General features: G+C 34.9%; 1 long non-coding RNA gene across 3 annotated transcripts; it reads right to left on the bottom strand.

Annotated features, from left to right (window-relative positions):
* Positions 1 to 55258: 55258 nt before the first annotated feature.
* LOC140698149 (uncharacterized) lies at positions 55259 to 236529 on the bottom strand. Of its 3 annotated transcripts, none has more exons than XR_012075695.1 (4): positions 236448 to 236529; positions 236209 to 236280; positions 171855 to 171921; positions 55259 to 55335 (listed from the first exon to the last, which is right to left on the bottom strand). It is a non-coding gene; the product is annotated as an uncharacterized lncRNA (long non-coding RNA). The 3 variants fall into 3 exon arrangements; XR_012075696.1 differs by lacking the exon at positions 55259 to 55335 and adding an exon at positions 70661 to 71061; XR_012075697.1 differs by lacking the exon at positions 55259 to 55335 and adding an exon at positions 118778 to 118849.
* Between the last annotated feature and the right edge of the window lie 51829 nt (positions 236530 to 288358).

Here is a 288358-nt window from a genome sequence, read left to right as displayed (position 1 = left end):
TTTTGACCACAACAGAATTAAGTTAGAAATCAACAACAGAAGGTAATTTGGAATAGTCTCGAATATGTGGAAGTTAGACTGCACACCTCAATAACTATTGTATCAAGAAAATATCACAAGGTAAATTTAAAACACCTTGAGATGAATGAATTGAAAACACAAATCCTCAAACTTATGAGAAGTAACTAGGGCTGTACTCAAAGAGAAATTTATAGCTATAAATACTGTTGCTAAGAAAGAAGATTTCAAATAAGGAATCTAACCTTCACCTTAAGACACTGGAAAAATAAGAGCAAAAAAGCAGAAAAAAGGAAATAATAAAGATTAAAATGGAAATAAACAAAATAAAGACTAGGAAAACAACAGAGCATTATTGGTGGTACCAAAAACTGGTTCTTCAGAAAGGTCAACAGAACTGACAAACCTTTAGTGAGACTGATAAAGAAAAAAAGAGAAAAATTCAAATTATCAATATCAGAAATCAAATAGAAGCTACCACTACTGACCTTATGGAGATGAAAAGGACTTCAAAGGATTAAGTGAAAATAAGTTCTAACAAATTAAATAACACAAACAAATTAAATAACTTAGTTTGATTTCCTGGAAAAAAAACATAAACTACAAAAACTGATTCAAGAAGAAACTGACCATCAGATAGATTTTTAACAATCAAGAGACTGAATTAGTAATCAAAAAGTTACCCACAAAGAAAAGCACAAGTCTAGACGGCTTCACTGGTGAATCCCATCAAACATTTAAAAGACATTTAATATTAATTCTTCACAGATTCTTCCCAAAAGCAAAATAGGAAGTAACACTTTCTAACTTATTCTATAAGACCTGGATTATACTGATAGCAAAGCCAGGCAAAGACATCACAAGAAAGTCGCATTTGCTTTTGATGTCATATCTAAGTATCTATTGCCTAATCCAAAACCACAAGTATTTACTCCTATTGTCTTTCTTTTAAGAGAATTACAGCTTTGGCACTTTTATTTAGATCTATGATCAACTTTGAGTTGACTTTTACGTCCTGAGTTACAAAACTAGTCCACAATGTACATAGGCTGAGTTGAGAGGCACGGTCTTATAAGAAAAATTAGAGTTTATAGTCAAAAGAAAATAGAATGTACACAGGTGTTTATAGACACAGATGTCCATTGCTCTTGGACAAACGAGTTACTCCTCTGTGAATTTTCTCATCTGTAAAACACAGGGTATAACTGTGTGTTAACAGCGTCAATCTCAGAATGTTGTGAGGACTGAGCAACATGACTGAATTTAGTACTTACTGATTTTATTACCTTGCATGGCATTTCCTCAAAATTGTTAATTAATATCCTTATAATGCTGAAAGAAAGATCACAGGCAGAATATTTACTGTATACTTTTATACATGTATTTTAATACTAATGTAAACTCTCTGTCTTTATTTGAATTTACTGTGACTATTGAGTGCTGGCATACTGTTTGCATGGCAACACAAAAAAACCAAAACCAAAAATAAAGACACTTCATTTATATAAGAAAATTAACTGAACAATTTGATATATCAGTACAAACTCCACTCACCTGGGTCCCTTTCTCTAGCTTTGGCACCAAGGGATGCAATTCTTTTCTCTAGCGACAGTCTTGAGGGCCCGTGGTGGTTGTGTTCTTCAAAATCTCTTTAGGAGCCTGCTGTAAATGACAGAGACACTCCTGCTCATCTCTAGATTTTAGAAGCCTGTTGTGTTGCAGTAGAGCTAGAATATTCTTTCTGATAGATCCATCACTATCACTAGCTTTTCTCACTTTCTGCTTTTCCCCAGACTGACATATTTTCTGTCCCATTAACTGTAATTCATGGTTACATTAGATTATATTGTGATCCTATAGCTTCAGGCAAGTTATAACTAGGTAGCCACCATTCAAGCTTCAAAAACCACCTGGTCATACCTCAGTACCCCATTGTGTGGCTCATTCGAAGTTCCACAGGCTGGTGATCTCTGACTGAAAAGATGTTTTCAGGATGACAGTGTCCCAACTCATTCTATCCCACACCCTGCATAGCTGTATTCTGTGTATCATATGTTATTTTAAATTCATGTACTGCTTCTGATCACTTTCTCCCCCATCCTTTACTCTTGTTCTGAAGCACATTGTGAGTGTGTGTTTCCAAATTGTTTTTTCATTTGGCTTACTAATTTAGATATAATAAGTTTGGAATTTAATCCATCTCATTTTCCATGGCATACTTCAACAACTTCCTGTACTATTTAAACTCTGTATTTATCTTCTACAAATTTAAGGCTTTCATATAAAATGCTAATCTAGCTTGCAGGAGCTCATCAACAGAACTCTGGAGAAAAAGCACATGAGTCCAGTCTGTCAACATCCTTTTCAAATTGTTATTGTTTAAAATAACTTATTTTATTCAATAAAAAACAAACAAAAATCTCCTTTAAACTTAAGCAAATCAAAATTGATTTCTGTGCTTTGCAACCAAAAGACATCCACTTGTTTTCCTATAATAGAACTAATTTTCACAAGGCACCATTATCCTAACTTCTGCAATTTCAATTATTTTCTTACTCTGGAGAATTAAAGGAGCCACCAAGCTATATGAAATTAATACTGAGAAGCATGTCATTGTCTTTAGGTAATGGCCAATTGTAACATCTTCCACAATCACATGAGTGATGCTTATTTGCTTAAACCCTAAAACAGCGAAATTTATACATCAATTTCTTCTTCAGGTTATTAGATGTACGTATTTTTGGTCCTAATGTTGCCATTAGAAATCACAAATTGCTTGCAACGTAATCTCAGCCCAGATGCTCTGTGCCTGACATGGGAAGTGGGACCTTGAAAGCTCTCCCTCACTATTCTTTTCCTTATTTTCTCTGCACTAGTCACAATTAGGAAAGCAGCAGCTGCTTCCACTTATTGCTTGACTGTTTCCGAATTACACTGGACATAGATGATAATGCCCTTCCCATTACCTCTTTATAGAACATACAACGGAGTCTGAAAGAGAGCAAGGGAAATATCTATGAAAGCATCTTGCTTATAGCTGGATCATTCAAAAGACCTAGTCATGTTCAGATCTGTTTAGAGCTCCTAGTAAGTGAGAGTGTTGTTCTCTCTGTCATGCAGAAAGAGAAAGAGAGAGAGACTCTAATTAAAAAAAGAAATGTGTAGGCATGCTGTCAGGCCAGAAGGGATTTTAATATACAAACAGCAACTGCATGTGTTTGACATACACAGTGACAGTTTGAGAGGCTTTTTACATTCACCACATTTTCATTAAAATTGAGCATGTAAAACTAGACATTCTATTACCAGATCATAAAACCAATATATACTTGGTTGTTTCTTGAAACGAGATTTTCACAAATTCGCAACTGCAAGAATGTAACCTCAGGAAAGGTTCTGAGGAGCCAATCAAAAGTTAATACAAAACTGTGCTCAAGGAAAAGATTTTTACTTTAAAAAAGAGTTGTCTTCTTCTCCAAACAACATTATTCAATAGAAATAAAATGCCTAATTTGCATGAAGCTAGGCAACAATCATATGAATTCTGAATACCTATCAATTTAATAATCAGACATTAAAATTTCAGTTTATAATAATGTCAATATATAGAAGAAAACTATTTGCAAATCTGCTTTTAGGAGAGAGTGAAATCAATTCGAAAGTAACAAAAATAAATTTTGGAATAAATTTAAAGTGAGTTATATTCTGAGTTTATGTCTGTAATTTTGATTCTTTTATTTATTATCACTTCTTTCATGTTTATATTAAATCTGTCTTGCTTCACTGCTTTTTTTTTTTTATTCAATCAACAACATGGTGGTTGCTGACCTAGCTAGGGTATTTCTGCAGATTTCTTCAACAAAAGTTGATATTTGAAAACACTTTAGTTTAATCAATTATCTTCACAATAAATACTCCCTCCTAGTTGTTCATTTTTAACTAAAAAATGAAATGAAGGCTATATGAAGGATGAAAAGCTAAAATAATGGCATTATGCACTCATTGTCTAAAATTGTGCTTTTGACATTTGCTTTGATGGCAAAGGAAGTTACTTTCATTATAACTGTAGAAACAGATTGCACTCTTATTACAGTCATTTCTATCTACTAGTGAGTGCTGATAAGGAATATATTTGATGTATTAAAATGAACACTAATTACACCAACTATTTAGCAACAGATTTCAAATGGTGTCATCCTGCTTGGACAGTTAGATTTGCATAGTAATTTGAAACTCTCCTACACTGTTGAAAGCATTGACTCTTAGTGGTTTCATAACAAATACTGATTAGGCATCCAAGGTGGTCCAGGCACTGAGCTAATTACTATACAGAATTAATAGAAGTGACAGCCAGTAGGGTTACGAAAGCTAGAAAAGACCTATAGAAGCTAGAAACTGGGTCAGTAAAAAGGAATTAAAGGAATGGTGAGTAACCAAGCCAGAAATCACACAATTCTGAATTCTAAAATGAGTCCAAGGAGGCACAGAGACAGCCTTATTAGAGCACAGGTGGGCACTGATTGGAGAGCATCATGAAGGGGTCTCTATGCCAAAAAAACATGGTAGATATTTTAAAATCTCATTATGCAGACAACGTATAAAGTTATTTCTACAATTATAGGCCTCTTTACAGGACAAACACTTTCTGGGTGGTAGCAACCTAACATGTTTAATTTTTGAGACTTTAAAAATTATTTGAAGTCAGCTGGATATATCGCAGGTACTTGGCATGGGGAGGAGAGTAGGTTAGAAGAATAGTGGCACTGAAAATAGGAGAACAAAGAGAAATGATACATTTTTAACTTACTTTACCCTTTCACTTAAGTCAGAAATGGTAAACACAGAACACACAAAACCTGCAACTCCAGCCCTCCAACTATGGCAGGCACTGCTAGTTGACCAAAGGCTTCTCTTCCATCAAACTAGGATGCTCTTCAACCCGTAGCTCATGATCCACTTTTGTGGCTCAACATAGTTCAGAATGAGTTGAAATCTATTCAATTGACCAAACATTCAGTGGATAACAAGAAACAGGAAAACAAAACAAAAACCAAACCAAAAAAAATATAATATAATAAATCTGGCTTAAATAAATAATACAGAATTACTATAGATTAGCAGACCAGAAATAGGGATGAATAGCACAGAGCTACCAAAATAAGAGTTATGTTAATACCAGGCCTTGTGTATGATAGCAATGAATGCACGGGTATGTCCCAGATATCCTGGAGTTTAAGTAACAGAGGCTCTGATTTCTACTTTCATAAAGTATGCTAGAGGTTCCCACTTTTCCTGGATCTTAAGATTTTAAAAAGATTTGGTGTACTGTCACTAACTGATCTCCAGATTCACGTTAGGCAAACCTTCAAAAGACCTGTTATGAACAGCAGAATAGAGATCAAATGGTACTCCTCAATAGTAAGCAAACTATATTTATCAAAACTTGAGAATTAATTGTTATTGTTGATGGAATCAGTATTCTGTACTTGATGACTCATAATTACTCTGTGTCTCTACAGATGCTACTTTACAGATGCTCTGCGTGTAAAAGCTTTACCCAGCTCTCATCTTTCCCAGGTGTCTGACTCCCATAGGATTCAGCTTAAAATGTCAGTTCCCCTACAGAGAACTTTTCCCGTTTGTCCAAGTAGCATTAGGTGCCAATTGTCCCAGAACCTCTGGAATTCTGTAATTATTGCTTCCACAGAAATTTTCACATGGTGTGATTTGATTGCTAGTTTACTTATCTGCTACCAGACATCTCTAATTATAACTGGTAATATCTTTATCACAATTGATGGAGGAGAAAAGGTTCAAGGAACGAGAGCAGAGAGATAGGGAACAGCAGGTCAGAAAAGGAATAGACATCTTAAACATTATAAAGACGCAGGAGAACACTTAACTTCTGAGCCCCTGCCAATACTGCTTCTCCCTCAGAGTTCCTTTTCTCCTGAAATGGCACTACCATTCATTCATTTGTCCAGATCTAGATCTTCGTAACAAGGAGTATGGCTCTATTTATTTCCTTTTTAAATTAAATTAAATTAATTTTTTTACTGAAGTATAGTCAGTTACAATGTGTCAGTTTCTGGTGTACAGCATAATGTTTCAGGCTCCATTTTTGATGTTTGACAGCTAACAGCTTTTCCCATTTTCCCCTCGTGCCTCACTTCTGGCAAGATTCTGATAAGAAATCCTAGGTGCTCCCTCCTTTGGCAGACAGGAGATTCAGACCCTGCCGGGGAAGCCTCCCTCCAGCCCCATCCCTAACCATGATAAAACTCTGAGCTTGCATCCTTTCCTGATGTTTTTAAGACATTTTGGAAGGGCTTGAGAGGCCTGCCCTACTCTTTCCAGTGACCTCAATTATGTGAGTAATGAAGCTTTTCACATCCTCTTAGTGTGTATTTGGGATCATCAATCTGGACAGTTTTGAGTGGTGGTCCTTCCTGCTTTGGAGATTGACTACAACAATTTTACAAGTTAGCCGTAATCCTTTTTTAGTTTGTACATCTATTAAAATCCTCTACCCACCCTTATCAATTATATCTGCAAATTCACATCCTTAATCTGTCCCCTTTTCATGGTCTCTCAAGTCCAAGCCATCATTATAACTCTTGGACCATTTATCACAATCCTTCCATTCTTGCCTCTTAAGAGTTCATTTATCACACAATCAGCACAGCAATGTTTGAAATATATACCTCTTGACCTCTCAATACATTCAGAATAAAATGCTATTGATTTAGTTCTTGTATGAACCAAACCCTGCCCATGTATGTATGCCCATGCATGTATGACCCCATCTTCTACTCTTCGCATTCCACGGGACTTGCTTCAGCCACACTGTTCTTACTGTTCCTGGCACCACATTTATTCTCTTCTTAGGATCTTTGTAGAGGCTTCCCTGATCACCTGTGTTAGTGAGGGTTCTCTACAGAAACAGAATCAATTATATATACATATATACTTATTTATTATATATTACAAATATATAATATATATTTATATATGTACGTATATATAGTATTGGTTATATTGGTTATATATGTATAAATGTACACATATTAAAAATACATATATGTATTTATAAATACATGTGTATATGTATGTGTGTGTGTGTATATATACATATATATATAGACATAGAGTGAGGGAGAGAAGGTGTTGCCTGACACGATGATTACGCAGACTAGGAATTCTCATGATCCTCCTCACAAGCTGAAGAACCAGGAGAGCTGATGTAAGTCCCAGTCTGAAGGCAGGAGATTATGTTCCAACTCAGTCAGATGGGGAGAGAGATGGAAAATTCTCCTTTCCTGTGCCTTTTTGTTCTATTCAGACCCTCAATGGATTAGATGATGTGTACCCACATTAGGGAGGGCAATCTGCTTTAGTCTACTGATTCAAATGTTAATCTCATCCGGAAACATCTTCATACAGACTCAGAATAATGTTTAGCCAAGTATCTGAACACTTGTAACACAGTCAAGTTGACACATAAAATTAACCATCACATCACTGTTACCTAAGCTATTCACTACCAACTTCTATCACATTCCAACCATTGAATCTTGCTTTATTTCTTAATCACATTTACTAATTCATTTAAATTGCATTATATTTTATTTTGTACATGTTAAATATATCTCCCAGAAAAATATATACTTCCAAGGGGCACAGACTTTGTCAGTCTTCACCACTGAAGTATACCCAGTATCCTGAAAAGTATCTCACTTATAATATTCACTTAGTAGAATATTTCTTGGTTAAATGAATAAATTAACAAATGTATTACTGTATCTCCAAGCACCTGTACAGATCAAACACACACATATGCATACACAGAAAGCAAGCTAAATGTATGTCATAAGACAGAATAAAAGAGGAAACAACCTGTATTAAATCTAAAAATGTAAAAAGTCCAGCCAGCAAGCTTTAGAGAACAGTGGCAAATGAGTACATAGAAAATTTATACAACTTAAGCCTCAGCAAGTTCATAGTAAGACTTCCCTTGATCATCAGTACTAAGGGCACAATACACTACAGTACTAGGTTACGGCATTGGTTTCTAGTCATATTGTCCCTCTAGTCTCTGCATAATTGACATGCTACTTTGTTATACATCATTTTCCTCAATACTATCTTATATGCAAATGACCTATTTATAAAAATTATTATTTTAATTTGTATTAAGTTCTCATATATTTAGTGACATAAAGAATCCCCTGACATTCTTTCACCTCCCCACTTCACCCTATGAAATTGGGTGAAATCTAACCTAAGACTATAGGCATTGACAGGGTCAAGCTAGTTATTTATATAGTATAGTAGACTCCTTATGCTCCTGAAAGCAGAAAGAGAACTTGGGAAAAAAAATCCAGAAGAGTGGTTAGGACACTTGAGGGGAGCTTTATGAGATATTTTGTAGGTAGAAAGAAATGAATGGGTATCCAAAGCACAGCTAGAAAGGAAGGAAACTGACTTGTTCAGCTTGTAAAATATATTATTTCTTTGGAGTCAGAGTGCAGCCATCTACCCAAGTAGGTTACAAAAGCAGGGAAGGATTTTTAATCAGTCCAATCACTTGAACATTTGTACAATGTAAGGTTGGTAGATTTATGCTTCTCATATTTGTCTGTGTGTGTTCCTTATCATCTTCTACTTAGAAACTTCTTTTGGAAAATTCCAGCTGGAATCAACAGTGTTTAGAAGAAAAAAAAATTAGATTACTTTTATCTTTTCTCAGGCCAAAGTTTTAACGAAGAAAGACCATCCCCAATGATTCTCATGATTCTTATTAGCAAGGAAATGTGGTAATAGTGGTCATTTTTATAAATGAACCACAAGTGTAAGGTAAAAGATAGCAGAATGAGCACTATAAAGCATCGTGTGTAAGAACACGAGCTGTGGAATCAAGCAGGACAGTATCCAAATTCTGCTTCTCTCATTTATTGTAAGATATGGAGGAATGATTTAACTTAATATCCTGTTTCTACAGGTGCAAAGTCATTCTGACACAACCCACCTCACTAGGTTATTGAAGGATAAATAAAACACTGTATGCAGATTATAGCATAGAACTTAGCACATGGTAAGATCTGTGTTACAAGAAGGCATTTCTGAGACCATTGATTGACACAGACATGTACCATCTCCTCTAAAATTTTACAAGTACAAAGGACTGTGTATTATGTTTTCTGAAATGTATGTTTCACTCACCTACACATATATACCAATAAAATCATATTTCAACATAGTGATAATTCTTATTTGCATGTAGAAATTTACCATAAATATGTACTCAGAGATGTCCATAAATACTCATTAGATTACAATGTCAAATATCTATAGAAGGACAAAAAAATGAGAAACATTTTGTAAAAGTTATTTTTCTTGGCAGTCTCAAATTTTGTTTGTATGTTTATTTTGTTTTAAGGTCCATGCCACGCTTCAGCAGAATTCACTACTTGCTTGTCTTTAGGGCTGCTATTTGGAAGGATTTTTTCACAGCCCCAACAAAATAATACATTAATTTTATTTTACTCAAAACCTGAATCAATGATTTTAACGTCTTACGGCTCGATAATGCTACTGACGATGATAGTTATATTCTAGCCAGAGAGAGACAAAGAGATTCGTACAGCAGATCTTAATGAAGTTATAATGGCCACTTAGACCATAGCTTCAGCGACTTTATTTTCAATCACATGAATATAAAATCAGCTGGGAAACTTAAGAGTGCAACTGTCGTGAGAGAGGTTAGAAGAAATGAACAAAGCTAAAAGAAGTGAGTTCTTTCTGCTGCTGCTGCTGTTTTCATGGACAAGATAAAAGAAAACAAAGAAATCCAAGCCAGGCACTGACTGCCATCTAAGCATTCAATTAAAATTGCGTGTCATGGTAGAAAGCTATCAACAAAGCTACTGATGAGGATAAATGCTTAGCCTCAGCCATCTGCTCCCTTGTCGGGAAAGGGGCACATTCTCAATCGATAAGTTGTTGGCTTTGATCCATGGCCTGTTTTCCTGAGTTATTGTAGGAATCAAGCCAGGCTTCAACCTCAACTTACTCCCTGTTTAAATTTCTGATACTTCAGGATATTTCATTTTAACCTACTTATGTTGAATACGTGGGAGGTGTTTCCTCCAGTATCACTATTTATTAAAGATACTCTAATAAATGCAAATGTAATAATTGGCAATCTTCTTCTAAACTTAGTTATAACCAAAAATTTTACTCTTTAATCCCCTGTTTTGTAAGTCCTCTCTCTCTCACACAGTTAAACATAGAATCGAAATATAGAATTTTAACCCAACTTTGAACAGTTTCGTAGCTGTATCTCAATAGATTTTATGTAGTAACATTTCATTAAATATATATTTATATAAATCTTGACTCTGGAGATGTAGTTCATTTGATTTCTGGAAAGTATCTGCCATACAGTTGTTGACCGAGTCCATTCACATCATCAAACCAATCAACCAAGTCGGAAGTAATTTATCTCAGAACAATCTAACTTTTTTTTAACTTTAATAAATAGGTTTAATAAGTATCCTGTGAGAAATTTCTTCTTCTAAAATCCAATTTTAACACAGAAAAAAAAAATGCCAGCCTTCTTAGAATGTCTTAGCAAAGCTCTCTGATTTCATTTCTATGGGTCTCAGCTTTAAGAGCAGTGCGTTCCTGACTTTGCCTTTGTTTGTTCCCCTGGTGGGTTCCCTACTTGAGACAACACACCATAGAAAGATGCCAGTGAGAAGCATGCCTTTCTTCTGCAAAGCTGGAGAAAGATAGCTGTGGGACTCGGTAGGGCGAAGAACGGCTGGACAATCGATTCTTAGTCCTCTAAGTTTTGGGAAAGTTTACCTATGGTGTTGAGGATCTGGAAATTGCTATCCATACCTCTGCTAAAATCTGAAAAGCCTCCCTTTTCTTTAATTTGAAGACATCTTCTACCTTGCTTTTTTCCCTATACTTTCTCCTAAAATTTTATTGTGATCATGTGGAATCACTGAAATGTTTGGAGACAGGATGTGCTGTCTAGATATTTTTCATTAAAAGAGGGGTGAAAATAAGTTCTGAAAACTACATTATACACTTGAATTTAATAATCCATAAAATTTTGACCGAGTTGTTAAATAGTTGGTTTATGAGGCCCAGGGCAACAGTCATATCAGTTGCTCAGACACATCATCTTGGCCTTATCTCTGATCCTGTTCAAGACTTGGATAAATGGTACCATTGCAGACTTCCCAGTCCAAGATTTACTTTAAACTGGCAGGGTCTTCCTTCATATTCATGCCACCACTTAATTTTCAGGCCTGGGTGCAGACACTTGCAGCAGCAGGAGTGTCTTAGAAACATGGGGAAGTTATCATTCTGGACAATCCTCAATCAATGGGAAAAAAGTGCTGATGGAAAGGCCAATAGCATGTGAAGGCAGTCTGTGTGCTTCTCAGAAGGCCCCAGCCTTTCTTGGTGATGACCTGATTCACTCTCCATTATATGGGCTTTTTCTCCTTCCCCATCTCACTCTCTATCCTCCACAGCTCTTATTCTCTGGGATAATTTAATGAACTAATTCCACCCAGGACCTTGTTTCAAGCTGTGTATTCAGAGGAACACAGCTAAGGTTATATCAATAGCAGCAACTCTAGCAAGCAGACCCCCAGGACACTCACTGCTTAGATGGTAAAGAAAGACCTCCCGGCTGGTAGGGGGTGAGATTATGATGATTCCTGGCAGAATCATTAAGACATTCATCTATAATGGATTGGGATAAAGTAAAGGTGGAAAGATATCCTTGTATTATGCACTTATAATTTTTAAAAAATTTTCCTTGCTTAGGTAACTGCTTTGGGAACTTTATTCTTTGACTTGTTAACCATTAACTGCTTTGTTAACTTCTTTTAGAAGTCAGGAATAAAGAGAAATGACAAGGTCAGTTCAATCAAGTATCAACTCAGGGAATGCTCAGAAATTCAGAAGTTCTGCATGGCAGTATTTAAAAAAAGATGCTTGACTCAGTGATCTGGAGGTAGACTGAGGCTACTGTCTTGCTCATAGGTCTGAAAATGGATTGCTGTTGCTCTCCAACTCTCCCCAGGAATATTCTGAGTTATGAGTGGCATATTTTGGTTGTTTCATTTTATAAAGAGGGAGGGCTAGCCCTGAGATAAAAATATACATAAATGCCTTGACAGTAACAAATGCCTTTAATGGTTGATCAGGGGCCTTGGAAGACCTGATAAAAGGAGATTAGAGAAGAGACATGAATGGGGCTAGAGAAGTAGGCAAAAGTCATGTGCATTATTGTGTCTCATGTTAATGCCTACTGAGGTTCATTCACTGCACAAGAGGTACTTAACCAGTCAGGTGGACTGAAGAATCTTTACTTTGAAGAAAGGATCATTACTTCTCATCTTTCCCATTGTGTGTGTGATGAGCCCTTTAAAAGTGCATCAATTGTAGAAGGGATAAAGTATATGCGTTGGTTCAACAGCCTGGGGTCCTTCTACCCAAGTACACCGCACTACTGATGCTGCTGAATATTCAATCTGTCATCAGCAAATATCAACTGATATGTCACTTGCCCTTGTTATTAAACAAATAGATAAAAATGCATAATAATACGACAGGTGAGAATTGGTGTTACAAAGAGAAATGGCAGTATATGAGGATAGGGTCTGAGGGAGATGGATGTCTTTCTATATGGACGAATAAGGATTGCTTATCAGATAAGGTAAGATTAAAGCAGAGATCTAATAGAATAAAGGGGAAAAGGAATATGGATATCTAGGGGAAGGACATTTCAGGAAGTGAGAAATTCAGGTTCAAAATTCCTGGGGCTAAAGCAGGCTCAGTGTTATGGAATGATAACCATGAGGCCAGTGTGGTTGCAGATCTGATACTCCATACTTAGAGTATTAAGATGCAAGGTCATAGTGGGAGGGATGATTTTAGGACCATTTATAAAATTCTAAGCTCATGATTATTATTATTATAAGTGAAATGAGAAGCCACTAGAGATTTTGAGAAGAGGAATCATGACATAAGTGACAATTCAAAAGAAACTCTCTGCAAGGAATGTCTCCTCCATGGGTTAATATTAATACCAGGAATATTAGATAAGAAACACCTATAAGAGACATAGAAACATGATCATGGCTTAGACTAGGTTAGTACAGGGAAAGGTGGTGAAGGGAAGTGGTCAAACTTTGGAGATATGTGCGTAAAGGCACACTCTTGCACATGTCTGTAAAGGGGCTGACTAAGTTCGAAAGGGGATTAGGAAGGATAAGTTCATAAGTCCTTTTTAACTCCCAAATTTCTTGCTCATTAATGTCAAAGACATTGATTAGAAAAACACATTTTGTTTCTCTGAATATTTAATTAGGAACCTTCTAACTTGGATTAAGTACACAATCACATAAATATACATAAACATATGAATATGTGGAAATATATACCTCTTGATTAAACTCACAATTCATTTTCCTTCTATCTTTTGATTATATGTAAATATTTAGCTACATGTGATTTGTGGCTTGGATCTTTTTTTCCTTCACATATCTCAGAGATTTCCTAAAATTTTACAGCTTTAAGTTAAGAATATTTGTTTTATGTTTGTATTTAATGCACATGTACTTTTGGAAGTTGCTTTTTTTATTGCTATTTATATTTTAATATTTCTCCAAAAGGAAATATGGGAGAGGAGAAGACTTTTTAAATTTTAGAAGTTTCTGTTTAAAAAACAGAGGCAATCTTTTGTAACTTTTTGTAACTTTTGGGAGAGATTGCTTTTATGTCATGATTTCAACTGATGTGCTTGCAAAAAGCCTGCAACCTGGATACATCATCATGATGTGTGAGATGCCATGGTTGAGATGTGATTCATTTCCACGTAGACACATTGTCTTCAACTTTTACAACAATGTTTATTGAAAAGTGCATTCATTAAAAACAGCAACTCTCTTTCCTCAGTAATCTTTTTTTTTCCCTTTGATGTTAACATTTACAGCCCTTTGCACTAGCTTTCTATTAGTATTTTCAACTGACACTTGAAATGACTTCCTTACAGAAAAGAGCCCGGGCACCATGGATACTAACCTCCATTCACCTTGGGGAGTTCATGGTGAGCTCTTGCATCTCAGAGTCTCTTCTGAGAGCTGCACATTCCTGGCCTCTCAAACCTCTTGGAGACTTCTGCCTTTCCAGGTTCTCCCTGCTGATTTATTCTAGCCCTCCTCTGCAGCTGCCACATGTGTATTTTCTATCATTTCATGGTTTAGCAGATGGAGAGATTAAAAAATAATGAAATTTTAGAGTTAAACTCATTACAATAATGAAGTTTCACATAAATGCTCCTTCCACCAAAACACAATATGCTTAGTTGGCACACTGGTTGTGCAGTTAAAACACAGGAGATAAGCCAATCCTCAGTTCTGTGTGTATTACCTCAAGATATCCAAATACTACTTTGCAAGTCACTTTACCAATTTTTTCTCTTTATATACATATTATAGGGAAGTGAATATGTTTTTATACAGGACGAATAAGGATGCCTTGTGGACAAGGTGAGATTAGAGCAGAGATCTAAAAGAAAAGAGGGAATAAAGAATATAGATATCTAGAAAAAGAAATTTCAGGAAGTGAGACATTCAAGTTCAAAGTCTTGGAGTTGATGTTAGTTTAGTGTGATGGAATAACAGCCAGGAGTTCAGCATGGCTGGAACATCCAAATGAGGAAGAAAGATATGAGGTCTGAAACACAGTGGAAGAGATGATTATAAGACCATTTGTAAAATTCTGAGTTTGTATGTGTGTACTCATATATGTATGCATTATTACACATGTATTCATAATTATTTAGGTGATGCCTTAGATCAATGCTCATACTATTCAGAGAGAACCACAGGGTATGTGTGTAGGGTTGTATGCAGCATTGAGAAAAAAGACAACTTCTATTAACAAATCTATTGCTCTGGTTCCTGATTTGTCACAGAAACAAAAGATTTTTTGATGGGAAGAAGTGATAGACTGCATCCAAATCAAATGTTCAGTTTATAGATGAGAAAAACAAATCTCAGGGAGGTGAAATGACCTATCCAAGGACAGATGGACAATTACTGACAGAGCAAGGATTAGAAACCAGATCCCTTGGATTTTAATTAAGCATATTTTGTCTACAATACCATAGTTATTAATTGATGAGGATGTTCAAAGACTAGCAAATAATGGTTCCTCTCTGAAAAGATGTAAAATCTAAAGAAATAATTAATAGATGAAAATTTCTATAATTTATCATTAGGAAAAATATGCAGCATGAAACATACTTGTAAGGTCTTGAATTACGAACAAAACTTATCTTCTTAATACTATCCTCAAATCTAAGCTAGTAAATCATAGTAACTACATTATAGATGTTTCAATAAGATTTACTTGAGAGGGATAACCCCGGTTTTACATAGGAGCTGGGTGGATGTTTCAAATCAATATATTCCCTCAGGCTAACATTACATCTATTGGGCAAACTTCAAGACTTTTCTCAAACATCAGAGATGAGGAATGTGAATTATTGACCAGAGGAATAATGATGCTTACCACAGCTCTCCACTCCTTCCAAAGACAAAGAGTTTCTCTGGATAAGACATAAACATTAATAAAAGCTTTTGTCCAGGAAACAGTGCTAAAATCAGAAAAGTGTGAAGAATCTGGACCTCTATACTGGAGTTAGCCTAAGAGAAAGCAGAAATACATGGGCTATGCTGAAATGATGACAAATCTCGGGAATCAAGTACGAACCGTTTATGAAGAATAGAAATCCTACTGAAGACAGTAGGAAAAGCAGAAACAAAGCCTTGGAGGTCCAAGCAAAGGGGACATAAAATTAAAGAATACTTCAAACACACATTTTGGGTAAGACTGAAAAAAAAAGAGAAAGTGAAAAATAAGTCCATTAAAAGTATTCAGAATGCACACAGAGCAAAATGTCTCTTTCACCCCTATGCATTCCATCTATCTGAATCCCTTTAGTTTTAGTTTAAAGGAGGTACTTATTTCAGAAATTCAATATGATTGAAAGATAATATAAAGTCCAGAAATGAAGATCTTTGCATTTACATGGACTCATTATCCTTTTCTTCCATAACTGCTGAAGAATTGTTCATTCGTTGCCTTGGGAAATATGCTAATCTCGTACCTCACTCTTGGACATAGTCTTAGAGGGGCCCAATGTTTGAAATTGTGCAACCTAATCCCTGCATGACTTATATTAGGTGACCTTGAACATCAGAAATAACTTTAAAATTCAAAGCCATTCTATTACCTTCCTTTAAACTAGGGGTTGGTAACAGATATTAAAGTTGTCTTTCACATGCCTATGTCATAAAATAGTTGTTTTACCCACCCTTTAGGGGAAATATTCCAGGCACATTTGCATGCATTCTGTTTCCTAGGTTAAATGGTCACTCTGAAAATTTGACACAGGAAATTATTGAAATCCTTAACACATCTGTTAAATTTCCTTAAAACCACTTAGTAAACATATCCGATATATGCATACTGGTCAAAATGGGAACTCAGTCCATGATTATCACGCAGCAACATATGAGTAAGAATGATGTGCTGGCTTAGGAGCTGCATTAGGTTGTCCCACTCCTGCATCCATAACCTGGTTTTCCTCCTGTATTAGACACGAGTCCTCGATGCAAGATCATACAGATTCTGATTTGGTATAAATGAATTTTCTAGCCGCCATGAAGCTATTGCAAAAATTCCTGAGGTTTTCTTCTCAAACATTCTGAACCATCTTTTTTTTTTTTAAGTTTTGCTTTGGTTGAAAAATTACCTTTCAAAAAAACTAGCATGTAAGTTGTTAGAATATTCTAGACCTAGAGTAAGTGTGCATTAAGTGCTATTAAAAGAGAGTGAAACTAAGGCAAAATTTATTGCTTAGAAAAGTATTTTCATTAATCATAAGCCATTAATTAGTAAGCCATTTGATTATTGGTGGGGAAAGAGTTTTTCAAAGATAACTGGGCAATTATGTCCTTGGGACTAGAAAGGAGAAGATTCAGCAGCTGTAATCATTAGATAGAGAACCAGATATTTCATAGTTTCTGAGCCACAACATCTAAGGAGTAAAAACACAAGCAGTAAGAGAGTAAAAATAAAGTTCAATAATACCAACAAGGAACATTCCCTTGGCCCAAGCCTTCCTGCTAAATTGTAAGTTTTGCCTGGTTTCAAATGCCTCCCAGAGAATTCTAGGACTTCTTGGGACGCGGTTCACCAGTGTTCATTGGAGGACTTCTGTTACAATCCTGTGGCATGCTAACTGTCTCTAATCCTACCCACATATCTCTAGCACACTCAGTTCTTTCTCCTGGGCATTCTGCAAACACCTGCCAAACTCTGAAATTGGCAATGCTTAATGTGCAGGGCACTGACGTCTGCCTTGAGCCATTGTTTCAAGCTACAGCCAAAGTAGCTGGCAACGCCTTGCTATTGCTACAGAAGCTTTTGGCACCATAACCATGGCTGCTTTGTGCTCTCAAGGTCCCAAGATGTTCGAGCTTTTACTCAATTGTTAATTACAGGCCTTAAAGACTCAAACATAAACCTAAGGGGGATGGAGGGAAGGAAACTCTGAATGACTAACTCAACTCTGATGTAGAATCATTTCTCCTCTCTTATGCTGGTCTTGAACCATATTTTCTCAATCATTTTTTCTTAACTGAAATCATATTTTCCCCCCAAAATTCAACACTGCATTCTCGAGAAATGTCTGAATGTATGAGAAAGTTAAACTCAAGAATGTCAGCTCTAAGGAAGAGAAAATCTAAAAAGAACTAGTAAGGTGTATAAAAACCAAAAGAAATCTCAACTTTTAGCAACTGGAAGTAGTTACAGAAAGAAAAAAAAATTCCAAATTGAAAGAACCATTTCTGGATAAGTAATTTCACCTCCGTAGCCTTTGAAACTAAAGAAGCTATAAAAATTCTGTACAAATTGTTCTACACATTTTACCTAAAAGAAACAAGTAAATTATAAAAACATTTAAATCCAAATTTGTTTATAAAAATTAAAATTTATTTAGTACTGCATGGAAAATAATCATTAGTTAAAAATAAAACATTAAATTTATGTTTTCACTAATCACAAAGCATCAGTTGTGAACCTGAGAATCAATTATATTATGCTAGAGTTATAGTTTTAGTTAAAAAGTTTTCCGTATGGAAAAGTCAAAATTCCTGATGTACATGACTTTCGTTTTGAAAAATGCTATTGCTTGAAACTAAGTCCTAAGGCTAGTATTTGCAAGACTCATGGGACACAACACATAAGAAACAGCTTTAACTGGGTTCCTCACTGCCTTATTCAACCTGCTTGTGGAAAATTTACTTTGACCCAAGATGAGAAGTTGGGAAAATCCCTTGATTCCTTTAGCAGTTTTTGTTTTGTTTTGTTTTATGTGTTTGATTTTTGGTAACTCAGAGTTCTAGTGTCAAATTAAATCATGAACACAGCCTTAAAAATTAAAATACTAGCCCCAGAAATTAATTAATTCATGAATTTAAAGTGAAGATTCTCTCCTCTGTGATCTGATGTTCCTGACGACTAGGTAATGTACCCTAGGAAAAGGGGTCATTTTGAACTGCTTCTAATTTTCTCCCTCTGGCATTTCTGTCTTTTTAATCAGCCTTGCTACAAGTTGATAAATTTTATTAACCTTTAAAGAGAACAAATTTCAGCTTTGTGATTTTTGTATGTTACTTGCACAATTGATTTCCACTCATGTTATCATTTTCTCCCTTCTACTTATTTTTAGTTTACAATATAGTTGGTCTTCATGTCTAGAATCTAATGTTGGAATCTTAGATTCTTATTTTCTAGTATAAGCACTTTAATTTGTAAGATTTAAAGCTAATATATGCCTTTTTTCCTAAAGACTAGTTTGGATAGATCCATAAATACATAGATGGATACACAGATGCATAGATAGATATCCCACAAGGTTTGCTCTGCTGTGATTTTAGTATCATTCAGTTTAAACTGTTTTCTAATCTACCTTACTTCTTACAGGATCTATGGAATATTTAGAATTATTTAACTTTATTCCCACATATTTGGGAGCCCCTAGACATCTTCTTGTATTGCTTTCTAATTTAATTCAGTTATGGTCAAAAAAATATATTCTGTACAATTTAAATTCTTTGAAATGTATTTAGACTTATTTTAGGCTCTTACATATTACCTACTTTATTTAGTTTTCTATGTGTATTAGGAAAGCAAAGTATATCTGCATGAGTTGAGTACAGTGCTGTATAGTTGCATATGGGGAGATCAGTTAGGTCAAGGTGGTTGATAATGCTGTCGGAACTTTGGCACTTTTATTGATATTTGTCTTCTTATTCTAATTCCTGAGAGAGGAGTATTTAAATCTTAATTTTACTTGTGTTTTTGTTCCATTTGTTCTGCCAATTTTTCCTTTATGTGCCCTTAAGCTGCATGATTATTGGATAAACATTAGGGATTACTATCCTTTTTTTTTAAATAAATGGACCCTCTTTGTGAAGTTTCATTCTTTAAAGATTTGTGCTTTGTTTTTCCCAGCGTTTTCACCATGATGAGTTTATGTATGTTTTTCTAGCTATTTCTTATGCTTGGGGTTTACTGAGCTTCTTGGGTACCTATGAGTTAGCTTGAATTCAAATTTAAAAAATAACTGGCTTATTTCAACACACACACTCTCTCATCCTTTCTTTTGGATTCCTAATTGTATAATAATGAACACTTGATACAACTGACACCCCACATGTCAATGATATTATCTTTTTTCTCTTTACTCTTGAATTAGTAGCTGTGCTCTTTTATAGTAAACACTACTTTAATTTTGAATATAATAAATATTGTATGTTTGCTCTTCTAAATTTCATTTGATTCTTTTATTCAATGTCCTCCTTCTCTGTTATTTCTGTTGTTGAATAATCTGACATCTGTTCCCCTTGACTATGTTTTCTCTTGACTGTGGTCCCAATTTGCCTGCTTCTTTGCATATTTTATATATCTTTAAAATTATATCCCATGAACTGTATAAAAGGAAAGTAGTGAATAATTCATAATCTTTCTTTCAGTTATTTCCTACAGAGTGAAAGTTCTTTCCCCATCCATTAGTTACAATCACGGTCACTCAGATCCTCCAAGAATAAAATTGAACTGACTGTGACATTAGCTACAATTGTATTAAGTTTACCTGTGATCGACATCCAATTATCTGCGCCATCATTACTTTTAGAATGTCAATATTTGAGTTAGATAAGAGTGGTTGCCTATAATTCTGTCTGTGACTTGGCTGATTTCTCCTCATGCCTGCAGAGTCTCCCCATCTGTGACAAGTCTGCTTCTCTAAATAACTCTGCCCAGTATAAGTACCCACATACAGTGTAAGAGCTGCCACAAGTCTTTGCCCGCTTTTAAGGTCTCCTTTCTCTCGGTAATTCGTGCTACTGAAGTTTCCTGGCATCTACCACTTTTTGTTAGCTGTATAGAAAAATATGATCTTAAAACAACCTTGCATGTTCATCTTATTGCTATCATAAACAAACATAGCAATGATCTTCTAATTTCCCCATTCTATCTAGAAATCAAAATTCCTCTTTGTCACCTCTGTTTTTTCTCTTGTCTTGCTAACTGAAATTTCTGGCCCTTTCTGTGTTGGAGTAAAAAGAAGAGGACAGAGGATGTAATGCACAGGAATTCCTACAAGATCGATAATGTCACAAATGACTTTATGCTCTGTGATCTCACAGATCTATAACATTTCTTTTTTATTTGAAGTGTTCCTTTCTAGGCCAATCGTACATTCACGCTGTCACTCTCATATGTTTCTTCAACATCTAATCACAACACAGCTTTTGAGGTATTGATTTACAATTGGTCTTGTTTTTCTCTGACAGAGAACTTTTTAATCATGATCTTTTTAAAAGTGACCCCATGAGACAGTCCCACCATGGTTTCCATATCTGTCTTCTGGGAATTATGCAGCCTTGATTTACCATGAAAGGAGGGAAGGCATGGGGTGAAATGGGTTGTCACCATTCAGAACCACCTTCTCCTTCTCACCAATCACTTAAATCAGGTTTTTTTTTTTCCTTTAAGCTTTTTAATTGTCTGTGCTTCAAAACATAAAGGAAAAATGCTTGTAAGTACAGATCTTATCTGTCTGTTTTAAATGCACCTATTTATAATGAAGCCATCTACCAGCATTTGAATTTCACCTAATGTTTATGTTTTAAAGATTTGGCCATGAATAAGCATTATTTCAAATAGTTAATCCCCAAGTTATCAATTCTACTTGATACTACTCTATATTGAGATAGCACTGATGCTAATCAACCAGTACACAACACCTGTTCTATTTATGAAGAAAGCCATTTACCTCTCTTCACCTATTCTCAAGTTTGAGTATGTTTCCAAAATATTTATGATAAAATCAGTATGATTTGTAGCTTTGTAAGATGATATTAATACTGGAATCTAGCAGCTCTTGCATTTGGAAATGTTTCTGCCTTGTTTCTTTGCTGACATACTCACATGGAACATGGAAGAATTTAGAGTTACAGAACTAATAAGAAATTATCGGAATTTTTTTTCCAATGGCAATAACTGAGTATATATTCTAACAGACTCTATAGATAAAAACAACTAAATAGCCTGCATAAAAAGGAAAATAAGTATATCTATGATCCAGTAAGAAGTCAGGAATATTTGGAGGCCAAATACATTTGTTAGATATTCCAAAATATTTTCCTTGGAACTTGGTTAGATTAAGCTGAAAACAATTTTCTGACAATTTATAAACATAAATTCACACTATCTGGGTATTCTTAAGAACAATAAGCTATAAATAAATGCAAAACCTTTCTTCAACCATGGCCTTAGGATATTTCCACAGAAATTATTTCAAGAATCATAAGCTTATAGTTACAAATCAAAAAAAAAATATATATATATATGCAATAGACCATTAGTGAAAGTCAAAAAATTTAAATGAAACAGAATCAGACATGCAAGTATTTTAGATATCTGAATTAATAGATTCAGAACATATAATAATTAATATATAAAATATAAAATATAAAAATACTGAAAAATAAAATAAGGATAAAACTATTAGTAACAGGCAAGAAAATTTTAAAATAAAGAAATTTTTAGATACACCAAAGTGGGATTTACTGAACTAAAGATACATCTAAAGAAATTATTCAGAATTTTATAGTGAAAGATAAATAAATGGTAACCGCAGAAGTGTTAATGCATGTTTCTCAAAGTAGAGGAGAGAGTAGGAATATGAAGGAACCAATATCGAAGGCACTTGAGAAAAACCCAAAGCAGTTAGAAACTAGGGAAGCTTCAAACCACGGAAGGAAGGAAACACACTAGATGATGTTAATATCTTAGTTCAGTTTTTACCTTAAGGGAACTACTTAGCCTAAAGCATATAGAGAAGAGAGTTTAATTAGGAAAAAGCAGTCTTACTGACATGGGGGATCAGAAGTCAGAATTTCAGTCTGCAGAAACAGTTAAAAAAATTAAGAGCCAGTATTCAGCCAAGGAGGAAGGGAAGAGTGGGACCCTCCAAATCTGTGTGCACACTCCCCTTAGTTTGAACTGCATAAGTGTAAGGTGAAAGTCCCACTCAGGGGAAAAAAAAAAGATAAATGGTTTTAAAGCTGAGAAATTATTTAAGTAGCTGCTTAACATTGGGAATCCAGATTTTAGAGTTCAATTCTTGAGAAGTAAGAGGTGTTTGACTTAATCATTCCACTAAAGCCCTGGATATGGCCACAATTTAAGAATAAGAACTGTATCCTCAGACTAAGGTTTTGACCCTAAGAATATGGGCAAAATTGAAACCTAACCTTTCTAACAAAATTTAAAACCAAGCTTCTACAAGGTCAAGGTTAGCTGTAAGTAATTTAATGCAACTCAACATTTAACAGAGAAAGTTAATAGAGTCCAGATTCACCACATATATCATCTGCAATGTCCAATATACAACAGAAAGATACTAGAGATTCTTTAAAACGGAAAAAAAAACTATAGTAAATAGAGAAAAGTCAGTAGAAATAGACTAACAGACAATCTAAATGATAGAATTAGTATGCAAAGACTTTCAAGTAATTATAATAAATATATTAAAGAAACTTTAGGAAAAGTGAAAAAAATAATTAGGAGAGGGCTTGAGCAAGATATAAAATCTCTTAAAATTAACCAAGTGAAAATTCTAAAAATAAGAACTACAATATTTAACATTAAACATTAATTGAATGGTAACAACAGGAGAAAGATTAGTGAAGTTGGGGAGAAGTCAACATAAATCATCCAAACCTAAATTTATTTTAAAAAATAAACAAAGCCCTGTGATCTGTGGGTATCAAGTAGGCAATCATATATGTAATTAGAATTCCAGAAGGAAAGAAGAGATAAAATGGGGCTGAAAAAAATTCAGAGATATTGGCTGAAATTTTCCAAATTGAGTTCAAAATATCAAATTGATCCAAAAAATCTCAGCAGACTTTAAGCAGAATGAATATAATGAACACCAGAAAGAGATATGTCACAGTTCTATTACTGAAAGTCGACCCTAAAGAGAAAAATCTTAAAAATGCCAATAAAAGAACACATTACCTACCAGGAAACAATGGTAAGAATGGCAGTAGAAGATCTGATCGTGCACAGTGGTAATACATACACAGCAAAATAATTTGAAATTTTGAAATGTAATTTTCAATATGATATTCCATTCTAACTATATTAAAAGTTAATTTAAAAGCAAATTCCAGAACTGGGAATATAAAGGGTCCTTACTAGGATAACACTGTAAAAACAAATATGGTTGGCCCTCTGTATCTATGGTTTCCGTATCTGCAGATGCAATCAACTCTGGATTGAAAATCTCTGGGAAAAAATAATTCCAAAAAGTTTCAGAAAGTAAAACTTGAAGTTTCTGCATGCCAGCAACTATTTACATAGCATTTACATTGAATTCTGTATTATAAGTAATCAAGAGGTAATTTAAAGTATGGAGAACGTGGGTAGGTTGTGTGCAAATATTATGTCATTTTATATAAGGGACCTGAGCACCTGCAGATTTGGGCACTCACGGGCTGATTCTGGAACCAGTCCTCTGTGGATACTGAGGGACTGCTGTATTTCATTTGCAGATTAAGCATATCATTAGAATTTAAATCTACCGACATAATCATATAATGGAAGGCAAATTCATATTACTTTCTATGTTTTATAACAGAATATTATGAAATATATATGTACATAAAAGATATAATTAGTTTTGTTTATGTGATGGTTTTAAAATATAACATCCTTATTAAACTGGAAATGCATGATCTTAGTTTTAAGTATTATCTAATCCACAAAGTAGTTATCATTGAACAAACCAATGAAGGTGGTTGGAATGACTTTAGATATAAGACTATTCAATATTTCTATATTTATTTGGTAGGAAAAATGACAATGTGCTTATTAAGTTTTTGTATTACACTACAATTGAGATTTCTAAGACCTTACAGTGGGAAATGATGCTATTAAAAGTCAATAAGTGTTCCATTATAATTTAGGATAATTATGAAATTCATAAAGTTAAGTGACTATATATGTTTTTCTTAATTTCAAGTAAAGACTTTTGTGTGGTGAGTTCTAGATACCTCAGAAGAATCAGAAGTGCCATCTGTGAAATAAATAAATGAAATAATGGTGAATATTAAGCAACAAAAAATGAAGTATATTACCAATATAAATTAATCTCTTTCTTTTATTCAAATATCACCTCAAAATCATATTTTGTCAAATCAGTATATATATATGTGCAAAGAAAAGATTACAATATGTTTAAAAAACATCTGATTATACAGTCAATGAAAATTAACAGAAATGAGACTATTTAATACTGTGTAAGTATCTCAAAGATGTCAATAATCAGTTCAACTTTACGTGGCTATTTTGAAAAAGACAAAATTAATCAATAGAGGCTTGGACTGCACATAATAAGCAGTACTAGTAGTAGTAATAGATGTACAAGTTGTTGAGTGAATACATATTAAGCATTCTTATGTATCTCAGTCCTAAATAATTTCAATACATTAGCCTATTTAATTACTAGAATATTGCAGATATATGTCATGCAATTTTTCTCATTTACTAGATGAGGAGATTTAAGCCAAGAAAGGTTAAGTACCTTGCCCAAGGTAACACTGAGTAAGCAGCAGACTGAATTTACAGACACACTGTAAACCATAATGTAATGGGAATATAATGTTTGGATTTTCCTTCAGTCTGAACACTCTTTACTAGAGTGTATTATATTTTGTTTTCTGTAAGACAAGAAATTGAATTACATTCTCTCTTATGTTTCCTAGATATTTATGTTTACATTGAAAAATATGAAACATACAGTTCAACTCGGAAGAATTTATTAAATGCCTTCTCTGTCCAGGGAAGTGTGCAATTTGATCCAATAGGTGTTTTACTTGATCTTGTGTAACTCATCTATTTTATATATCAGAAGGGAAACAAAACCCCAAAAGAAGCATTGAATAAGATAGCTTTTACAGTTTTTACAGAATCATTCCTACTTTCTTGCATAAGTAGTGCATTCCTGAGAAAGTACTTGAAAGTATAATACAAAAATCAAGGTCCCAAGGAGTTGGGAAATACTATAAAAAACTTTTAAAGACAAACAGCTTGGATTTTATTCCACATAAGTGCAATCCACTTGAGATAATAAAGCTTTATACGAGGCAGCATACAACATTGTTTTTAGAGCTCAGATCTCGTTTTAGTCAGTTTAGGCTGCTGTTGCAGAACACTGTAGACAGTGTGGCTTAAGTAACAGTGATTTCTTACCACCCTTCTGGATGTTGGGAAGTCCAAGATCAAAGCATTGGCAGATATGGTATCTGGCGAGAACACTCTTTCCAGTTTACAGATGGCTTTCTTTTAGAAATCATCCCCAGGTCTGTTCTTAAAAGGATACAAATTTTGTTCATCGGGGATCCACCCACAGGATCTACAGTTGACCCTTGAATAATGCAGGGGCTGGGGTGCTGACACTTCCCACATTTGAAAATCCAAGTATAGCTTTACAGTGGGCCTTCCATCGATGCAGTTCTGCATCTTCAGATTCAACCAACTGCAGACCGTATAGTATGGTACGTATTTACTGAAAAAATTCCTTGTATAAGTGGACCTGCTAGAGTTCAAACCCTTGTTGTTCAAGGTCAGTTGTAATCATCTCCTAAAGGCCAATCACACTGGGGCTTAGGATTTCAACATATGAATTGGAGGTGGGGCACAAAAATTCATTTGGTAACCAGCCTGTAACTAAGCCCTAATTCATCCATTTATTGAATACATAAGTGTGTACAATTTTCTTAATTCTATATCCCATTTTTCTCATATATAAATTGGGGATAACACTAATATCTGGTTGATTGTTCCTGTGAGGATTAAAGGAACAATAGATGTAATTTTTGGCAAATAATAAAAAATAAACCCAGTATATTATTATTATTATTATTATTTTATAAACATTATGGCCACAAATCAAACATAGACATTCAAATAGTCTTTATAGCAATTAAAAATGGTCACTAGTGGGACTGAGATGTTTGCTACGAAGGAACCTAATTCGTTGATACTTGTATCAAAAGAAAGGAGGATGGCTGCCTTCATTTATGGCCACAGAGTCATAATAAATTTTCTCTCCCACAGCAGTTCTGAACTTGTGAGCTTCATTAGTTTTCATCACAATCAACGTGTTAGGAAGCACACTGAAGTCATTTAGGTGGGGCTCTATTTGCTGATCTTTTTTGCAAATTGAAAGTGGCTTTGAGCTACATCCACTCTGGCAACCCTCATCTTCTAATAATTGCACAAATAACTACTGAGCTGAAAAAAACTGATGACAAATCTAATCTTTTATAACAGTCTGTGCCCATGTGATTATTCAAAGGCATTACTCAAGAGTTTGGCTGCTGATGTACAAATTAGAAGATACAAAGGTATAACCTGATGTATGTATGTACGTATCAAGCAAATGAGAGTCCAGATCACTCTATAAGAAAACATATAACAGATCTTTTACATCCGTATGCTTGTTGTATTATTGTATTCTTATTTGTCATTTCCTTGAAGAGACCACGCTTTGTGTCTACTACTCTTTGGCAGCACAATAAATGTCTTCTCAGTTAAAGAATGGGTAAATTAATGTTCACTTTTCCCAGGAGATAATTGGATTTTTTTTTTTAATTTTAAATGAGATAAGCATCCTGGATAACTTACAGGAATACAAAGCAACACACATTGTGTATATATCCATATATGGATATAATTCTAATTCTAGGGGCTTGTTTTACACATACAATTGTATTTCTTAATATAAGTAGAACTAATCAATATTATCAGGGAAGTTAAGATTAGTTTAAAAATAATTGCTTAACATAATTTCATATTTGATACAATTTTTATTCTCATAAGAAGCTCTATGACTCCTTTTGTCACTATTAAGTACTCTTTCCCACCAGATTCCACTAACTGTCTCATGTTCATTTGTTGTTTTTAACAGACCTCACAGAAAGTTAGGAAGAGCCCAGTTTTAAGGTGAAGGAATCAATGAATTTAGTTAAGTCTACATTCAAGGAATTACTAGTTAACAACCTTGCTCTCCCACCCACAATATTGTGGTTTCCATTTGTCTAAATTATTTGGAGGATTCAATTCTTTACTCTCAATAAAGTGACTAACAAAACATCAAGCAGTTAAAGGTGAGAGGTGAAAGCAGCCGGGGAGGGAAAGGAGAAGGCGAGCAGAGAATAAAGAAGCATTTTGTGTTTGTTTATTAGGAAAACAAAGGAATGGTATAATAGATTTGTCCATTTCCCGATCGTGTTTGTTGGATCCAATTGTTTCTAAGTATTTATTTTCTTAAATTGTTTGTCTTTTCCAAATATTGTCACTTTTCTGATGAATATGAGTGGATTTATAAATAAGTAAAATTAAATACATGAACTCTCAGCGTAAAATAGTGAGCAAATACATTCAAATCTTGTCATTGCTCATAAAGCCTTCAGACTCAGAGGTTACATTTGCCAGAAAAGCAGGAACTGAATGTAATTGCTTTTCAAGAGTGAAATGAAATGCCTCCTCTCTAGAACATTTCAGTTTTGTGTGTTGGTGGGCAGTGGGGAGAGGCGGGACCATTGTTCAGTTGCTGACTACTGTTAGGAAAGTTTTCTTAGGGTTAAAATTATAGTAAGTCAGTCAACAAACAATATTTGTTTTGACTTATTCACCAGTACTAAACTCAATGTGCCTTCTAAGTTTAATGTTGCATTAACTTCATTTTGCATTAACCTCAAATCCACTACTGGATTTGAGTCCACAAATATCCTTTTTTTTTCTGCCAGCATTTATTTGTAAGATTCTTCCGATTGCATCAAATTTCCTGTGCTGCCTTCCAATAATGACATTGTTTCAGCTGTGAGAACTTATTAGGAAATATATGATGCTTGCAGTTTTGCAGAAGTTGATTCCCCCCTGTGGAATAATCTCCATTCTAATTGGACTGTAAAATTCCTATAAATTATTTCAATCTCATTTCAGACTGGGACATATTTCATTGATTGGTAATAGCCTTAAATTACTTTTTATTGTGATTGTAATGTTTTCCTGTCAAGTAGCAGGAAACAGTAAATTATAGAGTAATTTAACAGGTGGAAATATACAGAAGCAAGAATTGTTAGAAACAAAGATGAACCATTAGAACAAATTGCAGTCTGCACATACCTAATCAGTTCTTTCATCTCTATGCCTTAAGAAATCAGTTCTGTCTCCCATAAAGTTTAATTAATCGGCAATCCTGAACTAGCATGGAAAATAAAACCTGTGTATTTGGGAACTATGGAATCATAAAATTAGAATACAACAAAATATATTTGAATGCATTTATTTGGGGATAAGAATGTTTTATTTTAATACCACAAACTCTATACTCAAGGACCAGTACTAAAGTATAAACCAGTAAATATCTCTTGGCCTTAAATGAGCTTTTCCACCACACACTTAGACAAAATAACGCCATCACTCTCGATAAAAGAGAAGTAGGTTGTACACAAGGAGTATAATTTTGTTGAGAGTTTTGTAAGCACAGGGCCTTCGTGGAATTTCTGTGCACACTTCAGATGGAAGCCCTCAGGGACTGCTAATGGGCTCTAATCAGAAGTGAAAATTTATGAAAATCAGTTTTCTTTCATAGAAAGACTGAATCTGCAAAACCTCCCAGTTATCTGAGTGTCACTGTTATTTAATCTAACGTGAGTACTCTATTTCTAAATCTAAATGAGATTCACTTTAATGTACTTAGAAGATACTCTGACTTTTCCAGAATCCAGGGACATAAAGAAACGCAGTTTTGGAGACTTTCAATAACTATTTAGTCATGGACCTGTCTTTTGAAAATTTTGAAATCATTAAAATTTACTAAATTAATTAATGAAATTGGCAATAAATGCTTCCTACATAACAAAATCAGGGAAGAAATACAAAACAATATGCCAAACAGTAAAATATGTTTTATTTTGGAAAGTGTTGAATGCTTACGTATGTAAAGGTGTGTGAATATGTGTGTGACTGTATGTATTTGTATATCTAAGTAAAATTTAAATTCTTCAGTTAAATTTAATACTTCATTTTAACCACTTGAATAGTATATAATACACTGACATTAAGTTCAACTAAAATAAACGTATTGTATGATTTTCTCAAGGAGGTAATGTAATGTAGTAGAAATAACATGAATTTATGAGCCAAAAAGGTCTAGACTCCATTCCTGGTTCTAGTATGTACTTTCATATAACTCGTTTATAGAATCCTTTTCTACATAAATATAAAATGAATAGGATAGAACCTATTTTGAGTTATGGCATGAAGATTAATATAATCATTTAAAGTTACCTTAAATCTTTTCTGAAGAAAATAATGCCATAAATTATTTAATAGAGATTAAATGCTCACTAAACTTTAATCAAATTTTAAATTTGATTTCACTGAATCCAAGCTATCAATTTGTAAGATGTATATTGTATTCCTCTAAAAAAGGCAAGTGAATAGTGACACAATATATTAAAGTAGTACAATATGGCACATGTTTTGTCCTTATTAGCTTCTACTTGCTCTGAAATGTCTTCTCTCTCTTCTGAAAGATTTGAAATTTCTTATGCCTTCCATTCATTTCAGTAAAAAAAAAACAAAACATAGTTTCAACTAGTGTATCTTCCTCTTTTAGGTCTCATAAACCACTTTGTAGTTGACCTATTTCATTCATAAAATGTATAACCAACTATACATTCCATGACTGTGTTCTCAGCAACTTTTCGTTTCAATGCTAATCAGTGAATAGTGGGTTTTTTTTTAATTTTTAAGTAATTATTTGAATAATTTATAAATGGAAATTATGCTCAACATGGGAAATGCCAAAAATGCATGTAAGCCAATAGCTGTAGCTGCATTATGAACAGTTCTGACCAACTGATGGCTGAATAGATGTTCACTAAGTCATGACTGCCATCTGGCCAATGGCAAACACACAATGCTGTTGATTGCAAGCTGCAATTCAATTTTGAAGATGATAAAATGTGAAGTCTTTGCATCTTAGAATGGATGACATACTGGATTGTTACTGATGCAGGACATTTAACACCTGTTGAATTTCTATTATGTTCCATAAACTCTTCTTAGAAATGCTTGGCCCAAAGGGTAGATAAAAAAGAAGAAAACATATTTTGTGACCTGGAGAGGTTAATTAAAATGTCATCAAGGTTATAGCAACACATTTTAATCTCTTGTTGAGCTCAAGTCTACCTCTAACTCAGTACACTCCCCAGTGGAATTAGCACTGGCTTCTATGACTGAGCCTCACCGTTGGGTCTGGCCATAGTTCTTTTACTGAAAAAAACTTTTAAATGGATAATTCATTTTAGATGATTTTGGATAGTTTCCCTCATAGAGCTGGTGTGATAAAATAACCCCTCTGAGAAGAAGTAATTCAGCCCTTAGGTATCTAATTAAAGCTGGGTGAACACAAAACAGAGCCTCCACTAATCCATCTATTCAAATAATACTAACAACTTAACTATGGTCATTCACTTTTTCCCTTCATTAAAAAAAAAACCATTAAATCCCTACTATGTGTGAATCATTATATTAGCTGCTTGAGATACAGCATAGTTAGTGAGTTGGAAACAAAGTATGTTTTGAATATAAAATTCCTACTATTAATAAAAAATTGTGAATCTTTTGAATACATACTTTCTATACTATTGTGGTGGACCCAAGGTAGCTATGAGTATTTAGGTGAGGATTCAAATAATTGGTCATATTTTTTCAGAGAAGATTAATGGTAAATAATATACTATAAGTCAATATTAAAGTTGATGTATATATAGATATATAGATACACATGTGCTTCACATATGTTTCATGAAGTTTCAGCTGCATATGAATTTCATGTGGCTAAATTAGACAGCGAACATGCAAGTACCTAGTAAATCAAGTATCCCTCACCTGTTCATCTATAAAGGTTGTTTGACACTAGTAGACAACAGATCAAAAGGGACACATTGTAGATTATGAGATGTGATCCACTTAAGCAAATGTTATATGGAAGCAATATGAGATCCATAAAATATGTGTTAATGAATTATTACAGAAGACGGCAAATAGTTTATGGAAACCAAATGAAATGCTATGCCCATTACAACATCAACAAAAAAGGTAAAAATGAGGGGACAAAATAAAAAGAACAAATAACTATGGGAATATCAAACACAGGTCTTAGATGAAAATAATTACCAAACTGCTAATTGTGAATGATCAAAACATAGGAAAGGTGATTTTTTTCCTCTTTTCAGCAGCACAGTGATTTGGGTATAATTTGCATGTCATGCATATTTATCATTCCGTATGAATATTTCATATTAAAATTAAAAGTTTCTCATATTTTATCAATTTCTATAGCCACCAACAAGGGACAAGTCACACTTATGAGAGACAAATTTAGAACTGCTGAAATAGCAATCAAGTATATGTTTATCTTTCAGGATTTTACATTGGGACTTACCTTTAGTATCTGAGAGGGCTGTATAATCACCTAACAGTTCCTCAAAAACGCCTCTAGAAATAAATGTACCTCCTAGAAACAGTTATTTGAGTTAGAAAAGTCTTGATCTGCACCCCTTGCCAATGTCACAGCAATACCTTCATTTTTATGTGTTGTGTTCACTGATATTTTTTCTCTGACTGCTAAAGTTGAGCATAATAATTATTGAAAACTGAAAATACTGAAGTTGTAAGGAGAAGAAATTTTTAGTATTGCCTCCTGGTATGGGATTATGCTGAGCTATTGACATGAAACAGGTCATTAAGCAGCATCATGGAAGCTATAACACTGGACACTTCCCTTAAAGTCTGAGCTGTTCTCTTTTATGAAAGCACACTGACCTGGGGAACTCTAGTTTGTGGGCTATGAAAATGCCTCAATCCCCTAGACCACTACATCATTTATTCCTCTGTTTCTGTGTATCCAGCAGTCGTTCCTCCAACTGCCTAGCCCACAACATCCAGAGATCGTAGATGTGGGTCTTTCTCAATGTGAAGGAGGTCGACCTGCAATGGCTTAAATTTCATGCTGTTTTCACCACTGCAACTGAAGCAGGAAAAGTTACTTCTGGTTTTTCAGTCTTCGCAGTCAGACCCATGCTTTAAAAATACCCTTCAACCTGGAAGCATATTGCCCACTACTTTCCCTTTAAGACTTAACAATCAGATCATCTACTTGATTCACAGATTTTATCTCTTCACTGAGAGCATCTCCCTTGTTATTTCAGCACTTCTATTGCCCTGAAAAGATAGGTTATCTCTCAGAGCATCCATGATAGCATAGCATGTATAAATTTTTTAACAAAATTAATGTCACAAAATAATTTGAACTTCAGTGATTTATAGCAAAATTCCAAATGACTTTTATAGTGCATTTTCTCATTTCTGCTATTGTTTTGGCTTAAAACTTTACTTAGTGTAATTTAATGATTGAGTTCTGACTGAAATTAGAAGTTGTTCTCTGATCTGACATAGAATAAAGTTCCTAACCAAACCAACTATCAATGTAGAAGTTAATTTAGCAGATTCGACTAAGGAAAGCAGACAAAAAGTCCCAAATATGTCCCAAATATGAGTATTGACAACATTTTTTAAACTTGATTTTTTGTCATAGAAAGTTAATGTACAAAAGTAAAGAAACCAGAGTTACCAATGATAAATCTCTTCAGGGAGAAAAATGCTGAATTTAAATTTATTTGCCCAAATAGATACCTTTGAATGATGACAACAAACATAAAAATGTACCACTTCAACAATAATCTATAAACCTATATGCTCAGTAATAAACATCCAGAAGTAGCTGGGGAAAAATTCAGTTAAATATATAGATATGTTGGACAAATAACACTGACAATCAGAATATTTCAAAAGTTTCTTAGCAATCACATATTCAAACACTTGGAAAATGCAAAATATAATTTTGTACATCCATTACAGATAAACTTTGAGTAAATTCTTCAAATGGTAAAGATTTCATTTCAGATCTCCTAATGCAGCCCTACCTTGCCAAGCTGTAATTGTTATAAAATATTTTATCATATAATGAGATAATTATCTTCTCATAATTGCCAATTGATTCTATTCCTGCCTCCCTGAAAAGCATAGACTAAGAAGTCACCTCCACCTCTACATGGCTATTCTTCAAATATTTTATGGGACTATGATGTCTCTATCTTTTCCATGTCCCTCTAAATAAATTAGACTTCTTCAAACATTTATATATATATATATATGTATATATATACATATACATACATACACATATATATATATATGATCTAGATTATAACTAGCCAAACTAGCCCCTCTGACTCTGAAGCACTCTAGTTTGTCAAATTTCATCCTAAAACATGATTTCAAAAGTTGAATCAATAGTTCATAAGTTGCCTGATTAATTCAACATTCATGAAAAGACAAAAGAAATTGGATCAACAATTAAGAATTTATAGATTCATTACACTTCTGCAAAATTGATGTCATATCATTACTTGTGTTTATAATCGTTCAAGAATCTTAAATTGATTTTAAATTTCTCCTTATAAGGGAAAAGGATACCTGATTATCTGAATTCTTTAAAAAAAAATCTTTTCTTTTGGTTGTGTGGGCACATCCAGTGCATTTGGTCTACCTCATTTCTACTCTTCCCTTCACTTTCTTGCTCTAGTAGAAACCTGATTCTATCCTCAAGACACTGATTTCTCTGCTCTCCTCCTCAGTCTTGGCAGTTTTTTCTCCCACAACCTCTGTTGTGGCTTTTTGTTCAGTCTCCCTTCTTTCTTTCTAAAACCCCTCAGCTCCAGTTTTATGTCATCAACTTCTCCCACAGTTGCTAATATTTGTGAACCTACTCCCATTTCTTAATTACTTAAGCTCCTGATATTCTTATTTCTTGGTAATTTAAATAAACACATTGATGATGCTTTCCATATGTTAACATCACAAATCCTTTAAATTTGCTCCTTCAATTATCTAATTTTTTTTTTTACCCTTCTTCAGCTTCTCCTCCCCATGGTCATATCCTAGAAATTATCATTACCAATAGTCCCATCTCCTTCAAAAAGTTATTTCCATGCATCTGAATGACCACCAGCTCCCATCTTTCATAGCCATTTTTTTTGCACCTAGTTCCAAGAATTTTTTCATCCCACTGAGATCACGAATTAATTTTTCAACCATTCCTCTCCCCTTGTATGCTCTCTCTCATATCCTTAATGAAGTTGAATTTAATGATCAATCATTATAATCATTCCCTTGCATATACCTTAGATTCTATTTTTCCTCTTGACTGTTCTCATTTGGCAAAACCACACTCACATTTAATCCAATTCTGGACCTGCTCCACACCTGTACCTAAGAGGATGAATATAGCTGAAACCACTTGTGTGGTTTCACTTTACATTTTTTACCTTACTCTTAAATGCATCACAATTCTGTTGTGTATTCACATTATATGTCTCTTCCAGTCACTCCTGTAATTTTCTATGACAGAGGTTGCTAAATGTTTTCTTAAAGGGCCAGACAGTAAATATTTTTGGCTTGCAGGTCATACAGATTCTGTTGTAATTACTCAGTTCTGCCATTGAAGCTTGAAGAAGCAATACACAATATGTAAACAAATGGATGAGGGTACATTTAAGTTAAAATTCAAATAGACAGGTGGCTTGTAGAGCATAGACTGCCAACCCCTGTGCCAATAGACAATTTTCCACTGTATCCTCCCTCTCTCCTCAAACCTACAATACCTTCTCTACTTACTCACCCAATGGAAGACTTGGCTTTTACCTTCACTGAGAAAATGGAAGCAATCAGAAACAAACATCCATAGAACACCATCATTACATGCTTGTCAGCATGTGCTTCCATGTACTCTGTCTTCCTCTGTTTTACTACAGACGAACTATCCATGTTCCTTTATAAAGCTAATACTTCTGGGAATATTCTCTAGCTCTTAAAGACATCTCTCCAAGAATTTCTCCTTTTCTCTCCTATAGCATCAATTATTCACTCTTTGTAAAATTATAGGCATGTTATTAGTTATTCTGTTTTAAAAATAATCTATACTCATTGCCTCTAATTTTTTTTAAAACCTTTCCAAGCAGGTGTTTGCCCCAGTAGGCCACTGATTTATTCTTGTCAATGTCATCGATAGCCTTCAAATTGTTAGATTTACTGGTCAGTTATGGTCCTCATTTTACTTGATCTATCTATTGATGATCACCTATTGGTGATCACACAATTTATCACCCAAATGGAGATTTTTTAAGTGTAAAGGAGCCCTGTTATCATGTATACAAAGACATGACTATACAGGAAGAATGCTTTGGAAAAACAAATACATCTTCAGTACCCTTTCACAGAGTTAATCACTCTGTCCTGCTTGGTATACTCTTCCAACTTAGCTTCCAGGACAACGGTTCTACCTGATAGCCTCATACTGACTCATCACTCACTTTTCAACTCATGAAGGTGATGCCACTTCATCTACTTTATCTCAGGCCTGGGTCTTTAGTGCCACTGGGCTAAGTTCTGGGCCAACTTTCCTCTCTATACTCCTACCCTTGCTGATCTTACCCATTATCATGTATTTTAATGCCATAAGAATGCCAGATGATTCACAAATTTATATTTATGGTGAACATTTCTCATAACCTCCTTCACCTTCATCTGAGCCACCATTATCTTTTAGTCGGACCACTGATCTCAATGATTCTAACCTTGTCCTTCCGCCTCTATGCCCAAACCAGCACACAGTGTGATACTCTTAAAACAAAAATTAGGCCATACCACTCTACTTCTTCAAACCACCCTTCAAGCAAGGGAGAAGCCAACTATGCTTAGATTGTATTACTTCCCCAACCCTATATTCATCTGCAGCCACAATAATCTTCTTGCTCTGTTCCTTAATATGTTAGGTGTGCTCCAGCCTTAGGAATCTCATTTTGTCTGTTTCATCTGCCTTGAATGGGCTTCCTAAAGATACCTCTATAAACTCTGACCACTTCCTTCAGGTCTTTGCTCACCTATCTCCTGGTTAATGAAACCTACATGGATCACTTATTTAAAAATTTTACCTGTCTTTTGCCACACCCATCTTGATTCTGCTTACCTTGTTTTGTTTTTTCTTTTTAATGTAAAAAATTTTGGCCTTTCTTTACTAAAATGTAAGCTCCACTAATAACACAGATAGCATTAGCATTTCTTTCCTATTTAATATACACCAAACACTTAATATATTGTCCAGTAGTCAGGTACTTAATAATGATGTCATTATGTAAAGAATGGATGCTTGATATAAAGAATGTCTTACCTTCACTATTTATATGACGTGTAAAATATCTTACAAAGCTAGCTCATCCTTAGGTAAATCTATAGATTGTTTTTCACTTGAAGAAAAATGAAATTTATATTCTCAGTTGTGTAAAATATCTATTTTAATTCTAGGTAAGAACATTTTAAATTCAAGAACAGAACTGACATGACAAATGAGCCTTGGCCTTTGAAACGATTGCCTTTGGAGGCCAACTATTTCATTCTAGCTTTGCTGCCATATTTGGAAAATTTTTGAAGTGTATTTTCTTTATTTTTTAACTGAAGTATAGTCAGTTTGCAATGTTGTGTTAATTTCTGTTGTACAGCAAAGTGATTTAGTTATGTGTATATATATCTATGTGTGTGTGTGTATATATATTTACTTTCATGTTATTTTTCATTACAGGCTATTACAAAGTGTCAAATATTGGCAAACTTTAAAAAAAAAAGTCTGCTGTCTTTGGAACCAATTTGTAAGGCAAATGAAGAAAAACAATCCCATAACTATGCGTTCACAGCTTATTTTTTGACCACACATTGTACTATCCTATTTGATAACTTACTTTATTCTCTATGTTTAAAATGACATATTTTTTTTAAAACCTAATTTAAAATCAACCCTCAAGGCATGATTATTTGCTACCATTTAGGATGTTCAAAAGAATGAGTAAGAGATTTGGAAGGCAATTCAAAAAATACATCTCTAGAAATAGCAACATCATTTAAATGCATTTTTAGAAGGAACAGTCATTTGAATATTCAAATTTTAGAATGGTTGTTAAAATCCAGTAGCATCACTGCATAGATACACTTTGTATTCTCTACTAACATCCAGACACAGGACTCTTTTAAATAACACAATAGCAAGAAAATCAGCAGAAACTTTCTTAATATTATTCTCAAAAAGTAATAGTATTACTATCAGCACAACAGCAATAAAAGATGAATTTGTTTCCTTTCTTGTTTACATCTAAATTTTATATATGTTCCCACACTCTCTTCTTTTTCTAACTCTTCATTTACTAACATTCTTCAAATATCAGTTTCTACAATGCTAAATATATTGACATTTCTATTAACTGTACATGGTACACTCTATAATGTGAATATACACTTTAGAGAAATTTATGAAAATTATGACCCACAAATAGATAAGGATTTAATTTTGAAAGCACAGAAAGTAACAAGACTTGGGGGAAATTTCTGAATTAAAAATGTTCACAGAATTTTCCTTTGCTAATGTAATTCCCATTTAAGTTATTGTGTATCAATTTCTTAGATCCAAAAGTACTTAAAGACTTTTTTCTGGACATGAAAAGCTCATGTTTACCTTTTTGTTTATCTGATATTAACAAATAAGATGAAAACAAATGTAATAGTACCAATGTTCTCCAATGTATTTGTACTTGCCTCATCACCTAGAGAGTATCATCTATTTCTGTTTCATGGTATAGGTTAAATATAGTCAATTTGATTTTAAAATGTAAGGATATAATCAAATACTCTCATTTTTGTATAGCATCATCTTACTAATGCTTTCCCAACTCACAAGCCACTTAAATCAATATGTTTAAAATAAACATAGCTATTTCAATAAACAATATATTAAGATAAATATCTCATTTTATATAGCTGTCAATTCCAATGACATTTTTCACAGAAATAAAACAATCCTAAAATTTGTATAAAACTACAAAAGACCATTAATAGCCAAACCAATCTTGAAAAAGAAGAACAAAGCTGAAGGCATCATATTTCCTGATTACAAACTGTATTACAAAGCTATAGTAAGCAAAATAGTAAGGTAACAGCATAAAAACAGACATAAATTAATGGAACAGAATAGAGAGCTCAGAAATTAACCCATGCATATACAGTCAATTAATTTATGACAAAGGAGACAAGAATATATAATGGTGGGAAGGACAGTCTCTTCAATAAATGTTGTTTTGAAAACTGGACAGCTATATGCAAAGTAATAACACTCGGGCACTACCTTAGACCATATACAAAAATTAATTCAAAAAATATTAAATACTTGAACATAATTGAACACAAAACCTGAAACTATAAAACTCCTAGGAAAAAAAATAGGTGAAAAGCTCTCTGACATTGGTATGAGTGATACATTTTAAAAATTTGATACCAAATGTAAAGGCATCAAAAGAAAAAGTAAACAGGGACTACATCAAACTAAAAATCTTCTGCAAAGCAAAGGAAACCATGAACAAAACATAAAGGCAACCTACCAATGGGAGAAAATATTTGCAAAGCTAATAGCAGATAAAGGGTTAATATACAAGATGTATAAAGAACACATACAACTCAATAGGAAAAAAAATGATCAAAAATGGGCATAAGATCTGAATAGAAATTTTTTCAAAGAAGACATACAGGTACATAAGATAGCCAGGTACATTAACAGATGCTCAACATCAGTAATCATTAGAGAAATACAAATCAAAATCACCATGAGATATCACCTCACACCTATCAGACTGGCTATTTTCAAAAAGAAAAGGCATAACATGTTGGTGAAGATGTGGGGAACAGGGAACCCTTGTGCACTCTTGTTGTGAATAGAAATTAGTGCAGAAACTAAAGAAAATGGTATGGCTTCAGAGCTGCGACAAGCACTTTACTCTTAGCAGATTTCTCTCCTCACTGTCTGTTGTGTTTTGTGTTGCATCCATCGTGTAAGACACATGTGTTATAGGTTTCTCCACAGTGTGTTCTGCAGACTGATTCTAGGAACCTGTGCGAAGGTACCATGAGATCTGGTTTAGATTTACTTTTTTTTTTTAACCATAATTTAATTAATTATTTCATTTCTTATGTTAACATGAAAAATGAATGCCAAATGATTAGTGGATTATGGTTTTTAATTAAATATTTAAATAAAATATTTGGGGAAAAGACATTGAAAAAATATGGAGGTTCCTCAAAATATTAAAAAAAGAACTACCGTATGATTCAGCAATTCCACTTTTGGGTATTTATTCAAAGAAAACAAAAACAGTAACTTGCAAAGATTATCTGTACCCCCATGTTTATTGCAACATAATTTGTTTATTGAAGCATAGCTTATGTACAATATTATGTAAGTTACAGGTGTACAGTGATTGACAATTTTTAAAGGTTATACTCCATCTGTAGCTGTTATAAAATATTGGCTATATCCTCTGTATTGTACAATATATACTTATAGCTTATTATATACACAGTAGTTTATACCTCTTAATCCCCTACCCTTATTTGGCCCCTTCTTCCATCTAATTCATGGAAACAACCTAAGTCTCCATCAATGAATAAATGGATAAAGAAACTATGGTGTATATGTACACAATGGAATATTATTCAGCCATAAAAAGAAGGAAATCTACTATTTGCTCTAACATGAATGGATCTTGAAGGCATTACACTAAGTAAAATAAGTCAGACAGAGAGAAGCAAATTCTATATAATTTCACTTATATGTGAAATCTAAAAACAAACAAAAAACTCCAGAAAACCAGAACTCAATAAATACAGATAACAAGCTGGTAGTTACCAGAGGCAGGGGGTGGGTGAAAACAGGTGAAAGTGGTCAAAAAGTACAAACGTCAAGTTCTTAAAATGTCACAGAGATGTGATGCAAAGCATAGTAACTATAGTTAACATTACTGTGTTGCATGTTTGGAAGTTGCTAAGAGAGCAGATATTAAAAGTTCTCATCACAAGAAAATGAAATCTGTGGTGATGGATGTTTACTAGAATTATTGTGGCGATGATTTAGCCATATATACATATAGTGGGTCGCTATGTTGTATACCTGGAACTAAAATAATGTTATATGTCAATTATATCACAATTTAAAAAATTATATTTCACTCAGTTTGGTCACTACATTCATTATTTTATTTAATTATTCCTTTTTAGCCACTAATTTTAAAATTATTTCTGGAATTAATAAAAAAACTTATTTCATCAGAATTCATGCCCTCTATAGATATTCATAATCTGATTTGAAGAAATTTAAGGCAAGTTTGTTTAATAGCCCCAAAACCAAAGAAAATATGAGGTATGAAGCAATTGATAATCCCCATGATAGTATTATGCTTTATGCCCTCAACCAAATGAAGTTATGCCAAAATTAAAGACTGATTTAATTTTATTAATCTACTTAAAGCCAGAGGACTGAATCATAGTTTCTCCAGGCTTCCTGCATATCTGCAAGGAACAGAAAAGTATTGATACTCACTAATTTGTAGTAGACACCATATCATTTACCTCTTTACTTTTACACAAAAATGTGTTTGCATAGCAAATGCATTACACAGTATACCTGGAAAAAAGATGCTTTAACTCTTTAAATCCTTGTCTAATTCACAACATGAAAACTAGTGGGAAATTACTGCTAATCTAGACCGTGATTGGTGCAGTCATTAGAACACAGAGTCACAGTTTCCCTTCAGGAGGGAACTCACAGAATACAGAGGTTCTGTGTGTGCCTAGGCTGATGCTTAGACACTTATTCAAAAATCAGTATCAAGAGCATTCAAAACCTAGAATGAACATTTCAAAGCAAGAAGAGAATATAATTGGGGAAGAGTCTCTAATCTACCTAAATTTTACTTATTTAACAAATATATGCCCACTTCTTATTCTGTTTCAAGTACTGTGTTAGGTGCAAGGATAAATCTGTGAATAATTTAGACATGGCTCTAAAGGAGTTTCAATTAATGGAAACATCACACAAAGACTACTCATTAATCTAGCTAAGTCCTTGGGTTAGAAGCTTCACTGAAATAATTGAGAGTTAGGATCCAAATTCATTTAATATATATTCTTATTGCATAGAGATTTCTAAGACCATAAGAAATGTCACTTATTTATGACAGGCTTATTTCCTATTAAGTTACCAAGTAATCCTCGCTCCCACACAAATATCCCTGAGTAGGAAATCCAGAGGGTGTCCACGTTACTTGATAGCAGTTTAGTTTGTTTAATTGCATTTTCCTTTTTGTTGATGTTGTTGTATTTTTCACTGTTGAAGATAAAAGACAGTTGAGAGGATACAGAGTTTAAGGGTGATGAAAGCTTCACTTAAAGTAGGAGATTTGCTGGGGATTTACCAGCAACACAGGAGCTGCTTAGAACAGCTGATTTATAGAATGAGGGAGTTTCTGCTGAAGATCTTGTGAATGGGTTTTCTATGATTTTACTTATTTCCCAGAAAGTTTTCCCCATTCAGCATAACTGGGAGACCTCTTGTTTCAAACTCCAAGAAGAATTTTCTGGAATCTATCTCCTCTCCTATTTTAGTTATCAACTCTTCTTTCTCAACACGTTTTTTCTCTTTTTCAAGTTCAAATGCTTTATTTAATAAACTTCGTAATTGAAGTATAATATACATATTGAAAATAACCATACAAAAGCTTACAGCCCAGTGAAATTTCACAAAGTGAATATATTGTGATAACTATCACTCAGACCAAGAAAAGGAGCATTTCACCCCCTAAAGCAGCCCTAATGCCTCTCCTAGTCATACCCCCCAAAATAATCACGTTTCATGTTTAACATTCTAGGTTAATTTTCCCTTAATTATATGTTTTGAACTTTTTATAAATTAAAATATATATATATATATATATATATATATATTGAAGTATAGTCAGTTTACAATGTGTCAATTTCTGGTGTACAGCATAATGCTTCAGTCATATATGAATGTACATAAGGTTTTGAAACATCTGTAAGTAAATTGTCAGAAATTCTCAGGCAGTCCTAAATTTTTTAAAAAATTTTATAGCTTTTATTTTTTTAGAGAAGCTATAGTTTTACAGAAAAATTGCATAGATAGTAGAGAGAATTCCCATCCATCCCCTATCTCTCACGATACAGTTTCCCTTATAACATCTTGCTTTAGTGTAATAGGTGTGTTACAGTGGATGAACCAATATTGGTACGTTTATTGTTAATTAAAGTACATAGCTGGCATTAGGGTTCACTGTTGTACTATCTGTGGGTTTTGACAAATGCATAATGCCATGTATCCATTATTAGAGTGTCATACAGAATAGTTTTGCCATCCTAACAATGCCCTGTGTTCCACCTATTCATCCTTCCCTGCTTCCCCCTGAACCCTTGGCAACCACTAATCTTTTTATTCTCTAAACTTTTGCCGTTTCCAGAATGTTACATTGGAATCATACAGTTTATAGCCCTTTCAGGGTGGTTTCTTTCACTTATTAATATGCATTTAAGGGTCCTTCAGGGTTTTACTGTGGCTTGGTAGCTTTTTTTTTAAGTGCTGAATAATATTGAATTCCATGGATGCACCAGTTTGTTTATTCCTTCTCCTACTGAAGAACAGCTTTCTTGCTTCCAGTTTTGACAATTATTTAAAAAGCTGCTATAAACATTCATGTGCAGGCTTTTGTGTAAACATAAGCTTTCAACTCACTTGAGTAAACACCTGGAAGCCCCACTGCTGGATCTAAAGGTAAGTATGTTTAATTTGGCTTCATCAGAACTGCCAAACTGCCTTCCAAAGTGTCTGCAGCATTTTGTACTCTCACCAGCAATGAATTAAGAGTTTCTGATGTTCCCTGCCTTCCTCAGCATTTGGTGCTGTCAGTGTTTATTTTAGGCATTTGAATGGGTATGTAGTACTATTTCATTGTTATTTCAATTTGCATTTCCTTAATGACTAGGATGTGGACCATCATTTCAGATGCTTAGTTGCCATCTGTATGTCTTCTTTGCTGAGTTGTCTAGGTTGTATTTGTTCTCTTTCTGCTGAACACTAAACTAGGCTAAACTATTTTTGCCCCTTCACAGTTAGACATAGTCTATAACTCAGTTCTAACCAATAAAAGATGAGTAGATAGTGTCAGACTCTTTTAGGTATAGCCTATAAGAAACTTTCACTAATGAGTCTATTCTTCCTACTTCTGCTGCATGGAAATTAATTTGGAAGTTAAATAGTGAAGATGACAATGCTTCCATTAGCTGGGGTTCTGAATGACCATGTGAGACAATATACCACCATGATCACCATAAACATCCCCACCACGTACACAGTAATATGCAAGCAAGAAGTAAACTATTGCATTAATACCTGAAATCTTGTTATAACCTAACCCTAACTGGTTATAATCTTTGTTATAGCATTGAGAGAGACAGTGTAACTATAAGTATCTACCACTTCAAAAGAATAATGAGATGAAGTTGCTTTATTCTCATGTATTAAAAGTTACCTCATGTATTTGTGTGCCTGAACTTCCTTTGATAGTTTTAAGAGATTTGATATCAATAAATTACGAGCAGGGAAACAAAGCAAGACAAGTACATTTTGGAATAGGTTAGTCAAACACCAGTATGTCATCTGAGGTCACTATGTTCATTAATATCTTGATAAAATTGGCTGAAGCTTCCATTTTCTTGCTTGCGAATGTCCACATAGCATCCTAAAATTTCTGTGAAATCCAAGGGTCTTATGCCAATTGGTAACCTCCAAGCTCATTGAAAACTTCAAGTTCATGCTTCTGTTAACTTACTTCAATGCACAAATTATCTTTTTCTTATTTTATTTTTCTCAGTGGATATAAGCAAAAGAATCATGTAACCTCTTTATTTAATACATACACAGATACTCCCATATATATATATATATATATATATAAGCTAACACACACCTGCATACATACACACATACTCTCACTCAAGATCTCTGTATGTGTAGCAAACTTCACTGACACTTAAGCAAGGCAATCATAACACAGAAAAACCAGCAACTTGAATTTGAATTGTAAGCTTCCTTTCCTTCTGTCTTTCAGTAATTGATTCTGCTCCTCACCATCTCACATCAGTTTAAGCTTAGGAGACAGTTACACAGCTGAAAACTATATTTCTTAGACTCTATAGCAGTAAAATTCAGTTTTGTGATTCCATTGGATCCACACTCTCATATTATATGAAATGGAAACAATTGAACAAAATTATTATTTGAAAAATGTTCAGTTTGACTCTGGTTCACTAATTTTCCAGCTTAAAAAAGCTTGATATTACTTAATATGTAAGAAAGAGTTTTAAGCCATGACTTATTTTAAGCTAATTTACTCAAAATTAAACTTCTACCCACCCTTCAATTTGCTAATATAGGAAATACATTTTTCTAACAAAAATTTGTAAAACCTCCTTTTGCTTGCTAAACGCAGTTTTAAAATTAAGATTAGTAGTAAAAGCTGCGCAGCTATTTACATTTTGTATATGAAGAATTGGTTTCCATTTTCATGAAAAGGGAAGAAGACATTTATATAACCTTTTTATAAATTTTCTTCCCTAGAAGATTCTCTGATTAGATTCTACTAAATGGTACTATTCACTTGTTTTTCAAAAACCTAATAGAATATCATTTGACCTTCCACATAAATTTCAAGCACTTAAGCTGAAATCCATAGCATTCACTCTCTACTAACTGCCAAATTTGCTATCATACCATATGTCCAACATACAATTTGCATCTGAACTGGGAAATGCAAATGATGTTTTAATGATTTCACTTCCTAAAGAGTAAGGTAAATGGCAGAAGAAGAGAACAATACACATTCAGTAGTCCTCTCATTTATGCTATTCTTTCAGTCATGACACTTTGCCAAAGACAAGTTGTATTCTCTACAGCTATTAATGAATAATCTCTAAAAATAAATATTCAGTTTAGGAAGAATTAGGAGTATGCCCTAATACTCTTACGTGAGATCAGCTGTAAAGCCATGTTAAATTGAGCATTGACTATCCATTTTCACTAAGATGAATATTATGATTAGATGATAACAGAAATCCCATTTGATGATTTGATGCCTCACATATAAAAAACTGACAACACATACTCAAGATGCTTTTCAAAACTGAAGCACATTTTATTAATACTTCTAACACTGTATACTTACAAAAAAAATCCAACATATTCCATAAAGATGCTAAAAAGCACCTGAGACTATGTTCCTGTTAAGATGACAAATATTCTTTCAGATAATCAAATGTTGATAGTTCAGTTTTTGTTTTCTAAATAGATATTGAAAACTTATACAATTTTATACCTTATCTTAAAATACAATATATGGATATGTAATGATAACATAGTATATATGGTGATTGATTTTATGTTAAAATTTCATTTGAAGTTAAAAGGCATTGAAAATAAAAACATATGCTATAGTTAATACATATATTTCAACTATTTGAACAGAAATATACTGTAGGCCAGTATAAAACTGACCCAGCCAGTAGATCAGTAAGAGAAATATAAAGAAAGAGAAAGCTAAGAAATAATGTTTGAGGTACCCTTATATATGCTCTCTTAATTCAGATGATAAAAAGTATAAATTTGTATAGACTATGAGGCAAAAAAAAAGGAAATAGCAATGAAAATTATAACTCTACTTAGTAATAATTTGCTTTTCTCATTCTTACAGTTGATCACCATTCTCAATGAAACAACCAATAGAAAAGCTTCAGAATATAGTTGATATGAATACAGGATGTCACAGTTTACTATGACATTTGTTTTCCCCAGATAAAATAGAAAAAAATAAAAGTTATGTTTATCTGTAATATGTGTCAATAAATAACTGGGTAACTTGAAATATCCAAAGCTTTAACTGAATTTTAAATTAGTGTCATATTGTCTTCAACTGTGCATTTACAAAGAGACAAGGCTCAGAATCATGACTTTAAACTTAAAGTATACTATGGCAATAATCTGATCCAGCCCTTCATTTTATGGAGGTAGAAACTGAAATGCATCAAGATTAAATGGCATGACTGTAGTTTCACAGAGGACAAACTGGGATCAAAATCTAAGTCACTTGACTGATGAGTCAAGAAGTGGCACTAGGTTCTCTTCCTCCAACCATGTAAAGCTCAGGGGAAAAGGAGTTGCCAGGTGTGTATCACCAAGAACAGGATATAATGCTTTGAATCATAATAGCACATAAATGACTTAATCTCATAACAAGTAAACCTAAATATTTGTAATAGAGAAATGTTATCTCTATCTACCTATTTTCTTATTTTTTTCTTTCCTCTCTCTCCTTTTCTTTCTCCCTTCCTTACTCCCTTCATCTCTTCCTTCCTCCTTTACTTTTTCCTTTCCTTCTGTCTTTCAATAATCGATTCTGCTCCTTACCATCTCGTATCAGTTTAAGCTTAGGAGATAGTTACACAGCTGAAAACTATATTTCTTAGACTCTACAGCAGCAAAATTCAGTTCTGTGATTCCACTGGATCCAGCAGAGTGTGTCTGGTAAAGTTGTATGTGATGCCCTCACTATCTCATTACTGCCAGTACCCCGTACCCCGAACTTGCTTTTTCTCTTCCTTCTTTTTTGGCTGGAAATGGCAATGGTCTAGAATCAAATCATGGACGGCAATCAAATATCCCTTCTATAGCGTGGCCTACAAATATTGTAGTTTTTAAGTTTGTAATATTCACACTTTTTTTTCAGAATTTTTGCATCATTAATTGAATCCAGTAGAATCATTTAAAAGATGCAGGAAATTAAAACTGGGTTAAAGAGAGTTTATATCCAAATATTTTATTCAGAGTCTACCCTGTGCATTGCTAACAGAAACACACAGTGAGATTTGAGTTTTATCAAAATGCCCACATGAGTTAAAGTCTATTTTACATTGACTTGTGTGAATGCTTATAAACAGTTTTAGTCACAAAATATCTTTTAAATCATATGTGTATACTTACTGGCATTATTTTTGAGAGTAGAGATACAAGCTAGGAGCAATCTATTGATATTTATCAAGCGGAGAGTAGGATCAGTATATCTGATGAGAAAAATGAGAAGATAAGTAAGACCAGGATGCAGTTCCAGGTCAGAAAAAGACCAATACAAAACAGGGAGCCCTACATAACATTAAGAAGCATACAAAATACACCTTTCTAGGGCTTAAGCACCTTTGTAAATATATTAGTTCATTTAATTTTCATGATATACCTATAACTTAATATTATTATCATTATTATTATTAATTTGTGAATAAGGATATTAATGCTCATGGTATGTACCTAGTAAATATGAGCACTGAGATTCAAATCCAGAGAGCCTAACTCTGGATCATCTGATTTCGCCATCATCCTGAAAGGCTTCTCATGAAGTTATGGGGTATCTGAGGCATTGCTAATCGTGTGTCTGAAGCTGGAAAACCAAGGGAGAACATTGGGACTCTCCTCTCATGCTCACCAACCAGTCCCAAGTTTTCAAATTGAACAACTGGTATTCCAGTATGGACAGGTCACTTTGAGATTCCATCCCTATGACTTCCAAAGGGAGAAAGTCTTTCTGAGACAAGAGGCTTCAAAATCAGTCCCCCCACCCCTAAAAAAATGATGTCCAAATTGTAATTCAGCAGTGGGAACGACAGCAGAGGTGCATAGTTGAGTTTTACAAGCTAAACCTAATCAACAGACTTTGCTAAAATACCTTAAATTAATTGAAAGATATTTCAGGGAAGTTGCCCAGTGTTGTATGGATACAGGTAAGATGCTAAACCAGCATTATGTCTCCTTGCCCTGAGCCTGTTCATTCTCCATATGTGGCTTGAATCACTAAGTTTGGACACTCTTTTACCCGTGACCATGACCTTCCTGCTGTGATTTAAAATAGAAAGAAAAGCACTCAGAAAAGGTTCCAGCCTAATCATTCATACTTTGGAAAGCTAGCCAACATGTATACCCATCATCCATCTGGGCAAAAGGCTTTACAGCTTTTAGACATTAAATGACTCACTCTGCAAAGCTCTTCCCAGACTAATGGTGGCCCTAATTTCTCTATTAGATGGACCAGAATATTAGGGAGGCGAATCTTTGCTATTATGTTCTCAGAGAATGAACTCCCCCAAAGCATAGATGAGCATAATAGCTGGTAAAACCTTGGAAAATGCAAGGTTAAAATTGTGTTTCTCTGCACTATGCCATCTGCATCCCCTAACAGCTTGAACAGGAAGGATTTGTTCCTTAAGCATTATTCGTTTTGCTAAAAATTGTCCTTGTTTTGCACTACCCTGAGGAAATAAATGGCATTGTAAAAATGAGACCACACTTATTATAAACCTAACCTATGGACCACTTTTCCAAAAGTAATTTGGTCATTTGACATCATACACCTCCCAGTGAGAACAAATGGAAATAATTTTTTGTTGTTGTTCTTTTCAAGTTCAACTTGCCCTTTATGGTAGTTTTCCTTCCAAGTTCTTTTTCATCCAGCTGTTTATGTCATAATTGGTTTATATTAAATAAACCTCTTCCCCAAATATTCCTGAACTTATTTGTCAAATTTCATGTTTTATGATTTTATAAATATACTGCGTTAGAAGTCACAATATTTTAGACGTTAGAGGCTTTCTTTTGTGAAGTGCTAACTCGAAGAAGGTCGGAGGGGGATTTCTGGGTGTTGGTAATGTTCTACTTTTTGGTGTTGGTGCCGATTATGCAGGTGTTTCACTGTGTGAAAATTCACCAAACCCTACACTTAGGATATGTTAACTTTTCTCTGTAAATAATGTATTTCAATAAAACTTTACCAAAAAAAAAAAGAGAGCCAATTTAATAAAATTTAGTAATACCCAGAACATCTTCAATAAAAGGTCACAGAATTTGTCAAGAGGGACCTTTTCTAAGGAAGGCAGAAGTATTACATTATGTGTAAGATTTGCTTTTAAAGAAGCGACAAAGCACTGCGCCATCTTAATTATCTCCAACTAAATTAATAAACTAGATTAAGAAAAATTATTTGGAGTTAAAATGTTTGCTTCTCAAAATAAGCAGCCCGAATGTGCTCTGGATGCAATACTTACACACTAGCAGCTACACTGCTACTAAATTCAGGTGGAGCAAGTACAAAAGCTTCACATATCCCATAGATGTGCACATATTCTTGAGAAAAGGTCAAGGTAGTACCACTGCAATGCATATGTAGGTTGGTTATAGAGAATCCCTGCTATGATCAGACTTTATTTGTGGCATATTATACACAAAATTTAGTTTGCAACTTTCAGTAACATGAGAAACTCTGAAAGGCATAATCTCAAAGTGCTTTTACCTTGACTAAGAAAGAGACTGCTCTCAACCTTAGAGTGCTGTTTGAAAAGCAGTATATCCTTTCTTTATTAAGTACAAGAGTGGCATTATTAAAAATGAATTAAATCTCCCAAATTACCTAGTCCCCTGTTTCCTTCATATGACAGATTACCTGGGGTGTTTGTGAAAAATGCATAAGTTTCTGGGACTCATGGACTTCAAAAAATTGTATCTTGAAGATGTAAGAAAAGAACCACGGAATACATAAGAAGAATTTCAGATATTGTTTTAAGCAGCTAACCAGTTAGAAGAAAACTGGTTTAGATACTCAAGTTTTCTAAATTTCGCTTCTCAGTTCACTGGGAGGAAGAAAATTCCAAAAATCCGGAATTTGTCCACCGAAAGACATTCTGAAAGTGAGTAAGTCTCCCTGGCAGGACAAGACATTTGATAGTCTCTGCACACACTTGCACGATTGTTAACAAAGTGATCTTTTGAAGATTGGGTAGCATTAGGAGCAATTCATAGGGAGGCTGTATCAGCTATAAAGACACCTTGGGTAAATAGATAATTTCTATCAGTGAAGTAATGGGTCTAAGTAAAAGATTATGAAGATAATATGATTAGAGGTTCCAAACTAGCCTCTCTATTGTTGAAGGAGTAAGTGAAATTTATAATCGCCTAAATGATAATCTGCTGCAATATGCTTAATATAAAATGAATAACCAATACAGAAGTCAGACTCAAATTAAACTAGAGAAGTGTAGTGGTTCCAATTTCGTTGCATCTCATAGTGTGGTAATTATTAGTCTTGTTTGCTCATACTCGGTCTTCACTCCCCTCCCAGGCACATGGTAGAGTGGCAGTATCTTGCCCCAATAATAACATGAAGGAAAAGCCCACCGTCACCCCTCCCCATGTGCTGACTCATGCTATAAGTAAGCGAAAGATAAACCTTTTTTTCAATTGACAGAGATTTTTATGTTCATTATTACCACAGGATAATTTAGCCTAGAGTTAGGCGTACATGTAAACAAAGGGAAGCAATACTGTCTAATGTTCATAAATCAAGAATCAGAGGCTTAGTAGGTACCTTATACCAAGTTATAAATGTCATTTAACAAAGAACTAAAAATAATGATATCGCTAACAAAAATTTAAGTGTAACAGGGGAGGTGAGATAATTCTGTACTTACATTGTTAAACAAAAGGCTCCCAATTTGTTCACATCTCCCATTATCTACGCACTTGGACAATAACCTCTATACTGGCTCTGGTCTTAACTATGTAATGCATTTCGGTCCAAAGCTTCGTTGCAAATCTGAAACAGACCCGTGAAAATGCTTGTGTATTTGAGCTTAATTTTCTTCTAATTGCTCTTGGAAACCTGTGACATGTGAAGAAGCCAAGATAGCCTGGTGGTTGATGTGCAACACAAGGTCCCAGTCCATGGACCCAGCTGACAGGCAACTGACTGCAGGACACTAGAGTGAGATCTTCCAGGACCAATGTCTGAGCGAGCTCAGCCAAGCCCGGTCCTTCCCAGAGGATCTATGCTGTAAAACCATGAACTAAGTAAGTGGCTGTTGTTTTAAGTCAACTGAGTTTTGGGGATAGTTTGTTACACTGGAAAAATTAACCCTTACAGATACTGGTAGCAAAGTGCTATAGCATTCATCTTGCATTCTGAATTTGCTACATGACAGCTACATCAACCTGCAACTACCAAAAATGAGGGGGAATGTTCAGGCTGTTAACAGTTACACGCAGTATGCAAATACACTTACTTCAGAGTGTTTATACTCTCCCCTTGTTTTCTTCCTTTGCTCTGGAGAAGTTTTATTTTTATTTTTATTTTTTATCACTTTGCTGTACACTTGAAACTGACACAATATTGCAAATCAACTATACTTCAAATAAAAAGAATCCAGAATCCACTTGTTTTAGGTATCATCGTTTTATCTTTCACTTTTTTTTTCAAATTGAATGAAAGATTCTTTAAATTCCACAGTGCTTTATAATTTTCAAGTTTCACACACACAATTTCATATAATAACCCTTTTTCCCCCACCCCTCTATTGCCCCCTCTCTTCTTCTCTCTCCCCACTGGTAACCACTAATTTGTATTCAATATCTGTGAGTGTGCTTTTTTTTTGTTTTGTTTTGTTTTTTTCACTAGTTTGTTGTAATATTTTAGAATGCAAATATAAGTGATATCATACAGCATTTGTCTTTATCTGATTTATTTCACTTAGCATAACTAGTTAGAAGAGATACACATACCACTATATTCATTGCAACATCATTTACATTAGACAAAATATGGAAACAACCTAAGTACTCATCAATAGATGAATGGATAAAGAAGACATGGTATTTATCTATACAATGGAATGTTACTTAGCCATAAAACAAGAATGAAATCGTCCCATTTGCAGCAGCATGAATGGACCTAGACGATATTATGATAAGTGAAACAAGTCAAACAGAGAAAGACAAATGGTGTATTATTTCACTTATATGTGAAATCTAAAAAATACCACAAAAAATGAGCCAATGTAACAAAAGAAAAACAGAGTCACAGGTACAAACAGGTGGTTGCCAGAAGGGAGGTGGGTAGAAGGAAGAAACAGTTGAAGGAGATTAAGAGGTACAAACTCCCAGTTGCAAAATAAATGAGTCACAGGTATGAAATGTATACTGTGGGAATTTTTTTTAAAGATAAAAAAAACAAGTAATTCCCATTTCCACCTTACTGCTCACAACTAAATAATTTTTAGAATTTTTTTCTACAAAAAATTATATACTTGTGAGCAGTGGGGTAGAAATGGGAATAGGTTTCTATGTAAGAAACTCTTCACTTTATTCATTTGAGATGTGATTTACGCAAAATAAGCTACCATCTACAGTGTATAGTTTGATGTGTTTAGACACATGTATACATCCAAGAAACGTCCACCACTATTAAGAAAATTAACATTTCAATCAGCCTGAAAAGTTTCTTTGCACCCTCCTGTAATCAATCTCAGCCCTTTCCACAGCACCCCTAGGTACTAACTAATCTGCTCTTTGTGACTATGGATTAGTTTATGTTTCTAGAATTTTATATAAATGGAATCATAGAATATGTACTCCAGATTCATGTGGCTTTTTCACTCTCATCATTATTTTGAGGTTTAGTAATGTTGTTGAATATATCAACACTTTTTTTTTTTTTACTTTTTCTAAAGTAGTATCTCATTGTATGGGTATATAAGAGTTTCTGTATCCACTAATCTATCCATAGACACTTGGAGCTTTCCATATTTGTTTATTGCAAATAAAACTGCTATAAACATTTGTTTGCAAGTCATGAGAATATTCTTTAATGAAAAGAAAAAAGTGGCCATAAATGGTCCAAAGACAGACCATTATAAACTGATGTAATGGATCTTAGTATGTAGAGGGTAGAGAAAGTTAGCAATTTATGTTGGAGCATATGAATACATGAATTCAGGGGAGGATGGTCAAGATTAGTTTAAAAGTGTTTCTGCTGCCAAAATGTTTGCTATCAAACAGCTCAATATTTCAGCTGTGTACAATTAATATTTTTCTTCCCTCATGAAGAAAAAAAAATCTGACATCTTTTAGGCTTGGCTGAACTTGGCTCCAGACTGTAGCTTAGGTTCAATTTGGCTCTATCTCTAGTCTTGTACCCATAACTTTCTGGTGCATGTTTTCTCATGATAGAGGTCAAAACCACCGGAAACCAAGCATTTCCATGCAAGCGCTTGGTTTACGCACATTTGGTTATACTTAGTATAAATCACATTCATTCATTTCCCACTGCTCAAAGGAAGACAAATGGCCAAATCCAAATTGAGTGTGTCATAAGGCAAAGAAGTCAGGGAATAATGCATTAATCAATAGTAACCAATCCATCACAGGAGTTTAAAACGGAAAACAAGGACCAGGTACTATGGGCCTTGGAGAGCCAGTGTAAATATTTTGCATAGTACTTTAAGGATTTTAAGCAGGAGCATGATATGATCTGATTAGTGTTTCACAAATATCCCTTGGACTGCCATTTGGAGAATGGATTATAGCAAAAATATTACTAACTACATAAATCAAGCAATTATACGTATTGGGAAGTGATTGCAGGAGTTGGGGTTAGAGATGGGTGACTTGTTCTAGAAAGGTGTCCTGCTTACTCACTATTTTCCCCAGGTCATTTGCACCCTCCTCTGCCCTACTCCATGGCCTAGGATGCCAACCCCTAAGGACTGCGCCACACAGGCTTCACTGCTTTCTCTCTTTCAGCTGTGTTTGCCATAGCCCTCAACATGGTAAAGGAAGACACAAAGGCAGAACAGTAAGTTTTTTTCCTTCCCACTGCTCTCTTCCTGCTGCATTACAGAAGCAACAGGTGTGATGACTGCAGCTCCTTCCTGCTGGGCAGCCCCTCTTTCAGAAATCTAGCTCCCACTGGATTTTAGAGCATTTCTTCTTCTTGAAAATCCAAGCCTGGGCATGTTACAGCAACTTGCTGCTGCCAGTCCTGAGTGTCCAAATATCCCCTATAACCTCCTTCAATTCTATTCAACCCACTGATATTGTTCCTTTATTCTATCAATTTTAACCTGATTAAGTGGATTTCTCTTCCTTTTCTGGGTCCTGGCAGGTAGGTCATAATTACATAGAAAACAAAAAGAAAAACATAAGAAAAAGTGGGCCAATTTTGGTTATTTAGAGGTAGAATCAACAGAATTGACTGATGGATTGGAAGTTAGAGAGTCAGGGTAAGAAACGAATTAAAGACAACTCTTAGAGTTCTGGCTTAAACTATTCTGGGAGTGGTGATAACTTTAATAAAATGAAATAGACTATAAAAGGAATGATTATCGCCAAACACATGTGAGTTACTTATTAGACACCTATATGGTGATGTCAAATAGCAATTGGATAAATGAGTTTGTGGTGAGTCATTAGCAGATCAACAGCATTTAAAGCCATGAGTCTATGAAAGCCATCAATTTGGTGGAAAAATAAAGCAGCTCCTTGAGAGAGACCTGGGCTATTTTCACCTACAGAAAAGAAGACGCTAACAAAAAAGTCTAAGAAGTGGGTACTTACGAAGTAGTCAGAAAAGTAGAAAGGTATAGTATTACGGGAAAAAATACGAGAAAGTTGTATCAAGGATAGTTGATCAGCTGTGGATGCTGAGATATCAAGCACAGAGAAAAGATAATTGAGTTAGTCAACGTGAAATTCATTGGTCACCTTGACAAGGGCAGTCTCATTGGAGTTTGGGGAATACAGCTCAAATGTAGTGAGTGGGAAATATGTAAATGAAGATGATATAATAAACACCTTTATAATATATATATATTTATATGTAATATATGTATATTACATATATACATGTATGTGATATACATATTAAAGGTATTTATATACATATAGCTTATATATAGAAGTTTTATTTTGAAATGAATATAGGAAATGCTTTAGAGAGGGATGAACTATTAAGAAATGTTTGTGTTTATGTTTGTCTTTTGGACTGTTGGTTGTTATGTATGTTTAAGAATGGATATACCAGCATACATTTGTAAACTGGACTGCAAGTTCCAGAAGAAAGCCAGAAATCTATGACAGTAGTAGTAGGAGTGAAATTTGCAAGAAACCAAAGGATGGGCATTTAATAGAAGTAGTGATATTTACTGTTAATATCAATGGGAAGCTGAGGAGTATGAGAATAAATGCACATAAGTTGGCGGTTTAGTGGTAGGAAGTTAAGGAAAGCACGGTATGTTTGCTTTTCTATTTTAAAATAGAAAAGAAGAAAAATACAAGCTTAGAGAGCAGTGTTTGGGGAAGAAATGTAGGCGGCTTAAGAAGAGAGAAGGTTAAGAAACTTTATGTTTTTTTCCTTCAGGCTGAACTTCTACTGCTTTAAAATAAGCAATTTCTTTTTGAAGTGATTGGGGTAAATTGTTGGAAATTTTGAAGAGAAGTAATAAAGTATCAAGATATTGGGATTTAAATCTAAGTGTTCTTACTAAATGCATGAATTTGGTCAAACTATATAACCATTTGCAGCCCCAACTTTTCCATCTATTAGACATGAATAGTTTTCACCCTACATTCATTGTGAAGATTAAATCAATATTAGATATAAACATCAATATTCTCTAAGCTCAAAAGGTGTATACTAAAATTCTATGCTCCTTTATGGAAATCAGACTTTTGTGAGTAGTTTAGAACAAACTGAGACATTGGTTTTTATACAATGATTCTTAACAGTATGAGTTGTACAGTAAAGGAGAGCATTGTGGAAACCTAGGACTCTAACTGGGAAAGTGGTAGCGTTTACGCTGGTGGGAGCACCTTCTCAGATTCTCGAACTGGAAGTGAGCAAAGGGCAATGTTCCCTTTATTCTCTTTCCCAACTTTGAGTCCCCTTCCCCTTTCCTCCCAGTTATTTGTTTTCCCTTTTTTTCTTCTTCTGCTGAATATTCTGTATGAGTTTGTCCCTGTTGGAAGATCAACGGAGTGGCTGGGTGTAGGTAAAATTCGTAGAAACCCACTACTTTCATTTGCTCCCTCATGCTCCAGCTCCTGGCAGCTCCCTCTGGATGCTGAAGCAGCAGAAGGAGATTATAGCCAGTCACCTGGAGACATCTTGCCTGGGTTCCTCACTACCTGAGGGTACATAAGGCCTCAGAGAGCAATGAGGAGAGTATTAAAATACCCATGAGACTGGAAAGACCTGTGAAACATGAAATTGGCCCAAATCCTTCATTTTCTTGCTACTCAGCACAATTCTCTGTTTCCTATTCTGCTGAAGGGCCTATCAGTTTGACTAATGAGGCTAAAAACCAACACAAGATTAATTACTCTAAGCCAAGTGAGTTTTAGGCTGGAAACAGCTTTAGATGGATTAACCACCAATTTCATAATACATGGCAGAGAAGGGTGGGAAAAGAATAGAAAAGAAAATAATGCACACAGAAGAGCACTTATACCAGTATCATTTTCAGGTAATATAAAAATGAATATCAATATCCATAACTATTAATACAAAACATATAAAATTATCATTTGATAGATAAGTGTAGGTTTGGAAAAGTCCAAGATCATGAGTTTACCAAGTGACAGTGCTAGTACGCAAATGCAATTTTTCCACCTCACTTCAGCCCAGAGGATTGTGTTTTGCTAAAAACTCACTAATCAAATGCTAAAAGAGCAATAGGAAAAGCTCTGGCATGAATTGGAAACGGTTTTCCTTTCATATGTAAGTTTTACATAAGAAAATTCAATAAATATTTCATAGAGTGTGTAGAACAAAAGTTGATAAATTAAAAAGAATTATGTAAATTGTCAAAAATCATTTTCAGGAGATAATTTATAATTTTAATAACATTTTATGGACAGATGATCTTTATAAATAACTCCATGTTGAGCTACTTTGGCTATAAGAAGTTGTCTGTTTTAATTTGTATTAATTATCCTTGGTTCTTCTATAAATATAACTGTTTAACTCTCCGCATTTCTCCATCTTTCCCCCACCTAATATGAAAGAGCATTCTTCAAAGCAGAGTCTTTTGACTTTTGATTGTTGCATACCACAACACAGAGCCTAATGTGAATTAAGTCCATGCTGCTGACTCTTCTATTAATGCTCTACAAAGCTAAAAAAAACCAAAGCATCTAGATACAGTACACGGAAAGCTGAGATTATAATGGTGCATTTGCTCTACAAGTTGTATTTCTCAACATTCAGCAAAGGTTTAACAGGAAATTAAAGTAATTGTGACATAATTGCTTGTTTCACTAAATAAGTTTACTGCCTACTTTTTATGCCAAAAGCTTAGAAACTCAATTGCCAAAATAATACTGGAAGTAAAATGGTCAGTAATGACATGTTTTGTTATGTTCAACAATAATATTTCTTATACGTCTTTTGAGATGATCTTTTGTATACATATCTAATGAAATTATTCATGGTATTATTCAAAGCCTTACTTTTAGTTGAGGTATAACTGACACATAATATATTAATTTTAGGTGTACAACATAGTGATTTGATATTTGTATACATGAGAAAATTATCACCACAATAAGTCCACACTCACTACCTTTTATCTTTCCAAAATTTTTTCTTATAACAAGAACTTCTAATATCTACTCTTAGCAACTTTCAAATATACAATATAGTATTATTAACTATAGTCACCACGTTGCACATTACATCCCCTATGACTCATTTATTTTATAACTGTAAGTTTGTGCTTTTTGACCCTCTTCACACTACTTATTTGTTTTTATGTGATAACACTTACAGAGTGCTTACTTGTGCAAGTAATATTCTAAACATTTTTGCTAATATTTAATTATTTGTTCCCAAGGCTTAATTGGGGTCCTCCAAGTAGCAGGCACTATGATAGGGTGGGATGTGGAAGACATTTCTGAGGGGAAATGTTCCATGTAGGATAAAGGTGAGGAAGCAGGAGTACGTAAGAGGAGCCCTCAGACTCCAAAGCAGGTACAGCACCTGCGAAAGGAGAGGGGGGAAAGATGATGGGGCAGGGAGAGTCTCAGACTGCAGCACAGCACGAAGACAGACTCCTCAAGCTCTGTGGTAGTCCCTGAGCCAAAGTCATCAGTGAGTGAAGCCCTGAATCCTTCGGGAATGGCTGGGCACTAGAACCCCTGCCATGGTCAGTCACTGATGAGAAGAATCCTGGGAGAAGGATGGTTTCGATGCAAACACACTGATGGCCCCAGAGGGTGACATCTGGGGAAAACACTCAATTTTGCTGCCCCTTGCAGCCAGTTTTAATGAAGGAGATCTGAGCGCTGCAATCCCATGCCTGCCACGTCTCACAACAACCCTATGAGTTATGAATTACTATAGATCCACTCGAATTATGAGAAAACAGAGAAACAGAGGTTAATTAAAATACCTAAGATCATATCGCAATGTCCAATCAAGGAACACAAATTTTCCTCATTTGTTGTGTGATTGTTTCATACATTCTCTGACAAAATTTCACACACTACATCTCTCTTTTGGCTAATTAAGTAATTTACAACATCACCAGATAACTCTACTACTGTCAATGTTAATATTTCCAGAATATTTGATATCTATGTGATCTGTTTTTAAACTTCCCCTCAACAGAAACTGCACTGAGCAACAAGGGATTGGGAAGGTTAAAAAAAAAAAAAGAATGGAAATATCAGAAACTGCCTGCAATAGTAAATAAAAATTCTAAGAAACTCAGAGAGAGTAAAACTCACTTTTTCATTAATTTTCACCTGCCCTTTTATATCAAGGTAATATTGACAACATTAGGTAGAGGAAGAATTCATATGCTAATACACTAGGGGATTCCTAGGGTTGTCAAACAGATCAATTCATCTCTCAAAGACTGTATCCTGTGATATAAATGTTATTTTTTTTTAAATCCATACTCCCTCAAAATTTGTGAGTACTCTTTGCAATAGGACAACACAGTAACCAAGATGCTAAGCAATGTAGCACACTATCAAACAGAGCTCTAATCTCCCAGGGAACATTTGTCTTAGCTCTCCCAATCTCCAGTTCCTCATCTAACCACAAGACGAGCTGGATTCTATCAGAAACATGAAAAAAGAAAGGATCATCAAAGTCCCCTGAGAAACTATTAATAAATAAGTAACAGGTGTCCTGGCTCAAATGCAGAGAATCAGATTAAGCAAAATAGAGAGAGAATAGAATTTTCTAAAAGTTCATTATGACAGACTAGGTTTCAGAATCACTGAACTCGATGATCTGTAGTTAGAAAACACTTTTTTAAAAACTCTCTGCTTAATGTTAATGTTATAAAACTCCTTTGTGAAAATGTTCACATTTGCTTAAATTTCCACAATTCTTTTTTCGTCTCTACCATGGGATCAAGAAGAGCACAAAAAAGCATTGCAATAATGTTTTAGCCAAATATCACTTAAAATAAAATATACTAATGCATAATGTAAATTAGAAACATAAGCCACCTGCTTAGTAGGATAATTAAGTGTTTTTTGGATCAAAATTTGAAGTTGTTCATATATATATATATATATATATATATATATATATATATATATATAGTCTACAATGATATATTAATCAATTATCAGTAGAAACACTTGCCATTTATTAGAGAAGGAATTTCACATAATGATATGAATGCAAAATATTTTCAGGTAGATAGTCTTGTGCATTTGGAAGCCCAGCTTTCTACCACACTGTCTAAAATTTCAGTTGAATGATGTTTTTAATTTGTTTCTCCATTTTCATATATCAGCAGTAGATTACCACTTCATGTTACAATTACTCACCGCGCTTATCTGAAAACGAAATTCACAAACATGACGTGAACATAATGCTCTGCAACACAGGCAGAGACATCACTACTCCTGCTCCTGTCACATCTTATGTCAACATGCTCATTCATACTAATAAAAAATACACCTTCGGGGACACAATTTGATTAAACCTTATCAGAGCAACTAACATGTCCTATTTGTGTGTAACACTGAAAATACTCCAGAATCTTACAAGCTGATCTACACGGCACCGAAGTGCATCATGGCAGCATTTTTCAACATACATAAACAAGACACTGACTTCTGCTCTTGTCTTTGTTGCCGTCTCCATGTGACATTGCAAGTGTACAGAAAAAAAAAAATCGCAGTGTTTTGTTAATGTGGTTGCTGTTTTGAAATTCATACCATCACTGTTTAAAGCCTCCCAAGTAGAGAGCTGAATTTAAGTATACAGAAGAACTTAATACTGCTTCCCACCCTACTGCTATCACCACTAGCTCCTGCACAAATATTTATGGTTGATATTATTTTAATCCAGAGTTTATCACTCTCTTCTACGAAAGCCATTAGAAACACAGCTATTGTGCCAATTAACTACATGCACCACTCAATTCTGAAATCAGGAAGAACTCTGGATTGAACTGAAGATGAAAGAGGCACAGGAAGGGGCAAGAGCTGTGTCATCCTTCTAGGGATTGTAAGAGAAGTATTTGTAAAAAGCATGTTTGAATTTGCATTATATAATTAAAGGAACAAATCATGATCTTCGCAATAAATCAAGCAGGATAAATATGCATCAAGAAAAATTATTTTTTTAATCTTCATCCCATTTCTTTGTTACATTAACTCCATTCCAGTTCCATCTCTCTGGAATAATCAATATTAATTGTTGAGTGTGTGCTCTGCCACACCTTTCTTTATGTTGTTTCTAGATGTAGAGATTTTGAGGCTTACGCATCTATTTGAGTATGAATTACACACTTCTAGTAATTTGCTTTTTTTCACTTAACCTCTTATTTTTCCTTTCTCTCTTGCTCCTTTTTTTCCCTCTAATTTTCCTATTGCTTGTGTACACAGAATGGATACTAGATAGGGCTTCATCAGGAAAACAGAAAGTAATTTAGATTTTCCAGCACCAAGAAAGTAGGAGAGCAGAGTTCAAACTAAAACTGCTCTTGGCTTTCATAACATCTGAGGCGCAGGAATTTGTTCCTTGCAGGATTTGGGGGCAGTTCACACAGAATTCACTGCAAGCTCCATGCTCTCTGTCCTTCCATCTGCTTATTGCCCCCTATTTCCAAAAGTTGTGTAATAGCCTCTCATTGGCAGTGTCTAACCCAGATTTCTGCCAGCAGGAGAGTCTGGGAGATCAAGATCACAGTATCATCCTTGAGACACGTAGGAGAGTGTGGGAGTGGAGCAATGTTGATGTAACAACAAACAATCCAGTTAAAGATTTAAAATTCTTTACACTGACCAACTATAAATTTTCTTTACATCACAAATGATCCAAAAATGATTAAGGATAAGATTTATGTTGGAAATCTTTTTCTCTTTCTCTCTTTATCGCTTGCTCTGGTTCTCTCATTATACAATCTTCTTTAATATTCAGGTTTTTGAAATTTTACAAAGATAAAATTTGATGTTCATATTTGTGTATGGTTTGTTTGGGCTAGGCACTAAGTGGGGTTTGCAATCTGAAAACTAATGCTTTTCAATGTTAATAAATTTCCTTATATATTTTTATTTAATAATCTCCCAATAGCATTTCTCTGTGCTTTTCAGAAGCTCCTATTAATTGGATATATGCTCTAATGAATTGGTATCTATTTTCTCTTACTTTCCATTTGTTTATATTTTAGTTTTATTTTCTGGAAGATTTTTCTCACCTTTTATCTTCTAGCCTTTCTATTGGTATGCTATTTTTAATAACCTAGATAATTTCTAAAATTTTGTACTTTAAAAAAAATTCACTGTTTTATAGCACTCCTCCCCGCCACCCCGTGATGATATATCTTTTGCTAGATTTTGGCTATACATGTATTAAAATTCTCCACTGCTGCTGGATTTTCTCAAACTATTTGGTTTGTTATATGCCTTTTATATGGAGGGATTTATTGGAAGGTCTGTTGATATGATCATCATTCTTTATTTAGTACTGAGGTACTAAAAAGCTACTTAAGCTCTGCAAAATGTGTGAGAAGTGTAGATGGACAGGCCTCTTCTTAGGGTGATGAGTACCAGGCTTTCTCATTGGAAGATGCCAAATTGTGCTCTGACTCTCAAGGCAAGCACTTTCCAAGGAAGGATGCTCACATGTAGGGGCTACTCATCTGTTTCATTTGAAGTAATTAGCAAGGACTACTAATCTTTAGTTCATTTGTTCTACACAATTTTTCAGTCTATTTTTCCCTTAGACTTTGTTCATGATAAAATTACATGCAATCTTCTCATTCTGGGGTACCAAAGAGTCTTCATTGTGAGTTTTGGCTCTTCTCACATGTCCAAATGTAAAAAAAAATTCTTTAGCAGTTTTCAAATATTGTATTGCTCCATTTTTAAAACTGAAATATTTATTCCCACTACAAGGATCTCTCCCTCCACATCATTTTTTTTCTTTCAATTGATGGCTTATACTAGTAATAATTACTAAGTTCAGCATCATTTTCCACACATTCGAAAAGCCAACTTTGTCATATATTGAGTTCAATAATATGGTAATATATTTTAGTAATTTTAGCTGATCTTTTAATCATTTTCAATGTAAAAATGCACAATTTTTAAGAGTAATGTTATAGGACATGTTACTGTCACATAAGGAAAATCTCAATTAATTTTCCTTCCTTTGGAAAATATTCCCATTCTATTATTGCACAGTTTTCTCCCCCTTTTGAATTGCTGCTGAAAGAAAGCAGAGTAAATTTTAAGGATAAAATATTAAATATTTACATAGTAACAATATTTTCTATCTTAGAAACATAAAATGTGTTCATTATGATATGAGTTTAATATTTAGCCAAAAATATTAATATAATTATCTCTTTCTGAATAGACTTACCACATGACCTAGGAATCCCATTCCTGGGCTTGTATCCAGAAGGAACCCTACTTCAGGATGACACCTGCACCCCAATGTTCATAGCAACACTATTTACAATAGCCAAAACATGGAAACAGCCTAAATGTCCATCAACAGGTGACTGGATAAAGAATATGTGGTATATTTATACAATGGAATACTACTCAGCCATAAAAACTGACAACATAATGCCATTTGTAACAACATGGATGCTCCTGGAGAATGTCATTCTAAGTGAAGTAAGCCAGAAAGAGAAAGAAAAATACCATATGAGATTGCTCATATGTGGAATCTAAAAAACAAAAACAAAAACAAACAAACAAAAACAAGCATAAATACAGGACAGAAATAGACTCATAGACAGAGAATACAGACTTGTGGTTGCCAGGGGGGCGGAGGGTGGGAAGGGATAGACTGGGATTTCAAAATTGTAGAATAGATAAACAAGATTATACTGTATAGCACAGGGAAATATACACAAAATGTTATGGTAGCTCACAGAGAAAAAAATGTGACAATGAGTGTGTATATGTCCATGTATGACTGAAAAATTGTGCTGAACACTGGAATTTGACACAACATTGTAAAATGATTATAAATCAATAAAAAATGTTAAAAAAATTACCTCTTTCTTCCTGTTTATACTGATGTAAAATTGGAAAATCTTAGCAATTTTATGACTAATGTCATTTTTAGTTATAAATATATAAGAATATTTACCAAAAAGCTATTAATCACTGGGTAAAATGACAGCCACTTTTGATGCATTGCTTTGTTTAAATCTCACATGTCATGAAGTAGCCATTATTGTTTATGCATTTGTCATATCAGCAAAATCTATCTGCTCTCTCCTACGTTTCCTGTCCTCAGACTATAATTTCTACTATTGCACTTAAAAGGTCTGGCATCCACTCAACATTCTATTCATTTATTTTATTTGCTGTTTGCTTTGTTCAGGAAGAAATATCTTCCACTTGCTTATCTCAAACCCTAGTTCTGATCTCTTAAATTTAACTGTTATTTCCTGCTGATACACTTTCTTCTGTCTCAGTATTCAGCTGAGCTCAGGCATTAGGAAAGCAGCAAGGAGAATATGGCATTCTAGTGGGTGGCTAATGAGTGAACAAAATGTACCACTCCTTCTTGTGTTGCTTGGGTATCATGTTCAGGTGCTAACAGCAGGGACTAGACATAGCATGGGCATCAGCTGGATATTGCTTCTCCAGGGGTAGCAGGACTGCAGTGGCAGCCCTGTTGTAAGAGATGTCTGGTCCTTCTCTCTGCCCTGCCACCTTTAGTGCCTGACTTGTATTCAAAGTACCTTTGTTGTCCAAGAACGCTTCTAATGTTCCAGCCATCATATTCAAATCCTAGTAAGATACAGAATAAATGAAGATAGGTAAAAAGTGATTTCCTGTAAGTTTCTACTACAATCTCTTCCTTAAATTTCTCCGATCAGAACATGGTCCCATTGCTGTAATTATTTGCAAAATTGTCTGAGAAGTGTGTTTGTCTGTGTGTGTCTGTGTGTGTTTGAGTACAGTTCATACCCCAATAATACAGATTTCTTGTCTATGTGAATAACTTTAATGTTTTCACAGTCCACCCCTTTGAAAAACTAACTACCAAGGGGGTATACTGATTCCCAAATATTGAAAGAGTCAATCTTTTCACAAAAGGGACAGACCCAAAATTCCACCCAGGTACCAAACCATCAGGAAAGCATAGGATGTTTGCTTCTTGCGTGTCTGTCTCTATCAGGATGGTAGATGGCATCTCATAGTCCACTGATCTCAGGCTAATACATGAGTTCACTGTTTTCAATCATAATGAAAGCACAGTGGTGGGGATGAAATAATATATCTGTAATAAAAATTCCCATTTAGAAGACGTACACAGACATTACTAGTGCATAGTTTTTACCATTTACAGCCAGGCAGGCATTACATGAATGGCTCTGAGGCAGGATCTAGCTCTGTTCCCTGCAGGCCCTTCCTTGGCAATACTCATTTGGCTATAATTAAACCAGACAAGGGGAGGATGTCCAGAATTCCTAAGGGATGCAGTCTGAACAACCTACTCTGTGATGGTGTAAGTCCAGGGGCACTGAAATTGCTTTCAGGTACTTACAGTCACAGGCTACCATAGGGTAGGAATGGTGTTTCTTTTACAAAGAAAATAATAACAATAAAAATAAAATATTAATACTCTTATTCCCAAATATAATAGGTTTCAAAATCTCTCTTACACAGTAACATTGGCAGTTACAATTTAAAGTATATGCCACCCTAGTGAAAGATCTAGTACCTCAGTGAGAGCTTTAGAATATTTGGGGACACTTTTTTTTTTAAAGACCTCAAGAAATATAATAAAGAGAGTGAAAAATAAGATGTCACAAGATCTAAGTTTGTCCCTACCTCGATACTTACCTTTGGCTTTGAACAAGAAACAGCCATTCCATAACTTAGCTTTGCCTTCTTTAAAATGCTACCAACCTTTACATGAAACAAATGAGATAATATGAAGGGAAGTGTTTTGTGGATTATAACACAGTCCATTATACCAGGTATTATTGTTATGACAGCAATCACTGAAAAGCACCCACTATAATAGAAAATTTTCTTTATATAAAGTATGCCATAAAAGAAAAAAATTATATAATGTGCTGAGCATGCTATCAAGCATTGTATACTGCTCAAGGGAGATTTCTGTGGAACTTGGCACTGTTCTCTCAGTGTCAAATGTATCATTGTGGCTGCAGTAGACAACATCATTATTTGGGGCATCTTTCACAAATTTCACCTGTAATGAATACATATAATTCTCCTTTTTGAAGCAAAAATGGAGAGTGTTGATTTCTTATGACTGAAAAGCATTGTAATTTATTATAGAAATAAATTCTTACCAAGGGCTGTGTGTCCTTGTTTCCACAAGCCTTTAGAGTCCAGCTCAAGTATATTGCTTAATGGCTGATGATCTGCACAAAAACATACTGAATGCTGGGGAAAACATGGGGCTCTTCAGAATGCACAAATATAGATATCTCAGCCTCGCTTCCTATTGTGCAGGTGGGTTTTTCCTTAGGGTTCCTGGAGTGAGTCCACGATATTCTGCCTTATACACACATCTAGGACTCCAGCCCAGGGCAATCTCTTCATTATCAAGAACCAGTGGCAAAACACTGGTATCAGGTCAAGAAGATGAAGACAACAAAGCTAAAAGATAACCACTTGTACAGAGAATGCCATTTTGGCTACATAGATATTACCTTTGGGTAGAAGTAATTATTTTGACAAAGAGTGAATGATTCATTTTTATATAACTCAGGCAAATTTTTTAAACTTCATTTTCAGGGGTTTGTATATTTTAACATTAAAAACTTGTGGCATGTATGTGTGTATCATACATATGTGTGCATATACATGCAAATATCTGGGCATATGTTACTTGTATATTTTATATATGAATAAACAGGTATACTTATATATAATTCTTATACAATGAAAAATCTGTCTCATTTCTACCTGACACATATACAAAAATAAGGATTATTACTGTTTTCTGTCTTTATTTCTTGATAATGTCTGTATTTACACAAGTGACAAGAAATATATGCCCTAATCCCCCTTATTACTTAAGAAGTAGCATACTGCCACATGGTTGTGAACCTTGATTTTTTCATTTAATAACAGATGGTATATGTTTATTAATAGAATATTATTAAATATTAATACAAATACCTCATTATTTTATACAAGTACATAAATTCTACTTTATGATGACCCATAATTTATTTAATTGATCCCTTCTTGATGGAATAGTATATTAAATATAATGAAGTTTTTTTTTTTTAAACTACATCGCTAAAAACCTTCAACATGTTATTTTCTAAGAGTGCAACTGGACGTGCTAGTCAGCATAGACAACCTAGAAAACCTAGGTTTCTTCCAGGACAACCCAGAAGAAGTGGATACAATTTTAGAGGTATCCAACCTAGGAAAACTGAATCAGGAAGAAACAGAAAATCCGAACAGACCAATAAGGAGTAAGGAGATTGAATCAGTAATCAACATCCCCCCAACACCCACAATAAAGAAAAGCCCAGGACCAGATGGCATCACTGGTGAATTTTATGAAACATTTAAAGAAGAATTAACATCAGTCCTTCACAAAATTCTCCCAAAAAAATTGAAGAAGAGGGAACACTCTCAAACACATTTTATGAGGCCAGCATTATTCTGGTACTAAAGAAAGATAAGGTTACTACACGAAAAGAAACTTGTACACCAATATCCTTGGTGAATATAAATGCAAATGTTCTCAACAAAATACTTGCAAACAGAATTCAACAGTACATTCAAAGGATAATACACCATGATCAAGTGGGATTTATCCTTGGGATGCAAAGATGGTTCAATGTACTCAAATCAATAAATGTAATACATCGCATTAATGAAATGAAAGATTAAAAGTACATGACCATTTCAACAGAGCAAAAAAAGCATTTTACAAAATTCAATACCCATTCATGATGAAAAGTCTCAACAAATTAGGTATAGAAGAAATGTACCTCAATACCATACACGACAAGCCTACAGATAACATCAGATCAATTGTAAAGTTGAAACCTTTTCCTTTAAGATCAGGAATGAGACAAGGGTGCCCTCTCACAGTATTACTACTCAGCATAGGATTGGAAGTCCCAGCTAGAACAATCAGGCAAGAAGAGAAATAAAGGTCATCAGAATTAGAAAAGATAGGTAATTTTTTTTTTCTATTTGCAGTTGACATGATTTAATATAGAAAATCCTAAAGACTGTCAATAAATTGTTAGATCTTAATTAACAAATCCAATAAAGTTGCAGGATATAAAAATCAATATCCAAAAATCAGTAGTATTTCTATATACTAATAATGAATTATCTGAAAAAAGTAAACAATTCTATTTATAAAAGCATAAAAAAATAAAATTCTTAGTAATAAATTTAACCAAGGTCGTGAAGGATCTCTACACTGAAAACTATAAGACTTTGATGAAAGAAATCAAAAAAGACACAAATAAACGTAATATATACTATGTTTTTAGGTTGGAAGACCTAATATTGTTAAAATGTCCATACTACCCAAAGCTATCTATAGATTCAATGCAATGCTTATCAAGATTCTAACGGCATGGCTTACAGAAAAATAAAAGAATTGCTAAAAGCTGTATAGAATCACAAAAGATTTTGAATAGCCAAAGCAGTCTGGAGAAAGAAAAACAAAGTTGGAGGCATCACACATCCTGATATCAAACTATATTACAAAGCTACAGGAATGAAAACAGTATTATACAGGTATAAAAACAGAATTGAGAGCCAGAAATAAACCCAGGCATGCATGGTCAACTAATATTGACAGGCAAGCCAAGAATACTCAATGGAGAAAAGACAGTTTCTCCAATAAAAGGTGCTGGGAAAATTGGATAGTCACATGCAAAATAATGAAACTATTACTGAAACACATTCAGTCTATAGCAAAACACAATTAAAATACCCCTAAATTATCTGGTTTTAGAATTTGAAATACACTCTTCTAATGTTTTTATTAATTTAAAAATTGTTAATATGTCATAGACATAGATTACACTTAAGCATAGATAGGTAAGTAGATACAGATAGAGATGAAAAAAGATTATATTCAGTGTCACTGGACAGTTCACAGAATTGTAGGAAAATCTGAATACAATCAGATCTTCAAAATACAGATTTTCAATTTTTTAAAAAGAAGTGCTTATTTTAAAATTCTTTAAATTTGAATATTATTCTACTTGAGATTCTTATTCTAAAGAGAAAAAGTTGGATTAGTTTAGATTTTGTTTTGCTTATTAATATGTCAATTTTCATCCTCACGTCCCCAAAGCTAAAAGAAGTTAAATAATTAGAAAAGAGTATAACCACCAAGAAAAAGAGGTGTTATCACCAAAAGAAATGCAAATGTTGCTGACAGTTGTTAAGGTCATACTCTGAGAAAATCTTTTAAAATAGTATATAGTTTTTTTGATTAATGATGTTATTTATATACACATATATTCATATTTATAAACATATTTCAGACATCTATGATTGCCATTTTATTTCATTTCTTAAGACATTAGATGCCACACAATAACTTTTCCAAAATTAACAAACAATAAAAGCACATGTCAACCTTTCGCTGGTGGGAGTAATTTCCTCCACATTTTTCAAGTATGTGAAAGACAGTCACAAGATTAATTTCCCCACCTTCTCTTGGCATTCAGGAAAATATCTGTACTATAAAATTTTTTCACAATAATATATTTAATTTCATTACAACTTAAAAGATACTGTTTTAATTTTTCTAATATAAAGCAGCATTCACATAAAACTCATTTTTACCAAATACGTAAAACATCAACAGCCAAAGTAACCCAATAACATTTGTTTTCAGAAACAAGTGGAAAGTTATTGTAATAATACATTTATCCCAAGTATCAATCTAGGCTTATATTAAAGAGTGATGTTTATAAGAAAATTATTTAATAAAAACCATCAGAGTGCCTTCTTATCAAACAATTGACCACTCATTCACAGCTCTATTTAGAAACCCTTGCTAAAAGGTTAATGGTTATAGACAGAATGCAAACTATTTGATTATCATTTAATTCACTATTCTGAATGTAGTATGAAATATAGAGAGTGAAATGGAACAGAGGCTATATTAAAAGCCTAAATTTTTAATTAGCTTTATATAGAATAACTCATTAACTGCAGGGTTAATGTTGAGGCCCTAGTGTAAAACATTGGAAGTATATCTTTAAATGTGCTAATTAAAAAACCTTTCAGTTGAAATTATATCTTTAATAGAAAGCAAGTTTAATTTGATAGAGTAGCACAAGGAACTAAAACTAGAATTCTGATTTTACATACACACACACACATGAACACACAACACAATCAAATCACATGCACCTTATTGGTAACTTGAGTTTCCATATCCCTATATTATTACTACTGAGGCAACTTTGTTATAAAAGGTTAACAATGACATGAACAGAAAACTCATTTGCACAAGACAAAAACTGAGGTGGGATAAGTATCAAGCTTCACTTTATAAGGTAACAATTTTTGTGAAACAATTAAATTATAATTTACATTAATATTGTGACTCATATACACAAAGACTTGATCTACAAATGTGTTGTACTATTTTTCTATCTTAAGGTTTATTTGTTGGCACAAAGTGATTAAGGACCCTGCATTGTGGTGGTAAGAAATCCAACTCAAACTAGCTGAAGCCAAAGGCAAAGGAGTATCTGTCAGGAACCAATGACTGAATGTAGCCCAGCCCCAGAAATGCAGAAACAGTCTCTTTAACGCCACTGGACTCTTCCTTTCTCATCTCCAATTCTCTCTGCTTTTGCACTGGGCCAGCTTTCTCTAACTAGAAAGAAAATACGACTTTTACCAGTTCCAGAGCTTTAGATTTTTGTAGTTTGAATAACCTGTAAGACAAAATAACATGCTCCAAGTTTAGAAATCTCATGGAAAGTATTCATTGCCCTAGATGATCTGAAACTGATGCCTACCCCCACTTTGGTTGATCGACTAATTCCTCACATGAGGTTGGGAGCATCTTACTCTGTCTAGGGAACAGGTCATATTATTCTCAAAATTGCAATCTCCATGATAATCATGTGATTGAGAAAGAAAAAAATTCCTAAAAACAGGGGTCACAGTATCAGTCCAACAATTAGAAGAAATTTTGAAAACTTGAAATTAATCTGTTTTGTCACCCACATAAGAGATTTTTCTCTGGGCTCTGCTTGAATCATTCCTTTGACAAAGAATTTATTACTTTGGTAATTATTTCTTGCAAAATAAAGCAGGCAGATTTGAGTCCCAGTTTTGAGTTTACCTCATGTTCCATGTGTGGTTTTTCTCAAAAGCTTAACCTACATAATCCCAATTTCCTCTCCAGAGTACAGGTTTATTGTACCTTCCTCTTGGCAGTATTATAAAGACTAAATAGAATAATATGGCAGAACACCAAGCCCTTATATGGACAAAGCTTCTAAAAATGTTAGTTCCTTTCCTGTCAAAAATCCATTTATGTTCTGCTACAAATACCTCAATCTTTTGTTCGCTGTCCTATTTCTGTCATGGAGATCTAGGGAAACTAAATCAAACCTCTCTTCTTCATAAAAATACTTCTAATATTAGAAGATACTTAACATGTCCTCTTTAAATGTACTTGGCATTTTTTAATGTAATGCAGAATTTTATCCACATGTAAAATTTTATCTTGCTATATTTGACCACTTATTCCAGTCTGTCAGGATTTTAACTATGGCTTCTGGTATGCAGAACACTGGCTGTCAATCTCAGCTTTGTTTGTTTGATAACCATAACGTCTATGCCTTTATGGCCTTTATTAGTAATAAATATTGAAAAGTGTAGAACAGGACAGACTGATCTTCTCACTATAAAACTTTATCAAGCTTGACATCAATCAACATACACCAAATAAGTATATTTAATAATCTACAAATCCACCATTTGCTTTATTTTCTAGCCCACATTTTTTCATCTTGTTCAAAAGTTGTAATGAAAGACTTTATCGGTGTTTTTGTCACCTGAGTTTTTTAGGAGAGCTTATGTAATGTCAGTAAATCTGTGTAAATGCAGGTAAGTCCCTTACTATCTCAAGAATTCAATTTTAACAAGATTAATATTGTATTATTTGCCTAATATTCAGAATTGTAGTGACAATCACACATAATAATCTACCTGAAAGTGCTTTTTATCAAGCGCTAAAAGAAAGATAAAGCAGCATTATCATGCAAATTCCATTTATCTTATATGAAACAACTACCAAAATAGTAAATAAATTCACGTTGTATCCTAGTAATCACTCCTCTCTGGTCTATCTCCTCCCACAATCTGTTTAATTCCTCCTGAATTCTGTAGAGAATTGATGGTACTAAATACTGGATGATAATGGTTTCCTTAGAAACAATGTTATAAATAATACTTACGTTCACAAGTTAGGCTTCAGAGACCTAATTATCCATAATGTCGATATTTTTACCTTTGATATATATTAAGATCCCCTGAGAAGCTTTACATATTAATGATCAAGCAATTGAATGAATAACTATTGAATCACAGACTCTATGGAGATCATTTTTAAAGCCCTCACGGTTGGTTCTAAAATTCAGTCTGACTTGAGAACTACTGACACCACCACTTCTAGATTCTAATGCAAGAACAGCAGGAAAGTAAACTGATTTAATAGCAAAAGTCTACCTAACTTCCAACCATCCTTTTCTAAACTCTTTTTTCCCTTCCCTTGGTGGTACCCTTGGTGGTACCCTCTCCAGGTAACTAGTCTTCATGACTCTTCACAGAACAGCTTTTGCTATTTCTATAGGTTCTCCTTTTTTTTTAAGCAAAATGTGTTTTATTCTTCCTCCTCCACATTCAAAATTCTTATCACGTCTCAACTCCCAAAATATGTGTTTCTGAAAGTAGCCTGCAAGCGAGTTGGTTGGAACTCACCCCATCTCTCATATAAGGTGAGGTGCTTGGATTATGACAAATGTAAATCTGCCATGTTGTTAAGCACACTGTTGAGTTCACCTGTCACTCTTTTCTTAACAATCTTCTTCATGAAGGAAAATAGACATTGATTTACATCCTTGTACAAGTTTCTTATGTCACTGCAGAAGAGTAATAGTTTGGAGACCACTGCAGGTCCACAGGCCATGATGTTAGAGCACCATTAATGATTAGCTATTTAAAGCATGGGCTGTGACCAGCCGCATCAGCTGGGAGTATGTTAAAATTGTGTGTTAAAATTGCAGACTCTCAGGCCACACCTGAGTCAAAATCTGAATTTTAATAAGATCCCTGGGAGATTCATATGCACAATAAATTTAGAGAAGCAGTGATCTATTGTATACATTAAAAAGAAAACAAGCTGATGGGAAAACCCACACATGCATTGCTGGTTGACATATTGACAGAGGAATTATATTTCTCAGATGAAGTAAAGTGATGGGATATTATTAGAAAGCATGAACAGAATGCCATTTTTATACATGAAGAATCCCAACTCTTCTACTATGTGACACAAGGCTAGAAATTTAATCACTATAAGCCTCATTTTCTTGTCATAAAATGAAGTTAATAATATTTCTATTTCAGACTTTTTATGAACTTAGTTCTAATGTATATAAAGCAACTCGTACAGGTCTGAGGCATCACAGATGCTAAATCTGAAGTTTCTTACAATATTAGAAAGCAAGCCAATTTGGAAGATGAGCTCTGGACAAAGGTGGTCATTTGATTTATCTTTCAGAGGTTATATTGCACTTAAAAACACTGAGCTTATGGTCAGGAGATACGGCTTCTAATTCTGTTTTGCATTTGCCTGGTAGGCTGATCTATGTCCATGGACCTAAATTCCCAATGTGTCAGTTCTTTCATTTATAAAAAGAGAGTTTAAGGCAAATGAATTTAATGTTACTTGTCCTTTAAGATGCTTGAATCTAATAGTTGAGCAATATAGTTTACCTCTTTAATTGTATCAGCAGTTTATTTCAATATCTTAAGTTTTATTAAATTTGTCTTGAAGAACTGAAATTATTTAAAATGGCAAGAAACTGCTAATGATTGTTTTAACTTACCTGTTAATTTTGGTTTCCTTTTGCATCTGAATATCACCCTATAGGAACCCTACAGGGAGGACTTAACAAAATATTGGATGTGTTGTTTTAATTCCTCCATCATCCTTTAATCTTCCCAAACTTATCTAAAGTAGTAAGCCATCCCTCCATCTTTTTTTTCTTTCACTTTTTGACCTTAAAAATCCATGTTCAGTGTCTTTAGAGACCATTTTCCCCAATGTACAGCATATTGCTAGCTTTATCTTTTCTGAAACTTTCATTAACAGGTTAAGTGTCTCTCCTTATATTTATAGAGCACAAGAAGTGTCTTTTGTAAGTTCTATATTCATTTCCTCTGAGAAGAGACTCCTACCTGCTGTATGACCTTGTTATTGTGGGAAGGAACAAATAATTTTGCCTCTACCTTTCTGAATTCTTGGCTGAGAGCCCTATATTAAAAGACAGATTAACAAGAGAAAAGCATACAGGAGTTTATTAACATGTATGCTTCGTGTTTGCAAGGGAGATACCCCAGGAAAAATGAGTAACTCTCTGAGGCAGCCTAAGCCACAAGCTTAAATACCATCCTCAGCTAAACATAAAAGAAATAAAGGTGGGGGGAAGCCAGCTATCAGTTATGGGGAGGTTAATAGGAACAGTAAGGTAAGGGTAAAGTTTGTTATGCAGATTGATGCGGGGGCTTCTTCACTGATCAGATGGTCTTGTGATTGAGAGTTGTCCTCTTCCTGGAGACAGTGGGAGATGCCTTGACAAACGGAGGTCTCCTCTATAACTGTCCATTCTCCCCACAAGAGGATAACTTCCATTCTGCTTTCAGAGCTTCTCCTACATCTGCTCTTCCTTGAAATAATCAGCTCAGAAAACATCGTTATCCAAAGACAAGTATTTTGGAGTGTCCATTCTGCTACCCTCCATGCAATACCCTCTATTTTATCCCCAGGTACTGCCTGCAGGTTCCCTTCTACCCTCTACGAATTAGCAACTCTCAGGAATTGAAAGCAATGACAGAGCTACATTTTTTTAGACTCCCAATAGGGGAGGACAAATCAAGATTAAAAACTGAGGTATGCTGTAGATGCACATATTTTAACACCTTCCCCCAAAATACAACTGAGTGTGTAGCTAACTGAAGATAACATCGTACTCTGCCCTTGAAACCTGTTAGGAAGGTGACGAGACTTAGTCATCCTGACCCCCCTCACTGTCTTGAGCACTACTAGTGAAAATACTGCATTTTTCTTATTTTCTCCTTTGACTCATAACGTCAATATTGTTTATACATGCATGATGCCTAGTAATTAATCAGAGTGAAGCAAGGGTTTCCCCAGTCCTTTTACATTCTCTTAGAGCAGGGAGGCCATCTACCACACACAGCCCGTGAGTCTGGTAAATATTACATCAGACACGTCACTTTCAGGTAGATAGACGGGAAGTACAACATAGTGTTGCAGGATATAGACAGCACGTAGCATAGCACCAGTCAGTAGAATTCTTTTCTAATTATCCACAGCTTCTAAATCTCAAACCAATCTCAGATTTGTTGTGATTCCCTTTTAAAATCTCCTGTTTAAATTTCTTAGTCAAAGTACCCTTTAAAAAAAAAATCTAGGAATGCTACTTAACTCTGCTTCCCTAACTTGTGTGTGACTGTGTGTGTGTGTGTGTGTGTGTGTGTGAGTGTGTGTGTGTTTAACTGAATAGTAAAGGACCTTTCATCTATTTGATTTAGGCTTTCATTTTTCAAATTTTAACTAGGAGCTAAATGTAACCTGAAACTGGGATGCACTCGTTTTACTGAAAAGAAGTATAATTCTTCATATTTTCTGCATTAAAAGGATACATCCCTTAAAGCAAAGCTTTACTTAATTTAAAAGAGAGAGAGAGGAGAAAACTATATAGTAGTCTCTTCTTAGGTTCATTGTTTAAACTGACTTTTCCTTCTAGAACTTTGAACTCAAATTCTCTTAATATCTACAACTAACGAGGCACTAGCAAACCATCAACCTTCCAAAGAATGCTTGGGCCTAAACATCATGAAAATGTTTTATATACACATACATATTTCACTGGCATTTTTAGCTCCTTTGGTTTATCAATATCCAGGGGGTTTTGGCTGCTGTAAGGGAAATGGATGACAGATTCTTTGATACATTTCGAGGGGGTGGGTGAAGGACGTGATAGGATGAAAAGCAGTGTTCATTTCCGGGCTTTAGCCTCTACGATACGTTTTATTATAACTTACAAACAAAAGCATTTGTCCTGAATGACCGGGTTTTGCATGCTGAGACATGTTAATGGAATGGCATTATTACTCAACAAAACCGCTTAACACGTATCAATAATTCAAGCAGCCCACTCTAGCAGTTGGCCGTGCAAACTACTTGCCACAACAGGAGCAAGAGAAAATAACAGAACAGACAATAGGAAGTGCAGAGTGGAGTGGCACCATTCACTGGAGCAAATCTGTTTTGTATTTGTTCAGGCCAAAGTGAAGTGTAAATCTCCAAAGTGTCACATGAAATTCCTGCTCTGATTCCACTGAAACAATCTCAGAACATTTGAAAATTAAGCCAGAACTAAATCGAACTAAGCTCATTTATTTTAACCAAAATGTCTAAGTCCTATGATATTATTTTTCTCCTCAAAAACCATTCCAGGAAGTTTATGTGACCCTATGAACATCAAAGGTCGAACATACACACACGCCCGTGCACACACACACACACACACTCACACATTGGACTGGAGGTCACTTTTCGTCTCTTCCTTTTCCGTCATTTCACTCCAGAGGGACAGTCGTTAGCCCACAGCCTGGTCTGGTCCCTTCTGGTACTAACTGGTAGTCACAAGCGAAGTGGAAAATACATTTATTACATATTTGGCTGAAATCATCCAAATTTTAATTTTGAAGTCTTTTCACAATATTTCTTTGTGATTCCTGAGAGTAAAACTTCAGCAAAATACTTCTGATACTCAGTAGAACAGTAAAAACTCAGACTTTACTTTTTTCCATGGAAATACTTTTTTTTCAAAGATTCTACTAAAAGTACTGGAACTCTTAAACAGATTCAAACTGTGTTATATATTTAATAGGACTCATTCCTGCAGCATCTTTAGCCACAGTCTTTTCAATTTCTCCAAAAATATATGTCAAAATTTCTGTTCCCCTTAGACTGCCTCAGCATCAGCTTACATTATTTATTTTGTCTTAAATTTTCAAATAATATCTGACTCCCTCTTGGAATATAAAGAGCTTCTATTATATATTTATATAATATGATATAAGGTGTGGAAAGGTTGATGTACTTGAGCTCAAATTTTTATAATCAACTCTCCCCACTCCCAAAGGAAACACAGACATTGATTATACCTGGTGCCTCAGCATGGAATCATTATTGTTATTAATACAGTGTATCCTTAATCTTTACATGTTTACCTTGTACTTGCATCCTACCTTGCCCAGGTCAAGTGAATTATGCCTGCACATTTTACCAGAGTTCCAACATGTGTCCTTTCTTAGTTGTTCTCTCAATGATTACAGTTACTGGTGATTAAATATGATGAGTTAGTGTCTACCCTCACTTCCTCCAAACTCAGGTCTATCCAGAACCTCAGAATATGACTTTACAGAATAGGGTCTTTACAGAGGTAATTACTTAATATAAGGTCATACTAGATTCGAGTGGGTCCTAAATCCAACTGCTGTTTTATAAGAAGAGAGGACAAGACACCTAGAGATTTACAAGAGAGGAAAGTCATGGGATGATGACAGCAGAAATTGGAGTGATGTATCTACAAGCCAAAGAATACCAAGGATAGCTGGCATTCACCAGAAGCTAGACATGAGGTGTGGAACAGATTCTCCTTCAGAGCCTCCAGAAAGAACCAGCCGTGCCTGTACCTTGATTAAAGACTTTTGGCTTCTTGAATCGTGGGAGAGTAAATTTCTATTGTTTTAAACCCCTGTTTTGTGGTAATTTGTCTTCTCTGTCCTAGGAAGCTAATACATTAGGTTACTTCCATTATAGCTTAGCACCTCCTCCTGTGCTTAACATTATTAACGTATTCACGTATGACTGATTCCTAACACTGATGATGCTAGAGGCAGAGAACTTCCTAAGAAACGAGTGAAGTCTGAGTCTCAGAATCCCCACAATACAATAGTTTCTTCCAAGGCCCTATACTAATATAACTAATATTATTTTTAATTAATTGATTTTTATCAAAGAGGGGCCACAAACAGTTTAAGTTTCAAGTACCACAAAACTTTGGTTAACTCTTGGCAAAAGAAATCCCTGGGCATCCAGGAATGAATATGAAATAAAAAGAATGAATATGTGTATATATATATATATATATATATATATATATATATATATATATATGATATCCTTTAAACCCAACCAGCTGTAAAGTAAAATTTTAAACTAAAGTTGTGATCTTTGGATATTCTGCATTCCCATTAGCAACGTCCTTCTTTTCTAGAAAAAAATGCAGGGAGGAGTATCCACAAGTAGGAATTGGGACAAGAATTCTATCACTATTAGGCAACTGTAATAATAGGATTGGAACGAATCAGCAGGGGCTAACTTTAAACTCAAAATAAGTATGGATAGTAAAATATATTCCCAACAAATTTATTTTAAAGTATATTTAAGAAATGTTTATAAGTGCATTTTAAAAATATTTAAAAGACTTCGTCAATTAACTGATTTTAACCCAGAATAAAATACAAATTTTAACAGTTATCTGTTAATATTTGTCATCAGATTTTCCTCTCATTAACATTAAAACCACTAGAATATTGGGTCAACTAATATATCATATACCATCAATTCTTGTTATTTGCAGTACTTATGTTTTATAATGATGCCACAAACACCAAATTAGCAAATGCTGAACCATTGATCCTAAAAGAAATGCAGTACTAGGTTCCTAAAATTCTCTGGCCAAACCTTTTTTTTTTTTTTTTTGGTCAAATGTTCAATACATAACCTGTTTTCAAGGACATTTTTATTTAATATATGTTACTGATTCATTAACATTGAACTTATGTCCAACAGCACCATTACTCATGCCTGAACAAAACTTATCTAAAATACATATTTTCCCCTCCCTCAAAAGTTACACTACAGTCTTCTGCTATGGAACACTAAACAGTGCCTCAAAACTGTTCTTGAGGACCATTTCAAACAGTGAAATCACCAACAAAAAGCACAAAAATATTCTTTCAGATGTTACTATAAATAGACCACACTAATGACACTTGTTTACATTATGAGATCAAAAAGAGGACGGCAAGGCACCACCTTGTTCAACCGCAGCTGGGAATGTGCACTTTGGGCACCTCAAATTTCTGAGTTGTCACATGTCCACAAAAGGAAATGCCTTGAAATGTCCACAAATTGTGAAAATGCCTTAAGCACTGATTCGGGGTTTACAAATAAATTTTAGGGGTAGGTGAGTTTTCAAATACAGAATCTGTGAATAACAAGAATCAACTATATTATGTTTTGTAATAAGTAACTTTTCTCTTTGTTTTCATATTCTGTGATAATCTCTTTAATCACTCTTCTATTTTTTTCTTCTTATTTTTGTCAACACTCTCCCCCTACCCACTACCACGCTTCTTTTCTGTTCTCCATGCCACCATTTTTAATATTTAGGTCCAAAGTTGTTTTTCCTATTGTCTACCATAAAATTCTACATGGATAGTCCATTAACATCTTGAGTTTGTCTTACTATTTTCTTCTTAAGGGCTGTGATTTCTCCTCAATTCACTATTTTAGTTAATGACACTGTGATGATTAATTTTATGTGTTAACTTGACTGAGCCATTATGTGCCCTGGCATTTGGTCTCAGCCTATCTGTGGGGGTTTCTAGAGGAGACTAACATTTGAATCAATAGACTGAGTAAAGCAGATTGCCCTCGCTAGTGTGGGTGAGCCCCACCCAGGTAATTTGAAGCCTGAATAGCATAAAAAGACTATGAGGGAACTTGGCCTGCCTGGCTGTTGAACTGGGATATCAGTCTTCTCCTGCCCTTGAGTTGGGATTTTCACCATCAGCAAATCTCAGGCCTTCAAATTTGGTCTGCAGCTTATTGATTGTAAATCTTGGAACTGCTCAGCTTCCATGATCACATAAGCCAATTCCTTAAAATAAATGTATCTGTCTACCTGTCTGTCTGTCATCTGTCTGTCTGTCTGTCTATCTATCTATCTATCCATCCAGCCATCTACATCTATATCTAAATACAGCATTTATATCGGTATCTCCTATTGGTTCTGTTTCTATGGAGAAACCTGATTAATAAATACAGACATAACAATCCTTAAGGTCACCCAATTTTGAATATAGATTTGACTAATCTCTTGCTCCTCTTTCACAACTAAATTTGTCAAGCCCTCTCATTGGTCTTTTCTGTTAAAAATCCTTTGGCTATGATACAAGTGCTCTAACTAGACTCTCTGTATTAGATATCCTAAATAGGACAGTAGATTGTAAATACAAATTTACTTAAAATAGAAGTCTAAATAACAATGATTTATGAAAGTATGTACCCTAACAGTACTATAAGTAAGAAAGTTGTACATTATGTGGTCCCTACAATAATTTTATAAAAGTTCAAATAACAGAAGATCAAAAAGAGTAAAAAAAAAAAAAAGTAAGACAAGTCCCCATTATAATATGAAGGTTAAGTTAGATTTTTTTTAATGCATAATATGTAATTATCAGGGACGGATGAGAAAAGGGCATCACTGTTAATGAGAATGTGAGCATAGACCCAGAGTCGGAATGTCAGGAGTATTTTCAGACAGTGAGAAACCTGCCGGAGTGAAGAGTTGGTTTTGAATAATGATTAATTTCAATTTGTGAAGAGTATAAATGACCAGTTAATAACTGCACATGGAATCCAAACAGGAGGAATGAATGATGGAATCAGAAGTGGTGTGTTAGAACTGGCTGCCTAATAAAACTGCTATTTAGTAGTGGTCTGGCGGGAGTATCCAAGATTGCTTGAGAAAGGAAAAACTCGAAGAGCTTGGAATGAACTAGCCAGGAGCCTGTAGTACTGAGTCCCAAGTGATGAAATCTGGATTATTAGCAGAAAGTTGGTAAAAGAGGAAGGAAATATATAAAAGTACTATAATTTTATCTTAATTGCTTTCAGATGGCATCCATTACAACACAGTTCCTAAAAAAAATCAGAAACTGCCCAAGAGCAATAGTTCTAAATATCTGCTGAGATTTTCAGAGGACCCAATACCTGGAGAGCACACTGAAGTAAGCATCCTCATCTCCCTTCACTGCAAGGGTAGTCACATATGACAGAGAAATGCTACATTCCAAATGTCAATAGTGTTCCAGTTGAACGGCACTGAGAGGAAGTGGTCATAATTAGAAATGTACAGGTGGGCTTTTGGGGATCAAGGAACCCCTGGAAACTAGAAAATGCTGCTGTCCCTTCATTTTTCTCTTAGGAACTAGCAAAATTCTTATGAAAAATTTAGCAATTGGTACTTCAAAGCACAATGGTCTTTGGGTGATAGTATATATAACTGAGTGATACTAGGGCATGCTGACTATGATAGTACAAGATGATTACAAAGAAGACCTATAGAAAAACAGTGAACATTTGACCTTAAGAATTTGAGGTGATTTTGTTGACCATATAATATCTATAAATTGGGTTATATCATATTCCATATCCAAACTTTAGCATGCTTCCTAATCTCCAGGTAGGCTTGTTAATACACAGATTGCTAGTTTCTGATTCTATACTAAGTACAGGATGGGTTGAGAATTTGCATTTATTCCTGTTAAATAAAATCCAGACTATGTGCTATATTCCTTCCTTCCCATGGAAGCTCTCTGTTTTGATTATGTCATTTTCCCCCTAAAATGTATTATTTTAAATTGAAATCAATTTGCAAAATGCATTTCTGGCTAGCTTAGCATATAGTGAATACATTCTTAATCATGACTAGAATACAGCATGGTTATTGGTGCTGTCTAAGCCTGTGCTGTATTTTAGAGAGTTCTGTGATAATATTGAGCTGTGGTCAGTCAGAACCCACAGATCACTTACACACAAATTGCTGCCAACATTGAGCTTTACTAACCAACATGATGATGTGGAGAACTAAGCAATCCATCTACCATTTGCTTTTCTGAGTATTTCATTATTAAGCGGTACAGATCAAGTAATCATAAGCTATTTAGCGGTATTATTTTGAAAGTCCTTAGCAGATTTTATTTTACAAAGACAATGTAATCTAAATTGACTGAAATACTTAATTATCATAAGCATACAGTAAACATATCAATGGCGAGTGGATTTCCTTTTCATTTTTAGCTGAATGGTGTAGTTCTATTTAATTCATTAAATAAATCAAGTATGTTAATAACATTGTAGGCCCTAAATTTCATATTCTGAGAGCTAAATTTTCATTGGCATCTATTTTATATGTTTATTGACTGTAAAATTTAAACACTGTTTTTTTTTTTGAATTTGGAAAGTAATCAAAGGCATAAATTATTTTTAAAATGTATCAGTAGTACAAGAGGGAAATTAGTAAAGCATTTACACACATTGAGGGAAAATACACACTATACACAACTCTGGGATTATGTCTTCTTTTTCACCTAAAGTAATTAACTGGAAAATATTTCTATTTAAAATATTCTTCAAAATCACATTTTGTAACTAATGGAGTGGGATTTTCTACGGCTTTATAGTCAGTCATTAAGAGTTTATGGGCTTTTAAAAATATTATTTCCAGGCAAATCCAAGCAGCCATAGGACAAGATTTGTGGCTGCTCTGAGGGACAGTTAGTATGAATTAAAAAATGTCTGGATAACAGATTTTTTTTGTCTAGTTCCTGGGTGATGTTCAGAAAGTCCTTGGATCCTTTGTTAGCCAGTAGAAGCTGAGTGATAAATGCAGGCTGACGTGAAATCTGTTTGGACTGTGCCCCATGTTACACACTCTGGTTCCACTAAACAGATGTCTGGTTTATCTTAAGTAACCTTAGAGAAGATGCTAGAATTTTGTATCAGATGAAAATATCCATTGGTCACTCAATTACTGGGATAATGAATATCACATTTCTTAAATCTACATCTAAGATTATAAAAATTCCAGCATGGATACACCTTTAAGTGGATAAGAAGATTTGGGGAGCATCTCTGGACCATCTGTTATTCCATTCCTGCCTTTCAGCTACTGGACATAAAAAGGTGACAAGACCAAACCCTTAAATACATACTTCAATTGGTAGAACCAACAAAAAGATGTATTAACACACAGATTATCACACCAGGGGTCAGAATGTAAATTATTTACAATAATAGGCTCAAATAATCAATTTTTAATTTATTTGCTGTTAAATTTCTTCTTTTCTCCTGTTATTTCTAGAGCCTCTTAATTATGAACTTTTAATAAAATTGGAAAAGAAACTGGCCTTCTCTGTAGCTCATTAAATTCATTCCACTTTACTTACAGGCAGCATTTAAATATATTTCATCCTCAGTAGCACCCTTTCTAGTTTAAAACTAGAAAGTTCAAACTGAAAACCTAACCGCCCAAAGCTTGTCTCATAACAATTTCCCTTTCTGTCCTGGATTTGTATATCTTTGTAAAGGAGCCTAATTATATATCCACTACTATTTTGAGAAGCCTATTATTATTCTGATTTTACCTGTTCCATATATTTCAAGACAACCAATAACTTGGCAAACACATTCACATACTTCTACGGCCTGAAGGAGGTACCTGAAATTAAGCAGTCAAGTGACCTCTAGAAAATAAAACCTCCTTTCGTCCTAAAAGGTGGCTGCTTTTCCTACACCAGGTTTGATAATCAACTGCCTATTGCATTAATCAGGGACGGTCTTTAAGAAATACAGACTTGGAATTGTTTTTTTTTTTTACTTCTTTTTGTCATCCATTAAAACCCATATACCAAAGAAATCTTTAGTTGCCATAGCTTATTTTGCACACTTATGTGTCTTCAATGATGAGTCTGATGACTATCTGTTATTGCACTTATTCTTAAAGTGGGGTTAAAATTCTCAAAGCGATCTGAATGAGTTTCCCTGCTTCAAGGCATGCCCTTATCCCTGTTCTTGCAACCATGCCTCCCTCTCTCTAGAGTTTGAGAACATGTCAATGTCATCCCTTTTAAAGTTGTTCTCCTTCATGGAAGGGTCACCAACGGCAAATTTTTGAATCTGAGTGATTTTTATTAGTTTTCATTATTGTTGTTGATCTTAAGGGAATATGTGACACATTTTTGATATTTGGACAGTCTAGCCTGGAATAACTAGGAAAGAAACTAGGTGTAAGGATAGCGTGTCCTTTGAAAAAGAGCAGAAGGAAACATTTTTTTTTGCTCCAAGAATAAAAATTTGACTTTATAAGTGAAAAGTGTTATTAATTTAATAATTATGGATAATTGAGGAAATATTTTGAATATAAAAATGTTCAGGAAAAATGGGAAGTCTAGGAAATGGATAAAAAAGATTTCTAGAGCTTCTTTCAAGAAATGCTGGGTGTTGTCTAGAGGACTCTTTAGGGTTTTCTGATACTGCAGAATGTATACCTTTGAATGTCTTTGACTGAACTATTCTATAATTCTGTAGAGATACAGTTAATGTAACAAATGAAATGTGGCAAATCTTGCAAGACTTTGGTAGAGCTGGGAGAAAATGCAGGGATATTCTCAAAAGAGTGGATGAATAAAGACTATCCTCAGAAAATGGACCATCTCCAAGAAGAAATAGGGGTTAGCCTTGAGCATGATGGAAAAGACAAACTGCAGATCAACAGAGCACTTCGCATGAAAGTACTAGGTCCCTCTTGGGAGAGACAGGACTATGGTCACCAGATAAGTGGCTTAGGTGTCAGGAGAAAGGGGGAAATTCTCTTGAAAGTTGGAGAATGCCTTGTAAGAGAATAGAGAATATTCTTGCAAGAGTAAATGGGCAAAGAACAGGAGAAAAGGGTGTTCATCTCAAGAATCAAAAAGGAAGGTCATGAGAATAAATTAGAAGCGATCTGATGATGGATGGATTTCTTCAGATGAGTCAAAAATAGATTCATACTGTGAGCATGGGACCATTGTTCCCTCAGCAGAAGACTAAATCTCACAAAAAAAGGAGCAAATCTCATGACATTTTCACACCCTTAACAGCACAAAAAGAGAATAAACACTAAAGAAAGAGAGAGAGAGAGATAAGGAGGAGGGGGAATTGGATACACACACAAAAAATGGAGTATTACTCAGGCATAGTGCAGAAAGAAATCCTGCCATTTGTGATAACACAGATAAACCTTAAGAGCATTATGCTAAGTGAAATAAGGCAGACAGAGGAAGACAAATACTATGTATCTCACTTATATGCAGAATGAAAAAAAATAGTGAAACTCAAACAAGCAGAGAGTAGATTGGTGGTTGCAGGAGCTGAGAGGTGAGAGAAACAGTGAGATGTTGGTCAAAGGACACAAACTTCCACTTATAAGATGAATACATACTGGGGATTTAATGTACAGCATGGTGATTACAATTAGCAATACTGTGTTTTTTACTTGAAAGTTGCTAAGAGGATAGATTTTAAATATTCTTACCACACACACAAACACAAAAGAGGGTATGTATATGATGCAATGGATGTGTTAATTAACCTATTGTGGTAATCATTTCATAATATATATGTATATCAAATCATCACCATGTTTTATACCTTAAACTTACACAATGTTATATGTCAGATATATCTCAATAAAGCTGGGTGGGTGGGAAGAAAGAGGATGCAATCCAGGAGTGTGACCAGCAGCAGTTTCTGTGCAAAATAAATATGAGCAGCTGAAGCTTAATGGGAAGGTTTCTCAGACTCAACTGAGAACAGAAACACCACTAGAACACCACTGAAGCCTCCCCAGATGTGATGCGATGGGGAGATCTTAAAGGGAAGCCTGAACCAGCAAATATGGACTTTATTCTTATGACCTCTTTTATTTCCATAAACTTCTGAGACTTGAAGGACAATCTTTGAGTTTATGACAAAGGCCGGGAGATACCATCTATTAAACATGTAGTGACCTTCCATGGGAGGAGTTTCACAAATTCCCTTGATTTAAATCAAATAGTTTTGATTAAAGACTTTCTCCAATTACAGATAATTTTCCCTAAATTTTTTTCTCATTCAATATCAAAGTTCATATTACTAGTAACAGATTAAGTTAAAATTAATATGTAAATTGCTTTGTTGAGTTTTTTGCTTTCTCTTCCTCATATCTGAGCTCTACGAACAAATTTTATAATCTTTAAAACACTGTGGGTGGAGTCTGGCAGGATTTACCTGAGGGACAAGAGAAGAGAAATCATGAATGCAGAACAATTTGAGAAATCCAAAGTTACAGGCACATTTATGAGATAGTTATGTAGTATCTTGCTACCTGGATCTATTTTAGAAAAAAAAAGTTACAAAATCTAAAATGACAGAAATGGGTAGAGGGAGGAAAGAAATAGGTGAGGGAGATGAAAAGGTAAGAACTTCCAGGTGCAAAATAAATGAGTCACAGGTATGAAATGCACAGTGTGGGAAATACAGTCAATAATAATGTAGTATCTTTATATGGTGGCATATTGTAACTAGACTTATTATGATGACTATTTTGACCTGTACAGAAATACCTAAGCACTATGTTGTGTAACAAGAACTAACATACAGTGTTACTGGTCAAGTATACTTCAAAAACCAACATGTCACCCCTTAACAACTCAAACAATACAGAGGGAGAGAGAGGTGGGGCAGAGCACACATATTAGGTGAAGTGGTGACACAGAGGCCCTGGGAGCAGAGCTTGGACAGTTTCTTGCCTTAAGACCTGCTTTTGCCTCCTCTGCACTCTCCACATAGTTTGGAAGTCAGAGTCAGAGAGAAACTCGTAGAGAAAGAGATCATATTTGCTGTTACCAGAGGTGGGGGTCAGGGCTGGGGGAATTGGATGAAGGCAGTCAAAAGGCACAAACTTCCAGTTATAAGATAAATATGAACTAGGAGTACAATGTATAGTATGATAAATAAAATTAACATTGCTGTATATTTTATATGAAAGTTGTTAAGAGAGTAAATTCTAAGAATTCTCACCATACAAAATTATTTTTTTAGTTAAAAAAAAGTGTATCTATATGAGATGATGGATATTCACTAAACTTACTGTAGTAATCATTTCATGATCATGTATATAAGTCAAATGATCATGCTGTACACCTTAACCTATACAGTGCTGTATACAGTTACATCTCAATAAAACTGGAAAAAAATTTAAATAAAATGTATTATGTTATAGAAGGTGGAAAAGAAAAGAAAATAAATAATTGCTTTTATATCAATAACATTTTCCTAAAAAATATATCCCCTGTCCCCTTTCTGCAATAATATCTGGCAAAATGTATTTGTGATTTGAGAATAATAAAAAAATTATACTTTATGATCAAGTTATTCATGTATCCACTCAATACATTTTGTTGAGCTCCACTCCATGTAAGCATTTTTGCCCTGCCTGTGGGAGGAGATTAGAAAAGCATGCAATTTAGACTTCAAGACCTTGGAATTTAGGGGGAAGATACAGCTCAGCAGTAGAGGGTACGCTTAGCATGTGTGAGGTCCAGGGTTCAATTCCCAGTACCTCCATTACAAAATAAATAAATAAACCTAATTACCTACCCCAACAAAAGTAAAATAAAATAGTTGTTGAAAAAAAAAAGACCTTGCAATTTAGTAGTAAGGACAGGTACATATGCTCATAATTATTTTTCAAATCAAACTGTGGTTGGTACATTAGGAAAGTTAAAGTACTATAAGGCCACAAAAAAGGAGTGGATTAATTCCATCTGGGATAATGTGTAAGGATTTCAGGGAGTGAGGGACATTTTATCTGAGCTGTGACGATAGGCAGGAGGTTACTGAGCAGAGATGCAGGGAAGACGGATGAGCTGGCACGAGCCAGGCAGAGACATGATACAAAGGCAGAGCAGTAACACAGGGAACAGTAAGAAGTTCAGGATGACTGGAGGGTTGCGTATGCAATGACAAGGAGGAGAGCTGTGGCGTGCAGTGTGACGCGGAGCGGGAAGACCAGGTTGCTGTGTACACTGCTTGCCAAAATAAGGAATACTGATGAAGTCAGTGCACAACCAGGAGGCACTAATGTGCCGTTCCATCTTGAAATAACAGGACAGAGCCTCACATTTGCATACTTAAGAGGTTTATAATGAGTGCATTATCCTCACAAAAATGAATGGCTAGACTAATAACTTGAAAACAGTAAATGACAAAAATGGTAGTAGAACTGGAATCCTGACTCTACATTAATTCAAATCTAAAATTGTTGGAAGATTTCTTAAGTATCAAGTGTTTTATTTTGGATTGTATTTTTTACCATCCAAATTAAGTCAAGAAAAGATTGGAATAAATACCAAAATCATTTAAAAGCATAATGCTTTAGAGTTATTCTTTGCCATATTCAGTTGAAGTTTACAAACAATATACTACTATCATAATAGAAATATCCAATATTACTAGCAAGTACACTAAGAAAAAATAATAAAATTTACTTTTTTAAAAAAAGAATCCTCAGTTATATAGAAAAAAAGGTTATTTTTCCCAATTTTTTTTTCAGTTTTATTGAGATGTAACTGAGATACAACATCGTGTAAGTTTAAGGTACAACACAATGATTTGACTTACGTATCTCGTGAAATAATTACCACAATTAGTTTAGTTAACATTCATCATCTCATATAGATCAAAAAAGAGATAAAGAAAAGACAATTTTCCTGTGTGATGAGAACTCTTAGGATCCACTCTCTTAATAACGTTCATATATAGCATATGGCAGTGTTAACAATCACCATCATGCTGTACATTACGTCCCTAGTACATGTTTATTTTATAACTAGAGCTTCGTTTGTACCTTTTGAGAACGGTCATTTTCTTTAGAGCATAGAACTCAGTATCTAAAATAAGTTTGTGAAAATTTCTTCAAACCACTAGCACATATTTAGTGTGTATATTCTATATTTTAAACATACTAATTTAGAGCTTTATCTTTTAATACACAAAGAATAACCAACATCTTTGGTAACATGATATGTAAGTACATTTTATACACACAAAAAATCCAACTATATATTTTCTTTTTACATTTTATGATGGAGTAAAACCAAAATTGCCAAAATGGCATCCCTTAAAGGTTTTTAAACATTTCAGTTTTTCCATAAAGCCTATATTACACATAGGTTTAAAAAATAATAATAAAAAAACCCCTCAAGCTGGAATTTTGGCCATTTTTGTCACACTGAAAAGTCAAGTGAACTACAGATCTGAACCATGGAGATTTCTCCCCTAGTATGAAATAGTAAGTATTATGAAGTCTGCTGTTATACTTTTATGATGTGATTCGACCTCTACATAGGTACTTTCATTATCTGACATCAATAATATTCAATTTACAAAACTAGCCCTGGCTGTTTGAAAGTGCTCAGCACGCAGAGAAGCGTTAGGTATTTTGTGTTGGTTTTTACAGAGGGCCTTGTAGTGACCAGACTGGTACCTTCCATTTTTCCCTTTGAACAGTTGGGTTGCTGATCCCACAAATCATATTTCAGTTGGAAATGAAAGGTGCACTGCGGCCAGCATTTTGTTAGAAATAATGACACACTTTACTACCTGTAAGTGCTGACCGAGTGCTTCTGCCTTTTCTTCCCAAGGTGACTGTAACACAGATTGATGAAAGATTCTGCAGGACGACAAAGGTTAAAGATGCAGACCCGGAGCTCGAAGCCAGGGCTGACACTGATGGAGTGGAGTGCAATGAGAATGCCCTCATTATTGTCCCATCCTCTGATAACCAGCGTAATATGAAAACTGACTACAGAAGAAAGGAACAAATTAAATCCATTAATCAAGCATATCTCTGCTAAACAGTTGTTCTAAAGAGATGAACAAATGAAAAATTTACTGTTTGTTTTCATGCTCGCAAGGATTGGGGAAGAAAATTAATTATAAGGTATTGGCCACGCTATTAGTTAAGTTTTTCTTGAGGAAACTATTTATTGCTTTGTCAAAGGACAAATGAACCTCATTAGGGAGATTAGTTTCAGTTGCTAGTTTTGCATTAGGACAAACTAATAATCTACACTTCAAAAGATACCCTAAGTAAAATTATGAACATGGGAAATCTATTTTTTACTTCTTAATTTATGAACTCTTTGCAAATGACCACTCTATTTATTACCTAGCATGGAACCAGAAGGAAATCGGATGCAGACCCGCTTTTCACCCAAGTGCTTGAAAGACTAAACTATTTCCATGTGGGCTTTGCAAGTTGTTGTGATGATGAACTTACGTATTCAGGGGTTAGAACTCGGCCACAGCATTTTACTCTTATGTTGAAACACGTCAAGCCGAGCTCCACACCAGAAGCAATTTTTGATAAGCTACTTTGAAATCCTTTTCTTTTCAAAATGTTTTAAGTGCCCTGGACAAATGGCAAGCTGACGTCCTGTATTCTGAATTTCCTCTTCACTCTGTACAGCTCAGGGCAGGAAAAAGAAAACACTGCTCGGTTATCAATCCTGTCTGGCCGGTGGACTGAGGCCCCTGAGTCGGCCACAGAGAGTGCCGTTCTGTTTCAGTGCTGATTTAATCCCTGGCCCTTCTTGTCCAGGCTGCTAACAAGGGGGCCAATTACTGCACCGTGCGAGGGGAGAACTCCACGGCAGACGCCTGTCTTCCAAAACCTGGAGCGAAACCAGACTCGTGCCACCGAGTGTGTAAATCAGCTGTGAAATAATAATGACTTTTTTGGATTCCACTGACCTGGGCTGGATTCAGACTGCTGACCCAGAAAGGAAAGCTCCACATATCCCATTACCGATCCTGTGAGGCATTGAAGACATCCCCATCCAGTTCTGACTTGCTTTTATTTACAGAAGTCTTGCTTTTGTTTATGGGGATGCAAGCCAAATTGACATTTACTTGCTGTTTTTGTTTGGTTTGTTGGTTTAACTTCTCTAATTTAACAGTAGCTTTAGGGGCATGGCTGTTGAATGAAACAGGTCAAAATGGTATCAAAGGTCACTGCTTCAGCCTCTAAGCTCTGTTACTGAGGAATGATAGAGGTCGAGTTTTAAAATATTTTTCTTAATATAAAACTAAAGGTTTTTCTCTGGACAGACCTCATGACTTCAAAAGAAAGTTTCATCATTTTTTTTAAAGATTATATGATTCTAGAACAGTAATTCCCACTGCCTACCCTGCTGGCCTGTGGTAAGTGAAGACCTTTCAGAATTAGCTATGGGTTTTAGTTTTCCACAATAAATGTGCCATGTTAAGAGGAGGATCCAGGTTATATAGGACTTGAAGTTTACACAATATGGGGGGGGGTCATTTACAGGAAAAAATAATACAGATTTGCAAATACAAAACCAAATGTCTTAGTTTGGCTTTGAAAAACAGACTCCTGGAGGAGAACATGAATGCGATTAACTTATGTGGAAGGTGATCCCGTAAGAAGTGAAGAATTGAGGTGGTGACATGGAGAAAGGAAAGAGCCAGTAAAAGGACACAAATAATAGAGTCACCACCTTGAGCAAGTGACCTTAACCTTGTTGTGAGTTCTTTGAGAGACATTTCAGATGCACCTCAGAATGTCACAACAAGGGGCAAGGGAACTGGGGTCTACACCATTCCCGTTCCTCACTGAGTGAGGCTCGATCTGGGGTAGTAATTTCTGGGCATTTCTGGTCTTCCCTGTGCTTGTGCATGTCCACAGGCTGTGCACACTCACGCAGCCAGAGAAAGTCCTAAGGAGAGGAGGGGCAACCATGGAAGAGCACAGGAACTGTCCAGCAGAACACTAGCTGAGCTTCTAAGTCAGCCTAGGGCAGGGACTGCTGGAAGAGGACTGACAGCTCCTTCTACAATGGGTATGGACATGTATATCATTAAATGATAAAATAAATCACAGGAAATCACATGTTTAAAAGGTGACAACTATGTTCATCCCAGAGCTGTCCAACAGGTGAGTAGGCATGACAGAGAGGAAGTTAGAGTGAAGTATGATAATGGTCTAAAAGATGGCTGCTAAGCTATCTTCTTGCTGAAATAGTATAATAATTAATACTAATAGTAATATAATAATAATAAAATTAAAACCACATGAACACATTGCTAGGATATTTCTCAGTATCTCAAAAGGGATCAATCAGCATTAACTGAGGGCACCTGAAACTTGGATGTCAGTGATTTTTTTGAAAATCTCTTATGGCTGCTGTGATTGAATTTTTCTTATGCCCTCCGTGTATGTAGTTAGGATGAGCATCATCTGTCAAAGTATTTCTGAGTAACAACAAAACAACCAAAAATTGGCAAGATAGCTCAAAGTGTATATTTAAAAACAAATATTTGTGCAAATATTTGTGATAATTAATAAACCATGATACTATTTGGGGCTAGATAATTCTCTGTTGGGGTGGCAAGCAGGGATGTGGTCTTGAGCATTTCAGGATGTTTAGCAGCATCCCTGGCATTTACCCACTAGATACAGTAGCATATCATCCTCAGTTGAAACAAACAAACAAACAAACAAACATGTCTCTAGATATTGCCAAATATCCCCACGACCAAATCACCGCCAGTTGAGAACCACTGATTTAGAGGACAGGAAAAGTGCAAACTAGAGATCTGACAAATGAAAAATGTCTGGGGTCTATTTCAATTTTGTTCCTTTGTCCACACATCTTATATATATCTCTGTGCCACTGTATGGATAAAACAATCCTCTAACTCAGTTTTTAAATGTTCACACAAAAATATCATTTAAACATTGGGTGAATAAGAACACGTTCTTAACTACTGAACCATAAAATATTGTTAAAAATTATAAAAAATAAAGATACTTTAAGGAGCTATCTAGTCATTCCAGATTATTCAGAATTACAGACAAGTAAGAAAAAAATCCTGACTTTACACAATTCTATGGTAGAAACCAAATATTCTATTAGTTATTTAAATTTTTTCTGTAAAAATGCTGGACTTAGTACAACATGCAGTATCTTACTGGTACAATATAAAATTAAAATATTTCTATATATGAAATATTTTGATCTATGATATATGTGTAGAAAATGTTTAACATAAGATATTCACTAATAAAAGAGTCTTATTTTCTTCTTGAAAACCATAAGCATTTGGCAAAGATTCCATTCAATTCAACTATCATTTAGCAAATAACTTCCACATGCTATGAAACTGCCAAGCTATGGCAAGGTAAGCAAGTATAAACAAGATAAACTTTTTGTTCACAGGAATTGACAGTCAAGGAAAGGAACCCATATTCATGTATAATTGCAACATAATCACAAACTAAATAAATGTAACATGTAGTGTCAAATAATGCTATTCCTCCCAAATAGTATTTTGTGAATAAGAAATCATAGGAGATATTAAGAAGTATCCAAAAAAAAAGTTCCTTAGTTAAATATGCTGGATGGTATATTTCCCCTTCAAGACATACACTCTATTATATAAAAGCCTCTAGAAGGCTTGTCAGAAGAAACATCCATTCAAGCTTGTTTAACCCAAAATTTCATGAAACAATTTGTGCAGAGAACAATTCTTTCACATGTTCAACATTTGTGAGACACCAAATCATAAAAGATGCATTACATTAGTTTTCACTGAAAGATGAGACCAAGCATAATAGAGAAGGTGCACTTTGAAGCAGGTACTATAAATGGGGGAAATTTTCACATAGAGGAGTGTAGATGGAGTGCACTGCAGGTATGGGAAACACCAAGGTTAGGAAATGCAGGTCGTATCAGAATACAGCCTGATGGAAGTATAAATGCATGTGGGAGGCTCTTCTAGCAAAGATAAGATCTCATCAGGGTAGGGCAAGTGCTTCTGAAATTTTAGGCTGAGGTCAGTCAATTTCAGACTGACCTATCTGGGCTTTACTCTGCAGTCCATGTAGAGACAATGATGCTTTTCAAGTAGAACAACATGAGAAATTAAAGTAGGAAGCAAGTTATCTGGTCCAAGAGAGAATTAATAGTATCTATTTCAGAACTGTGTCTTGAGAAATATGATCAAGTACACAATTCCAACCAGAGTCCCTGCTGGCTCCTTCACTTAGCAATAAAGACCACAGTTCTCAGCCTGATATTTAATGTCCTTCATATATTGGCCCCATTTTGTTTGTCAGCAGCTATCCTTCCCAGTATTATAACACACTCCTCTTTCTTAAAATCTATGCTCCAGCCTAACTGAACTATTTGCTGTTCAAGTAGCTAGGTCTACAAATCAGAAAGGAAATTAGGAATAGAGACGCAGATAGGGAAGTAATCAACAAGAGATGTAAATCAGTGAAATAAGTCTTTCTAAAAAATTACCTACTAAACACATCTGAATATACAGTGATTCTTGTTTATAGTAATAATATTAGATATTATCCAATTACTGTTATTGTGATAGACAAGTTCAGATCCCTGTTATGTCAGTGTCACTAGCATTGTGAATGTGGGTGATCATCTAACTACTACCTGCGTATCTCTGGAAAGAACTTAATTCTTCAATCATATCTTCCTCAGTTCTTAAATTGTGGTTATGATAGAACTTACCGCCAGGGTTTCCTTGAGCATTAACATGTTCAGTGCAAGTTTTGGCATATTCTAAGCATTCAGTGAAAGTAAGATCTTATCACCATTATGATATTAATAAGTACTACCTGAGCATTTCTACTTTCATCTGGAAAATTATGGATACGTCAAATTCCTCACAGAGGTATTATGACTCTCAGATGATCTACTCCACATGATAGTGGTTTACACTGTTACGGTGCTAAGTGGAAAATATTAATAGTATTATTAGAGCAGTTTTTACTTCCATCTATAGTCATTCAATAAATCAAACTGCTTTTCCCTTCCACCCTGATTAGTCAAGATTGTTTGGCATGGAAATTAGATTTCTAATTCTAGTTTTTGCTAAAGGGTTCTTCTTTATTGGAAAGATGTCAGAGTAACTGTTGAAGGAAAACCTGCAGAAGCCAGGGGTCCTCTAGGGGTTTGACTGAGTATAAACCAGATATTTAATCCAACAAAAACTCTCATCATCTTTTTCATCTCATCTCTGCTTTTCACTGTGGGTCACCTTCATTCACTGAGACTTTTCTTGGGAGACATGAAAGAGGATGGCTCTGAGATTACAGATTACTCCAGGATCCAAGAGAAAAGGGATTTTACCTGCCAACTACACTTGGAAAACTCTAGGTGAGAGAATTTAACTGTGTTTCAGATCACATTCCTATTCTTGTGCCAGTCCATTCATTCAGTAAATATTATATAAAAACCTATTATGGTCCAGGTCATGATCTCAATCTAGGTATATAGGTGTGAACAAGACAAACTCTTTCTCTCTCTGTGCATGTTAAATTACAACAGGGGAATCAGAGAACCAGCAGTTAAAACATTATAATAAAATTAATTTAGTTAAGTAGAAGTGCAGTGAAGAACATAATACGGAATTGTGTGACACAAAGAGGGTACTTTTAGACAGCCAGAGGGAAGCGAGTACTGTGGTAGGCCAATACAGTGAAGGTTTTCTTATTTTAAAAAAAAAAAAGGTCAGGAACATAAAGTCAGAGTGAGGAAGAAACAATTCTTTCAAAGGAAAGGGATGCAGTTATCTCCCAGTTTCCTATCCCCAAAGACATGCTAATTAAATGAAACAAAGATATCCATTAATTCCTCTTCTGTTTTTTCGCTACTCTATGTGATTTTAAGCTTTGGAAAGAGTGATAAAAACCAAGGGTCGTGTTATAGATGACCTCTTAGCCAACTTAACTACGGATTACGTTTATGGAATATGCTAGTTAGTACTTGGTCACTTAGTTATTTACAGAACAACCCTAACTCTTCCACGCCTCTTAGGAAGAAATAAACTGTTAGGCAATCATGCCGAGAAATCACTGAAAATTGTGAAAAAAGTACATTTCCTAAAAAACCATGAAAAATCATTATATGATAATGTATCTGTTGGACTGTATCTATTGAACAACTAAAGATTTAAAAATTGATCCTTGACATAGTGGTTCAAAGAATAAACAAATATAATAACCAAGCCGTATTCAAATTTGGGTATTACCAGTTATTTTGTACACATGTTGGGGGGATGCTAATAAACTAATTTTCTACTTTAATTTTTATTTTCCATGTGTTTTGTTTTTCTCATGATAAAGGTGCAAAAATCTGAAGATGATAAGAAATGTATAAAGAGAGAAGTTAATCATTTCCTCCTCTGTGCTCTGTTCCCTGTACACAATCTTACTAAACACTTCTTATACATTATTTTAATGTATTTGTTTACAGTTTTGTCTCTCCTATGGGCCTGGATGTTGGTGTTATATATAATTCACTTTTTATCTTTACATCTAAATGTAGTGTCTGACATATCATCATGGCATAATTAATATCTATTAAATAAATTAATGAATTCATTCAACAATATCAACACTAAATGAGTTTTTTCCTTACCATTTGGAGACTACTGGGGTAAAATTGAATGATATGAGCATAAATTAGGTAATCGATATGCATTGTTCAAAATCTCCCAAGCAATCAGATGATCAAAAGGCAAATGTAATTTTTTCCAACTTTAAGCATAGGTGATCAAGAGAGCAAAAGGAATGCCTTCAATGCCTTCTATTTCATAGGAGTCTTTTAAAAAGGTTTTCTCTCAATGACTTCAATTAAAATATGTTTTCACCTTAGAAAAACATAATGGATGATGCAAACTAATGATTACTCATTTCACTTCTGAGCGTCATGTTGGAAGAGTCATAAAAGTGTTTCCCTTCATCAGGGGTGCAATGTGGCAAATACAGGCACGGCCATGAAAACTCAGCTCAACCTTTCCAGAAATTTAATTGGATGCCACTGGGCGCTGTCTCCGTGGAGCATTTCCTGGAAGAAAGGATTTCTTTTCTGTGACCTCCAATGTACTGAAAACTATTTGGCTCAATTTCATCTTTTCGAGAAGAACAGATCCAAAGAGAAATTACAAAAGAAATGTAATAGCATTTTTACTTCTTTCTGCTGGAGGGGTTTGCAATGTGACTGCTTTAAAACTTACTATTTTGCAAAAGCCAATTTTCTTCAAGAGGCCATTGGCACTCAAATCAACAGCACAATAAACTTGCCAGAGTCAGACTATGTGCTGAATGATGAAAAAAAAAATCGCTGCAACTTTATAAAGCAGAATGACTTGCTTTGTGATATTATTTATTTATTTTACTACATAATACATGTTAGAATGGAGATGAAATGGGTGTTACTGGTTTAAGTTCAATGCTTACTCCACAATCGGCAAACTCAAAAGCAGATATTCTATTATGCTTTCAGAATAGGCAGCATCATAAGGACTGACTACGCAGATATCTGAGCCTGACAGCCTGGATGCAGACCTCAGCTCTATCACTTATAGCTGTGTAAAATTATGTTGCTTCTCTGCGCTTCATTTCTTTTCTGTAAAATAAGAATAACGTGTGTATCTATATATAAACGTACATTTACTATGACATAGTTCATAATGTGTATATATATATATGTATATGTGTATATGTATGCTGATTTGTCAACTCCAATTTTATATTGAGCAATATATTCAATATATTCAGGTAAATATCTAATGAATTGTTCCACAGAACCACTGTAACCATTGGACTTAGACTGTTATTGGACACTGGTGAACTGTATTAGCCCATTTGTTACCCCATCCTCTGTGTAACCCCATTCTAAGAGGAAGGCCATGATGACACTTCAGGTATCAATGTCAATTCAGACCCTGCATGCAATCATCCTCCTCAGAATATCTAAACATCTCCCTTTCTGCAGTGAACGATGACCTGAGCAATGCCCCCTCCGTGGCTGCCACAATTACTAAGCACCCTGTTTATGAACTAGTTATTTGCCTTTTCCTGCTTATTAAAATTTTTTGATTCTTTGTTCTCCCTCAAGTCCAGGCTCATGACTACCACTTCTTACCTCTCACTCTATTTCCTTTCTGGACTGCAAGCTTGGGTGAATTTCAAGCTTCTGGCTCCTAAACTCTCCCCTGTTATGTTACTCCCAACCATGGTTTAAGTTTCGCAGGCCTGGCTTTCTCACGGACCTCATGATGCTCCCCAGTTCAGGGTTCCAGCCCAAATAAGCATTGCCAGCAAGAGCGTTATCACATAATAACACAGCTTCAAACTCTCTAAATCCCCTCTGAATTACTGCTGAATTAATTACTATTCCTCTGTGGTATCAGTAAGCGTTTATACTTCTTAATTTCCTAAGCCAATTATGGACTACTTTTACGTTTGATTTTATAAAAGACATGGGCCCCTCGGTTCTTGTTTTCTTGTTATCATCCTCTAAATTTATTTTTCATATTACCACCGTCATCCACTTTTTCTGCTCTGGTTGCCAAAACAAAAACTGACTGAAAATTCAGAATACTGGGAGGCATTAGGAAAAATACATGACATTTAATTCTAACTGAATGCTCATTCTGTGCCAGTATTTTAAGCCCTAAACTACTCCACTGGGGACTGTTTCATATCATTATGATTTTCTGAATCTTTGTAGATGACATAATAGTCACATAACTTACAGATTAGCATTCTGACATCTTCCTTTTGAACTGAATGCTGTACCACAATGAAATGTCCCTCCTTGGACGTAGGTATGAGATACACTGGGGCTGTATATGGTGCGACTCCTCTGGTAAGGTCTCCTGCTGAATCTCTGTTCCTCAGGCTACTGTGTTTCTACAGCTCTAACTGAGATTGTATACATCTCTGTCATCTCATCACTGCAAGACTTCAGGATACTGAGTTTTGCCCTTCAGAGGTTTTTAGCTCACCTCTATAATATTTGACCCCATAAACTTCAAAAATTGGTAAATGCCTTGAGGTAAAGAACAAGTATGTGTTTGAAGCTTTTAATATGCCACTTCAACGCCATATGAAGGCCAAAATGCTTCCTGGTTATCTATTCCTTAGGGGGGTGTGTGTGTGTGTGCACGTACGTTTCCTTTGACCAGGACTTTTCCTGGGTTCTCAGGCTCCTATCTAGCCCCAAAATAAGTGTGCACAGGTGAAAAGGAGCCCCACACCCCAGGGCCAGTTAATCACTTTCTTTTTAGCTCTTTCATTTTGGGCCTCTCTTTTTCTCAAGTCCCTTCCCCCAGGTGGGTGGTGGACCTTTTGCTCCTAAACACCACCAGAGGATGGACCATTTCATTCACCCTTTCAGATTCAGAAAATGTCTAGCCCAGGAAACTAATCGTACATTCAAGGCCTCCAAGACTCCAGTTTTGTCACTTTAGCAACCCATGGCACCACTAACACTTCTGCTCCTTTTCTCTGTGACCCAGCAGGAGCCCTTGGCCTAGCCCCTGCCTGTATCTGCTGCCCACACGCTGCGCCAGCAGGTGCTTACAGGGAGGAGGGACAGCTGCCAATTGTCAGCTACTTATGAGCGATTCTCCCCTCTTTGGAGCTTCCCTTTATTTTAGTCCTCACTGCTTCCACAGCTCTTGGATGCTTTAAAAATCCAGTTTTTGGAACTTACCCAGAGTCCTTTAGTAGTTGTCAGAGGAAGCATGGTCCTGCCAAGACCAACTGCACCTAACTCGAAAGCAAGGTTTGATTATTTTGTTTTAATGTTCAATTTGTCCTTCTTGGCCTCTGGTTTTCTTCCCTGGAAGTTGAAATTTCTATCTGATCCTACTTAATACAGTCTCCACCATCTATGGAAAAACTATTTCTTTCTAGCAAGACTTGCCTTGAGCTTTCCTGTTTCACATATAGTATCAGTCATTGTTGATTCCTAAGAACCCTGGTTCTTTTAGTGAAGCATAGCATCAGAGCATTAGAGACCAAAATCTTGGCACTGAGGCTGTATTTCAGATTGTTTCACGTAACAACTGAAAAAACACTACAAGAAATCCAATAGCTATTTTTTTTAAATTCCTTAAAAAGTGATGAGTCCATGTTATTTCTAACTTGATTACCAATATTACTGTATTGGTTTTATATCCCTCTTCTAATACAATTTGATGTACTATATTACATGATAATATACTGTTTAACCTAACATATTATAAATGTCCATTCTTTTTCTTCCTTAAAACTCTTGAATTAAGTTTCCAGAGATCAGTCATAAAATAAAGAGGTCAGTAGATAACCATTGAGCAAATTACTTTAATATCAATTACCCAGAAAACATAAAAAATACTTCTAGCCTTTCTCTAAAAACAAATAACACAGAGCAATCAATTTATGAGCCTAGGAAGCATACACTTCAGATAGACTCACAATTAGTTAAGGGCAAGGAAGAGTGTGACACACACCAAAATAACATTTTAGCTTTGCTTTTATGTTTTCCTAAAGCTCACTTCCTCTCTGTGACATTACTGTCACTGTTTGTAAGTTAACTTCTCTGATCTGTAAGGATACTAGGCATGCCTTATCTCCTCGAGAGAGCCAGATGCTTATGGCTCAGACGAGGTCCTAGAGTAAGCTCCCTGAGGGCCAGGAGACTGGAACACTACCTTCCTAGGTTTTCACATTTCAAAAGAAAGAAGTACAGACCTGAGAGACATCTCTAGGTCATAAAAGCCAGAGAGAGCAGGCATTTATCTGCTTCTTGGAAAGATGTGTTTAATTTCCAAAAAGTTAGTGTGAGAATCCAGCATTTTTTTTATCAAAGAAGCAAAATGTTTTCTGCCCTTTGAGAAATGTATACATGTATATGTATATGCACATATGTGTATATGTAAATATTTTTATGCTTATATGTATATAAACTAAGAAAACCCATTGTTTTTGTCCCTCATCAGTGAAGTGTTTGGCCCTTGTATAGTAGAGTTTTCCAGCTGGATTTCATCATGTCACTGCAGGGGTAAGATCTGGAGCAAGGAGGACTGAAGCAGTGGGGTAGTTAATTAGAAATCTGTCTCCAATCCAGAACATCTCAAGCTAAAAAGAATAAATGAAAGCAGCACTTTTAGTAGATAATGTATTTTATTTGAGGTTTAAAATTTACATTATATTTGGTACCCACAGTATCAGAACATGCATAGAGTCATGATGTATGATCTGAACTATATTCCAATGCAACTATTCCCATGCAAGATTTCTCCATTGACCACCACCTAAACCCTCAGCTCAAAAACTCAACTTTTGAATTTCTAATGTCATTGGATTTATATGTGTGTGTTTGATATATATTACATGTATATAGTATACACATATATATTTAATGTGCACAATGTTATCCACTCAGCAACTTAATAATTAAAAAGATATATTTTATAACATGTTACTCTTTTTCCCCCCCAAAGGTTTATGGAAAAATGTAATGCTATTATGTTATACTTTCCTCCCACTTCAGATGCCACCAAAATTCTAGCTACAAATTTTCTTTTTTAAATATTTCCCCCTTCATTTTCAGTCAAGGGAGTCAAATATCCCACATTTCTTTGCCCTAAAACAAATGTTTAGCAGGAAGAGTTTATGAATGATGCACAGACTTATCATAATTATATCAAATTAAGTACAATATATATTTTATCTTTACAAAATCAGGGTTAGAATTTTGTTTTTAATATATAACTTTTTAGAGATTATTTTAAAACTACATAATAATCCACTGAAATAGTTTAGTTCTGAAAATAGACATTGATAAATTTTATTTTCTCTCATGGTTCAAATTTTCAATTATAAAATCATATTAATCTATTCCAAAAGAGCATGTCATATACTAATTTTGGCTATAACAATAAATATTTAGCTCAAATTAATTAGAGGATGATTTTATTTTCTTCAGGTCTCATTTTTTTTTTAGTCGTCTTCACAATTATGATAAACACTACAATTCTGGATACAAAAACTGAGACAGTATCTTTAAAGGAAATTATTTTATGTTTCACATTATTGCATAAACAGATATGTCCTTAAAGAAGAAAAAAAAGTTCTATAAATAATATAACAAAAAATTTTCTATAAATGTTTCATTTTTTTGAAATAATCATGAAAATAATACAAGAACATATAAATCTAATTACTACTTCAATGTTACTTCTGTTCTCACTCTTTCTTAAGTCAACTCTAATTTACCTCTCATACATTCACCACCACATTTTATGTGAAAAACAAATTAAAAAAAACAGATTACATTGTTAATGGAATACATTGCTCATATATATTCAGTTGCATATGTATTCTCTGCTATATTTGATTTTCAGTTCTATAGCTGATAAATTTATTGCATACGTAATTGACTATGAACCTCAATATTAGTAGTGACAGTGTCACAAGTATGATTATTTGAGAGATCATCTAAACAACGCATTTTCCAAGGGTCTGTCAAAGAACTGTTAAACCATTAGAGAGAGACGTCTCCTGTCTATATAATATCAGTAAGGACAAAAAGACAGATTATTCAATTATAAAATGATTGATTGTACTTTCACTATTCAATACGTCTGAGAATTGAGGTAGGTGTACAGATCGTGATAGGAAGTCACATAACATATAGGCTCCATTTTAAGTATTTCATTTTCTATAAGGCTTTTCCCTATGTATATTAATTGCTTTTGTCTGTACTGGAGGCACTATTTTCAGTGCTTCCTAAATAAGAGATATGAGAAAATATAACCAGCAACAAGCCTAGGCAGGACTAAGCTTGACTAATGAAGTGTTCTGTAAAGAATGTATTTTATTTAGCAGCCTTATTCTGTTCACTAAAATATTACTTCAGTTATGAGTTAGGTCCCATGAGGTTGAATAACTTCTCTATAATGATATCAGGAAGGGAATTATTTTGGGACTTAGAAACAGCTAAAATACTAACAGATGATTAAACCTATATTAAATCATGAAAATATATATAGTTTACTCCACAATTAAAGCACAAATATATATATATATATATAGGAGTTTTACAGCTCTGTTAGAAAGTTTTTATCCTATCTGGTCTCATAGGGGATAAGTGGTGCTAATTTAGGTAGGTTCACAGTAGGCGAGAGAAGATAACCTGACTTTGTGGATGGAGCCATTTTGATCAATTTGTTGTTGTTACACTGAAAAATCCAACTAATAAAAATAACGTTGTTAATGTTAGCTAATGAAAACATTTAATATATAAAGATATTTGCTATATCAATGACATATCATTCAGTGAATATTTTCTGTGTTCCTATAATGGCACATTGTGCTATTAATACAAGGCATCCAGGAAGCAATGAACAAGCGATTCATTGAATTGATTATAAGTGGATGTGGTGAAGCATATTTCATTAAAAGCTTTTTATATAATGGAGCTCATACTGTATAGAGTAAAAGGGAACTGCCAGAAATTAAACACACCTTCATCATACTAAATATACATTTAAGTTTTATGTAAGGGGAACTCAAAAGCCAATAACTATTCAAATGCAAAGGTAAATAATTATCAGAGAAATGACAGAGAAATGATACTAGAAGTATATTATTTGTGACTCTTTGCGGAAAGTGAAGGTTGGGGGAGGGAAGGAAATATAAATGATGCCACCTTTATCTCTAAACACCTAGTATTCAGTTTTCTACGAGTAGTCACCAGCCTGAAATATATCCTGTGATCTGAAAACCACTTCATTCAGGCTACGTAATAGTATATATTTGAATAGTACAGATGTCTGGGTTCAGAGTATGTCAGAAAATTTCCAAGGTACTCACAAGTAATTTTCATGAAGCAGTCTGGAGAAAGTGAGGATATTACAAATATCAACTTTTTCCTAAAATATTTGATTCATTGATACTGGTATTTTCTGAAAACTCATATATGAAATGAGGTGAAAAATTAATCGATGGAATATAAGACAATTAAAAAAATGTTTTTGAGATATAGTTGATTTACAATGTTAGTTTCAGGTGTATAGCAAAGTGATTCAGTTAAACATATACATATATATATATATATACATATTTTTTTTCTTTTCAGGTTCTTTTCCATTATGTGTTATTTCAAGAAATTTAATATAGTTCCCTGTGTTATACAGTAGGTCCTTGTTGTTCTATCTGTTTTATGCACAGTAATATATGTCCGTTATGCCCAGTGCTTAATTTATCCCTCTCTGCCCTTTCTCCTTTGGTAACCATAGCTTGTTTTCTATGTCTGTGAGTCTATTTTTGATTTGTAAATAGAATTTGCATCATTTTTTTAGATTCCACATATAAATGATATAATATGATATTTACCTTTCTCTGTCTGACTTATTTCATCAATATGATAATCTCTAGGTCCATCTATGTTTCTGCAAATGGCATCATCTCATTCTTTTTTATGGCTGAGTAATATTCCAGTGTGTGTGTGTGTGTGTGTGTGTGTGTGTGTGTGTATGTGTGTGTTAGAGATCTTGTTTATCCAGTCATCTACTGATGGGCATTTACGTTGTTTCCATGTCTTTGTTATTGTAAATAGTGCTGCTATGAACATTGGGGTGCATGTGTCTTTTTGAATTATAGTTTTCTTCAGATATATGCCCAGGAGTGGAATTGCTGGATCATATGGTAAGTCTATTTTTAGTTTTTCAAGTAACCTCCATACTGTCCTCCATAGTGGCTGCCCTACTTTACAAGACAAACAATTTTTTAAATGTCTACTAGATAATACATAAATCAGGATATTTTTTCCTATCTTATACATTGAGTTGTCTTAGTCACAGATACTTTGAATTAGTCAAGATAATAAAGGCTGAAATTTGGTCTACATGTTATTTGAGTAATTTTATTACAGAAAATAATTATTGACTAAATTCTCTAAGTATCTAGGGAAATAAAGTAAATTATTTGCTTTTTTTGCCTTCTGAGGTATCACATATAAGTTTTGATACAATTCAGGTAAAAGTAGAATTTCTCCTAGAATTATTCATGAAGTTTCTAAAAGTCTTTTGTTACAAAGTAGCAACTTTTATGAGTCTAAAACTTTTCTAGTTCAGCTAGTTTGCCTCTGAAAAAAATCTCTTCTTGAGATTTTCAGCACTGGCATTGGCTCAAATCAGGAGATAATTAGGTCTGCAAATGTTTAACAGTGAAATCACTCTTCCCAAATTGTTAGACTCAACCTTGGGAAAGGGTTTAGGTCAGTTCTTAATTTAACCAGAGAGGGTAGCTCAACTCTGATGATTAGAGCATTAATATGCTCCTAAAGTTAAATGTTGGGTATATTAATCGGGAAGAGCTTTAAAAGAGGCAATTCTGTGGAGTGCAATGTGAACTTTTCAAGTTTCTACTCACCCCAAAATCAACTGGGATGTTCTTAAAGTATAAATAAATTTTCCAGTTATAATAAAATGACCAAACACTACAAAATTGAAGATTTACTGAAGTCAATTGTAGCATAAGATTCTTCACATTAATTAACAATAAAAATAAGTTTAACTGCTAGTGTTTTCTGTTTGGAACAAAAATTCTCAGCTTGTATATATTTTTCTTAAATATTACAAATCAGACTTGGGAGGAGATCAAGATGGCACAGTGGGAGGATGCAGAGTTCACCTTTCCCCAAGAACACATCAAAAATATATGTGGAGTACATGTGGAGTAATTACATGTGGAGTAATTCTCACTGAAAGTAAACTAGAGACTAGCAGAAAGACTCTTACGCAGCCAAGGCTGTAAGAAAGATCCACGTGGAGTTGGGTAGGAAGGGAAAAGAAGCAACATGTCAGGACCTGCACTCCTAGGAGAGGACACAAAAGAGGAAGGGGATTACATAGGCACAGAGATCCTCTGTCGGGGGTGAGCAGTTCAAACCACATATTAGGCTCCCCAGATTTGGGGTCCAACACTGGGAGGATGAGTCTCCTTAGCTGGTTTGAAAAGCAGTGGAACAGACATCAGGGCTGTAAGAAAACTAGAGCTGTTCATGAACAGTGCACACATGCCTACTTATTCCTGAAACACGGTGGAGAAAGCAGATTAAAACTGCCCAGATTCTGTCCAGTTTCCCTCCACCACCCCAGAAAGAACACCAGCATGAGCCAAGCACTTGCTGTGACACCTCTTGCTCAAAGGTACAGCTCCACACCAGGGGTAAGGACGCTATAGTGTAATCGTGGGGAATGGAGTGGGCATGGACCTGGCATGACATCTAAATGGGGTTGGGAAGCTATCACTGGTGCTCATAGGGGCAGCATACAGGGAGGAGTCTGGAACTCTGACTGGTATTCAGACCACCCTAGCACCCACTCTGGCCCCCTTTTTCCACAGTACAGCTCCCCATTAGGACAAAGTTGCTGCTGCTGGAGGAGAGGGCACAGTTGCAGGGGACTGGAGTCAGCTCAGACCTGGCATAGCATCTAAGTGGGGAGAAAGAATCCATTACTGGCACTCACATAGATGGCAGATCAGGAACAGTCTGTAACTATGATGGAATGCCTGAACCACCCAAGTGGGCACTACTGACAGTATTAGGTGCCAGCTCTGGCCCCCCTTGCTACAAGACTGTTTCCATCTGGGGCAAAGTGCCATTCTGGGAAGGGGACGAGCACACTCTTAAAGGGCAAGAAGCAGCTCAGACCAACACTCAGGGTTTCCACTCCAGAACTTGGGATCCACACTTGCCCCTATTAAGGTGGCAGTGGACACTGAGCAGAGGAGAAGTCCCACTTCACACCTGACTCTGGCTCTAGCCCCTCCATCTCCAACTCCACATCCTATCAAGGTGATAGCTGCTGGCACACTCGGGGAAAACATGACTAGTGCTCTCTTCAGATCCAGCTCTCTCACCAAAGCCACTGGACATCATCAGGAAAATGCAAATCTAAACCACAATAAGATATCACCTCACACACATCAGAATGACTATTATCAAAAAGCCTACAAATAACAAATGTTGCTGAGATGTGAAGAAAAGGGAACTTTCATACACTGTTGGTGGGAATGTAAATTGGTGCAGCCACTCTGGAAAAAAATATGGAGGTTTCTCAAAAAAAGTAAAAATAGAACTACCATATAACCCAGCAATTTCATTTCTAGGAATATACCTGAAAAAAATAAAAACACTAATCCAAAAAGATATATGTACCCCAATGCTCATAGCAACATTATTTATAATTGCCAATATATGGAAGAAATCTAAGCATCCATCAACAAACGAATGGATAAATAAGAAGTGAGATATATATACATGAATACCCACACAATGGAATACTATTCACCCATAAAAAGAATAAAATGTTGCCATTTGCAACAGCATGGATGGATTTGGAGGGTATTAAGCTAAGAAGATAAGTCAGAGAAAGACAAATACTATATGATATCACTTATATATGGAAACTAAAAAATATAGCAAAACAGTGAATATATGAAAAAAGAAACAGACTCATAGATATAGAAAACAGACTAGTGGTTACCAGTGGGGAGAGGGAAGAAGCGATGGGCAATAAAGAGCTAGGAGATTAAGAAGTACAAACTATTATGTGTAAAATAAATAACCTGTAAGGATATATTTACAGCATGGGGAACATAGCCAATATTTTATAATAATAATAAACAGAGTATAACCTTCAAAAAAGTAAATCATTATATTGTACACTTGCAATTTATTTACTATTATACATCAACTATACTTTAATTTAAAAAAATGAGCATAGTTTAAGAGACCTCTATCACAACATCAAGCATACCAACATTCCCATTTAGGGGTCTCGATGGAAGGAGAGAGAAAAGTGTCAAAAATGTATTAAATAAAATTACAGCCTAAAACTCCCATACCTGAAGAAGAAAATAGATAAACAACTACAGGAAGCACATTTAATACCAAAAAAAAAGAAAATCAAAGATATATATACCAAGACAAGAGCAATTAAAAAGACAAAATTTAAAGATAAGGAGAGGATTTTAAAGATAGTAAGAGAAAAACAAAGTATCAAAGAAAGGAATACCCATAAAACTATTTCAACTGTTTTTTTCTGCCCAACCTGTGAAGGCCAGAAGAGAGTGGCATGATATATTTAAAGTATTGAAAGGGAAAAATCTGCCACCTAGGACACTCTACCCAGCAAGATTGTCATTCAGAATTCAAGAAGTTATAAAGATCTTCTTAGACAAGCAAAAAGTAAAAGAGTTTATCAATACTAAACACATCATGAAAGAAATTAAAGGATCTTCTCTAAGTGAAAATGAAAGACTACAAAAATAAATAATAATCTATAGGAAAGGACAAATCTCACTTGTAAAGGCAAATATATAGTAAAGGCTGTGAATCAACCACTTAAATAAGCTAGCATGAAGATTAAAATGCAAAAATTGTATAGTCAACTATAAATACAACAAACTGTGAAGGGAGAAACATGAAAATGTAAATTATAACATCAAAACCATGAAATGTGGGGGAGAGGAGAAAAAAATGTAGATCTTGCAAAATGTGTTTAAACTTAAATAACTACCAGTTTAAAACAAGTAGATACAGTTATAGGTCAACAAATACTAACACCATGATAACCACAAATCAAAACCTACAGCGGATACACAAAAACTAGAGAGAAAGGAACACAAGCATATCACTTAAAAAAAAATCATCAAATCAAATGGTAAGGAACAAAAGAAGAAAAAAACTGAGAGGAACTACAAAAACATCCACAAAACAAGAAACAAATTGATAAGTACATGCCTATCAATAATCATTTTAAATGTCAACAGACTTAATGTTCCAATCAAAAGACACAGGATGGCTGGTTAGATTAAAAAAAGAGAGCCATCTGTATGCTGCTCACAAGAGACTCACTTCAGAGCTAAAAGACACAAATATACAAAAAGTTAAAGAATGGAAAAAGATATTTCATGCAAATGCAAATGGCAAGAAAGCTAGGGTAGCAATACTCATATCAAAGTATAGTTCAAAACAAAGTCTAATATGAAAGTAAATATATGTATGTACATACAAGACTAGGACACTGTGCTGTACACCAGAATATAATACACTGCAATTGATTACACTTCAATAAATTTTTTTTAAATAAAATAAATAAAACTAAATAAAATATGTAAAAATCAACCTATACCAAAAGATAAAAAACTCTATTATATAATGATAAACAGATCAATTCAAGAGGATATAACATTTTTTAACTTATATGCACCTAACATAGGAGCATCTGAATATATAAAGCAAATATTAACAGACATAAAGGGAGAAATTGACAATAAGGACTTTAATAGCAAACTTAAATCAATGGACAGATCATCCAGACAGAAAATCAATAAGAAAAGCGTGGACTTAAATGACACATTAGACAAGGTAAACTTAATAGAAATCTACAGAACATTCCATCCAAAAACAGTAGAATATACATTCTTCTCAAGAGCATATGGAATATTCTCCAGTATAGATCACATGCTACAATACAAAACAAGTCTCAACAAATTTAAGAGGATAGAAATTACATCAAGTATGTTTTCCCCAGATCACAATGGCATGAAACTAGAATAAATACAAGAAGAAAAATGGGAAAAACAAAAACATGAGGACATTAAGCAATATGGTACTTAAAAAAAAAAAACAATGGATCAATGAAGAAATCAAAGTGAAATCAGAAAATACCTCAAGACAAGTGAAAATAAAAACACAACTTTCCTAAATCTATAGAACACAGCAGAAACAGTTCTGAGAGAAATTTACAGCAATACAGGCTTAGTTCAAGAAACAAGAAAAATCTCAGGTAAAACCTACTTAAACTACCTGTTAAAGAAAGTAGAAGAAAAATAAACCAGCCCAAAGTCAGCAGAAGGAAGAAAATAATAAATATCAGAGAGAAAGTTAATAAAATAGAAGGCAAAAAATCAATAGAATTAAGATTAATAAAACCAAGAACTGTTTCTTTGAAAAGATAAACATAATGAATAAATCTTTATCCAGGCTCATCAAGAAAAAAGAGAAATGACTCAAATAAATAAAATAAGAAATGAAAGAGGAGAAAACAACCAATATCACAGAAATACAAAAAAAAATCATTAAAGAATACTATGAAGAGTTATATGCCAAAAACATAGACAATTTAGACTAAGTGGGTAAGTTTCTAGAATAAAAAACTTACCAAGACTGATTCAGGAAGAAATAGACCATCTGAATAGGCCAATCACTAACAATGAAATTGAATTTATAATCAAAACACTCCCAGCAAACAAAAGATCAGGATCAGACCACTTCATAGGAGAATTCTACCACACATATAAAGAAGAGTTAATAACTATCCTTCTCAAACTTTTACAAAATGATTGAAGAAAAGGGAACATTCCCAAATTCATTCTACAAGACTACCATTACCCTGATACCAAAAGCAGACAAAGACACTATAAAAAAATCACAAGCCAATATCTCTGATGAATATAGATGCAAAAATTCTCAGCAAAATATTAGCAAACTGAATTTAACAACATATAAAAAGGATTATGCATCACGATCAAGTGACATTTATTACTGGGAAACAAGAATTGTTCAATATCCATAAATCAACTAATGTGATACTCCACATTAATAAAAGGATGGGTGAAAAATTACATGATCATCTCAATAGACACAGAAAAATCATTTGAAAAAATTAAACATCTATTCATGATAAAAATTCTCATCAAAGTTGGTATACAGGGAACATTTCTCAGCATAAGAAAGGGTATTTATGACAAACCCACAGCTAACAGCAACAGCTAAAAGCTGAAAGCTCTCTAGAATAAAAAACAAGATAAGAATACCCACCTTCTTGCCACTTTTATTTAACATAGTGTTGGAAGTCCTAGCCACAGTAGTCAGACAAGAAAAGGAAATAAAAAGCATCCAAATTGGAAAGGAATCAGTTAAATTGTCACTATTTGCAGCTGAGATAAGACTGTAGGAAATCTTAAAGTCTTCACAAAAAAACTATTAGAATTAATAAATAAAATCAGCAAAATTACAGAATACAAGATTAATATACAGAAATCTGTTCTTTCCTATGCCCTAGTAATGAACTATTAGAAAGAGAAAGCAAGAAAGTAATCCCATTCAAAGTGACATCAAAAAGAATCAAATACCTAGAAAGAAATTTCACCGAATAAGTGAAAGAACTATACACTTAAAGCTATAAAACATTGATGAAGGAGATGGAAAATTATGCAAAAAAAATGGAAATATATCCTGTGTCCATGGATTAGAAAAAGTAATATTGTTAAAAATGTCCTAAGCAGCCAAAGCAATTGTGAGCTGGTCTTGAGTTGAGTTAATGCTGTGGGACCCAAGGCCACGATCGGAGCATGTTTGTAGTATGCAGTAAATAACTGTTCTACGCATGCGTCAAAATTATGTAAGATTTAGAACAAAGAAAATAGAAGTACGCATGTGCTAGAGATATTCTGTAAGCCTAATGAACAAAGAAACTCAGACCGCGCACGTGTTGACAAAAAACATAAAAGCAGGACAGGTGCTTTATAGGTGCGCACCTCCCTGTGGCAGTAAAGTGTTGTTAACCCCATGGTGTCTCCGGCTGAAGTCTGTCCGGCGGTATGGCAACTCCTCGTGCATTTTTTCGTTTGGGCCACTCACCTCCTAGAACCCCACATCAGCCTCCCTCGGCTGACAGCAATCTACAGATTTAATCAAATCCCTATCAAAATACCTATTGCATTTTTTCACAGAACTAGAACACATAATCCTAAAATTTATATGGAACCACAAAATGCCCTGAATTTCCAAAGCAATCTTGAGAAAAAGAACAAAGCTGGAAGTATCATGCTGACTTTAGACTATAATACAAAGCTATTGTAATCAAAGCAATATGGTACGGACACAAAAACAGATACACAGATCAATGGAACAGGATAGAGAGACCAGAAATAAGCCCATATACTTATAGTCATTTAATCTACAACAAAGAAGGTAAGACTATACAATGGAGAAAAGACAGTCTCTTTAATAAGAAGTGCTGAGAAAACAGGACAGCTACATGTAAAAGAATGACATTATAATATTTTCTCACATCACATGCAAAAATAAACTCAAAATGGATTAAAGACCTAAATGTAAAAAACGTTAAGACTGGAAACCATAAAACTAGAAGAAAGCATAGGAAGAACACTCTTTGATATAAATCATAGGAAATTTTTTTTTGATTTGTTTCCTAAGGCAAGGGAATCAAAATAAAAAATAAAGAAATGAAACTAATTAAACTTAAAAGCTCTTGAACAGCAAAAAAGATCATTGACAAAACAAAAAGAGAACTTACTGAATACGAGAAAATATTTGTAAATGATATGACTGATGAAAGCTTAATATCCAAATAGATAAACAACTTACAAAATTTAATATTTAAAAAAAAACAACCCAATTAAAAAATGGGCAGAAGACCTGAACAGATATTTTCCAAAGAAGTACAGATGGCCGACAGGCACTTGAAAAGATGTTCAACATCGTTAACCATCAGAGAAATGAAATTTAAAACCACAATGAGATATTACCTCACTTCTATCAAAATGGAGATCATCAGAGGGTCTACAAATAACAAATGTTGCCAAGGATATGCAGAAAAAGGATTCCTAGTACAATGTTGGTGGGAATGGCCGTAGGTGCAGCTACTATGAAAAATAGTATGGAGGTTCCTCGAAAAGCTGAAAATAGAACTGAAATATGATCCTGCAATTCTACCCCTGGGTATACATCAAAGAAAACAAAAAGACTAATTGTGAAAGACACACAAACTCAACGTTCATAGCAACTTTATTTACAATAGCCAAGATAGGAAGCAACCTAACTGTCCATCAACAGATGACGGTATAAAGGAAGTGTGAGAAAGGTAGATATATATGGGTATATATGTATGTATGTACATAGATATATGAATATTACTCACCCATTAAAAAAAGAAATGTTATCATTTCCAACAACATGAATGGATCTGGAGGGTATTACTGTTAGTGAGGTAAGCCAAAGAAAGACAGGTACTGTATGTTATCACTTACATGTGAGATTTAAAAAATAAAACAAAAGAATGAATATAACAAAAAAGAAACAGAATCACAAATATAGACAATAAGTGGTTACCAATGGGAGAGGGAAGGAGTGACAGGCAAACTGGGGTAGGAGACTAAAACATACAAACTTCTGTGTATAAAATAACAAGCTACAAGGATATACTGTACATCACAGGGAATATACCCAATATTTTATAATAACTTTAAATGGATTATAATCTATAAAAATTTTGAATCACTGCATTGTGAAACTGAAACTAATGTAATATTGTATATCAACCATACTTCATTTAAAAAAGAAAAAAAAGAATTAGCAGACAATTTTTATTAACAATTTTTGCATTATAACACAGTATTTGACATTTATAATCCCATTTAAAGAATTAAGATACATATTTTATCATATTCTCCAAATATTCAAATATATACATTTGGGATCTGATATTTACTTCTCAGCCTCGTATTTAATAGGTGAACCTTGGCCTCATTACAAATTAGATTGTTCAAGTACATAATTATTGCTTAGAAATCAATAAGTTAATCTTGATGCACTTTTAACTAGTTTACATAAGTCATAACCTGTCATTATCTTAATCTTACCACAAACAAGCCATCCCACTTAATCCAGTCAGACTATGCCTGTCTCCCTTAGAAATAATAGTACAGTTACCTTAAGAATATGTTGAATTATCTATCTCCCTCAATAGATTCTAAGGTCCTTGAGGACAAGAATCACCAAACTCTTTCTTGTACAATATTGGGTCCCCAGTACATATAGCACAGCATTTGGAACCAACTATACATGTTCAAAAACTATTAAGTTATTTAGAAAAAGGGGAGAAGCCCAAACAGAGGACTCAGGCATAACATATTTATAGTGCATCCTTCTTGTTAAGTCCAGACTTCAATGCTGGTAGTTATCAACTCCTACTTCTAACCTTTGGGCTATTACATATTCTGGTATTAAGTCAAAAGCTCAGCATTTCCTTACACCCTATCTGTGGGAGGCCCATTTTGACTTCTGCAACATTTGAATTTGGTCTAATTAGACCAAAATTGTTTAGACATTGTTTTACAAATTAATCCATCACCTGCTAATATTACATAACTTATATGCAGTGTAGGAAAAGAACATCTGACTTGAGCTTTCTCTAAAGTGTGAAGATAGTATTGATTGATTAATGGAGATTATAATGTTTCTAAATAATTTTGCTTTGAATGACATCATTAAAAAACACTAATCATAATCTCAAACACTAACTGGAATAAAAGAACTACTGGTTTTCTTTGAATAATTCACTTGTTCTGTCATATGAAAAATCTTACTTTCATTATTTGCAATTCATTTAAGTTTTCATTTCACTTCATTAAGTTATATTTATGTCCTTGTCTTTTAATAACCAATGTCAACAAAATGTCATTTATAAATACATTCAGCTCTCTCCATTTTAGTCTAATTGTTTTGTTATATGTCTATTAGTATTATGATTATAACTTCCAATTAGCATTTAAGTACAAGGGAATACACAGCTTAATTTTTTGTCATAAAGATTCTTCTGTGTGTGTGTGTGTGTGTGTGTGTGTATACACACCTGTGTGGTGTATATAATATATCAATCTAGGGCTCCATTTCTGGAAGATAATGTTATTTTCTCATCAGTTTTATTTTCCTCACTTCCTAAACATTGTTTTCATTTTTATCAGTGTATTCTTTTTTTAGAAGTTTTCTCAAGAAAGTTTCTATGATGTGATAAAATCATTGCTCTCTGATAATTATGTAATGTGATAGAAGTGCTGATTATTGCTACAATAGTAATTATGTTACAATACACAAATATATCAAATTAACATGTTACACATCTTAAATTTACATGTGATATGTCAAATATATTTCAAAGAATGAAATAAAAATTGTTTCTTGATATGACTGAATTAAATCTCTGCAGATTTTTTTCATAGACAATATTTTGTGCCCTTTTACTCTCATGAGTCTTTCATAATTGATAAAATAATGCATATAATTTTTTTCTGAAAACACTCATTATATCAAACTTAAGTAGTGCACTCTCTCTGGTACTTTAAATAGAAAGAGAGCTCAGATGAGTAAGTACCCCTGTCACTCATTCTTACCCCTGTCTGAGTGCTTATTAAATGTCTCCAGATATTCCTGAAATTTGTGTCTCAAGGTACAATTCCAAAACAAATGAGGAGAACATAAAGGAATAAGGGCAGTCATTCAATCAACCAACAATATTTCTGGAGTGCCTATTCTGTGCTGGCGATATTCTAGAGTATAGAGATATCAATGAACAACAACCCAGCCTCATGAAGCTCTTTCTATATGCTGGGCTGTCCAGTAGAGTTTTCTGTGATCATGGAAATGCTCTATATCTGCACTTGCAATACAGCAGCTAGTCACTAGCCTCATGTGGGTATTGTACACTTAAAATATTTTCAGTGTAGGGACTAAATTTCTAAATTTATTTAATTTAAAAAATTAAATTTCAATCACCTCATGTGGCTAGCAGTTTCTATATTCCACAGCACGATCCCATTTTGTACATGTGTTCTCAAGGGAGGTGTGGGGCATGCGAGAGCTGTGTAGACATGGCATAAGAAATTACAATGAACAGGGAAGTAAGAAGTCAGAAGAGAACTCTTCTTTCTGATTTCCTAGTCTTTTTAAAGACTTAAAGTCTAGTTAAAGTGATTCTGAAAGCCACAAGATATATGAGTCCTTGAAATCCATAATTAAGCTGCAAAATGGTCTTTTTACTGATAGGCAATCATGTTGATGTCACAATTAATGTCTGAACACCAGTTAATGTCCACATAGGGAAGAATAATTATAAAAAATCATTAATTAGGGCCTATTTACTGTTCCATTGCCAAAACTAATTGCCTGGAGTAAGATGTTCTCCCTTGATTAATGGGTTTATAAATGCAAGGCCCAGTCTCCGAAGGCTAAACTCTGTTTCCCAGGTGAAATGCTTAAGGTTCTGGTAACAGTTCACACCAGGTAACAGCCATGCCTTGTGCTTTGACTGCCCAGTCCAGATCTCAGTGTTATGTCAGGAACAGTCAGCTGAGTTTTGGACATTCAATAGATGACGCACTCAAATACCATGTTTTCTATAAAGATGAAACTCTTTTTAAAAACAGAACCTTCTGTTCTGTGGGGGCTGATTTTATTTTGGAAACTTTGCCCAATATGGAATATGGACTTAGAGTGAAAAACACAGTGTCTTCTTTGGTGCAGAGTGCTATATGTGTTCACTACACTATTCAACAATTATGTCCACCTTAAATCAACCCTAGATTCTGTCTGTCTGGTTTGGTTTCTGGAGAATCCAGGATGCACCTATTTCCTGGGGCCTTGGGAATTGGGGAGGTATTCAAACAGTAGCATAGTTCAGCCCCAGAACTCAACGCTCTCCCAATCTTTCTAGCTGTAATACACATACTCTTCCTCTGAGCTTCCAAAGCTTCTTTACTCCTGCTTAGCACTTTAGACAAACTCCCTCTTGTGTTATCACATCTTTGATGCCTGTTTGTTTCATGGAACAACTTGAAGGTTGAGAAGGTATCAAAAATTGCAAATCTTTCCCAGTCCAGGAATTTAATACAAACTCATTGAGTAAATAAATGACTGATTGAACAAATCGGTCACATGGGGAGATAAAAGCACATTTATATTGTACATTTATATACAAAAATTGAAGCTTAACTAATAACTTCACATAATATTGTTCTCATTAATATATTACCACACCTCTCAGTGAAACAATAAATAGAGCCCTAATCCGACAATTAAAAATGACATTTCCCTGATAGTGGTAAGTGCTATTATTCAATATTTTATTCCTAACTATTTACTATTTATCCGAAGTTTGTAATAGTGAGTGTGAAAATATAAATAAGACCCCTTAGCAGGGAGAAGACGTAACCCTTATTTTTAACCTCTAATTCACTAAAATATTATTCATCCATTATGTCCTGTGGAAATAAAAATGGAAAGCATACATAAAACAAATGAAATGGAAGGTAATACATATATTTGCTTATATCGCATAAATTGCTTTCCATTCATTTTCATATATTTATATATATAATATAATTTCTTATATATAATTTATAATTTCTTATATATAATAATATGTTATATAATTATAATATATTTATAATTTATTTTATACACACACACACTGATAGTTCTTAATGAGAAAAAGAGAGATCAAAATGAGTATGAAGAGAATTTTCTATATTCCCTGTGCCACATTTTAAAAAATCGTTTCAGGACCTCCAAAAGTCACCAAGACGGAATTGGATATGTAAGAAATTGGCTGAGAGTAACCTGGGGAGAATAAGGCCTTCGAGTGAAAGCTGAGGTGAATCCCAAATGTACAGCCACTGGGGGCTGTCAGCTAAGAACACTTCACAGCAGGGTTTCTGTGGCAAGGAGATCTGAGCAACGGCCTCCCACAGCTGCTACAAATTTCAGCTCCCCAACAAGACGCAGAGGGATTTGCCTCTAAAGTATTTCTACTTAGAATGTTTCAATAACTCTCATTATAAAATCCCTTGTTAGGACTACTTTAGATTAAAAGGGACTGAAGAAACATAACAAAAGTTAATGTGTCATCCTTGTTAGCATGCTGGTCTTAATAAAAATTAGTTAAAATAAAACAGCTATTAAAAAAATACTGGGGGGACAATCATTAACATCTTAATGTGGACTTGATAGTAGATGATCTCAGGAAAATACTTTTAACTTTTTATGAGTCAATAGTGCTGTGGTTATACAGAAAATGTTCGTATTTATTATAGATGAATACTGTAATATTTAAGGGTAAAATGCCATGATATCTTTATTTTAAATACATCAGCAAAAAAAGTAGCAAACAAGTCCAAATGTTCAGTCCAATCATTAGATACCTTGTGAGTATATGTATGTTTATTAAATTAAATATTTTCTCACTGTAACGTACGTTTGGATATTATTATGGTAAAAACATTAAAGAAAAATAGAAACTAATGTCTTTATTTTAAAACATTCCAATCAAAAGGAGAGTTGTAATAAATAATGAAGGAAAATTTTACTCTTCTTTATTCTTAGTAAACTTAGAAGAAAGATACTATTAAAGACATTATTATTTCATCTGTGGATGAAAACTGCTCTATTTTACTTTATTTTTTCACAGACATTCACTTTATTGTAACCACTTTAAGAATCACATGATCCATTACAATAAGGTGTATTTCTAATATGCATGGCTCAGACACCAGGGGACCCACTTTTTTTTAATATAAAGGAATATTTATTGTGACACATATTTTAAAATGCTAATTTTGCTTTAATTAGGTAATCTTTAAGAAACAAACACCATTTACTGGGATGTCAGCAGTGAACAGATTGCCTGGTCTTCTATCTCCTGCTGCATGTCCTACAGCTCTCATTTTCTGTGGTCACCCCTCTAGTCTCAGCATTCTCCTCCTTAGCATATAAAAACAGTCAGAACATGAGATTAAGGTAGACTACCTGTAAAGTTTATAATATGTTAAATAATGAAGGAATTACTTTGCTACATACAGATATTAAAAAAAGAAAGAACACAGAGAAGGATGCAATATTTGCCAAAAATTAATACTGAGTTATAGACAATGACTTCAGATAAAGAGGTTTAAGTGTGTATCATATTTAGCATCATCACTTTTTTCATCCAAAGCAATTCTTTCAGTAAGAGGTCTGAATTTATGCACATAATAGAGATCATTGAAAAGTAAGGATCTAATTAGGAAAAGACTAAACTCTCTGAGATTCTACAGGGAAGTTAAGGCAGCTGATAGCTGAAAATATATTTATTCTTCATATGCTTTTAGCAGGAATAGCTTATGTATATGACAAAGAAAGACATGTTGTTCATGTATCTCACTCAGCATGAAGAAACTAAATCATCACCCCAGCATCTAATACCTCACTTGCATTTCCTCTGGCAGATAATATGATGGATTTTCAATAGTAGCTATGGTTCAAGCTTTGTAGAAGTCCTAAATACCATTTACCTTAATGACATCAATTTCTTGATAATACAAGGTATCTATTCCTTGTGTCATCTTGGTGATTATTCTTTGCTACGTTAAATTCTGTTTTTTGAATGGAATCCACATCCCTTCTGTAGTGCAGCCCAGTATTCAAATACTCTCTAGTGCTCCAGTTCTTAACAAACAATGTTTATTTTCCCTCCACTGGCAGAAATAAGTACCAAAGCAATATATTAATTCAGTTATTCATTCATTTGTTCTCTCAGTCATTCATACTTTCACTCAACATTTCAATATTACACAAGATTCTAAGGATGCAAAGATATAGTCAAGGCATTCTCCCTCAAGGAATTATATAAAGGGAGCACAGACAAACTATTGATTTTAATAGAAAGTGATAAACACTATCATAGCGGTAAGCTGTCTCTCACCTACTGTGTTTCCCCAGGCAGAGGACCATCTCCGTGTTCTAAGAAATTCAATACTTCTAGAGTTAAATTTGTTAGTGTCTATGGCATTTGTTACTGTTTCCAAGTCACTGCATCAAAACCATGTTTAAAGATGGTAGGTCCATGCTACAAAACAACAATCAAAATGTACACCTCCATCCCTACTCCCTCTAATTCAGATTCCACTAATTTTACACAGATTCTCTGTTGCTTGTTTTCTGTTCTTTCTGAGGGCATAACAAAAGTGGCAATGTTTCATTTGCCTCAGTTTGTTACAGAATGTTCTGTGCGTGGAGGATACGTTCTAACTCATCTCACTGCTGAGTTGCTTCTCCTGCCCTTTCTTCTAACCAAGACTATTTTCTCTTTTCAGAGAGTGCTCACCTTATTCAAAGCAGCTAAAAATTTCATGCAATACATTATCAACTACTAACAAACTTGAACAAAGAATTTATGGAAGGCAAGGAGACTGAAGCTTTCATAATAATATAGAGGTGATGTGACACATGTTTAGGTGACAAACCATTTCCCAAAATGCATGTACAGTCATGGTAACAGAAAGTCACAGTTAACTAACATCTTCTATGGAATTCAAGAAGTTTGTTCATAGGAGCTAAGGATGAATATATCAGTTGTACAGCAAAGAAAGATACTTCCAGAAGATAAAATGACTTATTTTTGTGGGTAAAGTAAGATAGAATGTGCTGTGTATGGGAAATGGCACGTAATTTATTATTGTTGAAGTATAAAGTTTGTGGAGAAGAGTTCCTGAAAATTAACCCAGACAGGTGACAAGTACCCACTAATGGAGAAGTTTTTACTATGCAAAGAAGTCTGAATTTTAAATTATATATAGGAAGAGACAATAAATAATTTTAAGCAGAAAACTTACATGATTTAAATTTGAATTTAGAAAGATCATTCTTACTCAGTTTTAAGGATGAATAGTTGAGTTCTGAATCTATGAAGATAGAATTACCTAACAACTGAGAGGAATAAACCCTAGAAAAATATGATTTATCTCATTTATCTTCTTTCAATGTTTCTATAAAATAGAAATATATGGATTATATGATTGTGTGTGCCTGAGTAGGAGAGAATACCCACAGAAAAACAATGCAGTGTTTTTTTTATTTCTTTGTCTGGTGGTAATTTCCTAGTAAATCTAACACCATGACTTTAGAGTATGTGGAGCACATCATTAGGCTTGTCTTGAAAGACGTCTAACTAACCAATCTGCCAACAGAGACTGGACGGATTGATGAAATAGTCCCTACATATTCTGAAAGGTTCTAACTCTTAATATATCCTTGGAATTGTTTCATGAATATAATAAAGTATAACTTGTGAATAAAAGTGGTTTCTAAGACATACTCTATTTTCATTTTTGCTTTTCAGTAACTACTTTATTACATATTTAGTTTTTCATACTTCTTCTAATTCCACAACATATGGGAAAATTCAACATCAAGAAAATACAGTCAACTGTGAAGTCAGAGTCAACAAGGACATGGGAAGAGGAAGTGTTGTGGAACCAAAGTCACAGTGTACACATGTGTGGATCTAAAAGCCAACATGTTGTGAGAATTGATCCACACTTAGAATCTTAGCTCCAGTTGGCCAACAGAAAAGAAAATACTACCAATTACAAAAATGTTCATTGTCATTAAAACATATTCCAGTTTCTCAGAGAAGCAGAGCTTTTTCTAGTACTACATGATTCTAAAAATAATTTCTCATATGTAACTAGAGTTAGAAATTGCTTAAGCTATTTGTTGGCTTTTAATAAATAACTGGGGTTTTATTTTCTGCTTATAATCTTCAAAAATGATACTCTATGGTCAGTTAATTCCGCTGAAAGAAGGTAAATTTACATGTAAAATGGCAAATGTTTAATCTAGAACAGTTAAGTAATTCATCAATTTGCAGTGCAAGATAGAGATCATAAATTGTTCTCAGACCACAAGTTTATAATTATTAAAACAAATTTTATTTCAGTAACATATTATCTATGAAGATAGATTAATTCACACAAATCTTTAAAATGTTTTACTAAAAAAAATTATTTACCAAGCGAATTTTAATAAACTATTGCACAAATAAAGCTAAACATTTAGTAACTTTTTTTAGGCTTTCATTACTATCAAAAAGAAGAGACATCACATATAAGGATAAAAGCATCATAAAAAAATATTGGTTCAAATGGGTGCAAATGAGAGTAAAATTTTTATACATATTCTCCATGCAAATTGTTTTTACTAAATCTTGCACTAAATAAACTTATTTACAAAACAGAAACAGACTCACAGACATAGAAAACAAACTTATGGTTACCAAGGAGGCAGGGGGAGTGGAGGAATAAATTGGGAGTTTGGGACTTGCAGATACTATATACTATACATAAAATACATAAAAAGCAAGGTTCTACTGTACAGCATAGGGAACTACATTCAAATTGCATTCAATATCTTGTAATAGCCTATAATGAAAAAGAATATGAAAAGAAATACATGTGTACAACTGATTCACTATGCTGTACACCAGAAATTAACACAACATTGTAAACTGACTATACTTCAATAAAAAAAATAATATTGCTTAAAAAACCACAAATTCTCTTTAAGAATCATAAAACTAAAAACAACAGCATAGGGAAGCAATAAATGTTAGAGATTCTAGATAAAGGAAAATTAATGAGAAAATTTTCATAATTAGATATTATACAAATATATTTATTTATTTGTTTGTTGTTTATATCAAAGTGATAGATAAATTTAAAGCAATTTGAAGAGGATTCTGGAAAGATGTCAGTTTGAATCCATATTCATATCCCTCCACTGCGAATTTCAAACCATCTGCCTCTTCTGAGCCAAGCTAAGGCAGGGCCTGGAAGGCAGGTGTTGCAGAAATGTACGTGAGAAGTTTGAAGTTTCTATTTGAGTCCTGAAGGAGAGAAACATTACTGAATCTCTTTCTTCTAACCAGGAGGAAGTACTACGGAATATTGCCACTGGCTCCTGGGGAGAGTTAAGATCACAAATCTATTGTACACTGGCAGAAAGCTAACCTCTGCTAGAATTACTGTGTCTCTTTTACCTAGCCCCAGCATTATTGAAGAAGCTTTAAAAGAAGAACTAATTCTCTTCAATGCTGGAAAGTGGGAGCAAGGAGAAGGGTGAGAGCCTTATGACACCTCTATAAGATATTGACAACAGGCAAGCCCACAGAAAAAGAGAACTCTACCACATGTGTCATCATTTAAGTAGTCCTGGGGTTAGGTTAGGTCCCAGTCTGAAATTTCCAAAGAATGTAACATGCAAAAGACATTCTCAATAAGTTTTTGAAACAGAGCAGAAAAGAACAAGAGACTTGGGCCAAAATAATATAAGCAATTAAGGAAACTAGAGAGCATTCAAATTAAATTTTATAGAAATTACAAAAAAATGCTTATTAAATGAAAACAAATCAGTTGATGAATTGAAGAAGATTAAAATACAAATTAAAGATATGGAACATTAAGTTCAAGACATACAATAAAGAATGGAACCAAAACAACCAAATAAAAAACATAAATTCTGACTCAGAGGATAGATATGAAAGACCAAATACAAGATAAATAAGAGAGTCTAATAGATAAGAAAAATATGGGGCAAAAAGATACAGTTTGGTTCTGCAAACTGAAAGGACTCACAGATTTCCAGTTGGGATTGACTTTTTTTAAAATAAGATATATCTTGATAAACTTTCTGAAACATATGTATAAAGAGAATGTATTATAAACCTACAAACAGAAGGAATCTACGTAGAATAAAATTTCCACCCACACAACTCATCTGAGAAGATAAACTGAAACAAAACGGCAAAGTGAATAAGCACAGAAATCGTAACAGAGACAAAGAGAACTTCAAAGTTAAATCTAAATGGGGCATAAGTATGGAAAGATTCTTGCAATGGGAAAAATAGATGGCAATAAAAATGCTAATGCTACTTGAGAGCAAAGATACAAAATCAAGGAGAGCAAATTTTAGGGAAAGAAGAAAGAAAGCAATCCAATGTTTTTATAAGGGGGGAAGAGGTAAAACAATTGAAGAGTTGAGATATGAAAATATTACAAATGTTTTATGTTATAGGGCAGTGAGAAAGAAAGGAAATGGGGAACATATGAGAAAGAATATTGTGGGGAAATATGAAATTCCATTTTTATATATAAGTAAATAATTATTTATTTGATTCTACACACTGGAAAGCAATCATTAACAAAGGGAAAATAAAGAGGCAATTTCCCAAGTTAACATGGGAAAATAAAAGGAAGAGTTACAATATTATTAGAACATATAAAACAGGGAAGAAAATAGAAACAACAAAAATGAAATGAATCTTAATATTAATTTAAGTGGAAAGAATAATATCAAGCATGTATCTTACTATCCTGAATTCTCCATTGAAACTTGAAGATTGTCATACTGAAATTTTACTTAAAGCTTGAAATAAATGGATAAACAAAAGGATATTAAGCAAACATAAATATAAGTTAGTATTATAATATTAATATCAGACAAGATAGACTTTAACATTAAACAGCAAAAGAATACATAGAATATAATAATAATAATAAAGGTATACAGATGTATATGTTTGTACACACATATGAAGAATGAGAGATAAAAGGCAAAACCCTTTTCACAAATAATTTTGAAGCTAGAAATAGTAAAATCTAACCAAAATGAAAGGAAAATATAGGAAAAATATAATATATTTCCCAGATCAGTTAGAATTTATTACATCAGAATAAGTAAGGTCAAAAATGATTTAAAAATATAATCAAAACATTGATTTAACATGAATGAAAACTTAATATATCTCAGCCAAGAATCTATATATTATTTTGAAAGACCACAGAGCATTTTGAAAAACAAATCTTGTTGCCCACCCAAATTCATCCAGTTAAATAAATGAGATTTACAGACAATATTTTCTGAGAACATTTCAATATGACTGAAAAAATTAAAATTCCCTGAATATAAGAAATTAAGAGACAACCCTTAATAGTCCTTAAATTAAGGGCAATATAAAAATGGAAATTATAAATTATCAAAGTAACAATATAAAAGAGAATGTCTCCTACAAAACTTGTGAGAAAAAGTATAAGCTGTGACTAGTTATTATCATCATTAAATGTTTTTTTCATTAATGAAGAAAAATAATAAACTAAGTACTATTACAGATTTAAAAAGGGGACTATAAAGAGCTAAAACTCACTTATGAATGTAGACGCTAATATTCTAAATAAAAGAATACCAAATATGATCCAGCCATATGTTTAAAAATACTGTATTATAGCTAACAGATACTTATTACTAGAAAGAAAAAAATGTTACAATATTAGAGAAATATGTCAATGCAAAATATACCAGTAACAAATAAAGAGCAAAACTACAGATTCTCACTAATAGATGATGAAGACTAAACTGAAATATATGTCAGTTTTTTATATATATAATAAATATATTCTAAATATAATAAGAATAAAAGAAAACAAAATTTAACTAAGAAAAGAAAAATTATGAAAACACTAGCAATTATAAATTTCTCTTACAGCCATGATGGAAAAACAGGGACCAAATTTACACACCAAACAATTAGAAAACTGGAATATGATATATGAAAATAATCACTTTCAGATCTTGGACGAGAGGCAGAACAAGGAAAGAAGTAAGATAAATAAGGTGGACACTACAATGGCCCCAGTTACAGCCTAGAGAAAGCATTCAGAATGCATTCAAGGATTAACTGAAACAGAGCCCAGTAGTCTCTGAGCTGAAAAGAGTGCATGGTTGGGGGAGCCAGGGAAGCTGGAGTCAGTGGATTGAAATATTGAAGAGGAGGGAGCTACACAAGGAATTCTGGGAAGCTACAAAACAATCATCTTGATTCTTTTGTGTGAGTATTGATTTGTGCATGTAAGAGAAGTAACTACCCAAAGGTGAGGAAAAAACCTCTGGAAAGGAATCACCAGAAAATCCCCATGTGTTACATAGGGTTTGTGCTCAAACCAGGCAGAATAAAAAGACCTCTTAATAGAGAGAACATCAAGGAAAAATCCTAATAAGTATATTGCCTTGTGGTGGAGCCAAATTAGCTCTATAATAAATGCTGTCTGATTTATTTTATATGTTACTGGATTCTGTCTGCTAATATTTTGTTGAGGATTTTTGCATCTAGGTTCATCAATGGTATTGGCTTATAGTTTTCTTTTTTGGTAGTCTCTTTGTCTGGCTTTGGTATTAGAGTGATGGTGGCTTCATAGAATGAATTTGGGAGTATTCCCTCCTCTTCAACCTTTTGGAAGAGTTTGAGAAGAACTGGTATGAGCTCTTCTTTGTATGATAGTACTCCCTGGTGAAGTCATCTCATCCTGGACTTTTGTTTGCAGGGAATTTTTTATTGCTGATTCTATTTCATTTCTAATGATTGATCTGTTCAAATGATCTATTTCTTCTCGATTTAGTTTTGGTGGACTGTACATTTCCAGAAACTTGTCCATTTCTTCTAAGCTGTCCAATTTATTGCCATACCGTTGTTCATAGTATTCTCTTATGACTGGACGAAGAAGTTGTGGTATATTTATACAATGGAATACTACTTAGCCATAAAAAAGAATAAAATAATGTCATTTGCAGCAACATGGATGGACCTGGAGATTGTCATTCTAAGTGAAGTAAGCCAGAAAGAGAAAGAAAAATACTGTATGATATTACTAATATGCAGAATCTTAAAAAAAAAAAAGACAAACAAACTTATTTACAAAACAGAAACAGACTTACAGACATAGAAAACAAACTTATGGTTACGAGGGGGAGAAGGGGGTGGGAAGGGATAAATTGGGAGCTCAAGATTTGCAGATACTAACTAATACATATAAAATAGATAACCAACAAGTTCATACTGTATATATAGCACAGGGAACTATATTCAATATCTTGTAGTAACCAATGGTGAAAAACAATATGAAAGTGAGTATATGTATGCTCATGTATGACTGAAGCATTATGCTGTACACCAGAATTTGACACAACATTGTAAACTGACTATACAATAAAAATATATATATATATATATATATATATATATATATAAAAATAGATGATCTTGGCTATACAACTTTAAAACATTTTAATGTTATTAGTCAAACTGATACATTTAGGGGAAAATTACAATTGGGATAATGAGTTTAGCTTTTTAAAAATATGGAGAAAAACTTTATAGAAAATTAAATTAAAAATGTACAAAATAACAAAACATATTAAAAGATGCTCAAGTAACAATAATAAGGAGATTAAAAATTTCACTAAAATTAGGTAATATTTAACACTCTTTTTTAGAAAAAGCAATTAAAAGAGTGTTAACACATTACTGGTGCAGATGTTGGGGAAAAGGTTGTATCATAAATAGTTGACAGAAGTGTTAAATTTCACAACCTTTTTTGGAAAGCAATGTGGCGATATGTATCAAAATTTAAAAGACACACACCCTTCAGTCCTGCAGGAGTAATGATAATGACAGCACTTGGATGAAGCTTATTTTGTGTCACTCATTTACTCTAATCACTTTATGTAATTGGCTCATTTAAATCTCATAGCAGTTCTCTGATGGATTTACTACTATTAGTCCATTTTACAGATAAGAGAATTGAGGCCAAAAAATGATAAACAACTTGTCTGAGAAAATGCCAAAGAGGGTTTGAATGCAGGGAACCTGCAGGAATGAAGGTTTTAAAAGCCCCTAGAGTCGTGCTTTTAAAACCTTCATAGTTTTGCTTATATTTCACTTGTAGGAATCTACTCATAGAAAGAAAAGTGAGTATTTAGTAAATCACTGTTGTTAAGCAGAATTGATGCTGTGAAGTGATGTCTATTGGAGAATAATCAAAGTCTGAACAAAGAAAATAAAATAAATGTTCATTAATAAGGGAGTGTTGAAAATGCATAGTACATCTAGAACATGGAAAGTTATAGAACCATTGGTTAACATGATTTATAACAATAATTGCTGTTTTGGAAGGATTTGCACAAGGTATTTGTTGGGGGAAAGAAGGAAGATACAGAGACTGAGTTTATTACGATTCCACTGTTTTAAAAGATAATAGTAAGAAAATGCATAGAGATAGATCATGATGATAGACAGACAGAATAGAAAGACAGAAAGACAAAACATGAAAGACAGAAAGAAGGTGGGGAGGGAGGACAGGCAAAAAGGAGGCAGGGAAGTAAGAGGGAAAAACATACAGCAGAGAGAAAAATGAAAAGCTCTATCAACATGTTATTCCTGGGAGATCTGGAGAGAAGAGAATGATCAAGCACATAAGAAAAAATAGAATTGTTCAAAATTCGTTACTGTATGTGGCATGATCCCATTCGTGTGAAATGACATGTATTATCACACTAATATATTAATATGATTTAACTATACAGTCAAAGAAGAGGGTCTTTTAACTATTAAGGAAGTCATCATTTAACCAGAAGCTTATTTTAAAAGTCCACCAAAAATGAATGCCCCGATATATTAGGATACAAACTGTGTGTATATTTAAGAAAACCGATATAATCTTGTCAGTATAAGTAAACAATGGTCAATTATCCCAACTCCAAATTAACAATATAAAATACCAGCAAAACACTCCAGCTAGTGGATCTGACTCTGATATATGCCTTTGCAGGAAAATATAGACAGTTCAATCTTGTATATGGTTCTTAACAATAAATGATCAGTATTTCAGAAGAGTAAAAGAGTGTCTCGGCAACATCCCTGTAGAATCTTCCTAATGTCCTTGTGCCATTTGTTGAGGGACTCATGTGTTCCACTTTCTTGAAGATTTATGTGCCAGAATTTGATGTGTGCTTATAAACAGAGTAAAGGGAGAGGTGTTTTGAAATTCCCATAGAAGCTAAATTCTTCCCTGTAAATAGAGTTTTTTTCTTTGTACCTTTAGAGCGGCATCCTATGTGACAGCTGAAAATTATTTCTGAACTCATAAAAAGGTCGTCACTAGAGAGATATCTTATCGGACACCCAGGGCAGTTGACAAGCTTATCCACTCTGCTGTTAAAGCCAAAACCATTTGAGGGATTGACACACTTTGATGCTTCTTGCTATCTAGTAACATGGGATTTAAGTTTAGTGGGAGAGATTTATAGCTACACCACAGCAAAGTCCTGGTCATCTCAGGTGATGAAAAGTATAGTGTGGTAGAAAGACTAGAGCTGTAGAAACTAAAAGACCTGTCATGACCAGTAAACCCCTTCTGCGGCCTTGGCTCAGCCAGTTAGCTTCCTTGTACCTTGTTTTCTTTACTGTATAAATGAGGGCTTTGTAACATCCACATTTCACTGACAGTAGTTAAGAGAAAAACTGGGTCCCTCAGGATGTTAATGGCAGCATCAAGCCAAATCAATTTAGGAAGTGCTATTGATCTGATGAGCATCATGGTATGAAACATTGTGTGAAGTCATGCATCAGATAAATCAGTTTAAATGGTTTAATTCCAAAACCTGTTTCACTACAGACAATTCTGTTTTTATTTTTTGCTTAGAACTTTGAGACTTCACAGAATACAATTTGAGAAATAATGTGCTACATGATATTTAATGTCCGTTCCAGGCATAAATGTATATGATTTATTAAATTAGTCATTCGAACTGAGTAGAAATATCCTATCACCATTATTTTTTCATCAGAAACTGGACACAATTTTTCACATTTAGCAGTGGTCTGAAATAATATAGACTAAGCAAGTTCTCTCTCACAACAAAACAGAAAAAACAGTTTTCCGAGTGCTACTTTTTTTTCCTGCTCATCTACTCACCAATTTCACTTAACATTTATTTTTTTGTACATAAACACATTTCCTAGTATAATATAGTGGTATGGCTACCAAAAATATTCATTATATTCCATTAAGTAGTGATACAGTTAAAATACTTTATCAAAATTCATATAAATTATCTATTTGAATCTGTTGCTGAGAGCTACAGAACTATAGTGATGTTCCTCACCCATCCAATTAAAAATGATAGATTTTTTAAACATAAATGGTTCCAAAGCAGTGCTCACAGGTATAGTGAATATGTAAGAATCTTGAATTAATTATTTTCCTGCCCTCTTGAAATATGCCTGAGCCCAGAAGATACTGCCATGAAAGGAACTTACTTAATTTACACCAACTTTAAAATAATCTGGCTGTGGCAAAGCATGACCAGACAGCTGCCTGCAGCCATAGTCCTACATTCAGTTTATGTTTAATGAACTATTTTGGTTATAAATGAGTATAGCTCAGCTCCCCCAGACCTGTGCTATCTTGAGCAGCTTTCAAGGCTTTGGGAATAAAAGCAAAGAATATAGTAAGAGACAGAAAAAATAAATGGTTCTCAATAATTACCACCTTTGGCACCAAACAAAAGGGTTGGGTAGGCATTGCGGAGCTGACTCGACTCTTCAGAATGCATGCGCACCCAGAGTCGGGGCAACGTACAGCACTTCTTGAGTTTCACATTTTCCTTCTGTTTTCTGCTCTGTTAAGTTTTTATTTAAATGCAGAGATCTGACTGGAACATCAGAGAATTGCTTTCCATGGAGTGGATATCCAATTATTATGACAATAGTCAGCAAAGAAAAATTAATTTCATGTGAAAAGTGACAAAGCTCAAACAAAATGTGACCTTGAATACAGATGTGTTAATATCGGGGAAAGAAAATGCCCTTTCTTCCCACTCAGATGTTAGCTTAGTTACACAAGGAATGTGCTTTCTGGTAAATTATTTTAAATTTTAAATATTTTAAAAATATTTGGGTACCTTATTTTTCACATCAAACCTGAAAATTATTCATGAAAATATGGAAAACTTTAATGATGTTATTACAGTCCTAGCCCATACTGGATATTTCCCATGCCATTTAAAAGTCTTTTTTAGTTAGGGAATGAAAGTGTATTATCATATGCATAAGCATAATTTCTCCTAGGAAGAGGAAGAAGGAAAGCTGGTGCAAATGAAAAGGGGTAGAAGGGAGGAGCGAGATCATATGAAGAACTGTTAGCAATATTTAGGGGGTTTGTTTTTATTCTAATGGCATTAAGCCACTGCAGAACTTATAAATAAGGTAACATTATATAATTTACCAGATGTAGAAATCACTTGGAAAATGGATGCTAGAGCAGAGTGGGATGATGGTTTCCTGCACTAGTGTAATAGGGAGGAACAAATCTGATCCATATTAGATCTGTTCCTTTACCTCTAACCCTGTGCTCTGTTTCCTGTGCTTTGTCACACTGGTTCTGTACCTTTTATAAAAGAATGTTGCCTTTAACCTGAAATATATAGGACAGCCCATTCTCAAGGCTCTGACCTTTAAGGGTATAACACGTTTCCATTCATAGAGAGATTAAAAAGTAGTAGAATAGAGAATAACCTCTGTCTTATTGGAGGTTTACAGGAACATTGTGACCCCACCTAGGTGGACAGCTGCAGGAACGAAGGATTCTGACTCCAAGAAGTTTGCAACAACCAGCCTCACTGCCTCCCCTTTTTAGTATAAAAGGAGCCTGAATTCTAACACAGATAAGATGGTACTCTAGGATATTAGTCTGACATCTTCTAGGTCTGCTGGCTTTCCAAATAAAGTCATTATTCCTTGCCCCAGTACCTCATCTCCTGATGTACTGGCCTGTCCTGCAGCGAGCAAAATGAGTTTGGACTTGGTAACACTAGCACAGAAATATTAGAAATTAGGGAAGAAAAGAAATTCTGAATATATTTTTAGTGGTACTGAAAGATTTGCCCATGGATTGGATATTGAGGAGGGAAGAATCAGTTTTGTTGATCAATTATGATACCTTGGACCATTTCCTGTTAGATTCGGGGACAATATGGTATTGAGGGGAATTACTGGGCTGATAGACTTAGACACAGTTGTAACATTCTTAGTTCTTTCCCTGAAAAGTTCTGAATGCTCCTTACCTCTGTATCCCTCTGTAAAATGACCTTCATGTTCCCTTCCTACTTGAGAATGCTATGAGTGTTACACTTTGCAATCTATGTTACTGCTCATTGTTTTCATGCAACTCCTTTCTCTGTCTTAATTGCATTATGCTACACTTGTTCCTATTGAATGTCAGTTCCATTTGTTTTTCATAACTTCACCAATTTATCAAAGTCAACTGAATCCAATCTTATCCTCTCAAGGTGCTGACCTTCCCTTTTCATCTTTTTATTCTCATGTGTGCTTCTAATGAGGTAAATTGTGTCCTCTATCATTTAGATTCTGGATTCTTCTTTCAGTATTAACCTCCACAATTCACTTGCGTTTCCCGTAGCCCATTGATAATCATGTTTTTAAAATCTTTTGCTTCCTATTGGTGCTCTGTATAAAATGGTTTTAGCTTTTAAGACAAAAGATAAAGTTATGCTTACTAAAGATACATTTCAATCCATTTTTTCCACAATTTCCTATATTTAACACCCTGTATTCAGGATAGGATTTATCAAATTTCAGAAGCAGAAACTTAAGGCTTCATGCTGTAAATTCTGCCCATATGAACACATATTTTGCATTGTAGTAAATCTTTTAGATGTAAAAAGTAAATTGTCAGGTACGTAATTTCTAGTTCTACAGGTAACCAGCATAGATAGGATGACTTAAAATCAAACATATAAAATATGTATTAAAATCATATATATTAAAGTTACATATTAAATATGTATTCACAATATATATTATTAAAATGTATTTCACCGTATCACTTCTCATGTTGTTTTGACTATTTCCCCTTTGCCTGCTTTTGTTCAATGTTCTTTTTTTGATAAATGTAGGAGTAAAGAGAAAAAACAAGCATTAAAATGTCCATTTTTTAAAATAGCACCCAAAGTAATAAAATATCTGGGAATAAATCTAACAAAGGAGGCGAAAGAATTATACACAGAAAACTATAAACCATTGATGAAGGAAATTAAAGAAGACTTTAAAAAATGGAAAGATATTCCAGCTCCTGGATTGGAAGAATCAATATTGTTAAAATGGTCACACTGCCCAAGGCAATCTACAGATTTAATGCAATCCCTATCCACTTACCCAGGACATATTTCACAGAACTAGAACAAATCATAATAAAATTTATATGGAACCATCAAAGACCTAGAATTGCCAAAGAATTACTGAAGAGAAAGAAAGAGGCTGGAGGAATAACTCTCCCAGACTTCAGACAATACTATAGAGCTACAGTCATCAAGACAGCATGGTATTGGTACCAAAACAGACATACAGACCAATGGAACAGAATAGAGAGCCCAGAAATGAACCCACAAACTTTTGGTCAACTCATCTTCGACAAAGGAGGCAAGAATATACAATGGAATAAAGACAGTCTCTTCAGCAAATGGTGTTGGGAAAACTGGACAGCAGCACGTAAAACAATGAAGTTAGAACACTCCCTTACACCATATACAAAAATCAACTCAAAATGGATTAAAGTCTTAAACATAAGACAAGATACAATAAACCTCCTAGAGGAAAACATAGGCAAAACATTATCTGACATACATTTCAAAAATTTTCTCCTAGAAGAAATAAAAGCAAGAATAAACAAATGGGACCTAATGAAACTTTCAAGCTTCTGCACAGCAAAGGAAACCAGAAGTAAAACAAGAAGAAAATCTACGGAATGGGAGAAAATTTTTGCAAGTGAAACCGACAAAGGCTTGATCTCCAGAATATATAAGCAGCTCATACGACTCAATAAGAAAAAAATAAACAACCCAATCCAAAAATGGGCAGAAGACCTAAACAAGCAATTCTCCAAGGAAGACATACAAATGATCAAAAAAGACATGAAAAAATGCTCAATATCACTAATTATCAGAGAAATGCAAATCAAAACTACAATGAGGTATCACCTCACACCAGTCAGAATGGCCGTCATTCAAAAATCCACAAATGACAAATGCTGGAGAGGCTGTGGAGAAAGAGGAACCCTCCTACACTGCTGATGGGAATGCAGTTTGGTGCAGCCACTATGGAAAACAGTGTGGAGATTCCTCAAAAGACTAGGAATAGAATTACCATATGACCCAGGAATCCCACTCCTGGGCTTGTATCCAGAAGGAAATCTACTTCAGGATGACACCTGCACCGTGGTGTTCATAGCAGCACTATTTATAATAGCCAAAACATGGAAACAGCCTAAATGTCCATCAACAGGTGACTGGATAAAGAAGATGTGGTATATTTATACAATGGAATTCTATTCAGCCATAAAAACCGACAACATAATGCCATTTGCAGCAGCATGGATGCTACTGGAGAATGTCATTCTAAGTGAAGTAAGCCAGAAAGAGAAAGAAAAATACCATATGAGATCGCTCATATGTGGAATCTAAAAAACAAAAACAAAAACAAATAAACAAACAAAAACAAAGTGTAAATACAGGACAGAAATAGACTCACAGACAGAGAATACAGACTTGTGGTTACCAGGGGGGTGGAGGGTGGGAAGGGATAGACTGGGATTTTAAAATTGTAGAATAGATAAACAAGATTACACTTTATAGCACAGGGAAATATACACAAAATGTTATGATAACTCACAGAGAAAAAAATGTGACAATGAGTGTGTATATGTCCATGAATGACTGAAAAATTGTGCTGAACACTGGAATTTGACACAACATTGTAAAATGATTATAAATCAATAAAAAATGTTAAAAAAAAATTTTCCATAAAACAAGTACACAGAGGGTCGGTCAGGGCGAAGGTGACCTGATCCACACCACAGACGTCTGTAAAACACGCAGCCTCTACAGAAAACGTGTTCTTTTCTTGTGCATGTGGGACGTTCATTACGAGAGACAGTGCGTGGGTCAGAGATCAAGTTTCAGTCCATTTAAAACAGTTTCAACCATGTGTATACTCTGAGTGACAATGGAATTTAACAATCGACAACAGTACCTGAACAGTCTGAATGTTTTAAAACTAGGCATCAGGCTTCTAAAGAAGATGTGTCATTTACCAAGAAATAAGGGTGTTTTGAACTGAATGAAAATCTGAGCATGATATATCAGGAAGTAGTAATTATGTGTATCACCTGGATTGTAGTGGTGTTAACACTAGTGTACAGAACTGTCCAAACTCACCAAATTGTACACATCAATCACTTGCAGTTTTTTATGTACTCAGTATCTCAATAAAACTTGAAAAATATTTAGTTTCCGTAGGAAGAAAATTTTGTAGGTTGCAACTGAAGAAGTAATTATAGGGATGTTTATACTATTAACAGTTACATTAAAAAGGAAATAACGCTTGTAGTCAATGACTTAATACTGTTCTTTAAGAAACTAGGAAATACACCGATGCGAGCAGGAAAAGGGAAATGATAAAAAGTCAGCGCAGAAACCATGGAATAGGAAGCCGATCAACCCTAGAACGTGTCGCTGAAAAAGATGGTTCAAAGATGGTGCTTTGACATCAGTAAATTCCTAAACCTTCGGCCAACTTGAAAACAATTTACCCGTATGGATAAGGGAAACTTGGAACAAGTGTATGAAAGTCAATTGTGTAGCTAAGGTTAGATGTACCTGTTTCCTAAAAGACACAAACTACCAGCATCCGCTCAGGAAGAAATAAATCATCTTACTAGCCAAAAAATAAAATAAAATGTCCATTTTTCAGTGGATTTAGTGTATTCATTCTCATTTTTCATCTTTCATATACAATACAAATACATGTATTGTCAGTATTAGGAATATAATCTAATGTATAATGCCTTTCACTATGTCAAATACATGACCTTTAAATAATAAGTATTTTAATCTTGCACACTCCAATCTGCAGAGAATAAATGTCTAATTACATGGGGAAAATAATTAAAAATAAGACTGACCTTTCTCTATGATTGCATATTGTATGTTTTTAATTAGGAAAAAGTTAATATAAACCTGTGAACACAGATAATCATTTTAAAATATCTGTGTGTGTCCAACTTAATATGGTTTACTTTTCTGGATCAATGACTGCTTTTTATTCATTAATGCTAATATATCAAACTTTGTAAGAGTATGACATTTTATAGCAGTGAGCAATTCCTTTATTTGTTTTTGTAAAATTAAACATGGAATATTTAGCCTTGAATGCTAAAGAAACCTACTAATTCACCTAAAAATACACTAACAGCATGAAGTAACACAGCCCAGGATGCAGTTTTCCTAACGATTCTTAGACACATTATATGAAAGTTTAGTTTCAAGCTTACTTAAAATTCCTCTACCAATCTGTGCCCTAAATAGTATATACATAAAATACCTTATAAATTCATGTGTTTGCCCTTAAAGTATGTAGCTTGCCTGTAGTAATGATTTAACTACTTATGTGTATATCAAATCATCATATTGAACACTTTAAAGACACACAATTTTTATTTTAAAAACTAAAATGCTTTTCAAAAATTGCCCTAATAGAAAATGTATATTATTTAAAATAGGAAATATAAACTCTTCCAATGTCAGACTCATTCTTAAATTGTTTTAGGCAAATAAAATAATATGATAGATGCATCAACTTGACTTCAATAAAAAAAAAAGATAAATATATATTATGTGACTATGAACAGCAATGCTTTTTCTGATAAATATCTTTAACCTAACTAAAAGCAAAGAGCCTTAGTATTTTTCCAGCCTTGAGTCACTAAGTTTATTTCCTTTTCCTTATGTTTCTATCTTCTAGAAACAGAAACCTTCGAATTTATCAGTGGAATAAAACAGGGTAGCAGTAGGGCATTATAACATGACTACAATAAACCACAAGACAGGAAATGTCTAAAAATTCTAATGAATTTTAAATTATTTTAATTAGATCTTAATATGACATCAATCACTAATATTGGGAATATGCTCAAAATAACAGCATGTCAATTACTGTACCCACAGCTCAGAGGCACTTTAGGACAATTCCTATGACGGGAATTTTCTTATGTATACGATAACAAATGTCTCAGTTTTGTGACAGGTTTTATAAATTATTTTGGCTGTATAAAACCATGCCTGTCACTCTCAAAATACCAACATATGAAGCATTATTTTAATCAAGTGAAGACTCCATCATCAAAAACCTTGAAATAAATACTTGAAGAATGTATTTTTAAAAAGCAGGCATTCAGCAAGAAGTCAATTGGTCCTAGAAAGTGTAATGGCTGTCTTTATGAAAAGTCATTCATCTTAACAAGGAATGCCATCAGAAGTTGAAAGCAGTGATCATATAAAATTATGAAACAATTATGGAAGAAAATTATTTTGGGCGACATAATTATATGTGTCCTTCTATGCTCATCATCGTTTGAGTCACTTACTTGAATATAGAACTTTGTTGCTCCATCAAATATTAAAGAAAAAGTATTGAAAAGTTTTCATGGCATATAGTTCAAACTCTTATCACTTATTAAAATTTATATTGGTGACAGTTGTTGTATCTTCCTCAATAATGTTTGATATGTTAATTAGAAAAGTATCTGTATAATTTTAGTAAGATATTAAGAAAAACAGGAAGGTCAAAAGGTCGATGGAATAGTCTCTATCTGTGCTATCCAACATGACAGCCATTACCAAAACTATTGAAATTAAAGTTAAAATAATTTAAATTAATGAAAGTTAAAATGAATCCCTTGTTTACACTACAAATATTTAAAGTGATCAATAGCCACATGCTGCTACAGTCTACAACTGTACTGACTGTGTGGATATAGATTATCCCCATTATTGAAGAACATTCTATTGGATAGCGTCAAACTGGAAATTCTACATATCTTGAATTTCCAAGTAAAAGTTGATTTGTTTCCAAATTTTCCCTGTAAATTCCATACACAAAATGAGATGAAATTAAATACTATGATGTCCTCTTAAAGGTGAAAACAGTTAAAGATATTTAATTTGGATGTAATGCCTTTTCAGAAGACTGGAAGAAAGGGAGCCAATGCTAACCCTAAATATCAGTAATTTCTAAATTTTACACAGTAAAGAAGTAATCATCTACATCAAAAGACTGACACTCGCACTACCAATTGACAGCACTAATCCAAGTTTCTCACTGAGTTTGCAACAAAGGAACGCATTTATAAAGAATTATTAACAGAAGTCCTCTCACCAAAGTCTTTCGCTAGGAGGGACATGGAACAGTAATTGCAAGATTCCCGTGATGAAACTTGCACAGACAAACACAATTACAGTCTGCTTCAGTATTTCTTCAAGTCTAGATCTTTTAGGGTAAGGTAAGGAGGAAAAATAATTTGCTTTAAGCAGACCCTTTAATCTGAGACCCTTTGACAACTCTGAATCATTCATTCCACTAACCTATTATTGTATTAAAATGTTTGAAGTAGTTGGAGCCTCTTGTGTACATATGCTCAATATAATGTGAATTTAATACATGATTTTATTCATCAAGAATATCAAAAAATCTGCTGATAAAAATCTCATTCATAGCCTCTTTTTAAATATATAAGTAATGTGTTTTTCTCCCAGGGGGTCTATCTCTTCCTTTTAATGTGGGTGTGATGGCAAATTAGCTTATGTTGCATGCTTTTGATAAAAAGTTTTAGGTAATTATTAACATGTTTATATATGTAGTAAGGTAAAGAACCAGAAAAAATAAATAAAAGTAGTGAAGCCTGGAGGTGGGTAAAAGAATAAGAGACAGTGGAGAAATAGATTGTTTCTGAATGGTAACTCAGTATACCCATAGCCAAAGTGGAAATGAAAGTTAGTATCGACAGTCATTCCAAGACCAGATAAAGAATCAGAAAATATTGAAGATGAGGAGAATTTCCTCATGACGAGGAGAATGGAAAAACTCAATAAGGGTCAGAAATACAAGTAGTCAAGTACCAAGGGGCAGTGACAGTGGTAGTAGGTATCAGTGGATACACAAACAAATTCCAGTAGAGAAATGAAGATAATAACTTTAGCAGTAAGATTATGATGCAAGTATTGTTAATTTAAAAGTATGAAAAACCTCAGGCAGTTAATGATATGCTCACAAATTACATTCCGTGAGAAATTATCAAATATCTGTAACTGGCTTTTTGTTTGTAATTGGCTTTCATTCTGACTTGACACATGAAAGCCCATGACATTTTTCTTCAGTTCATCCTCTTTGTCAGTCACCAGATAAATTGTTTGTTTTTAAACAAACTTTAATGTTAATTCCTTTTCTTCTCATAAGACTTCCATCCCATTGATGCTTTCATTATCTCTGGCCTCACTTACTATGACAACTCAAAATACTTCCATATGCCTCTGTTTTCCCTGCAACCAATGGGAAAGAAAAGAATGGCTTCATGTGGCAAGTAAGATCTACTTGAACTATCCAACCACCTTACTGATGTCAATTCTCTCTCATTCAAATTCTCTACCATAGTAGCAGTGATCAATGTAGGGTTTTCCAATCAAGTCAGACTTGAGATGAGAACCAAGTCTTTGCACATAATATTAAGTCGACTTGAGACTTTCTATTTATTTTTTTTCTCCCTCGGTTCCCAAAATTATTCATGAAATAAAGCACAAAATCTACTTCCTCCTTTAACCAATTATAGTGCTATTTGCCTGGTAGGCTTTCTAGAATAACAGCTTTAACGTTTGGACCAGAGATCGAAGATGAGGGACTGAGTTATTAAGAGGAATTACAAATTCATAAGCACACAAAGCACTGCCTATGGACTGTATAAAAATAAATATCATGTAAAAATTATATAAAATATTAAAATATATGTATACAATTTTATGTATAACACATACTTCTTTAAAACATATTTTATAGTCATTTTTACTTAAAATTTAAAATGCAAAACAGGAATCTTGTACCTCAATACTTAGAGGCCTTTCATCTAACTTTTCAAATTGCAGGAACATAAGTTATACAACTAATTAATACTTGATGTTGGTAAAATTTTTTGTTTTTAAATTCAGGCCAGGGATTCTGGAGTAATATATTAATGAATCATTCTATTCTCTATAGATAAAACCTCATTAGTTTTGAGGTTAGAAGCTTTGGGCAAGATGTGAGGAAATTCTTTTTGCTTCATGATTTAACAATTTATAACCTTTAAGTTTTTTATAAAAAATATTTTCTTGAGGAAAAAATTTATGAGAATAAACTTGAACATACAAGATTATATCAAACTTTGTTGTCCTAAAAACCAGACTATGAAACTCTACTCTTAATATGACATAGGCAATACATGCCAATATTTGCTCTATTTTCAGTCTGATATGCTACTGTGTACTTACATCTATCCATTATCCCTTTTTTATTTTAAATTAGAGAAATGGTTCTATATTTAATTGATCTTACCAAGGCCTAAATGTATTCTGATAACTGAAAAAATAAGAAAAATATAAACTGCTCTAAATCCTTTTGAGTGACAAAATTTTACTATTATTACTCTGGTCTTTCAAAATACAGTAGTGGGGCATATTTAGATTTCTGAAAGCATACAAATGATATTAGCTGAGTACATTTTATGTGAGGAACAGTTAAAATATACTAGTCAGTATTTTAATGGGAAAAAGTGAAAGATGTAATAACAAATCCATATGTCCTCAACATTTCTTCCTATTTGCCATGAAAGGCAATAGCCTATAAAATTCTACATGATTGAAACATCTTTAAAATTCAAATTGGTGACAAAATAAAACAAGCCTAATAAAAACAGCCAGATCAATTTCGATCAAGTTTTTGAAATGAAAACCTCAATTCTAGCTGAGGGTAGAATCCACACTTGGATAGCTTCAGATACGGGAGGAAGAAGTGGGATGATCTGCTCCCCATTCATGTCTGATGGTACTCCATGGGAAATATTTCTCCTGGAGAGTTTTATATTAGAAAATAAACAATGAGAATTCACTGAGTCATCTTGACTTTTTGTAAGACTCCCAGGCAAGGCTGGACTTCCTCTAAAAATGTCCTTCAACCTCCAAAGAAAACAAATCTAAGACTTCTTCCACTGCGAGAGGGATAGTAGAATGAGGATAAAGCATATAGTTCCAGTATGTAGGAGAGGACATAAACTGTTGTCTGACCACTCTCCAAAACAAGTACTCCCATCCTTTATTCACTAATGAAAATGTTCTCTACCATGTACCTCACTTCTAAATAATCCTCCCCCTAAGAAATGAATATCAGATAAGAATGACAACATGTGAAAGCAAAAGGAAAGTGTAGCTCAATTGAAAGATTCTTCCATATTTTAGATAGACAAGAATATCTATGTAATATCACTGACTAGTATCGCTTAACTGGAATATTTGGCTCCAAACCTGACCAAAATATAAATTTGGTCCAATAGAGCTAACAACATTGCTAGTTATCGAGATAACTATATTCACTTAATGATTTTTTTTAAAGTTTTCTCTAAGAGTTTTTTTACCCATGAAGAATATAAAATTTTCTTGTAAATGTGTCATACACAAACATAGCCAATTAAATCAATAAAAGAAATGATTAATCTGAACAGAAAATAAAGTTATCCCTATTTGTTTAAAAAACAAAAGAATTTTTCATTCACCTTCTTATAAAGGAATTTTAGTAACCATTTATGTAGTGATTTAGCAATGATAAGTGAAAAACTGAAGAAAGATAATGTCACTAATTCTCATATATAAATGATAATTTAGTAGGATGTAGACTATAGGAAAATGCTGATAAGCTGCAAATCATTCTGTTTGATTGTTTTCTTCCAAATAGTTGTCTGGTTAACATAATGTTAAACATGGAATTGTTTGCTTAAAAATTTGATATTGAAAAAGGTTTCTAATATATGTTTATCTTTTCCTTGAGTCTCAAGACATTAGTGATGAGTTGTGAACTCTAGAGTTGGACAGATTTAAGTGCAAATTAAGGCTTTATCCGTTATTCAATGTCTGGATTTACATACTATACTTTTATTTCTTACTCAGTGAAAATCTAAAGTAAATGCTTCTGGTCAGCCAGGACTTGTGGTAGGTGGTAGGGAGAAGAGAGACACATGAGTTGGTAAAGGTACAAGAATAAATGTTTGCCATCTTCAATTTATAACTATCAATGTATTCCTAGATACTACTCCCCAGTCTTCTGAAAGAAGAAAAGAGTACACAGAATCAAGTGTGTACACTGTTCGTGACAGTGACGTATCATTTCTACTCATCTTCCATTGACTGAAATTTAACTATATGACCACACCTAACTATAAGGAATGCTAAGACGCTGTTTGACTCTGTGGCTAAGAAGAAGAGAAAATGAATTTATTGAATAGCTAGAAGTCTCTGCCACCACCTACCACATAACAACTATATTGCAGATTGAATGACATAATATAAAGTTCAGTTATTGACCATGCAAGGTTAAAACAGTATTTGCAATTATTATTAATGTCAGTGTTACCATTTTGAACTTCATTTCTCATTACAGAGCTTTCAGGTTATGAAAGAGACTGTAAATTGGTTAAATATTTACTTTTTCCCAGAGAGAGTCTGAAAATTTCTTTTCTAACACTCTGATACAACTTTCTTATTTTGATGTAATGAAAAGAGAGTGAACTTTGGAGTTATACTAACTGGAGACTAGACCTCTACTTTCTTACTTAATACCTGGGTTATACAAATTAGTAAAGGATTATTGAATATCTACAAATATTTCACTTTGTACTGTGCTCTCAGAACATAGATAAATTCAAAGTTTCATTGCATAAACATTAAAAAATGACAATATTTAAAAATGAGTCCAATGATGGTGATAAATTCAGACAGTGAATATAGTTAATGTAAAAAGCAGACTCTATTTGGTGACATCAAGTAAAATGGTTATTAAGAAATGAAGGACTTGAACTTGAGCTGTGGCTTAAAAAAAGAAGAAAAACACATTTGACCAACTTTTTACATGTGGAGAAACAGTATTTGATTAATAATTGAAAGTTGAGGAAATAAAGAAGGAAAAAATTCAAAGGTATTTTCAAAATGTAATCACCTGAGGAAGATATAATATTACCTGAGCAGAGAACACGTGATAAAAAGTAGGTTTAGTAGGAAAAACACAGTAATTTAAGTCTTAGGTGTGTAAGTTTTGAGTTTCCCGTATGGATTACACTGAAAATGCCTGTTGGTAGTTAAAATTGTCTGGAAAATAGAAAATTTATGGTTAGAGATAAAGATTTCAGAATAATGAACATAAACATGAATTACTGGGTGAAAGCTAAACAGAAAAAAGGCAAAGAAATAAACTCTGGGCAGGGACCAGGAGGAACTCACGAAGTAAGAGAAGTGAGAGAGAGCAGTGATGACACAGAATCAAAGGGTTAGAGAGCGAAGGAGGAAGAAACAATCAACAGAATTACCAGTTTCTTTTTAAAACATTTTTACCTTGGTCAGGTATTTGGAAATGCCAGTTTGCATGAGGACCAAATCACCTAGAAGTCCAGATTGCATTTAGTTAAGCAATAAAAGAGATTAGAGAAACTGAAGACTGTAACTGCAGACAAATCAGTAACTTGCTTGGTAAGAAGGAAGAAAGCAGCATGGAAGTAACATAACAAGAAAATAAGTCAGAGATTTTAATTTTTAGGATAGAAAATATTGCAATATGCTTTAAAAATTGAGATGAAGAAGTCAGTGGGACAGAGAGTTATATTATAATAGAAAAAAAAGCCAATGTGAATGTGAAAACTATAAGCTTGAAAAGGAGCTGAAATACCACTTCTACTAAGACAAGTGAAGTCAGGGACATCACATGGTGGATGAAAGGGAAGATGAGGAAACCATGGCTCTGTTTCTTAGTGAATAATGAACAAGGTCATGTGTGCCAGGTGAAGAGAGTGAGTTTCAAGGTGCACATTTTACTTACTCATTTATTCAAAAAATATTTTTTCATTGCAAAGTTCTAAGCACTAAGGCTCTGGGAAACAGAAAATTGAATTCAACATGCTTTGTAACTTCAGAGTGCTTACATTTTGATAAGGAAGACATATAAGGAAATCAGAGATAAGAGAACTGTGTGATGACCGTTGCAATCGAAATGAGGACAGGGTGCTTCTTAACGGAAAGGGAGCTCTAACATAATGCATGGGAGAAGAGACGCAAGGAAATCTTCCTGAAGGAAACAAGGCTAAAGATGAATCTGAAGGCTGAGGAGTATTTATGTAGGCAGTTAAGGAACTGGAAAGGGTGTTCTTGGTAGAGAAAACAGCATGACCGAAGGCAGAGTTAGAAAACAGAGTGATAAATTCAGAAATTGGGATTTGCTTATATGGCTGGAACTTAGTGAACTTAGCACTTGAGTGAGGGATTTATAGCTGTGATTAGAGGTACTCAAGAGCTGAAATGCAAAGCACATCTTGGGCCAAACAATGCAGTTTAAGTTGTACTTTCAGATAAGTTATGGTGATCTATGTTAACATTTAAAATGAAGGTAGGCTCATCAGATCTGCATTTGAAAATGAATACTCAGATTCAAGGAAGAGGATGACCTGCTAGAGGCAGAAAGACTAGTTTAGGCAAACTGATCTAAGGCAAGAGAGATGGAAAATAGATGAAAAATATAAGAGCTATTTAGGAATTGAAGCTTGCATGATAAGGCTTGGAAATGGAAAGATGTTTCCTAATATGAAGTATAGGTCTTTCTTTAATGGATACCAATAATAAGGTAAAGACTAGAGAAGATGATGTAGTCTTGAACTTTTGTTAATGCATCAGTAAGAGTTCAACCAGAGAAGCAGAACCAGTAGTACACACACACACACACACACACACACACACATACACACAGAGGGACAGAGAGATTTATAATAAGGAACTGGCTTATATTGTAAGGATTGGGGCTGGCAAAGCAAGGCCAAGATCCATAGAATTTCCTTTCTAGGGTTGAAGTGATTCAAACTTATTTACATGGTGAAGGAGAGAATCTGTTGAAAGTTAGAAGGAGTAAGGGTAGAAAAGAATGGAGCAAAACAATCACCTGAGTATGGCAGTGGAGAACCAGAAGGATTTGGACAACTCCAACTGGCCCTTTATAGTGTGGTTAGAAGAAAATGCCTCAAATTAAAAGGCTACTTGGGTACCCTTATTGTAGGGATAAACTCACTTATCAATACGTATGTGGAAGTACGTAATGTAAAAGAATTTAAGTTTTCTTGGCAATAAGCACAAAGGTTATAATTTAGTTTTAATGAAAACATTAGATCCAATTCTCCAAGGAAGACATACAAGTGATCAAAAAGCACATGAAAAAATGCTCAATATCACTAATTATCAGAGAAATGCAAATCAAAACTACAATGAGGTATCACCTCACACCAGTCAGAATGGCCGTCATTCAAAAATCCACAAATGACAAATGCTGGAGAGGCTGTGGAGAAAGGGGAATCCTCCTACACTGCTGATGGGAATGCAGTTTGGTGGAGCCACTGTGGAAAACAGTGTGGAGATTCCTCAAAAGACTAGGAATAGAATTACCATATGACCCAGGAATCCCACTCCTGGGCTTGTATCCAGAAGGAAATCTACTTCAGGATGACACCTGCACCCCAATGTTCATAGCAGCACTGTTTACAATAGCCAAAACATGGAAACAGCCTAAATGTCCATCAACAGGTGACTGGATAAAGATGTGGTATATTTATACAATGGAATACTACTCAGCCATAAAAACCAACAACATAATGCCATTTGCAGCAACATGGATGCTCCTAGAGAATGTCATTCTAAGTGAAGTAAGCCAGAAAGAGAAAGAAAAATACCATATGAGATCGCTCATATGTGGAATCTAAAAAACAAAAACAAAAACAAATAAACAAACAAAAACAAAGCATAAATACAGGACAGAAATAGACTCACGGACAGAGAATACAGACTTGTGGTTACCAGGGGGGTGGAGGGTGGGAAGGGATAGACTGGGATTTCAAAATTGTAGAATAGATAAACAAGATTACACTTTATAGCACAGGGAAATATACACAAAATGTTATGATAAATCACAGAGAAAAAAATGTGACAATGAGTGTGTATATGTCCATGAATGACTGAAAAATTGTGCTGAACACTGAAATTTGACACAACATTGTAAAATGATTAAAAATCAATAAAAAATGTTAAAAAAAAAAGAAATGATTATACCTTTAAAAAAAAAAGAAAACATTAGATCACTTGGAGTCAGAAGATAAACAGAAAGGTTATGGGGGAAATCAAACCATAGTCTTCTCATTTAGCATCTGGATATGAAGCTGTGATATTGCCATTAATTCTACTCCCAGAGCCATGCTTTTTGCTTACTGTAGCAGTTTTGAGCTACAATGGCAAGAGATGTGTACTATATTGCCATTGTCATAGCAGTAGAGCCATAAGGGTAGTGAAAAGGTCAAGATCTCCCTATCCAGCAGCCCCCACCTTATCAGAGCTTTGACTGTCAGCCCAGTTATAAAGCAACAATGTACTCTGTTGTGCATGCTTACGTAGGTCCCAAGTGCTCCCAGAATATCCTGTTGGTCCCTCTATCTCCAGGAGACTCTTTAAAATTAAGGAAATCAATCAGTACATAGATTTCATATATATTTAGATTTCACAAGGAATAATGTTCCTATTATACATTCAAAAAACAGAGAAAGAAGAAAGCTAAGAAGGATGATAACAGGGAGCAGTAAAGGAAGGAAAGAGGATGCAGGTATTATGCAAGTCTTTATCTTGGTATGTACATAATTAAATTAAAAAAAAAACACTACACCAGAAACTGACAGAGCATGGAAACTGAATATACTTCAATAAAAATATATCTTAAAAAACCCACTACTACACAACAGTAAAAATACTGTATTAGTTTCCTAGGGCTACAATAACAAATTTCTACAAACCAGGTGGATTAAAACAATAGGAAGCTACTTTCTCAAATTTCTGGAATCTAGAAGTGCAAAATCTAAGTGTCAACAAGGCCATGATCTTTCTGAAGTCCCCAGTGAAGAATCCTTCTTTGCCTCTTCCTAGCTTCTGGAATCCTACAATCCTTGGCATTCCTTGGCTTGTAGTTACATCATGCAAATTTCTACCTGCCTCCACATAGCCATCTTCCCTGTGAATGTGTCTGTGTCTCTGTCTCTAAATATCCCTCTTTTTTTAATTTTACAGACACAAGTCATTGGATGTTGGGCCCATTCTAATCCAATATGATCCCATCTTAGTTTGATTACATACACAAAGTTTCTATTTCCAAATAAAGTCACATTCATAGGAACTGGGAATATAGGACTTAAATATATCTTTTGAGGGGACATAACTAAAGCCACTACAATAATGTTTACCAAAGGAAAAAAAATTGCTTTATCTTAAATTATTTCAAGTTCTGAAATAAATGAACTATCATTTCTTCTTAGTCTTGTCTCAGCAATCTAGTTCTCTCATCTATAAAATGAGGACAATACTAGTTTCTGTCTTCTCAGGTTATTGTGAGGATTGGGTTCATTAAACACATCTAGTGTTTACAATAGCTCCTGGCTATATAGTAGGCACATTGTAGGTGTGAGATGGGCAGCCTTGTAACACCTGCTGTCCCCTCCCACAACAATGATCCTGCCAAGCCTTTACCCTAAAGAAATGAAAAGATTAGCTAAATCTTATTGTCCACACAGTGTGGGAAGGCGCCAATCTATTAGTGAGACAGCACTAATTAAAGTATTTTTATCATGTTTCCCCTATTGTTTCTGCAACACTCTGTAATTGGACAATTTACTCTATTAGATAATGACCTTGGGCATTGTGGTTGGTGTTAGCATCCCATTCTCAGTCAATTTCTAACAGAAGCAGGTGAACTCTCTTAATTGGTATGCCCGGGGAGAAATACAAACATGTCAAATGAATAACCATCAGGTAATAGGCAGTGTTGGATGACATTCACTTTCTCCTCTGCCAACTGCCTTTAAGGTAAACTTGGTAACAAAGCAGGACAACTTTTCCTCTTCTATACAGAGGTAAGATTAGCTCATTTAAAAGGTATAATAGGGGAGGAAGGGAGCCTAAAGTGAACATGATAGGCCAGCAGCATTGATTCTCACCTAGTAAGTGCTATTAATAGAAAAGCTTATGGTGAAGAAAACAATAGATGTGCTATTTGAAGATTTGTTTTAATTCCATGTCAGTCAAAACCCTCTTTATTCATTTATAACTATCACAAAACTAAAGGAATTAAATCTCTCCCCAGCCATCAGCCCAATTAATTGGTAATGCTATTTTGCAGACCCAAGCTGGGAAATTCTTACCTTAACCAGCATTGTGTGTGCCAATTGTTTGCTCGTTTAAGCTGAAGATTCCGGGGGAGAAAATACAATGATTTCTTCGGTAATTTGTGATCCTAAAGATCTATCTAATCAAACAATGAATCTTAAAATTGTGAATAATCCCCTTTTCTACAGGAGCTTCACTGTGTAGAAAGATTAACCAGGGAGTTGTAATAAATAGTGAATCCTAGTCCTGCCTCGTTTGGGGTTAGTTTGCATAGTGCCCTAAAATCCATTGACAGCAGCCAGATAATTGAATCCTTTATTTTTATACTGAATCTAAGGAGGGAGGGAGGAAAAAGGAGGAGGCCAGAATTAGTCCCAATATTTTAACTAGGAAGAGAACACTGATATTTTCTTGTTTTTCTCTAATCACACTCACACACACACACACACACGTATATACATTTAAAATAAATTAGAATCCTTCTCTAATTTTCTGTCCTAGTTATCATGATAGCATTCCCATCAAAGACTTAGATCAGTGCTTTTCAAACCTGTTGGCTCATTAGCATCACCTGGTCATTTTAAGACCTTGTGAAGCCTAAGCTGGACCTAGATCAATTAAATCAGAACTGGGAGGGATAGGAGATGGGATTCCTACGTAGGCATTTTTCTTTTTACTGTCTTCCTGAAGTAGTCTAGCCTTCTAGGAAGTATCCTTTCTGAAGCAGTTGGGAGCCACTGACTGACATGGCTAGAGTTTCATATTTAAAGCACTTCATTTTGTTCATCTTCCACATCTGTTCATTGTTGTTTCCCCAATTTGTAGAAATCGCTACCATGTTAATAAAGTTCTTACACTGAGAAAGCACATTTGCTTCTTCATTTCCCCTTTCCTTTCCTTTGGGATTTCTGGCATTGGGCTGTGTGGGTATTAACTTCTTGACCTTTCTAAGGTATAACCACATTAGGCTAGTTCTATGATAGCACTGATAACAAAAGTGCCTATTAAGGATCCTATTTCTGTGTAATTGTCTAGAAAACAACACAAATACAGTTAATGCTCTTTAGAATTCTGCACTGATAATAATTGAAATACAACCAAAACACATTAGCTTTAAAAAGGGTTCAGCCTATATTCACATTAGCAGCAACTCATGTTATCTAGCCATAATTACACCAATTTTTCCTAAAGTATGTCCCTTCTTGTTGCTTAAATAGCCCTGTAGGTGTTAGATTACTGCTCTAGAAGTCAGATTACTGCTTAGCTTTTAAGAATTGTGAGTAGTTTAGTAGGGTCAGAAGGCCTAGAACAACTCAGCTACCTCAAACACAAGAGAATTGTATATCAGTCTATTTCCAAAAGGACAATGGCCTGAGGTGCAGTGTGCATTATAAATAAAATGCACTTCTGCAGCAGTGTAATTTCAATATTTATTCATTTATTTCCACACCAGAATGGAAAAAACAAAAAAAACTTTGTTCATAGCCAATAGCAACATATGCATTTCTTATACTATTGCTTCCAAGATATGCCAGACAATGCTACTTTCAAGACAGGATTCATTTGCAAATCTGGCAGACTTTGTTATCTATTTCTACGATATTCTTAGCAACCTTTAAGACTGAAAGGCAAGTGCATTTCTTATGACAATACTATCTGCCTGACCACGATTGTGAAAAAATAAGTAAGTAAAATAAAAATAAATAAGCATGTTACTATTTGAAATGCAGCAGTGTAAACTATAAAGGAATGGACTAACAATACTACAAAATTCACCCTGCGTTGAAGGCCACACAAGAGCAGGCCTACAGATCATTTCATTGTGTGTTACTTCACCAGCTCAGAGCACTGATGTGATGTCTTTCATGTATCACACTATTGATATCAGAGTGGCAAGATCAATTGTATAGGTGGCCCCACAGACCGCTCTGTTAAATTTATTAGTAGTTATTTAGCATCCACAGCCAGAAAGTCAATTTTTTTCTGTACTGTTTCTCATTAGTGTATATGTTTTCTTTTGCTTTTGCAGGACTGCTCAACCCATTTTTGAGAAAGCAATTTAAATGGTCTATCCTTGCATATACTATCAACTTTCAATCAAGTACCTCCATGGCAAACACAATTTTGCTCCCAGACAAAAGAAAAACAAAACAAATGGTCTTCTTTTCTTTTTTTTGGAGGGGAGGGGCAGTAATTAGGTTTATTTGTTTGTTTATTAATGGTGGTACTAAGGATTGAACCTAGGACTTCATGCATGCTGGGCACACACTCTACCACTGAGCTATACCTTCCCCTGGCTTTCTTTCATAGCTGTTCTTCCTAGTAAATTAACTGGCAGAGGTCACTCACATTGGCTAGAAGAGTGGTATGATTTTCATCTCATATTGCCATAGAAGGGAGAGTGCTGCATAGGATTTAGTTGTGAATACAGGAACAAAGTGTCAGCCAAAACTAAAAACTTCTGGAGGTTTAACTCAACCGTTATGGGTTTCTTATTGTGGAGCCTGTCCTGCCTGTCAGCCAAGAAATATGTATTAGATACCCACAACTTCCCAAAAGTAATTAAAAATTAAACAGATTTCTTCATCTCCTGGGCCTATAGTTCACTATAAAATTATAATCATCAGAATTCATTCTTATTCACTTGGTTCTCTGATATATTCAATTCAAGCCTATAAATATTTATAGCATGCTGCTTTCTACTGTCGAAAAGTTTACAGTCTTGTATGAAGGATAACGCAAGCACATATAACTAGCTACCCAAATGAGCTGAGTGCCGTGAGACAAGCATGAATGAAGTACGATGGTTCAAAGTACGGGTAATGATTCTTTTCACCAGAAGCCCACATGGCAGGGTAAGTACCAAGGTAAGTCAGCAGAATTTCTAAATGTCATTGAGGATATTTAAGTACAGAGAGACTGTAAGTGGGCTACACAAGATAGATGACCTGACTTACGCCAACAAGGACACGAAGCATCTTCTGCTTCTGGCCATAATGGATTTCTGACACCAGACTGGCCCTCCCTCTCTAAACAATACAGAGTTGAACAAAATAAGTGCTCCTTAAGTGGAAGTGGATCATCATGAAGGCCTTCATCCCCATCTTCACATTGAATAAGCTAAGGAGGAGGAGGAGGAGGAGGAGGAAGAGGAGGAGCTGGTCTTGCTGTCTCAGGAGTGGCAGAGGTGGAAAAGGTGGAGAAGAAGGGGAGGCGGGAGAGGCAGGCACACTCTGTGTAACTTCATGGAAATACATCATGATTTCTGTCTGATTGTTTTGCTTTTTCATTTCTCTAAAAATGTTTCTAAAGTGTTACAATCCTTCTTTCACTACCTTCTTTAGTTTTAGTGCCTGTATCATAGAAGGGTCCATGTCATAAAAAAAGTCAAAAGCAGTCCTGAATAGCTGGAGCCCTTCTGTCAGACTGTCTAATGTCAATGTGTTCTCCTGACAGTGTTTCTTCTACACCTTCTTCCTCATCGTCTGGCACTGGTTCACAAGCACTCATCTCCATCCAGTTGTCTTCTGTTAATTCTTCTGGTATAGTGTCTGTTAACTCCTGAATTTCTCCAAGATTTATATCTTTACATCTTTCACTCATCACTTTTTTTTTTCCATATCCACCATCTCTTTCATGGTTTCCTTGATTGGATCTGTCATAAATCCTATAAAGTCATGTACAACATCTGGACACAGCTGTCTCCAGCAAGAATTTATTGTTTCAGGTTTGATGATTTTCATGGTTTTTCTATAACAATAATCTCATCATCAATACTGTAATCCTTTCAGACTTTCATGATTTTCGCCCTGTTAGGATTTTCTTCCATAGACTTGACAATTCTTTTCATATAGTACCATGTATAATGAGCCTTAAAGGTCCTTATGATCTCTGACCTAAAGGCTGAATTAGGTATATTGTTTTGGGGGTGTAGACCCCATAGTAGACCACTTTGATGCCTTCAATGTTGAATGCATGGGGTTCTGGGTGGCCAAGGGCATTGCCTGTTATCAAAAGAATCTTAAAAGGCAATCTATTAGTAGTAAGATACTTCCTGACTTCAGGGACAAAGCATAGATAGAAACAATCCAGAAAAAGGGTTCTCATTGTCCAAGCCTTCTTGTTGTACAACCCAAAGACTGGCAGGTGGTGTTTGTCTTTTCCATTCAAGACTTGGGGATTAACAAATTTATAAATAAGAATGGTTCTGGTCATAAACCCACTGCATTTGCACAAAACAGTAGAGTCAGCCTATCCATGCCTCAACTTGAGTTGTTCACTTCTCTTCCTTACTAATAAAGGTCCTCTGTGGCATTTATTTTCCAGAATAGGGCATTCATCTGCATTTAAATCCTGTTCAAGCAGATATCTGTTCTCTTCAACAATTTTCTTAGTGGAGTCTGGGAATTCATCTGTTCTTGGTCAGCAGAAGCTGCTTCTCCTCTTACTTGACATTTTTTAAGCTGAACCTCTTCCTAAAATTATCAAACCATTCTTTGGTGTCATCAAATTCCCCAGTTTTAGATCCTTCACCTTCCTTTTACTTTGAGTTGACACATAATGCCTTCACTTTTTCCCAAATGTTGTTAGAGTCTATATGCATGCCTTTCTGATAGCAATCCTGCACCCACATAAAAGCTACATTTTCAACAGAAGAGGAAAAAAAGGTATTTTACCTAAAGTGCAAGATTTTCATGCCTGCTGGTGTAGTGTAGGGATGGCTTCATAAATTTCCTTTTTCTTCTTCTTCTTCCTCTTCCCCTTCTCCTTCTTCTTCTTTTTTTTTTTTACATTGATCCTTACACTGGATTTACTTATATTGAAATGGCTGGCAACCACAGCTGCAGACCTCAATCCCTGGTACATATCAAGCAATTCAACTTTTTCTTATAAGGTCATGACTTTTCGCTGCTTCTTGGGAGCACTTCCAGTATCACTAGTGGCACTTTGTATGGCTACCATGGTGTTATTCAAAGTTTACAGTGCTTTCTTAAACACCATGAAAAATACAAAAGAACCAGGAGAAATCACTTTTTCCTGAGCTACACAATTTACTGGAGAGACAAACTGCTTGTGCAGAGATGATTGGCATCACGTGGAGTTTTAAAAGGATACTTGCATCACTTGAGCTCAACACAAGAACAATAGGAAGTCGCTATCAAATTACTATGGTAGTACAGTATGTACTACAGTTAATTTTATGTAGTTATGATTTAATACTGCATCTTTATGTTTGTTTACATTTATCTCTACTGAGAATGGAGCCATGTATAGTCTGTAGTGTTTGTGTGTGTGTTTTGATAAATTTTAACTTTTTATAATAGATTTGTATATATTTTATGGTAGTAAATGATAAAGTAGACTAGTATCTACATATCTTGTATACATTCATGATATACCTAACTTTTTCTTAATTTTTTTTGATATTTCTAGGCTACATGGTTTGTGAGTTTTTCCAAATTGTCTCAAATCTTCAAAAAAAATTCCAATATATTTATGGAAGAAATCCACATGTCAGTGGACCCAGGTAGTTCAAACCCAGGTTGTTGAAGGGTCAACTGTAGTACGAAAGTGGTCAATACATAATTGTTGAATGTCTAATGTCTCAGCAATACTTACTAGCAGGAAAAACAAACAAAAAGTTTCCAATAAGCTGCGAAAAAAATAAAGCAATAAAGTACAAAGAACCGTCAGAACTAGAACAGATTTCAAGTAAGTGTCCATCCATGAGCCACAGAGCATGATTAAAGAACAAAACATCTCAGCATGGTAAGATTGCCAGGCAAACATCAGCTTTTCTAAAACACAAGTATTATTCCAGATGCCCTCTTGGGAAAAGCAAAGAGCTTTAATATGCTCCGTTATCTTCAGACTTGAAACATGGTAACTGCAATCTTTTCTTTATAAGCACTACACAACCAAATTAACTTACAAAAGGTTCAGAGGAGAAAAATCGTCCAAAGGACTATAACAGGCATATTGGAGCCAATTAGGAACACATGATAGGCTAGGTTCAGTCATTAGAAGGTTTCACGCCAGTGATCAGCTTCAGATGCTGACACCTGTGGGACATTCAGTATCTCTCTGTGGGCTCTCTGTTTATGGACAAGGAACTTAACAGGAAGCAAACAACAGGAGGTGCGACCATCCTCTATCAGTCTCAGAGATGATAATGGCTCTCCCAGCACAGAGCTGATTAGACAGACATGTTGAACAGGGGAAAAAAAATATTGTAAATTGGGCAGCATGCCAGCTCTCTCCTGAGTCAGCAGTTCCATGTCTGACTTTATTATAGTTCAAATTAAAATAAGGGCACAAAGTAGACAGAGTTGATAGCAGGTCAAGTTTATGTAACTCTTTCCTCACCCCAAATATCTTCCTTGGTAAATGACCAGTGAATCTGAAATCCCTAGTAAGGAATCAGTGAGTAAAGACTTTAACAGAAATAGATACAATTAAACTAACTTTTAAAACTTTCAAAAATAACATTGTCTAGGTGAGTTAGAAGATGTTTAACAATCACAAATTAGTTTATCTAAGTTAATAAACAACAAATCTAAAAGGGATCTACTTATGCTAAACCCCAGGTCACCAAACCAAGACTTAATTATAATTTGGGCTCTCCTAGAAATGGAATCTTAAACCGGTCAGCTAGGAATTGCCTGATCAGTGCTAGTAAGGCCATCTGCCATCTTCCAAAGGAAAGTGACCTTGCTATAATCAACCCACTTTTTCACCTAGTGTAACTAACTCCCTTGTTCCCACTCCCTCTGGCTATAAACATCTTTCATTTTGCACAGGTTCTCAGAGCTCCTTTCTGTTTCCTACATCAGATGCTGCCTGATTAATAAAAATTTTAATATGCCTCAGTTTATCTTTTAACATTAATAAAGGTCATTTGATGGCATGAGTTTCCAGAGAATGGTATTTGAGTTTTGGCTATAGCCATATGGAGAAAATGTTTATACTGGAACCAGAGCTACTTGATCATATAAGGTCAAGACAAAGAGAGAGAACATCAGTGAGTTACAGACATCTTGCATAGGAGACAAGTGGGGTTTAGCCACAATGAATAAACAACTAGACACATTTTTAATAATTACAGGAAATGGTGGCAAGATAACTACTTTGGATTACCTTGTTCATACTAAATTGCCCCAAATAAAGACTTCAACTCATCTTGTTTCTTAGTTTGTACCTGAACCTCCAGAAGAAACCCTATTGTTTCTATAATTTTTTTCCCTCAATACCAAAATACTCTCAGTCCATCTGAAGTTCCTTGTATTCCAGAAATAATCCATTTGACACAATGATTCTCGTCATCTCTCTTCTAAATAATTGTAATTTTCCTACATACTTCTTCTAAATTGAAATTAAGGTGTTACTTTGCCTAAGAAGTCTCTAAAACCTTAGCCTTCAGAAAAATGATTTCCAAAAAATCCTGATTCGACGTCTACCTCGATCAGATACACCTGTGCCCCTTTACCTCACAGATCAAAGGATCTACCAGAATGACTTAGTTATTGTGCCTCCACAGCTGACTTCCTGTTACAGATATTGGCATGTATTATGTGAGCCCATGTTTACAGCTCTGTGTGGTAAAAGGCATATCCACATTCTGATTTTGTGTGATCTTGTGTATTTCAGGCATCTAAGTGAATATTCTATGACCATTCAGGACTCAAGAACAGACTGTCCCCTAATGAATAGGATGGAATTGGAACACATCTCTTCACATTCACTGACTGAGATTAATTTGACAAATACCCATTAGACCAGCCAACATCTTGCTCAGTTACTCCTATTTGCTTTAATTTATTTAGCAAAAGACCCTGATCTATCAAGTTAAATGCCTTGATCGTTCATCAGCTCGCAGATAGTAAAGTGTCCCGGTCTACAACCAGATTATCAATCTGTAAAAGGTGAACATGTGGGTAACTCATTTAACTGAGCAAGGTCTAAAGCTTCTAATATTTTAAGTTATTGGAGGCCACGGCTGAGCTATAATCTTCTCCTTGTCAAACATTACAAACTTATAAACAGACATTTGTTTCCATGAACAAACCAAGCTCCAAACAAATGTATTTTCCCCTGCAGTTCATTCCTGACTAGGTATTTATTCAGGAGATCTTCATTCTGCTATAATATTGGATATACTTTGGTTTGTGCACAGAAATTATACTGTTTTGACAGCTCTATTATTTTTACTGGTTGGCTTGCAGCAATTTATCTTACAGTACATGAGGAATTTATTTTTTTAATTGGCTCTGCTTTTCTCTATGAATGTGTTTATGAGGTACTATAGCAGTTCAACATTTGAATGTTTCAATGTTTTCCACCAATTTGGTAATCTTGTAAACAGTGGTGCTTCTGAAGGGCCTCTAAGCAGTTTTGAAAACAGATTAAAAAGAAAAAGCTAGTAAATTTAGTTTTATCTTTTAATGCTTTTTTAATACTGTCAGCCTAATACTGGTTTTAACTATACATAAAGGATGCAGTGATATTTGGGCTCAAAGATGTAACTAAATAAGAACAATTCTGATTAAAAGTTAGGCATTTTAAATCCCTTTAAACTTCATTGAAACTAATAAAAGAGTTGTTACTAAAGAAACAGAATATTAGTTTTCTGCTGCTAATATTACCATAAGAGCCTGCACAACTAGTAGCTTAGCACATCAAAGATCAAAGAGCTGACATCCCAGTATTATACTTTTATCTCAGAATGCTTATTAACTCAGGTAACTGGTAATGAACTAGTTTTTCACCGTTGAACCAAAATTTAAAAGCTAAATAATTTCACAGGTAGAACTGTGTTTAGGTCCATTAGTTTTTATGCACAGATATACAGCTTAATCAGTTAAAACACATTTTTGGTAATCTAAACCCATTAATAAGAATCTCTGAAATATATTGCAATTATTAAATACACAACTCAAGCATTTATTATATACCATTTTGTTTCAAAATAGCTTCAAATAAACCAAACAGGTACTCTAAGTTAGATTTCGATACAACTTAGTAATACATAACATTTCATCAAAAAATTCAACTACTTGTAACACAGGCAAATGCAACTTATTTGACTTACATTTACATTTATTCATTCAGCAAATATTTAATAAATATTTTAATATCCTTAGCAATAATTTTTCATTGTCTCTTTATGTGTACACTAAAAATGCAATATTAAGTAGAATACCATAAATGTGTCACTTTCTGATGGTGGTAACAAAGTACTTCACTGGAGAGAGAGAATTTTCAAAGAGTAGGTGTATAGATAAGACTTGACAAGTGAGGTGAAAGGCAACTCAGAAGGAAGAAATAGCCTGATAAATAAAATAAAGAAAGAGGTAAATTTCATCTGACCTCTAATTCATAACCAGGTGACCACAAAGTATCTGAAGGAGAAAATGTATCAATACATGGCAGCATAAGGCACAAAGTGAGTCTCACTAGCTTTGTGTTAGAATCAACTGCCTGGAGCCCCACCTCAGACCAATTAAACCAAATTCCTTGGTGATGAGACCCACCTTAAGCATTGTTTTAAAACTCACCTGGATGATCCAATATGCACTAATGCAGTCAACAAGTACATCCATTGTAGCAGACAACATCAATGGGCCATGAAATGTAGTAACTGCAGGTTCAAACATACTTGGGGTATATCCCACTGAATCTTGTTTGCCTGACCACAGCCAACCTTGTCTTTGGAAATTTAACTTATGCTCTTAAAACACCTCATCTTTGCTTCTTACTGCTGCTGTATGGTTAAGCCTTATTTTTCTCTCATGTACTGAAAATTTTATCACCAAGATAATAGACTTCATCTCCATCCTTGATCCTGCTATAGTTTAAAAAAAAATGCCAGGATATCTTTGCTTCTAAATTTCTTTAGTTTGTCATCTCCAGTCACCTTTTCCTGAACTTGGTCTGGTGGTCACATCTTGAATTCTGCTATCATCACTTCTTGTACTTCTGGAGCCATTAATTCAGTAATTCTAGTCCCTGATGAAAACCTTCTGGATTTTCTGCTCACTTTCTCAAGTTCTTCTGCAATAATTCTTTAAATACATCATTCCATAAATCCAATGACCATTCTATTGTCACCTACCCCTAAACTCATTTCTATTTTTATTTCTCTTCAACTCCAGCTATCATAATAAATCACTACCATTATTACCTAACAAGCATCCTCAGTTTCATTGTACCCTCTTTCCTTCTTGTTTTTAAAAATTAACCTTTAATTAACTCAATAACCTGCTCCTTCATGATTGTAATCCAAAAGATAAACAGGACTGGAGAGGATTTGCAGAACCAGTGATATTGGTATTGCTATAATTCATGATCTCTAATCTCACCTAAGCTTTCAACATTTTCCAGTTTCTTTAAAACCATATTTCTCAGTAATTATTTTCTCATATTTTTTGTACGATATATTCCATGAAACTGTGTTTAAACTTCCCCACCTCACTGTCCACCTCATAAGATAACTATGTCATAAGTAATTTGTGTACCAGCCTCTATCCTTCTCTTCTCATCATCAATCATCACTTACACTGTACTGGCTATTTTCATTAGAATAAATAGGGTGACCCCAATTCCTCTCCATTTTATCTGTCCATTTAAAGCTAAACTCTACAATTGCCTTCCCATCCTTCAGTCACATACTTTCCTGAATTCAGTTCATTTAAGTTTTTACCAGTTATCTTCACTTTGTTAAATCCAAGGATCAGTTCTTAGCATCTTACTTCACCTATCAGCAACACTTGAGGTTGTTGGTCACTTCTACCTTCTTGAAACACATTTTAATTTGGTTTCAAGGGCACTAAGTTGATTTCCTCCTGTTTCAAAAAAATCACTGCTCCTTCTCTGTCTCCCTTATTGGTTGGTGCTCATTTTCCTGACCTCAGAAACTTGTAGTGCCCTATATCTCAGTCCTAAACTTTTCTTCTTTCTACCTACACTCACTTTCTATCTATATACATTCAATCTCATAAGTCTAAATGCCATCTACCTGCTACTTTATAAAATTTTTATTTTCAGCCTAGAAATTCTCTTCTAAACTCTGGATTAATATTTAAAATATTAGCTATGAGTCACTTCATATCTTCACCTAAATATCTAGTAGATATTTCATATTTAAGTAAGAGAATACGTAATCCTAATGTTCTCTCTCCACCTTCACCCCAAAATTCTTCATCTCAATAATGAAGTCTCCATCCACCTGTTGTTCAGTCTAAAAATCTCAGAGTCATTCTTAACTCCTATTTTTTCTCACAACATGTACTCAATTAGTTGGTGAATCCTATCTTTAAAATATATCCAGAATTTCATTATACACACTATCAAGATATACCCAAAGTCATATTTCTCATTAAATTCATTACTGCCACCAAGAATCAAACTTGGATTATCTCAATTCTTTAAACTCATGAGTACCTCTAAGCCAAAAACTCTACTTTTTATGTAAATGGTCTCTGATTTCATCTTTGCCTACTTCAGTCTATTTTCAATATAGCAGCCAGAGGGCTTCTGTTAAATATAACTAAAAGCATGTTTTTCCTCTGCTTAAAAACTTCTAGTGTCTTCCTGGGTCAGCTGGAGTAAAAGTTACTCTCTATGCTAGAATCACAGACATTTCTTAATTCTTTATTGAATGCTCCAGGCACATTCTCACATTAAGGACCTAGCATTTTTCCTTCCTTTGGTCTGGAATGTCCATTCCCCAGATATCTGCTCACGCTTTACCTCCTTCAGATCTCACTTTCTCTGTAAGACCTTTTCTGATTATTCAGTTTAAAAGTACAGTCTCTCTGGATTCTTTACTCCCATTCCCAGCTTTATTTCTCTCCACAGCCCTTCTCATATTTCATGTATTATGAATTTACCTTTTTATCTGGAGTGTTGTATGTCTCCCTACCTCTTAGCATAAGGCCTATGATCGAAGCCAATGTTTTCTAGGTCATTAATTTTGTGTATTTCTATGCCCCCAATATTTAATATGGTGAATAGTAGATATTTAATAAAACATTAAATGAATACACTAATATGTCATCAAACAAAAAAATCCATCATATTATCTTTCTTATTCCCAAATCTGAACATTTATTTTCATCTGGCTCCATTCTCTTTTTCTTTCATATTCTTACTTAGAGGAGCTAGTCCTGCCAATGTACCTTGTGAGGTGGGTACTATGGTTATCACTGTTTACCAATGGGAAACTGTACGGAAGAGTGGTTAAATCATCTACTTTATATCAAAGCTGGATCCAGTTAGTGTGAAACCCAAGAATTATACCCAGGTAGATTAATTCCAAAGCACTGTTAAAAACCACACTCTACTCTTCCTCTAATGTTACTGATATATTTAATTTCTGGGAGCTTTTCAGTATGTTCCCCTGATTCTTCTAGAACTATCTTACATTTATATTATCTTATGTATAAATGTTGGAGTTCCTTGAAAATCGGTCCTGAATTCTTTTCACCATCTTTGTGCATCTTATATGTTGCCTTATCTCTGGTAACTTGCAATACCACTGATCTGCCAACTTCTCAATGTCACTATTCTGAAAGACTTCTCTTCTAAATGAACTTGACAGTTTCACCTCACTCTCTCGTAGATAATTAAATACATGTTCAAAATTTAACTCATGGTTCCTGCCTACTGTTCAAACCTGTTTTACCTCCAATGTTTCCCATCTCAATTACTGGCATCTCCAACCATCCAAATTCTCCAGGAAGAAAACTGGAATTCTTACTTAACATCTTCTTCTCTCTCATTTGTCTCATTCAATCTGTTAATAAATCATCTTGATTCTAACCTCCCCAAATTTTGATTCCTTTCATTCTCTCCATCTCCACTGCCACAATTCAAACCATTATTTCTTTCAAGTATGTACAAAGAAAATAGCTTCTTATCTATTTTTCATACTTCTACTGTTACTTTTTGCCAAACCATTCTCTATGGGAACAACACACTGTCTTGCCTAAAATTGTCTGTTAATTCTCCATTTTCCTTAGTATTAGATTTTTAAAAATTTCTACTAGCCTTAAAAATCTTACAACTGGCCCCCTGTCTACCTCTCCAAGCTGATCTATCCCCATTCTTTCCACACACTGTACTCCAAGTGTATTGGCCTGATTGCAGTTCTACATATATTCCATTAGTGCATACCGACTGAAGCTGTTACTTCTTGCTTATCTGAGTAAGTACCCTAGTGCAAAGAGCCATTGTCCCCAAGATTCTTCTCTGGAAGAAAGGTTGGCCCTGAATTATAAGAAGGAATAATTAGATAAGTAATTTCATGGAGGCAGACAAGAATAAGCCTTATAAGCTTGCTTTATAAAAAAAGAAAACAAACTACTTGTTATTAGCATTCAAATACATAATAAATGTAGGTTATCTATAGGGTACAGATATACTCTATTCAACTGAAGATTAGCTGTGATTTTGTAAACCTGTCAATAAAATAACAAATGATATTGTATATGTTAAATTTTTCACATAATATTCCCACCCTATCTTATAAATTTGATCACTTTATAAAAGTAAGAAGAAAAGGTACCTATTCTCTTAATAACTTTCTAACTCAGTAAGTGCTCACTTAAAAAATGGGCACATGAGAGAGGTATAGATAGAAAATCTATAATATCTATATAACTTAATAGTTCAAAAATTATTTCATTACACATTTAAATGATATAATTATATGTAGAATATGTTATAATTTTAAGATTTTGAGGAATTTAGTATTAAGGGTAAGTATGAGAGATGATATTTTATCCTTAATATAAGAAAATATAACCCATTAAGAATAATAGTTATATCTTTAATAGAAGAGATGTATCTATAAGACATGAAGGAGAAGCACTTCACTATAAAAATCATACGCCAAATGCAAGAAAACAAGAATTAGTGAGTTTTTCAGATGTGGTCAGCAGATTTCTGTCATATAAATCCTTTTGGTGCACTGTATTGTAAACTGTAAAGAAGGAACATACACTAAAATACTGTATTATTTACATCCTTATGACAATATAGAATTAGAATTATTGATTTTATTGTAAAATTATTTTTTAAGATTTCTTTTTTATGAAAACAAACATTATTTACTGGGAAAATGTTTAAATGCTAGGTTTTAATTAATAAACATGTATTGTAAACAATAGAGCAAACGTTGTAAAGAACATCCCCTGAGGTTCAGAATGGAAACAAGTTAAGTATATAGATAATCATAAATAAAAGAGCTACCAAAGTGGTAATGCTTCCTTGCCCTCCCTCCCCTCATTTGTATCCAGGATATAGAACTGAAGAATAAAAAAAGTACAATTTTAAAGTCACAGGTTTATCGTACATGCAGGTAGGATTACTAAATTTAAAATGTAAATGCAAATCAAGACTTTAAAATAGGTCAACAAATAATCCAATAAGTAAAAAATAATTTCTAATAATGAATGAATTACAGCTGAAATGAGATATTATCTTATAAATAATGATAAAAGCAATCTTGCAAAAAGTATGTTTTAAAAATAAAAGTTGTACAAAGAGGAAAAATCCATAGATATTTTTAATAGAAGTTCAGGAAGGATTTGGTAGCGAAAGAAAGTAAAATATAAAATAAAATAGGAATTCCTATTATTAGTAAAAAATGCACTTCTGCTGAAAATAAAAATCAATATTAATAATAAAAGGTATAAAAGGTGTTCATGTTTTAGGAAGAGAAGGTCAAGGAAGTTTCATTAAGATCAAGAAATATTTAGGGCTATTTCGCCTTTGTTTCTAACAACAGGTCATATATTTATTTACTAATTTGTTCTCTTATTCATTCAATTTATATTTATTCAAGCACTACCTAGTGTCAGATATTGCTAGGTGATAAGGTCACAGAGGTGGAAAACAAAGCCTGTATCTTCAAAGACTCAGCATAGTATGTACTGCAGTTGAAGATGGGAAAATTTTTTTTTAAGTATTACAATAGGTACTTCAAAAGTTAGAATAGCTTCAATATCAGCAGGGAAGATAAATTTCTGAATTCAAAAATTTGGTAACTCTCCTTAAAACTAACTGGAAAAGACCTCATGATGCCAAGATAATTGATGAATATCAAATGTATGAAAACTATTTAATTATCTATGATTTTCCTACTGGATTTCAACAGAGGGTGAAAATCAGAGTCAATGGAGCATTGCATTAGTTAGCATTTCTATGTGTCAAATTACCCAAAATTTAGCAGCTTAAAATAGTAAAACTGTACTATTTCATAATTCCAAGGGTCAGGAATCCCCCCCAAAATCTCACTCTTTTATAGATTCAGATAAGTCTTGAATATTATTACCTAAATCAAGTTCAGGAGTGAATGAGTCTCCTCATATAAAATTTAGCTATAGCTTCTCATATATTGTTTCTCTCAATCTGTATACCATTGTGAAATAAAAAGACACGTTAGCTCATTTCAAACACCCAATACAGAATGGTGGAATAGGCATAGGTAACTGCTATAGATATTAAATGAGGGTCACAAAAGAGTCACTGGTCCATAGCAGTTTTTAAATCCAGCCAGACAAATGCTGGACGTTTCCTGATGAGAATTCAAGACCTAGAAGTAACTGTCCATGGCCCTTAGTTTTTCCTTCTTGGTTTTACTCTTTAAGTAGACTTTCCATTTTTAGGAAATGTAGCATAAGTTTGCAAATGAATAGTTTTCTCAGCCTTCTTCCTGCCAACAGAATTTGGGACTGTCTCCCTGCTTTCATTTTGCACTGTCTCTGTCCCTTTAGATTCAAGCTGATAGTGTTTCTTCCAATATAATTTTCTCAAAAACTTCATGAGGTTTCTATGAATATCACTGGGGTTCAACCCCATTAGACAAATCTGTGCCCACAAATCTCTTCACAGTAAGCATTTAGCTTACAGGCCTTATTATATGAGTGAGAAAATCTGTGAGTCAGAGGCACAGCTTCATCTCTAGGCCAGATTTTCTGGCAGTGCCCTGGATTTGAACTTTGCTCAGAATTCAATTCTTAATTTCTAGAATCTTTGCCATCTAGAAATTCGGAAAATTTTCAAAGCCATGGAGTCCTGTCTTCTTTTTTAACAGTCCTTACCTCAATTTATCTCTCTCCTCTCACATTTTACTCTATGCAACAAGAATAAATTAGGCTGAATATTCAAGACTTGCTTTATGAATATCTTTAGCTAGACCAATTAATTTACTTGCTACTTTCGACATCACTGTAGACAACAGTGGTGCCAAGCTCTCTGCACTACAAAACATGTACCCTTCTTCCTCCAGTTTCTAATAACATGTTGCTCATTTCCTTTTGAACTCTCTCTCACCAGTATTCTTCTCAAAGTCCATTTCTTATAAACAACCTATCCAATACAATTTTAAGCATTCTCTAATGCCCTCCTCAAAATCCTTACAGCTTGTGTCACTGCCTAGAACTAAAGCCATACCTATATATATATATATACATTTTTTTAAATTGTTAAGGCATCTTTCTGCTTTCAAATACAAAAATACACATTATTTATCTGCTGATGTACAACAAGCACACAAAAATTGAATAGCTTAAAACAGCAAATTTTCTTTTTTCTTTGTCTCACAGTTTCAATGGGTAAGAAGTCCAGGTATGGCCTAGTTGAGTGACTTTTTCATGAAATTAAAACATTCTCTCACAAAATTACGATCAAGTTATTGGACTGGGTAACAGTTATCTCAGGTTCCACCTAGAAAAGGTTCCACTTTCAAGCTTAAGTATGTAGCTATTGGTAAGCTTCACATGTGAGTGATGTTGGGCCAGAAACTTTAGTACCTTGCCACATGGTCCTCTACATAGGGCAGCTGACAAGTGGCTGGCCTCAAAGCAATTGAAGAAGGAAGAAACAGATCAAGATAGGACACACAAGATAGAAGCCACAGTTTATACAACGCAGTCTCATAAGTGGCATCCAATCATGTCTGCCATATTCTATTCATTAAAAGTGATTTGGCAATTTCAGTTCATATTCAAGGCAGAGGGATTACACAAAGGCATGGATAACTGACTGTGGATATCCGCGGAGGCCATTGTAGAGGCAGACTACCACAGACATGAAAGGAGATTGGGAGTTGGTATAACCCTATTTTCTAAAAAATAAGAGAATCCAGATAAGTACCTAGAAACCCAGTAGATTTGTATGGCTGGAACAGTAAAGACCTCTTAAAATACCCTCATCTTAATTCACAGAACCTGTGAATATGTTACTTCGTAAGGCAAAGGAGAATTTAAGGTTGCAAATGAAATAAAGTTTGCCAATCAAGTAACCTTCAAATAGGGAGATCATCCTTTATTATCTGAGTAGGTCCAACATATCCTTTATCATCTTGGTAGGATCTTTAACATGGAAGATAGACGTAGAAGAGGAGAGTCAGAGAAAGAGATATGACAATGAAATCAGGGTCAGAAGACGCTATGTGAAAGAGGAAGCAGAAGGGCCACCAGATGAGAAATGTGGATAGCCTCTGTAGATTGGAAAAGACAAGGAAATGGATTCTCCCCTAGAGACTCCCTCCAGAAAGAATGCAGCCCTGTTAACACCTTGAATTTAGACCAGTGAATCTTGTGTTGGACTTTTAACCTAAAGAACTGTAAGATACTAAATTTGTGCCATTGTAAGCCACAAAATCTGTGATTATTTGTTACAGCATCCCTAGAAAACTAATATAACTGTATTTGGAAAGGCACTCTATTTGGTGGGAACACATTAAATAGAAGTCAATAACGTTTAAATTGGGTTGTATATTTAGAAGTTAAGTGTATATTAAATGATCATTAAAGTATTTAACAAGGAAACTGAAAACATTTAGAGACTACAGGATTATGTTTTTTTCAGTACTCCTCCAAATCATGTTTCAAGACTATGAGATGAATGCTGATACATATGAAATCATAATATATATGCCCATATCATATGCATGTAATGTGTACACACACACACAGAGCACACACACACACACAAACACACACACATACACATATTAACTGCATCCAGTTGAAAAACATAGGCTTATATTCAGGAGTAAAACTCTACCTCTAACAAAGTGAAAACATACGTATAGGATGTATTAACACTGTTTAACATCCAAATGAGATAAAGGGTCTTTTCAGAAGATTTTCAGGGTTTTTTAAAAAAAAATTAGGTTTTTTTTTTTTTGGTAATTCAGAGCTTTTGTTCAATCTTTAAATGTTTCCTAAGTGGTTTTATAGCCCAACTATAATCTTTCAAAATAACCATTAATTTCCTCTCTTTTTTAAAATATGTGATTCATACTCCATTTCCTATTTTAGATTGTGGTGATACTCTCCACTCATGCATGTAAGCTTGAAGATAGAGCCTCCTAACCTCTTCCCTCTTTATATTGTTCATGTCTAGTTTATCAACAAGCATTGTTTATTTCTCCAAAAACATCAAAAGCAAACTCATCCTCGAATATATTTTCTTCTCCATTTTTATTCCCTTATAATTCACATCTATAGCATCACTCTCCTGAGCAGTAATTATAAACTCTCAATTTATTTGCTGATCCATTATATTTTATTCCATCACCTCTCTTCTGCCTCCTCTTATCCATTGTCCACATTTCAGTCAAAGGTCTATCTGTGAAAGATAAACCTGATCAAACCATGGTAATTCTAAAATTTTTTATCAGTTCTCTTAATCATCTGAATCAATATTTAAATTTCATGGGCCAACTTATGTTATATATAAACATAAAATTAACTGAGGAACAAACATAGCATTGTTAATACATCGTTTTGTTGAGTAAAAAGTAAAAACTTCCATTCACTAATGACATTATTTTGTAAAAGAAGGAAATTATAAAATCAATATGTGGGAATAACAAAATCTCAGAATATGAAATACTCTCCAAGAGAGAACACAGTGAATGTTCATGGATATGTGTGAAAACAAAAAGACAAAGTAGAAATAGGACAAAAAGAAGGAAGAAATAAATGAAGGAAGGGACAAAAAGAACAAATTTAAAATGTTAGCATATTGAGAAGGATACGTGTGACTCCAAAATCACCAAAAAACAATGTAGAACTCTATTAAAATTTCTTATTTATGCAACATGTTTGTATGATTGAGAGATGGTGTATTTGTTTGTATGGGAGATTGACATTGTCAACAACTTGCTTTGTCTGACTTCTCTTGCACTCCCTCTTCCTCTACTTTGAATGAAGCTGCCTTAGATCACCCAATCACTTTATTGCGTAGATGACTTAGATTTTATTATTTCCCATTGTCACTTCTTCTCTGATCAGAAAAACAAAAGAACAAAAGAAGAGATAAAGAAAGAGAGAGAAGGAAGGAAGGAAGATAGAGAGGGAGAGAGGGAAGGAAAGAGAGGAGAGAGAGGAAAAAAGAACGAAAGAAAGAAAGAAAGAAGAAAAATTTTTTGAAAAATCCACACTTGCAGAAGTTTGCATTGAGATGAGAGGGTGAGATCTAAAGACTCTACATATGGATATTTTTTGGATCACAAATTGTTACATTGATAGGCATTGGTTAGTTTTGGAAGAGTCATATAAAAGGTCTAACAGAGCGTGTATGTCTAATTTGTCTCATTACTGTTTTGACGCTGTCAAAAATTTGGGGCCAGGCATTATCTGGAGCTGCACAGTTCTGGGGTCTGATTCATCAACATGGAGCTGTGAGGAATTTAAATGAAAGACCATCAGGACTAAGGATTTAGATCCACATCAGGGAGCTCACTACCTTTCTCTCTGCTTAGAAGAGAGGGTGAAAGTTGATCTATGGTACATCTTTTGAAGCTGCATTTGTATATCAAACATAGTTTTTTCACTTATGCTTATGTAGGAGGCTTCCCTGTAGGGTCCAAGCCTTGGCATAGTTAACAAATCTCTGGAAGAAAATCCAAAATCCTTATCATCTGCCACCTTTCCTTCTTCAACCATTTTCCCTACAGCCACTCTATTCCACACCACGATCCTCCCCACCACCACATGCTGTGCTCTTTATTGTCTCTTGACTTTTGTATTATTTCCTTTGCTTAAAAAGCCCTTGGCGCTCACCCACATTGTATGGTTATTTTAAATGTAATATGAACCATACTGTAATTTCATTATATGTAATTACTTATAGTCTGTCTCCTCCCTGGAGTGTGGGTTCCTTCTGTGTTGTGCTTCTCTAGATAGAGCTTCACCATCAACTGTAACAGGAAAGAACCCTATCATAATAGAATATCTCAAAATGGCATTTACCTTCATTTTTATTCGAAGACTTTTTAGTAGATTTACCCTGGCTGCTCAGGGTTATATACGCTTTATTACGAAGTGTGGGGCCTAAAGCTGACTGCTATTCTGCAGTGCTAATGATTCCTGGTTAGCTGTCCCCCTGGGAAGATACAATAATTAACAAGGGTGCCTGGAGAGCCTGATTCCCAGTATACACACTGGCACATGCGTTTTCCAGTTAATTGAATAGAAAAACCACAAGTTTTTATTTCTGTAGAGTCCTACAACATAGTATTCTTCACGATTAATTTTTTTGTCTTTCTCATTGCAACCATCACCTGGCTCCATCTCAGAATCAACCTAACCTACTTGGGTTTTATCACTGTAGTAGTCTAAAGAGTTGCCCCCCAAAAATATCTACGTCAAATCCATGAAATCTGTGCATGTTACCTTATTTGAAAAAAGGGTCTTTGCAGAGTGATTGTCAAGAATCTTGAGATGAGGTGATCCTTTATTATCCAGGTAGGCCTTAAATCCAATGACAAGTGTCCATATAAGAGAAAGGATGAGGGAGATTTAAGATAGACAGAAGAGAAAATACAAAGAGAAGGAAATGTGAAAAAAGAGGCAAGATTGGAGTGACCAATCACAGGAAATGCCAATAGCCACCAGAAGCCTGAAGAAGGAAGAAATGGAATCTCCCCTAAAGCCTCTAGAAGGAGCATGGACTTGCCAGTACCTCTATTTTGGATGTCTGGCCTCCAGAATTGTGACGTAATACATTGCTGCTGTTCTGAGCTATCAAATCTGTGATAATTTGTTACAGCAGCCATAGGAAACTAATACACTGCTGAAAGATACAACCCCCCCCCAAACACACATGCAACACCATCACCACTTTCCTGCTTCGTATTCCATCACAGCATTAATCACATTCTAAAATACCATGTATTTGATTTATTTATCTTGTTCAGCTTCTGTCAAGTTAGAATGTAACAAAGCTGTAGGTAAGCATTTTTCTTAAGTGAAATAATACAGCAAAACATACCAAAAGATATACTTTACTTCCCAAATAATAAAAAATTAAAGGTAATTATTATATTTGATTTGCTCTGATGTAAAAGTGAGGTACCACTTATTCATTATTGGCTCCTAATTCTAACAAATACCATCTTTAAAATGATATAATTAATGTTAGTGATGAAAAAGAAAACAAAATAAAAGGCAGATTATTCATTTGGTGAGGGGAATAGATAGTTATATGAGATAGCAGAGTCTACAAGTGGTACTTAGAATCCATAAGGTAGCAATTTATCACTGTCAAATTTGATATTTGCATGTCATGGAAAAGAACATAAGCTCTTGCTGCTTTCAACTGAGAAAACCCTCTAAATGAATCAAGAAAACACAAAATATATCAGCAAGTATATTATGCACCATTAAAAACACTGCAAGTTTGAAGGGATTTTATTGATCAATGATAAAAATATACTTTGTTTCTGTAAGACATTCAATTAAATAATGAAATATTTGTGATGTATAATAAAGATATTTAGAAAAATACTTAGAATACTGAAGTTTTATGCACGTATCTGAAAACCCTAGTGTAGTTTGTGAAAACACTCTTTATGCTCATTACTAGAGATACGATGTAAATCATTTTTCCCACTTAATCAGATAAATTCAATTTATTTGGCAACAAAAGGAGAATTTAAGATATGGCAGGAAAGGATATCTCTTGGAAGATAATATAAATAGCTAAAAATAACTTTGCAATATCCATTTTATGTTAAAATATACATATCACTCTATAAGAAAGCCAATAAAAATATAAAATCTATTATTCTATAATTTGTTGTTCTGTTTGTTCAAAAGTAAGTGTAGTGTTCAAGATCATATTTTAAACAATCAATAAAATATAGATATTTTAAAATAAAATATCTCTACGCACACACTCATCTACAGTTAAATAATATTCAAAACACTACTTTGTAAAATGCCTCTATGTGCAGGCAAAATAATTAAGTTGATATTAAGATTTTAATTTTAATGGTAAATAAATAAATAATGTATTATAACCAGCATGCAGCACAAATAAAATACATGAAAAATAATTTGGTATGATAGTTTTCCCCAAAGACAAAAGGGTAAAAGAATCTATTTATTTCACCCACTATTAACTAGAAATTTTTGAAACTTTATCTAAGCAGGAGTAACTGTGAGGTGTAAGTGTGTATACAGAGACACACACAGACACAGATACACTCCTTTTTAGTTGATATTAAGGTCTCTTGAAAAATTTTTGTTATTTTCAATACATTTCTGACTTTATAGTTTTAAATCTAGGACAGTTGAACAGAAAGTAGTATAATATCACCTGCTACTTTTAAAGAATGATAAGTACAAATGGAATTCTCGGTAAACTCCAAATTATCATGTTAAAATCCAACTTTATTCTTTTCTTTTATTACAAAGGAAATATAGGTTTATATTCCAAGATTCACTAAAGCCATCAGACTATTTTTAGACTTTCTAATCAAAACTGATACACCGATAAAACATGTCCCTTCACAAAATAAGAGTTCATGCTACAACTCCAATTTTAGATATTTGATTTCATGAATATGTATGATTCATCAAAACATCAAAACATACATTTCAAGGCAATCTGAATATCTACAAAACTGATAACAAAAGGATATACACTAATACTGATTTTTTAAAAGACATTTGAAACATAACACAGTAACAATTCTGGGAATAAATCAGATAGATCTTAGGAATAACAACGTGACCTACAATTAAGAATTGGATGCTTACACCGAAGTTTCATTAATATAATATAATTTATTTAGCTGGTTATGATAAAACATGTAAATTCATGATTTTGTTACTTTCTAAGATCCAATTGTTAGCCAATGTTATTTATCTAAAAAAGTCTTGAGTAATAACTATGCAACACAAATGTCTTCAGCTGGGGCTTCCCTTCTAGATTAAAGAGCTACATACCTACCATATATATTAGCTTAGGTGCTCACCAAATTTCAAAAGTCAACATAAACGAACCCAGTGTGTCCCCTGTGGCTCCAGTTTGTTCTTCATTCAGTACATTCATTAATATTTATGGATCACATACTATATGCCAGGTATTATTCTGGGAACTCGTGACACATCAGTGAACAAAACAGATGAAAATCCCTGTCTTCTTGGAATTTACACTCTAGAGATCAATGCAGTGCCCCAAACATCTGAGTATTAATCATTATTCTGCTATTCTCTCATCCTAACACCCCATAAATAACCAAGCCTTTCTATGCTACCATTAAAAGAATCCTCTCAATTTCATCCAATATTCTGCATTTGATACTACCCAAGTCTAAGCTGGAATAATTTCTCTCCACAGCTATTGCCATCCCTTCTAACTTTTCTTTCAGTTAGCTCCCTTCATCTCATTCATTTCCCACATATCAAGAGACATCTTTATAAAATTAATGTTGTTTTACCTGCATAAAATTCTTCAGTGCAATGAGAATTCCACTGCTGTCTGAAGGAGGCAGTAGATCATTGTTCCTGTGGAAAAAAGGAAAAAAAGAAATCAATGGATTAAAATTTTGTACATTTAATATGGAATATCAGAGGGTGGTAAATTCAAGACACTCTTGAAGAAATGAATGTAAGGAAGAATGAAAAATTCCTCAATGAACAGAGAGTGATATGGTAGTCATCATACCAAAGACAAGCACCTGATCTGGGCACCAACAAAGACTAAGAGAAATCAGATAAACTTCATCAACACTGTTGTCAGGTGTAATTAATTAGAAAGTGGAAAAGCCCATATGAAAAATAAATTATTATTGAAGTCAATATTCCTTTGACTCTGCCTCTCCCAGAAATTTGCTGAGAGAGGGGCACTTGATGAAGGTCTGGAGAAACAGAGAAAATTCATGCAACCCCACGTATCATGTGGTACTTGGATTCCAGGGCATTTCCTTAAATTAAGCACAGTGGTAAAACAAAAGCATCTAAAACTATGATCCTACTACACTACCAACTCAAATACTGATAATATCAAAACAATCAGAGCCACAGTGGTGGCAACACAACAGATTGGGTACTGGTTTTGATAAACTCAATTCAATTAAAGGTGGCGCCCAACCCTAGCTAATATCAGTGCTTGAAAGAATCTTTAAAAAATCAGTCTCATATCCTAATGCCACATAAAAGAAATGGCTTACACTTTAAGGTTTGAGGGTGTTGGGATGTTTTGTGTCTGGAGTCATTGTTTGTTTTGTTTAGTTTTGTTCTTTAATCACAATAAAAACACAATAAATAAAAGATATGAGGTATGCAAGAAGCAGGAAATCATATTCATAATTTTAAAAACTCTAATAGAACTGGACCTATAAGTCAACCATTTATTGGTCATAGAAAGGACTTTAATATAATCATTATACATCTGTTTAAGAAAATACATAATATAATGAGTGAAGAGTTGGAAAAAGATAAATTGAACTTCCAATGAGAATAAAAAATAAATTCTAGAACCAAAAAAAAAAATTTCAATCATCAAACATACTGGATTGGCACTTTAGAGGGATAACTGAACATGCAGACAGTGATAAGAAATAAACATATTTTTTAGATGATTAGTTATCTAGTTTTCAAGCTTGAGAGTAAAAGATGAACATTAAAATCAAAGTAAATAAAATAATGAAAATAAAAGTAAAAATTAATTAAATAACAGTCAAACAATGGAGAAGACCAACCACGGAAAAAGTTTGATTTTTAGAAGGTTTAAAAAGCTACTAAGGTCCTAGGAAGACTGGGGAAGTGAAAAAGGGAAATGAAAGCTATCAATAAAGAAATAGCAGAAACTATCAATATCATGGGCACATTACTACAGATCTTACAGACCACAATAGGATAATGATGGAATGTTATAAACAACTTGAGATCGACAGATTTAATAAAATAAAATGGCCAAATTCTCATAAAAACAAAATTTAAAAAAAACTCACAACTTGACTATCACCTTAAGGAGCCCTGAAAAGAAGCAATAAATCCAAAAATGGCAGCAGAGCACTGGGTGCAGTCCTTGTTTAGAGACAGGGGACTCTTGCACAGTGGCCCAGGCCCAGAAAAAGGACAGGTTTCAGAAATCACGTCCCCATCTCATCAAAATGTTAGCTTTTTAAGTTTTTGCAGGTGTAAAGTCTAAAAGAAAAAAAAATGGCTGCCTTCTGCTGCTATGTGGTAAAACTTGTGCAGAGCACTCATATTTCTGTGGACATCACAACTGAGAAACATTCCAGCCACAAAGACTGAGCCAGAAAAAAATTTTTAATTGCTGAAACATTATTAAACAAAGCATTTTCAAAAATAATCTGAACCAAGACCTTAATAATCCTTTATCTCTTTGAGAAGAGATCTAATTAAAAATATCCCCAAAAAGAAGGCTGCAAGCTCAGATGACTTTAATGTTAAATTTTATTCAATATTTAAGGAAAAAATAAACCTTTCATGATCTGTTTTATGAGGATAGAATGACCATGATATCACAACTTAACAAAGATAATACAAGAAAATATGGCAGGACATCAACAAGATGAAACAATAGGAGGTCCCAGGATCATAGTCCCTTCAACAGAAGTAATTTGGCAGCAATCCACAGACAAAAGTGCTTTTGCAGCATTTGGAGATCCAGGGAGGAGACCGTGACCCCAGGTGGAGATATGACCAAGTAGGGTAGTATTGAGAAGGCAGGCCTGTGCCAGTGTAGCAGACTCACTGATCACGGTCCCCCAACAGACCCAGAAAGAGCCATGCCCCTCTATGGATTGGCTGTAGACCCATTTGGCCTTGGTCCTGCCACCAGCATCATTGCCCGAGGGACCTGGCAAGAGTCATTCCCGTCCAGGTCCTAAGTAACAGACCCTCTGACCTTGGACTCCTCTGTGAATACTGAAGCAGTCCTGAGACTGGGTTCCAGCACATCTCAGCTGTTGTCCAGGACCCATGCTATCCCAGGGACCCGTCCCAGGGACTCAGAGGGAGTCACACCCGTCCACATACCAGCTAACAGGCCATCATCTAAGATTCTAAAGCAAACCCTTGTCTCGGTGCCAGCCCTACTGAGCAAGATCCAGGAGGCAGTTTTATTCACCAAGGGACAAAACAGAATCCACGCCCACCTTAGCCCTAGTAACAGGCCAGCCATGGGCTGCCCTGCAGACCTGCAGCAGCTAGGTGACTGGCCTCCAAAGTTTACAGTGATAAATACCTACCTTAATAAAAAAGAAAGATCACAAATAAACAACCTGATTTGGCATGTAAAGGGATGAGCAAAGGAAGAACAAACCAAGCTCAAAGTTAGCAAAAGGAAGGAAATAGTAAAGTTAAAGCAGAAATTAATGCAACAGAAACTAAAATGACAATAGAAAAGAGCAACAAAACTAACAGATGTTCGAAAATATTAACAAAATTGACAAACTTTTAGCTAAGCTATCCAAGAAAAAAAAAAGAGAGAAAACAAAAATAAATACTTAAGTACTTATTATTTAAATTTTTTTTCCGGCTGCTTTTGTTGTTCTTCTCTGTTCCACTCTGCTGTCTCTTCTTTGGTGACTTGATTATTTTTTGAGTGTTATGTTTAGATTTCTTTCTCATTTTCTCTTTCTATTTACCATGTTTTTTTCTCTGTGGATACCACGAAGTTTGCGCATACACTTCTGTGTATATAACCATCTCTTTTAAGTTAATAGTAACTTAATTTTGAACACATTCCAAAGCTTTATATTTTTCTCCATCCTCCACTAAGTTTTATATTTTGATGACACCTTTTACATCTTTTTACTTTATGTATTCTTTAACTAATTATTGTTTTGATTAATTTTATTATCTTCCCTTTTACCCCTTAACTTGCTTTATAAGTGATTGATCACTATGTATATTATTTATTTACCTTGTCTGATGATAATATTACTTTCACATGTGTTCTTTCCGTCAATTAGTGCTTTTTCTTTGTGGCTTAACATTTACGTAAGGCCAGTTTAGTGCTGACGAACTCCTTCAATTTTTGCTTATCTGGAAAACTTTTCATCTCTCCTTCAATTCCAAATGCTAACTTTTCCAGGTAGAGAATTTGTGGTTGGCAGTTTTTTTTTTTTTCCTTTCAGCACTCTGAATATGTCATACCACTCCCTTTTGGCCTGTAAAGTTTCTGCTAAAAAAAATTGCTGATAGCTGTATGGGGTTTCCCTTGTGCATAATAAATTGTTTTTTTTTTCTCTTTCTGCCTTTAAGATTCTCTTTTCATCTTTAACTCTTACCATTTTAATTCTAATGTGTCTTGCTGTGTTTCTCTGCGGGTTCATCTTATTTGGAACTCTAAGGGCTCCCTGGATCTGGATGTTTGATCTTCCTTCAGATTAGGGAAGTTTTCAGCCATTATTTCTTCAGATAGTTTTCTCTGGCTGTTTCTCTCTCTTGTACTTCTGGGGCCCCTATAATGCAAGTGTTATTCCACTTAATGTTGTCCCAGAGGTCCCTTAAGGTTTTCTCACTTCTTTTAATTTTTTTATTTTGCTGCTTTAAGTGTTTTCTATTGCTTTGCCTTCCGGCTTGCTGATTTGTGCTTCTATTTCATTTATTCTGCTGTTGAAACCCTTGTGTGCATTTTTCAGTTCAGTTATAACTTCTGTTTGGTATCTTCTTATACTTTCTATCTCTCTGTTGAAGTTCTCGCGGTGTTCATCCATTCTTCTCTCAAGATCAGCGAGCATCCTTATGACTATTATTTCAAATTTTTGATCGAGTAGGTTGCTTATCTTTGTTCCATTATGCTTTTTTTTTATTTGACTTGTTTTTTCATTTTAGAATGTATTCCTCTGTCCCCTCATTTTGTCTGCCTGTGTTTGTCTATATGTATTAGGCAAAAATGCCTATATCTTCTTCAATCTTGAAGGAGTGGGCTTGTGTAGTAACTGTTCCAAGTGGCCCAGGAGTGCAATTTCCCCTGGCCACCAGAGCCAGGGACTATATGAGCATCCCTCGTGTGGGCTGTGTGCTTCCAACAGCTGCTGTGTGGGGAGGATAAGGCTCAGGGTGTTCACCCATCCTTGTTGCAATTCGTCTCTGTGCAGGTTGGGTAGGGCTCAGGGGGTTTGCCTGGCCCAGTTGCAACTCAGCTGCTACACTTGATAGACCCTGGGGAGCTCCCCTGGCCTGCTTAGCACCTGGGTGCTATGTGGGCCAGCAAGGAGGCAGAAGACTCACCCAGTTCTTTTACTGCCCAGGATGGGAAAGGTCCACCCTCCAGTGCTAGCAGGCTAGAGAGAGGGCACCAAAAATGGCACCTGTCAGCTCCATCACCAGCAAATTAGGATGATATTGCAAAAATGGTGTTCACCAGCTCTCCTGTCCCTGGATAAAGTCCCTGCAGATTTCTGCCTCTCTGGAGGCTGCTTTAGAATTAGTAAGTGGGTCTCCTTCACTTCTGGTCTAGGTGATTTTCCACTTGTTGTTTTTGTGCTGGAACTCAGGGCAAGTGGATTTGCTCATGAGCCTTTTAAGAGCAAAATCTTTGTTTTCTACATACAGTTCTATGATTCTCCTGGTTTTAATCCCTGTTGATTTTCAAAACTAGTGGTTCTGGGGGCTTGTCTCCAGTGCCAGCCCCCAGGGTCAGTGTGCCTGATGAGGGGCACAATCCCTTCACTTTTGTGTGGAGAGTTCTGCATTGTGGGGCTCCTCCCTAGTGTGTTATCAGTGCATCTGAGGTGGGCTGTTGAGTGAGGCATGTCTCTGCCTCTCCAATCCTTCTCCTTGTGTCCCTTTTGTCTTTGTTTTGGAAGCACCATCTGAGCCTGAATGAGTTTAACTCAATGGTATACAAGGAAAACAAATAAAAACGTCTTCTTCTTTAGCTGTCCCTTTAATGTCAACCTGTAGATCTGTTCTTTGTTCTCTGCCTACATATGACATTTCAGACAAGCCTAACTTTTCCTAGATATATTTAGATAACTTTAAAAAATTCTGGTCACTTTCATTCATAGTAAGTCTCAATTAAGTGATACTATTTAACTTTTATCAATTTATTAATTTTCTACTAAATAAAATTATAATTAATTTATTATAATTATTTTATCATTTAGTAATTTCCAGCTAATTTAAAGCTTCTCTCTCATCCAGGTTTTTACTACTTGCAACATAGAAGTCAGGACTGGGTAGCCTTTTTTCCCATACCTTGTTCTTCTACTTCTCTTCTACCTAATACGAGGCTGCCCTCAAGATCCTCGAGCATTGGGTTAGGGTCAAGAAGAAGACATAAAGGTTGTCTGGCAAGTATAGAATTGGCACTAGTTCCTTCTGAATGTGGCACATGGCCCCATGATAATTCATTTCCTCCTATTTTGTGAACAGGGTTAATGGAAACTAACAAATGACGGGACAGTACCTCAGGCAAAAATGGAAGCTGTTACCACCCCTAAGCCCGAACAGAAAAAAATAAATGTTTACCAGAGCTAGAGAAAGAATTACAGCTGTAGGAAAGAGAGCTGCTAACAAGAACTGTGATCATCACTAGATAAACTCAACCACTGTTAGAACAGCGGCAAGGTTGAGAGGGAACTAGAGGAACAAATACCCTAAACTCACTTGACTGCTATCCTGCCAGCCAACTCTAATTAACTGAATCCAATCAGAAGCAGAGGGCAAGGAAGCCAGCTAGCAGATACTTTGACACAGCCTCTCAGGGCATACAGAAGGTCAAGAATGACGAGAAGCTGATCTGAAAGGGTAAAAGACAAATATCCAGCGTATCTCTTCAACCAGTGAATGTAGCACCAGATGATGCAAGAAGCCATTTAAAAAAATCCAATGGAAACAACAAAGTATTAGAACTATTAACAGAGTTCAACAAACTGTCTGGATACATAATCCACTTGAAATCAGTATTTTTCTTATGAGCAACAGCCAACTAGAAAATATAGTAGAAAATAAGGCATCAGTCTCATTATTAACAAAATGATTACACATTTGAGAATCCAGTTTGTCAATAAAGTGCATAAGAACTTTCTGGAGAAAATATTTGAGTTCTATTAAAAGACACAAAAGAGGATTTAAATATGTGAAAAAAATATATTTTATGCACATAGAGAAGCATTTAAATTTCTCTCCAAATCTACAAATCCAGTGATATTCTAATTCAAGGTGTAATATGTCGTTAAAATTTAATAAACTAATTTTACTATTCACATTGAATAGAAATGTTCACATATACATAAGTTAATTTTGATGAAGAACAAAGATGTGTGATTCATCCAACCAGTTAGAATAAAAGGCAAAGAAGCTTAGCACCAAGCATGGTATACTACAGTGAGGAACAGGTATATAAATAAAGGGGATAAAAAGAGGAGGTATATATGGGGATTTCATATACAAAAAGACATCACCACAATCCAAAGAATTAATATTGTTAAAATGCCTACACTACCCAAAGCCATCTATAGATTCAATGAAATTCCTATTAAAATTTCTTTGACATTTTTCATGATAGGAAAAAAATCCTAAAAAGCTATAATAATCAAAATGGTATGCTACTGGAATAAAATCAGGCACATAGACCAATGGAACAGAAGAGAAAGCCCAGAAATACACCTGCACATATAGAGTCAACTAGTATTTGATAAAGGAGCCAAGAATACCCAATGAGGATAAGATAGCCTCTGATAAATGACATTGGGAAAACTGGATATTCAAATGCAAAATAATGAAATTGGCCCCCTATCTTACAACATTCATAAAAATAACTTGAAATATATTGAAGACTTAACCATAAAACCTGAAACTGTAAAACTCTCAGAAGAAAATATAGGGAAATAGCTACTTTACATTGGTCTTGGCAATGATTACTTGCACATTACGACAAAAGTACAAGGAACAAAAGCAAAAATCAACAAGTGGGACTACATCAAACTAAAAAGTTCTGCACAGTAAAAGCAGCAATCAACAGAATAAAAAGGCAACCTATGAAATAGAAAAATATTTGCAAGCCAGCTGTTACTTATGGGGTTAATATAAAAAATTTATAAGGAACTCAGACAACTTAATAGCAAAAAGCAAATAATCTGATTAAGAAATGGGCAAAGGACCTGAATAGATATTTTCTAAAGAAGACATGCAAATGGCCAACAAGTACATAAAAAGGTACTTAACATCACTAATCATCAGAAAAATGCAAATGAAAACCACAATGAAATATCACCTCATACCTATTAGAGTGACTATTATCAGAAAATAAGAAATAACAAATGTTGGAGATGGTTTGGAGAAAAAGAAACCCTTGTGCACTATTGGTGGGAATGTAAACTGGTACAACCACTATGGAAAACAGTGTGGAGGTTCCTTATGTAACTACAGGTAGAACTATCATAAGATCCAGCAACCCACTTCCGTGTTTTTATCTAAAGGAAATAAAATTATTATCTGAAAGAGACATCTGCATTCCCATATTCATTGTAGTATTATCCACAATAGCTAAGATATGGAAGCAAACTAAATGTCTATCAGTAGATAAATGGATAAAGAAAATGTGGCATGCATATATATAAAAGGGTTGAGCAGAGGTTCCTTAGACCTGTCTGACCTGAATAGACAGCCCAGATCTTAGAAAATGTGGCATGCATACATATAAAAGGGTTGAGCAGAGGTTCCTTAGACCTGTCTGACCTGAATAGACAGCCCAGATCTTCTCATAGGGTGGACCAAGGGGTCACCTGAGTGGCTTCCTGCAGGGAAAGTGCCAGAAGGATGGTGAGCAGGTGAGCACCTCACTTCGGCACCCTCCCGGACACGTAGTGTGCCCATTTGGCCTCTAAAGTCACAGATTGTGACCAGGGGAAGCCACCAGGGAGTCTTGGAACCCTTTGAGATAAAGAAAGATAAAGGTTAAGAGACCCTTAAAAAGGAAGTGAAGGTATAAAGGTGGGAGAAGAAATGTGCTAAGGGATGGCATCTCTGTAATGACAACACTGCTTCATGTTTGACTAGCACTTTATTCTCTTTTAAACATATTTTCTGTCTATTATCTTGTTTTGTCCTTAGCCTATCCTTCTAAGGTAGGTGGGGTAGGAGTTTCCTGATTTGGCAGCTGAAGAAAGTGAAACACAGGAGAGATGCTTATCCAAGATCACACAATAAGAGGGTGGCAGGGCAGCAACAAGGACCACTGTCCCCAGCGCAATGTCCCCCACCACACACACTGCCTAGCTCTGCTATTTGAGAGACCTCTCTTGCCTGACCTCTCCTGGTCTCTCTCCTCTCTTTCCCCTGACCCACCAAAATTAATCAGAAGCAGCAGGAGGCCAGCTCATCGGGTTACTGGGAATGGGGAACAGATTGACTACAAAATGCCTGGGGTTGTGCCTCCAGAAGTCTCTTCCTATGTAGGCATTCCTGGGCTGTGGGGAGGGCCCCTGGTGCTCAGCCTGGCCCTCCCACCTCCAATCCCCCTCTGTAAAAATGTATACATACATACAATAAATTATATATATATATAATGGGATATTATTTGGCCATAAAAAAGAAGGAAATCCTGCCATATGCAACAACATAGATGGACTTTGAGAGCATTATGCTAAGTGTGATAAGTCAGACAGAGAAAGACAAATATTGTATGACCTCTTATGTGAAATAAAAAAAATAATAATGAAAAACAAAAAAAAAACCTTATAGAAAATGAGCATAGAATGATGTTTTCCAGAGGCTGGGGATTGGTCTAAGGGCACAAACTTCCATTTATAAGATAAATGAGTTGAGGATCTAAGATATAGCATGGTGACTAAAGTTAATAGTATTCTATTATATATATTTGAAAATTTCTAAGAGAGTAAATCTTAAATGTTCTCACCACACACGCATACACACACACACAAAAACATAATTATATGAAGTGATGAATGTCTTAATTAATCTTATTCTAGTAATCATTTTCCAATACATGTCAACTAAAAAAATGCACATTAGAGCTATGAGGTGAGTTTTATTCAGTGGCTTACTGAGAACCATCAGTCCAGGAGGCAGCCTCTCAGACAGCACTGAGGAACTGCTCCAAAGAGGTAGGGGAGGAGCCAGATTATATATATGAATTTTTTTTGTCTGGGAAATACATGTAGTCAAGCATATGTCTTGGTAAAGAATTACTGTTAATCACATGCACATACACACAAAACAGGTATCTAGAGTTAAAGATTTTAGTGCCTATCTATGTATAGGAAGATGCAAAAATCTGGGGTCCTTGAATTTCTTCCTCAGGTATGCATTTTAACTATCTAGGAGCCCATATATCCAAAACACCAAATACTTCATCCTGAATTCCTTGCAGGATGTATGTGGGTATTTGGAGGCCGTGACTGTAGTGGCTAATGGCTTGATCCTTGTAGAATTGGAATGGTGGGCAACATTCTTTGCGTGTGTGTGTGTGTGTGTGTGTGTGTGTATGTATACAGAGGCTGGGGATTGATCTAAGGGCACAAACTATACACACACACACACACACACACATATATATACATATATGTCATATATATATGTGTATGCATATAAAATCATCGTGTTGTATACCTTACATTTATACAAGATTATGAGTCAATTATATCTCAATATAGCTGGGGAAAAAAGATAGCATTACAAAGTTATGGGGAAAGGAAAGATATTTTTCATGTTATTATAGGGAAAATTGTCTCACTATATGGAGAAAATTAAATCTGGATTTCTACTTCATCTGTCTGTTGATATGTATCAATACCTTTCATATTTTTATAATAAATCAGTCATCTAGTGAGTAAATGGGTTTTCCTGAGTTATGTGAGTCATTCTAGCACATTAATTGAACCTGAAGTGGGGTGGTGGTGTAAGCAAATAGGGTAGGGGCTCCCCAGAGAAAAAAGAACCAGGCATAGCTTTCTTGACATCTTTGGCCTAAATAATTTTGTGATCCAATCCTGGCCACAATGCTTGCCCTTGAATTGGTCTCAGTAATTAATGATCTTAAGGGAACAAAGGAATGCAGGAACAAAGGAAAAGCAATCAAGAAACAATTGTTCAGAGATACAATAGGGTCCTAGTTCCTCTTCAAGGGATTTACTTAACAATCTAATACATATCACTGAGTTCTGCAGGAACTAAGAGCCCCATCCAGGTGGAGAATGGGAACGACACTCTGAGACCCCAGACTGATGGGAACCTATGGAATGATGCTGTTGACCTTTTCTGATGCTCATGACTTCAATCAAGTAAAGAGTGAGCTCTGTCTGCCCACCTTGTAAGGGAGGAAAATACCTGTTGGGATACATAGACACCTTTACAGGATGGGGAGAAGCTTTCCTCACCAGAATAGAAAAAGGAATAGAAGTGTCAAAATTTCTGCTCAAAAAATAATCCTAAGGTTTGGGTTACCAAAAAGTTTACAGAGTGATAATGAACCCTCCTTCTCTGCCAAGGTAACTCAACAGGTTTCCTCAACTCTGGGTATTAACTATGCCTCCACTCTTCCTGGAGGCCCCAGTCCTCAGGCAAGGTAGAAAAAGCAAATCAGGTTCTAAAAAGAACACTTGCTAAACTATGCCAGCAAACTTCAGAAACCATCCTGCCTATAGCCCTTCTAAGAATAAGAACGGCCCCTAAGGGAATTTTAGAATTTAGCCCATTTGAAATGATGTATGGAAGGCCTTTTTTAACTGCAGATTTCCTGTTTGACGAGGAGATGCATAAACTAGTCTCCCACATTATTAGCTTGAGCCAGGTTCAAGGAGCCCTCCAGGAATATGCAAACAAAGTGTTGCCCTTTCCCGAAGAGGAAGAAGTTAAAGTCCCCGTCCAGTCAGGGGACTCTGCCTTACTAAAAACTTGGAAGGAGGGTCCCCTGAAGACCTGCTGCAACCAAAATGGAAGGGACCGTATCAGGTATTACTAAGCACCCCAACTGACGTTAAGCTACGAGGAATTGCTAGTTGGGTACATCTGTCCAGAATAAAACCTATAGCTTATAAGCCCCAACAGGAACCAGGAGAGATCTACACTTGTGAGGCAATACAAGAACTCAGGTACCTGTTTAAAAAAAACAGTACCATGTAGTGATGATTACAATAGTTCATAACTGCTTAAATATATCCAATTAAAGCTCCTAAAATAAGTATTTTAATATACAGTGGGAAAGATGTATGTTTTCAGTAAAAGAATTTCATAAAATACAAAAATTTCATGCATGATCAGGATTTTAAATATTTAACAAATTCTAAAAGTTCTTTGTAGCTCCAGCTAACTTTGAGATGCTTTAAAGGAAACCTGGGGCATCTTAGATATTAAGTTAACCTGGATTTTTTTAATATGTTAAGTTAAATATAATCAGTCATAATTCTAGTAATCACAAACAAGTCTATCGATTGCAGATGTTTAACTATGCCTTTTAAGTCTTTTTGTTGTTACAGACCATCAAAATGCTGTTACAAAAGTGTGTCATCTTTAAGAAAATTCATCAGAAGTCAATGGAAACACTGGGTTACAGCAGCCCCACATGAGATGCTGGCTGTGCGAGGATTCCATCCCACACCCTCAGCCCGTGGATGCAAAAACAAAAGGCTATCCTGCCCCTGGGGCCCCTAGACTAGACATTCGAGATTTTTACTCCCTGATAGGCAGGGTCAATGCCCCTACTCAGCCTGGAAGCAGTTTCAGAAGACGGACCCTTGCCCCTCTGCAACCCCGTAGATTAAGGGAGTAAAATCTCTGAGGGGGGAATGAGACAGGGAGGGGGCAAGGCACAGCCATTCAAGGAATGCTACAGAAATTAACATCAAAATGGTGAAAGATTCAACCCCTAGTTGGCCTCAAGGATCAAAATGATGGGAGATTTAACTTCTAGTAGATCTTGAGCTTCATTATACGCTCATTGTAATATATTAACACGGTGAATAACATGCCCACAGGCCCATGGCTGTCCCAAGGCTAGCCACAAAAGGTCAAAGTGGGAAATGGCCAACTTCTTGGGAATCCCAGCCCTTTCCCCAGGCTAGCTAGACTGGTCCTTCCACTTATTAGCATATGAAGCTACCAAAGCCCATAAAAACTGGCAACAAGGCGCCTCATGGTGGCTGCCTCTCTATCTCTCCATTCAGAGATGGCCCATACTCTGTTTATGGAGTGTGTACCTACTTTTACTCTAATCTAAGCACCCAACCCCCACACTTTGTGACCTTTCTCTTGCCTTTCAATATATCTCTCTAAATAAATCTACTTTTACTCAACTGTGGCTCCCTCTTGGATTCTTTCTTGCATGAAGCCAAGGACCCACACTTGGTGGGGCACGTCCCAGGGGCTCAGCCAAAGCCTGGGACATGGCCCTCCTCACGCCCCACATCTGTTTTCTTGCATCAAAATTACATAAGTATTATTGTTACGTCTCTGCAAAAGGTGCTTTGAACAAGTCTTACTAGTTATTACTTTATCTATCCCCAAATATTTATTCTAGATAACCGATTTCCAGTCATGATTCTCTTATTGAAAAATAATAAATGATACTTCTTTCAACACACACACACACACACACACACACACACACACACACACACGAGTGAACTCTGTCAATTTTTGTCCCCACTCTATGCTGAATCCACTATGCTTAAGCCCTCTCATGAATATACATACAGTGCCCAAGCCTCTTCATGAATATGCATGTACGCTTAGCTTAAAACATCCCCAATTTTGATGTTTGGAGAGACACTGCTTTGGGAGAGATTCCCCAGTGTTCCCCTTACTTGCTGCAAGTAATAAATCTTTCCTTCTCCTGCTCTCTGGCTTGGTCGTATCTTTTGGCTCAACACCCACCAAGAGGCAAACCCAGTTTTCAGGTAACAGTGGGAACCTCTGATTTACCACCAGTTGGTCAGAGACAACAACTTGGACTTGCGATTGGCATCCTGAGTGGGAGGGGACTGTGGGAATCCCCAGTTTTAGGCAGTTGGTTAGAAGCATAGGAAACAACATGGGCTTATCATTGGTGTCTTGAGTGGAGGGTGATCAAACCTGCAGAATCTGCTTCTGTCTCTAGGTAAACAGGAAATTGAGTTGAATTCTCAGACATCCTGCTGGCATCTGAGAATTTCTTGGTGTGGGGAAGCCTCCACTCATACTCCGCAATTGGGTCCAGGAAACTTTTGGAACAAGTAACTGCACATCTCCGAGAAAAAGACAGAAAGCTTGATAGAAAAATGAACAAAACATCTGAAAAATTAATTTGCAGAAGAATTCAAACATCTGACAAGCATATGTAGAGCTGTTCAAACTTACTATTGATCAAATAATTACAATTTTAACAATGAGATATAACTTTATATTAATCAGTATATTTAAAATCAGAACATGGTGTCATTCCAGTTATTGGCAAGGATGTGGGCAGACTGGAACTTTCATGCTGTGCTGGCAGTGTATACTGCAACAGCTATTCTGGAAAGCCATCTGGCAATATTTAGCAAAATTACGTATGCGTGTTTCCTATGACACAGAAATCTGTCTTAGTATATATTCCAGAAAACACTTGCACAAATCAGTATGATGATATTTATAGAAAGACTCATCTTAGCATTTTTTTTTATAGTTATAGAAAACATGAGTGTCCTAGGTGCTCATCACCAGGACATTGGTCAGGAAAATGTGACAGATATGAACTATAAGGCAGCTGCAGGACACAGTGAGCCGCATGTGCATATAGTAATACAGACGGCCCCAAAACAGAGCATTGTCCAAGGCGGAAACTGATCAAGGTCACCACATACACACACATGCATGTGTGTGTGAGCACACAGATACACCCCAAAAAAGTAGTAATTTATTCCATCATTTGAATTAGTTGGAATGATATGATTTTAGATCAGGTATGTATGTTTAACAGTTACTATCTATGAAAGACTTAATCAACTGTGTATACATATGCATGTATATGTGTATATACGTGTGTGTATGAAATAAATTTTTAAAAGGCATAGTTAAGGTTATCATCTGTCTTAGTTCAAGCTGCTACAACACCATACTATAGAATAGGAGGTTTAAAGAGAACAGAAATTCATTTCTTAGAGTTTTTAAAGTTGTAAGTCCAAGATCAGGGTGCTGGAATGGGTAGGTTCTGGTGAGAACACTCTTACAGATTACAAATTGCCAACTTTTCTTTGTATTCTCACATAGTGGAGTGTCAGAGCAGCTCTGGGATTATTTTTACAAGGGCACTAATTCTATTCATGAAGGCTCCACCCTCATGACCTCTGAAAGACCCCAGCTCCTAACACCATCACATGGGGGACTTAGGATGTCAACATATACATTTGGAAGGGACACAAACATCATCACAATATATAATCATCACAGTACATAAGGATTTCAAACATCTTTCTCCCCATGATTCAATTATAAAATGATGGCATTTAAATTTTCTGATATTCAAAGTATTTAGAAAAAGATGCTTGAACTGTTTCTTTAATTACAACTATAGTGATTGTACAGTTCTGGTATTTATTTTGTGAGAATTGTTGAGAAAAATGAAGAGAACTGCTTTGTAGCCAAGTGGTGACAGTATCAATTATCCTTCATACGATTTAAATTCTTTCCTGAGCTTTCTGCAAATTTGCAGATTAAAGCTGGAGTCAGAGGAGTGTTCTGAGAACACATAAGGGACAGTAAAATGAATTTTGCTTTTAAAATTTTTGATGGAAAAGAAAAGAAAATTTAATCAGCCACTTTACATTATTGATTACCAGCAGGATTTTGACTGTCATAGGTAAATGTCAGGAACCTAATTAGATTATTTCACAATTTATGTGAAGATTAACAGCAGAATTTATTGCATAGAGAATACAAAGTCAGAAAAAAGAGTTTTATTCTTTTAAGTCTTTTCTTTCCTCATAAGGCTGCTTTCTTTTCAGATACCTTTTATATCCGGAAGATGATGGATCAAACTGCACACAGCTCAGAATACAGATTGGCACTGGAATGTTCTGTAAGTTTAGTATGCAGACGGTGTGATTCTTATTCCTGATCTACCAAGGGTCTGCATAGCCACGTGGAAAGATTAATTACGGCTCACATCAATTTCGGCCTCTAGACGTCATGTAAAGAACATAACATCAGAGAGGAAGCTGCAGAATTTTTATTATGGCCATCTGAGAAAATGTATGGGTTGGGGGAAAAAAGGGGACTCTTGTACCCTTTTACAGGTTGTGCATTCTTTTACTAGGGAGGCAAAGGCAGATAGGCTGAAAATCGCATCTTGGAAGTGCTGTTAAGAGATACTCACCTCGCTTCAATCAGTCCACTCTAAGGTTTAAAAGAGGGATGAGGATTTATAAGAGGTTTGTTCCTATGACCAGTCTCCAAGACTGAAAGTGATACTGCCGATAGCATTCAGAGTATTCAAGGCAGTGCAGCAAATAGACAGAAATCAGAAAAAAACAAGAACTGGGATTTCTGGGCATTTTAATGATCTTCCCTTGAAAACAGAATGAACAGGAGAGAAGCAGATTTGAATGAATCTTAATTAAATTATTATATATGTTTAATTACAGTGTTTTAGTGTGAGACCAGACACATGATATGGGCTTCAATTTTTGTGCAAGCTGCTTCACAGCAGGGAAATAAAATGTGCTTCAGCCTGTTTTGCAAAACCGAGCAAAAAGGGGACTAGATGAGTCACAGGAAAAATCCATCACAAGAATTGTATAACATGGATTAGAAAAGGAGACCATATCCGTTCATCCCTATGTTTCTTACAATCTTCAGTTAATTCATCACAATGTAGCTCCCTGGATATTTAAGGACAATAGAAAATGTCCACAAGCCCTCCTCTTATTTCCATTTGTAGCTCGAGGGTGCAGCGGGCTGCAAACAACAAGCCATTTAAATACCTCCCAAGCTGCGAGCAGGAGAGCTTGCTGTAAGATGAGCAAGGAAACACAAAGCAGACAGACAGTGAGGATAGGGAAATCATGCAGAAGAACCAAAAGGAAGGAAGAGAAGCAAAGCATACGAAAATGAGAGTCTGCCTAAACCGGGGTATGGTAATAAGCTCAGACACTGGAAAAACTTCCGTTGAAAGTGAAACAGCACATCTGATTTCAGAAGCAGAACAGTGGAATAATGAATAGTGTCAAACCTTTTGGTCCTTAAAACTAGGTTTAGCTTCATCCCCGGGAAAACTCCAGTGATTGAAAAAGTACTGGATTCCCCTTGTGTTGCTAAAGTTGAATTTCTTCTTTTTCCCTGAAGCTGCCAAAATAGAAAAATAAGCTCAGAGTAATTGCTAGACTTGGTCTCATAATTATAGGTCTTGTGCACCTGAAATAAGTAACTTTTAACTGAAGAAAGTTTTGCTGAACGCACAACAAAGAACATTATTGTCATTTATAAAATTAAATTATACCTTTGAAAAAAAAACAGTGTTTTCAAAGTATCGTAATACTAATCTCAAGCATTTCTTAAGCATAGGCCAACCAATCTTGATTATCTCTCTCACTGCTGATTATTTTGAAGCTTCTCTGCAGTAAAAACAATCTTAAAAGAAATTACTAGGCCCAAGTCTAGGCCCTAATGTTTAAAGGCAAATACAGAGAAGTTTCTCTTTGTAAATGACATCTGTCCCCTGGCTCATGACCAAAAACCCCTCCCATCTTATCACTGCAGTGGCTATGAAAACACGGACATAAAAGCTAAAACTCACAATAGCATACACCATAATTCTTGGTCAGTATATTTCCAGAATCTGTAGGAATCTGCACTAACCAACACTTGTCGGAACTGACTTAGTATGTACATTTAGTGTGTGTGTGTGCGTGTGTGTTCCAGGCTCAGCTACCTAGAGTCATGCCTAATTGGAAATCGGGAGGACTCTAACTACATTCCTTCTGTCATTTGATAAGCCACTCAAGTGCCAAGTAAAGATTCTCTATGAACCAAGAAATTGGACTCATGGCCTGCTTCTCCTTATAGAATACTTGTGTGCTTCTGTCACAACTCCTCTACTTGTGCCCCTCAGTGTCCCTGCCTCACCACCAGTATTCACCTTAGACTGTTGGGTCCATTCTCATTCTGTTCTTTGTTCTTGTTTGCCATTCACCACAAGAAACACAGAATTCCCATGAAAAGCTCACGTCAAGTCTCCTATCCCAGGCACTGAGAACCATTGAGAATAAAAAGAAAACTAAATAGTAAGAAGTGAGACAGACAGACAGAGAGAGAGAAGCACTTCTTAAAAGTAAGCATGCAGAAAGTCAGGGGATGCATCTGGAGTCCTGAGTGTTCACAGGACAGAGGGACAGAGGAAGTGTCTGAGGAACAGAATAACAAGAAAGACCTAGGATCAATAAATCAAAATAGACTCTCTTTTCCCATCTTCATGTTCTATTTCAGTCTGCACTTGCTTGGGGATAAATAAGCCATTTTCTCTTCTCTGTACTTAATTTTGTGTTCAGTGGAGTATGTTGAGCTATTCGGAGATCTAGAAAATATTCTTTAGAAAGATGAGTAAAGATGTGTTTTGAAGAACCCTTTTTGAGACTGGTTAATACTTATAAAAATAACACTGAGTATGTGTGTACATACTCACGTATAATGACGGTAAACTCACAATAACAATGCCTATTATGTGAAAATGGTTATGATCCTGCCCAGGGAGGAAGTGAGGAGGGAAGAGGGGCCCTGGTTTATTTATTTCTGGAATTTATCAACTGTGAAGGGGAAGAACTTGTCATTTTGAGTCCTTTCTAGACCTCTGTTGCAATGATTTCTTCAACTCATTTGGCATAAGAACTGGATGAGTGCCTGTAAAGTATCGTGTAAACTTGACCAGCTAATCTATTGTTAAGGAAAAAAAATTCTATTTCTAATAGCTAGGCTTAACATTATCAAAGTCTTCCTTTCCTCTCCTTTTTTTGCTAAGAAAAAAAATCAGTAATAATACTTATTGATCAATACATTGTAGTCCTATGGTAAAACATATATATATATATATATATGTGTGTATGTATATATACACACATACATACACACACACACATGTACACACACTGTTAGAGTCTTCAATTCTTGGCTTCAAGGATTTTGAAAGAAGAAAACTTTGCAGCATTTGACAATTCTAAGAGTGATACATAATTTATTTTTGATTATTCATTTTGCAATACTGGAAAAATTACTGAGTGTGCAGTGATTTAAGGGTATCTATAGTTCTCATCAGCTATTACAAAATTTCTCCCTAGGATTTAGCTATGTCTGAAAAACTTGGAAAGACAAAATTATTGATTTAAAAAACAGTATAGTTTCACCTTCATTCCTTTAAGCCACTTCTCTCCGTGTATGCAGCACATGCACTATTCTTTATAAGAGTTAAGAAGCATCCTTACATACTTCACTGAACACAAAATTAAGTACAGAGAAGAGAAAATGGCTTATTTATCCCCAAGCAAGTGCAGACTGAAATAGAACATGAAGATGGGAAAAGAGAGTCTATTTTGATTTATTGATCCTAGGTCTTTCTTGTTATTCTGTTCCTCAGACACTTCCTCTGTCCCTCTGTCCTGTGAACACTCAGGACTCCAGATGCATCCCCTGACTTTCTGCCTGCTTACTTTTAAGAAGTGCTTCTCTCTCTCTGTCTGTCTGTCTCACTTCTTACTATTTAGTTTTCTTTTTATTCTCAATGGTTCTCAGTGCCTGGGATAGGAGACTTGACGTGAGCTTTTCATGGGAATTCTGTGTTTCTTGTGGTGAATGGCAAACAAGAACAAAGGACAGAATGAGAATGGACCCAACAGTCTAAGGTGAATACTGGTGGTGAGGCAGGGACACTGAGGGGCACAAGTAGAGGAGTTGTGACAGAAGCACACAAGTATTCTATAAGGAGAAGCAGGCCATGAGTCCAATTTCCTGGTTCATAGAGAATCTTTACTCCAGATTTGAGTAATCCTTTCAACTACTTAATCTCAAATTAAGGCAGTGCAATTTCAACTTCTCTGTTATTCTACCATCAACACACACACACACACACACACACACATACACACAGCTACCATCCAGAGTAGTTTTCATAAACTTAGAAAGAAACAGTAAGTCCCATGGTCATCTCATTTCTAGAACAGATTCAGTACCCTTAACTTTTCTATTATTTTTTCCCCAACCAAATAGATCCCATTATTCCTCGGGCTTCTTGTGGGTATTACATGTTGGTTTTCACCTGCTGGATCTTGCTGGGCATGTTTATTAGAAATAAAAAAGACCCATTCCTGGGTAAGTATCATTGAGAAGAAAAATTCCTTGTATCAAAATTAGTATTTTCTGCGGATTTCTCTTCTAGATAGGGCAGTTCTAGCTTCTCTAATATATAAACTCCCAAATCTTAGTGGTTTTGCATAATAATACTTTATCTGTCATGTAGCTGTCCAATACTGGTGTCCTCTGTAGAATACAGATTTTCATATGGTGATTCAGGGACCCCAGCTTTTTCTGTTTGGAGGCTACATTTTCTCATAGCACAGCAGTGATTCAGGACCCCTGAAAATCCCCAAGACCCTTTCAGTAGATCCATGAGGTAAAACTAATCTTATAAAATACTAAAATGTTATTTGTCTATTTTATTCTTATGCCGCAAGTGAACAGTTGCATTTTCTCTAACTATATGATATGTGATGTCACAGCCACTTGAATGAAGAATTAAGAAAGACATTAAAGAGATTTTAAAATGTGAAACAATACCATTCATCACTATTTTAATTTTTTTAATTTTTCAAATTTAATTTTTGAAAGTACAAAATTTTGGAAAATTTCGTAAAAATATATTGTTTATACAATGGATTTTATTTTATGTAGATTAATTAAAAACAAATGCTTTTTAAAAAATTCTCAATTTTTATTCCTAATACAGTAAATATTGGGAAATATAACCCATAAATATAAAAGCTCTTTAGATCTTCAATACTGTTTAAGGATGTAATGGAATCCTGAGAATAAAACTGTTGAGAAGTGCTACAGGAAGGCGTCACACATTTTCCTTTCAGATGTGGTTGGGAAAAGACAGTGAGGTAGACACAACCACATCTTAAGCTCCTTGGCCCAAATGGATTGATTCTGTTACTATCATTGTTGAGTACTAGCATGTGGCCCATGAGAAAAGGAGCAAATCCTCTGGGAAACACAGTCCCCATCTCTCAGCCACCTCAGAGCTACAGTCCTATGCTCTGAGAAGAGGAGCACACATCTTTGGCAGACAGATAACTGTCCTTTCTACAATTTCCCATAGTAACTATTCTCTTGGAAAGTTGTTTAAATTATGCAGAAGAACATGCCTTGGTTGAGTTTCCTCCAGTTCTTGTTCTAGAATTCTTAGAAGGTAGATCGGTTAACACAGCCATCTTCCCAGAACATGATAAGCCAGTCATTGATTAATAAAGTAAAAATTATTAAGGACATGAAACAGTTGAATATATCAGGTTGTGCAGGGGTCACCATGGAAAGTTGCACAGTTTGTACACTGAATAAAGCTAACAGCTGCAGATCTCCTTGGGAGCTGAGGTCCAGCCAGCTCCTCTTAATGAGCTATTCACCTGGCACTGGAGTGTTCCCCAAAAAATAAGGTATGCCTTCTTTAGTTAAAAAAGCCTGAATCCACCTGACAGGGTGCTTTTTAAATTATTTTCACAAAGGTGCCAACGAGGCTATCAGCAACCCCGTCTACTCTATGAAGACAGCCATTGAGTATGCTTTCTATTGTCATCTCTCTAGCATCTTGATTAGTCTCTGATGAATAATAAAAACTCAATAGGTATTTGTTGAATGAATACACAAAAGCACTGAGCCATAGATCAATATGTAACTAGAAAGATGATTATAATAGCATAGTTTTATACTCTGTCCTTGACTCTAAACTGTTCAACATTTTTATTAATGCCTTAGGTATAAAAAGAAAAATGATGCTGATTAAATTTTAGACGACCCAAATCTGAGAGGATTAGCTAATGCAATTGATGACATTATCAAACTTCAAAAATTAAAATGGCAGAGTAAATGATGGGCCCAAACCAACACAAATCAATTTAACCAAAAAAAAATCTTGCAAGTGAGTTCAAAGAATCAATTTTATAATTATATGCTTAGAAAAGCTTGACAAAAAGTAGTTTACATGAAAAATGCCTAAAAGTTTGTGTTGACTTAAAGTATAAAGTATGATTCACTGCTTCAATAGTAAGTGATTAATGAAAATAAGATGTTTAAACATAAATGTACAGTAGATTAACCAAATGCTGGGTTTGTCCCTCAACACACTAACTATTATGCCAATTCAAGATGTCATATTTTGAGAACTTGTATTTATAGAGGCAAAGTTTGTCCTGAGAAATGTTTGACCTACAGGGAGAATGAGGGGAAAAAACATCTAAGACTTATATGATATTCATGTTCAGTTATTTCAAGGACTTTCTTGTCTTCCAAAAGGAATCTGACCTTACACTGAAGTTCTCCAAAGAGCAGGGCTAGAATTTATATCGGGTACAGTAGAGGGAAGTACATAGCATCTCAACACAAGGAAAAACTGTCCAAAAATTAAAGCTTTCAAAAACCAACTGTATTTAAACTATTGTGCTTTCCCTTCTTAATTATCTTCACAAAGATTCCAGATGACAGTGCTATGTCTCTGAAGAACTGGCCAGCCCCTTTATCAGGGAACATAAGTCACTTCAAAGATTCCTTTCTTAGACAAGATTCTAGCTATACTGTGATTCTAATTTTTGTTTGAAGTAGTAACAATAGTAAGTAGGAAAAAAAATTGAAAGAAAGATCTTAGTATTTTTTATTTATTGTTTCAGCAAAATGTTTCTGAATTAGTTCACATAAACCATTGAGCACCACCCCCAACCCTTACCTACCATCTCACCTACATGTCAGGAGCTACAAATATATACAAAGTTGCCCTCACTGATCGCTCTCTCTTGCTCTCCCCTCTCCTGAGATATTCAAATTCCTTTATCAACTGTTCAGGTGGGCTCCCAGACCATCCATCAATTACTCCTTTCCCTACTTTCCAGTCACATCAATTCTTAACATCAAACTCTACAAGTTACTAGCATATTCTAAAGGTCATTTTGTCTACACTGTATCAACGGGGATCTCCAAAAGACCCATTCATTACAGAATCTTTTCCCAATAATAATCCTTACATTATCTTGTGCAGAGAACTTCCAAAGAAACCGTATCTGTTTTTTTCTGTCACTTTTAATCATTAGTCTTCCCTAGAAACAATTTGACTAAGGCTTGATCTCCAGAATATATAAGTAGCTCATACGACTTAATAAGAAAAAAACAAACAACCCAATCCAAAAATGGGCAGAAGACCTAAACAAGCAATTCTCCAAGTAAGAAATACAAATGATCAATAGGCACATGAAAAAATGCTCAATATCACTAATTATCAGAGAAATGCAAATCAAAACTACAATGAGGTATCACCTCACACCAGTCAGAATGGTCATCATTCAAAAGTCCACAAATGACGAATGCTAGAGAGGCTGTGGAGAAAAGGGAACCCTCCTACACTGCTGGTGGGAATGCAGTTTGGTGCAGCTACTGTGGAAACCAGTATGGAGATTCCTCAAAAGACTAGGAATAGACTTACCATAAGACCCAGAAATCCCGCTTCTGGGCATATATCCAGAAGGAACCCTACTTCAGGATGACACCTGCACCGTGGTGTTCATAGCAGCACTATTTACAATAGCCAAGACATGGAAACAGCCTAAATGTCCATTGACAGATGACTGGATAAAGAAGATGTGGTATATTTATACAATGGGATACTATTCAGCCGTAAAAAATGACAACATAATGCCATTTGCAGCAACATGGATGTTCCTGGAGAATGCCATTCTAAGTAAGCCAGAAAGAGAAAGAAAAATGCCATATGAAATCGCTCATATGCAGAATCTAAAAAGAAAAACCCAAAAAACAAACAAACAAACAAAACATAAATACAAAACAGAAACAGACTCATAGACATAGAATACAAACTTGTGGTTGCCAAGGGAGCAGGGGGTGGGAAGGGACAGACTGGGATTTCAAAATGCACAATAGATAAACAAGATTATACTGTATAGCACAGAGAAATATATACAAGATCTTATGGTAGCTCACAGTGAAACAAATGTGACAATGAATATACGTATGTTCATGTATAACTGAAAAATTGTGCTCTACACTGGAATTTGACACAACATTGTAAAATGACTGTAACTCAGTAAAAAAAAAGGTAAAAAAATCAAAAAAATTTGAAAAGTTAGCATATGCCAGTTGAACCCAACTTATCATATTTGTTTCCTACACTAAAAATTATTTTGTTTTTGCTTTTTTTTTTCACTCAAAATGCATATAGTGATTTTCCTAAAAGGTAAGATAACAATGAAATGATGGAGAGGAAAGTGAATTGAAAATATCCAATTTGTATAAACGATATGCCTGCATGCATATACTATTATCAAGCTTGCTGAAAATACTAGAAATAGCACATAGAGTCTATTTTTCTTTTCAAACTTTGTAGAATACAGTGAAAATAACAACTGTTTTGGAACAGTGAATCCAAAGAAATTTTTCAATGGCACAAAGCACAACTGCAGAACAGAACTAATCTCATGTTCCAGATACCAAGTCAAAGTACGAAGCCCCAGTTGTAACAGATACTTCATTCAGCAAGGGGTAAGTCATACATATCAGGCAGTAAATGTATCTGATGACAAAGGATAATCTGAGCCTCGAGATTCATCCATTATGGACCCTTTTGGACCAAAATATGAATCATAAAATCAGCCTCACAGTGAATTACAGCAACCAGGTGAAAATTCCCACTGCTGCTCTTGACATTGTTATGTGCAGAACTGGAAACAGAAAATATGAGAGGCAGATGGAAGAAGAGTTCTAACCTACAGTCAGTTGATAGTTCTTAGGGGCCGTTCACTACTTTCTTCTTGTCAGCCATGAATCACCCTATAGCAGCTTTCTCTCCTTTGTGCCACGTAGTAGCACATAGATTACATTCAGGATGACATTACAAAAATTCTATGACTCTCAGTCCCACAAGCGTTAGCATACAGAACATTTGGTTAAATTCTCCTGCTTTTTGAACAAGAAATTTTAAAAAGTACATACTCCAGATATGATTATAACTGACAAAATATTTGTGGGAACTTTTTATTATGTCCTAAAGGCACTGGATATTTTATTTAGTTCATTGGTCAGAAACCAATAAAGCTCATTCATATAATATAATGTCAGGGCTAAAGCTAAATATATGGATCTTATCAACACATATAAATAAGGTTATGTCATTTATTTAAAGTAAAGCAAAATATAAAATCTCCTTTTACCTAAAATAACAACATTCAAAGAGATTTTTTTTAAAAGTAAACAAATATATACCTGTCTAAAGTGGTACAATTGTTATGAAGAAAAATTTAATAATATCTATTGAAACTACAGATACATTTGGCCTTTGCCTCAACAATCTCATTTCTAGGAAGGTATCCCAAAGATATACTAGCAACAATATGAAAAAAAAGTACAATATTATTTACTGAAGGACTGCTTTATATTAGCAAAAAAGTGAAAGCAACCCAAATATCCATCATTACATGACTTGTTTAATAAGTAATGGTATGTTCTACAAAGTGAAGCACTGTTACTGTACATGAGTGTTATTCTATATATTACTATAGTGTAATCTCTTAGATTTACCATTAATTGACAAAAAAAGAAAGATAGAGAAAAGTGAGTATGTTGTATCACATCTTAAGAAAGAAAAGGATGTCATTACAGATGTTTACATTTGACCAAAAAAATAGAATGGAAAAACAGGATTTTTTTTTTTATGTTTACCTATAGGTAGTATGTGGGGCAAGGGTACAGGATCAAGTGAAAAGGGATAGGAGCTAAAGATCTTTGAATACATCTAACTTTATATACTTAAAAAAAAAACCTGAAAAATAAAAACATGACAAATAACAATATACAAATAAAACTGTCTAATTTGTTGGTGGCATAACCACCCAAAGAGTAGCCATTTCAAAAGTCTTTAATATAGTAATTTAACTTTAAAAAATTTACCCTGATTTCCATAAACTTTTGGTGAAAATTGTGATTGTTAATGAAGACTTTTGTATATTTTATGACATAAAGCAGATGAGCAATTATGTAGTAACCTCAGTCTATCATTGCTATTAATGTTTGGAACTAATATTCTCTGTGTGGCAAAAGAGATTTAAATTGAAACATTAGAAATGGTTAAATATAAATTCAACAGTTTTGAATTGTAATTGAAAAATCAGTTGAACACATGATATATTTCACCTTATAAAAGTAATCCTACTTGCACTACTGATAAGGCCTAAAATTAATGACCCATGCTTGCGTATAAGTAAGTTAAAAGGGCTCCTTGGAAAAATGTCCATTACAGGTATGAAACTGCATACATACCAGTTGAGCCTGGAGGCTCGTAACTCTTAGCAAGGAAGACAGCAGAGGCTACTCTAGTCACACCAAATGGAGACACAAGTCAATTTGACTGAGCTCCACTGGCCAAAGAAATAACAAGAAAGATAATCACTGTAATAGAGGAAACACATCAAATCCATTTAAACTAACAAATTAATAACTGTACTAAAAGAAAAAAAAACCGTATTTGGTCACCACTGAAGTATACTAATTAACCTAATATTTTAAAAACTGGTAAATGGAGCAAAATATTTATCCTGCCTTTTCTATGTGAATTTTACCAAACAGTAACCAAAAAGACAATGAATATTTGTGTTTCTAGAAGGTAATAAAAGAAAAAATAAATAAAAGAATCAAAAAGTATCGCAATTTTGTTGTCCCTAAAATATTAACAGATAAAGACACTAAATATTAATAGCCACCAAATTACAGACAGAGGAACAAAATTATGTGCTTTCTAATAAAAGGATATATCATCACCAAGGAAGGAGATGTAACAAACACACCACACCTGAATTTGATCGCCTCTTAGATTCAACCAATAAACATAATACACAGAGGTCAGATAAATATACTACAAGATACTATGAGGATTCAATCAGCTAAATTTGAGCTGTGGGTAACTCTAAAGAAGAATGACACTATTTCTGACACACAAGTGTCAAAGAAAAAGAGAAAGAAAGATGGAGAGGAAGCATTCCTTTTAAAAGAAATTAAGATATTTCAAATCAAAAGTACTGTGAAAACCTTGCTTGGATTTAGAGTAAATGAAGCAAACAATTTTATTTATGAAACAACTGTAGATTAGAACATGGACTGCTATTTTTATGAATTAAAGAACTTTACTGTCATATTTAGGTGCAATAATGGTAATGCATTTTTTTAGGAGTCCTTAACTTTTAGAGATACATATTGAAATACAGATAAGATTCAGGGATTATTTCAATATAACACAGTGTCTTAGTGGGTGAGGGTGTTAGGTCAAGTTCCCCAAAAGCAGACCTGGAGACAAAGATTTATGGGGCCATTTTGTTAAGTTAGCACACCCGCTGCCACTCATGCAGAGCAGACGAGAGTGGGAATGAACAGGTGCTATTTCATGGAGTGTTCCACAGAAGGCAGCTTTAACATGACCCTGCAGTGGAAGTAAGGAGGACAAATTAAACCTTTGAGATTTGCGAACCCAATCCATAGAAGCTAGGCTTTCATGCCCCACGTCTATCAATAATTGTTCAAGAGCCATCCAGGGACTACTAAATTCTCAGGCACTACTGTCTTGGAGACAAGTGAGGGGAGATAGAAGCACACAAATAAGGAGCTGAAGAATCGACTTTGTGTGTTGCCAGCACTACGTGCGAAACAAGGTTGGTCAAGTGGATAACTGGAGTTGGGTGGTGGATGGTGAATACATGGATGCTGCCTGTATATTCTGTGTTCTTTGGAATTTCTTTAACACCCCCACCAAAAGGTTTAAAAGATGACAATTTTCAATAAACTGATTTCAAAGTATTTTCCTAATGTTCCTTGGTTTATGCCAACATGACTTCAATCTTTGCTTCCCTCTTCACATGGCTTTCTTCCTGGTGTCTCTCTCTGCATCTGTATATGTCAAAACTCTCCCTCCTTACTCTTTTCTTTCATTCTTTCTTTTTTTAAATTAAAGTATAGTTGATTTACAATGCTGTGTTAATTTCTGGCATACAGCATAGTGATTCATTACACATACATACATATATATTCCTTTTCATATTCCTCATTATAAGCCTATACAAGGTATTGAATATAGTTTCCTGTGGTATACAGCAGGACTTTGTTGTTTATCTATTTTGTATATAGTAGTTAGTATCTACAAATCCCAAGCTCTCAATTTATCCCTTCCCAATCCCTTTCCCCCTGGTAACCATAAGTTTATTTTCTATGCCTGTGAGTCTGTTTCTGTTTTGTAAATAAGTTCATTTGTCCCCTCACTCTTATAAAAACAACAGTCATTATACAATGAAATACTATTCAGCCATAAAAATGACACATAACACCATTTGCAACCACATGGATGTCCATGGAGAATGTCATTCTAAGAGAAGTAAGCCAGAAAGAGAAGAAAAATACAATATTAGATCGCTCATATGTGGAATCTAAAAAAAAAAAATGAACATAAATATAAAACAGAAACAGACTCATAGACATACAATACAAACTTATGGTTGTCAAGGGGGAGGAGGGTGGGAAGGGACAGACTGGGAGTTCGAAATTTGTAGATACTAACAGGCATATGTAGAATAGATAAACAAGATTATACTGTATAGCACAAGTATAATATATACAAGATCCTGTGGTAGCTCACAGCAGAAAAAGAAAATATGGCAATGAATATATGTATGTTCATGTATAACTGAAAAATTGTGCTCTACACTGAAAATTGACACAACATTGTAAAATCACTATAACTCAATAAAAGAAAGGTAAAAAAAGAATATATAGTAACCTATTTCAGACTAGCATTTAGAAATAAAATCCACTCTTTAAAGTAAAAAAAACAAAAATAAAAACAAAAACAAAAACAAAACATTCATTGAATTTAAGGCCCACCTGAAATCAGAATTATCTCATTTCAAGATTCTTATCTTAATCACATCCTCAAAGACTCTACTTCCAAATAGGGCTACATTCACAGGTATGAAGGGTTAGGACTTGGATAGATCTTTGTTTGGGGAGTCCCCACTAAACCTGCTACAGAGTGTGTAAGGGAAGCGGGGTGATTTAAACAAACTTGGCATTAAAAGGATGGGGCAGCATCTGCAGGCACTGTTCTCTCTCTCTCCTCTAGTTCTACGGCAATGCCATTCGTTACCTAGTAGCTATGTAGCCCTCTATCACCAGCTGCATGGTCTGTTTACCATTAGCTGCCAAATTTACTTGGTGCAAGCCCACTCATAGGCTAGAAGAAGAGATTCTGCAAATCAGCTCCTCCTGGAATCCAAAATAGCAGCCTGGGATAGAGGCTGCCTCCTTAATGCAGTGTCTCCTATTCGGACATGAGTCTGAAGAGGAGAAAATGGGAATACTCTTCTAGCTTCTTAACTCTCTCTTCCCTCTCTTCTTCTCACTGGCCATTCTCAGGGGTGTGGAAATTGCAGACATAAGTTATTTCTCTTGTATCTTATCCTCTTACCAGAAAGTAGAAAACTGTAGACACAGTATTTTCTCTTCACACTGACAGAGCTCTCTGAACTAAGTGAGCCAGGCTAACTGTTGATATATTAAAGGAGAAGTCAATAAGGAAATTTAGAAAATCCTTTTCCAAATTAATTTGCCTAGTTTAAAAGCCTACTACATCTTGCTGCCAGATCCTTTTAGGGAATGTAAAATGTTAAAGATTTTCTGGGTATCTCTTTGTTTATTTTTGTAGAGCTGCTAATAACTTCCTGTCCTACCTCCAACCACCTTATCCTGGCCCACCCCCCAGGGAGATGGGTACCTGCCCTAATTATGGTAAAAAAAAATCTTATTATACTTAATATTTTACTCTATCAGATAATAAGAGACATGAAATGAGAGAGGCTACCAGAAGATGCTAATTAGTAAGAATAACTACAAAAGTGAAAAAAATGTGGAGCAAAAAGGGCTGGTCCCAAATCTTTGTGAAACTGGCAAGTTCCAATCCCCTGACAGTTTCTTCTCCTCAGTCCTCTCCCAGGCCCTCTCCTCCCAGTTTTCTCGTCCTCCCATTCCCACTGGCGCGCCCCAAGCAAGCTTTCCTTCGTCAGTACTCCAGCAGGATGCATGCATCTCTCTAAGAGTTCTTCCCCCTGCGAGGTCACACCAGCCTTCCTGCCACAGCGTTTCACCAGCTGCTCAACACTAACGTTGACACCTCTTATTTGGGGCCTGCCCCTCTGCTCCCTGGCCCCTGACCCCCGCATACTCAGCAAGCAGCTGATTTTCTTTAACTTCAGTTTCATAGCATTACCTCAAAGCCCCAGTGTGACTGAAGCTTAAAAGAGCATCAGTTGTGAAACTCTGCATATATGGGTTGGAAAAATTTGAAACCCACACACAAAGGAGTCCTTTGTATGCCTTTCCCCAACTGAAGCAAAAAAAGTTTTACTAGTGTAGGTGGAACAAAGCGGGGGTGGGAAGTTTTTCTTCAACTCACTGTGTGCATGCCTGAACAGCTTTACAGCGTGTGTTCAGCTTTCATCAGATTTCTGCACAGCCTTGAGACCTAACCTCGGCCTCCAGCACGCGATGCTCACTGTGCCCTATCCTGTAAAATCAGTGAATGCTCGGATGCACATATGCACAGGAGCTGACTTTACAAAATGGGTAGAAATGGCACTCCAGGGCCAAAGCTTGCCCTTTGTTTAAGGCTGAATGAGATTCATGTTATTTTTTTTTTCCTTAAGATTACAAAAGTGTGATATTAGTTCCCTGCCTAGAATACATCAGCTAGATTTACAGAAATTAATGGTGGAAGTAGCTTTGGGCTAGAGGGCTTGAGGGGAGGGAAAGAGTGCGTGTCCTTTGATTTCTCATGAATTTCTTCCTTCATAAGACTATACATGCATCTTGTGTGAATTTTAGATGAAAAACATCCACTTACCATCTAAAAAGGACTTGAGTCTGGACTGAAAACAAAAGATAACAGAAAGGTAAAAAAGAACCCTGCCAATAATCAGTAGAGCTTTTTTGGGGCTAGTTTATCTACCAAAGTAGTCGCCAGTGAGTAAATAAACTTTCTTCAGATTAGTGAGGAGATACTCCTTCTCTTTAGTCAAACTCAGAATCTTAGTTGCCCATTTTTTTCCCCCCAAGTTTGTTTGCTATTTATTTCCCACTTTGGAAAATGTAGTTTCTGCTGGGGCTGGTTACTTAAAAGTTCTATCCTGAGTTTAATTTTAATCACATGGCATTTTAGCTCCGAAAAGGCAACAAAATTTTGATTTAAATCTTTTTAAAATATCCCTTTACTGCTATTCAAATTTAATTACTGTAAGAACAGTACCACTATATTAAAATATAATCACCTTACACCTTTTGGCTTCATGACAACGTTCATGAAGTGCTTAATATTCATGTAACATGCTGCCTCACCCTGTAATATCACTATATTTATGGAAAGAAATTGTAATCCTCTTTACTGGCTCAGGTTAATTCCAATAAAATATTAAATCCATTTTCTAATCTAAATGAGTTCATTAGGAGAGGCATGGTACTGAGAATACCAAACTCTCAACAGAGTTCAGCTTCATTACATTTCCGCACTGTGCGTTTCCAGAGCTGTTGTACTACATTTATGAGGATTTATCTGTACTGTTCCGAAAACATTCATCCTAATTCTACTCCTTCTGTGCATGCTAATCATGAATATGTTAAGTGGAAATACTAAGCTTGTAGCCAATCTCATCCCCAGATGGGTTCAAGTTATGATTACAGAAGCAAATTTGCCATAAGCACTCTTAGAGCAGTGCCAGTGAGGAGGAAATGAAGGTTTGAAGCTCGGCATAGAGAGAGAGAGAGAGAGGGAGAGAGAGAGGGAGAGAGAGGGAGAGAGAGAGAGAGAGGGAGGGAGAGAGAGGGAGAGAGAGAGGGAGAGAGAGGGAGAGGGAGAGAGAGGGAGTCTGAGACAGAGTAGAAATGTCATAGACACCAGAGAGGGGAAGAGAAAAAAAAAGAGTATTTCCAGATTGCTGTGTCTCGGGGAGAGCTTCAAGAATATATAAATAGATCTATCCAGAAAAATTTAAAATAGATACAAGGATTAAATCATTTGTTTTAACTGCTTGGAGTCTCCAAAAGTCCATAATCCAAAGCTGAACTCCACATTATTCAGCTCATTACATCTAGCAAAGCTTTACTCCATTAAACTCTCCATTTGAAAGAAATAATGGACCTTTTAGGAAGGGAAGATGAGACCAATCTGGGATGTTCAGGTAGTGAATAATTATACAGTCCCCAACTGTTTGCCCATGGAGTGCTCTGACCTGCTTTTCACATATACCTAGCAGTGATTTCCTTTCTCTTGCAGGTAAAAGAAAAAATAATAGATAATTTGGATTACATATCACATGGGATGAACCTATTAAGAAGCTTTCAATCACCTCCGATATGTTAGCATTTGCAGTGACCGCTGAGTAAAACCATCTTGATCTACATTTCAGATACTTAGTTAATAAAACAAAAGATTTCTCAAATAGACACGTGGTGGATACCCACCCATTTTTAGTAAAAGATAAGACTGAGCTGAGCAAGAAGCAAGTTACTTTTGGTTGCAAGTTACTAAAGCTTGATACAGCTCCTTGTTAATCTATGTACAACGTCTGTAATAAACTGTCAGCCTAAAGTGAAATCCAGCGGCCACTAGTTGTCACTGTTGTACCACAAAACAGAAATACAGGTAATAGTCTTTCAAAAGACTGCCTTTTTAAAGAACAAAGTTTGAAATAATGTATCTATTTTTGTTTATCACTAAAGCAGAGCACAGAAACCCATACCAAGACCCCATGGATTTCTGACTAGTATTAGCTGTTTTAATGTGGAAGTCTGACCAAGAAATAGTATATGAATCACATGGAGATGTGAAATAAAGATCTGATTATACACTTACATAAATACCTTTGTATTTAAATAGTCATGTGAGCAATCTGTTATATCTTTTAATTACAGCACACATTCTTTCTGATGTCAAAACTAAATATTATGCTAATGCCCAGTGTGCATAATTGACCACCTCAAGGCTTAGATACATTATTCAAACACAGTGCTTTCTAATGATTGTGTTTATAACATTTTTAACCAGTAGATGAGTAGATAGCCTTGACATAATCTTCCCTTTTCCCAAATCTGATTAAAACTGTCAAGACAAGAAATCAATGGAATCCTGAATATAAAATCCTAAAATATTCTGCCATTTGAAATTAAGTACTGTGATGCAGGAGGCTCAAGTCAATAAACACCAATGATGGTAGTGTTAAAGGTGGGAAGAGCCGGCAAGAAATCAGCATGGTGTTTGTGGTTATAAGATGATTATCTACTCAATGAAATTAAAGGTTAAAATTAGTCCAGCTGTGCTATGGGAAAATGCAGAGGCAGGTCTTCAAAATCAAGAACAATGACTGTGTTCCTGAATACCGTCTTTCAAATTTGAAAAATTACAGTTCTCAAACAAATGACAGGGTAGCACTTCTATTTTTAATAAAATAAGATACTTTCCAAATTGTGTTAACAATCAGTATAAAAAAACCTGGGTGCTAGTGTTTTCTAGTGATCACAGCCAGAGATGAACAGGAGAGGGGAAGCTAAAAGTATCAGTGGTGTTTTTACTTATCATTTGCATGGATTTAGCTGGACTATGGGGCCCACGGTCATATGATTTCTCAAGATGAAGTACTATGGTTTTTCAAGGTCATTCTTTCTTCTTTTATGTCTTTATTCCCTTCCTTCTTTCCTTCCTTCCTTCTTCCTTTCTTTTTTCTTTCTTGCATTCTTGCTTTTTTTCCTTAACCCCAGACAGAAGTTATAACCAAAACACAAAATCAGGAAAGAAGAGATAACTAATGCTACCAAATTGCTAATAGCTATAAATATTTGTTTGTCCCATTGTAACATTTTTCTCATCAAAATAGGTAAAGATATCAAGAAATCATATCAATCACACCTCTTACATTTTCTTCAACCTTACGTTTTTATTAAGACATGAGTATTTTAAATACTTTGATTTTTGTGTTAATATGGCAGATGGGAATAATTCTTTTCTCTTGCAAGAGGCAATCACCGTAGTAGAAACAATTTCACAAGAAAACTGTTCGTATCCAAAAAATTAAACTATGAAAAGAAAGCCTATCAATGGTGGTATCTATTCATATAAACTTCCCACAGTATGTTCTTTAAACCAAGAGTTCTTCAATGTGGAAAGAAGTACAGCCACACAATCAATAGGGATGCTTGTGGAAAATGATGGCTCCTGGTCTTTATTCAGGACCTACAGCACCAGAATATCTGTAGAGTCTTTAAGTACATACTTTCAGCAAACTTCCCACATAATTAGAAACATTAAACATTTGAGAGTCATTCTTTCTGTCTCATTAAAGAAGAGAAAAAATACTATGACATTATAAACTTAACAATTATACCATTTTCATGATCAATAGAATCAAGAACAAAGGTTATATAATATCATTTAGATGAAAAGGCCTCAATGGAAGGTAGTACTTTTATTTCCTAATATGATCATTACGTATGTTTATAATGGTATATTTCACAAACTACATGAAGTATAAACACTAATCCAAGAAAGAAATCTTTTGAAAATATGTGTGATGGAAGGAATTCTATTAAATACACACTGGGTAGCTAAAAAACAAAAACCAAAACTCTCATCTCTTCCGTCCTGTGACAGCTCCTGTATCATTGCCCTATTGGGTAATTTTTCACTGAGGATCCTCAGTGGTTAGAAAAATTACTTGAGGAAAGTTTGTGTTCAAATTGTTTGCATCTCAAAGTACTACATTCAGATCTATTCAAGTGGTAGGTACAGAGTAATCATTTGATCAATTAAAAAAATTAAAAAGATATTTAATTTAGCACACACTGTACTTCCCCAAGACCACAGATATAGTCTTTAATCATTTAGAGTAAAGCGTATTTTTTATAAATTAAATAACTTTCAATTTAATGCTTAAAGTAATATCATTTAAAATCCAACTATGCTCTAATGCCACATGCCTTCCTTGCTCCCTGAAAGAAGTGCAATGAATTCATAAATAGCCTTAACCAAGAGAGAAGGGAAATAAAAGATTAGGAAGGATGGAGGCATCAAAGTGTAGTGTAAACATGGTCAGCCTGAAATTTAAGGCTATGACAGTTTCAAGCCCCCTTTTCTTCCTTTTAGAGCTGGTACTCAACTCCAGGTTTTAGCAGGGCACAGTCTCCCAACTGGAGACTACGATTCCCAAATGTCTTGTGACTAGGGGTAGCCATGTGACCAAGGTCTCTCCAAAGAAATATGAAGTTGTATGTATCACGGCCATAAAAGGAAACCCCTTTCCCTTTAGTTTCTTATTTCATTCTCTAGAAGGTTAAAATGCTAGCATGGTGGTAATCTAGCCTCAATGTTGATTGACTACAATACCCTAGGGAAGACAGAATAATGATATAGTAGGAACCTTACTTTCTGCTATAGACAGGTGAGAACAAAGTAAAGTTCTAGCTTGTCTGAGGTGCTATATTTTCAGCCCTCTGTCTTCGCCTATAACTGAACTAAATCAGTCACACAAAAAATAGTGTCATGATCATGTTCGATACATTACTGCACTCAGTTTTCTTCATCATGAGCTGACTGATTACAGAGATGACCAGCAGAAATGAGGGAAAATTTAACTGGTACAGTGGATGGAGCTCCAGAATAAGGAAGCACAGGAAGACAGTCAAAACCTGGAGAGAGCTGGTATAAATGTTACTGCTACTGATGAAGAATATTTGAAAATAGGGAGTATGCTTTAGTCTCAAGAAAAGGTGAAATATTTAATATTCTAAGATAGAAAAAAGAAAACTTAGTTCTTGTCATGCCCAGGGATAAATGTCATATGCTAAGAAAGTACCTGAAGGTAAGAAATACAAATTATTTAAGTAATTGCTTAACAAAACTAGAGAGCAATAGAGTATGAAAAAAGTCAAAAGTTAAAATCCCCAGTTGAAAGTAATTTAAAGCAGACTTTGGCTTCACATTTTAACTCATTTAGTGTAATGTTTCAAGACAGACATGTATCTTTAAAAGAGAGAGAGAGATTCATGAGTAATTCTAATATCAGAAATAGTTATATCTTAAATCTGTATTTTAAACTACATAGAATAATAGTGTGAATTTCAAGTCAATAAATGGACCATCCAATTTAGATGGTTCAGGTCTCTGATCTGTGTATGCCACTTCTTTCTTCCCATGACCAAAATAGCTGTGACTTTAAAGTATGCCACAATCCAACACCTACGAACATTCACAAAGTATGTCCTCTTTGGAGAAGTCAAAACACTGAATAAGCAAAAACGAGATAGTTCAATACTCAGGAAGGGATTTTATAAAGAAGACAGAGCCAGCTAAAGTAAAACTATAAGAGAGGCTGCATTTACCTCACTGTCTTTATGCACTTCCCCCCTTCCCTAAGCATCACCCTCACAGAGGCTGAGGCTGTGCCCTTCCAGCAAAGCCAGCCCAGCCATTCTCTGATTTGCCTCTGGTGGTTGCCAATCACTCAGAAATGTCAGGATTCTCCTGGAATCTTTGTCCAACTCTCAGCTTCTGAACTAAGTTATTTTCCTCGGGGACCCTGGGAGAGTTTATATGTCATATTATGCCAACACCTTCACTCTGGTCATGTATCTTGTCTCTTTACCCCTAGTAAAAATGTCTGAGTCTTATGTTCCCCGAAGTTATCTCTATGCAGTAAAAATGCCTGAGACTTATGTCCCAAGAAACTGTCTCTATGCAGCAAAAATGCCAGAGTTATTTTCCAAGAAACTGTCTCTTGCTTTTTAAGATGGCCTGTAATCAAACAGATCAACTATTATATAAAGGGGGAGCATGGTGGCCACTCCTTTCTCTCTGCACGTATAGAGAATATATATTTATTTTAAGTAGAGCTTGTGATGATGATGCCTGATTAGAACAGAGCAGAGACTCTGATTTTGAGATTTCTGAGACACTATAATAGGGGAAAACCAGTTAGCAGGCAGTCGTTTGGAAATTCACTAGGAATGATTTGTTCTCACCCATCAATGCACATTTTTAAACTATGGCATATCGAAGGTTACTAAATCCATGAGAGTTTAGGTTTGTAAAATTAACTCAACTATTCAAGTCAAAAATAGATTTTTTATAAACTGAAACAATTATTAAGTGTGCCTTACACCTTCAACCTGTCAACATTATGTTTCACCTGTCCATTATTACAATGGTTACTCAATTTGTCCCATGCCATTTTCCATTCTGTGCTTCATGTATGTGCAGAAATAAGAATTACTGAACATTTGAATTCTCCTTCCTCTCAGGCTGCTACAGAACAGAAAAAAAGAAAAGAAAAAGAAAAAGAAAAGAAAAAGAAGACTCATTGTTCTTATCTCAACACTGCCAAATAGACAGACTTGAAATATCTAAGATTTTCATCCTTCTTGGAAATGGTTTTCAGCTTAAAGGCATTTGACCTGGAGTGAGGTTATATTTCAGTCAGCCTACTGAATGGTATCTAGAGAGGCCCATCAGCAGAAGCTTAGCAGAAAAATGTGAGTGAAAGTTCAAGTGCCTGGTAGCTGAGAAAGCTGAGGAAGGGCAAATCGGCTTGCGTATCAAAGCTAAATTCTGTCAAAATGGCAAAAGTCATTTCCAAAACCAGGCATCCCAGGAAGGCATTAATTGAGGAAGCTCAAATAGCAGCGGACCTATTTGACTAAAGGTCATCTTAAAAAGCTTTGAACTAGTTCCTAGGGACACATATGACCCAGACATTTTTATTAGGGGTAAAGGGATAAGATGTATGGCCGGTAGGTGTTGATAAAATGTGACTAATCTCTTCCAATATCCCTGATGAAAATAACTTGGTTCAGAAGCCAAGAGTCTGACAAAGATCCTAGCATCATACTGACAGAGCTGAGAAAATGCCTGAGGAATTTTATTCCAGGACGTATAGGCAAGATGTTTATGAGCAAAAATCAATTATGAACTGATAATAGAGCTGATTGTTTTGAGGATTTTAAAGGCAGTATTTTCTAATCTGTGAGGAAATAATCATGGGAGAGAAAAAGTTTAAAACTCATAAATTGGCACCAGGTTAATCAAAGCAGGTGTTGGTGTCTGGGTCGCTCTTCTCTGTATTCAGGGATGATGACACAGAAACTATCAATGCCTGATGTTAGACAACTTTTTGTCCTCAAATTGAGCAACTGATCTGTGATGGCTGCACATAAGCATTGTCTGCTGGGCCACTTGGCAGCAATTTTCAGTCTATTTCTGTAAATTGAGCTTTCCATTGTTCTTTGAATGTTTCCCCCTCCAGAGTACAGGGGCTCCAATGCTGTCCAGTATACAGGACTCCCTTTTGCCTACAGCTGTCTTCCAACGTAATCGGGCATAGACAGACTGAGGAGTGCTCCTCATTCTTATCAGTCTGGCATGTACACTGCCAGCAGAGCAAGTGGGAGAGTGCTTTTCAGGTTTAGTGCAAGATGGAGGAAAATAGTCAAAAGGGGAGTTAGCTGCCTGATTTGAGATTTAGAATAGTTGGAGACTCAGCCCCACTTTCGGGCCCAGAATTTCCTTCATGATTCTACAAGGTTTTTGTAGTGGAGTCTTCAGGAGTAAGTTAGCAGGTGCTCTTTTTCTTTTGCAAGCTGGCACTTAAGCTGACTGAGCAGCAGCAACCTGATAGCACTGGCTTCTTAAGAATAGTGTGAGGAGGTGACGTGCATCAGGAAATTCCATGACAGTGGCATGTATACTGTCACATCCCGGTGTCCATCTGCTTAGTTAGAAACCACAGACCGAGCATCCCTTCTCTGACATAATGATTAGGAAGAGATCACTCTTGTTCTCTCACTGTGACTTCACATGCATGAAATTACTTATTACTAACCCTGGATAACAACGAAAATTGGTTAAGTGAGACCATGGATAGGAGCAAATCTCCACCCTCTGTTACAAATGCACAGCAAAGCAGGCTCACTTAGGGGTGTGTCTGTGTCTTTTCTTCCTTCAGACTCATCCACACAATTGGCTTCGGGTAGATCTCAAGAAAAATCGTGGAGAAAGAGCATAAGTCTTATATAATTAAAAAGTCTCAAGTATTGGAAACAGCACGTCCGTTTTGTTGATAATTTCCTCTCTACCTTCTACCTTTGGAGTTTTCACATTTTTTTATTCCAGCCAGGTTTGTACCCGATGCCTCCCTCAGAAGAATCTAAGTGGCACTTTCCCACAGGGAGTCCCAAAGCACCCCTATCCCCATGCTCAAACTTGGCTCACACATCATCAACAGGGAATCAGTCTTATGGTCCCTTCTGTTGCCACCCTCACAGTCCTTTCTTGAAGATAAATCTAAAACCAATTATTTTTTCTTCTACATGTACATAGAACATACTTCGAGGGCAAAAACTATGTTTGAATTAGCATTTTATTATCTGTTATATTAGAGACATTGGCTGATAATAAACTGGGCTCTCTTTTATCATTATTCTTATGTTTGGTTTTATTTTTTTATTTTTCCAAAGCCTGTTTTCCTTCAATCATTAATCCTATTTATCTTAAAGTAAATACTTGTACTTGACTACATTAATAGTTACCACTGTTGATTTTATTACACATTTTACTACCCAAACATATTAAACACAAAACATGAGTATGCTTTTTGTTAGCCATACCTCTATGAACCCAAAGGTATCTACTAATGCTACTCACATGAATGTAAAATGCTTCTAAATGAAAAGTTCTGTTTGAAGAGTTCAAGAATTTGACAGTGAAAATTTCCAATAATGTGGACTGAAATAAGCCAAAGTCTCAGTAGTCATAAACTCCACGTACTTCAAAACAGAGCATGTAGCCACATTCCAACAATGTCCCAGCCCTCCCAGTACAGGTCCCCTTGCGTGTCACGTAACAGTTTAGAGCCCGGAGTAGATGCCAACAACAAACATCTCCAATGGTGCACATTTTGGAAAGATTCAAAAACTTCTACTGATAGTCTTCAGGTTTACACATCTTGTTACTAAGGATACACCAGTATTTGAATCAATGGTTTCTCTGTTTCGGTGTGACCTAATTCTATGAAGTGCAAGGGAACTTTCTGTCACTGAAAAGAGCAGATGCTCTATCTTGTGTTGCTTGTGTCTGGCTCTGTGCAAAACTTAATCTACTATTCCTTAGGTCAAACATGGACAATGATTTAGAGTGCAAAAATAGCACAGGGGTTACTCCATCTGTTCTCAGTGCTCATGGCCTCCTGCCATGCTTTTCTTACCTACGTGAGATGATTAAGTTATCACTTTTGAAGTGATTACTATGCACCAGACACAGTGCCACATCTTAAAAGGAATTAAACTCCTTTAATTCTCACAAAAGCTCTAAGGCATTGGTAATGTTATTATTTCCATCCTGTATTAGAAAACTGAGTCCTAGAGAGTTGAGAATCTTGACCTAGGTGCCACAAGCAGTAAGTGGAGTGGAACCCAAATCCAAGCCATCTGATTCCAGAGGACATGCTATGCATTCCTGCATTTCACTGTTTCACCTTCATGGAGCTTGATTCATTCTTCACCCAACCCTGAGCCACAGGACTCAGATGGGGGGAGGGGAGGGTGAGAAAATCTGGAAGTAGTTTTATCCTAAACTTAGAATTCCTGGGCTTGTGCCCCCCACCAAACAGCAGTCCCTCCCCAATCCATCTGTGGTTCACCAGTCCTGATGCCGGCACGTCTGCCTGGCTTCTAAAGGCTCTCCAGCTGCCTTCACTTATTCATAGCCCACCTCATTATTTGGAACCTTAAACATCTGCTTATATATTGGCAAGTCCCCACTTGAACGATATGCCTCATTCTCTCAACCTTATCCTAAAATCTTCCTTTAAGTTGGATGAAGCTTCCTGAGGTTATGATAGAACCGTTGAGATATAAGCAAAGATAAATATCACAAAGTATCTTATAGAACTAGAAAGGATTATTTTCCTCTGGATTGTCCCCTAAATGTTCCAAATTTCTCTCTGTCCTTAACGCTACAGAATCTACACTTAGTGTGGGTGGGAACATCCACTTTGGGATGTTTGGTCTTAAGTCTTATGCATCACTTCACCCACGTCTCCAGGTCTTTCACATTAGCTTCTTTTAAAACCACTGAAGAAAAGGTGCTGTTATATAAAGGTGCTGAATCTGAATAAAAAACATACTTTAGTTCTTTATGTAATTTTCACTTTTGTTTTTCATAATAATAACTGTAATTTTTAATCTGAGTCTTTATTCAAATACAATGAATCCTAATTAATCCTTTATATTCTCCTTGCCTAATCCTCTCTTAATGGTTTTCCCAGAAGAAGACAGACCAAACTTTCTATATTTCTTCTCTTTCCTGTCTCCTTTAATAGGAAAGAATAAAGAAAACATAATTTGGTTGCTCCCATTTTTCTTTCACCCATGGATACATTCCTTTTGTTCAAAGGAAGATCTAGCCAGGGTTCAGTTATACATGGAGGAAAAACATCCAATCATCCTTGATTTTTTTCACTCAGGCAAAATCAGCTTCCCTCATTTCCCAACAAATATTTAATCAGGATGCTATTTCCTTGTGTATATTAAAATAATATTCATAATTTTTTGTAGTTTCTTTCCCTTTTATGTTTATACCTGTATTTGAGGCTTCTTTCTTACATGCAGAATTCTCCACTGAGCACAATGCCTGGAAAAGTGTAGGTTCCCTCTAAATATTTACTGCATTCATAAACTAACTAAATATTATCTTTATTGTTGCTATATTGACCTAGCAAAATATTTAAAACTAAAGCATAATAACATATACTAAAAAGTGCTATTCAATTAGAAAAAGAATACATTTTAAGCTTCAAAGAAAAGAGAAAAACATAATTAAATATCCATCCATATAAAATCTACCCTTTCTCAAAGTTAAAATTCGTCTTCCTATATTACAAAGAATCAACAGATTCTCATGTAGATAACATTTTAATCACCACTATTTTCAGTTTCATATTTTTAAACAATGGGCTAGTGGGAAAAAAAAGGGTTCTAAGACTCAAGCATTGGTATGGGTAAAAAACTCAAACTGCAGAAAAATATTTATGTATAAAGAGCAAATACAACCTTGAGTAGACTCTCTAGGCTGCCAGTTTTAAATCAGAATGAATCAAATGTTACCTTTGGGGAGAAGTCTTGATTTTATATCACAGTATCCCCAAGGGCAGGGATAGAAGCTCAGTAAATACATGTTGAATTGACTTTCAGCACTTTGAGAAAAGTAACTCTTCTGGGAATTGAGGTTTTACTTCACCCTCAATTTTTCTCAGCCTTTCCCACCAGAGAGAAAGGGAGAACATTATTTCTAATATATGCTTTACATTTTCCAAGGTTTTCTTAAATTTTAACACTTCACAATGGTTTGGTTACTATTTCTAATTTTTATCAGATTTAATGACAGAAAAAAAGTGAAAAGAAAAATTAAATATAATTTAAAAAGGGAAAAATGAATGGAAAGAAATGCTTGGAAGGACTGAAAAACTGAAAAGAAGTGGCAAGGAGTTTTCTGACACAATAAGAGAATATGAGTTTGTATTTGTATAACTACACACGCACAAATATACGCATATACACCCCCTACAGCTGGGATTCATATGTTGTCACAAAATTAAATACCCACTACTTCAGGAATTTCCACCAGGTTAGTGAATTTAAGTTGCAGAAATTACTATCTTTGGAGATTTCTAAATGGTAGAAATGTGTAATAAATATTTTTAAAACTATTTTCAAAAAAAATTTGCTCTCAAGATCACAAACTCTTTGAAATATGCTTACTTTTCTAATACAAAATGCAGAAAACTGTCTGCCTTTATTAAAAATAACAACTTTTAGAAAGCTATTTATTATCACAATATACACAGCATTTGTATTGTCATAAATTTTGATTATTTCAATTTTATAATTAATAATAATAATAAAATGTTTAGAAGATAAAGAGCTGTGAAAGTGTTGGAAATAGTTTCACATTTTACATTTTATTAATGTATGTATAAATATGTCATATTTATCATTTATCACATACAAAACTGGATTAATAACTTTCAGTTCCATATTTGAAATCACATCTCATAATTTTGATTTGTTTTTTGTGTGTATAAAGCAAAGACATGATGATGGTCTCAAAGACTTGTAAAGCTTGTTCTGTCAAGGCTAATATTTACCCAGAATGTTTTTCTTTTTAAATGTCAGATTAGTCATCTTGGAATTAGTACAGCTTTCAAAAATCCTAAGATTTATACAGATTTTTCTCCTGATAGATGCCATGTTGAAGACAGTGGGCTGTTATTCCTTGCTGAACAGATTATTTATGACTTGACTATGTAAAACTGAACTAACACATTCAAAACATGAGTAAGTAAACTGAGACTCATCAAGTGAGGATATACTGGTAAATTATTCCTAGGTGGCCACTGACTTGTGGAAAATATGGCCTCCATTTTTATCCTTTATTCTATTAAATCAAGGTATAAATGACTTAAGTAACTAGAGACAGAAAATTTTCCTTCAGAGGAAAAATGATTAATAAATTAAGTGAAAACTAAACAAAATAAATGTCAAATATCTCACATACTGAAAAATTCTGATGAATATTAGATTATTTCCTATTGACTGCAAAATGTTCTGAGCTGGGTTTTGGGGATTTTTTTTTAACAGTATCTGAACAAACTAAATGTGGTAGTTTTCTTTATTATATGTCTGATACAGAGTTTTGCACCCTAAAAACATTTTCTCAGTATCTTTCCATCACAACAAAAGCCCAGCTGCTTATTCATGTGCTGTTCAGAAGACTAAGTAGGTAACTAACCATTTTTTACTTTAGCTCCTCACCAAAATCTGAATGATCTATGGGATCCAAACATCCTTTTTTTTTTTTTAACTTCCACTGCTTAATAAAGAAAACCATAATTTAAATATGCAGTGTAGTGACTACCTTTTAATGATAAATAAAGTGTGCTTTTTTGTTTGTCCTATTAAGTCCATTTCCCCAGCTGTAAAATTCTCTGGGGGCTTAGTTGGTTTATTGGGAAGTAGTTATTAGTAGCACCAGGATTTACTACACAAACTGTGCCCAAAACAACCACCACCACAAATCTTCCTTGGCTATAGCCAGTGACAGGAAATTGTTAAATTTCAGACCTACATAAGGACTCATTTAGCATGCACAATTTATTTTCAATCAGCCAGAGAGATGTCAAAGTTCGTAATCATGAGTCTATCTCTTGTCTGCAAGAACAAAACACACCTATCTATATAGACCCAGGATGCGTGCAAATGCTATTTTAATTTGGATGTAGTCATTTGATATTTATGAAGTCTGCACTGTGCAGAATGCTCATATGATCTCTGCTCTATATGAGATAGTGTTTCTTCATAATTTTGATATGTAAATACTGATTCATAAATTTCCAAATCACATATTAAATGATGCATAACTCAAGCCATCACAGCAGGCTTTTCTTCACCAACTCAATAATGATAATTTTTACAACTTCTAGAGGATTTATATGGGAACCTACATCTGGAGAAGTAACTGGGTGGGATGCTGTTAAAAGTATAGCTGAGAAGATAGAAGAAACCCAAGCCCTACAACGAGGGTCAGGGAATCCTTCATAAAAATTAGATCTATAAATAGCCAAAGCAATGCAGGATTAGATTGTGATTGATGATTAGGGAAATAAGGGGTCAAAATGAAGCTTAGAAAAATATCTAAATTAGGATAGCAAGATGGTGTTTGTGTTTATCTTTCCTACAAGGTAGCAGAAACACATTGGAGTAGGGGGAAAAATTTAGATGATCTAAAAGGCACTTTTTGTAATGATCATGAATGTTTCACTAGACTCCATCCTATATGAATGAGAAATTCCTTCCTAATACCTCCATTTTGTTTTGATTCAAAATGTATTCATTTAGCAATTGCAAAGCCCTGTGATACTGAGGAGGACATCCCCCAGGGTACTAGGGACAAAGATTCTTGGAGATGGAAAGCTTCTCAAAGATTAAGATGAAACAAGCCTGATTCATACGCTGGCCCTTTATGCATTATATTAATGTTAGTCCCTGCCTGCATAACATTAGCTTTAAATGAATTAATAGACAATTGTCTTGAAAACTCCAAAACTAGCGATCGGACACTGAAGCAAAACAACCTTCATCAAAGTATAGCCTTTAAGTCAAGACATGTTTGTGAAGTCAGCTGGCCTCCCTGGATAGCATTAGCATGAACTTCTCACTCATTAGAATTTCACTGAGGGCAGGAGTCATGTCTTATTAAAGTTGGTGTCACTAGCCCTGAGCAAGTGCCAGTTGCATAGCAGGTGCAAAGTATAGTGCTACGACATGATTGGATGAATGTCTCTAAGTTGTTTTTCTCTAAATGTGACGCATATATTCATTGTGTTATTAGCTTCTCAAACCTTTAGTTTTAATCTAAATTTGGTTCCCCTAACAAATATTTGTTGGGTACCTATTATATACCAGACACCGTTCTAGACGTTTGGGGTACATAAATGGACCAGTCTTATCTTTGTGAAAATGACTTAATCCCTACCATTTAAGGATTCAATCTTCTGTCTCTGATCACCCTCGTATTGTCTTCCTCACTTACTCATTTCTCTAAATTTCAACCTCTCTGCGCAGCTATGCCTGTTTCTTTGCTGTCATGCATATTTTGAATTATTTAATATTTATCTGGCATATATATTATAACATATATAAAATACATATAAATCAGTATAGTTTTTCAATATGCTTTATACATGCTTATAGCTTTATACATACAATATAAATTTATATATTTGCTAGAGGAATACATGAAATAATTGTATGTATAAACTTCATATTTCCAGTTAAACTATAATAACTTTCATGGCAGTGAATACATCTTAGCATAAAGTCCAGTGATCTGTTTTGAACAAACCAAACCTCTAGGTGTTTCTAAAACATACTATGTGGGTGCAACATCTACTGATGTCTTAGGCTAGGTTTTCTCCCCAAAATAACTTTGATATGGAGAAAAGTCTGCAGAGGTATATTGGGAAGTGCTCTCAGCACAATACCTATGAGGAAATGAGGGCAGGAGAATTGGACAGAGGCAGGAATTGAATTTTCTCTGCAATTGCAATGGATGCATCAAACTTGGCACGCTCTGGAACCAAGATGGCCCTTTTGAGGCCAACTGTCCCTAATTGAAGCAAGGGAGTTGGGCTTTGAGCTTCCATGTTTGATGAACATTGAATGTGAGGGACTGAGAGTCATCAGTTGGCAACACCCAATGGCAGCTGAGAAATGTGTGCCTTAGAGCTGACTAAGAAGATCTGAGCAGTGGACCGTATCATCCCCTGCCCTCCACCCCAGGGCTGCTTCAATCCCTTTGCTTCATTTTAGAAGTTCAGTGTATCTGAAAACATCTCCGGGATTCTGGATAGGAACTTTTTCCCTCTTCTATTAGCATTTCAAGATCCAGTTTCCCCACCACCACCCTTGCTAGTCCCTCGGCAGGTCTAGGTGGGTATCCCATACCTTCATTCCCAAGGACTCTAATCACCATGATTTTCTCTGGCCATAGCTGAGGCACTTTTTATTTACTATCAAAATTGGGGAAAGAGTATCAGAGACTACTTGTGGATCACTTGGGAGCCATATATCATACATATTCTTCCCTTCTCCCAATATTTAGGGGCAGTTCTAACACCTCCTCTGGTTAAGGTCAATTATCCCTATCAGCATGGTGATTTCTTTCCTTGCTTATTGGTCTCTTGCTAGAGGAGTCTGAATTGACCCAGTGGCAGACACAGCTGAAACTGAAATGGGACTTGTATTGTGTCCCCTGGCAGAAGCATTCCACTCTGGAGACTCAAAGTCCCTGCACTCACAGAGCCGAGCATTGCAGAAATTAAGAGCACAAATTCCCCAAGTGGGTCATTGGGAATGATGGTAAATGGGAACATTTTTACTTCTGTCCCTTGTTCCTGGATCCAGTGTCCTCCTGTTTATCCTTCTGAGGAAACAGATTTTCTATACTGTGTCTTGAAAACTGGCACCCTATCCTCTCCAGACATCATCTCTAAACCGGCAACTCAGCCATGCTTATCACAGTTCTACATTGTTCTCCCAAACCAGCAGCCCCTGGGTGTGTGATAGGACCAGTGGATGCTGCGTCATGGCTTTAATGCAAGTAGCTTGATCTTTCCTGATGTTACACAGGATCCAGTTAATGAATTAATCTATTTGTAAATTTGCAGGTAGAAAGACTGACCCAGACTGCAGCAGGACCAGCTACATAATTTGCTGAGCACAAGCAAAATGAAAAGGTGGGGTCCCTTGTTCAACAATTCTGAAGAATTGTAAGGTGGCAACAGAATAACAATAAACCAAGTATGGGGCCCTTCTGAGCTTGGGCCCTGTGTGACTAAGCAGGTCGAATGACCATGAAATTAGTCACAGATTATAGGAATGATAAATCCATGATGAAGTACGTGTTGATTCCTAGCAAAACAAATCACTGCTCTTTCCAGGGAGGAAGAGGTTAAATGTAATTAATTTGCTACCATGTGGCTGGTGTCAAGTCATTGTGCCACAGGTCTCAGCACTGCTCTCTTTTGTTAAGAGATCAGGTATCAGCAATGCCAGATTCGCCTTGGTGGAAGACGCCAATGCGGTCAGGCCCATGCATAGCTTGCATCGCTGTCACCACAGCTATGCTATTCATGCACCCATTGTGCCAGAATTGGGTTGGTCAGTGTCAGAGGCTGCCAGACATCAACTGGTTGAGTCATTTTTGCATAGCTGATTATTTAGCACACTCTTTCTAACTCTGGTGAGAGTTAACATACCACACAAAAATGTTAAAACACCCCAGAGGTCTATCTACACACCTCTCCCTCAGAACTGGATGTTCCCTACCTCTCCTCCTCCAGGCCCCAGAACAACAAACCAAGCCATTCACTGTGGCCCATGACTTCTTACATATTTTTTCTCAAACAACTAGCCTTTCCATTCGCAGTGTATTATCAGGTGCACTGCATAAAGCTCCACTCATTGAGAGAACCTATGATATAGCCAGCCTTTGAGGCCACCCCTGGTTTGAGCTCTCACGCAAAAGCAGTTCATTTTCAGCCCAAGTAGCAGCACTACTTGCACCACAGCCTGGACCTTCTTCAGGGCTCTTTTCTGGATCTGTCTCAAACTAGAAGCGTTCCTTGTTACTCAGTAAATGGATTAGAGAAGTATTTCTAAATGTAGAATCTGCTGCTCTCAAACCCAAAGAGACCTACAGGGTGTTTGCTTCCTTCTTAATGGTGGGAGGTATAGGATGCAGTAATTCGGCTTTTACTTTGGAGGGAATCCCTAGCATGTCACAGAGCACTAATGCGATGCATCCCTAAATCCTTGCAGGTTTTTTCCCCCACTTTATGGCATGTCTATGTATTTAAAATGCTTTCAACATACTTGCAAATTCTTGCTCATCTGGTCTGATTACACGGTATAATCAATAGAGTGAAACATTGTGTTGTCTGCTGATGTCTAAACTACAGGATGAAGGAGAGTGCACACAGACTCGGGGCAAGACTGCAGATATATCCCCTCTCTGCCATGCGTGAATGTGAACCACTTCTGGCTCTCCTTACTCATGGGAAAAGAAAAGATTCATTTATCAAATCAATGGCCACATCCCAGGCACCTGAATCCATGTTAATATGCTCTAGCCAAGATACGGCCTGAAGCGCAGCAGCTGCAAAAGGAACAAATACTTGCTTGAATTTTCAGTAGTTCACTGTCATCCTGTATCTGTGTTTGGTGGTGGCCAGGCTAGCAAATTAAATGGAGGTGGCATGCGAATCACTATATCTGCATTCTTTAAAAGTGTCACTGATAATTAGATCTTAATTTACCGTATTGGCTGCGGATTCAGTTTGAAGGACTTTCACTTGGTTTTCCTTACTCTGTCTGCTCTTATACTATAAGCAAAGAAACTGAAGCCAAGGTTTGCCAATAACCAAAGATGTCCGTTCCACACTCCAGATTGAAGAAAGGACTCCTGGAGAGGTCCATGAACACATCTGAGCCAGGACTCCATTTATTACCTGACTCTTGTCTGTCTCTTGTATGAAGGGAAATTGTAATATGGTACACGAATAAGAAAAATGACCAAGAAGTAATAGTAAGAAGGAGTTTCAATAAAAATATGCATATGAGGTCATTAGTGTTCACCAATACAGTTAACACTCTCCCTTCCAGTAAGCATTTCCTATGAAGTACCATGGTACCTGGGATATCACATGGATGTTCGAGTCTATGAATAAATTCGTCTATTTTAAACAAACACAAAGAAAAGAGAAATTTAAAAATCAGACACTTTGTTTTATAAATTATTTCTAATTTTACATTTCAAAACTCCTACGGAGCAGTTGGGAGGTTTTACTCATATGGAAACATATGTTTAAAGCCCATTTTATACTCAGTGGATATTTAGATTACTGGAGGTAAGAGAAAGATAAGAATCAGGAAAGTACTAAAGAGATATCCTAGAGAGGGAGAGGCTTAGAAATCAAGAGGTACAATTTCATCTCATCTAAATTTGCTATCCCATCCCCATCCAATCACCCCATATTACAACCATGTTCTTTTTCCTGAGGGTATGTTCTGAAAAACATACGAATCTGCAATCATGTCTTTTCTTTCTTTTTTGTTAACTCATCTCATATATTTTCTGTCTGGTACATGTTTCTATTTCCAGTGCTCCAAACACTGTCTGGCACTTAGTAGGCCTTCAGTAAATAAAGACAGACTAAATGAGTGCAGGCACATGCCAGGATCTGAGAGTACAAACCTCAGTCCTGGTCCTTGTGGAACAATCCTTTAGTGTGCAAGACGATGTTCCCAATCACACTGTAATAATACCAGGCAAAAGCAAGATAACTGGAGCAAGCACAAGGAATTCCAATGATCTGGTGCTGCAAAATTAGACTCTGTGAATGGAGTATCATCTAATCTAAGACCCAGAAGGTGAGCAGGAGTTATAGAATCTATGTACGGAGCCTGACTGAGTTGTGGTACGAAAGGAGTGAGCACCCAGACAAAGCATTACAGCTGACGCGGAGGCCTGGGGATGAAAGGGAGTTGGGCGCACAGTATTTGGTTCAGTCCAATTCTCTAGATGTATTTATATTTTTGGTATTTTGTAGTCTTCAAATTCCCATGCTTCAGAATGCTAAAAAGCAACAGACACTGAAAATAATAAACATGATTTATATTTGGTACTGCACATTTATAACAGACACTTTCATCTTTACAAAAGCTGAAGAAGTAATCTTCGTGGACAAAGTTTTGATTCTATAAGGTACTATATTCCATTTCATCATGTCTTCCACTAATGTTTATAATAATAAATAGGTTATCATACTAATTCATCAAAGCAACATTTCAGGAAACCATGTGAAAACTAATACTATGATAATGTGTGTCTATTACACGCTACCTTGAGGGGAAAATCCATAAGTAGTAATTCTGTGCTATGAAGACATTTCATATTATAAGATGGCAGAAGCTGAAAGTTAAAACCTTTGCCAGTTATAGGCAGGTTGAATTATTTTCCTGATACAGTTGTATGTCCATGATCCATTAGATTAAGAATAACTTAAAGAAACATTTTTGAATGTATGTATTTACCACTTTTCGAGCAATTGAAAGTGCAACATGTTATTTTATACTTCTCAATTCATATCTAATATTTTGATTGATTAATGTATGTATATATAATTAATACATACATTAATTATATTACCATAATAATACATGTGTATATAATTACTAATATTACTATATATGTAAATAAACGCTGGAAAATTCCAACAGATGCTTTGTTAGAGATTTGTCTGTTGGCTTGTGCTGATCTTAAAAGACAATGCAAGAAAAATCCTGATTTGGCTCGAAAGTCTTTTCAGTATTCTGAAGCTATTGCTTTTCCATCTTGACTACGAGAACCACTGCCCAGAGAGAAAAACACCACAGTTCTACTATTATCTAGTCTGAGTCTTTAGCAACCTTAGGAGCAAAATACTTTTAAGTTTAAAAAAATATAGAAAGAGTATAATGTCCTTTCACTGTTCTTCTATGTTGGTGTTTGGAGCCTAAAAGGAAGGGAAAGAAAGCTGCAACGGTGGTGATATGAGCGGCACTGAACAATGTTGTTTTATATGCAGTGATGATGCGTAGCAGAAGCAGCCAAAATGAGTCAGACGACGGTATATCAAGTCCGTTTTCCTCGTTTTGATTCAGAGGTTTTTTGCTAAAAATCACAAGCCAGTCTTAGTGGCGAGCTTCAGAAAACTTGCACAGCTCTGATAAGAAAGGACATCGCTCATAAATATTCATTAAAAATTACCTTTTCTGGATCATGAATTTTTCAAGCAGACACTGATTTGACCTCTACAAGGTACAAAATCCAGCCTATAGTGGAGTGTCTCCTATTTCTGACAAAAAAAAAAAAAGGTGAAAAATTGGTTTTCCCAGCTAAGCAGCTACTTTGTACACCGTGTGAGGTCCGAGGTCAAGTTACCTCTGCGCTTCACACACTTGAGCATTAATATTCATTCAAATTACAATCTTTAAATTCTAAAGTCCTGTTCATACTTCTCTGAAAAACTGATTGTAAGGCAGGCCAGGGTTTGCATTTTAACTAATTTTTAAAGTAACTTCATCTAACTTCTCTGTTGCTAAAAAATGTATGAATTCAGTAATTTTCTCTAAGAAAAAAAGTCACATCTGCCTGTTTTGAATTTATATGCCCTCTCACTAAGGATAAAAGCCACATTTTTCCTGGTAATTATCTGCAGAGTGGGTGAATGGATAGAAGCATCCACATTTATGTCTATCAGAGAGCTATTGTGGGTATTTCATCTTCATATAGCCCTACGTAGTTCATACATACGAAAGGAGCTTTGCATTATTTGGGGGTATGTTTTTTGCTTCCATTGTTATTCCTACAATATCTCAGTGGGGTAGGCAGCATTATCACCTGCATTATTTAAATAGAGTAACCGACAGTAGAACATGAATTATGATAGCTAATAGTGTGAAAACTTAGCATCTGAATCAGAATGTTTTCCCAGAACCTTATCATTGGTTCTTGTTTCAGTTTAAATTCTAGGGATATTGTACTCAAGGTCCAGGACCCGTATGTGGGTTACTTTAAAGAATGACAAAAAAAAAATAAAACTAGTCAAAATAATAACCCTTCAAACACTATATAGCTCAAGCTACTGTGGAGTAATTTTGATTTTTCTTATATAGCTACTCAGCCGTAAAAGCTTTCTTATTACATCTGGATTCTAATCCCTGCTCCTTCATTTTCTGGATTTGTGACCTTGGATATATTTTAACCTTTCTATGCCTTGCTTTCCAGTATGAAAATGGAAGAAGGGGAGTACCGGTTTAGAGGATTGACAAGGCACCTCAATTTATTTTTGGCACTCAAATAGTTACTTTTTAGTATAAAATGAACTTGAATACTGTGTGACTTAGCCCAAAGACTGGTAATAGCACTTGTACTGAGAAGCAGTCTCCAAGAGAAATGGAAACGTGCCAGATTGGAGTTTCCACCGCTTCCCACCCCTTACTCACCTTTGCGGGAAAGTATCTTCAAGGGAAGCAGAAGAGAACAGTTGGTTGGGTGAGAGTCCCCACTTATGTTAGTTTCTTCACTGTTTATTAATAACCCAACCCACACTACCTCCTTAGGTGCTCGTCTGATCAGCACAGGGCCAATCGCTGAGGGTAGAGCCTGTGTGTTATTTCTGTGGTCACGGTGATTTAATAAGCCAAGTGTTGATGCTGCATCTTGTTGACCCTTCTCTCCCTAAGTTTTTGTACGGTTGTTTTTAGACACAAGGATGCTTAGCCTATCCTCCTTAGATCTGATGACTCTGGCCTCAACCCCACTCCTCCCATGTTGGAGTGTGAATCAAGAAGCAGAAGTTACACAAGAGAGGCTGAGGACCAGTCTGGAGCTCCTCCCCCTACCACTCAAGGATGTCTGTACACTAGGGCTGCCAGATTTAATGAAGGAAAACACACAACATCCAGCTACAATTGAGTTTTAGATAAACGGTAAAATTTTTAGCATAGCTATGCCACATGCAATATTCATGACGTACTTAGAATAAAAGTTATTTGTTTTAGCTATTTGTTCAAATTTAACTAGGTGTCCTACACTTTATCTGGCAACCCTCTTGAGTAGCCCAAGTCCATTCAAAGAATCTTCTGCATGAAGGAAATAATTGCTTTTGACCTTTTGTCCATTAACCTCCTTGCTCATGCAGAATGGCAGAAGACCTCAGCATAGTGTGACTACTTTTCTATGCTTCCAGATTATGTCATCAACATAAATCATCTGATAAATCTGTCATGCTTTTATTTCCACTGTGGAGTCACATGTTACTGCAGGTGTGAGGCTATATATTCACCAACTAAGTCAGAGTTCCTTAGCAGATAAAAATACACTTAAAGATTTATTAAGATGTATGACTGAAACACACTGTACACCAGAAACTGACACAACATTGTAAACTGTCTATACTACAATAAAATCACATTCCTTATCTTGAAAAAAAAAGGAAAAAGAGAAAGAAAAAAGAAAAAAATGTCACATCTTACACATTCTCCCAGCAAATCCATTTTGGTCTGTTTTTCTTCCACTTTTGGAACACATTGCTATTATGCCCTTGTTCTTGTTCTTGTTTTTGCTGCTGCTGAGTATCAAATAAAGTAGGAGGTTTGATGTTGGAGCCATGTTGTGTAAGAAGTATGTCATTAATCTTTGGCTCCTGATAGTCATCAAAAAATTTAATGTAATTTTCAGATAAATTTAACATCTTGCCAGAAATATTTTATTTTGCTTTATATTGTAAGGAAAAGACATTATGGAGAAAGAAAGGGAATGAAGAAGGAAGGAAGGAGGAGGGAGGGAAGTAGGAAGGAAGGAAGGAAAAGGAAGAAAAGAGAAGAGCTTTCAGAACTCTACTGTTGTTAGCTATCATTATTTTTCTGAAAGTAACCAATAAAGTCCACAAATACATAGTGATAATATGAAATGTTAATTCATTTAGAAATGTCATGAAATAAGAATCAATATGTCACAAAAAATAAACAATATCTGTTTAGTGAATATTAACATACGGTATCTTAAAAACAAGTGCACAAAATTTGGATGAGTTAACTTTATACTAGGGTAGGTCGAAAAATCACTTTAAAGATGGCACCTCTTAGGGAGTAATGGAAATGTTAGCTATCTTGATTGTGATAGTGGTTTCATTGGTGTATACACCTATCAAAATTTGTCAAATTGTACATCTGAAATATGTGTAGTTTACTGTACAGGAACAAACCAAAAAAAAAAAAAGAGAGAAGAAGAAGAAGAAAAAGAATATGAGAGACCCAAATGTAATCAGACATTATAGCCAGGAAATCCAGAGAGTGAGGGAAAAGAAGAAAAAGATAATTGCTGTATTTTGTGGTGAATAGAATATGGTGAATTTTAATTCTGGCAACACAGCGGGTGAAACATTGATATTACTGGGTATATCCTATCAGAGAAGGAAAGGAATTTCTAGGGGAAAACGCTCAATAAGAATTTTTTGGGGAAAAAATGGTTTTTTTTTGTTTTAGAACTATTCAAACTTTTTCTCCATCAGGCACACAGGACAGACCATGAGAATCCAAACACATATTCACTTCTGTAACATGACAGCTCATGTTGGAAAGCAATTATCCCAGCTCTGCCACGAGCTCCCAGCACAGGGGCATCTGGCTACCTCACTCTGCACACAACGTAACAGCTACATTTTTTCAAATGCAGAAGTCCATTTTTCATATTAAAAGCAATATTTTCTCATGTTAAACTTCTATTAATTCTTGTTTTTACATGACACTTAAATTAGTTTCTGACAGATACAATTCCATCTACGTAGAACAGTGTATCAAGCTGATGTGTTTGGAGTGAGAGGCGCAGTCAGGAGAGGACACTTTTATCATGTTTTACATTTGATTGTTTATGCACGACAGTGCATTTAAGTTGAGATTCAGCAAGCCAGTTGCCAGAGATTTAAAGCCTGGCAAATAGCACATTCTTTTCACAAAATAAAGAGCGTGCAGGCACCCACACCAGCTTACAAGTTATTCTTTATGAACAACAGAATTGCTTTTTGCCCATTTCAGACAGAACCCTAAATGTCCCCAGCACGGCAAGAGACAGCCCAGGAAGCAGAGAGAGCTTAATATTCCAGCCCAGCTCACTGGAAACAGCCACCACACAAAAAACTAAAATGACAGAGCAGTGTTCTGTAGAGCAACATGATTTGTCTGCTTTAAATGGAGAATAATGGTTTTAAGTTTACAGCAGAACTAAAGGGCTCAATTACTATTCATGGATTCTGAATTGTTCTACTCTGAAAACTCCTTCAGCATGAAATGGTCATCAAAATCAATGCATGAAACCATAGAGAAAAAACACACCTAATTTCCCCTATGAATAAAGGACTTCCCCAATTTAGATGACTGGGGGGAAAAAAAAGTCACCAATTCACACAAATTGATCTTAGGCAGTAGGACTAAACACTTTAAAATAGTAACTTTTGGCTAGATGTTGAGGGGTCGAAGAAAACACGTAAGATGGTAATACGTGATCCCATTTTTACTTGTACAACTAGCACTAATAAAAGTGGACTACCCCTCCTATTTATTGAAGGCTTTACTACTGAGCCATCATCAATTTTCTTAATCTTCAGAAACTATGCTAACACTTATCTAAAATATATGGACATACCTTTTATGAAAACAGAGCTGTTGCCATTGGAACTGAGTAGAATTTCTGGGGATGACAGTGTAATAATAAATTGACAAATATATCACTTCTTTAACTATGCTTATAGCCCCAAATAAGGAGCTGTTGACTAGCTTTTACGCTGTGGAACTCTAGAGATGTAAAGGAAGTATTCAATAGTGAAAGAGTTGATAACCCTTTGGGTATCAGAGCTGAATGACTTTTGTTTGCTTTATTTTTTTCTATATATTTATTTCTCCCAATAGTATCATGGTTTTCTAAGATGATGCACAAAAGTGAGTGACCTGCTTCCCTAATCATATATTTAGAACAACAACAAAAAAATGCTTATTAATGTGTGAAATATATTGATTTTGATTGTTTTCCCCCTGTATTACCTCATAAGTATAGTATTATCTGAGAAATATTGGTAATAAACTAAGGTAAAAATGCATCCCTTATGTACTGACTTGTGTAGGGGGGGAAACTTTAGCTTTTATATTGACATTGGCAAAATTTCACATGGACTCTTATGGACTATAGTTGCATTTCATTTACCATATTAAAAAATGTCAAATCCTAAAACCAGGCAAAACACTATTGGTGTTTTTTTTCATTTTGTAGGAGAACAATAAAGTCCTGAAGGCAATTTGAAAGCCTTAGTTAACCAGCTCCTTCTGTTTGCATATTCAATCCCTCAATGTAACATATGCATAATTTTATCATCATTGTGTGCCATCTGGAGTATACTGATTGAACTGCAGTTTGAAAATGAGGGTTAAGAGATAATTTGGTTTTATACATTTAGAACTGAAATGTCTCTCACAGAGCAGAACAGAGTTATTTAAAAACAGAACTATGACTAAAAGATGAAAATATATTCCATAAATTCAAGAAAACCAAGGAAGACAATTAAGCCCTTTTGCTTTTTTACTTCAAGCCTTTTAGAATTTTTAATAACACTGGTATTCTAAGGGAATTGTGGTTAAAAAAAATTGTACTTCCCTTTTAATGTAATAATTATAAATAATCTTTCAAAGTACTTCACACATTTGATTTAATTTATCTGGGAAGATTTAACAGATTATCAACAAACAACATCAGCTAAGACACTTCTGTGTAAGCAATTTATTCTTTAACTATAGTATCACTTGATATTAGGTCAAAAATTAGCAGAAATTTATCAAATTTGAGCATCCCAGCTGAGAGCAATTGCATTGAAAGCACATGAGGACCATACTTAAAACTGACAATAGTTCAACTTCAGAATTTTTACCTTCAATTTCCACCATATTATATCAAGTGAAACACTTTATATAAGCCATTTTAATATGGAATTATTTCATGTATTTATAAGAATAATAACTTCGCATGTCCTCTCTTATTCAAAACTTTTACATTTATTTCTTTTTTGAATTTTTCTGATTTAAAAATTTTTCTAATTTTCTTTTTTTTTCACATTTTCTAATACCACTGAATGGTTGAGCCACCATATTCTAAGGGATGTACATATCAAATTACATTCTCAAAAGTATAGCCATCAAGAAGGAAATTACACAACCTAGGCTTGCTTAAAAATCACTAATTTTTCAAAAGGTTTTAGGTGGTTTAAGGCTATTTGTCTTCCCATATAATACATGCTATTCTATTGTGCGTATGGAAGAGGACTTTTGAAACATAACCTTCCCTAAATTATGGATTCCCAAATTTACGTAAAAATGAACTCCTATTACCAAGTGACTACCTCCCTGGATACTGCTTTCCTGCTTAAAGGGTGACCTCTGAGCTTACTCCTTCACAATTGGAAACTTCTCCCTCTCCTCAACCTCTCCCATGATAGTTTTCTGGAATACTGTTTTCCTGTTATGATTAATTTGCTCAGCTCACAGAGCAGATATGGAGGCATGTGCTTAAATGCTTGAACTGTGAATTAAAGAAGAGTGTGAGTGCAAGTTAGTGGACACCACGGCAGTCCGGGCCACTGAGTGAGGCAGTTCACTGCTGAGCTTCCCCCTTACTTGCCCAGAAGAGCAGAGAGGAGCAGGCATCTCATCTATTACTATCCCGTCACAGAACATGACATTCTAATGCAGTCAGTGGGGACTCACAATAAACTCAAAATCACACTAAATGCCTCCCTGGTATGACAATTGATTACATCTCTTAACCTTTCTGCATCTGTGGTACCATCTGGAACATTCAGTGCTTATGTTTCTTGCACACAAAGAACAGGTACCAGCCTATAGCTCCAAGTACATTCTCAATCCCTTTACTGTAAGCTATAACAACAATAGAAATAAAAAAGAAACAATAGCCAGAATCATCTTGGTTTCACAAGAGGTGAAATTTCAAAGAAAACAAGGCACACACCCAATAACTAATATTTTATAGAATAACTAATGTAGAATTGTCAATTTGAAAAGCTATCAATTCACTCTTGGGAAATTTATCCAGACATAGAAGAAAAAAGGACATCATATAAGGAACTAATATGTGCCAGAGGCTTTACATACATGATATTTAATTTTCTCCTAAGTACTGGGCACTTATGTCCTATACTAGTATAAAGTTAAGACTCTGAAATGTTAAGTAACTTGATTAAGGCTACACAAACATTTAATTTTGGAGCTAAGATTCCAACCCAGTTCTACTCCCAGAGCCATTGTTCTTCCTTCCACATCATTAAATTTAATCCAGTTTAATATATATTAATCCTTTTGACAAATATTCATTAAATACTATACAATGTGTTAAGAACCTCTATTAGTTGCTGAACAAAATAGCAGATACCTTTATTATACATAAAGAATTGTGCTAAGTAAAGGATAAATTTTGTTCAAAGCAAGAGTTTAGTACAGGATTTTCTCACTTGGGGCCATATTATACTTTGTTGGGGTTTTCCTGTGCATTGTGGAATATTTAGCAGCATTTCTGCCATCTACTCACTGCATGCCGGGAGCACTCAGCCTCCAGACATTGCCAAATGTCTCCCAGGGGCCAGCTGTCCCTACCCCACCACCACCATTGAGTATCATTGATTTAAAGTAACGTGGATAGACAAGTTCTTGTAAAACATATTAAAATTGTAAAGTCCTGGGGAACAGGATCTGTCCTAATATTTTCTGAAGCAGTTAATTTTGTAGCTCTTCTCACAATGAGACCTGTGGAAAATTCTGGCTGATAAATGAATAAATGAATGAATGAGTGAAAAAATGACCGACCAAGCCACCGGCAAAGTACTTCTCCTACGGTGGAAAAGTAGCATAGTGAACTAAAAATAAGCAGGGAAGATCTGGGTTTGTTTTCCTCTTTTAGACTTCCTGCACTAGTTCCCAGACAGAGGAAAAACAAAAAGTGTACACGAAAAAGTGTTACCCAAGTTGGCACACACTTGTGGCATCACGTGCTGAGCCCTCTCTTTTCTCATTTGCCTTATCCAGGTTCCTGGTATCTAGGCAGCCATACTCCCATGTGCCACCACCAACTGTGAAATGTGGCAGAAATTCACAAAAATTGCCTTTTCCCTAAAATAGAGGGGTTATAACTTTAGCCTTTGATAACATCATTTTCATACTCTTGCATTTCTAGTACCTTCCTATGTTAAGAAAAAAAAAAGCTTTATGGGGACACATAAGAAAACTCAGAACCCTTGATCTCTGTGATCTGTGAGGAAGCCTTTTGTGAGTGACGGCTGGTGCTGTCCTGACCCGCACTTAACTGGTGTGGCAATTACAAACTATTGCTATGCTTGGGCATATGAATTTATAGTGACTTCCACTTCCTCTCTATATTTACTCATAGGTAAAATTTTAATAAGGAAAGATGCAAGAAAAGATGGAGAAAATGAATAGTACAATATGTCTGTATTGCACGTGAGTGAGAAGGACACAAGAAACCATTTTCTGAATACTGATCTAATAACAATATCTAATAGCAAGATCCAATATGAAATCAAAGGACAAGTCAAGTACAGGGCAACAAGCATATCCACCTTAGCCACATAGAAAAACAAGCACCAGGTACATCCTATGAATAGCAGCAATCTGTTTTATGGTAAAAACAGACACTGTTGAGTTTTACACTGTCGGGAATTCCACACTGCATTATTTAATTCATTCAGCAACTTTCAAGGGCAAGGAGAATGAGAACTAGAACGTTTACCATCAAGCCCTTCCTAGGAGGACACAGGGGACCTTGGAGGCTTTCTCTCAGGCTTCTGTTTCATGCCCCAGATCTCAGAATCAGCTCTCAGGTGTCAGTGAGTGTCTCTGCAGTAGCATATCGGTGGGGCCCACAGAGGACACTTAACTTCAGTACTTAGAAGACATTTGTTCAAAAAATGGTCTCCAGCTATTTCCTATGAGCAGGATTCTGATGGTAGAGGGTTGCTGAGGCTATGCCAACTTGGAGCAGGATCAAATCATGTCCAAGCTAACGGAGAAATGAATCATAATCTCCCAAGCAAGAGCACACTGAAGAGGTTCTTTTGTCAACTGGAGGAGTATGAGAACACTCTGGGAGCTACCGTCCATGTACCTGTTGGTTAGCATTGCACCCAGACTTCTTTGGTCTCCCAAGTTGATGGCAGAAGAGTCTATAAACTCCATATTCAAACTGTTTCCCACTTGTCAGGCATATTTCTGAGTCACTTACTCATTTGTCATCTTTATTCATAGCAAGATGTCCATTTCTGACAATGCATTGCTTTTCAGCATGAAAAGCGAACACTGCTGCTTAAACATGGGGGAAGTTCCATTTCCAACAGTTGAAAGAAACGACAGCATTTTTAAACTCATCAGAGGAGAAAAGGAGGTTTGCAAATTGTCACTTTCCTGCTGTTCTACAAAGTGCATTACCTAAAGATTATAAATTCCAAAGATTATGGAAACCATGAGACTTTATCAGGAGACACAAAGAATCATGCCTTTCAAAAACTGTGTTCAGCAGCCTCAACAAACCACCAATGAATTACAGTCATTTATGAAAGTCTACACTGCTGTGTCGGGCAGGGACCCAAGTACAGTCAACTATCTCAAGGCCATGGTACCTGTGTGCAGGGGTGAGTGACTACCTTGTCCTTCTCCAGCCTCTGCTCCTGTAACCGCACTGCTGGCTGGCACAGGAAGAATCCAGCTCATTTGGCCCCTGTCTCTTCTAGTCAAATAGAGGGCTCTCTTTCAAACAAGTGACAGCTTTGGTGGGCATCTAGTCTGGACAGCACATTTGCATTACTGCTGCCAAGTGTACAGCTCCCTGCAAAGGAAACAGGATACTATTTCCTAGGCAAAATGCTGTGCTCTTTTTTTTTTTCCTGAGAAAAAGCCCACGTGAAGTCAACAAAAGGGAAGGGATAAGAGAAATGTGGAAGCAAAATAGAACGTGTGACTGACATCGATGCAGAAGGCCTGCAGCTGGCTGAGACCTTCAATGGGCTCCAGGCTCAGAGGGGCTTTTTATTTCTTTGTACTTCTCAGAAAAGGTTAGAATGATTCCAGGATGATCTCTGTTTTTTTCCTCCACCAAATACCTTATTTCTTGAAAGCATGTTGTAGAAGAGAGACAGGAGAGGCCAAAGTAGGAAAGAAAATGGGAAGAAGCATTCTGCCTGTTTCTCTTCCTCCCTCAGCTCCTTGGTGACTGGGGGAAACATGGCTCAAAGAGACAGAGATTTTCAGACTATTGCATTTTAAGACCATTTTTTGTTTCACTAAGTCTTTGGTTTTTAGTCGACTTCTGTTCTTTTTTTCTTCCTGGTCATTAAACGTTGCTGCTCAGCCATTTCTATTCTCATCACATACATTCTCTAGGCAACTTGTCCACATCCAGAGATCCAACCACTATCCATCTACACCAGGAGTCTGCATACTTTTTATGAAAAGAGTCACATAGGAAGTATTTCTGGCTACATGGGCCGTATGTTCTCGGCCACCACAGGGGTATCTGTGCTCAATTCTGTTGTACAGATGGAAAGCTGCCAGAGACTATTCGTAAACAAATGAGTGTGTTTGTTTCAATAAAATTTTGTTTACAAAAACACTTGGTAGGATGGATTTCGTCTGTGGGCCATAGTTTGTTAATGCCTGATCTATACTAAGAACTCAAAAAAACTTTACCTTCAGTCAAGAACCTTCCATTCAGATACTTTCTAACTGCTATGATCTGAATGTTTGTGTCCCTCCAAAGTTCAGGTTTGAAACTTTAATGCCCAGTGTGGTGGTCTTAGGAGGCAAGATCTTTGGAAGGTGATGAGATCATGAGAGCAGAGCCCTCGTGAACGAGATTAATGCCCTTAGAACAGAGCCCCAAGTGAGCTCCCTTGCCCCTGCTACCAAGTGAAGACAGAAGAAGTCTGCAGCCTGACCATGCTGGCCCTCTGACCTCAGATCTCCATCTCCAGAACCACGAGAAATAGATTTTTGTTCTATAAAAACCACCTTATCTGTGGTATTTTGCTATAGCAGTCTAGACTAAGACACTAATTCATAGTCATCTCTTCCTTGATGTCCCACTGATACTTCAGACCTCCTTCACTATTTTCCCCACCAAATTCTACCTCCGGCTTTTATATTTCAGGGTCTGGCATCACTATCACTTCCATCTCCCATGCCAATGACTCAGAAATTATCATTGACAAATCCTTCTCTTTCTCACCCCACTTTAGACAATTTTGTCAAATTTGCCACCTAAATGTATCCTGAATCTCCCTTTCACATAAACACACTATTGTATTTGTCCTAAAGTAGTATTTTTCCTTCCAGCTTTGCCTTCTTTCAAGCTGCTACAAGTGTGCTATTTGTAAAGTACAAATATGATCATGTTCTGCCCCTGTGCAAATCTTTCAAGAAGTCTCCTGCCTGAAACATCAATCCTAAAAACATTACATGCCCAAGCTTAGACCTCCTTAATTAGAGACTCCAAGGATAATAAATATTATTTCAAATGATAATTCCTCAGAAAGACTGACACTGATAAGCCTGGCACTATCCTACCTTTATATGAAATCCATATTCTTTTATATATCCCAAAAAACCTTCATGATTTAGACCCAGACTGTACCTTAAACCTCATGTGTTTTCCCCAACCCCTTATGCACATGCAAATGATGCCAGTGAACCACTGGATCTCTTTACTTTTCAGAGGACACACTGGCTCCAGACATTCTGTCACTCTTGGACCTCTTTGTTAGAGGAATGCCCTCAGGCTTCTGGGATTGCTTTGTCGGCTCACACAAGTACTAACGAATTAAGGCCCCTGAGGAGCAGCCTTGGACTAACAATTGCAGGAGAAAGAGGATATACATATATATATATATATATATATATATATATATATATATACACACACACACACACACACACACACACACAGAGGCTGTGTTTAGAGCTACCTAGTGGGACTGAGCCAAAATTACTCACTCTGAGCATTTATTCAGTGTTGCACTCTTGCTTAACTTCTGTGATGGCTAGTTTTATGTGTCAACTTAGCTAGGTCACAGTACCCAGATATTTGTTCAGACTGTTATTGGATGTTGCTAGGGAGTTATTTTCAAGTTGAGATTAACATTTAAATCAGTAGATTTTTTACAACATTGTAAATTCACTATGCTTCAAAAAAAGAAAAAAGGAAGAAATTAAATCAAAAGATTTTTGAGTAAAGCTGATTATCCTCCATAATATAGTTGAGTCTCATCCAATTAGTCGAAGGTCTTAATAGGAAACAGCATAAAGTACACTGTGAATGAGGGAATTCTGCCTCCAGACCGGCTTCAGACTCAAGCTGCAGCATTAACTCTTCCTGGGTCTCCAGCCTACTGGCCGATCCTACAGTTTGGACTTTCCAAGCCTCCACAATCATGTGAGCCAATACCTTAAACCTCTCTCTCTTTCCCTTTGCTGTATTTCATATGTGTTATTTCCCTTTTTACAAGATACTCTGTTTTTTTGGTAGCTGAACACAGTAATAGCAACTACCTAAATGGTTAATTATTACAATGTAGGATTAAAATTGAAGACCCTAGAGAAAAGTTGTAGTTAAAACTTGAGGCTGGAGGTGTAGTATTTTGTCACTGTAAAAGACTCAGCTAAAACACTTGGAGAAATTTCATACCTTGGGTTTAAAATGAATGCCGTTTAACATGATATTTCAATAGTTTGTAAAAAAAAAAAAGGTGTATATTTTGTCTTAGTACAGTTGAAAGACAACAGGGAAACTTCTTCATCAATTTCTTATTTATGTGTTGATGTTTATGGAGACAAAATATTTTTCTATTGGAAATATATCAAGGGGAAGCTTTTCATAATCAGCTATCATGGAATCCAAATTATGCTGCATGAAATAGAACATCAGTAAATGAAAGGTACTACCTATTATTCAATTCTTATCAAATAAATTGTTCCATGCTATTAAGATAATGTGGTAATGTAATCTGATTCTACTATCCCTATTGTTTATAAATACTCACATAATGAAAAACATTAATAACCATAAGCAATATATTGTTACTAACTATAATAATATAAAATATAACCAAAGAATACCATTCTTAGTGGTCATAAACTTATACTTAAAAAGATTATATTCTGAAACATCACAGATAATCTAGAACAACACTTGAGTGTTGAAAAAAAATTTCCAACATGATAAAAGGGAAAAGTTTGCTATATCAAAGTTAACACATTAAAAGCAAAAAAGTCTGGCTTACTCACAATTTTTAGTCAGAAGTAGGCTTTTTCACTCCTAGACCACTCAAACATCAGTAGTTGCCAGGAAGTCATGTACTATTATAACATATTAAAAATGAAATTGAGTTATTTAAATGTTATCATCTTTAGCAGTAAGAATGGCAGTCTTTCTAAATAATTGTTTGTTTTTTAACTGAAATGAAGGAAGAGTACACCAGTGATAATGACTGAGCTCGCATAAAGAAAAGCAGGGGCTTTCGTACCATCAAAACAGTCACAGCATCGGAGGAAACTCCCTGACTTTGCTCAGTGTAGAAATTCAATGGGAGATCAGAGGCTAAGCTGAAGCAGAAAGAAAAGAGAATTATTACTTAAGAAGAATTCTCTGTTGTGCCTCTTCCACTAGACAATTTACAAGATCATAGACTGTCATCACAACAACACTGGCAAGAGGTATGGTAATCCCTGTTCTACATAGGAGGAATCTGTAGTACAGATAAACTTAGAAGACAAAAGAATACCCAGGATCACACAGCAAGTAAGGATAGTAATCAGCAGTCAAGCTGAGATCAATCCCACACCAAGGCTCTTACTTTCTACGATCATTCATTCTGCCTTTTGTATCACTGGCAAGCTCAGGAGAGCAGATCCTAAACTCATCTGAATAAGATCCTGTGAATGCAGCCAGGACCATAAGCAGGCACTAAGCCTCTTAGGAGTGAAGTTTACCATCAGTGATTTTGGACTGATGTCAGAATACCATCCCCACTGATTCCAGGCTGGGCTGTCATCCTTGGTTAGTAAGCTTCTTATTTATGGCAGACAATGAGCTATTAGAGAAGGTGAAATTGTCAATGTTTCTGAATGGAAACTTTGAACATTAGAAGTATTACATTTGAGTAAATAAAAGACAGTAAGTCTGAAGGTGTTTATCTAAACATGCATATTTGGTTCATGCTAGATTATTTTGGACAGGACCAAATGTCTTATGAACATTTTTGATAGGATCAAATATCTGCTGATTAGTCAGATGGTGCAAAGATAGTGATGGTACCAAATTATAAATGAATAAATGAAGGGGCACAAAACTTTTTGTCAGTATATCAAAATTTTGCTATTAACACTCTGAACGGCCTTAAGAAAGTCAACCCAACACTTCAGTTTTCAATTTATCTCTGAAATGCAAAATTGGGCTTGATAATTTCTTGCTATTTCTTTATTGTTGCTGTCCTTTCTGTATCTTCTTATTCATTTCATTTGGATTTTACTACCATGTCACATACTCTGAGATAGTAGAGGAATCTCTCTTTTACCTAACATCACCAAAAATTAAGCAGCAAAATGTCAATTTTTTAATGTAGTATAAGTCTTTTATTCATTGAGAGTATTTTAAATTTTATCATATAAACTATTACAAGTATGGGGCAAATCACTCTTTTAAAATAATATTTAAAGAACTCTTTAAGTGTCATCATCTTTATTTCAAATAATCATTTTAAAGCAGGCAAAAAGCTTGGGAATCCAGCGCTACTGCTGCTATTCTGCATTAGCCCATCCCACAAGTGATTTGATGACTCCTCCACTGTCTTTCTCTTTCCTTCTTATCTCTCACTTTGCGATTTCCTTTTGGAGAGTCATAACATAACCATATTTCTAATCTCTTATCCCCCGGGACCTAATTTAAGGAGAATGTAAGTAACTAAGCAAAAATGTAACCATATACATAGACTCAAGACGACTCTCAATGTGACTCCATAAACTTTCACCTTATTTTAATTATAATCTGTTTTACTATTGCTTTTTCTACGAAGTTCAATCTTTTTTCTCTTAATTTAATTCTGCTTGCTAAAGAGAAAATGGACTGGTATGACTTTTCTATTTCAGACACAGAATAGATGAGACAGCATACCTTAGGCAGTGCCTTGGGGAGACTGAGCAATAGTTTAGGATAATGAAACCCAAGCCTTTTTATGATAAATAAAATGATCTTTTATATATATTACACCACATGGGCAAGTTTAATCATTGCCTGTATATCCATATATATACTTACTCACAATTTGTTAACACTGTATAAAAATGGTATTCTTTTTTTAAAATTTTATTTTATTTAGTTACAGTCAGTTTACAATCCTGTGTCAATTTCCAGTGTAGAGTACAATTTTTCAGCTATACATGAACATACATACATTCATTGTCACCACTGTCGCCACTTTTTCACCATGAGCTACCACAAGATCTTGTATACATTTTCCTGTGCTATACAGTATAATCTTGTTTATCTATTCTATGTATACCTGTCAGTATCAACAAATTTCGAACTCCCAGTCTGTCCCTTCCCACCCCTTTCTCCCCCTCAACAATAAGTTTGTATTCTATTTCTATGAGTCTGTTTCTGTTTTGTATAAAAAAGTTGTTCTTAATGAAGCATCTAACTGATCCAATTTTTATTTAAGTCTTTCAGGTCTTGTCCAAGGTTTCTGAGAATTATGTACTATAATATGCTCACTTTGATTTAGTAATTTACTTCTTATTAAATTTGAATAGATTATTTTAGCCATATCACAATGACCAGCCAAAATAAGTGTATTTCTAAATCATAACATACATTTAAAATGCATTTTGTAATGCCCTAAGATAAACTTTCCTATAAATTGCCTTACTTTCTTAAAAAGTTAAATATATATATGTTTTATATATATATATATATATATTTAAGAGATATATATGTTAAATATATATATATATATATATCTTCAGGTTTTGCTGAGGAGAAGAAATCATACTCTTATATAAGATTTATATGTGAATATTTTTAGCAGCCCTCTTCATAATAATTAAAAATTAGAAATGACCCAAATGTCCATCATCAGGTATAACAGTAAATAAAATATGGTATAGACGAACAATAGAATACAACTTAGCAATAAAAGTAAATAAACTACCATACACACTACAACATGGGTGAATCTCAAAATAGGCTGAGTTTAAAAAGTCAAAGAATTGTGTACATGCTGTATGATTCCATTTATGGAAAAATGCTAGAAAATACAAACTGACCTTATGACAGAAAATAATCCATAGTGATAGAAACCAGATCAGAGGTAGCTGGGCTACAGTGAAGGGGGGCAGAACAGAAAAGTGACAAAAGGGCACAATGAAAATTTGGGGGTTGTAGTAAATGTTCACTGTCGTGATTATGACAATGACTGTACAGGCATATGCGTATGTTAATACTTAACAAATTGTACACTTCAAGTATGTGAAGTTTATTGTATGTCCATTATACCTCAATAAAAGCCGTTAAAAGTTTTTGTTTCATTGCAGTCTCACTATCATCCTGTGAAGTAGTATTTCTCCGTTTTACAGTTATTGAAATTGTGGTTTAGAAAAGTTGTATTATTTTTCCATGACTGTACTTTATGTATCTATCACATGGGGATTTAAGTATTTCAATATTTTTATTTTTATATTTTATATTATATATCTATATTAATATAAATATTTTCTCTCACTTGTATATTCCTTCCATGTTAATATTTTTCCTGTAGAAGAACATAATGGATTTAACACAACCTTTACCATATTCAAGAAACTCTACTACTAAATCTGAACAAGTGTCATGTACTATCTATTCTCTGCTTAAATAATATTTCTCAATTTCTTATGCCAAAGATTTATGGTTTCAATGATATCTAACAGACTCCTAGTCCAGTGTCATATAGCTCACCACAAAAATTAGAGGGAATGCATGGAAAATACTAGTTATGCACAGTAGCACTGAAACTTTAACCTAACATCAACCAGTCATCAAAATCTGACATGTCAACAGTATAAAAATAAAGCTAATGAGACCTGTATTAGTGACCCAGTTAATGTGCTATGTACCCCCTGAAACAGAGAAAGCCTTCTGCCCTCAAAGATAAGGTAAGAAGAAAAAGAAGTGTACCTTCTTCCTGACTATTTCAAGATGCAGAATAGCCTTCTGTAGACTGATGAGGACTGCTTTCACTGTAGAGGCCTGACTCTGCACCCATTCCCTCAAATCAGTTAACTTCCATTCTACAAAAAGCCAGGGAAGTGCTGATTCTAACGAATTAGGCACATGGTGGTGCTTTGGAAGATACGATTTACTTGTATTTATACAAGCTGATGTACATGGCATATCACTGACAGAAGTACAAGGACTGTAATTATTATAAATATATAATTATTATAATTATAAGAACTGTAATTTTTCAAATAGTGCCTTAGTTTAGAGCTTCAGAGAATAAGAAAACGCTTTATAGAAAACAAACTTATGGTTACCAGAAGGGGAAAGAGGATGGGGAGAGATATAGATAAATAACAAGATCCTACTGTATAGCACAGGGAACTATATTCAATACCTTGTAATGGCCTATAATGAAAAAGAATATGAAAAGGAATATATATTAATATATGAATCACTATGCTATATACTAGAAATTAACACAACATTGTAAATCAACTATACTTCAGTGAAAAATAAATAAATAAGAAAATGCCTTAGGAAAAGTTTCCATTTCAGTTAAGCAGAACATTTAATGAATTCTACTAAACAAGGGTAACTACTTAGATACCATAAATGTGCTCTCAGGTGTGCATCTGAGAAAAAATATTTCACAACACTCGAACAAAAATAAAGTCAAGGCAAATTTACAAATCTAGTTTATCATCAAATTTTGACTTGAATTTGATAAATTTTTCATCCTTGAAGTATGAATATAAAGGAAAGAAAAGAATGAGTCCTGAATAAAACTACTTCAACACTAGGTAAGTGAAGATTACTTTGTAGACTCAGAAAAGGAAAAAATAAAAAACTCTGAAAGTAATTTACTTCTGGAGTAAGGGGAAAAAACCTAAAAATGGTTATCATTTGTGTTCAAAATAATATAACTAGGCATTTCCATGAAATATGTGCAGTTATCCACAGGAAGAAAACATGCGGAAATGAAAGACAGTAGGACATAACTAAAGACAAGTGAAAGAAACTAAATATTCCTGAGTGACAGAAGGTAAAATTGCCAGGAAGCTAAAAGTTAAACAGTAGAATTAAAGTTTACCTTTTTGGAGTTGAAAGCAAACAATGGGTATTAAAATAGACTTTACTGAATCAGTAAATAAAAAATTTTAGACTATGTAACTGAAAGATAAAATAACAAAAATGACCAGAGAAAATTTAACAGATACAGAGTATAAAGTGAAGGTAAAAACTCAAAACACAAGATGTTTATGAAGAAAAAATAAAACATTAAAACAAAAAATATTTAGAGATACATATCTAAAGAAAACTGCTGTGACTGTCGGGGATGGTACTGTCAAACTGTCCCAGATAATATTTATGAAAAAATAATGATATATAAATCTATTTTCTCTCATTTAAAATTTGAAACTTATAATAAAGTAAAAAATATATATATTATTCAAACAGCTTGCTAGGAAGAAAGAAATTGCTGTGTACAAATAGTAAAATCTGACCAGCTCATGTTTCTTCCCTGCCAGATTAAATGGAAAAGATACAAGAGAAAATTTTAGTGTTGAGAGGAAATTTTGTGAATGTCAAAATTCTGTGCCCAGATAAAGAACTTTAATTAATGAAGGAAACCAAAAGATCATTTTATATAACAGTGACCCAGAAAATATATGGAATTAATTCCATAGAAATGTGCAGCCTACAAGACTAAAACTAAAAAAGACAAACTGTAAGGATAGATAAAAGGGATAAAACACAAAAATTTTAATAGCTTGCTTAAGTATATATAAAATATATATAAAATATAATGGAGTAAACATTAATAACAGAGAATGTGAAAATTATTCATTAATTTATACAATAAATATATAATGAGCAATTAGAGCCATGAACTTTTTTTTTAGTTGCTGGTTATACTGTATTGAATCAAATGTAAGAACCAATGAGTTTGTAGAATTTTATATTTTAGTGGGGGAGACAATATATACTATAAGTATATGTGTTTGTGTGTGTCTGTGTGTGTGTGTGTGTGTTATTCAAGACAGTATTGAGTTCTAAAGAGGAAAAATAAGCTGGAAAAGAGAATGTGAATTGTGGTGGGTGGAAGAAAGTATATATAATGTATTGTATCACAAACAGAATGGTCAGAGAAGTCCTCATGGAGAAGGTGATCTCTGAATGAAGACCAGAAGGAAGTGGCAGAATGTACCATGTGGACATATGAAGGAAAGGTATTCCAGACAGATAAGAGAAATTGCATAGGTCTTGATGCAACAGCATGTCTGCCATTTCTAGAAACAGCAAGGCCCCCAGTGTAGCTGGAGTGAAGGAATAAGAGAGAGTATTATGAGACAGAATCAGAGAAATAACTGAGAGCCAAGATCCAAGATCAAGGCATTCTCACACTGAGATGTTAGAGAAAGAGAGAGAACTAAGAAAATTGGTGGCCAGCAAATTAATAAGAACACCAGGCAAGTGAGGTGTCAAAGAAGCCAACAGAAGAAAGTACTTCAAGGAGAAACAGCTGCTAGCTCAAAAAACAGGAGAACTGAGAAATAACATTGGATTAAACAAATCGGAGGTCATTGGTGACTTTAGCATACAGGGATTGTTGGTGTGATGGAGATAAAATATGATTAATTAGGTTGAAGAAAGAATAGGAAGAGAAAAACTGGAGATAAAAGAGGGAAGGAAGGAGAGAATTGACGTAAGAAGGGAGGAAGAGAGGGAAAACTAATGAACAAAACTCAAACCAGCTGAAGCAAGCTGAACAGTGAACAGATCCTTCTAGCGTGATGTACTAGCTAAGGAGTTGTTATAAAATGCTTCCATGGAATGGGGATGCAGAGAGTTGTCTACAATATTGAGAATAACTGTATTTTCCTTGGACGCCTTTGAGGTCAAGTCAGAAGAGGTCCCATGAGAAAGCTTTTGATGATCAAATACATTTCATCTCAAAAAATTCTTTAAAGGGCAAATGCAGGTGACCAAGAGACAATTTCCAAAAAGTGATTAAAAGAGTCAAGGGAGCTGTGTTTAAAATTAGTCATTAAGGAAAAGGAGCAACTAATTCTCTTTTTTTACAGTAAAATTTATAATAAATTTATAATAAATCAAATAGTGTAATACAACCACGTGTGCATGCACACACACACACACACACACACAAATTCCTGACGGAACAATGTAAAAAAATAGTCAGAAGGCCATTAGACAAATCAAAATAGATAAAAGGACACAAAAGTGATGACGATCCACAAACCCATTTAGAAAGAAAGGATTGATTATTAAATGGTATCTGGCAAATAGGATAAATATTTGGGAGAAATCAAATAAAATGTTTATTTTATACCAGTGATTCTCAAACTTTTGGCATTTATGGAGCACTTTCAATGAGTGCTTATTATTAAAATCCTCCAGATTTTAGAAATCTTAAAAACTATTGTGATTTTTTTTAATTATAAAAATGTTTTAATTATATTTTCTGTCAATGATAAGAATGACATTAGAAGCTTATTCCAAGACAGCTCTCTATTTCTGGATCAAAGTAGAATATATTAAGTCAAAGATTAAGTTTCATATCCAACTAGTTCATTTCTTTACTCTTTATTTCTACTGTATTTGAAAATTCTTACAATTGTGAGTTTCTGAGAAAAATATCAACTGTTTTGTGCTGTGGCAAATTCTTCCATATATCTGTACCAAATATGAATACCACACTTAGGAAAATATTTCTTGCTGAAGATTCCTTTTAGTTCAAAAAATGAGACTAAGACAACAATTGTTGGATATATTTAGAAACCACATCCAAATACGTATCATATTCAAAAGCAGAAAGTTTAAATATTTCAAATTAATAGTGGGAAATAATTCTGAATCAACTATTTGGCTACATTTGATTCTGGAAAGTATTACTTTAAGAAATATGTAAAAAAAATCACTAATTTCGTTCTCTGAGTAGTGAATAATATGATCAAGAAATGAGAAAGAATAAAAAATCTTAACCAAAAGCTACTTCTATCAAGGATTGGAGTCATCAAGGTTTCCTACAACCAACTCTAACATTGTAGTTTTAAAGCTATAAAGTAAGCAGACGGAGCTATTCAAGATAAGGAATATAGTCAGTATTTAAGTGAGTCATTGAACACTTAGAAATAGTCTCCAGTGCTTTATCATTCTTTACTGCAAAAGGCATAAGAGAAGATTCTCCTTGCATAAAGATAGCTGCCTAAGATTAAATCTTTCTAGACATCCTTCTTGTAGATTTAAAAGGAGAATAAATAAAAGTACACATAACCCACACCCACAGTATAACCAGGAGACACAGAATTTGTCAAGCTCTAAGTATATGTAAGTGGGAAAATAAATATCCAAAGCAACAGAGCCAACTCCAGACCTGCATTAGCCAAAAGTTAGGAAAGACCGTACAGAAAAGGTGAGGGATGCACAGGGTACTGGCAGAGACAGAACATAGACAAAATTATCCACAGAAAGAGAAATTTCTACCCTAAGTGTGAAAATACTAAAAACATTTATGAGCCCTGTTGGACATGAACAAATGTTGGTTCACACTCTCAGGAGCTTCCCAAATGAAATTTGAAACTGCCGGCCACCCCCCCCCCACCCCATAGAGAGCAGAGAGACCAGAGAAAGAGGCAGGTACTCCGAAGTGGTAAGTGGCCGTTTTAATTAAACAAAGGAACTTACATAGGAGGCTTGTCTTGGGTGGCAGCAATATGAGTAGATCTCTGCACCTGCCTGTGGATTGTTAACAGTTTATATAGAAGCCTTAACTGAGTTCAGTCACATATTCAGTCCAGATGGTCTCAATAACACCTTACTCTCTAAAGACCACATCCTTGAAACAGCTGCTAGTGTGGGAATGATGAGCAGAACATATGTTCTGAGGATAGGGAGGGGTAAGGAGGCTCCAATTCCCAGGGCCAGCTCAAGGGTCAACTGGTGATCACATCCTTTCAATAAACTCCTCCAATAGCAAAAAATTACCTTACAATTAACAGTCAAACTATTAACTGGCAAATAATTTTGTAACATATAGTAATGAAAATGTTTAATGTTACTAATGCTTACAAATCAAAGAAAAAACAAAATTGGAGAACCAACATTAAATTGTATTCTCATAGAGTGAAAACTAGAAACACCTGATCAACATAAAAAGAGTCAATTTCACTAGTAATATAAGAAATCGATGTATATTTCTTATCCACAATGAAATATCTCCCCACATATGTCAGAATAGCTATCATCAAAAAGACCATAAATAACAAATGTTGGTGAGGATGTGGAGAAAGGGGTATTCTCCTACACTATTGGTGGAAACGTAGCTTGGTGCACCCACTGTGGAAAAACAGTATTAAGTTTCCTCAAAAAACTAAAAATAGAATTACCATAAGATTCAGTAATTTTACTCATTACTTTTGTTAAGAAAACAAAAATATTAATTCAAAAAGATACATGCCTCCAATGTTAATGGTAGCATTATTTATAATAGCCAAAATATGGTAGCAACTTAAGTGCCCATTAATGGATGAACAGTTAGAGAAGAAGTAGTAAATAAATGGTTGTGTGTGTGTGTGTGTGTGTGTGTGTAATGGAATACTATTCAGTCATAAAAAGAATGAAATTTTACTATTTGTAACAATGTGGATTGAACTGGGTGGTATTATGCTCACTAAAATAAGTCAGAGAAAGACAAATACTGTATGTTATTGCTTATACATAGTATCTGAAAAAATAAAAGAATATAACAAAATAGCAATAGAGTCACAGATACAGAGAACAAATTAGTGGTTACCAGAGGGTGTAGGGTGTAGCAGCAAGATAGGCATAGAGGATTAAGAGGTATAAACTACTATGCATAAAATAAATAAGCTACAAGGATATATTGCACACTACAAATAATATAGCCAATATTTTCTAGAAACTTTAAATTGAATATTATATAAAAATTCTGAATCACTGTGTTGTACACCTGAAACTAATATAATATTGTAAATCAATTATACCCCAATTTTTAAGAGATAAGAAATTTTAATATTTAATTCTTATTAATTATTTATTATTATTAATTACACGGTATTGACAATTTGGGCTTTATAAATATCAGAAACTATAATGCAACATATGTTAAATGGCTTTAAATATTCATTATTTTGGGCTGAGTAATTCTACTTCTTAGAAGTATATTTTAGGAAACAAAATCAGGGATTTGCTTACAGATAACTATTGGAAGTTACTTAATATAATGTTATCATGTGGAAAAAATGGAAATGACATAAGAAAAGAAGGAAATTATTAGATTCTAGTGATAAAATTTGGTGTAGAGATTTAAATAGGGTTTTAAAGAATCTCTACTTTTATGAGAAAATGCTAACAATGTGCTAAGTGAAACATGGTATTCAAACAATAAAATGACTAATCTACATTTGTTGCTTTGTCACACTTGTGGAAAATAATCTTTTATTTTTTTAAACCAGTTAGAAAACAGTGAGACACTTTTCTTCATGAAGAGGCAGACAATTATTTGACTCAAAATTCCCTAAGGCACATTTAACATGGAGTTTTTCACTTCAAATTTGCAAATAACATTGTTTGTACTATGGTAAAAATAAATGATTTGTTCAAATAAATAGTAGATGTATTTTTAATAAATGTGAGAAATAAATTACAACAATTTTAAAGCTTCTCAAATTAACTCTTCCTTGAAGTTTTCTGAATTAAACTTAATTCCCCTTAACTATGATAGTGCAAAAGGTCTTCAATAATTTGTCACAAGAGATCAAGATTAAAATAATTGGAACTTAGCTGTTCTCTAATTAAGACTAGAACAAAAAGATATTTTATTAGTACATTTACCAAGGCATTACATTACCAACGTACTTAGGAAAACTTATTCAACAACAAATTTTTTGAAAGAGACTTTTCTCCAGTCCTAAAATTAGAAGAAACAATCATATTACTTAGTAACTTAAGAAAATTTGCAAATATTAGATTTGATTTTATCATGACAGAATCTTTATGGTTTCATGCCACATTGAACTTTCTTCTCTCCATTGCCTCAAGAATGGAATATCATTTCACATTGATGGAAACTGGACAGGGATCATTATAGTCACATTTCCATAACATGAGTGGAAAATCTAATTGACATTTTATTGGATCCCATGTATACAATGTTCTGCTATAAGTGGCACCTTCTCAAGCAATCTCCTGCAGTCATCATTTAAATAGAAATATCTCAGAGATAATGTTGTTCCCCAGCATAGCATCTTCTGTTTATCTAAATTCATTGTTCATTGTCATAGTTAAAAACTCATTAAAAATCAGAAACGTTTAAATTTTATTTCAAAGAAAACAGTCAAAATATAAACATCCAAAAAGAAATAACCAAAGTGAAAATGATAGCTTTGTGGTCAAGATGGCAGAGAAGACCCTGAGCTCACCTCCTCCCATGAACACACCAAAATTACAACTATTTATAGAGAAACTATTGATGAGAAAATGGAAAGACTAACAGAAAAGATCTTCTACAACTAAAGATATAAAGAAGAAATGACAATAAGAAAAGCAGGAGAGGCAGAGACATGGTATAGTCAAGAACAATTCCCCTGAGTGAGTGACCCAAAAATGGAAAGATAATTTATAATTGCAAACCTCTCCAAAGAGCAAGTGGTTCAAGCCCCACATCGGGCTCCCCAGCCCAGGTGTTCTGTACTGGGAAGATGACATTTGACTTTGAACACAGTGGAGCTTATTTTCAGGAGAGCCAGAGGGTTGTGAGAAATAGACTCCACTCCTCTAAAGGGTGTACACAAAGTCTCACACATCCCATGACCCAGGGCAGAGGCAGTGATTTGAAAGGAGCTTGGGTCAGATCCATATGATGATCTTGGAGATACTCCCAGAGAGGAAGTAGGCAGCTGGGGTTCACCCTAGAGACATAGACACTAGTGGCAGCTATTATTTGAAGCTCCTTCTATCACGTGGACACTGTTGCTGGAGAGCACCATTTTAGAATCCTCTAGTTTATTAATGTCAGGACCCAGCCCCAACCACCAGCCTATCAGCACCACTGTTGGCACACCCCAGGCCAAGGAACAAGGTGGGCAGAGATACAGCCCCACCAATCAGCAGATATGCTGCTCTAAGATACCCTGAGACCCCAGCTATGTTGGGACTTGGCCCTTCCCACCAGAGTGCCCAAGATATGGCCCTGCATGCCAGTGCATCAGTCATAACTCCAGGACCCATAAGGCCCCATAGCCAGACCCTGGCTTCAGCCTTGCTGACCAGCAGGCTGAAATATCAACTCTGGGACCCCTAGGGCCCTACAGCCAGAGACCCTGGGACCAGGATCCACCCACCAGCAGGCCAACACAAGCATCAGGATACGCTAGACTACCACAGCCAGCTGTGACAAGAACTGGCTTCATCTACCTATGAGCCAGTACCAGCCTCAGAAACCCCTGTACTGTAGCCCCATCCACCAGAAGGCAAGCAATAGCCTGAAACCCACACAGGCCCTGGCCCCAGCCACCTGGAGCCTTGAAGACAGCAATCTCATGACCAAGCCCCACCTACTAGTGTTTAGCAGCTTCTGTACAACACAAGGCATAGCAATCAATTGGACTTGGAGAGAGCCATGCCGTATCAGACTACCCATAGTAGTCAGGCACCAAAACAGAAGAATACACACAGACCAAATAAGGGGCAATCCTAGAGAAAATAGCTCTGGTAACCAGAGGGGAGTGCACATCTGGGACTCACAGGATGTTGCATACAAAAGAACACTTCACTATGGTCAGGAAAAACGTAACAAACCTACCAAATACATAGAAATAAAAACCGCAGAGAGAGAAGCAAGATGGCTGAGTAGAAGGACGCTCGTAGCTCACCCTCTCCCATTAATAAACCAAAACTCACATCTACGGACCAACTCAGCCAACCAGAGCACCTGCCGAACTCTGACAGAATATCGCCCTCTTCGAAAGACAAAGACACCAAAAATCTGGTAGGAGAAAAGGCAAAAAGAAAGAAGAAAAAGCAAAACAGTGTGGGACCAGTCCCACAGGGAGGGAGCAGCAAAGGAGGACGGGCGCTCTTTCACTGGGTCTCCTCTCTCCAATGGAGAGGCCAGTGGGATGGACAGGGAGCATCCAAGGATCAGATCTGCCCCGAGCACCCCTTGACCAACAGAACTGAGTTAAACAGGCACAAAGGGTCCCCGCGACACCCAGCGCAAGACGCAAGCTGGCAGCTGGGGCTGGGACAGGCCACCCAAGCCAGGCAGAGGACTGGGGCAGCTACACTGAGGCAGCCCGGGGGACTACAGGGTGCTACATGCCATGGCTGGGAGGGGATATGGAGCAGGACAACCTCAGTCCCCCATAAATTGTGAAAAAAGCAAAGCAACACAGCTGGTGTGCCCTGGAGGGAGGGGCACCATAGCCTTTGTCTCCTCAGACCTGTGCCGCCATTACTGGCGCTTCTCACGAGAAGAGAGGTGGAGCACAGCCACAGCCGCCATCTCCTCCTGTGCACAGCACCTAGGCGGGGGTGGGACCGAGACCTGAATCCGCACTGGGGGCTCCGTGACCTCCTAGGCAGGACTGAGGCTTGTTTACAGCCCGAGGCAGATAGGGTCTTTCTGCCCTGGTACCTCAGAGAACCTTGCCGCCAAGACAAACAAGGAGCTGAGATTTGGCATGGAGCAGGCCGGGGCCGTTCTGCGGTCTTCCCCGAGCCTGCCTTATGAGCGCAGAACCGAGGCAGAGCGGGCAGCTGCACAGAGCAGCTGAGCAACTGGCGCCAGGAGAGGGTGGGCAGCCACCTGCCTTCCTGGCAGGAACACAGCACCTGACCATGGTGCTGGGAGGGGGCGCAATCCACCCACCTGTCTCACCCAAGCCCAGCATCTGACTGTGGCATCGGAACGGGGAGTGACATGCCCGCCCACCAGGTAAGAGGTCAGCATCTGGCCCAGTGTTGGGAGGGGGCACGATCTGCTAGCCAACAGCCACTGGGAGCAGCACAGACGAGGGTGCCAACAGAGGGCCTCTGGAAACAGCAAGCTGAGTTCGTGAAACAGGGCGAAGACACAAAGACCTCTCGATAAAATCATTAAGAGCACAGCGTCTCCAGGACAAGTAGATAACTGATACTCCTTAAGCTATAGTGCCAGAGAAATATGAGCAATATGAAGAAGCAGAGGACACTCCCAATTAAAAGATCAAGAGAAATCCCCTGAAAGCATGATCAAGGAAATAGACATTGATGGCCTACTAGACCAAGATTTCAAAAAAGGAGTGATCAAAGTACTGAAGGAACTAAAAGAAATAGTGTTTAGAGATATAAAATGTCAAAAATGAAAGAGAAGCTATAAAGAAGAACCAAGTAGAATTAGTAAACTCATTGGCTGAGATGAGAGCTGACCTAAAGGCTGTGCAAAGCAGACTAGATAATACAAAGGAACGAATAAGTAACCTAGAAGACAGGACAACAGAAAGCACCCAATCAGAACAGCTGAGAGAAAAACAAATGAAAAACAATGAAAACAATATAAGAGACCTATAGGATAATATAAAGCATGCCAATCTATGCATAATAGGGGTTCCAGAAGGGAAAGAAAGAACAAAGGGGATTGAAAAGGTATTTGAGGAAATCATGACTAAAAACTTCCCAAACCTAAAGGAATCAGAAATCCAAGTACAGGAGGCTCAGAGGGTCCCAAACAGGAAGAACACAAACAGACCCACACCAAGACATATTATAATCAAGTTGGCCAGAGTCAAGGAAAAACAAATGATCCTAAAGGCAGCAAGAGAAAAACAAAGAGTGAGTTACAAGGGAACCCCCATAAGGCTGTCAGCTGATTCCTCTATACAAACACTACAGGCCAGAAGGGAGGGGCAAGATATATTCAAAGTCCTGAATGCAAAAAAGATGCAGCCTAGGATACTCTATCCAGCAAGGCTATCCTTTAGAATAGAAGGAGAGATAAAGAACTTCACAGACAAGCAAAAAATAAAAGAGTTCAGCAACACTAAACCCATGCTAAAAGAAATATTGACAGGTCTAAATAGAAAAGAAGCAGGATGCTACAAAAATGAGAAACTCATAACTGGAAAGGAGATAACTGCCATGAATTACAAAAAGAATAAACACAAAATTGTAAAAGAAGATATCTAAATCATTAAGAGTGGGAGAGGGAAGTAAGGAAAGCCAATGTGGAAAACAGTATGGAGATTCCTCAAAAGACTAGGAATAGACTTACCATATGACACAGTCATCCAGCTCCTGGGCATATATCCAGAAGGAACCTTACTTCAAAATGACACCTGCACCCCAATGTTCATAGCAGCACTATTTACAATAGTCAAGACATGGAAACAGTCTAAATGTCCATCAACAGATGACTGGATAAAGAAAATGTTGTACATTTACACAATGGAATATTATTCAGCCATAAAAATGACAATGTAACACCATTTGCAACAATATGGATGTTCCTGGAGAATGAAGTAAGCCAGAAAGAGAAAGAAAAATACCATATGAGATAGCTTATATGAGGAATCTAAAAACAAAACAAAACAAAACAAAACAAAACAAAAAATCCATAAATACAAAACAGAAACAGACTCATAGACATAGAATACAAACTTGTGGTTGCCAAAGGGACAGGGGGTGGGAAGGGACAGACTGGGATTTTGAAATGCAGAATAGATAAACAAGATTATACTGTATAGCACAGGGAAATATATACAAGATCTTGTGGTAGCTCATAGCAAAAAAAAAAATGAGACAATGAATATATATATGTCCATGTATAACAGAAAAATTGTGCTCTACACTAGAATTTGACACAACATTGTAAACTGAATATCACTCAATAAAAAAAATGTAAAAAAGAAAAAAGGGAATAAAAACCTCAAATCAGGCAAAATGATGCAACAGAAGACTATATTACAAAAGAAGGAACAAGGTAAAAACCCAGAAGAACTAACTGAAGTTGAGGAAAGCAACCCATGTGATAAAGAATTCAAGGTAATGTTTGTAAAGATGCTCAATAAACCCAGGAGAAGAATGAATAATAAGCACAATGAGAGTTTAAGAGTTTAGAATAAATACAGAGAACTAAGCAAAGTTGAAGAACATAATAATTGAAATTTTAAAAAAATATACTAGAAGGAATCAACATTAGATTAGATGATACATTAGAATAGATCAGCAAAAGTTGGGGAGGGACAAATTAGAACTTTGGAATTAGCATACACAAACTACTATATATAAAATAGATAAACAACAAGGTCCTACTGCATAGCACAGGGAACTATATTCAATATTTTATAATAACTTATAATAAAAAAGAATATGAAAAAATGTATAACTGAACCATATGCTATACACCAGAAACTAACACAATATCGTAAATTAACTTAACCTTAATTTTAAAAATTTTAAAATTTAAAAATAAAATATTCATTAAAATTTTAAAAATTTTTAAAAAGAACGTATTGGCAAGCTGGAAGACAGCAGTGGAAATCACTGACACTGAATAGAAAAAAGAATAAAGACTAAAAAGAAATGAGGACAGTTAAAGAGATCTTTGGGGCAACATCAAGTGTACTAGCATTCACACCATAAGGATCACAGAAGAAAAAGAGAGAGAGAAAGGGACAAAGAAATATTTGAAGACATGATAGCTGAAAACTCCATTATTCTAGGAAAGGAAACAGACATTCAGGTTTAAGGAAAGGAAACAGATATTCAGGTTTAGGAAGCACAAAAAGTCCCAAACAGGATCAGCCCAAAGAGGACCACACTAAGACAGACTATAATTAAAATAACTAAAATTAGAGATAGGGACAGAATATTAAAAGCAGCAAAGAAAAAGAAACAAATAACATATAAGAGAAATTCCACAAGTCTTTCAGCTGACTTTTCAGAAGAAACTCTACAGGTCACAAAGGAGTGGCAGAATATATTTAAAGTGATGAAAGGGGAAAATATATAACCAACAATACTCTACCTAGCAAGACTTTCATTCAGATTTGATGGAGAGATCAAAAGTTTTATAAGCAAAAGATAAGAGATTAGTATACTCAGTAAGCTTTATAAGAAGTATTAAAGGAATTTCTCAAAGCAAAATAGAAAATGCCATGACAAGAAGGAACATGAAAATTCTAAAAAGAAAAATCTAATTGGTAAAGGCAAGTATATAGTAAAGGCAGTAAATCAACCATGTATAAAGCTAGTAGATTGAAAGAAAAGATTGAAAGAAAAAAGTAATAAAATGACCTATAACCACAATAAGTATTTAAGGGATACACAAAATTAAATGATGAAAAATATAATAAAAAAACAGTAAATGTAGGGGGAGGGTAAAAATGCAAAAATGCAGTGTTGTTAAAACATGTTTGAAATTAAAGAAGATAGAAATCCTATCAGACATCATTTCTGACCACAATATTCGGAGACTAGAAAACACCTATTAAAACAGAAAGAGACTCATAGACATAGAATACAAACTTATGGTTGCCAGGGGGGCAGGGGGATGGGAAGGAACTGGAATTTCAAAATGTAGAATAGATAAACAAGATTGTACTGTGTAGCACAGGGAAATATATACAGGATCTTGTGGTGGCTCACAGCGAAAGAATGTGACAATGAATGTATATATGTTCATATATAACTGAAAAATTGTGTGCTACACTGGAATTTGACACAACATTGTAAAATGACTATAACTCATTAAAAAAAAATTGTTTAAAAAAGAATACTACCAAAAACACAGCACATGGAGCCCAGATGATAGGCAACCAAACACCCAATGGATCACTGAATACATCAAAGAAGAAATAAAAAAATACCTGGAGACAAATGAAAATGAAAACACAATGATCCAAAATCTATGAGAATGCAACAAAAGCAGTTCTAAAAGAAGAAAGTTTATAGCAGTACAAGCCTAGCTCAGGAAACAAATGACTCAGGAAAAAAAAAAACAAAAACAAAAACAAAGCCTAACCACCATTTAAAGGAAGTAGGAAAAGAAAAAAAAAAAGCCCAATATAGGTAAAAGAAATCATAAAGATCAGAGTAGAAATAATAAATTGAGACTAAAAAACAATAGGAAAGATTAACAAAACTAAGAGCTGGTTCATTGAAAGAACAAACAAAATTGATAAACCTTTACCCAGACTGATCAAGAAAAAAAAAGAAGGCCCAAACAATAAAACTGGAAATGAAAAAGAAGTTACAACTGACAACACGGAAATACAAAGAACCATAAGAGATTACTATGAACAATTATATGCCAAGAAAATGGAAAACGTAGAAGGAATGGACAAATTCTTAGTAGTGTGCAATTACCAAGACTGAACCACAAAGAAAAAAATATAAACAGATGAATTACCAGCAACTAATTTGAATCAGTAATAAAAGCATCTCTCCCAAAAACAAAAGTCCAGGATGAGATGGCTTAACAGGCGAATTCTACCAAACATTTAGAGAAGAGTTAACATATTTCCGTCTCAAACTCTTCCAAAACAATGCAGAGGAAAGAAGACATCCAAACTCATCCTATGAAGCCAACATAACCCTGATATAAAAACCATAAAAAGATATCACACACACAAAAAAAGGGCAATACCACTGATGAAATAAATGCAAAAAGCCTCAAGAAAATATTAGCAAACTGAATACAATAATACCTTAAAAAATCATAAAATATAGTCGAGTGGGATTTATCCTGGGGATACAAATATAGTTCAATACCTGTAAATCAATATAACACATTAACAGATTGGAGAATAAGAATCACTTGACCATCTCAACAGATGCAAAAAGCTTTTAACAAAAGTCAACATCCATTTACAACATCCATAAAAACTGTCCACAAAGTGAATATAGAGGAAATATATTACAACATTATAAAGGACATATATGTTACACTCACAGCTAACATTATACTCAATGGTGAAAAACTAAAAGCATTTCCTTTAAAAACAAGAACAATACAAAGATACTCACTCTCACCACTTTTATTCAGCTTGGTATTGAAAGTCCTATTAATGGCAATAAAAGAATAAAAAGATATAAAAGGAATCATAATTGGAAAGAAAGTAGTAAAACTGTCACTACTGCAGATTATATGATACTATACATAGAACATCCTCAAGACACCACTAAAAAACTACTAGAGCTCATCAATGAATTTGGTAAATTTGCAGGACACAAAATTAATATACAGAAATCTGTTGCTTTTCTATACACTTATAAAAAAACTATCAGAAAGAGAAATTAAAAAGCTATTCCATTTACAATTACATCAAAAAGAATAAAACACATAAGAGTAAATCTAACTAAAAAGGTAAAAGACATGTACCTGGAAAAATATGATATCAATGAAAGAAACTGAAGACATTGAAGATGATGTAATCAGAAAGGTGTACCATGTTCAGTGACTGAAAGAATTAATTTTGTTAAAATGACCATATTATCCAAGGCAATGTACACATTTAATATAATTCTTACCAAAATGCCAATTGTATTTTTCACATAACTTGAACAAATAGTTCTAAAATTTGTATGGGAAACACAAAAGACCTCAAATAGCCAAAACAATTTTGAGAAAGAACAAACCTGGAGGAATCATCCTCCCTGACTTCAAACTATGCTACAAAGCTACAGTAATCAAAGTAGTAATGTACTGATACAAACACAGACACATCAATCAATGGAACAGAATAGAGAGCATGGAAATAAACCCACAATTATATGGGCAATTAATCCATGACAAAGAAGGCAAGAATATACATTGAGAAATAGACAGACTCTTCAATAAATGGTGTTGGGAAAACTGGAGTACTACATGAAAAAAAGTCAAACTATAATACTTTCTCACACCATGCACAAATGCAAATTCAAAATGGACTAAAGACTTTGACCTGACCATAAACATTCTAGAAGAAAACATAAGTAGTACACTCTCTCTCTGATATTGGTCTTTATATAATTCTTTTAAATATGTATCTCCTCAGACAAAGGAAACAAAATCAAAAATAAACAAATGGGTTACATAAAAAGAAAAAGCTTTTGTACAGCAAAGAAAACTATCAACAAAACAAAAAGGCTGCCTACTAAATGTAAAATGGGCAGAGGACTTAAATAGGCAATTTTTCAAAGATGACATACAGATGTCCAACAGGCACATGAAAAGATGTTCAACATTATTAAATATCAGGGAAATGCAAATCATCTCACATCTGTCATAATATGACCTGTCATGTCATAATAGCTATTATCAAAAAGATAACAAATAACAAGTCTTGGTGAGAATGTAGAGAAAAGGGAACCCTCATGCACTGTTGGTGGAAATGTAAATTTGTGGAGCCACCATGGAAAATAGTATGGAGATTCCATAAACATTGAAAATAGAACTATCATAGTATCTACCAATTTCATTTCTGGGTATTTATCTGAAGAAGCTGGAAACACTAATCAGAAAAGATACAAACGCACCTATGTTCACTGCAACATTATTTACAATATCCAAGATATGGAAACAACTTAAGTGTCCATCAATAGCTGAATGGATAAAAAAGGTGTGGTATATATGCATTAGACTATTACTCAGCCATAAAAAAGAATGAAATCTTGCAATTTTTACCTAGATAGATCAGCCTGGAGGGTATTATGTTAAGAGAATGAATCAGATAGAGAAAGACAAATACTGTATTATTTCACTTATATGCGGAATCTAAAAGACAAAACAAATGAACAAACATAAAGCACAAACAATCATTGACACAGAGAGCAAACCATTAGTTTCCAGAGGAGTGGGAGGTGAGGAGGAAAGACATAGGTGAGGGAAATTAAAATGTATAAAATTCTAGTTGCAAAATAAATGAGTTATGGCTATGAAATATACAGTGTGGGGATTAAAACCAACTAATAAGTAATATTTTTCTATGGTGACAGATTGCAACTAGACTTACCTTGGTGATCATTTTGAAATGTATAGAAAAAAGTCATTATGTTGTGTAACAGGAAGTAACATAGTACTGTAGGTCAACTATACTTCAAAAATATAGACAAACTCCTAGAAAAAAAAATCAGATATTTGGTTACCAGAGGCAGGGGGGAGGGGAGGGGAAACTGGATGAAGGCAGATACAAGGTACTACAAACTTCAAGTTGTAAAATAAATGAGTACTAAGGATGTAATGTACAACATAATAAATATAATTAACATTACCTTATATTATACATGAAAGTTGTTAAGAGAGTAGATCCTTAAAGTTCTCATCACAAAAAAAATTTCTTCTATTTGTTTAATTTTGTACCTATATAAGATGTTGAATGTTCACTAAACATTTGTGATAATCATTTCATGATGTATGTAACTCGAATCATTGTTCTGCACATCTTAAGCTTATACTGTGGCTATAGGTCAATTATATCTCAATAAAACTGGAAGAAAAATCACAGCTTTAATACTTTTACTCTGAAAATTAATACTCTGTTATAGCAAAAATTTCAAATAAAATTTAAATATTCCTTCTGCTCATTCCTAATATCCACTGATTAAACTGAGACTAATAAAAGCTATTTAAAAATCATTTGTATAGAATAGAAGAAGTATGAGCTTTTTATGATCTTACTAAGGCAATTAAATAATGTCAACCAGGAATAGATATCAGAATTATTACAAAATAATTACATTAGGTACAAATGCTTTAAATAGTGTGCTTTTGTTTGTGTGTGTTTCAGAAGTGAAATAAAAACAGTTGTATATTTTGTTATTGCCATAAAATGATAGGCTATCAAGCTTTGCTCTTTGATCATTTTTATCCTAGTTGCATTTAAACTTATACCAGATTTGTTAATACCTTATATAAGAGTAATATGATGAAATTTTATTTTTTTTAATAAAACGGGAGAAGGTGGCTGCTCCCTCTTCCCTTCCTCTTTGGGTATTTTCTGGAAAATAATAATAGGCCTGATGAGAAGCATGACCTTTTGATTTTATAACATAAGGTCGTGAGCCTTCTAATCCTTTGAACAATGAACACATGCCTCCCTAAAATTAACTCAGGAATCTCTCATCACAATACAGGAAACTATCACAAATTGCATCCATTTGTCTCTCAAGGAAAAGGGAAATTTCCTTTTTTTAAAAAAAATCTTCTTTACTGAATAGATTTGCATGAAATTCTGTCCAGATTTTGTAGTTTCTTGAGAATATTTCCTGCATACATGTATTCTGATTGCATCACTTGATAATAAATTGTTTTCTCCCTCTTGCATATTGGTATGTGAGGGGGGAGTATTTTTGTTGGTAGAATTTTATATTTATTCAAAAATTAGTGGCAGGACTAATTTTTTATTTTGCATTTCTTTTTAAGAAATAGTATCCTTGTGATAAAACACTAAAAATTACCCTCATGCAAAAAAAAAAAAATAGGCTTTACAAGTTATTGCTTGAGTATAAGTAGGAATTAAAAGAATTTTTATTACTTAACTAACATTAGAGACTAAGGAACTACTAAGCAGTAGCCAAATGCAGGTATAAAGAATATTTAGATTATATGGCCAAGGGCAAAAATATTTTATTGTTTAGGGATTTTTTTCATCTTTTATCAGTACTTATGGTATTGATCTATAGTTTAACTTCTAGGATATTACATGATTTCTGAGTGAGAAATGAGAGAAAAGATTACCTCAGCCACACATTTTGATTAGTCATTTTTCAGCATAGATTGGAAAGAGGGGAGTACCACTGGCCAAATTTCTCTATTTGCTGTGGGGATTTCCTGAAAAACAGAGTGAGACATAGGAACAGATATATGATGATAGATAGATAGATAGATAGACAGACAGACAGACAGACAGGCAGGCAGACAGATAGGGAAAATAATTACTTCAATTTTTAAAACTCCATTGTTTAGAGAACACTCTTCTAGGTTGCCTACTCTGACTATACAGGAGCTGTGTGCCTTTCATTGCCTATTTTGCAACCCTGTCAGTTGTAAATAACTGATAGTAATACAAAATAAGTCTTCTCTACAGACAGGCAAACAAATTCTGTTAGGCAAAGGTTCAACTGATTTCCCTCCCTCATAGTGGAAAAAGCCAGTTTTGTGTCATTTGCTCATTCATTTCAATATTCCTGATTTATGAATGTGTGTGTTCTTTGAGTTTTTCCTTGAACCAACTCTAACTTCTGCCTGACTCATTCATTAGTAAGTAGTTAAACAAATTTTATAACATGTTTATTTTATATCTGTGTGAGAGTGATTTACCAACAATTGTCAATGACAGAGAAACAGAAAGAAAAGAAAGAAAAGAAAGAAAGAAAGAAAGAAAGAAAGAAAGAAAGAAAGAAAGAAAGAAAGAAAGAAAGGAAGGAAGGAAGGAAGGAAGGAAGGAAAGAAAGAAAGAACGGAAGGAAGGAAGGAAGGAAGGAAGGAAGGAAGGAAGGAAGGAAGAAAGAAAGAAAGAAAGAAAGACAGAAAGGAAGACAGAAAAGAAAAAAGAAATTTACATTTACCAAAATAATTCTTCATTAACCTTCTTGAAAACTGATATGAAAAGAAGTCAATTTAAAAAAAGTTTGAGACCTTATTTTTGTTCTTTTTCATTGGCATTTTTCTTCTATTATCTTTTTTCAAATACTAGAAGATACCCACATTTTGGTACTAAACACAAGAGACTGACAGAGAAAGAGAAGAAATAAAGACATACAGTAGAATGGTACATTATCCTATCTCCTTTCTTTTTATGTTTGTATAACCCTGTAATCTTGTTTTCATAATACCATGTTTCCTGTGTCTTTTTATGATTCTTATATGACAACAATTTTTACCAAAATTATTGGACTAAAATTATGGAAAGAAAGAAAAAGATCAGCTAAATGTTTATTTACTTTTGTGATAGACTTTTCATTTTTTGATTTGTGTCAGTACATAACTTTAGCTTTTTTGTATTGATTAAAATTATTTTAATTGATAACTTGTAGAAAAGAAAAATTAAAATGGAGTCATTTTTGTAGTATTTTCTTAATTTGTATGCCTATTTAAATATTTTTAATCTTTCAAGATGGCCATCAGGGGACAATATATTAATCTGTGTAAATGACCTTCCCTCCCAGTGCCATTGAATTCTAAATCTATTTATATACACTACCACAGGAACAGTGCTCTGTGGAGCTTGGTGATGCAATGTAACTCTGCTCTCACTCAGTCATTTTAGAAATTTTAACTCTTACGTCAATAGCTCAGAGAGAAAATCATTTTCTAACACAAATTAATTATAATTTTTTGAAGATGATGTCTTTCCCTCTGGTAGTATCCTCCACTGACATACCATAGACCCATTATTCTAGCACCAAAGCAGCTAAAACTAAAAAGGCTAACAACCTTAAATGTTGGTAAGCATGTAGAGCAACTATAATTCACATGTACTGATGATAGATGTATAAAATGATCGAGTCACATGGAAAAAATTCTAGAATTTTCCTATGAAACTAAACACACATATCCTGTGATTCAGTAATTACACAATTCTACTTCTAGATATTTATACAAGAGCGAAAGCACACATATATATGTTTATGTGTGTGTGTGTATATATCAACAAAATGACTTACACAAGCATGTTCATAACTGCTTTATTCAAAATAGACTATAACTTATAAAAGCTCTGATGTCTATCAATAGGATAGGAGCATGGATAAACATCCCATGGAATATTCATACAAATAAACTGCTGATGTATGCAACAGCATGGATAAAATGTCAAAAAAATCTATTATGCTGCATGAAAGAAACCTTTTACAAAAGAGTAATGCTATATGATATCATTTATATGAATGTGTAAAACAACCAAAACTATTCTATGGTGAACAGAACAAGAAGAGTTGTGGCTCAGTGGGGAGATTGACCTGGAAGAGCATGATGGAACTTTCTAGGGTGGTTGAAATATTTACATCTTGATATGAATTAGAGTTACAAAGGTCTATGTTTTTGAAAATACTCATTGAACAGCATATAGGATTTATACGTCATATCATATGTAAATTCCACTTCAGAAAAAGAATCAAAATCAAATATTGACCTCTACTTAGTGAAGTGAATGAGAATGTGCATGTTCAAAAGTGAGGTATACTGTTGTCTGCAATTTACTTTGAAGTTATAAAAAAGATGGATTTATTGTTAAACAAAAGAATACATAAATGGATAGATACATGATAAAACAGATATAGCAAAATATAAATTATAGAATCTAAGTGATGGGTGTTTCGGTGTTTACTATACAATTATTTTGACTTTTTTGTATATTTGAAATTTTTCATAATAAAAAATGAAATAACATAGGTATTTCTAACGTATCAATAGGCATATAATCACTTGTAATTATCAGCATAGGGACTATTCGTTGGGTGGATAATCAGCGGCAAGATTTCATTATAAAGCAAATTTATCACTGTGTTAATTTTGTCCCCCAGTGTCCTTTATCTCCTCACTATTTTGCTTACATTTGGCACATTTCACAATATCTTGTGTAGCTAAGCATGGCAATACAACAGGTTTGAACTAAGGAAATTAGAGTGGAAGTAAAAAGTGCCACTTTGAACATGTAATATCAGACCTGCATTTCTCTAGCTTCATTTTGTCTTTGTTTTGAGCTGGAATGCTGATGTCCCGGTGACTTACCTTCAGCCATTCAGACTCTGACAACAATCTAGAGAAGAGATTTGCAACCTGAAATTATTACCTGAAATCCAATGATCCAAAGCCTATTTTATAAATAAACTCACAGAAACACAGCCACACTGATTCATTTATGTCATGTCTACAGCTCCTCTCACACTACAGTGGTCAAGTTGGATACCTGAGACAGTTACTGTGTGGCCACAAGCCTAAAACATTTTCTATCGAGCCTTTTACCAAAATGATTTGCTGACCTTTGCTCTAGAGCATAAAAATGGATGGATCCAGGGTCACTCACTGCGTGAGTTCTTGAAGAAGAGATGTGACAGCAGGAAAGACTGGCCAGGTGTTACATAAGAGAGAAATAAACATCTACATATTTAGCTGCTGTTTTATTTGTGTATTTGCTCTTTTGTTGTTACTGATTTTTATTCTTATTTATATGAAATTAACCATTATTTTAACATATCAGTAATATGTTTAAATTTTATTTCAGTGTCATCTGTCTTGGTGTGAGTACAGGAACTAATTTTAGCGTCTTATTAAAAAATAAACTACTTGGCCCCAGAAAGCAGTATTTTTTGGTATTTGGCATTTTGAAGCTGAAAAAAAAATGACTTTAATTATCCAGATCATTGTTTTTCCTCATTTAGTGCAGTTCACTGACTTTTGACATTTCAAAGATACAACTTAGTATCTCTTTTCCACAATCCCAAAATATATTTTTTATACTAAATTTTGAAAATACTTTTCATCAGTGACAATAACTTTCAGTATCTATCCGTTCTAGGGGGTACCCGGTGATGATTCTGATAAAATGTCTCAGAAAGCATATTTCTTCCTTTAAGAAAGAAATATGACAAAACTTTCACCTAGAGAATATCTGTTCCTTATGTTCTAAAGATTGTCTTAGCAGACATCAACACTGCTATAAATAGAAACAAGATGCTCTACTCGAGAGAAAGCCCTAGAATTGGAATCTGAACAGCTGTAGTGAAGTCCCGGCCCAGCACTTTTGTCAGTGAAATTCCTCAATTAACCCCTCTGTAAGGTTCAGATCTCTGCTGTGCACAAGAAGTCAAATTACTAAGTGATCTCTACATTTCGCTTGCATTTAAACTATCCCCCATGACTTGGAATCACCGAGTAAAGGCCACAGTTGTCCTTTAAAAATTTAGATCCATAAAACTAGACCATGTCATTCCTGCACTTAAAACTCTTCATCAATGTCCCATTTCACTCAGAATAAAAGCTAACGAATTTAATATATGACTAGAATGTGATCCATAAGGCCACAGAAAATCTGCCACCAGCTGGTACCATCTTCCCCCTTATTCATTCTCCTTGCACACACTGTTGCTTTGAGTCTCCTGTATTGGTTACTCCTCCAGAAATACAAATAGCTAACTTCTTCACTTCCTTCAAAGCTTTACTCAGCCTTTACCTATCCTTACAACTTATTTTAAATTTCAACTTTCCTTGAACCCTACCCCAAATTCCCAGCCCTCTCTATCCTTCTCTAGATCTTTTCTCTGTGACACGCCTCACTATCTACTATACAGTATAGTTCTCTGGGGGTTTATTGTCTACTATTTGCCACTAGATTACTTTGCAACCTACACAAAGGCAGATAATTTTGTGAAGTTAGCTCACTGATATATCTCAAGCACTTAAAGATTGCCTAGCAAACATAGATGGTCAACACTATTTGTTGAGTAAATTGAAAAAATAAAGTAAATTATTGAATTACTGAATCTTTCTCATTTCCTCTTTTACTATGACCAAAATAAATTATTTAACTATGTCTTTTCAATATAGCTATGGACGATAGCAATAAAAAAATGTTTATAGAAGGTGTTATGGACCAAATGGTTATTTCTACCCAAAATTCAAATGTTGAAATCCTAACCCCCAATGTAATGGTATTAGGAGATAAGGCCTTGGGGAAGTCATTAGGCCATGTGGGTGGATTGGTGCCCTGACAAAGAAACCTCAGAGAACTCCCTCACCCCATGTGAGGACACAGGGAGGAGACTTCTGCCTATGAAACAGGACGTGAGCTCTTTCCAGACACCAAATCTGCCAGCAACCTGATCTTAAACTTCCCAGTGCCCAATGCTGTAAGAAATGTATTTCTGTTGTTTCTAAGCCATTTGGTTTATGATACACTGTCACAGCAGTGCAAATGAACTAAGACAGGAAATAATTTCAAAATTTTTAAAATGCATTCCTAAATCATCAGCCTAGATGCTAGAATTAACTTCTTCAATAAAAATATTTTAAAAATACAAAATTTCTTTGTGTAATACATTGTACTAGACACTGACGACAACAAAAGACAGACATGTTCCTGCCCTCAAAGATTTCTAAACTTCTTGATCAAATAGGTAAGTCTAAAAATATGAAAAAGGATTTAAAAAAGAAACAAAGGAAAATGAAAAACAGGTTGAAGTTGGTTCCACCAAGCCTTTAAATTTTGAGTTGGAATGCTGATGCTATAAAGTGGTCCCCCCATTAAAATCCACTGGCAGTAAATACTTTAGTCTCAGAAAAGTATGGAGTCGGAAGAGCAAATGATATGGAACAAATTGTATTAGCCGTAGTATCTCTGAGGAAAGTTTCACAGTTTTCTGTTTATAAGAATAGCCCTTGTTCAGAAATGAAAAATCATTTTATCATAAGAAACAATTATTTATCTTGTATAACAGAGCACTGATATCATATATTCCTCTTTATCTTCTCCTGTGACCAGCTAATGTGTATCTCCAGTTACTTGCCACGTTCACCATTTTCACTTAAGTGACACTTAGGAAGATCTTGTTATTGCTTTATAAAACTTTCTGCATTATTGTTTGTTTCCCTAAATCATTTACAGTTAACTATCTAAGCTTTTATCAAAGGAAAACTCTTTCATTGAGCTATTTCAAAAATTTAAAGCAGTTATTACACTAACATTTTTTGAAAGCATTCATGCTGCCTTCACTGTTATAATGGGTACTGTTATGACTTCTAGATTATGTTAATAGGAAAACGCTCTAAAGTCTAACACTCACAAAGCACATCATTGTCCCACCCGCATGCAGCAATCCACGCATTTACTCCTGGCAATAAATTCGATCACATTACTTCAGTTATGGCAGATTTACACTCATTTGCTGTCAGTCAGTACATTGACTTTAAAATTTGGCTCAGAGTTTTTCATTACCTATATGGAACTTCCCTTTCTCTCCTATCAGAACTGCCCTCCATTTATACATGCCCTCAGTCCTTACTTTCTAATAATAAATCTCAAATTCATCAACCCCCTTGTCAGGTCTCTCATCCATGGGCAACAGAGCATTCACCTGTTATGCCCCGGAGCTGCGGAATTCCCTGAACTGAACAGTCCTCTCCAAATCCCCTGAGCTTTCTAAATCCCTTTTTGAGTCTCACTTATTAAAATTTGCTTTTAATATTTGATCTGCCACTGACACATGCTGTAGGCTTAGCTGTTAGAAAAAAAATATGTAAAGAGAAGATAAGTATTTTTATTTTCCTCACCACTTATATAAAGAAGTGAGATGTCCTCTGCTCCTTCGTTGGCATTTTATATTTTTCACCATTCTTTCCTTTCTGCCTTTCATGACTGGTAGAACAATCACTTTATAGGCATTGGTCACTAACCAAGTTTAAAGATTTTATGTGTGATGGGATTATAAATAAACTGGTCACAGTATCATTAATTACCTTGCACCCTAGAAATTGGTATAGATTTTTTTTTAGGAGACAACATGGAATTAGGAGAAAAACAACTCATTCCTTACAGCTATCTTCCTCCAATGCCTGTCCTACATAGCATATTTTCTCTTCTATTTTTATTTTAATTAATAAACTTTCTGGCTTAATACCACTCTTTTGTCATAAAAAAACAGAAACATGTATTTAGTGGCACTAAAGGACATAGGATTTTTGTACTGTTAGGGTGATACAAACAGTAACATCAGACTCTGGGACACAGGCAGTTCTATTCCAATGTAGTCTGTTCCCAGGATCTGCCAATATTAAAAGAATGTTGGGTTTTTTTGCATCTTCCTTGATACATAGCCCAGACCTATAAACACAGTACGCATTTCAAAAATGTTCGCAGAACATTAATTATTTTTATCTCAGTTCTTTATTTTTTTATTTGCATTTCCCTTTGAACTGGATCTGGTTTTCTGTCTGTTTTCCTCCTCTTAGAGTACACAGTTTTTCCGTCATCCTGGTCTCTTGCACAGCTGTTGATCAGCCTATTGATTAGGACCCAGAGGCTAGCTGACAGCCAGGAAAGGGCATTATATTCTGGCACCATTTCCCTCTAAGTGCTTAATGCTCTTTAAGCCCCTCATTCAATTAGATGGCACAAGCTATTACACACAAGTGCCCCACTATGGAAAATTACAAGCTCATATGTGAGAGATACAGAGGAAGGAAGGCAAAGAGTAAGTTAATAGGACATTGTCTGTGTGTTTGGTAAATCCTGTGGTGTTTAGGGCTCAAGGTTAATATCAGAGTGCCAGGCTATGGAATTTAAACAGCAGGTAGATTTCAATAGCACAGAATATGAGAGAGAATACTGGACGGATTGATATATTATTCTGTTATTTGAAACAGGTACTGTGTAAAATTCAACATTTTCTCTGAAACATTTTGAAGACGATTTGGGCCATTGAAAAATAACGGCAAAGTTAAAACTTTTTTTAAGGTTAAAATAACATTACTAAAGTAGGTGACCTGATTGAATTTCACTAGCTGGTGAAGTTTTCACCATTCTGATACGCGTGCAGATAGAAAAAAAGAAAGCACTTCTTTTTCTTTGTGGGAAGGAAGATAAAATTAACCTCATAACATATAAAACTTAGTACATGAAGATTATTAGTTGTTACTAATGGATTTTACACAAGAATAAAAGCTGCAGTGCTTGTGCTAGCTGTTGGGAGCCCTTTCACTGGGATAGCACACGGCTGGGAAAATACAAGGAAGGCTTTTAGCCACTGTGCACCCCTGTCTCTGCTGCCTTTGTGAGTGCACAAATGTGCAGCAGTACCTGACCCCCTGATAAATGCTCTTACAATGGATATGAAAACATGAGCAGACTAGAGGGTCGGTTTCATCATCTATTCTGGACAACTGTGAACTATTATGCAGCCTTTAACTTACATAACAATGGCTCATATTTAAAGTACAATCAATAAGTGCCCAGCTGAATACTATAGCTCAGCCTGATCTCAATTAATTTTCAAACTAACTTTATAAAGTAGGTAAATTTATTTTCTCCATTTTACAAAGAGAAAACTCAAAATGAGACATTAAGCAGTTTGCCTGATGTGACTGACACACAGTAAGTGGAGAAAGGATAGGAATCCAGATAATACGATTATAGAAGGTTTAGCCACAATATAAACCACCAGCCTAAAGCATATCATAGTAAGGTTTTTTTTTGTTTTATTCTTAAATAATGATACATTGCTTTTAAAAGTCTAGAATCAATAAACCCAATAAAGAAAATTCAAATCACTCATAATCTCATTACAAAGAAAACTGCTATAAATATTTTGGAGGATATATATTCCATGTTGTAACAAATAATGTATATGTTGTTTGTAACCAATATTTTTCAATTACCAAGTTTTCCACTCAAATGACACTGCTAAGACATAATTCATTACATGCATATAGGTACCTTCTATGTACAATACTTTACCCAACAAATCACATATTTTAATACTGTTTCCAATTTTATATCTTTGCTGTCATTATAACATTTCTATGAACATCTTTATCAGGCTTAGAATAATACTGATTACTTTCCTAATGTTTTGAATAATTTTTTACAACTGCTAAATTGCCCTCTAGAAAGTTATACCAATTTACACTCACTGGCAGTATGTAGTAATACCAATTTACACAGTAAGCAACAGTGTCATTTTTTTCTTCCAGTTTTATTGAGATATAATTGACATATAGCACTGTATAAGTTTAAGGTGTATAGCATAATAATCTGACTTACCCACATCATTAAATTATTAACACAATAAGGTTAGTGAATATCCATCGTCTCATACAGATACAAAATGAGAAAAAAAGAAAAAAACATTTTTTCCTTGTGATGAGAACTCAGGATTTACTCTCTTAACAACTTTCATGTATAAAATACAGCAATAGTCATTATATTAATTATGCTGACATCACACCCTTAGTACCTATACAGTCTATAACTGGAAGTGTGTACCTTTGGCCCACTTTCATCCAATTTCCTCTCGCCCAACAGTCCATCTCTGGTAACCACAAACACGAACTCTTTTTCTAAGAGTATATTTGTTTGTTTATTTGTTAGACGTATAATTGACTTACAACACTATGTCACTTCCTGGTGTACAACATAGTGATTTGATATTTCTGTCCATTACAAAATGATCACTCTGGTAAACATAGTTAACATCTGTCGCCATACAAAGATACTACATTATTATTAATTACATTCCGACTTTATATTTCAGCCTCCTTTCTGGCAACCACCTGGCTGCTCTCTATATCTAAAACTCTTTCCATTCTGTTGTTTGTTCATTTGTTGTTTTTTAGATTCTGCATATAAGTGATATCGTACAGTATTTGTCTTTTTCTGTCTGGCATTTTTCATTTAGCATAATATGCTCTAGGTCTATTTATATTGCCTCTAAATGGCAAGATTTCATTCTATTTTATGAGTAACATTCTGTTATATATAAATATACATATATATGTATATATCACATTTTCTTCTACTGATAGACAGTTAGTTATGTCCATACCTTGGCTATTGTGCATAATGCTGCAATAAGTATAGTGGTGGATATCTCACTTGAAATTACTATTTTTGTTTTCTTTGGAAAAATAAGAATATTTGGAACAGAGTTTCTGCATCATATGGTAGTTCTATTTTTAATTTTTTGAGGAATCCCCACACTGTTTTCCATAGTGGTTGCACCTATTTACATTCCTACCACAGTGCACAAGATTTCCCTTTTCTCCACATCCTCACCAGCACTTGTTATTTGTTGTCTTTTTGATAATAACCATTCTGGTAAGTGTGAAGTGATATTTCATTGTGGTTTTTACTTGCATTTCCCTGATGTTTAGTGATGAAGAGCATCTTTTCACATGCCTGTTTATTCTTTTTGATGAAATTATAAATGGGTTTATTTCTTAATTTCTCAATTTGATAGTTTGTTGTTAGTATATAGAAATGCAACAGATTTTGTTATATTAATTTTTCATCCTACAACCATATGGACTTCATTTATTTGTTCTATAGATTTTTAGTGTCTAGGATTTTGTATACATAGTATGATGTCATTTACAAACAGTGACAGCTTTATGTCTTCCTTTCAAATTTGGATTCCTTTCTATTACTTTTTCTTATCTGATTGCTTTGGCTAGAACTTCTAATATTATGTTGAGTAAAGTGATAAAAGAGGCAAGAGTGGGCTTGTCTCACTTCTCATCTTGGAAGAAATGCTTTCACCATTTTAATTTTGAATGTGATAGTCATAGGTGTCCTTTATAATGTTCAGGTATATTCCCTCTGTACCCATTTTGCTGAGAGTTTTTATCATAAATTGATGGTGAATTTTGTCAGAAGCTTTTTCTGCATCTGTTGAGATGATCAAGTAATTTTTATTCTTCAGTTTGTTGATGTGGTGTATCATGCTGAGAGATTTGCAGACATTGGTCCATTTTTGCCTCCCTGGGATAAATTTAACTTGATCATGGTGTATAATTCTTTTAATATATTTTTCAATTTGGTTTGATAATTTTTTTTGAGGGTTTTTATCTATGGCCATCAGTGACACTGACCTGTAATTTACCCTTTTTGTGTTGTCATTGTATGGTTTTGGTATTAGGGTGATCCTGGCCTAGTAGAATGAGTTTGGAAGTGCTCCTTTCTCTTTAATTTTCTGGAATAGTTTGAAAAGGGTAGGTGTTAACACCTCATTAAATATTCAGTAGAATTCTCCTGTGTCTGGCCCAGCACTTCTGATTGTTGGGAATTTTTTTATTAATTCAGTGAGCTGCTTCAGGTCCTGGCCCTGCCCACCAGTGAGATGGCATCAACCCCTAGACCCACCAAGCCCCACACACCAGTGTGACAAAACCAGCCCAGGAGAGCTGGGATCTGCAACAAGCTGTCCCAGGAACTGACACTGCTCACCAGCACTAGACTCAGGCCAACAACCAGCTATACTAAGACCTGGCCCCAACCACCAGCAGTTGGCAGCTTCCTACTAAGCAGGGCCTTTTAGCTAGATTCCTCAAGAAAAGATAGAAGACTCAAATATATAAAATCAAAAGTGAAAAAGAAAAAGTTACAACTGACACCATAGAAGTACAAAGAACCATAAAAGATTACTATGAACAACTATATGCCAATAAAATGAACAACCCAGAAGAAATGGATAAATCCCTAAAAATGTATAATCTACCAAAACTGAATCAGGAAATACAAAATATGAACAGTCCAATTACTAGTAATAAAATTGAGTCAATAATTTAAAAAAAAGCTCCCCAACAGTGTAATTTTAAAAAATTAAAAAGTTGCCACATTAAGATAACATGGTATTTCAATAATATTTTATTTCTTCAATGAGTAATTAACAACAATTTTCATGTTCATTGGTCTTCCATATTTTGGTGAACAGATTGCTAAAATTTTGCCCATTTTTAAGGTATTTGTTATTTTTTTAACATTTTTTATTGATTTATAATCAAGGGTATTTGTTATTTTAAATGACTTGTAATATCTCCTCATATTCAATCATGTCACTACTTTTCTATGTGTATTTATCTTTCTCGTTTCATCATTGTAATAAAATTTGGTTTGCATGGTTTTGCAATGTACAAATTTTTATGTCCTATAGTTAAATACCTCAGTCCCCTTTTTTATGGTTTACAGAGCTTTGCTTTTCATGCTTAGAAGGTACTGCTACAAACTGATTATACAAATATTAATACTTTTTCTAAGGTTTTATGGTTTTATTTTTATATTTAAAATACTAATTCATGTGAAAATTATTTTGCATGGGATGAGGTAGAAATTTAGTATTCATCCCAAATCATGAATCTTTTGACCTAATATTATTCGGTGAGTTAATTATCCTTTGCCTACTTAATTGGAGATGCCACTTCTTATCAATTATGTAATTATTACATATTTTTGAGTCTGATTCTGATTTTTCTGGCCTTTCCCTTTCATCAGCTACACAGATAATTTTACTGACTACTAGAAAGGCCACCTCATATTGACTCTCTTTAAAATCATTCTTGGGTCCCTGACTTCTTTTTGGATGAGTTGGAAAATTAGAAATTCTTGATTAGAAATTTTTTAAAGATTTAAAAATGACTGATGTCCAACCTATAGGATCTATAAAGTGACTTCAATGTTGAAATATGAAGTATTTGATTAAACTAAATGAAATCAAAATAGATAACTGTTGGGTCTGTTAGTTGGATAATCATAGTGTAAATATATTTTTTTAAGTACTTAGAGTGATCACATAATATAAAAATTATCCTGAGGAGATGGTTTGGAATTACCTATGAAGGGATTTATGAAATACACAAAACATTTTACAAAAGCCACAGGGCTACTACCACTTCTAAAAATAGGTAGATATTGGCAGCATCAAATAAAAAAACTAGACAAATGTAATCAGACTCACCTTGAGGAAATCAACTGACTATGGAACTCAATGTTTGGAATATTTTTTAAAGTTGTAAAATTTTAATTTATATCAAGAGGACAATATAAATTATTCACTTAAAATACATCTTCCAACATATCTTGTCTGTTTGCTTTTTTAATGTAAAACTTTTATAACAGAAGCAGCTATTCAAGTGATTGTCTTGACAATGCCAGGCTGCAGTTTCCCAACAGGTTCACATTGTCTACCAGAGAACATGCTAACACTTTGGATCTCCCGGAAAATACAGCTCCATAGCAAATGGGATGTGTTCATTAGAAATGATGTATTTATCTTATCCATTTCAGAAGTGGGGAATATACTACAAAGTTTTACCAAAGTTAGACACCATACTGTCATTGTTGTTCCAGGAAAAGCAAAGAGAAGCAAAGAGAATGCTTGTTTTCAGATGTACCCCATCTTGCAGCTGCTTGAGAAATACAGTACCTATTGCCCCAAAAGTTTTTCCCACCTGCTAAGGTTGTGAGACAGACAGGTTGGTCAACCAGCTTAGATTTCACAGGACAAGCCTGGAGTAAATAAGCCATTTTATTTAGCTTTGAAAAAAAAATCTATTGGAAGTTACAGAGTGGTTGATGAATAGAGATTATTTTGAAGTGTACTACAGAAATTGGCCTTGGTACAGGACTTTTTTTAAAGGACATTCTTCCATTTGCTTGTTTGAACAGAGAAAATTGTGCAATTTTACCATAACCACTTGAATCTTTTCCTCTATTGTGGAAGTGGAATTTCCTAAGAAGGGAACCACATTCATGCGAGGTACAGCAAGGAAGGAAAAGTCAGCTGGTCCCCAGGAAAAATGGTGCATTCTTCACTCTCTCCCTGATGAAAGGAATCTATGGTTCCATTCCTGATTTAAAAAGCTGCCATTTACAAGTGCAGCAAATGTAAGCCTGAAGGAGATTTAGGTCCCAGATTCCTGCCCTAGAGAGAGATTTACAATTCACTAATCACTTCAGGGACAATAGTATTAATTTACCTTGACTCACAAACCTGTCCAACTATATTCCTTTTCTTCAAGAGTAGAATGGTAATAATTAAACTAGCAGGAGTATCTAAAATTTTATTTAATATTAATATACGCCAGGCCCCATTCTAAAAACTTTATACTTAACACATTTAATTCCCATAAAACCCTATAAAGACAATGCTGGTGTTAGGGACACCAGCGCTCCACATAGCTGAAAATATGTATAACTTTTCACTCCCCCAAAAACGTAACTACTTATAGCCTGCTGTTGACTGGAAGCCTTACCAATCACACAGACAGTCAATTAACACATATTTTATACATTATATATTTTATATACTATATTCTTACAATAAAGAAAGCTAGAGAAAAGAAAATATTATTAAAATAATAAGGAAGAGAAAATACATTTACAGTATTGTGCTGTATTTATCGATACCATAAGCTTGTATCATCTGTTTACATAATGAATTTTCTGTCAGTACTTACACCAATATTGTCATATGTGATACAAAATATTGTAGATGTTATATGTATTACTAACACTAGGCATCAGAAAAAAAATGTGAAAAAGAAATACATATTTATTTACAGGTATAACAACTCATGCATTGAATATGAAGAAGCAGCAAAAATGACTGCCTAGTGTAATTGATATGATCACTTCACTGTAGCCCAGCCTGTACACTAGTGAGTGAATTGTCATAAAAATTTTATGGCATACAATGGTATAGTCATATTCATAATACAGCATTGGAACAGTGTTACTTTCTATAAAATACACTTACCTGTGATGACAGGCTGATACACAGTTTTTCCAGTTATGAGAGAAAGACACTGAATGGTAATGTAATTCTTTAAAAGTAAAGTTATAAAACAGTAAAAAAAAAAAAGCTAACACATTAATTTTATATTAAATATTGCTCACCATATGTAAGAACAGTCTAGCATCTACATATAGTTTATGCACCAATTTTTTCTTAGTTTTTTGTGGTATTTCTAGGCTATGTAGTTCATCTGAGGTTTTTTTTTTTTAATGATTGTAAATCTCCAAAACTTTTTCCAATATACTTTTTAGAAAACAATCTGCATATAGGTGGACCCACCCAGTTCAAACTCATGTTGTTCAAGGATCAACTGTATTATTCCCATTTTTTATAGACAATAAAACTGAGAAAAGTTTACACAACCTGACCAAGGTCACAGAAAGAGTTAAAAAGTGCAAATGGTATGGAAGATATTCATCTTAGGGAACAGAGATGGCTTTTAAGATTTCTCTCTCAACTCCCTCTATAATGCCTTACAGGAGCATATATTATGATTCCACTTACATGAAATGTCCAATAAAAGCAAATATAGGCAGACAAAATATACCGAGACAGAAAGTAGATGAGTTGTCACCCACGGCTGTGGGTAGGAATGAGGAGTGACTGTAAGTGGGCAAGAGTTTTCTTTGTAAAGTGATAGAAATATTCTAAAATTTGATTACGATGATGGTTGTACAACTCTGTGAATATACTAAAATTTATTGAACTCTACACTTAAATGCATATAAACTGTACACTTAAGCAAATTTATGGTATGAAGTTATATCTCAACAAAACTTTAAAAAATTATAAAAATCAGCACACTAAGCCCAACTACTCTACAAGAGAAGGTAGTACAGTGGTTCTTCCCCAGTCATGATGACGATATTCTTGAAAATCACAGATGAAATCAAAGGGAAACAACGTTATGTTTAATTGGGGTAAGGAGAGTTACAGGGAAGAAAGTATGACTGTGATCTAATGATCCCCTTATTAATATTTTACATTCTCTAAATTAATAAATTGGGCAACACGACAAAAAGTGTGGTGCACGTGTACATGAAAGAGACTGTCAATGAAACTTCATTTAGCCCGTTTTAAGAAGCAGTAACAATGGGTACTTAATTATTAATTTGTTTTTATTACTTCCTACTTCCTAGAAATATCTTTCCCCACTTTTTACATAAATTCACAAATGTGTTTAATGTTGCTTTAGATAATACGCAAATGCAAACATATCTTTCTTGTGTGTGTCCTTCCTCTAAATGTTTCAACTCAAGTGGCCAGTGTAGAGTGATTTGTAACTCTAGAGGTTTCAGAAAAGAGATGCTTGAAAAAAATCATCACAACATTGAGAGGATAGTCATATGACCAGTAAAATGATTAAGAAGGTATTATACCACTCCCTTCTTAACAAGTTCCTTTATGTCATACAATAGCATTGAAAGTTCCATTTTAGCAATGGAACTATTTTTCTGCCAACCATAGAATCATAGTTTCAAGGATGTGGAAAGTCTTGAGGTTTTTCATCTTACTTCTTCAGAGGATGGACTGTCCTCCTCTGATTTATTGCATGTGACCAAATACCTCCTGAATTATCAGTAATTTACCTCCTAGAGAACTTAAGTCAAAGAGTTACCTCTTCTAGGAAAGTTTTTATTTTAACCTTTGTTTGGATAATCCAATCACCTTTTGCTGGAAAGAGAATTCTGGAAGATTCTGGCTCCCAGAATATTTAATATAACTCAGTTTTTTGTATATTTTGCCAAAACCTATATCCCACTGGCATGTTCCTTAATGACTCCCTTACCTTTAATTGCATTCACATCTAAGATGTTTAGGTAGATGAGAAATTATTTTATTTTAATGCTATTTTCCCTGGATTTTCATTACTTACTACTTACTATAAATCATTCTAGAATTTAAAATATTTATGCTTATTTTACAACTAAATTAGTCCTAACAAAAAGGAATTTCAAAGAAGACACTAAGGGGTTTTAAAAGACTGGAGGGCTAGAGGTGAAGAGTGAAGCAGATATTCCACACAAATCACTAATAATTACATAGACAGAAGCAAGAAACTAGCCCTCTGTCTTGAGGGAGCAAGATAATGAGCTTAGAAGCTGAGTTCTGAGATCTACAGTATCTCAAATTTGCTCATGAGTTTTATCATCTTGGAGAAATTACTTATCCTTGCTGTGCCTGAGTTTCTTCACCTATAAAATGGACCTAAAAAGAGTATCTATACTATAAGGTATCTGTGAACTTTAAATGGGTAAATACATATAGAATATTTAAAATACTCTCTGATATAATTGTTAGATATTATTATCTTGTAGATCATTGATTATCAATCCAAGAAGAGCGGCACGTGTCTGAATCACTTGGCAAGGTTTGTACACATTCCCCTTACCCTTACCCTTTCCCACTCCCAAGGACAGTAGTATGTGATGGGAAGCCTCAAAGATTTTCAATCAGGGAAGTAACATGATATTTACCCTTTACATAAATCTCTCCAGGGGCACTGTAGAGGGAGGAGAGAAAGAGAAAAATCGGGAAGTCTATTGCAGATGTTCAGATAATGCTCTGAAAAGAAAACTATAGCCATAGAAATAAAAAAAAGACAAGATGGCCACAAGATATGTTTATCAATGTAAAAAACGACATAGTCTAGTCACCTGGTGACTGTATGATGCCACCCGTCTTTCTGCCTTAGGGTCAAGAGTGAATGGAGCTACCATGATCAAAGAGGGAATTGGAAATAAAGAATATATAGCAACTGTCTTCTGTGTAACTGGAAAACTAGTAAACATGTCCTCAGAAGTAAACTTATTAGGAGTAGCTGCAAAGCAGACTCAATAAAAGAGAATATTGCCTCTGTCTCTATCAAGGAAATGTGTGTCTCTTCTTTACAGCACCCCAAATCTCCCAGTTACAACTCTTCCAAGATCAGAGGTATCTGTCTTGCACCTCTTATTACTATCAAAACCTTAGCATCAGTAATTCTGCTAGCAACAGACTCTTAATGATGTTGACATAGAATGTGTGTCATTCAGCTACTAATAAATGGCTCTGAGTTAATATTCTTGCTGCTATTTAAAATCAACATTTAAGAGACAGAACATGACAGAGGATAACATTAGAAATATGTACGCAGCCTGCACGTCCAGACCCACTTTGTCCATGATAGAAGGCTTCGAAGGAGACATCACCTTGCACAAAACAAATGATCAGTTTTTTTTGACACTGAACACTGAAATTTGACACAACATTGTAAAATGATTATAAATCAATAAAAAATGATAAAAAAAAAAACCAAATGATCAGTTGATCAGTCCTCTCCCAGTGTAAGGACAGTCTTAATGGGATAAGCAAGGAATCACAAGTAAACCCAGCAAAGATGTAGGAAAAATAGGTCATCCCAGGGCTTGAGGAGTGGAAAAGAGTCAAGAAACAATATATTTCCAAGTTCACATGTCATCTCACAAGGCACAAGATCAATTCGTACAGCAGGGTAACAAGATCTGAAATTCCAAGCAAGTCCAGGGTGCACTGGAACCTAGAAATTGTACATGATTCTTGGAGAAAATTGATGTAATGTGCCACATCGATGGAAGAGCCAACAAGGTTTTTATTTTAATGATAGAACTGAATTCTGAAATTAAGCACAGCAGGTAGGAAATGGATCTAGCACAGATGTCAAAAGCTATCATTGACTTTTGTGATAAAATGCTTTTTTTCCCCTTAAGCCTAGGCCAGTGGCCTATGTAGGTCATTGATGTTGAGCAGGAAAACAAACAAACATCACAAGTGTGAATATCTTTCTGAGGAAAATTTGAAATAAGTTACTGATATTTAAAGATTCTTTTATTTTAGCAAATCTTTCATTATCAAATAGTAATAGCAGAGGTATCGTATTTCCCAATGATCACATTTTACTACATAACAGGCAGCATACAAAAAATAAGTAGCTGAAATAAGCACAAGCTAAACAAAACAAATGGCACCAAAATTCTAGCCAGCATCTGACATCAGGCAAAATTTGGATAGCTGAGTATAGCCCTGGTCTTATACTAATTCCTCTTTACACATACTTTGAATAATCTTCCTTTTGATATGTAATTTTTTTCTCCAGAAATGGCTTTTTCTCTCCCATTTTCCAGCTTTCTATATAAGAAAGATTAGAATAATTTTGCAACATTTTATTCATTCTTTTTTTTTGAAGTATAGTCAGTTTACAATGTTGTGTCAATTTCTAGTGTAAAGCATAATGTTTTAGTCATACATATATGTACATATATTTGTTTTCATAGTCTTTTTATTATAGGTAACTTTTTTTTTAAACTGATTTCTCATGGAATGACTTGCTCATCTTACTTACTGCAATCCATACTGAACATAGAATGGCAAATTCTTCTGTCATTTATCATTGTTTCAAAGAAAATAAATTATTAATTTGTCTTTCATTCAAAACAATATTCAGTCACAGAAAATCCATACATCATTTTCCTTTTTAAGAAACACACTTGAGTTTTTATTATTAGTGAGAGTATTTATCTATGTGGTATAATTCAAAGGATACCAGGAAGCCCTTTTGCCCCCAAATCTTGCAAATCACCAGTAAAACACTAAGTCATTTCACAATTAGATGTTGTGTACTTTAAGTTCTTAAAGGGGCTTCTTAAGTAATCTGTTAAATATAAATAACTAAGGGAAAGGCAGTATATTAAGGTAATTATTTTTCATACTTTTGTATAAGTCATTAAAACTATTCTTTGTAATAAATCATATATGGAAACTCAATATATAAATAAGGTGGAGCAAATGGGATTGGAACCTTGTCCATATTTCTTTCCTCAAATCCCTATATCCCCTGATAAAATTTCAATGATTCTTGGGAGCAAATTTGAAAATAATTAAGTCAGAGAGGTAGACAGGAAAAAGATCACACTTTGACAAGATTGGTTTCTTTCTGTAATTATGTAGGCATGTGTGTCCATCATTAGTGACTTCACTTAACAATGAATAGAGCTTATGTTCCAGATATTATGCCAAGTCATAGATACACACTGATAAAAGATATTTTTTTCTTTTCCCAAGGGCTTATAGAACAAAACAGAGAATTCAGAAATAGACCCATAGATGCAAGGTCAATAGATCTTTGACAAAAGTATACAGAAAATACACTGGAAAATGGATGGTCCCTCCAGTAAGCATTGCTAGAAAAATTAAATATGTATATTTTTAAAAAAGAACTTTGATGGATACCAAAAACTAACTCAAAATGGACCATAGATTTAAATGTAAAACCTAAATTATAAAACTTTTACAAGGAATACAGAAAACTGCTGTCATCTTCAGTTAGGCAAAAAGTTTTAAACATAATATTAAAATCACCATTTATTAAAAAATGATTAATTGGACTTTGACAAAGTTAAGAATTTCTGCTCTTTGAAAAATACTGTTAAGAGATAGAATACAAGTTGCAGCTTGGTTAAATATTTGCAAATCACATATCTGACAAAGGATGTGTATCCAGAAAATATAAAGTAGTTTCAAAAGTCAATAATAACAAAACATACAAAACAAAACAAAATTGGGCGAAATATCTTAATACACACTTCATCAAAGATGTAAGAATAGTAATTAAGCAGATTTAAAAATAAAAGTCCAGGACTGGATCACTTCACTGGAGAATTCTACCAAACATACAAAGAAGAACTCATATTTACCCTTTTCAAACTCTTCCAAAAGACTGAAGAGGAGATAACACTCCCAAACTCATTCTATGAAGCCACCATCACCCTGGTACCACCAAAACCAGACAGTCACTACTGAAAAAGAAAATTGCAGGCCAATATCTTTGATGAATATAGGTACAAAATTCTCAATAAAATATTAGCAAGCTGAATCCAAAAACACATAAAAGTGATCGTACACCACGATCAAGTTGGATTCACCCCAGGGTACAAGGGTGGTTCAATATACACAAATCAACAATGTGATATACCATATCAACAAAAGAAAAGACAAAAACCACATGATCATCTCAACAGATGCAGAAAAAAAAATTTGGTAAAATTCAATATCCATTCATGATAAAAACTCTAACCAAAGTGGGTATAGAGGGGACATATCTCAACATAATAAAAACTGTTCATAACAAACCCACAGTCAACATAATACTCAATGGTGGAAAGCTGAAAGCCTTTCCACTAAAATCTGGAACAAGACAAGGATGTCAACTCTCAACACTTCTATTCAATATAGTATTGGAAGTCCTAGCCACAGCAATCAGACAGAAAAAGGAAATAAAAGATATCCAATTGGAAGAGAAGAGGTAAAATTGTCATTAAATGGAGATGACATGATACTATATATAGAAAATCCTAAAGGCTTCACACAAAAACTACTAGAACTGATAAATGAATTCAGCAAGGTAGCAGGACACAATATTAATATACAGAAATCTGTTGCTTTTCTTTGCACTAACAATGATACATCAGAAAGGGAAAGTGGGAAAAAAAATCCCTTTTAAACTCCCATTAAAGAATCAAAGTAATTAGGAATAAACCTGACCAAGGAGGTAAAAGACTTATATGCTGAGAACAATAAAACGTTGACAAAGGAAACTAAAGATGATTCAAAGAAATGGAAATAAATCACATTTCCGTGGCATGGAAGAATTAACATTGCTAAAATTTAAAATGATCATACTACCAAAGTAATTTACAGATTTAATGCAATGCCTATCAAATTACCTAGGACATTTTCCACAGAACTAGAACAAACAATCCTAAAATTTATATGGAACCATAAAAGACCCAGACATGCTAAAGCAATACTTAAGGAAAAAAAGGAGGCTGGAGGCATAACCCTCCTAGACTTCAGACAATACTCCAAAACTACAGTAATCAAAACAGCGTGGTTTTGGCACAAAAACAGACTTATGGCTCAATGGAACAGAACAAAGAGCCTAGAAGTAAACCTACACACCTATGGTCAATTACTGTTGGACAAAAGAGGCAAGAATATACAGTGGAGAAGACAGTCTCTTTGGCAAGTGGTGTTGGGAAAGTTGGACAGCTGAATGTAAATCGATGAAGTTAGAGCATTCCCTCACACCATTCACAAAAGTAAACTCAAAATGGTGTAAAGACTTAAATATAAAATATGAGACTATAAAAGTTCTAGAAGAGAACATACGCAAAACATTCTCTGACATAAATCATAGCAATGTTTTCTTAGGTCAGTCTCCCAAGGTGATAAAAATAAAACCAAAAATAAGCAAATGGGGCCTAATCAAACTTATAAACCATCAACAAGATGAAAAAACAACCCATGGAATGGGAGAAAATACTTGCAAATGATATGATTAACAAAAGCTTAATTTCCAAAATATACAAACAGCTCACAAAACTCAATAATGAAAAAACAAACAACCCAAACCAAAAATGAGCAGAAGACCTAAACAGACATTTCTCCAGTGAAGGCATACAGATGGCCAATAGGCACACGAAAAGATGCTCAACATCACTAATTATTAGAGAAATGTAAATCAAAACTACAATGAGGTACCACCTCACATGAGTCAGAATGGCCATCATTAAAATGCCTACAAATAACAAATGCTGGAGAGTGTGTGGAGAAAAAGGAATCCTCCTACACTGTTGGCAGGAATATAAATTGTTGCATCCAATATGGAAAACAGTATGGATAGTCATTAAAACATAAAAATAGTGTTGCCATATGATCTAGTAATCCTGGGCATACATCTGGAGAAAACTCTAATTCGAAAAGATACATGAACCTCAGTGAACATAGCAGCACTATTTACAATAGCTAAAACATGGAAACAACTTACATGTCCATTGACAGATGACTGAATAAAGAACATGTGGTATATACATACAGTGGAACACTACTTGGCCATAAAAAAGAATGAAGTAATGTCATTTGCAGCAACATAGATGGACCTAGAAATTATCACACTAAGTGAAATATATCAGAATGAGAAAGATAAACACCATATATCACATATGCAGAATTGAAACTATGAAACAAATGAACTTACTTATTACAAAACAGAAGCAAACTCACAGACATAGAAAAGAAATTTATGGCTACCAAAGGGGAAAGGGAGGAGGGATAAATTAGGAGTTTAGAATTAGCAGATACAAACTAGTATATATAAAATAGATCAACAATAAGAAGCTTAGCCCAGGGAACCATTTTCAATATTTTATAATAAACCATAATGAAAAAGAATATGAAAAAGAATCTATGTTTATATATATATATGTATATATAATGTATAATATATATAACTGAATCACTTTGATGTACACTAGAAACTAACACAACGTTGTAAATCAACTATTCTTCCATAGAAACAATTTTAAAGAATTTTTTAAAATTTCAATATTTTTAGTCTTTAGGCATTTAATACAAACTAAAATTTCAGTGAGATACCTCTACACACGCACTCAAATGTCTAAAATTAAGAAGACTGACTGTAATTAGAGTAGCTGAAAATGTAGAGCAACTGAAAATCTCATACACTGTTGGTGGGAATGAAAAATCATAAAACCTCTTTCAAAAATAGTTTGGCAATTTTATTTTTTAAAAAATCAAATAAATACTACCTTATTATTCAGTCATTTAGATCTTAATTATTCCTCCAAAAAAAATGAAAACATATGGTATAAAGTCTCAGTTTTGCAAGATGAATAAATTCTAGAGATCAGCTGTACAATATCAACCCTATCGCTAAGAATATTTTATCCACACAGAAATTTAAGAGGGTACATATCATGTTAAGCATTTATGCAACAACTATATGTGTGTGTGTATAAATATATATATATATATATATTTTTAAAGTTCATACATGAATATTTACTAGCTGCTTTATTTTTAATGGCTAATATTTGTGGACAACTATCAGGTAAATGGCTAAATAAATTGTGGTATTTCATGCAATAGTCTTATTTTGAAATATAAAGAAATAATCTATTGATTCACATAACATTATTGATGAATCTCAAGATAATTAGGCTGAATGAAAGAAGCCAGAAAAATAAATACATACTATATGATCCCATTACTATAAAAGTCTATGAAATGAAAACTAAAATGAAAGAAAGCAGAGCAAAGGCTTCCTGAGCTGGAAGGGAACGTGCAGAAGAAAAGGTTTACAAAAGAGACAGAGGGACCTTCGGGGGGTGATGAATAGGTTCATAATCTTGATTCAGGTGATGAATTCATGGGTGTACACGTACATCAAACTTACCAATTTATGCTTCTCAAATGTATGCATTGTTTTGTAGGTCTATTATACCTCAATAAAGCTGTTAGAAACAAATTTCAGATGTATAAAAAATGTGAATGAAAAAATATAAAACATAAAGAAGAAAATTTGAAACAAAACAGATGAAAGAAAGAATGACATATTATGGCAGTAAGTTTCAAGCATTAGGTGACTACATAGAGGTGGCATGCACCCATTCTCATGGGGTCATGGAAGCCTATCTTAGCCAGGCCAAGGATGGACGTTCCAAGCTGAGGAAGTAACCTGTGCTCACAGAGTAGAGGCTCCAATTGAACTACCAGGGTGAGGATAGCCAAAATAGACAAAGAAATGTCAGTGATCAAAATCTTAAGTATTATCCTTCCCACCATGCTTCTCTGACATTGTGAAACCCAATTTCTAGGACACTTAGCTGCCAATGAGGCAAAAACATAATCTCAGATGATCTGATAGAATATTACTAAGCTCATTAGAAAAGAGTGGATGTGTATGGAGTGCTCAGACACAAATTCTACTGACAAAAAAATATTTCACGCCACCATCACCTTTGATTTCACACTATTTTTATACTAGATCTCTTTCAAAGATGGAAAATGAAGAGAAGGGTTTAGAAAACACCTGAACTAGGTTGCACTTTCTAATGGAGGCCCTCGGGATGCTAGGTACCAGAAAATGCTCTCAGTATCTGGTGCACGGAAATTCATTCTCCCGTTTGGTGTCTGTCAGCATTCTCTGGATAGAAAAATCTAGCAAACAATACAGTAAACAAAGAAGACTGTCAAGATCACAGATGGCCAAACCTTTTTATTTTTCTAATTTTACGTATTGTTTAAATCAATGAACACACTTCCCAATATCCATTTCATTTTTTATAAATTTCATAAATGCAACACTGCCAGATATACTATATTATTATAAAACAAATATAAAGATGTCACTGAACAATGACAAAATGTATAAAAATAAAGAGAGAGAAAGTATATAAAACTATATAGCAATATGAGTTCTGATATTTTCTTCTGGTATCAACCTCTCTGTGGCAAACCTGCCTCACTTTGGATAACCTGGCTCTAGAACAGTTTATGTCAAAATGAGATCGTCTGAGTTAGCCAGAAACACCAGGAGTGCTTATTCTTAAATGTTGTTGGAGGCCTCACCTCTGAAACTCTGGCAAGAATGTTTTATTTCTGCATTTAAAACTGAATCTATTTCCAACTAATGTGACTTTTATTAAGTAAATTGGAGTGAATGTGAAGGGGGAAAAATCTTTATTCAAGATTCCAAATGCAGCTTGAACTCTCTTTTTAAAAGCTATGATTGCAAACAAAAAAGTGCTCCTGGGAACATGGATGATCAGGTGAGAATATATTTTCTTAGAGAAAGTTAACTGGCTCCCCAAAGTGTCAAACTTGGATAGCTTGGAGATCAGTAGAAGCAGGTGGATCCTATCAAATGTGAAGCCCATGTAAAATACATGACAGCAATTACCAAAGTCATAACGAGTTTCACTGTTACTGCCCACAAATCCTTGCACATATGCAAACACCCCTTGCTAACTCTTTAGAAGAGCAAATATTTGCAAAGCAAAGCTTATGCAAACTAGAAACTAATTACCATTGTTTGTTTCCAGCCAATTTTTGCAAATTAAAATTCTAGCTCAACCAAGAGAGTGTCTTTTAAAATAAGCTGGATTATCAATATTTATAAGTGATTAATCATTAGAAATGATATTACATACTTAAACTGTGGCCTGTCTAACTTTTCTCCCAGTGTACAAAATGTATACTCTTCAGGAGATATTCTAGCAAAATAGCCACAAGTGTTCTTAACTCTACAAACATCCCCAGCTCTAGTAAATCAACATTATCTAAGTATTTTATATGTACCCAAAACACAAAATATAGGTTCTCCTATTTAGTCTATGTCACCAAGACAATTTCCATCGATTATAACCATAGTAATTACCACTTATTATCACTAGAATAATGTATAATCCCTAAGTTTCTGTTTTTAATATATGTGCTTGGCAGTATAGTTGAAGATAAAATTACATGGCAATATAGTTGGAGGTAATTCCATGCTCTCTTAGGAAATGGAGTTTACAGAAGAAGTGACAAAAGGTAAAGGAAAGGGGAAAATGTAAGCGACTCTAAACATATAATTAATTATCCATTTAATTTATTAAGTGTCCTGGTTTGCATTTAAGGAAGAAAAACTGAATTTATTGATTGCCACCATTATCCCTAGTACTATCAAACTAGTTCACTAGAAAAGCTTGTATTGTTTTAAAGATAAAATTAGAAAGGGAAGGGGATGTCTGAAGCTTGTCCAAGGTCACAAAGATGCCCCCCAGTGTTCAAATCCTCATCTTTTGATTTAAAAACCAGTGATTTTCACCACCTCTTCTTTTTATAGTTATATAAATTTTAGGCTTTAACTCATTTCCCTTTACCACATTTCAACTTGTCAATGTCTAATTTAACCCTAAAATTTCAAAAATATTTCTTCTGGCTTAAAGGAGTTAATTAGAACCTGTTAGGAAATCTAAGGAAAATAAGAATGCTGCACACAAATAATGAAATCTGAAGAATATATTTCAACCTTCCAGAAAAACCAGACTGCATTCTGCAGTAAAGTTTGTTCAACATTAAGTAGAAGCTATTTTAAAAGCAGAATGCAGACCACGGTAGGAAAGACGCCCATTGCCAAGTCCTTCACGGCTCACCATAAATGTGAACAGCGAAGTGCTATCCATTTTAAAATCAATCAAGGTGATGCAACGCTTAAAATGCAATTGATTTTGGCTAATTTGCAAGTAGAAAGGTTTAGAACTTGAATAATTTCTTTTCCACTTTAGCTGGTTCAACAGCCTAGTCAATGGGTTGCCTAATTATTAGTCTTGTTTATTTATTTATTTACTTTAGATAATTCCTGAGTGAGACAACTTTTGATTTATTTTCAGTTGCCCTTGTGTAGATGAAAGAGACCACAAACTTAAAATTTAAAAAAAAAAAAACAAAAAAAACCACTCGTCGGGTGAGCAAAATGAAGAAAAACCTCAAATGCAAGGACTACAATTTTCAAGCTGTGTTTGGAATTTTTAAAAAGTGAAAACAATTAAGAGACTCCATTTCAGCCTCCTATTAGTGATTAGGCTGAAAAACAATGAGAAGAAATAGGAAGAAAATCACTGCGAATTCCATTAGAGACAGATTAGAATGAGGTTAAGTTACTCTTTCTGTCTGCCTTCTCCATTCAGGCAGCCCGAAGAGCTTACCACACTTCCCAGGAACCAGCCTGTCACCTTGGTGTCCTTTTAAATAGCATCCCTAACCTTTAAACGTAGCTTTTATAAACACAACATTGTATCTCAGTGTTAGGGAGCCTCCATTCCCCACACATTTGGGGTCGCTTTTAGACATTTCTCCAAAATGACTCCTGCAAGAGGGAAAGCAGGAGCATTCTAAAATCTGACAAAAATAATCAACCAGGATAAATATTTCCATATACCCAACCAAAATGTGGTGCATCCTACACATACATACCTGTGTGTGCAGATGAGAGAAATACACACATAAAACTATATGCATACATGCACACTGATAAACATAAAAATCTTTCCAGATTCAAGTATTTTTATCAGTCAGAAAAGTGAGAACTCAGTAAAACTTTTATTTTGGCAGAACAAGCCATTCAAAATATCTGCTGTTTTTCCAAATATCTAATTAATCAGGTGTCTTTTTTTCCCTAAATTGTACATTATGCAAAGTAATTACCTACATTCCTTTGATAAAATGATTGACTTACTTGAATACACTTAATTTAAAATCTGCTTGTGGTAGGGGAGTTTGCACCTTACTTTTCAAAGTAATGAGGTTTTACTGAATATTCAAACAATTACAAAAATATTTTTGTAGAATTATACTTAGTGCTATTATAGCTAGAGTTCTAGCAGCATTTAAATGTTTTTTTCTTACAGAAATTTAAAAACCTGGTGAACTGTTCACAATTTCCATGCTGAAAGACGGTCTGTCAAACTGAAATAGCAACACAATGCAAGCCATTTTGTGACTCAATTCTTGATTGCAGACAGCTGAGATTCAATAGCTGCAGGGGGAACTAAGGACACCATCCAGACGTCTGTAATAATCCCTCTGCTTTTTTCCCCCAGCTTGACTGCTGCCTCAGTGTGTCTGCCTATTTCTTGTCTCTATAATTATAAACAGGACAGCCACATTGATACATACCTTGATTATAAAAAAATTTACCCATTCACTAAAAGACTAACTGAACATACCAGCAGAGTTATCTGGTCTGGAAACTTCGCTTAATTATAATTCTGGGACCCTGCTTCTGACATTTACAAATGACCCACTAAAGCTACTGCAGCTGATTATGATAACCTCAAAGTTATCTGGGCGACATGGATTACCCTCAGTGTGAGGGGAGATGCAGGGACTATCAGAAACAATGGAACCTTCTCTGCAGCCTGGATTTCTCTGAGATTAATATTGCTTACAAATAAACACATGCACAAACACGCATACGCACACACATATATTCATGCACTTATGCATATGCAGTTGACATGGATCAGGTCACGGCACCCTAATTTAGTGGCCCATTTCTGCAGCACTAAGCTAGGTTTTCTAAAAGATAAATGGTAGACTAAATGGCATGATCTGCAATATAGGTGAATTTCTAGTAGACTAAGGAGCCACAGGATTGTCCTAGGTCTTAAAACAACTAACTTTCACCCAAACACATATAAACACCCCAAAATACCACATACCTGTCAGCACATGAAGACACACTGCCAAAACTCCAGTCTTGTCCACTGCAATCACCCTGGCACCCTAAATCATACTCGATCAATTTTCTTTCTGATCAACACTACACAACATTGATTTGTGACTCTTAACTCAGGGCACTGAAGCTGTCATTTAATTCGATCTTTCTAACATTCCACCCAAGATATATATATTCTTTGTCCATCTGGCTTTCAATGTCCAGGGCAATCTCCTGCTCAGAGGATCCCAGTTCCATTCCAAGCCTCTGACTCTCAGAGGGAACACAGATAACAGGTATTTCATGTTATTCTCAGGTTCAGCCACAAACAAAAATTCTGAGGCTTCTATGAGATCCTCCTGGTTCCTCTTGTAGTATGTCTCCTTCCATTTTGTGACATGTTCCATGTCCATTAACCATTCCCAAGCTCTCATTTAGTATGTTAGTAGAATTTGAATTCCCTACCCTCAAGCCAAATCCTATAGCCTAACCGTGTAGGGCACACAGAAGCATGCAATCATGGCATCAGCTCTGCAGAAGTTATACTGATGAGTTCACGTGAAAACCTAGGTACAGAATGATTACCGAATAACTCTAATCATCAGCCGCAGTTAATCGAATACCTGGCAAGGCATTAGAAGTCCATCCCCAACTGTAGGCAGAGTTTGAACTTACTTAAGCACTTCAACAATTTAGGACATGGACTAGATGAATTTCTAGACACTCTAAGCATTCAGTGGGCATAGAACTTAGCTAGGCTCTGTCCTCACATTTAAACATTAGATGAGGACATCTATTGACTCAGATAGATTTACCTA

This window comes from Vicugna pacos, chromosome 1, assembly GCF_048564905.1.
Source record: "Vicugna pacos chromosome 1, VicPac4, whole genome shotgun sequence".
In the NCBI taxonomy this organism is placed as follows: Eukaryota; Metazoa; Chordata; class Mammalia; order Artiodactyla; family Camelidae; genus Vicugna; species Vicugna pacos.
This window is presented reverse-complemented; position numbering and strand designations above follow the sequence as displayed.